This window comes from Giraffa tippelskirchi, chromosome 2 (genome assembly GCF_054371585.1).
Source record: "Giraffa tippelskirchi isolate mGirTip1 chromosome 2, T2T-mGirTip1v1.2.pri, whole genome shotgun sequence".
NCBI lineage: Eukaryota > Metazoa > Chordata > Mammalia > Artiodactyla > Giraffidae > Giraffa > Giraffa tippelskirchi.
The window spans coordinates 51,407,442-51,651,234 of NC_137276.1; the positions used below are offsets into that span (position 1 = coordinate 51,407,442).

The following is a 243,793-nucleotide window of genomic DNA, read 5'->3' on the forward strand; positions in this document are numbered from 1 at the left end:
TGTTTCCCTTCTCCACACCTAGAAAAACTGAGTTCATACCAGGCTCACATTGGGCACCAAAAAAAACACCTTTCTCAGCTTTCTTTTCTTACTTGTCTAGCAGGACTACAGGATAGCAATTTTCGTAAAGTTTCAGTATGTGCCTTGTTTTGCATTCTGGTCCATGGACCAGCAATACCTAGGAACTTAGAATGTCAAGCTCCACTTGAGCATCTGAATCAGCAGTTACATTGTAACAGGATTTCTAGACAATTTGTGTGCACTTTGGAGTTTGAGAAGCACCAGTTTACTAGGTACTATTCTGTCTGATCCTCTTATTAACCCTTCTGAGGTGGGTGCCGTTTAACCTAAGAAGAACACTGTGCAGGGAGATGAAGTGATTTGCGCCCTGGCCCATGGCAAGGGGCAGGACTTAAATCCAGTCAGCTCACCTCCATGTGATCATGGGGTTTCACTGACCTCAAAAGCTATTGTCACTTTAGCAGAGGTTGTGTCTGCCCTTGTGCATATGTATATGTGCCCACACTAGTGTGTGTGTGTGTGTTTGTATATATGTATATAGAAAACATGATTTTGAGAACAGATGAGGATTACATTTTTTTTTACTTGGTGGTGAATAGTGACCTTTCCAACTAAGAGAATTACCTGTTATAAATGATCTACTTAAATTACCTTGGGATCTTCCCTGATGACTCTGCAGGTAAAGGATCCACCTGAAATGCAGCAGACACAGAAGATGTGGTTTTGATCCCTGGATTGGGAAGACCCCTGTAGGACAAAATGGCAACCTACTCCAGTATGCTTGCCTGGAAAACTGCATGGAGAGAGGACAAGCCTGGAGAGTACAGTACATGGGTCGCAAAGAGTTGGACATGAATGAGCGGCTAATACTAACTAGGGTTCTCCAAGGTAGCTGTTAGCAATTTTCATGCACGCCAACAGCCTAGCAGTCTTCTCTTTTCTGCAGTCTGTCTTTAATATTTTATCTGGGGGAAACTTCAATGCTGGGGCCCTTGGGCTTCCTGTTTCTTGTCCTTTTGTACCTATTTTCCTAGTGATTGGGAATGCTGACCCTCAACATACGATATTTTGTTTTAAAGTATGTGAGGACAATGTAGCTCCTGAAATTGGCTTGCAGAGTTCTGTTCTGTTGTGAATTCACTTCCCATCATGTATGTTAGGACATTTCTTGGGGGCTGGGGTCATTTACAGCCCCACGGTCCAGGTGACTATTCAGTTTTAAAGCTGCTGTGAACAGAAATGGCCCAATTGCTCTAGAACTCCTTCATGCTCCATTCTGGTGACTCTGGCCAACAAAACCTTTGAGAAAGTCCTGTTTCTGAGTGGCAAATTAGAGTACAGAGAGCCTGAACAGTCACCCAGGGCTTGTACCTCATTCCTTCTTTTTCCGTTCCCTTCACCCCTACCCCCAAAAGAATCCCAAGCCCCACCAAAATACTCTCCTGAGGGTGCCAGGCACTTTAGTGGGATGAGGGATTGCTAGAAGGCTGCAAGAGGCACCGCCTTCACTGTGACATTGGGAGCGCAGGTGACTCTGCAAAGCTCTACCTGTCCAGCAATTCTGGCATCCTTTGGCTTCATTAGGCTTCACTCAGCAGTAAGCCTGCCTGTCCTTGCCAGAGGGGCTTTGGGCACCCGGCTTGTTCTTCCAAAGGTGCCCTCCCCTGCTTGGCCATGCTTTGTAGCTCTCTGAGGCTCCCCACAGTCCAGCCAGGGAACAACCAAGCCCCTTTGGTCTCTAGGGAGATGCCACCATCCTAAGTGACTGAGGCCTCATGGGAACGGATTGTGCATTTGTGTTCTTTCTTTCCTAAAATCGTTTCCATTTTTCTAGCGCAGGATGTTTCATATTCTGTATGTATTTCTTTGAGGTCTCTTGCATCTTGATTCACTCATCCATATACCGGTTCTGTGTACTTGATTATTGATTTCTTATGGATTTATTTGGATCATAGTATCACGCCTGTTATTGTCGAGTGCCCCATAGAGCTTTCCAGTCAATCCAGCAGTTCCTGATTATCTGTTCTATGAAATAACTGATTTTTTCTGAACCCCAACGTCCTTCTTTCTCCTTCCCCCATCCCCAACTTTTCCTTTTGGTTTTTAAGTTTCTTTCCTAACTGTGTGCAACTCTTTGTCTCAGCTCATTGATATGAGTTATGTTTTGTTTTGTTGTTGTACCTCCTCTGTGATTGATGAGATGTGGTATTTGTCTCTGTCTGTGGCAGTCCCTGCACTGTGTAGGGTCTTCTCACTGTCCACCCATCGTCCTGCAGATCCCATCATTCTCTTCTCTCTTCCTTATGAGTTATATATTCCACTGACTGTGTGTCCCCTGCCTTTGTTATGCATTCATCTGTGCCTGGGTATTTTGGGTGTTCCCACCCCTTGGTGCTCACATGTGAGGCTGTTGCAAGAATGGTTTTCTTCAAATACTGGATGTGTTAGCTCTAGGGTATTTTGCTTTGAAGGCACGTCCCTACTGTTCTCAGTAGTGGCTGTTAGCAGTTTAGGTTGCCACCAGGAGTGTAGTAGGGTTCCCTTTTCTGCCTGCCCTGTATACTATTGACTGTGCTAGAGTCTCTGATCCTGGTGTCGGCCAATCCCTGCTTCGGATCGTTTTTATTTGCATTTCTCTCCTCATTTCCAGTGATTTTTTTTTTTAAGAATATGAGGACAATTTAGCTCTTGATATCGGCTTCTGGGGATTCTGCCCTGTTGTACGTTCCTTGTCGAGCTTTATGACTGGGCTTCTGTTGAAAGGTATGACTGAGCTTCTGTTGAAAGTGAAAGTGAAGTTGCTCAGTCGTGTTCGACTCTTTGTGACCCCATGGACGGTAGCCTACCAGGCTCTGGCGTCCATGGGATTTTCCAGGCAAGAATACTGGAGTGGGCTGCCATTTCCTTCTCCAGTGGATCTTCCCAACCCAGGGATTGAACCCGGGTCTCCTGCACTGCAGACAGACGCTTTACCGTCTGAGCCACCAGGGAAGCCCAGGGCAAGGGTATTTACAGCCCCGCAGCCAGCAACGTCAGTGTCCCAAACTGTGTGTGGAGGTTGCTGTTACCAGAGATGTCCACAAGGGGGCAGCACTTTCTGATCCTCCGCTCTGCTAATTGGGGCTAACAGAACCTTAGAGAAAGTCCTCTTTTGGGGTGGTAAGTTCAAGGAGTCTGAAGCACCACCCCGCCGAGGGCTTGTATATTTTGACCTCAGCTTTCTTCCTTTCCACCCCCAGCCCCCAGAAGAGTACCCATCCCTGCAAAAGTGCTCAGGTGCAGATGCCCTTGTTCCTAGGTGGGTTGACTTAATTGAAAGAGCCTGAAAGCAGGAACACACACACCAGGAGCTGGAGTCAACAGGTGATTTTGCACAGCTCTACCTGTCCAGCAGCTCTACCTGTCCAGCAGCTCTGCCTGTCCAGCAGCTCTGCCTGTCCAGCAGCTCTACCATTTTTTGGATGCATTAGGCTTGCCTAAGCAGTCCGAGGGCTTTCCTGGGTCTGTGCTTGTGGTCTCAACCAGAGGTGCTGTGGGCACTAAACTTACATCACCTCTTCAGTTTGGACATGCTATGCACCTCCCTGAGCCCCACCAGAATCCAGGCATGGGACCCAAGTCTACTCAGGCTCCAGGGATGTGCCACCAACTTAAGGCACCAAGGCTTGATAGCAGTGGAGTGTGTCATTCTTTTTTCCTTTTTCAGTTTCTTTTTTTTTTCCTCCCTTAATATCAATTAAATTATCTCAGGGAGGTACGTTTCATGCATAATTTGTATTTGTTTCACTTCTCGAGCCACTTGATTCATTTATTCCTTCACCTTTACAAGGTTTTGTTTCTTTTGTGTGTGTGTGTGTGTGTGTGTGTGTGTGTGTGGCTATGACTGTCACATCTGTTATGATGATATAGACTACCCAGTAGAGTTTTCTGTTCAATCCAATAGATCCTGATTATCAGTTTGATTCAAGTAGTGGTTTTGTCTTCATCCCTACCTTCTTATTTCTTGTTCCCCCATCCTCTGCTTTTTCTTTGGGTTTCTAAGTTTCCTATCTAACTGTCTGCCCCTCTTTGTCTCAGTCTATTAGTTCATTTATATGATTCTTTTTTTTTCACTTGCTGTTTGTAAGAGTTGGTGTCTGTCTTTCTCTGTAGCACTACTTAAACTTTATGTGATCCTCACTGTCCACGCATCATGCTAAAAATTCCATCAATTTCTTTTCTTTCCTGGGTATCAGGTATTCAGTTGTGTGTATCTCCCTTACGTCACTTATGCAGTCATGAGTGCCTGAAATTTTGTATGTTCATGCTGGGTTCACGTATACACTACGAGTGCAGATGCATATATAATAAATCAATTATTCTTGAAACCAAAATTTCTGTATGGACTATATGGTACTAGTAAACTGAAAAGGATCAAAAAGAAACTAAAAAATAGAGAAAGGATGAGAGAAATGCTGCCCATATTCCTAGCAGAGCTTCGTGACTTAGGTTGGCTGCACATCTCCAGCATCTATGTAGGCTTGGGTCCCCAGGCCAGCTTGTGCTGGGGCTCAGGGAGCTGAAGCACTTGTGCCAGCTGCTGAGCTCCTATTCGCTAGCTTAGACCCCAGTCCCTTCTTCTGGGACCACAAGGCCCAGGTCCAGGCTGGTTGTCTTCCCACTCAGCCAAGCCTAGGGCATCCAAAGGATGGTGGACCTGCTGGGCAGGGAGGGAGGGCTTTCCCAAATCACCTGGTCTCCTGCTTTCCTGGTGTTGGGGTTGCAATGCCAGCCTCCTTTGATCGCTTGACTCCCCTACAAAGATCAGCACCCAAAGCAGAGCACTCTTGAAGGGCCTCAGATTTCTCTACACTGCTGGCTGAAGGCTGCGAGGGAGGAGATCATGAGATGCAAACCCATAGGGGTTTTCCATCTCTTTCCACTCTGACCACCTAGTGAACTGAAAGTCGCTCAGTTGTGTCCAACTCTTAGCCCCCCCCATGGACTATACAGGCCATGGAATTCTCCAGGCCAGAATACTGGAGTGGTATCCTTTCCCTTCTCCAGGGCATCTCTTCCCAACCCAGGGATCAAACCCAGGTCTCCTAAAAAAACAAACAAACAAACAAAAAAATCACATGAAACTTACTCAGCATCAGTACTGAGTCGAGAAACCCTCCTCTGACCTCTGAGTGCTACCCCTGGCAGCTATCAGCCACGGGTACACCCACAGTCAACATAAAAGAGGTTGTTCAACAAAGAGTGGCCAACTACACTTGCTGACAATGTATAATACTCACAACCACTGTGGAGAAGCTTAGGGAAGTTCCCTACAAAGACAAAAACAGCACCCTTGTAAGATCAGGCAACTCCACTCCTAGGAAGGCGTATGTTCCTTAAAAAAAAAAAAATCCTCCAAGACACACACGTTCCCCAAAGGTCATTGGGGCAGGGTCCACAATAGCCGAGGCATGGGGCAAACCCAAATATCCATACACAGATGATTGGTGAGAAAAATATGCTACAGATGCACAATGGAACACGACCTAGCCAGAAATGTTCAGAAAATGAGGTCATTAGCAGCACCATGTGTGGAACAGGAGATGACTGCACTAAAGCCAGGTGGTCACACAGAAAAAGACAAATATCATGTGTTTGCATCTCTAGGTGGTATCTAATCACTCACACGAAGGAACATATGTACCTCAAATAGCATCAACAGAGGAAAGAATCTTGGTGTCCTAAAAAGACATTCCAGGCTCAGGAGGGAGACATTAGGAGGTTAGGATGAACACAAAACCACTGCTTTCCTCAAGTAGGAAATCCATGAGGTCGTGCTGGGAGGGCCAGGGAACTCTGCCACACACAGTGTAAGAAGTGACGAGGGAATATCATCAGAAGAAAGGAGACATTACAGGTCTATGTAGGTGTGAATCAAGTTGCTGTACAACTGAAACAAACACAAAAGTGTGCATCAGCTCTACTGAACTAGAAAAATCAAATGTAGATTAACAATAAAAGGAAGAAAGAAATTGCAGATCTATTGCCATCAGGTCTCGTCGATTGAGAATTCTGGAACATTTCTGGAGCCTCGGGAGACCTGGGTTTCAAGGCTGGACTGCAGTGGGGCCCAGAGTGGTGAGGAGAATATTTCAGGTGATGAGCTCCTTTTTGCAAATATAGAGGCAAATCGCCACTAGTGTGACCACAATCCACAGATGCAAGCCTGCCCTTTTGCAATGTGGCTGGTTCTAGGGCAACCAAAGGATGATGGACCTGCTGGGCTCTTCAGTTCAGTTCAGTCACTCAGTCGTGTCCGACTCTTTGTGACCCCATGAACTGCAGCACGCCAGGTCTCCGTGTTCATCACCAACTCCCAGAGTTTACTCAAACTCATGTCCATTGAGTCGGTGATGCCACCTAACCAGCTCATCCCCTGTCGTCCCCTTCTCCTCCGGCCCTCAATCTTTCCCAGCATCAGGGTCTTTTCAAATGAGGCAGCTCTTCGCATCAGGTGGCCAAAGTATTGGAGTTTCAGCTTCAACATCAGTCCTTCCAAGAAACACTCAGGACTGATTTCCTTTAGGATGGACTGGTTGGATCTCCTTGTAGTCCAAGGGACTCTCAAGAGTCTTCTCCAACACCACAGTTCAAAAGCATCAATTCTTCTGTGCTCAGCTTTCTTTATAGTCCAACTCTCACATCCATACATGACTCCTGGAAAAACCATAGCCTTGACTAGACAGACCTTTGTTGAGAAAGTAATGTCTCTGCTTTTTAAGATGCTGTCTAGGTTGGTCATAGCTTTTCTTCCAAGGAGCAAGCGTCTTTTAATTTCATGGCTGCAATCACCATCTGCAGTGATTTTGGAGCCCCAAAAAATAAAGTCTGACACTGTTTCCACTGTTTCCCCATCTATTTCCCATGAAGTGATAGGACCAGATGCCATGATCTTAGTTTTCTGAATGTTGAGCTTTAAGCCAACTTTTTCACTCTCCTCTTTCACTTTCATCAAGAGGCTCTTTAGTTCTTCTTCACTTTCTGCCATAAGGGTGGTGTCATCTGCATATCTGAGGTTATTGATATTTCCTCTGGTAATCTTGATTCCAGCTTGTGCTTCATCCAGCCCAGCGTTTCTCATGATGTACTCTGCATATAAGTTAAATAAGCAGGGTGACAATATACAGCCTTGACGTACTCCTTTTCCTATTTGGAACCAGTCTGTTGTTCCATGTCCAGTTCTGACTGTTATTTCCTGACCTGCATACAGGTTTCTCAAGAGGCAGGTCAGGTGGCCTGGTATGCCCATCTCTTTCAGAATTTTCCACAGTTTATTGTGATCCACACAGTCAAAGGCTTTGACATAATCAATAAAGGAGAAATAGATGTTTTTCTGGGACTCTCTTGCTCTTTCGATGATCCAGCAGATGTCGGCAATTTGATCTCTGGTTCCTCTGCCTTTTCTAAATCCAGCTTGAACATCTGGAAGTTCACGGTGTACGTATTGCTGAAGCCTGGCTTGGACAATTTTTAGCATTACTTTAGTAGCATATGAGATGAGTGCAATTGTGTGGTAGTTTGAGCATTCTTTGGCATTGCCTTTCTTTTGGATTGGAAGGAAAACTGACCATTTCCAATCCTGTGGCCACTGCTGAGTTTTCCAAGTTCGTTGACATATTGAGTGCAGCACTTTCACAGCATCATCTTTTACGATTTGAAATAGTTCAACTGGAATTCCATCACCTCCACTAGCTTTGTTCATAGTGATGCTTCCTAAGGCCCACTTGACTTCACATTCCAGGATGTCTGGCTCTAGGTGAGTGATCACATCATTGTGATTATCTGGGTCGTGAAGATCTTTTTTGTATAGTTCTTCTGTGTATTCTTGCCACCTCTTCTTAATATCTTCTTCTGTTAGGTCCATACCATTTCTGTCCTTTATTGAGGCCATCTTTGCATAAATGTTCCCTTGGTATATCTAATTTTGTTTTGCAAACTCACCTGATCCCCTTGGCTCCTGGTGTTGGACCTGCCTGTTTCCTGGGTCAACTTGCCTACCTACACCAGCACCCTCACCAGAGCCCTTTGCCAGGGCTGGATATTGCTCTGGGCTAAAGGTTCCAGGCTAAGGGGGACAAAGTATTGAGACCCAAAATCGTGGTGTTTGTTCAAACTCTCCCCACTAAGTTGTCACACAGAAACCTGACTTCTATAGTTCTGGTTTCTGAGTTATCATAATGGCATAAGAAGAATCATTCTCTCCTTTTCTACTTTCACAACAACTTAAACCATTGCTTCTGAGCAGTAACATTCACAAGGCATTAGAAGCTGTAAATGTTGCTTTCACTCAAATTCCCTCTCGTAGGTTATCCTAAACTAATTAAAAATAGGGCCATCTCACAAGAAGTGAATTTCAAGAGTTAAATTTTCTCCCATTCTTAAAAACATCACAGGCAAAAGTGTTCAGTATCATTATTGATTAGAGAAATGCTAAATCAACTGATCTCTTAGAGGTACTCCTAGGACCAGTCATCCAAATTTCTACTCAAAATAAATTTGAATTATGGTATTCTCTAAAGAGTACCCCACAACACTCTTGGTAGCAATGTAATGAAAGACAAGCGCTATGATGAGTGTTAGAAAAGCTCCTTTCAAAAAGAAAAACAGAAGCATTACAAGATTAAGCAGTTCCACTCCTGAGTGGACATATATTCAGAAAAAGAAATTCTTCAAAAACACACATGCTCCTCAATGGTCATTGGGACACTGTTTACAATAGCCAATACGTGGGAAAAACTCGTATATCCATTTAGATATGAGTAGATGAAACAATGTACTATTAATACATATACTCAATGGAATATGATTTAGCCAGAAAACAGAAGATGATGTCATTTGAAGCACCATGAGAACAGGGCAATGACCACACCAAATCCAGCTATTGGTGCTGGGATACCCACTGCCAGCCTCCTTCCTCAGGTCGTCTCACCTCTGTACACCAGCACCCTGAACATAGCACTTTTGTAGGGCATAGGGTTCCTTTGGGGTTGGGGTGAAAAATATGGGGGAGAGTCTAATAAGTTACAAGCCCTTGGGTGTTTGTTCTAGCTTTTTCCAATCAGATTTTACACTCAGACACAGGACTTTCTCTAAGGTTCCAATTATCCAAGTTACCACAGGAAAGTATGAAGAAGCGCTGGCTCCTTGTGGCCATTTCTCCTAACAACTTTAAACCGGTGCATCTGGGCACTTAATATTCACACGGCCTGTGGGGCTGTTCATGACCCTTCCCCGTAAGATATTCCTTGTGGTAGGTAATCAAAAACAAAATTGAAATACAGCCAATACTCCAGAAGCCTATGTCAAGGGCTAAATTGTCCTCTCCTTCTTTAAAAAAAAAGACATGAAAGATGTTCAGTATCATTACTGATTAGAGAAATACTAACCAGAATGACCTCTAAGAGGTACCCCTGGCACTCGTTATCCAAAAGTGTACCCACAATAAATACCAAATAGTTTGTGCAAGAAGCAGAACCTTACTTCAATCTTGGTGCTAATAGAAATTGCTAACAATCTCTATGGAGAGCAGTAGGTAAGTTCCTTCCAAAAAGAAAAACCACCACAAGATCTGTCAACTCCACCCTTGAGCGGCATATATTCAGAGAAAAAAAATCATTCAACATACATGCTCCTCAAGGCTCGCTGGCACAGAGTTTACAATAGCCAAGGCATCACACACACACACACACACACACACACACACACACACACACACACACACACACACAAACAAAACATTATTCATCCAGAGATGAACAATAAAATAGATGTGCTACATACACTCCATGGAATATGACTTAGCCAGAAAAGAGAAGAAAATGATGTTATTTCCAGCCGTATGTCCGAACAGGGAAATGACCACACAAAATCCAGGTAGTAAGACAAAGGCAAATATCATCTTATATGATGGTAGAATCGAAAACCTCATACAGAGGAACAAATGTACCTCACCAGAAAAAGACTCACAGAAAAGAAACTTAGTTACAAGAAAGAGTATTCTGGGAGGGGAGAAGAAGAAATTAGGAGGTTAGGATTAACACAAAGCTGCTAATTTCATAGAATCATCGATGTGGAACTACTGGATAGCACAGGGACCTCTACTGTACACTCAGCAACTAAATAACCTATGTGGGAGTAGACTCCAAAGAAACAAAGCAATACAGGCTTATGTATGAGTGATTGAAATTGCTATAAAACTCAAACACAAAACTGTGTAACTATAGGGCACTACAAAAATTAAAATTATATGAAAAAACAAGAAACAGAGGAAGGAAGAAAGAAATGCGTCCTATATTTCTAGTAGACCTCAGTGACTTAGGTTAGTTGCACATTTCTGGAACATAAACAGAATTGGGTCCCCAGGCTGACCTGTGCTGTGGCTGAGGGAGCTGAGGCACGTGGGTCAGCTGCTGAGCTCCTTTGTACAAATTTAGAGCCCAGTACCTTCTAGTTGGAGCCACAATCCCCACATCTAGGTGGGTAATCTCACGATTCAGGCAAGCCTAGGGCATCCAAAGTATGGCAGACCTGCGGGGCAGGTAGAACTTTGCAAAATCACCTGCTCTCCTCAGCTCTCCTAGTGTTGGGGTTCCCACTGCCAGCCTCCTTTTGTCAGCTAACTCAGCTATATACCCTAGCACCCAAAGCAGAGCAGTTCTCAGGGGCCTCAAATTTCCCCACTGTTGTGGGTGAAAGGTAAGAGTGCAGGGATAATGAGATGCAACCTATGGGTGTTTGCTTAGGTTATTTCTACTCTGATTTACCCCTTAGAAACATGACATTCTCTAAGGCTCTGGTTGCCCAACTCAGCATGCTGAGGCGTGAAAATGTACTGCTGCCTTGTCATCACTTCTTGTAACAATTTTAAAGCCTGTGTTTAAGGGCATTTAATATTCACAGGAAGAGGCAGCAAGAATACACAGAAAAACTGTACAAAAAAGATCTTCATGACCCAGATAATCACGATGGTATGATTACTCACCTAGAGCCAGACATCCTGGAATGTGAAGTCAAGTGGGTCTTAGAAAATATCACTACAAACAAAACTAGTGGAGGTGATGGAATTCCAGTTGAGCTCTTTCAAATCCTGAAAGATGATGCTGTGAAAGTGCTGCACTCAATATGTCAGCAAATTTGGAAAACTCAGCAGTGGCCACAGGACTGGAAAAGGTCAGTTTTCCTTCCAATCCCAAAGAAAGGCAATGCCAAAGAATGCTCAAACTACCGCACAGTTGCACTCATCTCACATGCTAATAAAATTAGCTTTTTCACTCCTGAGAAACCTGTATGCAGAGCAAGAAGCAACAGTTAGAACCTTACATGGAATAACTAACTGGCTCAAAATTGGGAAAGCAGTACATCAAGGCTGTATATATTGTCACCCCGCTTGTTTAACTTATGTGCAGGGTACATGATACAAAATGCCAAGCTGGATGATCACAAGCTGGAATCAAGACTAGGGGGAGAAATATCAATAGCCTTAGATATGCAGACGGTACCACTCTAATGGCAGAAAGAGAAGAGGAACTAAAGAGCTTCTTGATGAGTGTGGATGTGATGAGAGTGAAAAAGCTGGCTTGAAACTACACATCAAAAAACTAAGATCATGGCATCTGGTCCCATCATCACTCATGGCAAATAGAAGGGGAAAAATTGGAAACTGTGACAGATTTTATTTTCTTGAGCTCTAAAATCACTGTGGGTGATAACTACAGCCATGAAATTAAGACATGCTTGCTCCTTGGAAGGAAAGCTGTGACAAACCTTGACATTGTATTAAAAAGAAGAGACATCACTTTGCCAACAAAGGTCTATACAGTCAAAGCCATGGTTTTTCCAGTAGTCACGTACAGATGCAAGAGCTGGACCACAAAGAAGGCTGAGCACTGAAGAACTGATGCTTTTGAATTGTGGTGCTGTGAGAAGACTTTTCAGAATGCCTTGGACTACAAGAAGATCAAACCAGTCAATCCTTAAGAAATCAACCCTGAATTTCTTTGGAAGGACAGATGTTGAAGCTCCAATACTTTGGCCACCTGATGCAAAGAGCTGATTGTTTGGGAAAGATCCTGATGCTGGGAAAGACTGAAGGCAAAGGAGAAGAGGGCAGCAGAGGATGACGTGGTTAGATAGTATTACCAACTCAGTGGCTCTAAATTTGAGCAAATTCTGGGAGATAGTGAAAGACAGGGAAGCCTGGCGTGCTGCAGCTCATGGGGTTGCAAAGAGTTAGCTATGACTTAGTGACTGAACAACAACTACTGAAAACAATTTCAAGGACTGTATTGTTTTTACATTATTAAAAAAAAATCACATCATTCAGTATCATTAATGATTAGAGAAATGCTAACCAAAGTGCCCTCTAAGAGGTACCCCCTGGCAGCAGTCATCCAGAAGTAAACCCACAATAGATACCAAAGAGGGCATGAATAAAAGAGAACAATACTATGCTCTTGGTGGCAATATAATTTGCTAACAGCCACCTGGAGAACAATAGGGAAGTTCCTTCGAGAGAGAAATAGAACCACCACAACATCCCTCTATCTCACACTTGGCTGTGCGTACATTCAGAGAATAAACACCTGTTGAAAACACATGTAGACCACAAAATTCAGTAGGGCAATGTTTACAATATCCAAGGCATGGGAAAAACCCAAATAGCCCTCCATAGATGAACAGATAAAAAAAGATAAGCTGCATATTCTCAGTGGACTATGAGTCAGCCAGAAACCAGAAGAAAATGATGTCATTTTCAGCACCGTGGATGGACAGAGAGATGATCACACTAAATCCAGGAATTCAGATAGGGAAAGCCAAATATCATGTGTTATCACCTATAGACGGAAAGGAAGAAAATCATACAAACGAAGTAATGTATTCAACAAAATGCCTCACAGACTTAGAAAAGTAACTTACTGACCAAAACAGCAATTTGGGGTGGGCGGCAAGGAGAAGAAAATCAGAGATTAGGATTAACACAAGACTGCTTCTTTCATAAAATAGATTGAAAAAAACAAAGAACCCTCTTAAGAGAGCAGAGAACTACAATAACACCTATGTGGCAGTAGAAATCAAACAAAATGGTAAGGGTATATGTATGAGTAAATCAAATTGCTACAGAACTTAAACACAAAATTGTATATCACTTATACTGCACTAGAGAAATTAAAATTATATGAAAAAAGAAATAGAGAAAGAATGAAATGACTACTCTATTTTCATCAGGCCTCAGCAACTTAGGCTGGTGGCCCGTTTCTGGAGCTTAAACAAGCTCGGTCCTAAGGATGGTTTATAGGGCTACTGAGGAGGTCCCAAGGCTGGCTTATAGGGTTACTGAGGTACCTAAGGATAATATTCCAGCTGATGAACTCCTTTATAGAATTTTAGAGCCCAGTCCCCTTAGTTGTGATCGCAATACCCAGATCCAGGTTGGCCTTCTTACAGTTTATCCAAGCCTAGTGCATCCAAAGGATGGTGGACCTGCTGGGTAGACAGGGCTTTGCAAAATCACCTAGTCTCCTCACCTCCTAGTGTTGGGGTACCCACTGCTAGCCTGCTTCCTTAGGTCAACTTACCTATGAACATCAGCACCCTCAACACAGCACTCTTGTACCACTTGGGATTCCTCTGGGTTGGGGTGATAAATAATTAGGAAGAGCTGAGATACAAGCCTTAGGTGTCTGTTCAGTTCTTTCCACTCAAATTTTACACCTAGAAACAGGAATTTCTCTAAGGCTCCAGTTACCCGCGTTTCCACAGCAGGGCATAAAGAAGTGCTGCCACCTTGTGGCCATTTTTCCTAACACCTTTAAACCTGTGCATCTGGCCGCTTAGTATTCACAAGGCCTCTGAGACTGTAAATGACCATTTTCTCACGAAATTCCCGGTGGTAGATAACGGAATTCAAAATAGGGCCGATTCTCCAGAAGTCAATTGCAAAGCCTAAATTCACATCACGTTCTTAAAAATCACATGAAAAATGCTCAGTATTGTTATTGATTACAGAAATGTTAATTAAAGATATTTCTAAGCCGTACCCCTGGCAACAGTCATCCGAAAGTCTACCCACAAGAAACACCAAAGTAGGCGTTCAATAAACAGAATCTTACTATGCTCTTGGTGGCGATGTAAAGTGCTAAAAACCACTATGGAGAGCAGTAGGGAAGTTCTTTCAAAAAAAAAAAATAGAACCAAAACATGACCTGGCAACTCCAACCCTGAGTGGGCATATATTCAGAGAAAAAAAAAAAATTCTTCGAAAACACATGTACTCCCCAAGGCTCATGGGGACGATACTTATGGTAGCCAAGACATCAGAAAAACCTAATTATCTATCCACAAAAAAAAAGATAAAAAGATGTGCTATATACACTCAATGGAATATGACTTGGCCAGAAAACAGAATAAAATTATGTCATTTGCAGCCATATGTCAGAACAGGGAGCTGGCCATACAAAACCCGGGTGGTCAGACAGAGAAAGACGTATCACCTATAGTGGAAAACCCCTACAAAGAAACTGACGTACCTTACCAAAAAAAGACTCACAGGAAAAGAAGCTTAGTTACAAAAAAGGGAAATCTGGGATAAGAAGAAATTAGGAGGTTAGGATTAACGCAAAATCACTTGATTTCATAGAATAATCAGTGAGGACATCTTGGATAGCACAGGGTATTCTGCTGCACACTCTGTAATAACTTACACGGGAGAAGAATCAGAAGAAACAAAATGGTACAGATAACAGGTATGAGTGAATCAAGGTGCTGCAGAACTCAGAGAACACAACACTGTGTATCAACTATATATCCCTAGAAAAATGTAAATTATTTGAAAAAAGAAAGAAATAGAGAAAGGAAGAAAGAAATGCCTACTCTGTTCATAACAGACCTCCACGATTTAGGCTACTGGCACGTTTCTGACACCTAAATAGGTTTTTGAGTCCCCAGGCTGGCCTGTGCTGGGGTTGAAGGAGCTGAGGCATATATGCCAGCTGCTGAGTTCCTATTCCCAAGTTTAGAGCCTGGTCCTTTCTGCTTAGGACCACAATCCCCAGGATCCAGGCTGATCCTCTTACTACTCAGCCAAGCCTAGGGTATCCAGAGGATGATGGATCTGCTGGGCAGACAGGGCTTTGCAAAATCACCTGATCTCTTCGGCTACTGATGTTGAGTTTGCTCCTGCCAGCCCCCTTCTTTAGGTCAATTCACCTATGTACACCAGCACCCTCAGCATAGCACTTTGGAGGGGCAGGGGATTTCTTTAGGGTTGAGGGTAAAGGATAAGGGGAAAGAGATAATGAGATGAAAACCTATGGGTGTTTACTCAGTTATTTCCACTCTAATTTACCTCCTAGAAACATCACTTTACAGCTCTGCTTGGAAATAGCAACCCACTCCAGTATTCTTGCCTGGAAAATCCTATGGACTGAGGAGCCTGGTAGGCTGCAGTCAACGGGGTCACGACTGAGCGACTTCACTTTCTTTTTCTTTGGCCGAGTTTCCAGAGTAGATCATGAATAAGTGCTGCCGCCTTGTGGCCGTTCCTCCTAACAACAGCTTTAAAACCAGTGCTTCTGGGCACTTACTGTTCACAAGGAATTCGAGGATACAAATGATGCTTTCTCTCAAAAAATTCCTTTTGGCAGGTAATCAAAAACAAATTCAAAATAGGGCCGACTCTCCAGAAGCCAATTTCAAGAGCTAAATTGTTCTTACATTCTTAAAAGTATCACATCATTCAGCATGATTAATGATTATAGAAATGCTAATGAAAGCAGAAAAAACATCTACTTCTGCTTCACTGACCACGCTAAAGCCTTTGACTGCGTGGATAACAACAAACTGTGGGAAATTCTTAAAGAGATGGGAATACCAGACCACCTTACCTGCCTCCTGAGAAACCTGTATTCAGGTCAAGAAGCAACAGTTAGAACAGGACATGAACAATGGACTGGTTCCAAACTGAGAAAGGAATATGTCAAGACTGTATATTGTCACCCTGCTTACTTAATTTATATGCAGAGTACATCATATATCCGGAGCAGGCAATGGCACCCCACTCCAGTACTCTTGCCTGGAAAATCCCATGGACGGAGGAGCCTGGTAGGCTGCAGTCCATGGAGTCGCGAAGAGTCGGACACGACTGAGCGACTTCACTTTCACTTTTCCCTTTCATGCACTGGAGAAGGAAATGGCAACCCACTCCAGTATTCTTGCCTGGAGAATCCCAGGGACGGCGGAGCCTGGTGGGCTGCCGTCTATGGGGTCGCACAGAGTCGGACACGACTGAAGCGACTTAGCAGCAGCAGCAGCAGCACATCATATATCAGGGACTTCCCTGATACCTCAGTTGGTAAAGAATCCGCCTGCAATGCAGGAGACCCCGGTTCAATTCCTGGGTCGGGAAGATCCCCTGGAGAAGGGATAGGCTACCCTTTCCAATATTCTTGGGCTTCCCTTGTGGCTCAGTTGATAAAGAATCTGCCTGCAATGTAGGAGACCTGTGTTCAATCCTTGGGTTGGGAAGATACCCCTGGAGAAGGGAAAAGCTACCCACTCCAGTATTCTGATCTGGAGAGTTCCATGACTGTATAATCCATGGAGTTACAAAGAGTCAAACACAACTGAGCGACTTTCACTTTTCACTTTCAGAGTACATCATGCCAAATGCTGGGCTAGATGAATCACAAGCTGGAATCAAGATTGCCAGGAGAAATATCAATAACCTCAGATATGCAGATGACACTACTCCAGTGGCAGAAAGCAAAGAGGAACTAAAGAGCCTCTTGATATAGTTGAAAGAGAAGAGTGAAAAAGCTGGCTTAAAACTCAACATTCCAAAAACTAAGATCATGATGACATCTGGTCCCATCACTTCATGGAAAATAGATAGGGAAACAATGGAAACAGTGAGAGACTTTATTTTCTTGGGCTCCAAAATCACTGCGGACAGTGACTGCAGACTTGAAATTAAAAGACACTTGCTCCTTGGAAGAAAAACTATGACAAACATGGACAGTGTATTAAAAAGCAGAGACATCACTTTGCCAAAAAAGGACTGTCTAGTCAAAGCTTTGGTTTTTCCAGTACTTGTGTACAGATGTGAGAGTTGGACCATAAGGAAGGCTGAGCACCAAAGAATTGATGCTTTCAAAATGTGGTGCTGGAGAAGACTCTTGAGAGTCCCTTGGACTGCAAGGAGATCAAACCAGTCAATCCTACAGGAAATCAACCCTGAATATTCACTGGAAAGACTGATGATGAAGGTGAATGTTCAATACTTTGGCCAGCTGATACAAAGAGCTGACTCATTGGAAAGACCCTGATTCTGGGAAAGATTGAGGGCAGGAGGAGAAGGGAGCAACAGAGGATGAGATGGTTGGATGGCATCATCAACTCAATAGATATGAGTTTGAGCAAACTCCGGGAGATAGTGAAGGACAGGGAAGCCTGGCATACTGTAGTCCACGGGGTCACAAAGAGTCAGACACCACTAAGCAACTGAACAACAATGAAAGCAAACTCTAAGAGTTATCCCCTGGCACCAGTCAATTGAAAGTCAACCACAATAAACACCATACAGTGCATGCAGAAAAGAGACCCCTACTACAATCTTGGTGGCAATTTTATTTGCTAACATCCACTGTGGAGAAGAGTGGGGACAATCCTCCCGAAGAGAAAATTAGAAACCACCACGACATTCCAGTTCCCTCAGATCCCACTCTTGGGCAGGCGTATATTTGGAGAATAAAAATTCTTTAAAAATACAACACTACTGCAGCGGATGGTGGGGCAGTGTTTACAATATCCAAGGCATGGACAAAATAAAAATATCCACCCACAGATGAATAGATAAAAAACATGTGCTACATATACTCAGTGGACTATGACTCAGCCAATACCAGAAGAAAATGATGTCATTTGCAGAACCATCAGGGGACAGGGAGATAACCACACTAAATCCAGGTAGTCAGACTGGGAAAGACAAACATCGTGTGTTGTCTGTCACCTATATGAGGAATAAAAAAACTCATAAAAATGAGTCATGTACCAAACAAAATTAGGCTCAAAGACTTGGAACAGAAACTTACTTACCAAAAAGGGAATGTAGGGTTGGGGAAAGGAGAAATTAGGAGATTAGAATTAACACAAACTACTACTTTCATAAAACAGATAATCAGTGAGAACCCTCTGGATACCACAGTTAATTCCACTGCACAGTCTGTAAAAACCTACAGGGGAATAGAATCTGAAGAATCAAAATGGTACAAGTATATGTATGAGTGAATCAATTGCTATAGAACTCAAACACAAAATTGTATATACTGCACTAGAGATATTAAAATTATATGAAAAAAAGAAAGAAAGAAAAGAGGTAATGACTACTCTATTCCCAACAGGCCTCGGTGACTTAGGCTGGCGGCCCATTTCTGGAACCTAAACAGGCTTGGTCCCATGCTGGTCTGTGCTGGGGCTGAGATGGCTGAGGACTATATTCCAGCTGATGAGTTCTGTCTTGGAAGTATATTGCCCGGTCCCCACTAGGTGGGACCTCAATCCCCAGATGCAGGCTGGCCCTCTCACAGCTTACCCAAGCCCAGTGCATCCAAAGGATGGCAGACCTGCTGGGCAGGGTGAGCTTTGAAAAAAACACCTGATGTTGGGAGCTCTTGGTATCAGGGCACCCAATCCTCCTTCCTTCACTAAACACACCTACACCTACAACAGCGCCCTGTACATAGCACTTATGCAGGGCTTGGGAGTTCTTTGGGATTGGTGGTAAATAAAAAATAAGGAGGAAGAGCTAATGAGATACAATGGGTGTTTGTTCAGGTTCTTTCCACTCAACTATACCACCCAGAAACAGGACTTTCTCTAAGGCTCTAGTTGCCTGAGTTACCACAGTGAGGCATGAAGAAGTGCTGCCGCCTTGTGGCCATTTCTTCTAACAACAACTTTAACACGGACATCGGGGCACTTAATATTCACGAGGCCTCTGGGACTGTAAATGACCCGTCCTCTCACGAAATTCCCTGTGATAGGTAACTGAAAAGGAATTCAAAGTAGGGCCGATTCACCAGAAGCCAATTTCAAAGCCTAAATTCACCTCGTGTTCTTAAAAAAAAAGATCACTTGAAAAATGCTCAGCATCATTATTGATTAGAGAAATGTTAATTAAAGTGATTTCTAAGTGGTACCCCTGGCACAAGTCATCCAAAAGCCTACCCACAAGAAACACTGAAGTAGGCGTTCAATGAACAGAATCTAACTATGCTCTTGGTGCAATGAAAATTGCTAAAAACCACCATGGAGGGCAGTACGTAAGTTCTTTCCAAAAAGAATAGAACCACCACAAAACCCAGCAGTTTCACTCCTAAGCAAGCATTTATTCAGAGAAAAAAATCCTTAGAAAACACACATGGTCTCCCAAGGGTTATTGTGAGGCAGCGTCTAAAATATAGCCAAGGCATGGGAAAAACCCAGTTATCCATCCACAGATGAACAGATAAAAACAATGTGCTCCCAAAGAAAGGCAATGCCAAAGAAGGCTCAAACTACCACACAATTGCACTCATCTCACACGTTAATAAAATAATGCTCAAAATTCTCCAAGCCAGGCTTCAACAGTACATGAACTATGAACTTCCAGATGTTCAAGCAGGATTTAGAAAAGGCAGAGGAACCAGAGATCAAATTGCCAGCATCCGTTGGATCATCAGAAAAGCAAGAGAGTTCTAAAGTAACATCTACTTCTGCTTTATTAACTATGCCAAAGGCTTTGACTGTGTGGATCACAACAAACTGTGGAAAACTCTGAAAGAGATGGAAATACCAAACCACCTGACCTGCCTCTTGAGAAACCTGTATGCAGGTCAGGAAGTAACAGTTAGAACTGGACATGGAACAACAGACTGGTTCCAAATAGGAAAAAGAGTACATCAAGGCTGTATATTGTCACCCTGCTTATTTAACTTATATGCAGAGTACATCATGAGAAACGCTGGGCTGGAGGAAGCACAAGCTGGAATCAAGATTGCCGGGAGAAATATCAATAACCTCAGATATGCAGATGATACCACCTTTATGGCAGAAAGCAAAGAAGAACTAAAGAGCCTCTTGATGAAAGTGAAAGAGGAGAGTGAAAAAGTTGGCTTAAAACTCAGCATTCAGAAAACTAAGATCATGGCATCTGGTCCCATCACTTCATAGCAAATAGATGGGGAACAGCGACTGACTTTATTTTTCTGGGCTCCAAAATCACTGCAGATGGTGACTGCAGCCATGAAATTAAAAGATGCTTGCTCCTTGGAAGAAAAGCTATGACCAACCTAGACAGCATATTAAAAAGCAGAGACATTACTTTGCCAACAAAGGTCCATCTAGTCAAGGCTATGGTTTTTCCAGTAGTCATGTACTGATGTGAGAGTTGGACTATAAAGAAAGCTGAGTGCAGAAGAATTGATGCTTTTGAACTGTGGTGTTGGAGAAGACTCTTGAGAGTCCCTTGGACTGCAAGGAGATCCAACCAGTCCATCCTAAAGGAAATCACTCCTGAATATTCACTGGAATAACCGATGTTGAAGCTGAAACTCCAATACTTTGGCCACCTTATGCGAAGAGCTGACTCACTTGAAAAGACCCTGATGCTTGGAATGATTGAAGACAGAAGGAGAAGGGGATGACAGAGAATGAGATGGTTGGATGACATCACTGACTCAATGGACATGAGTTTGAGTAAACTCCAGAAGTTGGTGATGGACAGGGAGGCCTGGCGTGCTGCAGTCCATGGGGTCACAAAGAGTTGGACATGACTGAGTGACTGAACTGAACATACACTCAATGGAATATGACTCAGCCAGAACACAGGGAAAAAAATGTCATCTCCAGCACTATGTCAGAAGAGGGAGCTGACTATACAAACTCCACGTAGTCAGAGAAACAAAATATCATGTGTTATCACCTATAGGCGAAATCAAAAACCTCATACAAAGAAACCGATGTACCTCACACAAAAAAAGACTCATAGGAAAGAAACTAGGTTTCCAAAAAAAGAGATTTCTAAGATGAGGGATGGAGAAGTTAGGACATTAGGATTAACACAAAACTGCTAAGTTTCATAAAATAATCCATGAGGGCCTACTGGATAGCAGAGAGAACTCCACTGCATACTCTAGAGCAACCTAGGTGGGGATAGAATCTGAAGAAACAAATGGTATAGGTATATGTGTGAGGGAAGCAATTGCTATAGAATTCAAACATCAAAAATTGTACACGACCTATAGTGCACAAGAAAAAAATTATATACAAAAAGAAAGAAATTAGAGAAAGGAAGAAAGAAATGCCTATTCTATTCCTATCAGACTTCCGTGACTTAGGCTAGTGGCGTATTTTCGGAGGAACCTAAACAGGCTTGGGTCCCAGGCTGGACTGTGGTGGGCTGAGGGAGCTGAGGAGCCTATCTCACCTGATGAATTCATTTATACAAGTTCAGTGCCTGGTCTCTTCTGCTTGGGACCACAATCCCCAGATCCAGGGTGTCCCTCTTACAGCTTCACCATGCCTAGTGGATCCAAAGGATGGTGAATCTGCTGAGCAGGTAGAGCTTTGAAAAGACACCTGATCTCCTTGGCTTCTAGTATTGGGGTACCCACTACCAGCCTCCATCCTTTAAGTCAACTCAACTACGTACACCAGCACCCTCAACACAGCCCTTTTGCAGGGCTTGGGATTCCTTTGGGGTTGGAGGTGCAAAATAAGGGGGAAGAGCTAATGAGATTCAAGCCCTGGGTGTTTGTTCAGGCTCTTTCCACTGTAATTTACCACCTAGAAACATGATATTCTCTGAGGCTCTGGTTGCCCAAGTTACTATAGAGGGGCATGAGGAAGTACTGCTGCCTTGTCACCGTTTGTTGTAACAATAACTTTAAAACTGGTACTTCTGGGCACTTAATATTCACAAGGCATTCGAAGCTATAAATGCTGCTTTCCCTCAAAAAATTCCCTTTGGTAGATAATGGAAAACAAATTCAAAATAGGGCCCGCTCTCCAGAAGCCAAGTTCAAGAGCTAAATTGTTCTCACATTCTTAAAAATATCACATCATTCAATATCATTAATGATTAGAGAAATGCTAATCAAATCGACCTCTACGAGGTATCCCTTGGAACCAGTTATCCAAAAGTCTACCCACAATAAACACCAAAGAGGGAGTGAAGAAAAGGGAACTCTACTCCACTCTAGGTGGCAATGTAAATTGCTAATAGTCACTATGGAGAATAGTATGTAATTTCCTTCAAAATACAAAAATAGACCTACCACAAGATACAACAATCCTAGTCTTATGTGGTTTAAACCATTAATGAATTCAAAAAGTAAACAACTGATATTTTAAGGGATAACATAGCTTTTAATGGATTAACAATATTGGTTTTGGTGACCCTGGAGAATAAAACAGCCTCTGAAAGATTAAAATTTTGACCAACTAATAAAAATGCTTTATTACCTATTGTTCTGAAACTTGGATCAAGAGAGAAGTTATCCTAGGCAAAATAGGGCAATCCTATCTAGAGTTTTGTCAACTGCAGGGTTTACAATCTTAATGCAGGATCAGAACATCCCAATATTATGTGGCATGTGTGTGTTCAGTTGCATACGACTCTTTGTGACCCCGTAGACTGTAGCCCACCAGCTCCTCTCTCCATGGAATTTTCCAGGCAAGAATACTGGAATTGGGTTGCCATTTCCTTCTTCAGGGGATCTTCCCGACCCTGCAATTGAGCCCATGTCTCTTGCGTCTCCTACATTGGCAGGTGGATTCTTTACCACTTGTATAAATGCTATTAATGGTCTGTTTTTTCAACGCCAAAGTCCTATATGATCTTAGTTCAGACTAGAGAAATCATGGTAGATTTCCATCTATTATAGATTTCTCTCATTATCAAGAACAAAGAGAAATAAGACCTACTTTGCAAAATACCTTTAAATTTAATGATTATATCATCTACATTCAGTTAATTTAAAGATCCTTTTGTAGACATGCTTTGCTATGATTTGGTGAGCCCCTCAACTGCAGAAAACTTAAACCTTTATCAGAAAAGACTCAAGTCATCTTCCTAAGGATATGTTTATAGTTCAAGTTCTTTCACTAATTACCCAGTTTTACTCACAATAGCATTGTTTGCATTAACTGAATGGAAAATCCTAGGCTATATTCAAATCCATATTCAGATCCTATAGATTATTACAATCCATGGCTAATGCAGTCAAATTCTTTATAAAAGAACCACTGTGACCATCAACATCATCAATTTATAAATTTATTATTGCACCAAAGCTAGTCTCTACCCTGGCTCTCACAATATGAATTCCTCTTCCCATATCTCATCCATTAGTTGATATAAACTGAGGCATACTATTGATATTTATGTTCATTATATCAAGCCTAGCTGTTTATTCCATCTTCTGATCTAGATGAGCTTCAGATTCAAAATACACTAATTGGAACATTATTGGCAGTAGCACAATCTCATGTGAAGTAACATTAGCAATTATTCTCTTATCAATTCTACTGATAAATGGATCATTTACACTTTTGACAGTAATTATTACAAAAGAACTCCTTTGATTGACCCTTACCCAGAATTTGATCATATCTATTCTAGTAGAATAGGCTTTCCTGGTGGCTCAGTGGTAGAGAAGAGGCCTGCCAATGCAGGACACCTAGGTTCTATCCCTGGGTCAGGAAGATCCCCTGGAGAAGGACATAGCAACCCACTCCAATATTCTTGCCTGGGAAATCCCATGGACAGAGGAGTCTGGCGGGCTACAGTCCATGGGGTCACAAAAAGTCAGACATGACTTAGTGACTAAACAACGCCAACAACAAACTCTAGCAGAAATCCGAAAAAGCCCCACTTGATTCAACATAAGTAGAATCAAAACCTGTATTTTGTTTCAACGGAGAAAAGGTAGCAAGCCCATTGGCCCTGTTCTCCCTAGAGAATGTGTCAATATTTATTACAATAAACATTTCTCACAACATCTTATTTTTAGGATCGTTTCACAACCCCTACATGCCAGAATTATATACAGTGTCATCACTGAACCACTGCTTCTCATAATCTCTTTTCTATGAAGCTGAGCATCCTTCCCACAATTTTGATATGATTAACTTCTACATCTTACAAAAAAAAATTTACCACTAATATTAGCCCTGTGTATATGAGAGGTTTCACTGCCTGTCATCATACCACACATCCCACCAAAACATGATGCATATGACAAGCGAGTTACTGTGATAGAGTAAATAATAGAGGTTTAAACCCTCTTTTTCCTAGAATTGTAGGAACTGGACCTACTCTTTAGAGTTTTACATTCCCCATGCTACCACATTTTACCACATGCTACAGTAAGGTCCAATAAATAAGCTATCAGACACATCTCCTCAAAATATTGTTTTATATCCTTCCTGAACTAACAAACCCTATCGTTTTTACTATCATTCTACTGACCATTATCTCAGGAACCATAATGGTAGTAACAGTCTCACACTGGTTAATATTATCCCCATTCTAATAAAAACATTTAACTCATAAGCTGTAGAGGCATGCTACAAATATTTTCTACAACAATCTGCCACATCAATACTACTTGTAATGACTAGTATCATTAATCTAACAGACTCTGGGTAATGAACACAATGAATTACAAAAATCTTTAACCGTCATAATAATAGCCGTTGTTACAAAATCAGGACTTTCCCCATTTCACTTCTGAGTGCCTGAAGTAACACGAGGTATTCCATGAACAGCAGGCCTCATGCTGTTAACGTGACAAAATTGCACCCCTTTCAGATTTTATACCATCCACAACCTAAACATACTACTTTTTAATAATTTTATTTATTTATTTATTTTTGGTTGTGCTGGGTCTTCATTGCTGCGTGGGCTTTTCTCTAGTTGCAGAGAGAGGGGGCTACTCTCTAGCTGTGGTGTGCAGGCTTCTCTTATTGCAGACCACCAGCTCTAGGGCACATGGGCTTCAGTAGTTGCAGCTTCCAGGTTCTAGAGCACAGGCTGGATAGTCGTGGCACATGGGCTTCATTGCTCCACAGCACATGGGATCTTCCCGGATCAGGGATCAAACCTGTGTTCTCAGGTGGATTCTTAACCACTGAGCCACCAGGGAAGCCCTTAAACAGACTATTAATCATAACAATATGATGAATCATAATTGGAGGCTTCAGGGGACTCTGACAAACTCAACTACAAAAATTATAGCCTGCTCTTCAATTGCCCATAAAGGATGAAAACAGCTATTATAATGTGTAACCCAACCATAACATCCTAAACATGCTATTTTATATTATAGCACTATCTTCTTACTATTTATGCCCAACTCATGTACCACAATAGAATCCCTGTAACATGCATGAAATAAAACACCTCCCATCACAACACTTATCCTCACAGTTATAGTATCATTAGGAGGTCTCCCACAACTGTCAAGAGTTTTTACCCAAATGAATAATTATCTAAGAAATAACAAAAACGGTAACATCTTTCTACCAACACTAACAGCCATCAGAACAGTACCCAGCACATACTTCTACTGTGGCTAACATACTACACTTCACTAACTATATTCCTTTGATAAACAATACAAAAATAAAATAACACAAATAATTTCAAATATACAAAGCAAATAACTTTTCTATCATTATAATCATAATATCCACACTATTAGTACCCTTAACATCCATTTTATCTGTGCTGGGTTAGAAATTTAGGTTAATTTAGACCAAGAGCTTTCAAAAACTCTAAGCAAGTATGATTTACTTAATTCCTGAAAATAAAGATTGCAAGATTCAATCCTACATCATTTGAATGCCAATGAGACATTTTAATTAAGCTAAATTCTTACTTGATTGGTGGGCTTCCACCCCAAGAAGTTAATGGGTGAATACTCTAGTCAACTAGCTGGCTTCAATCTACTTCTCCCGTCTTCAAGGAAAAAAGAGAAGAAAAGCACAGGCAGAAGTGAAGCTCCTTATTTGAACTTACAGTTCAATTTGTTGATTCACCACAGAGTCTGGCAAAAGAGGGCTCGATCTCTTTTTTAGACTTATAGTCTAATGCTAGCTCAGTCTCTTTGTCTTTGTTCACAAACTGCTGATTACTTTTAGCAAATCACAAACGTATCAACACTTTGTATCTACCATTTGGTTCTTGAACTGGAATACCAGGCACCACTGTAAGTCTGTTAATCCATGCGGAGTTCTGCTAACCTGGAGCACTACTTGGGGATGACCAAATCTGTAACACAGTCATAACAACCCTGCATTTGTAATAATTTTCTTTACAGTTGTACCCATTACAGTTGGAGAGTTCAGAAACTCACTTGTCCCACTAATAACTGGGACACCTGATACACCATTTCCCCAAATAAATAATATAAACTTTTCACTTCTCCTGTCATCCTTACTACTTATATCGTCATTGCTAGAAGCTGGTGTGTTTACCAATAGAACCGTATACTCAGCTGCTCTAGCTGGAAATCTGGCCATGTGGGAGCCTCTGCTGCCCTAATCATTTTCTCCTTACATTTAGCAAGTGCTTCTTCTATTCTTGGTGCTATTAATTTTATTACTACAGTCTTTAATATAAAACCAGCAAACACCCCAATACCAAACACCATTACTTGTTTGATCTGCCTCAATTAGAGCTGTATTACTATTGTTATCACTCTCAGTTCCAGCAGCCAGAATTACCATACTTTCAACAGAAACCTAAACACTACTTTCTTTGACCTTGCAGGAGGAAACCCAATCCTACACCAACACTTATTTTGATTCTTTGGTCACCCAGAAGTCTGTCTTGATAGCCTTACCCAGGATTTGGAATAATCTCATCTATCATTACATACCGCATGCATGCCAAGTTGCTTCAGTCATGTCCAACTCTTTGTGACCCTAAGGACTGCAGCCCACCAGGCTCCTCTGTCCATGGAATTTTCCAGCCAAGAATACTGGAGTGGGTTGCCTTTTCCTATTCCAGGGGATCTTCCTGACCCAGGAATTGAACCCCCGTCTCTTAGGTCTCCTGCATTGGCAGGCACCAATGGGGGGTGCCACCTGGGAAGCCCATCATTATATACTATATAGGACAAAAAGAACCTTTCACATAAATGGGAGTAATATGAGACATGTCCATCGGCTTTTTAGAATTTATGTTGTGGGCCCATCATATGTTTACTGTATGGATTGATGTCCACTCATGAGCACACTTTACAACAGCCAGCAAAATTATTTCCATACCTATAGGAATAGAAGCATTTGCATTTATTTGCTGATTAGCAACTCTTCGTGGAGACATATTACATAATCTCCCACTCTGTTATGAGCTTTAAGCTTTATTTTTCTCTTTACAGTAGCTAGTTTGACAGGAATCATCTTAGCCAATTCATCCCTGAACGTTGTCCTCCACGATACAGACTATGTTGTAACACATTCTATTATGTAATGTCAGTGGAAAGTCTTCACTATTATAGGAGTGACGAGATTAAGAGGAGAAAACAGACCACAGGTTAATCCAGGCAACACCCTCAATTCAGAGGCTGGCAATCTCAGAAGGGACAAGACACGCTATGGACAAAGAGCAAGATACGGGTCTCCCCCTACACGTGACCCTGACCTATGTAGATGAGGTGAGACCACACAGTCCCCAGACCCCGCACCCGGGGTCACACGTCCCTTTGGTTAGGACACTATGGCTGTCTTTGTAGGCCCCCAATGTGGGAGCAAGCCAGGTCCCTGGGACCTCCCAGGACTGTAGAAAGAAGTATAGGGTCTGTCTCCTCTACCAACACTTGCCCCAGAGAAGTCAGTCTCTTCCTGTTTACACTTTGGTTCTGCTATTTTGTTTTGAAAGCTTTCATGCTAAAGTAGAACACAATACCTTGGCTCTGGCAAGCTTGGGCCCTTTCCTTTCTCACTGAGATGGTGACAAAACTCATGGGACAGCAGGGCTGAAAGAAGAGTAACAGGTCTGAACCTGCCTGATTAAGAATGGTCGACTGGAAGGCGCGCCCAGCAGCAGCCCCACCTGCTGCCCATCAGCCTTAAGCCCAGATCCATGTGACCAGCAATCAATTCACCAGGAAAACCTGCCTCCCTGCTTGCCCTGTGCGTGCTGGTGAATGGGAATAATTACTGGGGAGCCCATCTGAGGGGTCTCCCCCAGCCCCAGGGAATGTGAACCTCTCAGGGGTAAGAACTAAGGCCCCTACCACAGCACTGACCCTGGGAGGACCATGTTACCACACTCAGAGGGGAGCACTGTTACTCAGACAAGCACACCTCAGCTCCAGACTCCAGACATCTGAGCACTGGCATTTAGACCAAAGCACAGAGCTTCCCACTACTGAGGGCAGGTTGGGTCTCCACGTCCCCCATGAAGCTCCCAGGACTGAGGCTAGGTCAGGAGTCTACTCAGATCTCCACATCCCCTTGAACTGTTCCTATAGAACTGCACATCAAATCCCCCAAGGTTGGGGACATACAGTTTTAGAGGGGCAAGAACTTGCTGTGTCCTCACTGGCCTAGCAATAAAGCTATTCTTTTCTGCTTCTTCCTAAACTGTGTCTCTGAGTTTCAGTTCAGCATCAGTGCACAGAGGCTGGGCTCTTGGCATCAGGCCCTTGAGGACTTATCTAAAAATACGGGGCATGCCTTACAAGGACTCTATACATCTCTGAAATCACTATAGATGTTGTTCTCAACAACAGGCTAGTCCTCGACTATCTCCTGGCTAAGCAAAGGGGAGTATGTTCAGTTATGAGTAAAACCTGCTGCAGGTATGTTAGTAACTCTGGTCAGATTGAGGTAAACATAAAAGAGATATGTGAGCCAGCTCAAAGACTTCAAAAATATAACACACAAGGTCCAGATCCAAACTCCATCTGGAATATGGTCAGACAGAGCCTCTCTGGTTTAACCTGATATCTTCCATTTCTTAGCCCACTAAATGCTGTTGTCCTGCTGCTCATCTTTGGACCTTGCCTCCTTAACTGCCTTGTCAACTTTGTTAGTAAACTGATTGAAGCCAAACTTAACACAAGGGTATGAGCAACTGGTGCTGTACCCTGTGACAATCAGATATATTTTAGACTCAGCAGGGAATAGTTCTGCTCCTCCAAACCAGGGGGAAAAACACACCCCTGTTCAGCAGGAAGCAGCTTCAGAAGGCAAAAGGGGGAATTTTGTTACCTAGGGTATGTCAGATCTTTGCTCAAAACCCACCAATCCCCGCTTGAAAGGGAATTAACATGTGTCTTCAAGTCACAGAGTCTGAAGACAAAAGGAGGAAGCTATACGAAGAGACAAACAAAAACCAGATCAAACCAGTTGGAACCAAGGTGGCAACAAAGCTGACTTCCAACAGACCCTCAGTCTCATTACAGGCTGATCTTACTACCTTAGCTACTAGATGACATACCTACTGGTAGCCATGACTGGAAGATGTGGACCAAAAAAGGATAGAAATAGTGTGGCACCCTAATTCCAGGAAAACCTTGCCCCTTCCCTGGTAGACTGATGCATATGCCTCCCCATCATTAGCCTCACTCCTCCTCCCTCTATCTTTACTTTTTAAAATCAAATCCCTCTCACCACATGGGTGACAAGTTGATCCATGAACTAAGTGCCCACTTCTCCATTCTCTGGCCACAAAATAAAACTTGGGCTGCATCAATGTCAGCTTCACTTTCAAGTTTTGGCTACACAAACTCCAACTAGCATCTGTTCTATACTTTCTTTTCATTCTTGTCCTTATAAAAATATCAAACATTATTGAAAATAACCTCCTAAAAGGAAGAGTCTGTACAGTATACTTATTACCCTGGTTTCGTAAATCAGAAAAGAACAACATATCTCCCTAAGACTTAGGAAGAAGCTCAAAGCTCCACCTTCAGTTCCCAAAGTTGAATTCTACTTAAACAATTCACTGAACAATTTACTGTGGGACATTAACATTATCTTTAAGTCTGTGTAAGTATTTAAAAAATGACATAAAAACTGACATTACTATGTACTTTGTGCATTACATGCCTTCCCACATCTATAAGTACAATATATATCCCTTATCATAATACATGATCATATCAGTTTGGTTCAGTCACTCAGTTGTGTCCAAGTCTTTGTGACCCCAAGGACTGCAGCATACCAGGCTCCCCCGTCCATAACCAACTCCCAGAGCTTGCTTAAACTCATGTCCAACGAGTCAGTGATGCCATCCAACCATCTCATCCTCTGTTGTCCCCTTCTGCTCCTGCCTTCAATCTTTCCCAGCATCAGGGTCTTTTCCAATGCCTCAGTTCTTTGTATGAGGTGGAAAAAGTACTGGAGCTTCATCATCAGTCCTTCCAATGAATATTTAGGACTGATTTCCTTTAGAATTGACTGGCTGGATTTCCTTGTAGTCCAAGAGACTCTCAAGAGTCTTCTCTAGCACCACAGTTCAAATACATCAATTCTTCAGTACTCAGCTTTCTTTACTAGTCCATACATGACTACTGGAAAAACCATAGCTTTGACTAGATGGACATTTGTCAATCAAGTACTGTCTCTGCTTTTTAATAAGCTGTCTAGGTTTGTCACAGCTTTTCTTCCAAGGAGCAAGCATCTTTTAATCATGGCTGCAGTCACCATCTGCAATGATTTTGGAGTCCCCCCAAAATAAAGTCTCTCACTGTTTCCATTGTTTCCCCATCTATTTGCCATGAAGTGATGAGACCAGATGCCATGATTTTTGGTTTTTGAATGTTGAATTTTAAGCCAGATTTTTTAAAGTCTTCTCTTTCATTTTCATCAAAAGGCTCTTTAGTTCCTCTTTGCTTTCTGCCATAAGGGTGGAGTCATCTGCATATGTGAGATTATTGATATTTCTCACCGCAGTCTTAACACTGCATTATTGATATTTCTCCCTGAAATTGTAACACTGTACAGGAGGTGATGATCAAAACCATTCCCACAAAAAAGAAATGCAAAAAGGCAAAACGGTTGTCTCAGGAGGCCTTTCAAATAGCTGAGAAAAGAAGAGAAGCAAAAGGCAAAGGAGAAAAGGAAAGATATATCCATCTGAATGCAGAGTTCCAAAGAACAGCAAGAAATAAGAAAGAGATAAGAAAGCCTTCCTCAATGATCAATGCAAAGAAATAGAGGAAAACAATACAATGGGAAAGACTAGAGATCTCTTCAAGAAAATTAAAGATACCAAGGGAACATTTCATGCAAAGATGGGCTTAATAAAGGACAGAAATGGTATGGATCTAACAGAAGCAGAAGATATTAAGAAGGGTGGCAAGAATACACAGAAGAACTATACAAAAAAAGATCTTAATGACTCAGATAACCACGATGGTCTGATAACTCACCTAGAGCCAGACATCCTGTAGTGTGAAGTCAAGTGGGCCTTAGGAAGCATCACCACAAACAAAGCTAGCAGAGGTGATGGAATTCCAGCTGAGCTATTTTAAATTCTAAAAGCTGATGCTATAAAAGTGATGCACTCAATATGCCAGCAAATTTGGAAAACTCACCAGTGGCCACAGGACTGGAAAAGTTCAGTTTTCGTTCCAATCTCAAAGAAAGGCAATGACAGAGAATGTTCAAACTACAGCACAATTGCACTCATCTCACATGCTAGCAAAGCAATGCTCAAAATTCTCCCAGCAAGGTTTCAACAGTATGTGAACTGAAAACTTCCAGACACTCAAGCTGAATTTAGAAAAGGCAGAGGAACCAGATATCAAATTGCCAACATCTGTTGGATCATACAAAAAGCAAAAGAATTTTTTAAAAAAATCTACTTCTGCTTCATTGACTATGCTAAAGCCTTTGCCTGTGTAGATCACAACAAACTGTGGAAAATTCTTTAAATAAATGGAAATACTAAACCACCTTACCTTCCTCCTGAGAAATCTGTATGCAGGTCAAGAAGCAACAGTTGGAACCAGACATGGAACAATAGACTGGTTCCAAATTGGGAAAGGAGTACATCAAGGCTGTGTATTGTCACCTCGCTTATGTAACTTATATGCAGGATACATCATGTGAAATGCTGGGCTGGATGAAGCAAATGATCATATAATCATGTTTTAATTATCTATCCCATAAAAAGCAGAGACTTTACTTTGCCGACAAAGGTCCACATAATCAATGCTGTGGTTTTTCCAGTAGTCATGTATGGATATGAGAGTTGGAACACAAATAAAGCTGAGCACTGAAGAATTGATGCATTTGAACTGTGTTGTTGGAGAAGACTCTTGAGAGTCTCTTGGATGGCAAGGAGATCCAACCAGTCCATCCTAAAGGAAATCAGTCCTGAATATTCGTTGGAAGGACTGATGATGAAGCTGAAGCTCCAATACTTTGGCCACCTGATGTGAAGAGCTGACTCATTAGAAAAGACCCTGATGCTGGGAAAGATTGAAGGCAGGAGGAGAACGGGAAGACAGAGGATGAGATGGCTGGATGGCATCACCAACTCGATGGACATGAGTTTGAGCAAGCTCCAGGAGTTGGTGATGGATAGGCAAGCATGGCGTGCTGCAGTCCATGGGGTCACAAAGAGTCAGACACAACTGAGCGACTGAACTGAACTGACTGAACCATATGTGTATAATTATGTACTTCAGCCTATTGATATTATGAGACACATTGAACACTCCAATCCATATTAAACTCCAATCTCTATGGAATATTCACAAGGGTAATTGAAGTGGTTAATATTATACAGGACATATATTTATTAGTTGTACATACCACGTTATGTCCAAACATTTCCAGTCAATGTGCTTGTCATGACCAATAAACAACTTTATCAGAAAGCCTCGATAAACCATCAACCTCCCACAAATATGCCTCTGTCCTCTTTCTGGACACAAGAACCATGGGGATTTCTATCAGTGAATTATTTATATCTGGCATCTGGTTCCTGCTTCAGAACCATCTCACCTAAAACTGCCCACTCTTTCCCCTTAAATAAGACATCTAGATGGGCTATTCAATCAGCTTATGCTCACACATAAGTGGTTTCATGCAGTTGGTATTTTGTAATTCTGGGGGATGCTGTAACTCAGGTATCACCATCAGAGGCTTTCACACAGTCAAGCAACTTGTAGCTGAGCTTAAGTTGAATATTATTTACCAACATAATCAACTACAACGTGTTCTTGGGTCAATGATCACACATATATATGCACATGTGTATCAGGTAAATAGTTTCCTTAATCAAACCTTCTTACCTCCCACTAAATCTCTCTCTCTTTGTATGCCATTATAACCCTGCCAAAGTTTCCAAACAAGGCAAAGCATGTAAGTACATAACAGTCAACTAGCTCATGTACCAAACATATTGCCCTTACTTCACCAATCTGAAGTTAGTATAACTACAAACTAGTCTAATAACACCAATCAATTACTTACAGAAGTCATATATAGAAAGACATCCCCCTAGATCTGCCATGTACCTCAAAGACAATAAAAAATACATCTTAATAATCTCCGAAAAATAAAAATATTTCAATACTAATTTTAACACAACCCAAACCACTTCACTGAATACCAATATCTCACATAAATACATAACTCTTATACAAAGTCCTACTCAGTCTGTTGATATAGCATAAAAATATTTTTCTTGGTCTTGGAGTATCGCCTATGGGTCTCAGTTCCACGACCAGGAATAGAACCCATGCCCCCTGCAGTGGAAATATGGAGTCCTAACCATTGGACCACCAGGAAATTCCCTAGCTTAATAATTAAAGTGAGGCTATGTAAATGTATAAACACATAGTTGTGATTCTAGCCTACTAATTTTGAATAAAATTACACATGCAAGTATCTCCATCCACTGAGAATGTGTTCTAAATCATAAAATATTAAAAGGAGCAGGCACCAAACACACTAAAAAGTAGCTCACAATGCCTTGCTTAACTTCACCTATGTGGGAAACAGCAAGAATAAAAATCAAGCCATAAAAGGAAGTTTAAGTTACAGTAACTAATTAGGATTGGTAAATTTTGCATCACCCACCTTAGTCATAAAATTAACTCATTAATAGAAATCCAGTGTAAAGCACATTACAGATTACTCCCAAGTAAAGAAATCAAATGCTCTTCAACCCATGTCAAGCCAACACCATAACCATTATGTATTTCTCAATAATTAGATAACACTAAAAAAAAACCACAACTTTGTCACAATTAAATCACAATCAAAAATCCTGTATATCACTTAGGTATATCCATTCTGTCTAGGCTCTCAAGATGCAGAATCACTATTATGGAAGAACTTTTACGTTTTCATGATCACACATTATTTTTTGGATAAGTTAGTTTTATAGTCCTCTATATTATTTCACTAACATTGACAATTAAATTGACTCATACACATACACTAGATGCATAAGTAGAGACAATCTGAACCATTTGCCATCCACCATTCTAATCTGAATTGCCACAGCATCATTGCAAATCCTTTACATGATACGTGAAATCAGTAACTTTTCCCTAACCATAAAAAGTACAGGTCATCAATGACACTGAAGTTACAAACACACAGATTATGAAGATTTAAATTTTCACTCCCCTACAATCTCCATGTCAGAGTAAAACCAGAATTATGACTAATAGAAGTCAAACCTGAGTAGTCTGTCTAGTCATCAAACAGTTTCATCTAAAAGTGTTTTTACACTCATGAGCTGTTACCTTCTTTAGATCTAAAAACAGTTGATACCCCAGGATGCCTAAATTAAAGAACTCTAATATGGACAGATGGAGCTTCCCTGGTGGCTCAGATGGTAAAGCGTCTGCCTGCAATGTGGGAGACCCTGGTTCCATCCCTGGGTCAGGAAGATCCCCTGGAGGAGGAAATGGCAACCCATTCCAGTCCTCTTGCCTGGAAAATCACATGGACAGAGGAATCTGGTAGGCTACAGTCCATGGGGTCACAAAATATGGACAGAAGCAGAAGATATTAAGAGTAAGTGGCAAGAATACACAGAATAACTACATGAAAAAGATCTTAATGACCTGGATAACCATGATGGTGTGATCACTCACCTAGAGCCAGACATCCTGGAATGTGAAGTCAAGTGGGCCTTAGGAAGCATTACTACTAACAAAGCTAGTGGAGGTGATGGAATTCCAGGTGAGCTATTTCAAATCCTAAAAGATGATGGTGTTAAAGTGCTGTGCTCAATATGCCAGTAAATTTGAAAAACACAACAGTGGCCACAGGGCTGGAAAAGGTCAGTTTTCATTCCAATTCCAAAGAAGGATAATGCCAAAGAATGTTCACACTACCACACAATTGCACTCATTTTTCATGCTAGCAAAGTAATGCTCAAAATCCTTCAAGCTAGGCTTCAACAGAATGTGTACCAAGAACTTCCAGATGTACAAGCTGGATTTAGAAAAGTCAGAGGAACCAGAGATCAAATTGCTAACATTGGTTGGATCATAGAAAAAGCAAGAGAATTCTGGAAAAACATCTACTTCTGCTTCACTGAGTGTCAGAAGGGGCACCAGAGGAGTCTCACTCAGATTCTAGCATCCCAGGGCCACCAGCAGAGACCTCAATGATACAGGTGAGACACCACTCAAGAGACAGGACCATCAGGCAGCAGGTCAGGTTCCTGCTCATCTGCACTCCAGACACACTGCCCCTCCTACACCCCCTCCCAAAACTGGGCTTCTTTAGATGCAAACAGGCAGAGCTTCAGACTGAAGTCAGCTCTTCCAAAATACCCATCATAAAATCCTGCAGGACTCCACTCAAATGGGGGCCCTGGATCCATGTGACCAGCAATCAATTCACCAGGTACACCTGCCTCCCTCCTCACCCTATACTTGATGGTGAACTGGAATAATCACCAGGGAGCCCATCTGAGGAGTCTCCCCCAGCCCCAGGGAATGTGAACCTTGCAGGGGTAAGGACTAAGGCCCCTCCCTCAGCACTGACCTGGGAGGGCCATGTTACCACACTCAGAGGGGAGCACTGTTACCCAGACAAGCCCACCTCAGCTCCAGACCCCAGACATCTAAGTGCTGACATTCAGATGGAGGCACAGGTCTTCCCAGGACTGAGGCCAAACCAGGTCTCTACCCAGGTCTCCAAATCCCATGTGAATCTCCCAAGACTGAAGCCAAGTCTCTACCACAACTAGGGAGGCAGTCTGACTCCATAACCATGTGATATGTCAGGGGCTGGTAGAGCTGCTTCCTGGGAACTCTTGCTAGGGCCAGAAGTACCTCCCCAGATGGTAATGGAGTCCTCCATATACTTGCCTCGAACCTTCTGGGTGGAAACTGCTGACTTCACAGGTTTCCCTAGGAGGACAGGCCCCAAGGTGAGTTTCCTAATGTGCTGGAGTCTGTGTCAAGGAAAAGGGACTCCTGGGTGCCCACTCATCATGTTTTGTTTCTTCATCTTTATGATTATTCTTTATATGTACATTATTCTAAATACATAATTAAGCTTAAAAAAAGGAGTCTCCCCAACAAAGTAGAAGGAGGCCTGATTCTCCCAGGCAAGCAAAAGAGACTTTTCACCAGTGGGTGCTTCAGCCATCAGGCCTGATAACAACTCCCATGAGCGCGGCACCAGGGCCATGACACTCAGGAGCCTCTGGGACCTCAGTCTTAGAACACTGCCTCTGAGGAGCCCACCCCACCTGGTCAAACTTACTGGTCATTCTGTGCATGATGCTCATTCCTTGGCTCTCTCCTCAGCTCTGTCAGAGCTCAGCCACCACCAGAGCTGGGAGAGAAAGAAGAAATGTGCAGAAGAAATAAGCAGGGTTCAAGCTGACCCACCACCTTCTACAGAGACAATGCTACCATCCCTAAGAAAGGACAACAAGACCACCGAATCCAGCCTCACCGCCTGAGGCCTGATCACATTAGGGCCCCACGTGTCTCATGCCATGGGGAGAATTTCATGAGGTTCCTTCAAACCACCTGGTCGGACAAAACTGGGCTTTCAGCACCCACATCTCTGGGGTCAAAGTCTGGAAGTGGACCTGGAAGCCTCCAATTTTTCACTTTTGATAACAACTTATTGAGATTTAATTCACATACCATACAATTCACCCATTTTAATTATAAAGTTCAGTGATATTTTACATATTCAGAGTTGTGCAATCATCAGCACAATCCATTTAAGAACATTTCCATCATCTCCTCAAAACCCTTGCCCTTTAGAGGTCACCCACAGTCTCAACACTACTAACCACTTTCTGTCCCTATGGATTTGCCTGTTCTGGATGTCTCATGTAAGAGTAATCATCTGATTGTCCTCTTACGTCTGGCTTCTTTCTCTGAGCATCATATTTTCAAGGTTCATCCATGTTGTAGCCTATGTCAGTGCTTTGCTCCTTTTCATGGCAGAGTAATAATCTCCCCGTTACTTTTAACTTTATAGTTTATTCTGACTCCCTACCTGCTCTGCATAGGGCTGAAGAGAAATCACCTTCCGTAATTCTTGGGGTGTAAACTGCACCTTTAACCAACATCCAGGGGTACTTCACAGGGACCAAGAGCTTAACCCCACATGGAGCACAGTCACCCTGTGTGACCAGAGCCCAGAGGAAGGGTGGGATGGACCTGCATGTTTAGAGGACCATTGCCCTGCAGGTACATGTGACACTGACTCACTGGTCAGTGTCTTGTGAGAGCTGTCCCCACAGCACCATGCAGGGAACACAGAATGGTCTGGGCCACAGCACTGCCCTCATTTCTGGTCCATCCATGGCAACTGTCTACTTGGAAAGTGCTGAGGCTCCAGGGGAGGATCTTCCCTGATTCTTCCAGAGTCTGGGGGCTCCACGCATCCCTGGACTTGTGGCTGCATCCCCCCCAGTCTCTGCCTTTGTTTTCACATGGCTTCTCCTCTGTGTCTGTGTCTCCTCTCATAAGGACACAGTCACAGGATTAGCACCATCCTAATGCCCTTGTCTTAACTACTTACATGACCAGGCCCTACTTCCAAATGAGGTCATATCCTGAGGATTTGGGGTTAGGATGTAGAAGTCTCTTTCCACAGGTGGATGGGACACAATTCCCCCTCATTCTGATATAACAGACCCCATAGCACAGGTGTCCTTATAAGGAGAAGGTATTAGGACACAGCAATGGCACCCCACTCCAGTACTCTTGCCTGGAAAATCCCATGGACGGAGGAGCCTGGTAGGCTACAGTCCATGGGGTCGCTAAGAGTCGGACACAACTGAGCGACTTCACTTTCACTTTTCCCTTTCATGCACTAAAGAAGGAAATGGCAACCCACTCCAGTATTCTTGCCTGGAGAATCCTAGGGACGGCAGAGCCTGGTGAGCTGCCGTCTATTGGGTCGCACAGAGTCGGACACGACTGAAGCAACTTAGCAGCAGCAGCAGCAGCAGATTAGGACACAGAGACTCCAGGCACACGCCTAGGATCACTTGAGGTGATCAAGACCCTCCTCAACCATATCTTACCTAGACCCTGTCCCTAGACTCCACCTTGGCCCCATCTTTGCTGAGCCTGCACAGACCAGTTTCAGCAAGAATCCTGCCGAGTCAGGGCAGAAATGGGGGGCACCAGAATATATTACCCCAGAATGTGCTTCTTTGACATGTGGATTACTTTGAGCTAAAGGCCACCAACAACCAGCAGATACAAAGAAAGCTCTAGAGCAGGGCACAAGCATACCTCCTCCAAAGGAAATTCACATTTATAAAGGAAATACCTGCTTGTAGGGACCTCTCCTTCTCCATACCTGGAAGAGGAAGCCGCTTAACAACCCTCATCAATAAAAAAAAATCACCAACTTGAAACTGCATCACAAACTCCACTAAACACCCTGTTCACAGGGCTTTCCTGCCTTCCCATAACTTACTCCCCAAACCCTTTCTTTTGTCCAACTCATAATGGTATTAAAGTCCCCAATTCTCACAGCTTCCTTAAGTAACATTTCTTTATAAACTCCCCCATGTACATAGGTCATTCAAACTTTTTTTTTCTCTTATTAGTCTGTCTTTTCTCAGTTTAACTTCTGGGTTCCAAGCACTAAACCTGGGAGGAGAGAGGGTGCTAGAGCTGGCTGCCATCCATTGTCAAAGCCATATTGGAATCTTCAGAAATGGTGTGAGCCACAGTTACCACAGTTAGTGTTACAAGTCAACTTACAATCTTATATTGAGGATAAAGGCAACAAATTCTCAAAACTCAACCAGTTATTACTGTAGACCTCACTGGTTACTATACTGCGTCTACCACTGACTCGGCTGACTCTCACCCCCTCCCACCCATAGCGTGTGTGATAGAAATGCTCTCTGGGGTTCTTTCTGACTCCGAGTTCAGGAACTTCACATTGGAAACTTGAAGCTGCTCACCATGGAAATGTCCACAGAATGGGTACAGATGTCCACCACAGAAGTGACAAATGCCACAACCTAGCCTTGGTTGATTGTTTTGTTGATGGTCTAGACTTAGAAAGTGATGGGCAAAGTGTGACTCATGGGGATCAGATGCACAGGTGTGTCTGCAGTGCTGCATTGCAAAGACGGAGAGAACACACTTGCGCATCTAAAACCCAAGACGCGATTCAGTAGAGGCTGCTGACGTTATGAAGGAGTGAGATTCTACACACGTGGTATTTGTAGTCTTACTCCTTAATTACAAGAAAATACCAAGCAATGTCAGAATCACTTTTGTGCATCGACTAGGGGATCATGAGTGGTGGGCCAACAGGAGCCAGGCCAACATCCAAAGCAGCAGCCCATGAGGCCCTGGGCTCTCTGGAATATACACCAGAGTCCTTCCCATTAGTATTGTTTAGTTAATTGTATACTACACATCTTGTATATCAGTTTAGCTAATAAACATGTGCCCATATGTACACCTTTTGGGGGAGCCCATTGACAATAGAGGACTGTGTGTTATCCATTACCTCATGATGAAGTGAAATGAAGTGAAGTGAAACTTGCTCAGTCATGTCTGACTCTTTGCAACCCCATGGACTACAGTCCATGGAATTCTCCAGAATACTGGAGTGGGTAGCCTTTTCCTTCTCCAGGGGATCTTCCCAACCCAGGGATCGAACCTAGGTCTCCTACATTGCAGGCAGATTCTTTACCAGCTGAGCCACAAGGGAAGCCCAAGAATACTGGAGAGGGTAGCCTATCCCTTCTCCAGGGGATCGTCCCAAACCAGGAATCGAACTGGGGTCTCCTGCATTGCAGGAAGATTCTTTACCAACTGAGCTATCAAGGAAGCCCCTGATATATGATGTACAACTGAGCTACCTGGAAAGCATCAGCACATTATCGTCTTTGTCATCTGTGACACACAAATAGGTACACTGTCCTTCACATCATCTTATACCGTAAAAGCACGTATTTTCTGCTCGAGAGCAGGACCCTGATGGTCGGCCTACATGCTCCTGCCCCTGACCCCATCACCACCCCCCAGTGGAACTTGGACCCTGAAACATCAGTTGAACTCACACTCAAAACCTAGGTGTCCAGAGGTATGGATTTTCTAGACCTTCACCTCAATTCCACAACTTGCTGAAATGGACAAACACAGCCATTCTGTACACTCAGATGTCAGTGAAGGCAGTAGGTAGTGGCGGCCCGGAAGGGTATACACAGAAACCCAGGCACCATCTCCAGAGAAATTCTAGAATTGCTCCCAACAAGAAGATCACCTGACCCTGCATTGTGGGTCCTCAACACACACTCCTTGACCCCAAACATGAATTTGTTGAGTGAATGAACAAACGTCACCCTCAAGTACAGTCACTGGAGTCCCTATGATTTAAGATTGCCCCTTAGAGCAGACATTTCTATCTAGAGGATCCAGTGCTCCTCCAGGAAAATCCAGCTAAAATGAGAATTTGAGAGTTGAAAGATCACCCCTTCCCTGTATTTCCCTCATACCTCCCCTAGGCCATCCTCAAGGGTACACACATAATCAATTTGCCTGGCACATTACCTCGCAATTTTAATCCTCGACTGAGTGAAACAATTCTGGGGGCTCATCTACCTTGAAACAGAAAATATCCATCCACAGTGCAGACAAATTTGCAAAGTGCGTGGGAGAAATTGGTTTCTACACAACCCACCTGAGATTCACAGTGGGCAGTGTAAGAGCAAATCCAAATTAAACCTCCAGGCTTAATTCTCAGAGAATAAAGACTTTCCCCCATCCCTTTTCTTAGGACTTTTACTTTAGAACATGGGGGAACTGCTTCTCTGTCTCTTTGAAGTCCATCTTTTAAAGGTGGATGTACCTCTGACATTATCACATCTCAGAATGTTTCCATTGTTTCCAGCAAAACTAGGCATGTATCTGAAATATGATGGAGGGAAAAAAAAACTTCCAGCTCCTGAGAGAAGAACCTGACTCCAGTGGGCCCTGGCTCCAAACACAAACTGACTTCATCATGAAGAAATCAGTGATTTTTTATCTAGGAACATGGATAGAGCAGGTGCTCTCTGCTCAGCTGCACAAAGGGTGAGACTGCCTCTCAGGTGGGTTTGCCCCCGAAGCCACTGGTAGATGCATGCCTGCTGTGGCTTCATGCTGGTTTCAGAATAAATGATGTTTTCTCTCCTATGTTTGTGTAATGTCCCCACCCCCATCACAGGTCAGAGTCTGAGTGTCCTCTCCTCCTGTCACAGCCCAGAGTATGAGTGTCACCTCTCTCCTGCCACATGCAGAGCCCAAGGTATAGAGTGTCCCCTGCCTCCTGTCATGGCCTTTTGACAACATTGAAGGACTTGAAGGTCCAGAAATCCCCTCATTCCATGTTGAGAAACAACTTCCCATAATGACTTTCCCCACAAATACCCAGCTGAAGACTCAGGATCCCCCTTTCCTGACTCAGTCACACAAACCCAGTCCCTCTCCAGGCTTATCAGCCAGAAGCTGACCCACTCATTCCCAGGATCAGCCAGAACAGGGGCTGGTTAGCCATGCATTCCCCTCCTCCCTGGCCCAAACTACAGCCACTGCTCTGATGGGGCCTCTGATCCATGTGCTGTCAGGCCACATTTCATCCAACCCCAGGTCTTTATACTTGTGTTTACTCCTCTCCATGGAGAAACCTCCTTTGCCCCAACTATCCAGATGCTTGCAGACCTTGTCAGGAGTTATCCTTATTGTCATAGTCCCCTCTCTACAGCAAGAGTCCTTCTCAATTTTTAAAGCCCCTCCTTTACAGTAATAGTCCCCTCCTTTATAGTACAGTCCCCATCTATTGTCTTATAACACCACTACAGTAACAGCCTTCCCTATAGAGTAATAATCCTTTGTCATAATCCCCCCTCTACAGCAACAGTCCACCCTCTAGAGTAATATTCCCCCTCTACCGTCACAGAAGCAGAAGATATTAAGAAGGGGTGGCAAGAATACACAGAAAAACTGTACAAAAAAGATCTTCACGACCCAGATAATCACAATGGTGTGATCACTCACCTAGAGCCAGACATCCTGGAATGTGAAGTCAAGTGGGCCTTAGAAAGCATCACTACAAACAAAGCTAGTGGAGGTGATGGAATTCCAGTGGAGCTATTTCAAATCCTGAAAAATGATGCTGTGAAAGTGCTGCACTTGATATGTCAGCACATTTGGAAAACTCAGCAGTGGCCACAGGACTGGAAAAGGTCAGTTTTCATTCCAATCCCAAAGAAAGGCAATGCCAAAGAATGCTCAAACTACCACACAATTGCACTCATCTCACATGCTAGTAAAGTAATGCTCAAAATTCTCCAAGCCAGGCTTCAGCAATACGTGAACCATGAACTTCCAGATGTTCAAGCTGGTTTTAGAAAAGGCAGAGGAACCAGAGATCAAATTGCCAATATCTGCTGGATCATCGAAAAAGCAAGAGAGTTCCAGAAAAACATCTATTTCTGCTTTATTGACTATGCCAAAGCCTTTGACTGTGTGGATCACAATAAATTGTGGAAAATTCTGAAAGAGATGGGAATACCAGACCATCTGACCTGTCTCTTGAGAAATCTGTATGCAGGTCAGGAAGCAACAGTTAGAACTGGACATGGAACAACAGACTGGTTCCAAATAGGAAAAGGAGTACGTCAAGGCTGTATATTGTCACCCTGCTTATTTAACTTATATGCAGAGTACATCATGAGAAACGCTGGGCTGGAAGAAACACAAGCTGGAATCAAGATTGCCAGGAGAAATATCAATAACCTCAGATAAGCAGATGACACCACCCTTATGGCAGAAAGGGAAGAACTAAAGAGCCTCTTGATGAAAGTGAAAGAGGAGAGTGAAAAAGTTGGCTTAAAGCTCAACGTTCAGAAAACTAAGATCATGGCATCTGGTCCCATCACTTCATGGGAAATAGATGGGGAAACAGTGGAAACAGTGTCAGACTTTATTTTTTTGGGCTCCAAAATCACTGCAGATGGTGATTGCAGCCATAAAATTAAAAGATGTTTACTCCTTGGAAGGAAGGTTATGGCCAACCTAGACAGCATATTAAAAAGAAGAGACATTACTTTGCCAACAAAAGTCCATCTAGTCAAGGCTATGGTTTTTCCAGTGGTCATGTATGGATGTGAGAGTTGGACGGTGAAGAAAGCTGAGCGCCGCAGAATTGATGCTTTTGGACTGTGGTGTTGGAGAAGACTCTTGAGAGTCCCTTGGACTGCAAGGAGATCCACTCAATCCATCCTAAAGGAGATCAATCCTGGGTGTTCATTGGAAGGACTGATGTTGAAGCTGAAACTCCAATACTTTGGCCACCTCATGCAAAGAGTTGACTCGATGGAAAAGACCTTAATGCTGGGTAGGATTGGGGGCAGGAGGAGAAGGGGACGACAGAAGATGAGATAGTTGGATGGCATCACTGACTTGATGGACATGGGTTTGAGTGGACTCCGGGAGTTGGTGATGGACAGAGAGGCCTGGCGTGCTTCGGTTCATGGGGTCACAAAGAGTCGGACACGACTGAGCGACTGAACTGACTGTCATAGACCCTCTTCTATTGTAATAGTCCTCTATTGCCATAATCCACTCTCTACACTAATAGCTCCACTCACACCATCACAATCCTCACACTACGGTAACAATCCTCACACTGAAGAAGGAATTCATAGGGCCTGGACTCCATCTTAGGCCTGTTTGTGCTAATCATGTTCGGCCACCTCTCTAATGGACTCTGAACTCTGTGCTTTGTGCCTGTGGAAACGACAATAGAAGGATAAGACTCCCTCCGGACAGGGGAACCTTGAAGATTGTATCCAGGTTACTCATTGCCTAAGAGAAAACATACACTAATCACCCCTGTCTCTGGACAGGCCGTAAATTTTTCTGTACCTATCGGAGTGTAACCTCGGGCTTATTGATTATTGGCCAATTGTTTAACTGTTTGAACACATAACACCTAAATGATGAGATTATTGTGATTGTATTTACCCTTCCTTTGTTTATGTAAGTCTCAAGGAATTTGGAGTGGTGAGTTCCGACACGTACACATGGGGTATAAAAGATTTTCACAAATGCTGGTCGGGGTCCTTGGCTAAGAGGAGACTCTGCCTTGGGCCCACCGGTGTAATAAACTGCCCTCCATTACCTGCATTGTCCTTCTGAGTGAGTTTGTTTCCCAAAACGCGTGGCTATAACAACACTACAGTGACAGTCCTCACACTACAGTAACAATCCTCACACTAAGTAACAGTCCCCTTTGATTGTCATAGCTCCCCCTCTAAAGTAACAGTGCTCCTCTACTGTTACTGTCCCCACTCTATAATAATAGTCCCCCCTCTATAGCTACAATGTTCCTCTATTAACATAGTCTCCCTCTGCAGTAATACTTTCCCTCGGCAGTAACAGATTTCCATCCACTATAATGGTACCCCTCTACAGCAAAAGTCCTCCTCTATTGTAATAGTCCCCTTTCTTTCGTAAGAGCCCTCTATGTAGTAATCCCCTCTGTGCAGTAATCGTCCCCGTCTACATCAATAGATCTCTATCTATTGTAACAGTCTCACCTCTACCCTAATAGTCGTCTCTCAATAGTAATAGTCCTCCTCTAGTGTAATAGTCCCCCTCTACGGAGCGGTTCAGACTATTCTATCGTAATAGTCCCCCCTCTATTCTAACAGCTCCCCTAGTTATGAGTCTCCCTCATTGTTACATGCCCCCTCTATATGTTAGTAATAGTGCCCCCACTACAGTAGCTCAGTTCAGTTGCTCAGTTGTATCCAACTCTTTGCGACTCCATAGACTGCAGCACGCCGGGCCTCCCTGTCCATTACCAACTCCCGGAGTTTACTCAAACTCAAGTCCACTGAGTCGGTGATGCCACCCAACCATCTCATCTTCTGTCGTCCCCTTCTCCTCCCACCTTCAATCTTTCCCAGCACCAGGGTCTTTTCAAATGAGTCAGCTCTTCATATCAGGTGGCCAAAGTATTGGAGTTTCAGCTTCAACACTGGGGCAGAGTAGTCCCCCTTTAGTGTAAGAGTCCCCTCTCCACAGTAATACCTCCCCACATTGTCATAGACCCCATTTATTGTCCTGATGCCCCCTCTATTATATGAGTCACCTCTCTACAGTAATATTGCCCCTTGTACAGATATAGTGGTTCCTCTCCAGGAATAATCCCTGCCCCCATGAGTATACTTGCATCCCCTTGTAACAGTCCCCCTGCCTTCTTGTAATAATTCTTTTGAAATAAAAGTTTCCTTTCTAACCTGGATTTAATTTGCTTTTATAGGCCTCAAGAAACTACAAGGGTGACATACAGCAATACACATATTGAAGGGCCCAGGCATGGGCTGTGTAAGAGCATCTGTGTCCCCCCCCCCATGTAGGGCACCTTCTGGTGTGCCTGCATCACCATCGTGGGGACCCTTGTGTCTGTCATCACTGTGGGGATGCTGTGTGCGTCTGTGTCCTCATCACAGAGAAGGAGACCTCTCCCCGAACACAAGTCACCCAACATTAAGAGAGTGCTGTCTACACCTGACCCCATGTCTCCCGGCCTCTCCCCATGACTCAGGTCCCCTGAGCACTAAGTGTCCTGTCCCCTCCTGGCCCACGTCCCCCAGACCTCTGCTTCATCTGTGGGTCACTTTGTAACAAGTCCCTCATCCTCCCACTTGCCCCTACTTGACAAGGTCGTGAGTTTGTCCATGGCGGGAGGAAAATCATCCCATCCCCATAGCCACCAATCACGCACTTGCCAGGCACTCACCTCTTCCCAGGTGCACAGTGTGGGTCACCCACCCTTTCCCTTGCCTACAGACCCCAACTCTCTGGTTTCCAAGTACAGATTCAGTTGTGCTCTGCACTAGTGTGAACCCAGAACCTCCCAGGCAATACCCACTCCCCAGGAGCAACCCCAACCTCAGTCCCTCAGACAGCAACCCTGGGAGTAAGCTGGGTGCACCTGTGTGCTCTGACACCTTCCCCGCTGAGCACTTCCTCGGCTGAATCCACTCCATCCTTTGCCTTCTCAGTCCACAAGCGGCTCAGGTGAGCCCCAGGAGAGGCTTTACCAAAATGCAGCAGGTTCAAGATGAGTTAAGATTCTAGTCCCACTGACCTGCCTGGATGGCTAGGTGAGAAGTCTGAGTCACCCACTTGTGACTTTGCAGGAAGGCTCCTTCCATCCCCACACGCATGTGTAGGTGGTGACTGGCACAGAGAAGACACTCAGGGAGTAGTTCTCCGGTGAAGGAACTGACGGAATTGCACACAGTGGCAAACCCCCCTGATATTCCAGTCCTCCTCCTCACCCAGACACCTGAATGCTCGCGTTTGTTCAGCAGGCTCCCAAAATGCTCATCAGGCCACCCAAACGTTCAGTAGCCTCCCAAATGCTCACCCACACCGACCTGCCCCAGTGGTCCCACAGCATAATGAGACCAGCCAACAAGTTCTTCCCTGACCCTGACCTGACCTGCAGATTGGTTAGAGGTACAGGAGATGGTGGGTTTGTCACAGCTCCTGTGAGCCACAGTCCAGGGACTCCTGTGGGCTCAGTGGAAATGACCCAGTGGGGTTCCCCTACTTCGTGCTGGGAACACAAGAACCTGTGAGTGGGTCCTTCCCTCCTGCACCCTCTTACTGTGCCTCCAAGCCCATGGGCCCCAATAAGGAAGAAGCTAGGGCCAAAGGGGAGCACAGACCACCCTCAACCCCTACCCCATCTGGAGCCCCTGAATTCAGAGCAGCAGGTGGTACTCACTGAGTCACCGAGTCCAGCAGACTTTCCTGCTGCGGCCCCATCCTCCTCTCTTGGTCTCTCCACATGTGAGCCTCAGGCACTGCCTTATATACCCTGGGCCATGATTAGACGTGAAACACCTACTTCTGTGAGAGTGTGGGTGGGGCTTTGCCTCAAAGAGCTGACCTTCCCCAAGCCCAGCTCGGGCAGCAACACCCCTCCAACTCCAAATAGGACCCCACTATAGAGACAGCACTGCCTAGCTGGGCATTCTCATAGCCTCATGGCAGACAGTCTTGCAGCAACCAGACCCTCAAGTGGACATGAGGACATTCTATGTGTGACCTCAGGGTCCAGTGGTTAGAAGACGTGATGTGAGGATGTCCTGGGTGTGACCACTTGGATAAAGTATCAGGCCCCAAGCCCCAGGGGACCAATGCTCGTGATGGGGGGCCTCCAGGAAACTCCCCTACCCAACTTCCCCACTCCATCCTGCACTCTTCCCTTCAAGGAACCATTCCCCACGGATTTGCCTCCCCACATTTGCCTCCCACATTGAAGACCCCAGTGGGGCAGGTTGGTGGACAGATGGGGCCAAGGAATGGACTGGGGTCTCCAGGTATCGAGAGGCTGCCTAGCCTAGCACACCTAGGCCACAGGCCTTGAACCCACAGGAGATGAAAGATCCCCACTTCCTCCCCAGGCTTGATGTGCTTCCACCCCAGCCAGGTGGCCTTGGTAGAGAAGCTAGGCCAGAGGAAGGTTGGACCCAGAAATCTTCACAGTGACCTGCCCTCTTGTGTACAGTCAGTTCCCAGAGACACTAGGAGGGAAAAAACCCTGCCCATGCCATCCTCACCCCATAACTCTGTCCTGCCCCTGGCCTGCTGTTGCGCTGCTCCAGGATGAGAGCGGTAGCTTCAGCATCTGTGGTCAGCATTGTAGAAATGTGTCTGACAGAAAGGAAGGCCTGGGGAGGGGAGGAGTGGGAGAGAAAAGGAAGCCAAAGGCCTGGAGGGAAGGGCAGGGACTTCACAGGTGCATTAAAAGGCAGTGGCCACTGAATACAATGGGAGCTCCTGGAAGGGATCTGGAACAAAAAGGACGTCAAAATGAAACCTGGGGACCACTGAATAAAGTCTATAGTTTAGTTAGTCTTGTACCAAGGTTAATTTCTGAGCTTTTGATAAATACACCATGCCTCTATGCTGGGTGAGGGGTAAACAAGAACTCTCTAGACTCTTTGCAATGAATCTGTAAATCTATTATCTTAAAAATTGAAACTGAAAAATACATAAATAAATAAAAGGCAGTGGCCATAGCGGAAAGGGTGCCTGAGGGAGTCAGAAATCTCTTGCACTCTTCCATGTCATGGTTCATGTCAGTCTCAGACCTGGGCTGTCCAAGGCAGGGAAGTGGAGCAGGGGCCCCAGAGAAGCCTGGCTTTGGAGGCAGAGCACTCTGGGCTGTTGTGCGAGGGTGCAGCTCAGCATCTTTGCATGCTCACCCAACTACTCACCTACCCTACTTTGCTTCCTTTTTCCCAGGGCTGGACCAAGGATGCACAAGGGGCCCTGGACAGGGAGGATGCTCCACAGAGCTCTCACCTCTGCATCTCTGGAGCCCACTTCCTTGCACACAGTGGATGCTCCATGAGTGCTTGACAACGAAAGCTGAGAAAAGGGGCAGGCTTTGCCCTTCTTATGTCATCCACTAAAACAGAATGTGGGGGAGCCCCACCTGAGTCCAACAACCACTGACTGTGGGTGCAGAAATCAAGGACCCCTGCAGTCTAGGTTGGTCAGGATGCTTGTGCCCCACCCTCACCCCCACCCCCACCAAAGCATAGATGGGGCATGGACAAGGCCAGAAGACTTTGGCTGGGTCAGTGATGGAAGCCAGCATGGAAATGCCAGAAGAGGTTGCAGTGCCAACAAGGAGCTGAAGGAAAATACTTTCATTCTCCAGGCCTTGGTCCCTAAGGTCAGCTCAAGGAGGATGACCAGCCCAGCACATGTGTTGTGTGTTGGGACATACTCTCAGGTACAGCCACTGCTGTAGTACCCTAGAAGGGAGCCACTGGGGTGGCAGCCCCACTGAAGGTTGAACAGGTCAGGATACCCGTGGCCGCCAAGAATGGACTTTCATATACACTATGGTCTTTTGGTAATAAAGATATGTCACTGTAGGTTTGAAGAGGGAATTCATAGGGCCTGGACTCCATCTTAGGCCTGTTCATGCTGATCATGCTCGGACACCTCTCTAATGGATTCTAAACTCTGTGTTTAGTGCCTATGGAAACGACAATAAAAGGATAAGACCCCCTCCAGACAGGGGAACCTTGAAGATGTATCCAGGTTACTCATTGCCTAAGAGCAAACATACACTAATCATCCCTGTCTCCGGACAGGTCATAAATTTTTCTGTACCTATCAGAGTGTAACCTCAGGCTTATTGATTATTGGTCAATTGTTTAACTGTTTGAACACATAACAAATGAATGATGAGATTATTGTGATTGTATTTACCCTTCCTTTGTTTGTGTAAGTCTCAAGGAATTTGGGGTGGTGAGTTCGGACACGTACACATGTTCATGTGTACACACGTTCACAAATGCTGGTCAGGATCCTTGGCTAAGAGAAGACCCTGCCTTGGGCCCGTCGGTGCAATAAACTGCACTCCACTACCTGCATTGTCCTTCTGAGTGAGTTTGTTTCCTAGAACGCGTGGCTACAACAGGTTCATCAGTCATCACAAATGTACCATCCTGGGGGAGGATGTTGATAATGGGGGAGGCCGTGCATGTGTGGGAACAGGAAGCAAATGGGGAAACTCTGTACCTTCCTCTCAATTTTGCTGTGAACCTAAAGCTGCTCTGAAAAAAAGTGTCTAATGTAAACAAAAGTATTAGGTTGGTACAAAAGTAACTGCAGTTTCGGACTATGATTTTTAAACCATTCTAACTAAGCAATGGCACCCCACTCCAGTACTCTTGCCTGGAAAATCCCATGGACGGAGGAGCCTGGTAGGCTACAGTCTGTGGAGTCTCTAAGAGTTGGACACAACTGAGCAACTTCACTTTCACTTTTCCCTTTCATGCACTGGAGAAGGCAATGGCAACCCACTCCAGTATTCTTGCCTGGAGAATCCCGTGGACAGGGGAGCCTGGTGGGCTGCCGTCTATGGGGTCGCACAGAGTCGGACACTACTGAAGCGACTTAGCAGCAGCAACTAAGCTCAAACACATCGTTATTAATCAAAATAGGAACAATTACAATCAACACATTCTTGCCAATGAGAAATTATTTCTAGGGCATAAAAACCCGTGCTTTGGGAATCAACAAACTCTTAGAAAGGATTTTGTCTCCTGCAGGTCCCTGCAAAAAGTTGTCAAGAGATCCTTGAAGAAGTGGTAGTCGGTAGACAGGAGGTCAGATGGATGAGGCAAAACTTTGTAGCCCAATTTGTTCAACTTTTGAAGCATTGGTTATGTGAAGTGTGGTAAAGTGTTGTCATGGAGAAGAATTCGGCCCTTTCCGCTGACCAATGCCGGCTGAGAGTGTTGAAGTTTTCAGTGTATCTCATCAATTTGCTGAGCACACTTCTCATATGCAATGGTTTCACTGGGATTCAGAAAGCTGTAGTGGGTCAGACCAGCAGCAGACCCCCAAACAGTGACCATGACTATTTTTTGGTACAAGTTTGGCTATGGAAAGTGCTTTGGAACTTCTCAGTCCAAGCACTGAGCTGGTTATCACCAGTTGTCATATCAAATCCACTTTTTGTCGCACGTCACAATCTGATAGAGAAATGGTTCATCATTGTTGCATAGAATAAGACGACACTTCAAAACAATGATTTTTTTGATTTTCAGTCAGCTCATGAGGTACCCACTTATCAAGTTCTTTTGCCTTTCCAATTTTCTTCAAATGCCAAACAACTACAGAAAGGTCAGTGTTGAATTCTTCAGTAACTTATTGTGTAGCTGTAAGAGGATCAGCTTTGATGATGGTTTTCAGTTGGTTGTTGTCAACTCCCAGTGGCTCGCCACTACACTCCTCATCTTCAAGGCTCTCATCTCCTTTGCAAAACTTCTGGAGCCACCACTGCACTGTACATTCATTGGCAGCTCCTGGGCCAAATGTGTTGCTGATGTTGCGAGTTCTCTCTGCTGCTTTATGATCCATTTTGAACTCAAATTTAAAAAAAAAATCACTTGAATTTGCTTTTTGCCTAACATCACTTCTACAGTCTAAAATAAATATAAATTTAATGGCAAGTAATGTCATTAGCAAAAAAATATAAAGTGAGAAATGCACATTAAAATGATGTATAACATAATCACATTTATTTTAAAATGTATTCCAATGTCAAACAGCAAAGTTCAACAATGCAAAACCACAATTACTTCTGCACCAACCTAATACTTGTAACATATATGTAAAGGACCTTGTTATTAATATAAAAGGAGTTCTAACAAATCGAGAAGAAGAATCCAACACAAATGGAATACAGATACATACAGGTAGATCATAAACAGATTCAAGTGGTCTGTAAGTAGATAACAGTAACAGCTACAACATTTACTTAGCCCTTATTTCGAGCTAGGAATTATGCTAGCACTTTACATGTGTGAAGTCATTAAATCCTGAAATCCAACTATTAAGGCCCTTTTCATATCCCCATTTAACAGAGGAAGAAACTGAAATCACGGGGCTCAGCAACTTGCCCAACATCACACAACTTCCAAGGACCAAATAGGAATTCTCATCTAGGCAGTCTGACTAAACAGAATCTTACTCATCGTAAATGAATTGCAAATCAAAATAAGCATTAAGATATCATTTTTCACTTATCAAATTAGCCAAAATATTAGTTTGATAAGACTCAAACATTGGTAGAAGTCTGAGAAAATAAGCATTTTCATGTATTATTGTGCAATCTTTTTGGAGACCAATTTGCCAATTATCTATGGATACTTTATATGTACCACCAGTTGAAAGTTTTATTCTTATGCATGCACACAAAACTGTACATATAATGATATTTATTTTTACATGTTTTTAATAGCAAAAAATATAGGAAATAACATAAATTCCAGCCGAAAAGGACTAGTTTAATTATTTTTTTAAAAAGCAGTTGCATTATATGTAATACAATGTATCCACAAAAAAGAAAGCAGAATCTATGTATGACAACATTATATCTGCAAGATACTTTAATTTTTAAAAATAAATGCAGAATAGTGTCTAAATTGACCTAATTTGTACAAAATATTTAGAAATCTGAGTTTATGATTACAGAGGAAGTTTCCTGGTGGGAACCATGGGAACTGCCCAGTGGGGAGCAAGGCAAATTTCATTCTACACTTTACACTATTTAAAATTCTCATGATGAACACATACAGTGTTGAAAAACAAAAAGTCAAGATCAGTACTGTTTGAGATTCTTACCATAAATATGTATTCCTTTCATTTTAAAAAGGCAAAAAACCAGGCCTAGGGTCACACAGACTGGAGTTTGAATGTCAGCTTCTTCACTTCCTGGTCATAAAATAGGCCAAGTTACTTGACCTCTCTCAATCTCAGTTGTCAGTGGGAAGTGGGGCAAATTGTGAGAGGTAAAGAAGGTAAAGTATGCAAAATATCATCACTGCTTCTGCCATTTCCTTAGTGTCACAGTGTGGTAGCCACTATTATCATTCCCTTCATTCACTGACAGGCTATAAACAGATGATTATTTTTTCAATTGGTTAATTGTGTGTACCAATAATTTCTTGGGGCAGATTGTAGGTCTCTTGTTTATTATGAGAATGTGATGCCTGGAAGTGTGGCAGCCATTTTGTGACCATGAAGACAGCCCTTGCCAACACCCTGAAGATGGCAGAGCACAGTTATGGAAAGAATCTGAATCCTTGATATCTTCACTGAACCACTGAGCCTTCTCTAGAACAATGACCTCCTAGATTCTTAAGTGAAATTAAGAATTAAGTGAGAAATTAAACATTCTCATCATTTAGATAACTTTTGGTTCATAATTCAGTTATTGGCAATTAAAACAGATCTCGAGGACCAGAGAAAACCACAATTCAAAAATATGCATGCACTGCAGTGTTCACTGCAGCACTCTTTACAATAGCCAGGATGTGGAAGCGACCTAAATGTCGATCAACAGAGGGAGAGATAAAGAAGATGTGGTACCTATATACAACAGACTATTACTCAGTCATAAAAAGATTGTGTCATTTTCAGAGACATGGATGGACCTAGAGACTGTCATACCGAGTGAAGTTAAGTCAGATAGAGGAAAACAAATATCATATATTAAAGTATATATGTGGAATCTAGAAAATGGTATAAATGATCTTATTTGCAAAGCAGACATGACATAAAGAACAAATATATGGATACAAGTGGGGCAAAGTGGGGTTTCAGTTCAGTTCAGTCGCTCAGTCATGTCCGACTCTCTGCGACCCCATGAACTGCAGGACACCAGGCCTCCCTGTCCATCACCAACTCCCGGAGTCCACCCAAACCCATGTCCATTGAGTTGGTGATGCCATCCAACAATCTCATCCTCTGTCATCGCCTTTTCCTCCTGCCTTCAATCTTTCCCAGCATCAGGGTCTTTTCAAATGAGTCAGCTCTTCACATCAGGTGGCCAAAGCACTGGAGTTTCAGAACGGGATGAATTGGAAGATTGGGAGTGACAGATATATATACATACTACGTGTATAAAACAGATACTAAAGAGAACCTACTGTATAGCACAGGGAACTCTACTCGGTACTCTGTGATGACCTAAGTGGAAAAGTGAAAGTGTTATCCACTCAGTCATGTCTGACTCTTTGGCACCTCGTGGACTGTTGCTCACCAGGCTTCTCTGTCCATAGAATTCCCCAGGCAAGAATACTGGAGCAAGTAGCCATTTCCTTCTCCAGGGGATCTTCCTGACCCAGAGATGGAACCCAGGTCTCCCATATTGCAGGCAGATTCTTCACCCTCTGAGCCACCAGGGAAGCCTGACCTAAGTGGGAAGGAAATCCAAAAAAGAAGGGATATGTGTACACAGATGGCTGATTGACTCCGCTGTACAGCAGAAACTGCCAGTGTAAAGCAACCATAGTGAGTGAGTGAAGTCGCTCAGTCGTGTCCAGCTCTTTGCGACCCCGTAGACTGCAGCCTACCAGGCTCCTCCATCTATGGGATTTTTCCAGGCAAGAATACTGAAGTGGGGTTGCCATTTCCTTCTCCAGGAGATCTTCCCGACCTAGGGATTGAACCCGGGCCTCCCATATTGTAGGCAGACAGACGCAAAAATAATCCAACTTAAAAATGATGTCCTCAAGGAGAGACCGCCATAGGGAGGCTTGCTGAGCACGGAATGAGAGTGAAGAGCTTGTCCTGGGCACAGCCACTCCCTCTCCCTCCAATCTGCAAAAGTTCTGCTCTTGCTTTGGTCCCAGACACATCCCTCAGCCACACTTCAGTTGAGAGGCTCTATCCAGTCTTCCTGCCTGACAGGCTGAAAGACTGGGCTCTGCCTCCAACCTCTCTCTTGGCTGCCATCACCCCCAGCACACCCAGCCGGCCCTGGGCACCAGACAGAGCTGTGGGAACCATGCCAGGCAAGGAGTGACAGGGAAAAGACCCTGAGAATAAGCCCTCACCTCAGTGAACTTCAGACTCCAGTCGCTCTGTCAATCACCTCTAGCTCAGAGCCCCCTACTCAAACCCACTGTCCCGTATACTCCCTCTGTCAGACAGGGTCAGTGCCCCAAGACGGGAGGCACACTCCTGACTGTTCACACCTGCTCTCTCCATGGCCCAGGAAGAGGACTCTCGTGGACTGGCACCACAGGGCACATTTAGAAACTCTGGGTAAATCTAAAGACAGAAAGGTTACAAAATAAGGCTCCTATACCCAGCCCCCTGGACGTGTAAAGCTCACATTTGGAGTCAAAGGTGTAAGTAAACTAAAGCTGTCTTCCGTCCCAAAGGCCGATATTGCCCCCACCACCCCCCGCTTCCGCTTCCCCTTCCCCTTCCCTGTCTCGCGCCTGCACCCTCACCTGCACCCCTCACTCCACCCTGCCCTTCCTGGACTCCGCCCCCTCCATCTTTTCCAGCTCTTTCCTCCTCTCTGGAAGCTTCTCCTCAGGTGTCCTGGTTGGCGTGGAGAATCAGGAGTGGCAGAAGGGGAAAAGAAGGCAGAGGGATCGAACTTGGCAGTGACTGCCCTTCCCGCACCCCGCCCCGAGTCTCTGAAACAGGGCGGGAAGGGAAGAAGGTCGCGTGAGAACGCCCGGGTGCTGGGCAGGGTTGGTGGCTCCCAACCTGCCCCCCAGGTGCCTCTGAAAGCCGATTCTGCGGCCACCAGGGGGCGCCCGGGCTCCTCTGGCTGGCTGCCTGGCCTGGGTACCAGCCCTACACCAAATTCCCTTGGCCAGCCTCATCAGCTGCCTAGGGCCCAACGCCCAGCTCTGGGTCCCAGCCCATCTGCGACCACAGCCTTGCAATCCAGGGAACTGTATCAGGGCAGAGGGAGTTGGGTTGAAATCTTCTCAGGAAGTCTCTCTGAATTCCCCCAAGTCTAAAGGGAAAGAAAATCAAACCAGAGAGTCTTCCTTAAGAGACACAAGCTGGGTTTACAAAAGCCACAAAGTTTGCAACAAAATGGCTCCCTTGGCAACTACCTTCCCAGACCCTGGACATCTAAAACTGAGATGTAAACAGAAGCAGAAGGCTAAAGGGAATGGGCCAAGTAGGCCTGAAAAGTGAAAGTGAAAGTTGCTCAGTCCAGTGTGTGACTCTTTGCAATCTCATGGACTATACAGTCCGTGGAATTCTCCAGGCCAGAATACTGGAGTGGGTAGCCATTCCCTTCTCCAGGGTATCCTCAAAACCCAGCGATCAAATCCAGGTCTCCCTCATTGCAGGAGGATTGTTTACCATCTGAGCCACAAGGGAAGCCAAGTGGGCCTGGGGTGAAAGGCAGTTCCACTCCTCCCCAGCTAGACTCTAGCACCCCAAGTATAGTTCTTTGGTAAGCCATGGAAATTTCTAGCTCCAGCAGTCTCTCCCTAACTGAGGCTTTTTCAGTGTCTCAGAAGTCTTCTAAGAAGTCTCCTCCCCCTGACCCCAGTCCTGCCTCTGAGACACAAGTCCAGTTCCACACAGGAGGGAAGCAGAGACAAGACAGCATGGTTTGTCCCAACTGAGGCCCAGGCCATGCCCCAACCTAATTACAAGCCAAGCAAGAAGAAAACATAAAAGAGAAAAGGCCTACCTGAAGCCATCAGATGGGTACCACCCACCCAACTTGTCCCTTGGGTGACTTAACCAGCCAGAGCCCCATCAGTCAGTTCAATTCAGTTGCTCAGTCGTGTCCTACTCTTTGCAACCCCATGGACTGCAGCATGCCAGGCTTCCCTGTCCAACTCCCGGAGTTTACTCAAACTCATGTCCATCAAGTCAGTGATGCCATCCAACCTTCTTATCCTCTGTCATCCCCTTCTCCTCCCACCTTCAATCTTTCCCAGAACCAGGGTCTTTTCCAATGACTCAGTTCTTCACATTGGGTGGCCGAAGTACTGGAGTTTCAGCTTCAGTATCAGTCCTTCCAGTGAATATTCAGGACTGATCTCCTTTAGGATGGACTGGTTGGATCCCCTTGCAGTCCAGGGGACTCTCAAGAGCCTTCTGCAACACCATAGTTCAAAAGTATCAATTCTTCGGTGCTCAGCTTTCTTTATAGTCCAACTCTCACATCCATACATGACTACTGGAAAAACCATAGCTTTGACTAGACGGACCTTTGTTGGCAAAGTAATGTCTCTGCTTTTTAATATGCTGTCTAGGTTGGTCATAGCTTTTCTTTCAAGGAGCAAGCGTCTTTTAATTTCATGGCTGCAGTCACCATCTGCAGTGATTCTGGAGCCCAAAAACATAAAGTCTCTGTTTCCATTGTTTCCCTATCTATTTGCCATGAAGTGATTGGACCAGGTGCCATGATCTTAGTTTTCTGAATGTTGAATTTTAAACCAACTTTTTCAGGGCCCCATAAAGGCCACCAAAACTGATGACCAATAGGGTGCCCTTCTAGCCAGACCAAAGCCTCTTCACTCACCTGGCAGGACCACTGAAAACTGATTTCTCTCTTTGGACAAAAGCAATGGAAACAACCTGACAAAGCAACCTCAGGGTGTCCCAGGGAGGCCTCCTTCTGCAGGGAGAAGCTCAGAAGCTATTTTTCAAGCTTAAACAGTTTGGGTTTTGTCCAAAGATAAAAAGGACAGGTGGAAAGAAGAGCCTAGACTAGTGAAAATCAGGAATAGCATGACCCTGGCAACAAGAAGAGAGAAACTGCTGTTTGGAGCAGAAGGAATAAGGCAAGACAAAGACTTGGCATAAAGGGAAGGAAGCAGAGGGCAAGATGGTGGGACGGATGGTGGGGCGACAGAAGGCTTCTGGGGGCAAAGAGGACTTGATACAGAAAAGGAGAAAGGGAGAATTGAAATTAAAGAGAAACAGGGGATATTTTGTACTTTCCTGGTGTCTCAATGGCAAAGAATCCACCTGCCAATGCAGGAGACACAGGAGATACATGCTCAGTCCCTGGGTCGGGAAGCTCCCCTGGAGAAGGAGATGGCAACCCCCTCCAGTATTCTTGCCTGGAAAATCCCATGGACAGAGGAGCCTGGCAGACTATAGTCCATGGGGTGGCAAGAGTCAGATGTGACTAAACAACAGGGTGGGGGGTGGGGGGGAGGGGACTCCCCTGGCAGTCCAGTAGTCAAGGTTGTGCTCCCAATGCAGACAGCACAGGTTTGATTTCCCGTCAGGAAACAAAGATCATGTATGCCAGCTGGTGCAATCAGAAAGATAAAAATGAAAAATAAGTAAGGAGAATTATGGGATGGGGGAGAAAGAGTACCAAGGCAGTGGTTACAGGACCTGCAGGGCCTCCCCACTGCTCCTGGAATGGATGCTAATGGAGGCACTGTGCTTCCTAAGCCATGTTTATAGGATGCTGAGAAAGCATGTTGTATCTTTTCTTAAGAAATATGTTGGAAAACGAAAAGCTTCTGGGGAGCCTATTGCAGACTAGCAATGAGAGGTGGGATGGTTCTCCTTAACATGGCTCTGGGAGCCAACATTTGAGAGGACCAGGGCCAGAATACATGTGTCCCAAGTAGGGCTCAGGGCTTCCCTAGTGGTTCAGACACTAAAGAATCTGCCTGCAATGCAGGAGACATGAGTTTGATCCCTGGGTTGGGAAGATTCCCTGGAGAAGGAAAAGGCTACCCACTCCAGTATTCCTGCTTGGAGAATTGCATGGACAGAGGAGCCTGGTGGGCGACAGTCCATTTGGTCACAAAAAGTCAGACGCGACTAAGCAACTAACACTTTCACTTTCAAGCATGTTTCAAAGCAGAGAGTGAAGGACATGGAAAGAGGCTCTTTAATGAAGGAGGGTTAAGGAAACAGAATGAGGGCCTTAATCAGAGTCAAGCTAGCAGGGCAAAAGCTAGCCCCCTACTGGTGGCTGTGGAAGCCATACTCAGCAACAGTACATATGTGCTGAGTGCTAAGTCAGTGCCAGGCACCATATGTGGGTTCTTCATTTACTCCACGCAGCAAACCAAAGAAGGAGGCACCATTAGTATCCCCAGTTTATAGATGCGGAAGTTGAGGATCAGTGAGGTTTTAGTGACTTGCCCAAGGTCTCATAGCTATAGGTGAGATCCAGGATTCAAACTCGAGTTTTAGACCACTAAGCTATAGTATCCCCTCAATATCCTGTGTCAGGACCTGCACTGGGAAGACCTCACTGGACCACTGTGAAATAAAAATTCAGTACTTCTGGGGCACAGAGACCCAATTTAGCTAACTCAGGAGGGTGACATCACAGTGAGACAGGGCCATTCTCTGCTTTTCTCCCTCCCCTGACACTGTGATCTCAGGCCACCAGTAGCCTACACTCTGGCAGGGACAGCTTCTTCCCCAGGTGAACTGGTGATCCCTGTGAGGGTGATGGCAGACTTGGATTTGGACAGGAGATGCACGCCCTGTGTCCTGGCCAGGCCCACAGGGGATAAGCATCAGGGAGCCAGATTTCTGCTATCGGGGGCCCACGTTGCCAGGATGGAGAGCCAGTGGACAGAAGGGAGAGTCCCTGGAGATGAGGAAAGGAGATTCCTGCCTGGACAGGGAGCTCTAGGAATCTGGAGGACGTTCTAAAGGACAGAATCTACCAGAACAAAATCCTTCCCTGGCAAAGTTGTGACCTCCGTTACTTTATTTCAAATTCTAAACAAAACAAATATACACACAATGAAATCCACCACCTCCCAGAGCCAGGCCTGACAGGATCCCAGAAAGTCTGGGCAGAAATCTGGAGTCTGAGAGGAGGAGACCTATAAAGGAAGCCGGTGGCTACGTCCTGTGACCCTCAACCACTGCCAGTCAGGCCTGGCCCAGGAAATGGGGTGGTGGATTGGGTCTCCAGGTTAAATTTGGAAATTAAGCTTCAGCTCCTCCAAGTAGACCTGTCCGCAGAGGCTGTGCAGCCTGGGTTAGTGAGGGGTGTTCTCTGGGCTCCAGCTACGCATAGCACCAAGGTCAAACACAGGCCAGGCTGGATTCCAGCACCACCCTGCCAACCTTCACCTCAGTTGTGATGAGGTAGGTGGGTGGCTGGGCTAGCACTTCCCATTCAGGGTGCATCCCAGCCTGCCATCTTGGCATACCAGGTGTAGCACGTAGAGGTGGCATATGGAGAATAAACTCGTGATGATATGTATAGGACAGAGGAGTAAGTCTCTTCATGAAGGGTGTCACTGATGCCCACCAAGCCCTGGGGCATAAGGCCCATCACCTGCCCCTCTGGGTCCTCCTACCTTGTCCCACGTGGTAGCTTCATCTCCTTTTATTCAAACTGGAAACCTCAGCTTCCTGCAACTCCTCCTTCTTCCCAAATCTACCACACACTGTGTGTGAGTACGTGTGCTCAGCCCCAGCTACCCACTCCATTTCCCCCTAACAGGCCCCTCCTTGGCTCCTGTACCCAAGTACCCCTCCCCCCTGCCCAGACTCCCACCTCCCCCTTCTTCCACATGAATCTTCCCTCATGGCAGCCAAAGGGATATTAGTATAATGAAATCTAGCCCCACTTCTGCATCCACAGCTCCTGTAAAGTCCCTCTCCGCAGTCACACCAGGAGCTTCATAGCTGGGACCCCCTTGGCAGCCTCCCAACCCAACAAACACCCCAATACAGCCTGTACTGCAATGATTCACCACAACCCGGGGAGGACAGGAACCTCCAAAGCCTCTGGACAGGATGTTCTGCCTGATATGCCGTGTCCTGCTCACCCACCCGTCCAGCCCCACTGTGTCCTCAAGACCCTGCTCAGCTCTGGTCCTGTGTGAAGGTGACTTCCTACGTCAGTTCATCACCCCTCCCCTCGTGTCCCCACAACTGGGGTTCTTGGTGCTTCCGTGCAGGGCCAGAGATGAGGACACCCTGGTACCCACGTGTCACTCCCAAGAGTGGACTTGCCTGTCCTGTTCCACACATGGAGGGATGGACAGGCCCAGGACCCCAGGAAACATGGTGTCAAGACCCTCATGACTGCATGACACCTGCTTGATCACATTTTAAAAGGGAAATAAAGTCAAGTCTCCTCCTGCACACCACCCCACCCCTCTGCCCCAGGCCCACCCTCAGAAGTAGCTCTGATCTGCTGTCATTGTCAAGCAGGGGTGGCATTTTACCCAGCCTCAGCTGGGAGTCAGAAAGTCACATTTTGGGATACGAAAGCCCCATGCTGGGTCTTGGGATGTGTTCTGACCCGAAATATGCCTTTCTCACGTGGTTTCTCTGGCCTGTTGTCACTCCTGCTTTAAAAGTTAACCCACCGTTGCAAGTCATTTCCACCTCAAGAGTACTGGTCCCTTGGGGATGGGGAATATGCTGGCTGTCAGATCCTGGGTTCCTGGGTGCAGAAGGGGGCCCAGGAACAGGACCGTGTCGTGGGCAGGACTGCATGTGGGTCCTGACTCCACCTTCCCAGGCCAAGTGACTCTCAGCAGGGCACTAACCTTTGCCAGACCCTAACACAATGATCTACTAGGGGGTTGGCTCCGAGAAGTACCCTGCAGCCCTCTAGAATGCTCAGAGCCCTCCCGTCCCACACACCGTGAGCTCAACAAGAGCACAGGCAGCTTCTTCCCCAAGGAATCTACAAAACCTGGCTCTGAATATGGGCTCAATAAATTCTTGTTCACAATTGCCCTGCTCTGCCAACCACATGCTGCAGGAAAACACTCCAGCTTCAGCCAGCCCCTGGCTCTGCTCTTAGCCCATCACCGTGAGCTGTCCAACCTGGGTATGGCAGCTGCAGTCTTGCCAAACGTCTGTGGTTATGTCTGTAAAACATGGTGAAGACTCAGGAAAGTGAGTTGACAAGCGTGTGGCACACAGGAAGCCTCGACAATGTCAGTTCCCTTCCCTAAAGACTTAGACAGCCCTTGCCACTTGATACCCCACCTCTTATGTCAGGAATTTGTTGTATCTCAGCACTGCTGTGAAAATAAAGCCACAAAGAGGCCTGGAGGAAATCATGGCAGAGTTCTGAACAGAGACTGAATAGAAGATCAAGGGTTTTTACAGAGAAGTCAGGATCCCCCTTATGCACAGTGTTGAAACTGTCCAAAAGTTCAGAGCCCACACGTGGCTCTTGGGAATCAAGCCCTTAAAAACTAGCTCAACTGCCAGGGGCAGGGAACCCCAGGCTGCAGTCCTGTGATCTGCGGGCAGCAGAGGACAGAGACATATCGGTGGGTGCCTGTGGATCCAAAGAGCATGGGGACTCCACTGTCCCTGGGGCTGAGTCCATGTACCCCGGGCATCTCCAGGGCTGCAGCTCCTCACTCAGGGGCTGCACTGGAGCAGCCACAGCAGCTGGGGCGCCGCAGGGACTGCATGACAGCTCGAAGTGGCCCCCTCCTACCCTCAGCAGACAGGCTGTCCTCGCTGGCAGGGGCCCGCTGCAGCTGCTCAAATTGCATCTCCAGGTGCTTCTGGATGGCCACACCAAGCACCTCCGGGTCCACTGCAGCTCCATACACCTCCCATGTCATGCCCTCAGCATCCCATCGTACATCCCGCACAGGAGATGGTGCCTCTGCCAGGCTGGACTTCAGAGTTACCTCCGGAAACATGTGCAGGGCCGCAGGGGCTTCCAGAGGTGGACTAGTGGCTACTGCCTTGCAGACTGCCTTGGGGGCTGCTTGCACACCAGCATCCTGGGCTGACAGAGGGGAAGCCAAGACTGGGGCCAAGTCACTGGCTGAGGTCATGGTCCACATATCCTTGGTCCTGGCACTAGGCTCCATGGCTAACCCTGTGGGACCCCAAGGGTGGGCACAGCAGTGGGAATGCCCAGGAAGCCCTCCAGGAAACCTACATTGGAGTTTCACCCCATGCTGAGCCTGCAGCCTAGATTCACTCACTGATGCTACTAGTTTGGGAAATGCCAGAATCCCTGGGGCAGGCAAGCCATGGCAGCAGCTGCTGGCCCCCACCTCCCTCATGCCACAGAGTAGGGCTGCTGGAGACAAAGCATGGCAGGAGGTGGTGGCCAACTGGCCAGTGGCTTCGGGGCTGCCGCTGTGGGTCACTGTGCCTCCCAGGGCATCTGGTGGCACCCACACCTGACTCTCCAGTGTCCAGGCTGAGTTTGAAGTCTTGTCCTCCGGAGCCAGGTCCCTTTCCAAGCCTGCAGGGGTCTGGCCACTCTGGCCAGAGGTGCTGCTGGGCTGCAGCTGAGCCCTATGGACAGGCGAGCTGCCCAGGGCTGAACAGCTGAGGCTGGCCTTTCGAGCACCACTGTGGCCCTGGGTCTGGGTGTTGTGAACCAGGTCCGAGTGGCTCCTCTGCACAGCGGCGGCGCTGGGGTCCCGCAGGTGACACAGGTCACTACCGCCTACGGTGGACACGTTGCCCACAGTGCTGCTACGCCAGTGGCCCACGGCACTGGGCTGCGGCTGGAGGCTGGAGGCCCGTGCCTGCTCCGTGTGCTCAGCCTGGTGCCTCTTCTCCTCCGGGACCTGGGCACCAGTGCTGGCCTCGCCCAGCTGGGCCTGCCATACAGTGCTGCTGGCGCTCTTGCGGAGCTCTGGCCTTGGCCCCCGGCCTTCTCCCAGCAGGCTGGAGGAACTTCGGGACAGGGGCTGAGGGCGGGGACTGAGGGGTTCCGGGGCATCTGGCTCAGGACGGCTGGATCTCATGGCTGTCTGCAGGAGAGAGAGAGGGAGGGGGTGGCACTGAGTTGGGTAGCAGCATCTCTGCTGGATTCTGCTGGGGGCTCACACAGTGCAAGGCACACTGCGGAGACAGCTTTGGTCTCCGCCCGCCTGACCAGTCAGAGCCACAAACAAAATGATGACAGGAGACCAGACACTTCAAATCAAGGTCACCACACATACACAGGATGACACTTCAAATATCTAAAAACCAAAACTGAGTGATCAGAACCAGCCCTAGGGTAAGATTCTGGAGATCATCCAGAAGGCTAGTTGCTGACTCTACTGCTGGTTTATGGGGGAGGGGGAAGCCAGGGGAGAGGTCAAGCTTGCTGGGGTCTTGGGCCTCGGGGCTTTGAGACAATAGCTCTTAGTCAATCAGCACAGAACTATTACAGTATTTTAATAACCAGTAAAGCTGGACTGATGAATACTACCCCGGTTCCTCCCAGAACCAACACTATCTCACTCACTTGGACTGGAGCCTCTTTGGTACACAGTGAGGGGCAGAGAAGTTTTGGGGAATGAGAAAGAAATGAATACAGGGCACACTGAGAACACCCTGGGTTCTCTCATGCTCCCTCCCCATCCTCTCTGGCCTAGCCTGGCTGGTCTGTCAAGTCTCTGGGGCTCAGTCTTGGCTGCTGTGAAGAGGAAGGGGTTTCCTGGTTCCCACCGCATGCTCCAAGGATAGGAGAGGCCCCCACATCAGCCCTTTAGGACTGACTCGGCATTTGTTCATTCCTTTCACTGCCATCTCATGAGCACCTTCTGTGTGCCAGGCTCTTGAGATCAGGCAACATGGAACTAATGTAGATCTGCTGTGCCCACCCAGTGGGGTCCAATACCGGTCACCCCCACTATCTGAAATAAGAGCATTCCTATGAAACCTTTTCATAAACCAAAATAGTGTAAAGAAGCAATTACCTTGTCTTGTAAAACTCTTCGAATTTCTTTCCATTACTGAAAACAGTTACTAATTAATGTAGGTCTCCCATGAAAGTGAAGTGGAATAAAGCAAACTTTTGAAAACTAGGGAATACCTGTACCACCAATCAGACACATGCACTCTCTTGCCCCCGCTCCCTTTCAGCCATTCTTGTCCCTTTCTCTAGCCATACAGACTCCTTCAAACCTGCAGGTTGGGCCTGGAGAGAGAGGAAGGAGATTGTGCCTGGGAGGAAGGAACAAGGAACAGAGTGAGCAGAAAGCAGGAGGCATATGTTCAGATCACAAGAAGGGGGCAGCAGGCTGGGGGCTAGGCAGGGCCCAGAGAGAGGGAGTGGGGTCAGGGCATGAGCCAGCCTGGCCCAGGGCAAAGTCGTGAATAAGAAACATCACTCTGAGACTCCCAGCCAGGCAGGACATGCTGAAGAAACAGGGTGGGGACAGCAGGCAACAGTGGCAATTTGGGCAATCCCAGTCCTGTCCTCCCAGCCTGGGCTGATAAGAACCGCCATGAAACCAGCCACCCTGGCCAAGTGAGCAAGGCTACTGAAAGGGAATGTGGGAAGGGCTCTCGGGAACTCAGTTTCTGTATATTAAAACTTCCTGTTGCCCCAGAGCTCAGGAGATGGCTGGTGGCTGTTCAAGCCAATGGTGAGGGTATTCTAGAGCAACTGTCCCCTGAGAGTTCCAGGCTTGCTATGAAGCCCAGTTCAGCACAACTTTCAGCAGTGATGAAAAGATGCTGCTCTGCACTGTCCAATATGGTTGTTACTGGTCACCTGTGGCCACTGAGCACTTGACAGGTGGCTAGTGCAACTGAGAAACTGATTTTCTGATTCTGTTTATGTAACTGAAATTTAGGGCTTCCCAGGTGGCTCAACAGTAAAGAATCCTCCTGCCAATGCAGGGGATGTGAGTTCGATCCCTAAGTGAGAAAGATTCCCTGGAGAAGGAAATGACAACCCACTTCAGTATTCTTGCCTGGGAAATCCCATGGACAGAGAAGCCTGGCAGGCTACAGTCCATGGGGTTGCAAAAGAGTCAGACACAACTTAGGGAGTAAACAACAAAATTGAAATTTAAAGGGCCACATATTGTTGCTGGTTACCACACTGGACTGTGCAGCTCTACACATGGTACCAGCCTGGGCAGGAGTCTCCTGTCCTGGCTGCTGCTTGGGGCTAAAGCCAGACTGGTCCCTGGAAGAGTCAGGAAAATGATGAATAGACAAGAAAAGACTATGGCCCAGGACCTACTCTCAGGCTCTAAGGTGGACATATAAACAGAGAAGGGGAACAAAGCCAATAACAATCACAGTGATGATAATAAGAACAGCAGTTCCAAGTGCCCAATCACCCACCATGTGTCAGGCATGTGCCATCTCCTTTCCAGCATTGTGTCATGTAATAGTAAGAACAGTCTCAGGAGATAAGTCATCTTCTCCATTCTACAGAAGAGGAAACCAAAGCTCAGAGAGGTGTAGTGACTTGCTCAAGGGCACACAGCTGGTAAGTGACTAAGCCAGGAATCAAACTCAGGAGTGTCTGAGGTTCTCTGTGCTCCCTCTTGAGAACCTCCGTCCTGGACACTATCATCTTCCACTGGCACCCCTTTGTATTTATTGTTACCATGACTCAACTGGAGTCCCAGCACCTGGCACATGGGTACCCAGTGGTACCCATGACATGCCAGTAGAACAAGTGAATAAGTAAGAACAAAGCCTGGATGCCCATTCACCCTACCTGCTTCTTAGCAGCTCTGTAGTCAGAAAGACAGGAGACCTCCTGGCTAGGAAGGCTGTGGTCATAGATGGACCCTGGCAGGTAGACCACCACTGAGCTCCAAGTCCAAGAACACCAAGGAAGTCCTATCTGGACAGCCTACACAGCCTCTGACTGAACCCCACCTACCCTGGACCCTTCTCTTGAGGAGGGCCATAAGAAGCCAGACCTTGGTCTCCTTGAGGAAACAGGGACGAGGCTGGGGGCACACTTAGTCTACACCAGGAGCTGGTGAGAAGCTGTCAGTGACAAGGTACTGCTGTATCTGCCTCACCAGATGGCTGCCTGGTGCTCAGGGTTGACCATCACTCAGAGTGAAAGTAGTGACCACAGAGACCCGAGGAGAGTGGCAGGTTATATTTCTGTTAGTTTCCTTCCTTAACCCACCTCCACAAATGGCAGGTGACAATCTGAGATCTGGAACAGCTCAGAAATGTCAAAGAACCCACAACTGAACCCCAGCTAGCCTTCTCAGTCTGATTGAGGGAAGAGCTTCAAGGGAAGTTGTTTTGAGTTATGCTAGGGAAAGAAGGTTTTTCACACCCCGCCTACCACCAAGAATAGAGGCCTCCCAGGAAGCAATAGAGCTGATCAGATGAACTTTGGAGCCAGGGACAAACAGGCAAGGCAAAGGGGTATACTTCCAATCCAGGCTCTTGCCCTTCCTACGTATGCACACTCAGGTGGACCCCTAACCTCTTTGAGCCTCAGTTTCCCCAATCTGCAAATTGGAAATAAATCCCCACCCTGCAGGGCTGTTTTGAAGACAAAATGTGATGGCATATGGACTGCCTGGAACAGTGATTGTTAATAATCTTACCTTTCTTCCTCCCACCAAGAGTGACTTGTGCTCAAGGTATCACAGGACTAGTACTTGGAAGTGGGGGTAGGGGTAGAAAGATGGCTTTTAGGAAGCCACTTAGATTATAGGGTAGCTTGGTTTGCTTCTTAATCTTTCCCTTCCTCACCCCATCCTATGATGGTGGTAGTCACCACCAGTGCTCCCAATGTCTCCATCATCACACTGTTTCCAAGTCTATTTTAAACTTCAGCTTGGGAGAATATGTATACATACACTCATACATGCATGCATACGGACACACACACACTCCTCAAATGTTGAGATATGAACTTACCTCTTAGGGACCAGGTAGGGACATACACCACCCAAATCCTTCATTGTATAGTGAGAGGCGTGGCAACCTCCAGTAGGTGGTCTGGTCCATCCCAGTAAAGGAGGGCCTGACAGGACTGACAGGGCCAAAGTTGGGGAAAGCAGCAGGGAGCATTCCTGAGCTACTGACAAGTGTTTGGAGGCACAAAACCTGCCCTTCACAGAGGATGAAGGAGACTTAAGAACAAAGTGCCCACGTCACAAGCTGTGCCAGGAAAGGGTTCTGGGGAACAGTGGGGCAGAGGTCCCAGACCCAGCTCTGCTCACCACAGAGAGGCCTAGACCCCACCAGGCAAGAGATTCCTCCCCTGAGGAGGATTTGCCCATACTTCCCAGGAGGAACCGGAGATGAAAAAGGTCAGCCTCCAGGCCCAGCTGCCCCAAACCTGAAGCAGCCCAGGTGGCTGGTGTGTCCCTACCTGTGTGGCCATGGGCTCCCATGAACCAGTATAGGCCCATACCACACCCATGGACATACCAGGGGCCGACACACAGGCCCGTTTGCTGTGTGAGCCTGCAGGAAACAGCATCCACACAGCTGCACTCTGCGCACCAGACCAACAGGCCGCTTCTAGCTGTGGGGCCAAAGGCCTGAACACACCGCACCATACACTCTCCCCTAGGGCAAGGGTCCCTGTCCTGCCCTCCCACACAAAGCCCACTTGGACTCAGGGAGAAGCTCCTCAACATGACCCTCCAAACAGGGCTACAGACCTTCCCAGCAGTAAAGACTGACTGGAGGAAGAGGGGGGCTGTGGGGTAAGCGGGCAGGGATGGAGGGCAGGAGGAATGAGAGTGAAGGGAGGTCGGGGGCTGGGGGCGGTGGGAAGAGAGTGGGATGAGGGGTAGGGATGGAAAAGGGAAGAGGAAGGAAGAGGGAAGAAGCGATAAGAACGGTGGGGGTTGGCAGAAAGAGACGAGGTCCTGGGCATTGAATATTGAGAAATGGGAGGATGGGCAGAAGAGACGTGGAAAAGGGGATAGTTCAGGCAATGAGCCCAGAGATGGGAGGAGGGATGCAGCCCTGGGGTGCGCTGAGCACTGGGCGGGGGCCGGAATGCGTAGGGTCGGAGCTCAGAGAAAGGTGAGGAGTGGGGTTCCCGGGCGCAAGAAGGGGAGGTGCCGCCCATCCCACCCTCCTTCGCCCCAACACGGGCGAGCACGGAGCTGGCCTCTCACCCTCTTGCCCGCCCGGGGCCGTGGAGGCCGGCGGAAGCGCTGCTCCTGTGGCCGCCACAGGTGCCCGGCGCAGCGGCCCAAGATGGAGCCGAGCCGGACCTGGACCTGGCCTGGGCCGAAGACGCCGCCAGCCGCCGTCCGCTCGGCCAGCGGAGCCAGCGCAGGAGGCGCAGCGGGGTGACTGAGGGGCGGGGGGAAGCCGGGGGAGGAGGGACTAAGTGGGCGGTAGCCCTGCTCACCTGGGCCCGCCCCCGCGCTCCACAGCCCACGCCGGCGTCCCGGCCCCGCCCCCTGCTCCCGGCCCCGCCCCCACGGCCCGTCCGCGCTCCGCACTCCCCCTCAACCTACAGCCCCACGAGCATCACCCCGACTCTTCCCCGTGAGCCCCTAGTCCTTCTTCCTGACCCACGTCTCACCGTCCCGTCTTTTCGGCCCCGCTCCCACCATGATCTCCAGTTTTACAGGCCTCCCAACAACACCCACCCCCAAGACACCCATCTTCTCGACCCAACCCCGCCATCCCCAACCTTATAGGCTCGGCTCCCTACAATCCTCCAGCTCCCCAGCCCAAGTCCACAGAGCCTCGCCCTCTCGGCCCCTGCTCTCGTGTACCACGCCCAGCACAGAGGTCTAAGAGCCCCTCAGGAGACCCTCTTCCTCACCTCCCGGCCCCATGTCCTTGATCACCCTGGCCCCCTCCTTCAATAGTCAGGGACTTCAGGTCCTACCCTCGAGAACCCCAGCGCATGGGATACCTAGTTAGGTCCTTCTTAGACCCACCCTGCGGATGCCCATTCTCCAAGCCCTGGACCCCATATTTCCATCCTCTGAGGTTCACTCTTGCAGACCCCCCACCGAGCCTGGTCCTTTGAGCTTTGCCTCTATGGCGCCTTCAAGACCCAGGCCCTCCACCCAGCCCCACAACCTCAACCCCATAGATTCCATGCCCAGAACTGTTTCCAGTTCAGGCAGCAGGCTCTTTAGGCACAGACTCACAACACGCTTCCACCAGCCCAAACAGCTCCTTACCCCTTCCGCTCTCCAGGGATTTCTATCACCCATCCCCAGAGCCCCTTGTCTCTGAGTATCGATTCTCTTCTGTTGAACCCAGCTTCAGGGACCATTGATTTGCTTGCCCAATCCTTTGCTGAAGGGTCTGCACCCCTCTGGTTCAGTAGCTGGAAAGGGGACACCATCTCTGTTGCTCTTCCAGTTTGGGAAGACCTCAGGCACCAGCCTCACTTCTCTGGTCTCCCCCAGTCTTGTGCCTCCACCTAACATCCAGAGGGGACCTGCAGAAAGTTGCCCAGCCCTTGGAGAGTGGGAAGCCCAGGCGAGAGTCTGCACCATTCAATTTCTGTAGCCCCAAGTCTGGCATCTAGTCCAGACACCTGAAGAATTAGACAGGAATTACAACCTCAACACCCCACATATTCACTGGTTCTGTGATCCCACACCGAAGCCAAACCATCCCTCTCTTTGAATATTGGTTTCCTCATCTGCAGAATAATTATTCTTACCTCACAGGGCGATAGGGAAGAGAGAGTTTCAGTGTTCTGCAGAGTGTTCTTGCTGCTATCAGTCATTTGATCAAATATTTAATAAGCTCCTCCAGCATTAGGTTCTGGAGATACAAGCTAGGACTGCATGAGGTGGGAGTGGGGTGGGGTTTGTTGATTACTTTGGTAGAGAGAGGAGGCACTTGGCTTAAGACTCCATGGGCCAAGTGCCATTTCCTGAGACTCAGACCCCAACTGAAAAGGAGCAGGTATGATGGTCTCAGGAGTTCCATGGGGGACAGCAGGTGGAGAGGTGAGTGACCCAGAAACTGGGGTTCCCCAGGAAGTCTGAGCATCATGGGCACAGGGGACCCTGAAGTCACAGGAGTCGATAAGGTTTTCAGGGAGTATGGAGAGGAGGACCTAGGACTCACCTGTGAGTGCATGCAAGCTCAGTTGCTTCAGTCATGTCTGACTCTTTGTGACCCTGTGAACTTGGCAGACTCCTCTGTCCATAGGATTCTCCAGGCAAGAATACTGGAGTGGGCATCTGTGAGTGACCACATGGTTAAAGACTGATAAGGACCAGCCAGAAAGGAAAGAGGGAAACCAGGACATTGCTGTGACCCTGGGCACTTAGAGTAAACAGCTTCAACAAGGCAATGGAGCAGAAGCCACTGGAGCAGATGGAGGAATGAATCAAGGGGTGTGGGAAGGGGGGGATGGAAGACTGCTTGTGCAGTCAACTCTTTTATGGGTGGCCGTAAAGAAGAGAGGTAAGAAAGGTGTCACTGGGAAAGGGGTGTAGGATCAAGAAAGAAAATTTTTTTTTGGAGCTGGTATTGTTTTTTGGCTCGCTTTTTAAAATATGATGCATCATGTAGTGGGTTTCCTTGATTTCAAGCAACAAAAACCAACTGGCAAAGTTAAGCAAAAAAGGAATGTGTTGAGAGATATCAGGAGTCTGGGATGGAAGCTAATGCTGGAGAGCTGGTCTTGGTTCCTCAAGATAGTAGCCAGGTGAGTGCAGACCTCAGCAGCAGGGACCACCCCACCATCTTGCCCTGTCACCACCCTGGAAGGAAGGCTTCCAATTGTCTGTCCTTCCTGTGCCTCTCAGCTTGAAATTCAAAGAACCAGGGGAGCAGGAGAGCTCATTTGACTGAGCTATATATCCATGTGCTCTCTGTCCTGGGATGGTGAGAGGAATATCTGGTCAGCCAGACACAGACAGATCCACTGCATGTTGTAATAAATTGAGCATATTTGACAGCAAGGAGAAGAGCCCATATAGAAGGAGTAGAGGAAGAACAGGAAAGAGTGGGAATCACTGCTGGTGTAAGGTCCCCATTGGGATCTTGAACATAGTAAACAGGAGTAAAACGGTTTCTGTGTAACCAGAGGACAAGAAGAAAAATGATGGAATAATACCAAGATAGGTCATGAGGTTTGGAAATTGAAGTTTGTTGATTTCTGTTTTCTTGTCTGATGGTTCTGATTTCTGTGTGTAATAAAAGGCAAAATCATGTGCTGAGACAGAAAGGGGAAGATGGAAAGGTTGGAGAGGCAAGGAGGGAGGAGGAGGTTTGAAATAGTCATTGCAGAAAGTGGAAGAGCCTGTTAGCCAAAGAAATGCCATAGAAGGTCACCAAGAAATATCTGGGCCCACATAAGTTTGGAACCAGCAATTATGAAGAAAGAATCTTATTCAAAGAAAAGCAAATTTGAGTTAGGACTCACAGTTACAAGAGAAAATTAGAAAGTTAAACTTTAAAAGGTACTTTTGGGACTTCCCTGGTGATCCAGTGGTTAAGATGATTTGCTTTCACCAGAGGGGGCACGGGTTTGATCCCTGGTTGAGGAACTAAGCTGCACGCTGCCAAAAATAAATAAATAAATAAACGGTGCTTTTGATACAACTCCACTTAACCGGCTTTCAGAATAAGCCACAGTCCCCATTCCTTCAGTAAAAACAGTGAACAAATCCTTCTGGATGCTGGTGGCCAGGAGAACACACTCTAGCTGACTGGGCACCTCTGCTCTCACCAGTTGAGTTGTGGGTTTATCAAGAGTCAGGCGAGTTTGTATCCAAACTTACTTACTCCAACCGTACATATTGTCATTATGCAAGGTAATTAAACTACATATGAACTGATGGGATATGAATATGAAAAGAAAGTTTTGTTCCTGTGAAAACTGGGTTAAGTGCTCTGAAAAGTGAGTCATCAAAACTTCTGCCAGTTAAGTATGGGAAGGGCAACTTGAAAAAGCATAGGAAGAAAATCTAGACAATTTAGACAAATTCTGAATCAGATTGCTCCCCGATTGTCATTAAACTAACTGACTTGCCTACTAACCAATCATTGATCAGAACTGAACCCTGGGTAAAAGGGCTAATATTCTGTAGTTTAGGCAAAGAAGGGAATTTATTGAATCTAGCTTTGAGTATTGCAACATCCAAAGCCTCTGTCTCTTATACTCCTTCCCTCTGATCCCCTCTGGGTTAGAGTCATTATTACCTAGTCTCTCTTGGGAAACAAGTTTGCTGGAAACCCCAAATCTACATCCTCACATCTCTGGATCCACAAATCAAATCTTACCCTGTCTGATAATACTGGGCCAGGCTGGCCGGTTGGGGGGTAGCTCTTTGATTGGCTAGCCTATGTCATGTGCTCCTCCGGGGAACAAGTATAGTGTACAAGCTCATACATAAAAGACCAGAGTTTTAAATTTTCTTACGTGCCCCAAACTAAGATTTTGAGGGACATATGTTTCCCCAAAAACCACAAGCCTGGTCAACACCAGCCTGCATTGTTGACTCAAACTAACCAATCTTAAGCCACAAAACCCACATCAGCAGGAAGTGGGCTGAAAAGCTATGCAGCCCCAAGAAGAGTGCACCATGGATGCCCACTTCCATGGTGGGCATAGAAGAGAATGACCAAAGTGGGGACAACTAGGGCCCAAAGGAGCAATCCTGGAGAGAAGGCTGTCATCCAAGGAAGTTGCTCCTCACCCTGGAATCTTTTGCAGTCTCTGCCTACCAGGATTTGATGATAGTGGCCAACCAGTGGCTGAAATGGGTTTCCATTTTTCCTTCTTCTGGATGAGGGTCCCTACTATGTTATACTGCTCCTGTGTACTATTGTATATTGGGTGTGATGAAGTAGCTAACTTGTGTATGCCTTTAGAGGGCACTGAACCATGAAGAACCACATCCAGACCCCATACTGCAGGCTGTCCATACCCAGAGTCTAGGCTGGGAGCCGGGTGCAGGCACTGGATGGAAGTTTGGAGTTATCTCCCCCCAGAAGAGGACATTTGAAGCTCTGGGAGAATGAAGAACACAGACATTTGATTGACCAAAGGGATGGACTGAGGATAAGATTGCTAATTGGCCTCTAATGGTCATGATCTCCTTCTTTTATCTATAGACATGGAAATCCAGGGGGAAAAGATGATATTTCATTATCTTCCTGGAAGCCATCTGGCCAAGTAACTGACCACTAGGACTGAAGTGTAGGGAGGTGACGCTTGTAACCAGAAGGGGTGAGTCCTACTCTTTTCTGCTTCCACTGGCTAGTTATGTAATACGTGGGGCTAGTAAAGCAACAAGATAGGGAAAACACCTGGGCTCCCAGGCTGCTTACCTGCACAAGAAAGATAAGAAAGAAAAACTTCTATCTTGCTTAAGCCAATCTCACTTGAAGTTTCTATTCCAACAGTTCAACCTGTATGCTACAAATTACTCATCCTCTCCTCTCCTCCACACCCATGTGCTTTGGGTGGGTCTCAGGAGGAAGAGCACACAACAAGCCTAAGGCAATCACTGCCTCACATTACGCTGGCCTCAGAGGTTGTTCAGGATAAGTATGTGTCCCACTTAGAGCCAATGGCATACAATAAGGAATTTCTCTGGGAGTCTTGAGAAAGAAACTCACTCTTTTTGCTAAAGGGATGTGGAGACTGAAGCCATCATCTTACACAAAGCCTGATACTGGAGCCAGCCCAGAGGGTGACAAAGCCAGGATGTTGAGAGAACCAAGGTCCTAACAACATTATTTTGAGTTTTGACCCTAGTGAGAACTAAGGTTGGTCTCAGCCTTTGACTTCTTGACTAAGGAAGACAATAAATATTCTTTTTGTTTAAACTAGTTGGGTTAAATTTCCATCCCTTCTTACCAAAAGCGACCTCAGTGATACAGTCCTCTGTCAAGCCTGGGAGTATTGCTGAGGCAAATGGAAGGCAGATGCCTGAGTTCAGCCTTGCAAAGTAAGTTAGGGACCACCTGATGCTTGCTTTTGACATCAGTTTGAGTAAGCTCCGGGAGTTGGTGATGGACAGGGAAGCCTAGCGTGCTGCAGTCCATGGGGTCGCAAAGAGTCGGACACGACTGAGAGACTGAACTGAACTGATGCTTGCTTGGGAAAAAGTAAATTTGTTATAAGGATGCTTATGAATTTGATCTTTACTTGGAAAGCCCTCAGGAATAAGAGAGACAGATCTAGAAACATCCATTGATGCATTGCTTCCTTCCTGGAGCTAAGTGGACCATCTAATCTGACTTTTCTCTGCTCCACTCTTTCTACCAACTAGTGCCCTCTACCGATGCAGAATTTCTGCTGCTTGGATACCTTGAATCACCAAGGCCCGAGCTCCTCCTGGTGGCTCTCTTAATGCCTCCTTCTTGCTTCTTCCTCTGCAGCTAGTGGGCTTGCTTCTGTGATCTGTCTAAACTCTCAGTTCAACCGAGAGGAATCTGATAGACATATGTGATCTTTAATGCCAGAGAAAACTCACAAGTTCTAGCCAGCCAATGAACTCAGCACCTGGGCCGGGTGTCCTCTCTCATCCAATGGCCACATGATTTGAAACATGTCCCCCTACTAGCTGTCCCCTCTGCCAGGGCTATGGGAATAATGGGTTCCTGGTGGCTCAGATGGTAAAGCATCTGCCTACAATGCGGGAGACCCGGGTTCAATCCCTGGGTCGGGAAGATCTCCTGGAGAAGGAAATGGCAACCCACTCCAGTATTCTTGCCTGGAAAATCCCGTGGATGGAGGAGCCAGGTGGGCTACACGACTGAGTGACTTCACTTTCACTACTAGTGTAACTCTGTTACTAGGGGCAGTCATGTGATCTCATTCTGACCAATGGAGTGTAAGAGGGAATCACCAGTAAGGAAAGCTAGACATGATGCCTTCAGATGCAGCAGCCATGCTGTGACCATAGAACAGAAGCTCCATGATAAGGAAGGAAAGGAGAAGAATGAGGGAGCCTGGAATCTTGATGAAATTTTTGAGCAACTGCCTTTCCTAGACTGCCAATCTCTGGGCTACTGAGAACAGTAAACTCTTATGTCTTTGATCCACTGACAGGTTGTCCAGTATTTGCCTTCAAATACATTCCTTATTATTTACCTTCTCTATCTTTGAACTTTGGCATCGTGGGTCTTTAACATACAGATGATTCATGGTGGAATGAAAAGAACATGGGCTTTGGATCACTCAACACTGGCTTCAAATCAAGGGCTGGCCAATTTCTAATTATGTGTGCTTGGGTGGATAACTAAAGACACATAACTAAAGCTCTTTGAGCCTTAGATTTTTTTATCTGTAAAATGGGAATAAAGACGCTTGACACAAACAGCCATTTCTGAAGTTCCTTGCCCTTGCTCACCTCCTACTATAAGACTGAAAAATCAGATATTCACTTTCTTGGTCTCCCCTGAAACCAAAATGGCCATGTGGGTCTTGCCCATGATGTATAAGAGTCAACATGCTAAGGGCTTTCTGATGAAAGGAGAGAAGTGAGTGAGGAAAGAAACACTTATCCCATCCTGTTCCCTTCCTGCTTTTTCTGCCTTTGAACTTGGTTTTAGAGAACACCACACTTGGTGCTATAGTAGAAGTCTCGCAACTTTAAGGTGACACATGCTAAGATGGCAAAGCAGAAAGATACAAGGAGCCTCAGTCTTGGATGATATTCTTTGCCAAACCAAATCTGAAGCCATCTAACTCCAATTTCTTGTTAAGAAATACCATATTTCACCAATTCTAAGAGCCACATTCTTTTTCACATATAACATCTTTAAAATCAAGTCACATCTCAACTATTTGAATAATAAGGAATTGCTTCATAGTTTGATAGCATCTTTTCTTATGCAAAGTGGTGTAGTGGTGATACATTTCATACTCAATGGCATCTTCAAGTTAATAAAATACAGTAATAAATTTCCTTATGGTTTAGGACACATTTAACCAGGTTTTCTGTAAGAAGAAGCCAAAATAAGTCTTAACTGATAAAAAGAAAAAAATACCTACGATAGCATAGAAAACAATCTTATGCTTACCAAAGGGGAAAGAGGTGGACAGGGATAAAATTCGGAGTTTGGGGTTAACAGATACACAGTACTATATATAAAATAGATTTAAAAAAAAAAAAAAACACGGATTTACTGTGTAGCCCAGGGAACTATATTCAATATCTTATAATAACTTATAATGGAAAAGAAACTAAAAAAGAGTATATATGTAACTGGTAATTCTGCATCATACCCAGGCCCACATTCCCACCACAAGTGGCACATCTAGTCCCTGATTTCCATGTCTTTGACTCCCATTAGAGGGAGTGCAGCTACTTCCCAACACAGCAGCAGATTGCTCTGGTCTCTGGTTCTCTCTCTGACATCTCAAGCCAGAAGCCACAATTGCCTGTGCACACCAACGGCCAGTCCATTTCCTCCTGAAGCAAACATTCAGAGTGGTCCTGAACTCCCTGGGCTTGAGGGAGAATATAGCTACCCAGCCAAAGCTCCCTGTGCTTGAGGGGAGGGTTTGGCTACCCACCTGCCCCTCTTGCAAAGAGTACTACATCACAGCCTCAGCCCTCAACAAAGGCATCTCCCAAGTCCTTACTCTCTTCCACTCTTCCAGAATTTCCTTTCTCACTATGGGTCAATTGTCTAGCTGATTCTCAGCCACTTTGGAAAATTGACTTTATGGGGACTTCCATTTTAGTACAGTGGGTAAAAATCCACCTGCCAGTGCAGGGGACGTGGGTTCAAACCCTGATCTGGGAACATACCACATGCCTTGGGGCAACTGAGACCTTGTACCACAACTAATGAGGCTGCAGTCTAGAGCCTGCAAGTTCAGTTCAGTTCAGTTGCTCAGTCGTGTCCGACTCTTTGCGACCCCATGAACCGCAGCACGCCAGGCCTCCCTGTCCATCACCAACTCCCAGAGTTCACCCAAACCTATGTCCCTTGAGTCGGTGATGCCATCCAACCATCTCATCCTCTGTCATCCCCTTCTCCTCCTGCCCTCAATCTTTCCTCGCATCAGGGTCTTTTCAAATGAGTCAGCTCTTCGCATCAGGTGGCCAAAGTATTGGAGTTTCAGCTTCAGTATCAGTCCTTCCAATGAATATTCAGGACCGATTTCCTTTAGGATGGACTGGTTGGATCTCCTTGCAGTCCAAGGGACTCTCAAGAGTCTTCTCCAACACCACAGTTCAAAAGCATCAATTCTTCTGCGCTCAGCTTTCTTTATAGTCCAACTCTCACATCCATACGTAACCACTAGAAAAGCCATAGCCTTGACTAGACGGACCTTTGTTGAGAAAGTAATGTCTCTGCTTTTCAATGTGCTATCTAGGTTGGTCATAACTTCCTTCCAAGGAGTAAGCGTCTTTTAATCTCATGGCTGCAATCACCATCTGCAGTGATTTTGGAGCCCAGAAAAATAAAGTCAGCACTGTTTCCCCATCTATTTGCCATGAAGTGATGGGACTGGATGCCATGATCTTACTTTTCTGAATGTTGAACTTTAAGCCAACTTTTTCATTGTCCTCTTTCACTTTCATCAAGGGGTTCTTTAGTTCTTCTTCACTTTCTGCCATAAGGGTGGTGTCATCTGCTTATCTGAGGTTATTGATATCTCTCCCCGCAATCTTAATTCCAGCTTGTGCTTCCTCCAGCCCAGCGTTTCTCATGATGTACTCTGCATATAAGTTAAATAAGCAGGGTGACAACACATAGCCTTGATGTACTCCTTTTCCTATTTGAGCCTGCAAGCCGCAACTACTAATGTTTGACTTCTGCTCTGTCTGAGGGCCAGCCTTAGTGTTCAGGGGACCTGGAGCTAGACCTGCTAATCAAACCTGGCCAGCCTCTTCTTAGTCTCATCACCTCAGTGTCCCTCACTTTCCACCTGAGTATAACGGGAATAAGAGCCTCATAGAGCTTGCCTCCCCATCTCCACCCCCATCATTCATCTCCTGCCTTGGCTAACAATTAATTAAGAGTGTTAGTTGCAAATATCATAAATCAACTCATACAGGCTCAGGAAAAAAAAAAAGGTTTAATTTATTGGACCACCCAAGGATAGATGGCTGCCTGCACAGCAGGACCAGGGGCCAGACAGCTTCATCAGGAGGCCTGCAGTTCTCTGAGCTCCTGTCTCACATGCATTCCTCCACACAGGTGCTCCCAATGGCCCTAGACTTAGCTCCTTCAGCTCAACAACGCTCACCAAAAAAGGGAGTGATCCCACAAAATTCCAGGATTGATCCTGATTAGGTCATGACTCACCTCCGAAACTATCCCTGTGGCCTGGGTCATGTGCAAAGCTCCAGAACAGAGGTGATCTGGTGATGTGGGAAAAGGGAAGAGATCCACTTCCATCAGTTACTACATGAACAAGGAGGAGAGAAAATACTAGTTCGTGAGGAAAAAAAGGCAGGACGCTGTTGCCAGGAGAGGAAAAATGCTGCTAGGCAGGGGACGGGAAGCAGGGAGAACTGAGCCGGGAAGCCAAGAACATTCCTGGGAGGCAGCAGTAATCCATGGGCTCTGGTCTCCATCCTGGGACCCTGGGTGGTTGTCCTTAGGATGGCACGAATTTGGAGACAGCCCAGTGGAGTCCGAGAGAAGGAGGGGCCTTCAGACATGACAAGGACAGATACTCCCTCCAAAGTCCTCAGAAGAAGAGGTTATGGGAAATTCATGCTAAGTCTACCATAATAAAACCAGAGAATAGAGATGATGCAGATGGGGGATCCCTCCCCCACCTCACAAAGAGGGATGTGGAGTGAACGGCCTGAAATTGACATAAATGTCAGAAACACAGTCTTCCACATGTTTCTCAGCATGGCCTTTATCCTGCTCTGGCCTCTCTGTTCCCAAGTGATGAGAGATGACACTTCCTTAGACAAGGCTGATTCTTAAGGTTAATTAAAAGTGGCCTTTCTCATGAATCATCCATTGCACTGAATTATTAATCACCTGCAGACATTTTCAGGCCTTTAAACACTTGGACTTCCTGCAAACCTCCTTGGAAATGCTTTTTCCAGTGGAAATATGACTTCCTTTTGGCCATGGAAAAGAGAAACATTGTCTGCTGCTGTTTCCAGATTTCCTAGCTCCCAGAGAATCCTAAGCAAGATCTGAAAACAGGAAGTAGGGCCAGGACGGCAGCCAGAATCAGAGGCCATTCTGTTCTGTAGAGCTGGCTCCAGGCCAGCCTGGTCTTAGAACCTCCACAGGACAGTGGACTGAGGGAGACTGACCACAGTGCATGTGGCTGTTGGCCTTGTTCACGGTCATCTCCACAGGAAATGGTCCCCTGGGGCCTTGCCTGGGCCTTCAGTGGTCAGTGACGAGCAAGGAATGAGGAGGGCCAGGTGTCGGGTCCAGCTCCACCGCTTACTGGGTGGGCAGTGGAAACTCTTTGATTTGGTTTCCTCGTCTAAAGGGGTGGTCCCTGCAGGGCTGGCTGACACAAGGCAGAGTTGAATGGAATCAGGTACATCAAGCTTTCATCCTGATACTCAGGACATAAGGAGCAACAGGAAAGGTGAATTACCTCCTGCCATCTGCTCTCATCTTCCAGTGGAAGAAGAAAGACTCAAAACTCAATGGGCTGGCTGGACACGAAAGGTGCTTGCAGATAGTGATAGCAAAGTGAGTGCAAGACCCAGCAGCTGGTCTCCAGGGCTAGGCCAAGATGTGAGCTATGGTCCATAGGGTCACAGAGAGCTGGACATGACTGAAGCGACTTAGCATGCACACACGCATGCACACATTCAGTGCAATAGCAGCACTGCCAGAAAAAGTTCCATAAGTCTGGACCTTGAGCGTGGCAGAGGAATGGGGGGGAGGATATGGGGTGTCCAGGTGGGTGAGAATGGAGAGAGGAGCCTGGAAGACATAAGCTGAGGGCAGGAGTATAAGATCAAATCTAAACTGCAGAGAGGAAGTTGAGGAGGTGAGGCGTAATGGAGATCTGGGCAAAGTTCTTGATGGGGATGAAGATGGATGGAGGAGGAAGAGCTGGCAGGACCTGGTGACTGCTTGGGTGTGACTGGTGAGACAAGGAAGCCAAAGAGGGTGATGGGGCCCTGGGACGGTATAACACAGGTCTGGGAGAGGATGGTCAGCTCTAAGCCTGGCATAGACTAGCCACAGGCATAGCCTTTTCCAGAAGCAGATACTTCCCCACCCCACATTCAGAAGATCCCCAGGAAGCTCAGGCCCAACTGTGGAGGTGGCCAACCTGAATTTGTGCCATGCCCATGAGGGAGGGGTGGTCAGGCAGGCATGACAGCCACAGGTCAAGGGGGAGAAGGTGTGCTGTGGTAATAAGGTGGCTGGAAGGTTACCATCTGGGGGCATGAGGGCCTTGCTAGCTCTCTGGTCCCAGCCTGGGAGTGTCGAGAGCTCCAGACAGCAAGAGGTAGGAGAATATAAGCCATCTCTCCCTGAGAGCTGCCCAGACACTGTGCTCAGCATAATAATGGCTCCAAAAATGTCCACTCCTTAGTTCCTGGAACCAGGTTACTTAACCTGGAAAAGGGGACATTGCAAATATGATTAAGTTAAGGACCTTTAGATGCAGAGATTATCAAGGATTATCTGTGTGGGCCCCACGAAATCACAAAGGTTCTTATAAGAAAGAAGAAGGCAGAACCTATGGTTAATTAATCTATGACAAAAGAGGCAAGAAAATACAGTAGAGAAAAGAGTTTCTAAGTGGTGCTGGGAAAACTGGACAGCTGCATGTAAAAGAATGAAATTAGAACATTCTCTAGCACCTTACAGAAAAGTAAACTCAAAATGGATCAAAGTTCTAAATGTAAGGCTGGACACTATAAAACTCCTAGAGGAAAACATAGGCAGAACACTCTTTGACATTAATCGCAACAATTTCTTTTTGGATCTACCTCCTAGAGTAATGAGAATAAAAAGAAAAATTAATAAATGGGACCTAATTAAACTCAGAAGTTTCTGCATAGCAATGGAAGCCATAAACAAAAATAAAAAGACAACCCACAGAATGAGAGAAAATACTTGCAAAAAAAAATGCGACTGAGAAGGGATTAATCTCCAAAATATACAAATAGCTCATGCAGCTCTATGTGAAAAAGTCAAACAACCCAATCAAAAAATGGGTAGATCTAAATAGGCATTTCTCCAAAGGTGACATATAACTAACATATAAAAGTACATGAAAAGATGCTCGACATTACTAACTAGCAGAGAAAGGTAAGTCAAATCAAATGAAGTATCACCTTACACTGGTCAGAATGGTCATCAACAAAAAGTCTGCAAACAGGTGCTGGAGAGAGTGTGGAGGAAAGGGAACCGTCCTACACAGTTGGTGCCACGTGGGAGCAAGGTCCAGGCTCAGGCTCTGTCTTTGGACACAACCTTCAAAGCCCCAAAATAACAAGACCCACCTCCTTCCCCCACAAATAACTTCCTTTCCTTCTCCACTTACAGATGCTTTGAGGTCTAAGATGCCAGCACAACAGCTCCCTACAGAGAGGTTGTGCGGGTACCGAGAGTGCGCATCCTTCACGGGGTGGGGGACAGGTGCACGCTAGCTGAGGGCATTCTTAGACAAGCACAGCGAGAGACAAGGTCGTCAGGGGTGAAAAGCCAGCAGAGGAGGTTTTAGCTCTGCCCCGGGGAGGCCTGGCCCTGGCGCCTTAACCGCACGGAGCCCCAGGCTCCCAGCCTTGAGCGGAGCCCTTGGGTTCCAGCAGCGCATGGTGGACTCCGCGCCCCTCCTGAGCCACTATCTGGGCCAGGCCGGGCGGAGCTGCGGCCTCTGGCCTCTGGGTCTGTGCCTCGCGCCGTCCGCCGCTAACCCGAGAGCCACAAGGTACCGCCCTCTACCGCCACCCCCACCCGCTCCTTCCCGCTCAGCGCTTTAAAAACCCGCCTGGCCGCGGCTGGAGGCGCAGACACCGGCGAGATAAAGCTCCGGGCCCGCGCCCCCGACGGCCGGCTAGAGCAGCCCCATGGAAAGTAAGTGCCCTCGCCTCCCCTCCCACGCCCCCGGCGCCGCGCGGTGCCCCTTTGCCACCCGCTGGGGCGCCGCCTCTGCCCTGCTCCCCACTCCCTAGCAGGGTGCGGGGATAGAGTTGAGGCCCACTCCTCGTAGATAGTTGCAGGTCAGGAGGCGTGGGTGTCTTTCCTTCTCACCACGCAACCCAGTCCAGATCCCCGGGTTCAGGAAGCCCCGGGTCTCAAGCGTGACCCAAAGGAGGGACATTCCTCGCCTAGTGTGGGATGGAGGGGCAGAGCTCTCTCAGTTAGCTCAGAGTGGAGCCTCCCAGGTCTGGGCAAGTGTGGGGGCAGCTACTGACAGCAGAGTGCCGGTGTGGCTTGGTTTCTCACACTCGCTGCTCCCATCCTCATCCACACCCCCCTCCACAGCCTCCCACCGACTCCCCTATATGTGGGCTTGCTGTGATAGAAGGCTGAGGGGAGGGAGAAATTTTTAGAGAAAGTTACAGAATTAAAGTAAGAGCCCAACCTCTCAGCAGGTTCCAGGACCCAAAGAATAGGGCTCTGAATGCCACCCAGGGCATCATCCCTTCCCTGGCTTTCCTTAAGTGCATGGTGCCCGCCACCCTCAAGCCTGAACAGGAGTCCAGGGAAGATGGAGGTTCTGATAAGAGAAGACTTAATTTCTACACAGAAGCACAAGGAAAAATGGTTCATTTCACCCAAAATTCCAAGTCCAGAAGCAGACAGCTCTGTCCGGGGCACTAGGACCTCAAGGGCAGTGGCTTTTCCCCTGAGACCCAGCAGAGCCGAGCCAGCAGCACCCTTCCCCAGCAGATACATGAGCACATGAGCCCTGCTTCTGTGTCATTCCTGGGATCCAACTCAGGGAGGTGGGTTTGCTACCCAAATTCTGTCTCCAGAATGCCAGTGGTGTGAAGGGGAGTGGCTTTCCCCAGGCATCACAGTACTGGTGGTGTCTGCCCCCAGAGCAGATGGCCCTGGTGATTGGGGGCATCCTTGGGGGGCTGCTGCTGCTGCTGCTGTTGATTGGGGTGAGCTACTGTCTCTGGAAGAGACTCTGTGCCACGTTCACCTATGAGGAGCTGTCAGGGACCACGGCTGCTTCCAGCATACAGGGAGACGCGCTCTGCCCCCCGGATGCCAGGACTCAGGCAAGCAGGTGAGGCAGGATGTGGGGCTAAGGGAGCTCCTGGCCTTGCTTCAGGCCCTCCCTGTGGAGTTTCCCTTGGAGTGGGGTGGAGAAGGAAAGGTCTGTTTGTTTATGGAGCGCCTCCTCTATGCTGTCAGCAGGCCAGGAGCAATCACAAAGAAACCCCAGAATCTGAGCCACAGCTACGAGGCAGGTGTTATGAAGCCCATTTTCCAGCTGAGGAAACTGAGGCTCAATGGACATAAGTCCAGATAGCACAACTAGGAAGTGGTGGAACAGGCATTCAAACTTAGGCAGGCTGACTCCAGGAGCTGCGCTGCTACTCCAACTCACCACTGCTGTGGACAGATGGAGGAGTTGGCTGTGTGTGTGTCCCCTGGTGTGGGCCTGGAAAAGGGTGCTCTTGCCTCCCCTGGCTCCTGCTGGCGTTTTCTCCTCCAGTTTCTGACACTTAAACTCGGTGAGCTGAGCACTCTGAAGCCATACCATTCACTTGCCACCTATTTGTCATCTCCCTGCCTCTGAACAGGCCACCAGGTGTACCATTTGTGGTGCCTCGTTCCCTCCAAAGCCGAGACTGGGTACCTCTGAGCAGCAGAGAGTGGGCTCAGGTCCCACAGGACCCCTGCCCAGCCCCGGAACTCCTGCCCCACACCACCGGCAGCAATCTTGGTGAGTGTGTCCACCAGGGCCTGCCCAGGCCGGGACAGACCCATCTGCTTTCATGGGCCTGGCTCCTGAAAAGAGTCCAGATGGGACCCAGGATGCCAGAGTTGCCCAGTGACCACTCTTTTCAGGTATTGCAGTTTACCAATGCCTGCTGCATCCCAGTCTGGGCTAGGTATGGCTTCATGTGCCAATTTGGAGTTAGACCATGGCTGGGAATCACCCCATTTTACACATTAATAAACTGAGACTCTGGAGGGTAACAGTGCCATGCCCGAGGTCACAGAGGCAGTAAACAACAAATCTGGGATTGGAAACTCAGTGTTCCCAGGTGCAGCTCCTGTGCTGGGTCCTCCTCCAGGATGAGGGGTTGGCCAATCCAGAGAGCAGAATGGTGGAAGCTGGGCACACAGCTTTCTGCCCACCTCCTTGCTCTGAAGACCTCCCTAAGAACCACCCAGTAATTAGCTAAGCCCTTATAATTTAAAGAGGAAGAAAAGAGGCAACATTTTATCATTGAGACATCCTCTAGGACACCACAAAAAGGAGCCAGGCCAGATGCTGGGCACTGCACTCACAGTGTTGGCTCTGATCTCTGGGGGTGGGGGTCAGTCATGGGGGCAAGGGTTGAATGAATACTATGTCCTCTGCTAGGAGTCCCAGGGAGGAGCAGGCCTGGATGTAGAATGCCTTAGTGCTGAGAATGCGTCCTGCAGAGCTGCATTAGAGAGAGGGGCTGTGTTTAGTCTGGAGAAGAGAGTGGGGCAAATGTGGTCAGGAGAAGCCAATGAACTACCTTGTCAAGACTCAACCAAGAAGGGCTGGGCAGGGAGGGGGCGGTGGAGCCAGAGCTTGCTGTCCCCATGCCCTTGCCTTCCCCTGGCCTGCCAGTCCTCCCAGTCCCTGTGTTGTAGGAGATGCATGCGCGGCAGGGACCATCAACCCTGAGCTCTACAAGATCCCAGAGGACAAAAGTGAGGCTGACTTCCCTGAGGGCTGCCTGGGACGGCTGTGGTTCTCCGTGGAATACCAGCAGGAGGCCGAGCGGCTGCTGGTGGGCCTGATCAAGGCCCAACGGCTGCACGCCCCCTCAGAGAACTGTAGCCCCCTGGTGAAGCTCCACCTGCTGCCGGATGAGCGGCGCTTCCTCCAGTCTAAGACCAAACACAGAACTACCAGTCCACAGTTCGACGAACACTTCATCTTTCAGGTATGACCTCTGAGCGGGCAGGGTCCGGGGCCCTTTGCCTCCTGGGAAGGACAGACATTGTGCAGGAGAGCCCCAGCCTCCAGTGCTAAGCAGGGCCCTGCAGCCCCCATGGACCCCATACCACAGGCTCTACTCTACCCTGCCTGCCAGGTCAGGGTGTACAAGAGCCCTGACTCTTGATGGTGGGGGCAGATGAGAGACTTGAAGGATGAGGGGGCAGAGGGCTGGGCTCCTCCTGTACAGGCTGCTTGGAGGGGAAAAAGAGAAACATATTCTTGGAGCACCCACTGAATGCCAGGCCCTGGCTTATGGGACTCAGGAAGGCAGCCAAAACCCTGGAACACGATGAGATTTCTGACGGTTATCCATGGAAGGTGGAGGGTGAGACCCCCCTCAACCCAGGCCTCTTGGCGTGGGGACCAGAACTCACCCGTCCTGTCAGAGGCCAGAGCAGGACCTGAGAGCCATCTTGTGACAGGTGGTACCTCTGCAGCATGGTGGGCAGATGAGCTCAGGGTCCTGAGGTGCTGAGATGACGAGGCACTGAGCCAAGCGCACAGTGGCCTTGGGAGCCTCAGCAGGTGACTGGGGCCTTTATGGGAAGTCAGAGATCAAGAGCTCCCGAGAGGCCTTGGACAAACATTTTTAAGAGCAGGGCAGGAAGCTGACTGGCAAGGTAAGGAAAGGCCTGCCTGCAACTGGGAAGAGTGTGATTTCTACCTTCTTCCGGGGCTGAGCAGAGAAGAGGGATGGCATGGGGCCCAGCCCAAGGCCATCCTACTTGGCTCAGGCTGTGAGAATTCACAGGTGAATCTGCTCCTCTTAGAACCTCAAAATCCAAGATGGGGAGGCTTGAATCGTTCCCTGCCCTGTGCCTGCACCAACCATACCCTGGCCTCTCTGTGCTTCCCTCTCTAGGGAAGAGAAAGAGAAGAAAATCAAATTTAATTAACAATCTGCCATAAGCCAGGCCCTTTGATTGGAGTTTTATAACCCAGAGAGTAAGAATGATTATCCCATTTTACAGGTGAGGAGACTGAGTCTCAGGGAGAGGACTGTTTAGGTGCCAAATTCAGATAGCAGAGACAGGGCAGTTCCCTGGGCTCCAATACGGAAGCCTCTCACACTTTTAGCGTAGGCAACTCACTTGGATGCCCTGTTAAATGGTAGATTCTGCTTCGTGGATCTGGGTGGAGCCCAAGGTCCCTCATTTCTAACATGGTCCTGGGGGTGGTGGGTGCTGCTGGTTCTGGGACCACACTCTGTGGCAAGGCTCTGGCACAGCCTCCCACCTCCTGAGGACACTGGCCCCACTGCGGCAAAGGGTCCCCTGAGGATGCCTGGGTTTGGGGTGTGCAGGTACCTGGTTGAGACACCCCTCATGGAAAGGTTCTGTTTCCAGAACAATATATCACATCATCCCATCCCCTGACCCTACCTGACTCCAGCCGGGCCCTCGTCTCTCCAAGGTGTCCAGCAAGAGCATCACCGAGAGGGTGCTGAGGTTCTCAGTGTACCATGTGGACAAGCAGAGGAAGCACCAGCTCCTAGGCCAGGTGCTGTTCCCCCTGAAGAAGGAGACACTGGCGGGCAACTGCCGGCGCATCCTCTGGAGAGACCTGGAAGCCGAGAGCCTGGAGGTAAAGGTTAGGGTCACCAGACACATGCCAGACTACCATGAGTCTGACTACGGTAGACAGCCAGCAGGTGTGGCCCAGCAGAATATCGTCCACCACCCCTAAAAGTGTGACTCGTGGTGGTGGGCCCAGGCCAGAGCTGCATGGGACAATGGAGGTGCACCTGAGGCTCTTTTGCCCTGGAGATTACTTGGAGCATCCTGGAAAAACCACATTTGGATTCCCATCCAGATCAGATAGCTATGAAAGCTGACACCTCAAATGGACCTCCCAAGGAAATTACCCACTCTTCCCCCAACATCCCCCCCAACCCCATGAGGATGACTCAGAATAGGCCTTGGAATTCCCCATTCCTGGGTTTGAATCCTCAGCTCTGGTCCTTACTGTGTGATCTTCAGCAGGCCCCTTCAATTCCCCAGACCTCAGTTTCCCCATCTGTAAAATGGTGGGTGGGCTTCAAGGAGGGAGTGTGGCTATGTCATGAATACTCCGGGCCTGCCTGCCAGGAGGAAGGAGGAAGGCATGGGGGCCTCCAGTATCTACCTGGGGTGCTTTCCTCTTGGCTTCTCCAGCCTCCCTCTGAATTTGGTGACCTCCAGTTCTGCCTCAGCTACAATGACCGTCTGAACCGCCTCACCGTGGTTGTGCTGCGAGCCAAGGGACTCCAGCTCCGGGAAAACACGAGTTTTGTCAGTAAGGTTTCCCCCTGGGGCAGGGCCCACCCCATGATCTTGGAGCCTGGAGTTAGAGTCTGGCCCTCAACCCTGGCCATCCAGTTTCTGCTTGCATGTGCTACCAGGAGCATTGCTGTCTCCCAAGTGACGCCCTCCCTCTCTGCACAGCTTGGGTGTGAGAAATTGCTTTCTTATGTTGATCCCAAGGCTGCATCCCCTTGGCCTTCACCAAGACCCTTAAGAACCCTGAAATCAAGTCTGCCCTTCCCTTTTCCCAAAGCAGTGCCTTGGCTCCTATACTGTGCTGCCTGCCCCACTCCTGCCCTTCTGCAAAGCAAGGGCTCCCCCAGGGCAGGGAGCAGTGGACAGGGTGTCCCTGCATGCAGAGCTTGACACTTGGCCAGAACTCAGGAGCTGGAGGAATGGGGACCCCGCTCTGGCTCACCCTAAATGTCCAGCCCCATTGTGGGGCCCCCAGCAAGGGGGTGGTTGTCTGTCCCTTGTGCGTCTCTGCATTTGGGTCACTGTAAGCAAGCTGGCATTCAGCCTCCCACTGTGGATTCAAAACCCATCTAACAGCAACTCCCCCCCAAAACAACTTGACCTCTGAATGGGGTGTTTAAGGGCCCAAGGAAGCCTGGGCACCCAGCAAGCAGGATCCACCCCACAATGGGGACGGATGGGCGTGTGGTGCCAGGCTCCAGTAGCAAGGGCCAGCCAAACCTTGGGTGCATTCAGGAGGCAGAGAGGAAGGAAGAGGAAGGGAGCCGAGCATTTCCTTGGCTGTAGGCAGTACGCTAATCAACCCTGTTTCCTCTTGTAACGCCCTTTGGCTGCAGCAGTTGTGAGTAATGGGGTCCTGGCACCCAGGCGAGTCATGTCCCCTCCCACCCCCAGGCTCCCACAGGCAGGAGACTGGGCCCCCTGCCTGTCCCTCCCAGCCTGCTGTCTGTCCTGCCCTTCAGGTGTGTTTGTCAAAGTGTCTCTGATGAACCACAACAAGTTTGTCAAGTGCAAGAAGACTTCGGCTGTGCTGGGCTCCACCAACCCTGTGTACAGCGAGACCTTCAGCTTCAAAGCCAACCCCGCTGAGCTGGACACTGCGAGCCTCAGCCTGACAGTGTTGCAGAGTGCCGAAGGGGACAGTAAGGCTGCTCCGTCACTGTCATGCTGAGGGCATTGGGCTAAGGAGGGGCTGCTGTGCATTCAGGAAGCGTGGACCCTTTGGAGGGAGCTGTATGGCTTCTGTTCTCTACCTAAGGAAACTAGTGCACAGAGAAGCTAAGATACTTACCCAAGGACACGGAGCTTGCTAGGGAGATAGCTGGAGCTCACACCCAGCTTTAAGCTGGTGTCATTGTCCATAGCACCCTAGAAAGAGGTTAAAGGATGGCCCCTGCTATTCCGTCCTGGGGCAAATCGCCAGAGAGGCTGGGAGACAGCACAGCTACCTGCACTGGCCAAGCGACCTGGTGCTGTGGGTCTTTATGTACCCTCTGTTGTCTCGTGCCCTCTCTACAAGCCTTGAGGGTCCTGGGTGAGGTTCAGGGTGAATGAGAGGGTGGAGTTATCCCACACTGCCCCTCACTCCAGGGTCCACTGTCACTGAGGCAGAGCTGTCGGGTCAGCTGGTCTCATGGGTCAGAGCTTAGGCCCCTTCTCCACTGTGATAGTTGGTAAAAGGTGAAAATTACTGTTGAATGTTCCTGCTGAATATACAAGTTGACTGAGGGAAGAGGGCTTCTTTCTGGAGGAGCCCCTTCCTCCCTCAGCTCTTTGATGTGAGGCAGTTTGATGGCCCACCAGGAGGATGGGGGGCAGAGCGGGTGCCCGCACTGAAGGGCAGGCTCTCTACCTGGGCTCCCTTCCCCGTCAGTTCCAGTTCCAGAGCAAAGTCAGGACCCCTTTGGAGGCTGTTAAAGAGGGAGGAGGCTGGCTACTTCCTTTAAGAGAAGGAGTGAGTGAGAGAGAGGAAGGCCCTAGGGATGGCTTAGGTGATGTGGCTTCTATGCTTCAGAGAATGACCATGTTCTCCCTCCCCCGCAGGGAGTCACGAGCTGGGTCGTGTGGTGGTGGGCCCCTACATGTACACCCGCGGCAGAGAACTGGAGCACTGGAACGAGATGCTTAGCAAACCCAAGGAGTTGGTGAAGCGCTGGCATGTGCTTTGCCGCACCACCGAGCCCTAACCAGGGTGGGGAACTCAGGTCTGCTCCAGAAGCTCTCCCTCCCCATAGCCATGCCTGACAGCCACAGGCTTGGACACTGCATCCAGCATCTCACTGGGCTGCAGGGCCAGCCTGAGCTGGGGGACTATGTATGTGTACATATACATACATACGTATTGATGTATAGGAGAGAAGAGGGGACACGAGAGCCCTGGCCTGGGCAGTGGTGTGACCGGTGGGCTCTCCTTGAGAGGCTCGAGAGGCTCTCCTTGACTCACTCTGTCCTTCTTTGCCCATGGGGCTGCCTGGGCTAAGAATCCTGGCTCCTGGTCATCCCTGTCTTGAATTGGACCAGAAACTCAGACACTGAGAAGAAACAGTCTCTTTAGTGAAAGCGTAGCTGTACATGTGTGGAGTGCCATGGAAACTTGGAAAGCTGATGATGTGTTAATGTTCAGCCTACACATTTTTCTGCTGTCGTTTCTCTACCTTCTGCCTGGCAGAGAAGACAAGTTGTCTAAAGACAAGTTGTCAACTTCAGTTGGTTCACAATAAATATTACATTGGTACAACAGTAATTGCAGTTTCGGACTGTGAATTTTAAATCATTATAACTAGGCTCAGACACACCTTATTTCTTTTAATTAGTTTATTTATCTATTTTTTAACTTTACAATATTGTATTTGTTTTGCCATACGTTGACATGAATCCACCATGGGTGTACATGTGTTCCCCTTTCAGAACCTCCCTCCCACCTCCCTCCCCATCCCATCCCTCCAGGTCATCCCGGTGCACCAGCCCCGAGCACCCTGTATCATGCATGGAACCTGGACTGACGATTTGTTTCACATATGATAATTTACAGGCTTCAATGCCATTCTCCCATATCATCCCACCCTTGCCCTCTCCCATAGAGTCCATAATACTGTTCTATATATCTGTGTCTCTTTTGCTGTCTTGCATACAGGGTTATCTTTACCGATTTACTAAATTCTATATATATGTGTTAATACACTGTGTTGGTGTTTTTCTTTATGGCTTACTTCACTCTGTATAATAGGCTCCAGTTTCATCCACCTCATTAGAACTGATTCAAATGTATTCTTTTTAATGGCTGAGTAATATTCCATTTTGTATATGTACCACAGCTTCCTTATCCATTCGTCTGCTGATGGGCATCTAGGTTGCTTCCATGTCCTGGCTATTATAAACAGGGCTGCGATGAACATTGGGGTACACATGTCTCTTTCAGTTCTGGTTTCCTCAGTGTGTATGCCCAGCAGTAGGATTGCTGGGTCATATGCCAGTTCTATTCCCAGTTTTTTGAGGAATCTCCACACTGTTCTTCATAGTGGCTGTACTAGTTTGTATTCCACCAACAGTGTAAGAGGATTCCCTTTTCTCCACACCCTCTCCAGCATTTATTGCTTGTAGTCTTTTGGAGAGCAGCCATTCTGACTGGTGTGAAATGGTACCTTATTGTGGTTTTGATTTGCATTTCTCTGATAATGAGTGATGTTGAGCATCTTTTCATGTGTCTGTTAGCCATCTGTATGTCTTCTTTGGAGTAATGTCTGTTTAGTTCTTTGGCCCACTTTTTGATTGGGTCATTTATTTTTCTGGAATTGAGCTGCAGGAGTTGCTTGTATATTTTTGAGATTAACTGTTTGTCCATTGCTTTGTTTGCTATTATTTTCTCCCATTCTGAAGACTGTCTTTTCACCTTGCTTATAGTTTCCTTTGTTGTGCAAAAGCTTTTAATTTTAATTAGGTCCCATTTGTTTATTTTTGCTTTTATTTCCAATATTCTGGGAGGTGGGTCCTAGAGGATCCTGCTGTGGTTTATGTCAGAGAGTGTTTTGCCTATGTTTTCCTCTAGGAGTTTTATAGTTTCTGGTCTTACGTTTAGATCTTTAATCCATTTTGAGTTTATTTTTGTGTATGGTGTTAGAAAGTGTTCTAGTTTCATTCTTTTACAAGTGGTTGACCAGTTTTCCCAGCACCACTTGTTAAAGAGATTGTCTTTTCTCCATTGTATATTCTTGCCTCCTTTGTCGAAGATAAGGTGTCCCTAGGTGCGTGGATTTATCTCTGGGCTTTCTATTTTGTTCCATTGACCTATATTTCTGTCCTTGTGCCAGTACCATACTGTCTTGATGACTGTGGCATTGTAGTAGAGCCTGAAGTCAGGCAGGTTGATTCCTCCAGTTCCATTCTTCTTTTTCAAGATTGCTTTGGCTATTGGAGGTTTTTTGTATTTCCATACAAATTGTGAAATTGTTTGTTCTAGTTCTCTGAAAAATACTGTTGGTACCTTGATAGGGATTGCATTGAATCTATAGATGCTTTGGGTAGTATACTCATTTTCACTATATTGATTCTTCCGATCCATGAACACAGTGTATTTCTCCATCTATTTGTGTCCTCTTTGATTTCTTTCACCAGCGTTTTATAGTTTTCTATATATAGGTCTTTTGTTTCTTTAGGTAGGTATATTCCTAAGTATTTTATTCTTTTCATTGCAATGGTGAATGGAATTGTTTCCTTAATTTCTCTTTCTGTTTTCGCATTGTTAGTGTATAGGAATGCAAGGGATTTCTGTGTGTTAATTTTATATCCTGCAACTTTACTATATTCATTGATTAGCTCTAGTAATTTCCTGGTGGAGTCTTTAGGGTTTTCTATGTAGAGGATCATGTCATCTGCAAACAGTCAGACACTGTTTGACTGCAAACAGTCAAACAGTTCATAATCAAAATATGAACCATTACAATCAACACATTTTTACCAATGAAAAATAAGTTTGTTTATTACTGTAGCATAAAAATTCGTGCTTCAGGATTCAGTGAACTCTTGGAAAGCATTTTCTGTCTCCTGCTGATTGTGGAAGTGTTTTCCCTGCAAAAAGTTGTCAAGAGATTTTTGAAGAAGTGGTAGTCAGTAGGTGAGTGGTCAGATGAGTGGTCAGATGAATATGGTGGATGAGGCAAAATTTCATAGCCCAATTCGTTCAACTTTTGAAATGTTGGTTGTGCGACGTGCGGTTGGGCATTGTCATAGAGAAGCAGTGGGCCTTTTCTGTTGACCAGTGCTGGCTACAGACATTGGAATTTTCAGTGCTTATCATCCATTTGCTGAGCACACTTCTCAGATGTAATGGTTTCACTGGGATTCAGAAAACTGTAGTGGATCAGACTGGCAGCAGACCACCAGTGACCATGACCTTTTTTTGGTGCAAGTTTGGCTTTGGGAAGTGCTTTGGAGCTTCTTCTCAGGCCACCCACTGAGCTGGTTGTCACCAGTTGTCATATCAAATCCACTTTTTGTCACATGTCACAATCTGAAAGAGAAATGGTTCATTGTTGTTATGTAGAATACGAGAAGACAACACTTCAAAACGATGATTTTTTCTATTTTCAGTCAGCTCAGGAGGCACTCACTTATCGAGCTTTTTCACCTTTCCAGTTTGCCTCAAATGCCAAGTGACAGTAGAATGGTCAACGTTGAGTCCTTGGGCAACTTCTCATGTAGTTGTAAGAGGATCAGTTTCAGTGATTGCTCTCAGCTGGTCTTTGTCAACTTCCGATGGTCACCCACTACGCTCCTCATCTTCAAGGGTCTCATCTCCTTTGCAAAACTTCTTGAACCACTACAGCACTGTATGTTCATTAGCACTTCCTAGGTCAAATGTGTTGTTGATGTTTCAAGTTGTCTCTGATTATTTAGGACCCATTTTGCACTTGAATTAAAAAAAAATCACTACAATCTGCTTTTTTTCTAACATCATTTCTATAGTCTAAAATAAATATAAAATATACAGCAAATAATGTCATTAGCAAAAAAACAGAAAGTGAGAAATGCACATTAAAATTATGTATAACATAACCACATTTATTTAAGAATGTATTCCAATATCAAACGGCAAAGTTCAACGATGCAAAATCACAGTTACTTTTTGCACCAACCTAATATAATAGCATAGTCTGACAACTGGGTTGGGCATGTAAATGTGGAACAGTCCCAGGATGCCTGGGCAGCATGGCTTGGAAGAGAAGGCTCTTGGGGATCAAGACTCACTGGCTTCACACCTGTAGGATAATGCTGTGAACAGCCCCCCCCAGGTACCAAGTGGCAGACAGGTTCTGGTCATCTGCTCTTGGGGCTCTCACTTTGGGTAAAAAATGGTGAAAGCACATGGCCAAAGCATAGCCCACAGGGCTGAAACCTTTGCCTGTAAACCTAGCAGATCCATTATGATTACTGTGTTGTGGTAGGTGTCAGTGTAAACTTCATTAAGATGGAAGTTCCCACAAACCACAGTCATCGATTCTCTGTGAAGATGTACTCAAAGTCACCAGCAGCCCTTCTGCTTGTCATTGATAACTCTTATCAAGCAGTTATCATTTTCACCTGAATACTACTAAACTTACAGATTCAAGCCTTGTTTCTGTGTAACTGAAACAACACTTAAATGGTATCTTCTCTTTTCTTACACAGTGAAGCAACTTTCACAAAAGAAAGTAAATATTGCCTCTTTGACTTCACCTCCAATCTCTGTCAAGGCACAAATATAAGCTTTGCTGCTAGTGGCCTGTAAGCACAGAATACCTTGTGTTTGCTTTTCCTTACTTATTTCATGATTTTTAACATAATTGATACTGCAGTAATTTCTAATAGTATCACAGCACACATGTAATAGGCATTCTCTCTGTGTTTGTATGGGACTTCCCTGGTGGCTTAGTGATAAAGAATCCACCTGCCAATGCAGGAGACATGGGTTCAATCCCTGATCCAGGAAGACCTCCTGGATAAGGAAATGGCAACCCACTCCAGTATTCTTGCCTGGAGAATCCCATGGACAGAGGAGCTTGGTGGGCTACAGGCCATGGGGTCACAAAGAGTTGAACGTCTGACACCACTTAGTGACTAAACAACAACAATGTGTTTGTATAGCCAGCTACTAAAATGGAACTCTTCCCCTTTCTCTTGGGGCCCTGAGACCATAAGTGCCAACTACCCCCACATTTCAAAGGGAGGTTCATATCTATCAGTGACCTTTCCAGGGCCACTTGGAAAATTTGGTAAGTATGCCCTTTGCAGGACAGAATGGACAGGTATGTCTGACTCACAGTTGAAAATTTTCAATGGCAAGAGACAGGCAGGCTCTCTGCTCTGATGCGGAGGTGGAGGATGCTACAGTGGGTTGGCCCCTGTTTACATATACAGTCAGGGCCAAAAATACACAGTGCCTCCCATGGACCTAAGACAGCAGGTCTCAATCCTGTCCACAAGGTGATCCAAGCAGAATGAAGCCCTTGGCATTTCCATAAAACATTTAGAATCAGCTTAATTTCCACACCAAAAAAGTACTAGAATTTGGTTGGACTTTCCATTGAACATATAGATCAGTTTGGGGACAATTTGTTATCTTTAAATGTTGAATCTTCAGCCCATTAACATGATGTATCCCTCCATTTCTTTAGGGCTTTTTCAAGTTTCTTTAAACTTGTTTTGTGGTTTTACAGGAAAGTGTTCTTGTACCTCTTCTCTTGGATTTACTCTTAGGTGTTTTATATTTGTTTCTAGTATATAAAAATTCTATTTATTTTTGTACAGTGACTTTGTACCTAGTGAGTGGCCTTGCTAAAGTCACTTGTAATTGTAGATTCTTTGTATTTTCTTTGTATATAGTAATAACCTCTGTGAATGATAGTTTTACTTCTTCCTTTACAATCTTCATGCCTTCTTTATCTCTTGCAAAATTGTGGTGGCTGGGTGATTGGACAGGAAAAGGAAATAAAAGGAATCCAGATCATGAAGGAAGAAGTAAAACTATATTTATTTGCAGATAACATGGTTTTGCAGAGAAGGAAATGGCAACCCACTCCAGTATTCTTGCCTAGAGAATCCTGTGGACAGAGGAGCCTGGTCTATGGGGTCGCACAGAGTCAGACACTACTGAAGCGACTTAGCATGCATGCATGCATTGGAAAAGGAAATGGCAACCCACTCCAGAATTCTTACCTGAAGAATCCCAGGGACAAAGAAGCCTGGTGGACTGCCGTCTATGGAGTCGTATAGAGTTGGACACAACTGAAGCAACTTAGCAGCAGCAGCAGCAACATGGTTTTGTGTATAGAAAATCCTAAGAAACCCACCAAAAAATTTTGTGAATATAAAATTCTAGGTTGACATTTCTTTTTCTCTCAACAGCTTTAAAATGTCATTCAAGTTTCAGAATTTCTTTTATATTTGGCTATGCCACGTGACTTGCTTAGTTCCCTGACCAGGGAATGAACCTGGGCCACCACAGTGAGATCACTGAGCTCTAACCGCCAGACCACCAGAGAATTCCCTAGAGTTTCTTTTCTGTGTTTTGCTTTTATCTAGCATCTTGGCCCCTCCAGTCCCAGCTGCCTTGGCAACTCCAATCTCCAATGTCTTGTCTGTTCAGCTCCAGAGACTCTGCTTCCTTTTCTACCTCTTAACCCATGGCCCTCTGTCCAAATGCTCAGCAAGTTTCCTAAAGGGAAAAGTGGTTCACAGAATGTCAGCTCATCCCTTGTGTTTTCCTTCTTCTGAGATCATGGCCTACCAAATGCTTGTTGACTTGGCAGCTCTTTAGCAAAGAAGTTTTCTGTATTTCATTCAGGTTTTCTAGTTCTCAGCATGAACATAACTGACTGAAGCAGAAAAATCATTATTTTCTCAGAATTCTTCTCCCAGAGAAAGAACTCACAACAAAGAGTGATTTTATATAGGGAATTTGATGACACAAGTTACATAGCCTTCTTAGGGGGCCGATGAAGCCAAAAGGAGAAAAGTTGCTAGTATCAGTTGGCTATTTTTGGAAAAATGGTGCATAACAAAGAATCTCAACATCTTAGTGTTCTACTAAATTGAGCATGTTTTTCTCACACATTTGTGGATCAGCTGAATATGGGCTGGTGTAGATTAGGCAACTCACTTTCAACCTGTGCGTCTGACCAGGCTCATGTCCTCACCTAGGCCTGCTCCACGTTTGTTCATTCTGAGCACAAGCTGAAGGGGCAGCAGCGACCCAGGGAAAGCTTGTCTCATTGGGAAAGCAGAAGAAGGACAAACACATTTCTACCTTCAGCTTGTGCTGTGTCACCTAATATCCTATTGGCTGAAGTAAGTCATGTAGCCAAGTTTCCAAATCAAGGGGCAGGGTAAACTACACCTTTTTGTGAGAGGAGTTGCAAAGCACCATGGCAATGGATACAGCTATAGGGAGAGGTTACGGACTAGGGTGATAACTCAGTGTACCATATTGGTGTTTCCTAGAAACGGGTAACTCCAGGGTCTGTGCTTGGCTGTGCAGGTGCAGTCGTAGAGGAGGAGAACTCCCTGTCTTGTAACTGCTGCCAGGTCTCAAAGCCATTGCTGCCTATTTGGTATCCTATAGTGACAACTGGCTGGAATTTGCACAAATTTTTCTTTTTTGCTCAAATTACTGCCAGAGTCTCAAGCATCTTGCTGTCATAAGAATCACAGTCAAGGGAAGAAAAGGGTGATTTTCTACTTTCTGCTTCCTAGCTTCACCTGAGTGCCTCACACTTGGTAAACAACCTGGAACCTGGTTCATAAGAGAGTCTGGGAAGCATAATTTTCAGACTTTCATTTCCCAAAACTGGAATACAGACCTTTAAAGTGGATGAGAAGGGTACCGTATGCCATCCCACACTCTGGGGCAAACCTGACTCATGGGAACCTGCAGAAAAAGGAGGCTCTGGAAAAACCCATGTGAGTACTCGAGCTCATAATTGGTCATGTAGAACCTCCCCTACCCCTTAGGTGGCCTTTCTATACCACTTCCCTGCCCCTGCATGGATGATCAGAAATCCCTGTTAGGGGACAGTGGTGGTGGTGGTGGTCCAGTGGTTAAGACTGCATGCTTCCAATTCAGCGGATGTGAGCTCAATCCCTGGCACAGAAACCTAGGTCCCCCATGACACATGGAGCAACCAAAAAAACGAATAAATAAAATTAAAATAAAAAAGAGATCCCTGTTAGAAAATTGAGAGGAGGAATGGAAACACACACTGGAGAAAAAAAAAAAAAAATGATGCTCCATGCCTATCTATAAGGCATGAGCCTAGGTCAAGGCAGGAGAGAAGGGGAGGTGTAAACTTTAAATGACGTTGGAGGTTTAGACCTCTGCGTGAGGTTGGACATTTCCAGTGCTGAACACAGCTTGTTTTTACAACTAGAAGTCACAGGAAAAATTTACTGTTATGTAAGAATGATCAAAAAAGTCACAGGACTTGCCCTAGATTTCATCCAAAGGGCAAGGGGAAGCTTCCTACCAAGCAGGTCTGAATGGGTGACTGGGGGAGAGAAGAAGGAAGTAGTTCACGGATGACATTCTGTAAGGCTGCTTCTTGCAACAAAATGGATGTATGTCTTAATTTATAAAGACTGGTTGGAATATCCACCTATTATGGGCTTTTCCCCCTTAATTTTTAAGTATGGGATTGCTTGCTCAGATCACCCCTCCCCTCTCTACTTCAGTGTTGTGCTTCTCAGAGCGGACTATCAAGGTGGGGAGGAGGGAGCTAGCTCTGAGGAACTGAACTAGGTCTTCGTGCATTAGCTTGTTCAACTGTACAACAGTTCAGGAGGAACTTTCAGAAGTGAGGGGAGTGCGCATGAGGAAGGCAATGCCATCTCTCAGGCTGCAGAGCTAGGAAGTGGTGAAGCTGGAATCTGAATCAGATTCCAGATGTCCAAAAATGGTAACATTATCACATATAGCCTGAGAGACCTCAGAAAGGACAGAGATGCTGTGGAGTGCCAAAACATTCCACAGCCTGGGATCCATGAAAGGACCTGTTAGTGCCTATTCAGTAGAGCCGCTTCTTTTTGTCTATCTTTGGTTTCTAGTGGGGCTGTTTATTTCTCCACATTTCATCCCTTTTCCCCTACTTTCCTCCCTCCCTCCCTCTCCTTTCCTCTCTCCTTCACTCCTGTCTGGTAAGTTCTCTGTTCATCTCCACTGATGAAGTATAATCCAGCAAATGACTAGATTTGATTTCTCTCTGCCCTTTGTTTTGGTAATCCGCTTCTATCGGTTTGCTGATTGACAAATCTGGTAGGACAAACTTGCGGGAAGTGGATGAGCGGGGTGGGTGGTGCGTGGGTGCAGACCGGAGGGGGGCCAGGAGCTGGTGGTCTTGTCAGCAGGGCCACGGGAACGCGATTGACGGGCTAGGCCAAGCCGCAAGCCGGCGGAGGGACCCGCGGCGTCCAGGGTATGTAGCTGGAGCAGAGCGCCACCCAATGTCGGCGCACCCCTCGGGACATATGTGCAGCTACTGGAACCCGCCGAGAAAAGCGCCTACATCCCGCAATGCATCTCTAGCGCCTTCTACTGTTCAGCAGCGTACTCACTGCGAGGGAGAGACGCTTAAAGGGAATTCCATCTGCAGAGCAAGTTTTGAAGGATGAATTTGGAGCTGATTTTGGAGGTGAAAGGCTGATAAAAGGACTTTGGTTCTTGTCTTCTTTGAAGAACTCAGCAGAGATCAAGATTGTGAGAAAAAAGGGGGGAGGTTCATTAGAAAGCAAAACACATGTGGAAGAAGCAAAGTGTGTGTGGAAACAACAGGATACATTTGAAGGAGCACACAGGTGAGCTCTGAGTGAGCTGCATCTACTAGGGGCAGCTTAGGTTGCTTATGTAGTGGCAGTTTTCTGGATTTTTTTTTTTTCTGGCCAGTCATCTCCATATTTGGTCCTGGTGTGGGGCACATCTCTCAGCCAAGATGGATTCCAGCTTGCATCTTCTCCTTCCTTTTGTCCTTCCCCTAGACTGAAGGCCTTCTCTGCATATGTGTCCTGGGGGGAAATCCACAAGAATGCACCCAATCAGGCCCAATGCTCCCACTGGTATTCCATCTCAAAGCATCAGCAGGACACCAGTTGCAGGGCTCAGCCTGGGGCCTATCTATCTCCTCCATCAGAGCTGCAGGGAAACTGATAATTGTGGGGAAACTGATAAACCAGCCCCCTCCCCCCACACACATTCTTCTCTCGTGTCCATTCCCAAGCACTACCTCCCCTTCTCATAGCCAGTAACCTAATTTTTTAAACCACTTTACACCCATTACAATGGCGAAAATGACACCCCCAAATGTTGGCAAAGATGTAGAACCGGAATCCTCATACATGACTGGTGAGTGTGTAGAACAGTCTTGGAGTACTGCTTGATAGTTTCTTACAAAGTTAAATATACACCTATCCCATAAACCAGCAATCTCCATAGGGATTTACCTCCCCAACTACAAAATGAAAACATACATCCACAACAAGACTTGTAAAACGATGCTTATAGCAGCTAGAAAATGGATAATGTAATATATTCATAAAATTGGTATATTCCACAGCAATAAAAAGAATGAACTACTGAGTCATATGAAAACTTGGGTGAATTTCAAAAATGATGTGTGAAAAAAATTCACAAAGGAAGTAAACTATATGATTTTACTTATATGAAATTCAAGAACAGGTCAAACTAATCTACGGTGATAGAAATCAGAACAGTGATTTCCTGTCATTAGTGGGAACTAACTGGAAGTGGAGATGAGAGAAATTTTTCGAGTGATGGAAATGTTCTAAATTTTAATTGGGATATTGGTTACATGAATGTATATATTTTTTCTGTATTTGGGAAGTGATCTTTTTAATACAGGGAATTTATATTCTTTAGAAGTTAGGGACATTTTTCTAATAATTCCATCAAGTAAAAATAAAGGAGAAAGTAAAACCAGGATTTCCCATTTAGGGGAATCACTATACCATATTGGTAAGATTCTTCCAGACAGTATGATCACAGTGCTGCATAAAAATCTGCCTGCAATGCAGGAGACTTGGGTTTGATCCCTGGATCAGGAAGATTCCCCTGGAGAAGGAAATGGCAACCTACTCTCGTATTCTTGTCTGGAACATCCCATGAACAGAGGAGCCTGGTGGGCTACAGTCCATGGGGTCACAAAAGGGTCAGACAAGACTGAGCAACTAAAGAACAACAAATGTAAATAAAGACAGTTCCTTAGCTTATCTAGTATCTGATTATGCAGGCAATTTGCTGGCCTGCTACCCTGCACTTATCTGAGCATAGAGTGAAATGAATCATTGAGAAATATCAGGATGGAGAGAGGAGGTGCCATTTGGTGGGAGTTGTCCGGGTGGAAGAGATCAGGCAGGAGCTTGTTCTCCCATGACAAGAAACTGTCATAAACTGTGTAAGAAGTTACAGACCCTTCTCCACAGAATAAGGTTCTTTTGTATGTGTGCACTCTCATGCGATCATTTTTGTATATGGTTTTGGAGAGAATCACAAAACTCCTGAGGTTCATTTTTAGGGAAGCCAAGTTAAAAACAAAATAAGCCTGAATTTGAGAAAACAATTTCAATGAACCAAAACAATTTTACAAAACACACCTGTTCATTTTATCATGAATTTAGCTTTGTTCAAGCAATATGATTAATCTAGTACCACTGAGCATCCTCCATACTTCCTGGTTAAGTACCGCTCCCTACTTCCTCATTGGTGACTACCATTCTCTGTGAGTTGCTGCTATGGTTGTAATGAGAGAATGTGTAGAATGTAATAAGTTGTAAAGTGTCTGTTGGTAAGTAAATTCAGTGAGGTACTCAAATTCTAGAAATGAACAATATGACTCTCTGCCTTCCCTGATAATGAGTTGAAACATGACCATGTTCCTGCATTTTCAATGCCTCTTTATCAAAAGACATGGTCGTCTGGAACTTGTGTAAACATAGGCTTATATGAACTAAGCCATAATCATGTATAATTACAATCAAAGAAATCATGTCATGTCTACAGTTTATTAATGAAGGAGTAAGAAAAAAAATTAAGTTTGTGAACATAGCAGAAAAGCAATTCCTCAGGTCCATTGACTCAGTACTTAGCACAGTGTCTGGAATGGAGCAGGGACTAAATGGAGAGAGACTTAATCCTAATAAACTGCTGGATCTTGCCTCATTGCTAGATCATTTCTCTAGAAGCAAGAAAGTGAAACACCAAAAAAACAATAAACTTCACAGAATTTTCTTAGAGAAAAGAAGTTTTAATTAATATATTTAGCACAGTTCTCTTTAGAGAAAATTCTTATTTTAAAACCCCAAGCAAAAGCCCTGTTATTCATTTCCGAAGACAAATCATTTAAGTGCTCTTCCTTGAAGTGCCTGCATTTTCTTCCTCTGGTCTCAGAGAAGGGCATGGGTTGCATGCTTCAAGTCGTCAAGATAAAAATCCAAGAGGGAGAAGTCCTGTTGCAGTGGGTAGCTGTTTTCATCTAACACAAAGAGGCTTTGCACCTTCAGGACACAAGGTGCCCTGCTGCCCGCCAGCAAGGCATGGAGCAGGTCCGCGGCGACCATTCCGTAGGTGACATCAGAGGGAGGGGCTGAGGAAGAGGAAACACACAGGGCTCTCAGTGTCCCTTCCGAGGGACTGGAAATGCTCACATTTAAAGGGTTCATTGTTTCCCTTGGTTTCTTAAGTCCCAAAGCCACTGTAAATATCTCTATCCTTGCTCTTTCTAGCCACAGTTTACTCTATAATGATGAGGTGCAATTTCTGCTGTTCTGAAGAGAAAGCACAGGTTCAGACTGATGTTCCTATTATGGCACAGCCACTGGCTTCATAAAACAAACAGGAAAGAACTGAGATTAATTTTTTCGTAAATCAAGCTTGAAACAAAAAGGGCATGTCCATATCAGAAGAGAACTCTTATGTTTATCTAGTCTATAGCTCTTATCATGGTTATATATACACATACTATTTGTATAACAGAACCCTGAGTCAGTTACTTAATGAATATCAAAATCTTTTTAAAATATTTATTTATTTGTTTGTGCCAGGTCTTAGTCGCGGCAGGCAGGATCTTCGATCTTCACTGCAGGACCTTTAGTCATGGCTGTGGGATCTAGCTCCCTGACCAGGGACCCTGTGCATTGGGATTGTGGAGTCTTAGCCCCTAGACCACCAGGGATCTTAAGACCACAAGTCTTCCTGCCCCAAGATACAGATGGTGAGGATGAAGATGGAGGAAAATCCCTCTATCCCTGGGGGAGGGGCAGAAAACCACCTTGGATCAAGACCATCAGCAGTGCCCTGCTGCTGGGATAGGGGTAGGACCATGCAAAGACACCCAACAAAGACACCAGGCAGAGCTTGGCTGCTATGGCAGGAGGGACAGGGTCTGTTAGAAAGCACCACATCCAAGAACCAGACACACAAAGAACCTGTGTAAGACTAAGGCTGGGCAAGACTCAAAGAGAATCACTCCTGTCCCTCTCTCTGGGCTGGGATGCCAAAATGACAACCAATGGAGCCTGTACAACCTGGTGAGGTATAAGAAGGTAAGAAACTCTCTGAGGCCCGGGTGCAGGGTGAAGGATTAAAGCTGACAGTGGAGCAAGAATATTAGGAGGAAACTCTCTGGAGAACCACTCCCCACCATGAGCACAGATAATGCTAGATAATTTGAAGCCAGTGGTGACCTGAAGGTAACCAGAGCAATGAAAAACTCAAATCCAACTTATGGGCTGACAAAATTAACTCTACTCTGCTCACCCCCACCCCCATTAAAAATCAAATAAAACAGGCATGCTCACTTTAGGTACAAATACTGTTCACCTCAGTCTGTATTGTTCTATATACAGTGTTCAACATTTAAGCAAAAATGAAAGCCAGAAAAAATAACCCACTATTAAGAGACAGAGCCATCATTAAACAAGATTAACTCATCTGCTTAGAGAGTCTAAGACTAATGAGGCAAGGATGGAGTTTGAGCATCTGACAAATGGATCATCTTCATTTTGTTGTTAGCTACTGATGATCAGCCACTGTTGCTGTACCTATCATCAGAGCTGAAGTTCCTGAATATCCACATGACTGACACTGGACAGTCTTCATATGTTTATATAGTGTTGCACACTCATTTACTTAACTATTAAAAAACTAAGGTACTGGTGTTTTCCCTTACCAATTGGAAATTTAGAGTAAGAAGAGATTAGGTACCTACTTCCCTCTCTTCATGTGCTGAGACAGATGTAGAACAAGTCTTACCTTCCAACTTACAGAATCTTGTGTTTCTTTTTTTTTTTTTTCATTGTATATATGAGAATTTTATTTATTTAAAAAATTTTTATTTTATATTGGAGTATAGTTGATTTACAATGTTGTGTTAGTTTCTAGTGTCCAGAAAAGTGATTCAGTTACACATATACATATGTCTATTCATTTTCAGAGTCTTTTCCACATAGGTTATTAGAGTATTGAGTCGAGTTCCCTGTGCTATACAGTTGGTCCTCGTTGATTACTTATTTTATATACACTAGTCTGTATAGTCTTGTGTTTCACTCAAGCTAAATTATCCTCCTGCTTATATAATGACAGGAAAAAAAAGTTAATTTATAGTATAGTGTTCCCTCTATTTTAATATACTATCTACACTCCTGATATGAATGGTTTCAGAGAGGACAACCTCTTGGTGGCATATTGGTATCTTACCTATTACTCTGTTGAGCCAGTCAGGAGAAATGTTGAGAAGAATCTTCTCTATCAGCTTTGATCCTACATGGATGCAGACCTTATATTTTCCATCAACTATGGTCATTAAAGCTGGCCTACAAAAGAGTAAACAGCTCAGGACCTTCAAAAAGATTTTCAATTAAAGAAATGTTTAAGTGTAATATAATTTCAAAAATCAGTTTTAAAAAAATATTTATTTATTTACTTATGTTGGCTGCACTGGGTCATTGTTGCTGTGGAAGGCTTTCTCTAATTGCAGTGAGCAGGGGCTACTCTCGAGGTGTGGTGTGTGGGCTTCTGATTGCTATGGCTTCTCTTGTTTTAGAGCACAAACTCTAGTGCATGCTGGCTTCAGTAATTACTACACATAAGCTTAGTTGCCCTGAGGCATATGCTATCTTCCCAGGCCAGGGATCAAACTGGTGTCCCTTGCATTACAAAGTGGATTCTTCACCACTAAACCACCAGGGAAGCCCAAATCACTGGGTTTTTCTGCAGAGTTAATTTTAATTCCTAAAACACTGCTGCTGCTGCTGCTAAGTCGCTTCAGTCGTGTCCGACTCTGTGCGACCCCATAGATGGCAGCCCACCAGGCTCCGCCGTCCCTGGGATTCTCCAGGCAAGAATACTGGAGTGGGTTGCCATTTCCTTCTCCAGTGCATGAAAGGGAAAAGTGAAAGTGAAGTCACTCAGTCGTGTCCGACTCTTAGCGACCCCATGGACTGCAGCCTACCAGGCTCCTCTGTCCATGGGATTTTCCAGGCAAGAGTACTGGAGTGGGGTGCCATTGCCTTCTCCGACAACACCAGGATGTCCTGAAATGCCCTAGAAATGAAGGGCTTTTATTTTAAAGAGTTTCAAGTGATAAATTAATAGATTTTATTTATTTCATATTCATTTTAAATTTTCAGATACTAATATAAGAAGACATAATTTTACCCTATTGTGCAAATTACTTTTAGAGATAAAATAAAGATGATAATCATATATTTCACAATCACAATTTCAAGTTATTTTTTTCCACTGGATTCTTTATCATAAAAAACAAACTGTTTTGCATGTCACTAAATAAAGACAAAGAAGTAGATACATACCATGATACAGTCTAAAGAACAAACAATATGAACAAAATGACATGAATAAAATTATTCTGTGTACTTTTAAAGAAATAGATATGCCCCTTTTAAAAATAAATTATTACAAAATAAACTGAACAGAATTTAGAAAGACTTACCAGTATAGGGGAATTCAGTGTAACCACTAAAACATGACTTGATTTTCTCTCTAAAAACTTACTTCCCCCTTTATCCATATGATGATTCTAGGTCCTTTTATCTTTTTATAATCTTTCCCCGGGGTATCTCACTTCTTCCATTCTCTTTTTTAAATTTGGATGTGCCATGTGGCACACGGGCCTTCAGTTCCCTAACAAGGGACTGAACCTGCATCCCCTGCATTGGAAGCACAAAGTCTTAACCACTGAACCTCTAGGGAAGTCCCTCTTCCTCCATTCTTGATTTCAACCAATACATGCTCAAAATCTTGTACTATTCAGTGTATACACTGGGTATACACTAGTGAATAAGAGAGATCTGGTTCCTTCACTCAAGGAACTTCAGAGTTTAGTGGTATAGAAAGACAATTAAGGTTTTCAATAATGGTGGCAAGATGCTTCAGTGGGGATAGAATAGGCTTCAGTGGGGATAGAATAGGCTTTTCAACCAACTGCACAGGGACAACTGAATAAAAGAATGAAGTTGGACTCCTTCCTTATACCACATATAGAAATTAACTCAAAATAGATCATGAATCTATATGTAAGAGCTAACTATAAAATTCTTGGAAGAAAATATAGGAGTAAACCTCCATGATATTGGCTTAGGAAGGATACCTTTCTTAGATATGATACCAAAAGCACATGCAACAAAAAAAGAGAAACAGATAATAAAAAGTGACAGCAAGGACATGGAGAAACTGCCACCCTCATTCACTGCTGGTAAAACTAAAATTGTGCAGCAGCTTCGGAAAACAGCTTGGCAGTTCCTCAAAAGGAGTAAAAAGTTACCACACAACCTAGCAATTCTACTCCTGAGTACATGCCCAAGGGAAATGAAAACATGGCCACACAAAAAGTTGTACATGAATGTCTGGAGAAGTATTATTTATAATATCCAAAAAGTAGGTACAATGCAAATATTCATCAATTGATGATGGATAGATAAAATGCAGTATATCCATACTGTTGTTGTTTAATAGTCAAGTTGTGTCCAACTCTTTTGTGACCCCAGGGACTAAGCCCGCCAGGCTCCTCTGTCCATGAGATTTCCCAAGCAAGAACACTGGAGTGGGTTGCCATTTCCTTCTCCAGGGGATCTTCCCAACCCAGGGATCAAACGTGTACCTCCTGTATTGGCAGGCAGGGATGCCCATATTATCTGGCAATAAAATGAAATGAAGTACTTGATAAATGCTACAATATGGATGAACCTTGAAACATGTTAAAAAAAAAAAAAAAGAAGCCAGTCATAAAAGACTGTACACTGTATGATTACTTACATGAAATGTCCAAAGTAAGTACATCTATAGAGCCAGAAATTTGATTAGTGGGTGCTCTAGGTTGGTGGGAAGGGAGAATGAGAAATGGCTACTTTGGGGGAGGGAGAGGTGAAGGTGATCTAAAATTGATTGTGGTAACAGTTGCAGAAGCCTGTGAATATACTAAAGCCTTGGAATTTTACATTTTAGATGGGTTAATTTGATGGACTGTGAATTATATCTCCGTAATGAGGTTTTTCAGAAGACTATGCAAGTAAATGACTCCAGGTACACACACAGGGCACTTTAACAGAGAACAAAGGAGGTGACTAAAAAAAAAGTCTCTCTGATGAAGGGTCCCTCAACTAAGACACAAACGAGTCAGCCTTGTGGAGTCAGGCAGGGGGGAAAGCAGGCAAGAAAGCCCTAAGGAGGAAAAAGTCAGAGTGCTAAAAACCTTACAGAAGGCCAATATCAACCCAGAGATAAAGGCAAGGATAGTGTAGCAGATGAGTGTGATAGGAAATTCTGGAAAGGTTCTAAAGGAATGGAGTGGTTACTCTGTTGGCTGTGGAGAATGGACTTGGTGGAGATAAAGGGAGGAGGGGACCTTGCATCTGAATCCAATCTTCTTTTTCAGACAGACAAGCAACTTTCAAAGTAAGAGCAAAGTTCATTTACTTATTCATAACAAACATAAATATATGTAAAGAGAAATAAGACTAATGGATTATGCTTCTATAAATTTTCTTATTTAAAGTATTCCATGATAACATGCTGAACATATTTGCATTTGGTTTTTAGATATTGCAGTATTTAGAAATAGAAAAGAGCATAAAACACTGATTGCTAGTCTGCTATCCTTAATGTTTAGTGTGAAGATGAGAAAACTGAGGTGCAGAAAAGTTAAACATCTTACTAGCTTCCACAACTCAGGGGTTAGATCATATAATTAATTTTAACCTTTAAATCCTAATAATGTGTTAAGATGGGGAAATGAGTTTCTTATGAGCCATTTAGAACTTGGCTAAAAATTAAACCAAGTAAAAGGTTTCTTTAGGATATCTGCTTAAAGACAATAAAATCTCCCAATTACTGCTTTTTAAAAATTCCTGTTATGTTTACTGGGCAATTTTTGCTTTCATAAATAGCCATTTTTCCATTACTCAGGAGGAAAAAATTTATTCTCTTGGATTAGCTCCAGTTATTTTTCATTAGAAACAACTGATATATGTAACTTTTTGGTCATTTCTAGTCCCATAATAATAAACATTTCCCATCCAGCTGGCCTGCTTAGTTGCCTTACCTATAGTACATTTTCTTCATAGTAAATGGCAAGCAGCTAAAACATTGTTTGTAGATCTTGTTCTCATCTGTTTGTAGTTCCAATCCACATTTTGCACAGCCAGTGTATATAATATTGGGAAGAGAAGAAAAAATACTCTTCAGAGAACTGCGAGCATTTAGAGCTATTTTCTGAACTGCTGTAATGGGAAACACTAGCTCTAAAATCTGGGCTTTGATTAGAATCACTCCTGTAAAAGATAAGCAAAAAGAAATATCATAAATTAGGAGGCCAAAACCATATCTTTAATTTACAAACATGGTTAATTATCTGGTTGATTCACAGTTATTTATAGTAAAGGACACTGAGGTCTTGTTGTTGGTCTTCTCTACCCTTTTGCTAGACAATCTTACTCACTTATGGCTTCAGCATTTACTCTAAAGTGTAAGGGGTCATCTGCCTGAAACTAAGAGTAAAGATTTATTTGGCTAACTTGGTTGAAAAGATGGATGTCTGTACCAGGGAGGGCCCCACAGGATCCTGCTCAGTTTCACTACCAGGGACTGACTGTGTGCTGTGCTGTGCTTAGTCCCTCGGTCATGTCCAACTCTTTGCAACCCCATGGATTGTAACCCACCAGGCTCCTCTGTCCATGGGGATTCTCTAGGCAAGAATTCCCCTTGGCAAATGGGTTGCCATGCCCTCCTCCAGGGGATCTTCTCAACCCAGGGATTGAACCCAGGTCTCCCACATTGCAGGCAGATTCTTTACCACCTGAGGCACCAGTAAAGCCCAAGAATACTGGAGTAAGGTAGCTCATCCCTTCTTCAGAGGATCTTCCTGACCCAGGAATTAAACTGGGGTCTCCTGCGTTGTAGGTGGATTCTTTACCAGCTGGGCTACCAGGGAAGCCCACCAGGGACTAACTATAACAGCACAAAGTTTTTGTATGGTTTCCCAATGGGGAGTACATCTCCAGGGCTTGCAAGAATATTCCCAATTTCCAGCCTCATACCCCAAATGAAGTGAGGATATACCCTTTGTGCTATTAATCATCAAAACTATAGCCATCTAATTTGTTGTCTATATGTTGTTTATTTTTATCATTAAATCTAATTCTAGGTCTCTAACCCCAGCAAGTAGATGTTTTATGTAAAAGATATGTAACAGGAATTTCCTGGTCCCGTGGTTAAGACTTTGCCTTGCTATGAGGGGGGTGCAGGTTTGATCCCTGGTTGAGGAGCTAGGATCCCATATGCCCTGTGGCCAAAAAACCAAAGCAATGTTGTAACAAATTCAATAAAGACTTAAAAAAAAGAAGATAACAGTTGACTCCTCCATGACACCAACTTAAATGTAGCCCCTTTACTGCCTATGGCATTCTTCTTGCAGTGACCATCTTTATAAGCCTGTGAGGCTTCAGAGGCGGCGGGGACAGGAGGGACACATAAATAGGAAACAGGTTTAGAAACATACATGGCACTACAATACTACCCAAGATTTCACCAGTTAGTATAAATCTAGAGTCTTCTGTGGCCACTTACTTCCATTTTTGAAAGTTGTATCAAATTTTTGTTTGATGATGTAAAAATCTGTAAATTTTCTATTATCTGTGTTTATTTTCCAGAAATATTATTAATTTAAATTAACTGTTAGTATTAAAACAGAGCATGAGCCTGTGGGGCCATCCCAGATACAAATTCTTTTCTGTCCTCATTTCTTGTTTTTAAGAAATAGGATTCATTCAGCCTCTTTGACCTTCCCTGAGTTCCAATTCAGTTACTAATCTGGGAAGGGAGGGAATGCAGAAACGAAGAAGGAGCAGTCAAGAAACAACAGTATACCAGTGGGGCAGGGTCCTTCTCATAAAATAAATAAATAAATATATAATTAATAAATAAATAAATAAATAAATATCTTTGAGTTTTCTGCAGGAACTAACACCCCCATCCAGGTGGAGGATGGTAACTTCAGGCTAAAAAGCACAACATTCCTGGAACATTATCCTGTTACCTTACCACCAACCAATCTGAAGGAAGTCACACCCTTTCACATCCCAAATATTGCCCATAAAAACTTCTCCCTGAAAACCATCAGGGACTTAGGATTTTTTGAGCATGAGTTGCTCATTCTCCTTGCTTGGCCCTTCAATCTGCTCCAAACTCTGACATTTCAGTTCATTAGGCCTCACTGTGTGTCCAGCACATGAACTTACATTTGCTTAAAGTTAATAATAAATGTTTCCATGTAGAAGTGGGTATATGGAGTTCTCTGAGAATAAATCTCTGTAATTCAATTAAAAAGGGGGGTTTTGTTTTTTCTTGGCCATGACTGAGCTCTTAAACCTGTGAAGTCTGACACTAACTTGAAGTAGGTAGCATCAAAATTGAATTGAAATGTACAACACCCAGTTGGTATTCACAGAGTTGGAGAATTGGCTGTTGATGTGGAAAACAACAACAAACCATACATTTGATGTCAGAAGTGTTGTGTGTAAAAAGAGCTGACATCTGAAACAACTAAAAACCAAACAAAATGTATGAAACAGCAATTCTCAGGACATTAGATATCAGGCAACAAAGGACAGTGATCCCTAAGAGATGAGAAGCAAAAGATGTAAGCCTAGTAACTGCCCCAGCTTATAGACAAGAGTTTACTGGCTACAGTATAGGAAGGGAGACCCAGGCAGAGCCTGGTGGTTTCCCTGAACTGACAGCAGACACAGCTTTGGGTCTGGAAGGCTAATATCGCTAGAGATATCAGAGCTGGTTATTAGACAAGACAAAGGGGAACTCTGGAGAAAACTCTGGAGAGCTGCAGAGGGTACCCAACCTTGAAGAATTCAACTGAGTACTGACCAATATATGTAACTAGAGGACAAGAAAAGAACCATCCAAAAGTATTGAACAATCCCTGAAGCTTGTACAGAGATAGGAATAGTGTCTTCTCCCACTAGCTAGAGTGGAAAATCTCATAATCCATAAGGTATTGGGTAGAGAACTTAGAAGCTGTACTTAACAGGAAAATTTATGGCACTCAACTCCTACATTGGGAAAAAACATCTCAGTTACCTCCATTTCCACCCTAAGAAATGTAAAAAAAAGAAAGAAAGAAACCCAAGAAAGCAGAAGAAAGGAAAAAAAAAAAATCAGAGCAGAAATCAATGGACTAGAAAATAGAAAAATTAATGAATACAAAAGCAGATTAATAAAACTGGTAAAACTCCAGCCAAAATGATCAGTTTAAAAAAAAAGAGAGAAGGCACAAATTAGCAATATCAGGTAATACCAGTATTACTACAAATTCTATATATATTAAAAGGGATAGTAAGAAAATACTATAACTTTATGCCAACAAACTTTTATTGTTGTTGTGCCAACAACGTAGATTAAATGAACAAATTTCTTGAAAGATACAAACTATCAAAGCACACTTAAGAAGAAACAAGTAACTGGAATAGCCCTATATCTATTAAAGAAATTGAATTTGTAGTTAAAACCTTCCAATAAAGAAAACTTCAGGACCAGATAGGCCTGAAGGAGTTCTACCAAACATGTATGGAAGAAACTAATCTAATTCTAAATAAACTCTTCTAGAAAACTGAAGAGGAAAAGCTACACACCAACACATTCTATGAGCACTGCTCTAACACCAAAACCAGACAAAGATACAAGAAAACTGCAGACAAATATCCACCATGATATAGACATAAAAATTCTTATTAACAGATATTCGCAGGTCTCTCAGTGGTAAAGAATATGACTGCCAATGCAGTAGATGCAGGTTTGATCCCTGGGTTGAGAAGATTCCCTGGAGAAAGAAGTGGCAATCTACTCCAGTATTCTTGGCCTGGGAAATCCCATGGACAGAGGAGCCGGGTGGGCTACAGTCCATGAGTTGTGAAGAGTGGGACATGACTTAGTGACTAAACAACAACAAGAACAAAAAGCAAGAATTCCCTGGTGGTCCAGTGGTTAGAACCCAGCACTTTCACTGCTAGGGCACAGGTTCAGTCCCTGGTCAGGGAACTACCTTACAAGCTGGATGCAGAAAAAAAAAAAAGTTTTTTTTAAAGCTTTTTTTGATGTTGAGTATTCTTGAAGTCTTTATTAAATTTGTTACAATATTGCTTCTTGTTTGTGTTTTGTTTTTTTGGCCTCAAAGCATGTGAAATTTTAGCTCTCTGACCAGGGACTGAACACAAACTCCCTGCATTAGAAAGGTGACGTCTTAACCACTGGACCACCAGGTAAGTCCCCAAAAAGAATTTTTACCCAGAATATAAAGAACTCTCAAAATTCAATAAAACAATGAAGCCAACTTTTTTGGTAAGTAACAGATTTCAATTGATACTTCATTAAAGAAGATATATAGGTGGCAATTAAGTACATAAAAGATGTTCAACATCATCAGCCAATAAGTAAATGCAAGTTGAAATTATGATGACCCATTACTACACATCTATTAGAATGAACAAAATTAAAAATTATGTCCATATCAAATGTTGAGGTGGGTGTGGAAAAAACAGAACTCATACACTGCTGGTGGAAATGTAAAATGGTACAACTGCTTTGGAAAACAGGCAGTTTCTTTATTTTTATTTTTTTTGGCCGTTTCTTTAATAGTTAAACATAAGCCTATCATACAATCCAGCTATTGATTCAATTCTTGGGTATTTACTCATGAGAAAAGAAAGACTATGTCTGAATAATGCCTTGCACTTGAATGTTTATAGAAACTTTATAATAGCCAAGAACTGGAAACAACCCAGATGTACATCCATAACTGAACAAATAAACAAAGCATGGTGTATTTGTATAATAGAATAAAGAATGATTTACTGATACACACAACCACATAGACACATCTCAAAGAATTTGCTAAGTTAGAGATGCCAAACAAATGATTCCATATATATAAAAGCCCAGAAAATTCAAACTAATCTCTAGTGACAGAAAGCAGATTGACTACCTGGAAGGATCGGGGGCAGGGATGAGGGATAGATTTGCGGATGTTAAAAAAACCTTGCATTCCTGGGATAAAGCCCACTTGGTCATGATGTATTATCTTTTTAATATGATGTTGGATTCTGTTTGCTAGAATTTTATTAAGGATTTTTGCATCTATGTTCATCAGTGATATTGGCCTGTAGTTTTCTTTTTTTGTGACATCTTTGTCTGGTTTTGGAATTAGGGTGATGGTGGCCTCATAGAAAGAGATACAAAGAAGCAGGTGATGATTTCATGACTGTGGTGTTGCTTTCATGGGTTTCATGTCCATACTTACCAATGTGAATGTACACACTTTATTAAATAAGGGTAACTGCCTATATGAAAATTATATCCCAAAAATCCTGTTAAAAAAAATTTTTTTTAATCTAACATTCTGAACCAATTTGAAAAGCACTAACTGAAATGTCCTATTAACTTCATATAACCCAAGTCTTACATTTCTGTGGATGAACCAGAAGAGGGCAGAGCATGCTAGTAAAAAACCCCAAGAAATTGAGTTGAGAATCTTAGCATGTGATATCTTAGGAGCTTCAACTTAATTTATTTGGGATCAGATTCTTTTCTTTAGAAAAACTGTAAAAATAATCTTACTTAACTGAAAACAATTCTAGCATTTAATGAAATCTAAAGCCATCTATAAGAATTCAGAAAATTATTTATGCAAATTGGAGAATAAAGTTAAAATTTACTGTCAAGATCCAAAGTTCCTGAGCTATTTGTAATAACTCAACCTATCAAATCACCAAAAACAGTAATTTTTTTTTCCAAAAACAGTAATCTTACACAAATTCTGAGGAAACATTTTCACCAATTTTTTCTTCATTAAAAAATTTAAATTATATAACAATAAACCTGTAGATACATCTCATTTTTTTCAACCTTTATTTGCCCTCTAAATTTATTTGCTATAATAGCCATTGGAAAGCTTTCTATTAGTTTCCGAAACTGATAATCACTGACATTTACTCATTATTGGCATTTAGCAGCCCTAACTATAGCTTTAAATGCTGTTTAATTTGTTATACCATCAACCAGGAGTTAGCATCTTTTAGCATCATGTCCATAGTTAAGAAGCCAATGCAATTTAGTGGAAAGTATTGGTATTTCCCACTAAAATTGTAGCAATTTACCTAGTTATTTATTTTTGCTCTTTTACTCTCTCTTCATTTCAAAGTGTATAGCATACTGAACCTAAAACATACTCCTTCTACTACTTCACTCAAAAGAAATTAATTATATTTTGCTCATGGAAATTGTGTGAATGTGTATATAAAATTCATCAGGCATCCTTCCATGTGGTATGCTTCTGAGAATGAAATTTATACACACACACACACACATATTCAAGTTCAGGAAGTATGTTATTACAATATACAAAACAGTAAATAAATTCTATAAATTCTGTATCAATGTTAATTATTTTTTAAAAAATAGCTGCTTATTTAGTTGGCTGTACCGGGTCTTAGTTGTGGTATGTGGGATCTAGTTCCCTGAGGAGAGATCAAACCCGGGCCCACCACATTGGAAGCGTAGAGTCTTAGCCACCGAACCACCAGGAAATTCCTCAATGTTAATTTTTAACAATCATGTATAGATGATAGCTTAGTAACTTAATAAAATATTTATCTCAACAGTGATTCTGATTTGAGTCACTATTCTATTTCTGGCTTATTAAATGATAAGCTACTTATAACTATATGCAAAAAAGATTTTTAAGTATCTCTTAATAATTAGAAATTAATCTCAAAGGATTATAGGCAAAAAGTCAGGAAGAGGTTAGTATCTGCTTCAGCTACTTACAGAGATCTCTATTTCATTTTTACATTCAGTTATACATTTTTCCTACAAATGGCAGCTTCTTTGCTTATATTAGAACTAGCAATGTCTTTTATAAATAAGATCTTACCTGAATGCTTTTCCTCTAGGTGTGTTGCTAAATCCGACATCTTCACAAAGGAGGGTGTGTTTTTTTGAAATTTTGCTTTAAATGTAATTGCCCTTATATCATCATCAAACAGGCACTCACAGGATGACCATGGTGTTGTATGCAATTCTAGGTTCTCTAGGATGCAATTGCGCTGAACAAAAAGATATTTAAATTCCCAAATATAATCTTAAACAAAACAAAAACAAAAAGTTACCAAAAGGAAATTATCTAGGATCAAAACCAGATTAAACAGACTGACCTGATTAAATCAATTAAATACAACTTTTATCACATTAAGGAATTTGGATTTAAAAAGGCAAAATATGAATGTTGTATTAAGGCAATAAGAATGGTAGAGATAATTTTAACAGAATTTTTTCTAAAGATTACTTGGTCTCCTAAACAGTCATAATTTATCATAACCAACTGTTTATTCAGAAAAGCAAACTCTCACTCTGATTATCTACAGGAAAGTTTTTTTTTAAATAATGACATAGAAATGGATACATGTCTACCATAACCAATATTACTCAATGATTTTTCAATACCTTAGTTTTCTTATTTAGCTAATTTTTTCAGAACGACAACAAAAAAACATTTAGATTCAGTTGCTCCTATTTTTAATTCTTTCAGTAATAATTCTGAGCCACAGTAGCACACACTTTCTTGCCCAACAATCAGACTGTGCCGTGCTGTGCTTAGTCGCTCAGTCATGTCCAACCCTTTGCAACCCCATGGACTGTAGCCCACCAGGCTCCTCTGTCCATGGGGATTCTCCTGGCAAGAACACTGGAGTGGGTTGCCATGCACTTTTCCAGGAACAATCAAACTATATATTAATAAATTCAACTTTAAAACTATATTAAAACAAAAAGAAATTTCTTAGTACAACGTCTTCTATGACAATTGTCTTTTTATTTTCCCACATACTTCAGGCTATAAATCTAAATCACACATCTCATCTACTTCCTCAGTTTCTCTGGACAGCTATTTTTTTGTGGGTAATTTTAAAACAAGTCAGTCAATCTGTATAGACAGAGCATCGTTAGAAAGAGCTAAAGCATATATATTCCAAGTTGTTGCTGAAAACCAATCAGTATTTTAAAACAATTTTTCTTATTACAGAATACATGCTTGGAAATCACAGGTAAGATAAGCAAAGAAATAAATGGCAGCTACAATCAACACCTCAAAATAAATACAGTTAATATTTTAGTGTCCATGAAGTTGTTCTCAATTTGTTTGATTTTTACTTACTATGTCAAATATATATTTCATATATCATTAAGTATTATTCTACATTATTTTAAAATACTACATAATATGTCATTGCACAGATACACCAAAATCTTAAAAATTATTAGTGCAATCCTCTCTTTGGGGACATGTTTCTTATTTTTCACTATTATAAATTTAGTGCTATGGTAAAATATTTTTAGCTACATCTTTATGCATAGTCATGATAAATTCCTATTAAGTGTCATTATTAGGCCAAAGGTATCCCAAATTCTAAGGCTTTCATATGCACTGTCAATTGTCCTCAAGAAAGGTTGTTCCCCTGAAACTAATACATTGTAAGTCAATTATGGGCTTCCCTGGTGGCTCAGATGGTAAAGAATCTGCCTGCAATGTGGGAGACCTGGGTTCCATGTCTTGGTTGGGAAGATCCCCTGGAGGCAGGCACGGCAACCCACTCCAGTATTCTTGCCTGGAGAATCTCAAGGACGGAGGAGCCTGGCTGGCAGTCCATGGGGTTGCAAAGAGTTGGACATGACCGAGCGACTAAACACACACACACAGGTCAATTATATTTCAATTAGAAAAAGAGAAAAAAAAAGGGTTGCCAGTTTACATCTTCTATAGTCTACAAGAGTGGTTATTTCCCCATATCTTCTCTACTGATTTCTTAGGACAAAAATCAGTTATCATTATTATTTTATTTGTCTGCCTTCCATTGCTAGTAAGAATAACTTTTTTCATATATTTATTGGCCACTTTAATTTCTTCTTTGAGGACCTGCCTGTTCACTTCTATTGCTCATTTATTCTCACAAGTATTTGACTTTAGAGTATGCTATTATTTGATGACAAAACACAATTTTTTTCTGGTTTTTCACTTGCATTTTAATTTTGCATATGGTGATTTTCATGTATGGTAGTTTTTGTTACAGCATTTTATTTAACCTACTAATCTTTAGGTTCCAAATAAGTTCACTTATATTTTCTTCTAGTACTTACTGTTCCTTTTTAAAAGTATTTGAATTTCTAATGCATCCAGCATTTATTCTGGCAAAAATATGAAGCATAAGTTTAATTCTTATTTCTTCTCAAATTGTTTGATAGATATTTCAAATATATCTATTAATTTTTAAAGAAAAAAAATGTGCTTTAATTTTTAAATTATAAAACAAAATATACTTTTTATAAAATATTTAGACAGTAAAAGAAAAGTAATAGGCAAAGTAAGATTGTCTGTGTTTCAATAAAATAGATAATGGGTACTTTAGTTCATTGTATTATTCTGTCTGTATGTTTGAAGCTTTTTTATACTAAAAGGTTTAAAGAATAAATGCAAATTCCATACATGCATAAAATTCAAACTAAAGATATAAAAAAATAAAAGCCACATAATACTACTAGAGATGACTAGCATTTTAGTACCTGTATTTCCAGATTTTTTAAAGTGTATATACATATATATCTGCTTTTATTAAAATGGGATCCTATTATACATGAAGTTTTATAATCTACTTTTTTAAACTAAATATTATATCTATACATCTATCCAGGCTAGTGAACATACATATCTTTGACAGTGAATATATTGGTGTGTCCACCAGACCACAAATGACCCCCTTAACTACTTCCTCACCCACTAAAATAAGCTTACATATTTCAACTGGTACTTTTTTTTGTTTTAGCCTTTTAGCACAGCATGAGGGACGTTAGTTCCCATGCCTCCTGCAGTAGAAGTGCAGAGTCCTAACCACTGGACCGCCAGGGAATCCCCCAACTGGTACTTTTTGACCCTGTCCTACAGGCCACAGTTGACTGAATCAAATGCAAACTAGGCAATCAGATTCTCTTTACTGAGAATTTAGAAATGGGACTGGTCTCTTAAAAGGAAAAGTAAAACAGGAGCTATAGAGTAACAATGTGCTATCCATAATGCTGAGAAGCAGAGAAAGTCTAGAGAAAGTAGCTACTAAGTAAATAAAGCAAATCCATGGAGATGTTGCCTGGACGCAGAAAACATCTCTGTTCCTAGTTCCAAGTCCCCCTGAAACCCATCACTCTTGCCCTATTTACTTGGAGATACTACTGTACGCTTCCAATATATCCCCCTTAATCGTTTAAGTTAACCATGATGGAGTTCCAGTGTGAAATTCAAGCCTTCAGTGCCCAAGTTTAAATACAACTTCTTAGTACAGCCAACAGACTGCACAACCTTCATGTGCAAGCATTTCTACCTCTGTGATTTTTTTCTTATCATTTGAAACAAGCTATTTCCTCCTCAAACTTGCATCTTTATTCCTTAAAGACAGTGGGAATTTTAAATGGCTGCCTAATCTATATTTTATTCTTCAATCATTTATAAAGAAAGTATCTACTAGTGCAGGCAGTGCTGTGTGATGAGGATACAATGGTGAACAGGCTAATCAGGGTGCTTTTAGTCACAAACTTTACAGCCTACTGAGAAATTTAGTTAATTATCAAGCAAGCACATCAGCTGGATCATCTGTTTGTGTTAGGTGGCACAAGTGCAATACAAAGAGTGACGTGATAGGGAGTGATTATGTATATTCATGTGTGAGGCCTCTCTGGGGAAATGAAATTGGACAGCCATCTGTGTGGGAGAGCTGGAGGAAAAAGCACTCTAGGCAGGGGAAATACATAATTCAAGATCCCAAAGCAGGAAAAAGTTTGGCGTGTTCAAGAAACAGAAAGGAGTTGAATTCGGGTTAAGCTAGTAAGTCTAAGGGAGACTGAGCAGTACCAAGACAATTTGTGATACAATGCTATACTTTAATCATGAATTAAGGGTGTGAAGGAATATCAAACCTCCATGCAGATATAACTGTGATTTTGCATGAAGCATAATCACAAAGGTTGGGATCATTTGTATTATTCTGTGCTTAATTAGTAATGTCATGAGTGTACTTTATTGTAATCGTTATATTTTTAAAAATATTAGACTTCTATTAAATGATTTCAGGAGAGTATAGCATTGGAAAGGCACTTAGTTCTGAATAGCTTATTTTATGCATACCAAATTATTACCAATAAGTGTAATTTATGTCCCTAGCCCACCCTCATTAGGACTTTAACTGTAACCAATGCTTGCTGCATATCAGGCATACCAAATTCCTACCAGCAACACATATTTCAAAAAAAATGGGAATTAATTTCTTATTATTTTTCTCCAAAACATCAACTCTTTTGTCTCTAGTATTCAGTAATTACTGCTTGACAATCACCTCTAATTATATCACCTAAATGTGAGTTGTTACCCTTGGGAACAAGGAAAACAAGGGCCCAATACAGACAGAATAATACAGAGAATGCCTCAAGAAAATACTAAATGATAGACAGAATACTAACAATTTGTGAAAGGAGAATCACTTATTTAAATGATTCTTCAAAATTGGATCTTGAGGTATTAAAGCAGATATTAAAAAACTTGAAATAAAAATAAATATGCTGAAGAAATGAACAAAGAAACTACATCTTAATTCATGGATTTATACATTTTCAACATTAACCTAAATATCAAAGAACTATCTAGAGAAAATATACTTCCTCTTCTATTGACCAAGTAACTATCAGCTTTAAAGGAATATTCATATTAAGCATAGAGCAATCTGCTTTGCTACAGCTCCACTATAACTGGAATGTCACCTTTGATCTACATTCTGCTCAGCATGCAGCAGACTCATGTTCCCGACCATGACATAGTGGTCAATAATGATGGTTTGTCTATCACTGACACATGTTTTTCAGATTTCTCAACCAAACAAATATTTGCCACTGTTTGATCTTAACATGAAAGCCAAAATTCAGACTTATCTCAAATCCTAGTTACGGGCTATTAATGATTAAGAGAGGCAATGTGATAGATCCTATCTTTAGATAACTATTTTGAAATAGAAGTTTGCAAAGAAACATTAACTCTTTCAGGTGAAAAAAGAATGGATCACATACCTAATCAACCTCTGAATTAATTTAACAGAGTAAAATAACTCAGAAGCCACTAATTAAACTGTCTCTGATTGTTACAACTAAAGGATCTAATATAAATGAAGATGTTACACTATTTTATTGAAACATAAATTCAGTTCAGTTCAGTCGCTCAGTCATGTCCAACTCTTCGTGACCCCATGGACTGCAGCATGCCAGGCTTCCCTGTCCATCACCAACTCCCGGAGTTAACTCAAACTCATGTCCGTTGAGTCGGTGATGCCATCCAACCATCTCATCCTCTGTTGTCCCCTTCTCCTTCCCCCTTCAATCTTTCCCAGCATCAGGGTCTTTTCCAATGAGTCAGTTCTTCACATTAGGTGGCCAAAGTATTGGAGTTTCAGCTTCAGTATCAGTCCTTCCAATGAATATTCAGGACTGATCTCCTTTAGGATGGACTGGTTGGATCTCCTTGCAGTCCAAGGGATTCTCAAGTCTTCTCCAACACCACAGTTCAAAAGCATCAATTCTTTGGCACTCAGCTTTCTTTATGGTAACTCTCATATCCATACATGACTACTGGAAAACCATAGCCTTGACTAGACGGACCTTTGTTGGCAAAGTAATGTCTCTGCTTTTTAATATTCTAGGTTGGTCATAACTTTCCTTCCAAGGAGCAAGCGTCTTTTAATTTCATGGCTGCAGAACCATCTGCAGTGATTTTGGAGGCCAAAAAACTAGTCTGTCACTGTTTCAACTTTTTCCCCATCTATTTGCCATTAAGTGATGGGACTGGATGCCATGATCTTACTTTTCTGATTGTTGAGTTTTAAGCCAACTTTTTCACTCTCCTCTTTCACTTTCATCAAGAGGCTCTTTAGTTCTTCTTCACTTTCTGCCATAAGGGTTGTGTCATCTGCATATGTGAGGTTACTGATATTTCTCCTGGCAATCTTGATTCCAGCTTGTGCTTCATCCAGCCCAGCGTTTCTCATGATGTACTCTGCATGTAAGTTAAATAAGCAGAGTGACAATATACAGCCCTGACATACTCCTTTCCCTATTTGGAACCAGTCTATTGTTTCAATTCCATTTAATTTAATACTTCATAAATGATTAACTGATGCTGTAAAGAAAAATGTAATCATGGGTCATACTTTAAACATGAACATTCTATGGATGTCTAATAGTCCACGCTTTTAAAACAACTGGAATAAAATCCTGGAACACAGTAATTTATTAAACAGTAACACTGTGACTTGAAAGAGTTAATGCAACTCCTCTAACATCTGCCCTGTAACCAGAGAGGAGTTTATTTATCAGAGTACCTTGGCTGAATAAAAATTGTAGAAGCATCTCCAGAATTAAATTTTTAAACAACATTATCCAAGGAAGGTAAGATCTTCAATCTTCACTAAAAAGGTAAAGTAGTATACTTGGGAATAAATGAAAGCTTTTATTTTGCTGCCATTAATTATAGAGGATTATAGATCATTGAATTGTTTATAGGTGGTAAAAAGTTGTAACAAGAAATCTGTAAAAGAATATTCAATCATGCTCAATTATATTTCAAACACTGTCTGATCTCCAGAGTCCCTTCATCTTAGGCTCATAAGCATTAATCATTTACTTATCTATAAATAGATTAAATACTTTTTGGTGTATTTACCTTTTTTCCTTTGAAGTTGAGGGTACCAGGCTGCTCCAGGACCCCATAATACAAGCACATAATGTTGACCTTGGGTCTGTTCCACTGTTAACATAACTTTCCTTTGCTTTTGTCCTCTATAACTGTATAACGCCTCTGGAAAAGGAAAAGAAATATTTAGTTGGCATTACTCTACTGCATGTGATATCTTACTTCACCGTCTAATGATAAATATCTAGTGATAACCAAATGGTACACTAAGACAGTCCTGTACTTAATCTTCTTTTAATCAAAATAAAGTTATCTACAGTATCACGTTAGTTTCAGGTATACAGCACAGTGATATATATACTCTTCTTCAGATTTTCTTCCGTTATACGTTATTATAAAATATTGAGTACAGTTCCCTGTGTAATACAGTAGGTCCTTGTTATATCTTAATTTTTTTATAACCCAAAATTAATGAAGTACCCAAAATATTTACCTGTCAGTACAGTGATATCAACAACTCTTAGAATTGCATGGACTAGTATGTCTGGCTGAAGCTGCTCCAATTCTATGAATTCTATACTGCTCATTTTCTGAGGATGCCTCTGAGGAAGATCTCTGAGATAGGAATGTTTTGAAGATACATATGCCAGTAAGTCTTGAAGTACAACATTACTAATCATACTGGAATCTTGGAAAGAAAAAAAAAAAAGACCATATATACAAAAGAGGGAAATGTTATATTTTCTTCTTGATAACATAGCATTTTCTTAGAACTGTATTTTATGTTGCAAAGTGTGATTAAATGTCAAACATGATTTCATTTCTATAAAGCATGTAGCTTATCCTTGAACCAGTTTAGATGCCAAAATAAGCTTGATGTTTTTAACCAATGGAAATGGAATTATTTATCATCTGCAAAACAAAACAAAACAAAACTGCCCTGTTCCCTTACTTCTGTATTTCATTAACAGTATCATTTTTCTACCAATTAACCAAGACCAATATTTCAGTTTTTTTTTTTAATTGGGGTATAGTTGCTTGACAATGTCATGTTAGTTTCTGCTATACAACAAAATGAATCAGCTATATATATTTATATATATATATATATATATATGCATCAATTATTTTTTTTGACTCCTCCATTACCCTGTTGTATCCAACCAGCGCCCTAACCCCTGAAATCTGATTTGAACACGTCTTCCTCAACTATCCCAACCACCGCTATTCTTCCTCAAGACTGTTAGCATTTCTCATCTGGAACACTGCTCTAACTGGCCCTCCCAGAACATGTCTTATTCTTTCTCACTTTTAAGCCTCTGCCCTCACCATATTCACTGGCTACAATGCTGTCAATCTCCTCTTTAACCACCCATCTGAATACTACACAGAAAAACAACCACTAGAGACTCCCAGTGCTAGGGATACAAAGACATGATCCCAAGGCTGAAGAAATTATCAGCCTAGAGGCTGACAACCAACACTGGGCTTAGGATATAGGCGACACGTGTAAGCATTCCTAACAGCACACCTAAAGACCTGTCCAGGGAAGTTGGAAGAGGCTTTCTTCATTGAGGAAATATTTGAGCAATGCTTTGGGAAAATGCCTAAGAAAAGGTTTCTAGGTAGTAACTGGGAAGAAGAATATGTTTCGAGGTAAAGAGAAAGGGTTAGTAATCCTTTACGTATCTCAGATACTTTTGGTATTCTGATAAAGCATATGGACCCACTATCAGAATAATATTTTTATAACAACTTTATTGGAATATAATTCACATACATGAAGTTCACCCTTTTTATTTTTTTTTGGCCACACTGTGTGGCTTGTGGGATCTTAGTTCACCATCCAGGGAATGAACCTTAGCAGTGAAAGTGCAGATTCCTAACCACTGGACCACCAGGGAATTCCCAAGTTTACCCTTTTACAGTATACATTTCAGTATTTTTGCTTTTTGTACTTCACAAAGTTGTGTGGCTATAACTATTATCTAATTTTATAACATTTTTATTACAGAGTAATGTTTTAAAATTCATTAACTGAAATAGGATAGTAAAACCAATTATATAGAAATACAGTAATCAAAATATTTTTAAAACTGAGGATAACTTATGTGCCTCATTAAAACATTAAATAATAAGATATAGCAGAGTATGCAGCAAATACTATAACTTCAAAGTATGCCAAAGTATCATGTGGATAAATAATATTCAAGTTATCTCCAACAACTATAATATGATATGAAAATATATGTGCTTTCCATTGGTGATCAAGTCACAAGTATTGAAAATATTACTGTGGATTGTCACCTTATTCATAATGGAAGGAAATGCCAATTTTCAGTAGGCAATTAGTGAAAATAAAGATGTAATACTTATGGGTAACAGAGATGGGGTGCGGTGAGGGGAAATTGATGAAGGCAGTCAAAAGGTATAAAGCTTCAGTTATAAGATAAATAAGTACTGGGGTGTAATGTACAACAAGATAAATATAATTAACACTGCTATATGTTATATATGAAAATTACTAAGAGAGTGAATCCTAAGAGTTCTCATCACAGGAAAAATATTTTTTCCTCTTTCTTTAATTTTATCATCTTTTATCATCTCATTCATATGAGATGATATTCACTTAACTTACTGTCATAATCATTTCATGATGTATATAACTCAAATCATCATGTATTATGCTGTGTACCTTAAACTTACACAGTGCTGTATGTCAATTATATCTCATAAAACTGGCAGGAAAAAAAAGGGATGTCATATCTTCCCATCCAAGTTTATGAATGGTTTAATGCAGAGGGATCAATTTTCACAGACAAAAGTAGGAAGAACGTTTTAGGAGGCTAATGACCATCCAGCAGATGATAAGAGCTGGAAACTAGGCAAGACTGCATGAAGGAGAAAAGGGTGACAGACTTGTGAACTAGTTCAGAGGTAAAATCTAAGAAACAATCAGATGTGGAGGGTAAAGAAAAGATTGCAGAAGACAAGATTTCTAGTATAGCTGAGTGTATGGATAAAAACTAATGTTCTAAAGTTCCCAGAACCTGATATGAAATCTATTCTAATTAAGGTTACTTAATTTATAGATGAATTTTACAAAACAATGGTGATATCATAACAAAGATAATGAGCATAAAAAAAAGAACAGATAGCATGAAAGATGAATGAGAAAGAGAGGAAGAGTGAAGATAAGACCAATTACATTATAGCAAAACCCAACTCCAAATATCTCCTTCTACAGCTCCAGTTTATTCACCAGGCGTTCTGATTCCTCTTTCACAATATTTCCAGCACATCTGGAATCAGAAGAGCTGGGTTCAATTCTGACTTTGTCAACAATGACTCTTCTGAACTTGTACATAACTTTCCTGGCCTTTATTCTTTATCTGCAATAAGAGCTTTGGAGGGAGGGGAAGCTCCCTAACATCAAATTATTTACTAATTCTTGCTTCATAAAAATTTGTACAGAAACATTTGATTACTTAGATCCAAAATAAAATAGTCTACTTCATGGAAACACTGTGTTAAAAGTTTTATTTATATATTTAATTTAGTGATATTTAAGATAAATTTATATCCTGTCACATTATCAGGGCTAAATTTGTAAAATTTATAACACCTTACTATAATGAGAAAAGAACAAAAGTTCTACATGTATGTTGATCAGAAGTAAGCTCTCCTGAGTTGTAACAACTTGCAAAAATAAAAACCAAAATTGACTTCTTCTTTCAAAAGAAAAACAACTGCAATATTTTCAAAGTATCAACTGTCAACTCTTTTCAAAACAGTTATCTAGTCATACGAAAAAGCCTTAGAACATACTTTATTTAGCTCCTAACTTGTGTAACCTGTGAAAAACAAGGCAATACAAATTTCTATGTAAGCAGAAAAACTAATTTGAAGTAACCTCTAAAGGCTATTTAACTAGCTCAATATTTTTCACATTATTCTGCAAAAACCTGAAGCTACCCAGAGTTTCCATGGCATATTCTCCATCCAGAACTGGATCCTTAGATCTTCATAAAATTATTGAACTAGAGCAATCTTACTTGAATCTAGTTCAGTCTTAAAATGAGATCTACAACATCTGTCTCTCAAATCCCTTGAAAAATACTTACATTTATGCTATTTTCATTAGTTTAAAACATTCTTTACCCTTCCATTGTATTAACAACTATAAAACATCTGTAAGAACATCTCTAAAAGCCATTTGACTCCTTGGAAATGTGCTTTCTAAGACGTAGCAACTTCAAATGTTCATAATAAAACATTAAACTTAAATCTTTTAAAGAAATTCCAAAACTAAAAATAAAAAAACAAACCCAGGCTGCTTCTGACCACTTACTCTTTTACCAATCAGAATAATCTTATCAAATTTCATGAAAATCTTCCTGGGATTTTGATTGGATTTTTATTGAATTACAGATCAACTTGGGGAGAACTGAAATCTTCACAATGTTAAATCTTTCAATCAATGAACAAAACATGTTTAGTCTTTTAATTTTTCACTTAACAACGAAATTGTTAAATCCACATGATAATATTGTAAATGGTGCCTTGCTTTTATTTGTTACTAGTTGTTAGTCGCTCCATTCTAAAATGCAATTGACTTTTGTATATTAACCTTTTATGTGGCCACCTTGCCAAACTTTCCCATTATTTCTAATAATTTGCTTGTAGTTTTAAGAGGGGAAGGATTCTTTGTAAATCTATAAATAATAATCATAATAATCTATCACGTTATCCACAAACAGGAAACTAATACTGTCTAAATATTAATGTTATTAACTAAACTATAAATCTTACTCAAATTTTACCAATTTTCCCACTAATACTCTTCTTCTGTGTAGCATCTTATCCAGGATTCTACATTACATTTAGTTCTTATTTTTCTTTACCCTCCTTCAGTCTGCGGTAGTTATCAGTCTTGTCATTCATGACCTTGACACTTCTGAAGAGGATCGATCAGCTACTTTGTAGAATGTCTCTCCATTTGGGTTTCTCCAATGTTTACTCATCACTGAAATGAGGTTATGCATTCTTGGCAAGAATATCACAAAAATTACGCTGTGTCCCTGTCAATGCAACATAGTAAGGAATTCAAAGTATCCTTAATACTGAGAATACTCACCTTGATCACCCACTTAAGTTGATGTCAGCCAAGTTTCTTCACTATAAAGTTATTTTTCCCCTTGTATGTTGATAACTACATTAGGGAGATACTTTGAGATGATGCAATGCTATTTCTCCCCCAAACTTCCACCTACTAATTTTAGCATCTATTAATGGATCCTTGTTTGCAATATTTATTACTGAAGTAGTTACCTAATGGTAATTCTCTGTTTTCTTTCTTCTCACATTTATTCATTGGAATTCCAATTTATCCAATGGAATTGTGAAAAAGAGCTCTATCCTTTATTTACTTGCTTACTTATTTTATAAGTTAGTTAAATATTTATATCAGTATGAATCCATAAATATCTTATTCTAAGGGCTATAATCCAATACTATCTTTTCTTTTTTTCTTATATTGCTCCAGTTTTTGCCAGTAGGCTGTCCTTCAAGTTGGCTTTTGTGTTCTTTCAAAACAACCCTTTTCTGACACCATGAAAGTTCCAGGCTCTTCTCAGATTTTCTTCGCCCCAGGTCTGTAATCAACCACTTCTAGCAGTGCTGATTCCTTTTACAGACCAAGATATGGGCACTAGGTAGGATCATTACTACTGAGGTGTCACTGCTTCTGTGTCCTCTCAGCAGACAGAACTAGGAAATTTATGTACTGAGCATAATAGCCCATCCATACACTTATATCTATATTTCTGTATTCCTTTATCTATTTGCTTTTATATATATATTGAAGACTATGAGCTTATACTAATATCTCTGGCTCTAATCCAAAAGGTTCCCTTTAATCTTCCCCCTTTTTTATATATAATTTCTTCCTGTAACAATGAAAAACCCAATTCTCATTATCTATTACATATTTATTTACTTGTTCAATTCTAGTACATAGACAAAGCTGTTGCTAACCCATTCCTCCTTGAGAAACACTTCTACTAACTAGATTACAGCACTTATGTACAGCTTTTTTTCCCCTTGGCCTTACAGAATCCAGTCAATACACTGTTTTCCACGGTTTCTTAGGTTTGTTCTTTTGTCCCCACTACCCTTCTGTATAGTAATTTTTTTGTTCTGATGTATAGATATTTTCATATTGTTGTAATTCTATCTTCAGGATAGATTCTTAGAAGTAAGCTTGCTGGGTTGAAATCTGAGTACATATATAATCCTGTTGCTGCTGCTGCTGCCGCTGCTGCTGCTGCTAAGTCACTTCAGTTGTGTCCGACTTTGTGCGACCCCATCGATGGGACACCACCAGGCTCCACTCCGCTGTCCCAGGGATTCTCCAGGCAAGAACACTGGAGTGGGTTGCCATTTCCTTTAGGTATTGCCAAATAGCCCTCCACAAGGGTTGTAGCAATTTACATTCCCACCAGCAAGGTTAAGTGAGCCTGTTTCCCCACAGACTCACCAACAGAATGTGTTGTCCTATTTTTTAATTTTTGCCACTTTGATAGGTGAAGAATGACATCTCTATGTAGTTTTAACTTTAATTTCTCATGTCTCCTTCCCATTTTCCCATCAGGTCCCTTGTTGCTTAATTTTTAAGAGTTTTCCATATACTAGAACACTAGACTTTTGTCTAAGGTGTATGCTGCAATATTCCTTCCAAGTATGCCAATTGTCTTTTGGCTTCATGTATTTTTAGTCCTTAAAATTTTTATTTTTCCATAGATAAAAGTATCAGTCTCATGTTTTTACTGCTTCTGGATTTGGAGATATAGTAAGAAAGCCTTTCCCTACACCAAGATTAGAGAGAAATTCGTTTATGTTTCCTTCTAGTAGTTAGATTGTTTTATTTTTTTATATTTATATTCTTAATCCACTTGGAGTTTATTCCTCTATTTGTTATCAGAATTTGTTAACCAAAAACTCAGTTCACCTTTTTGTGGGTGTCAAGTCAAAAGACAATATCAATCCAAAGATTGAGAGAAGGAAGGATTTATTACTTGCAGCAAGTAAGAAGAATACTGGGGATGTTTCCCAAAGCAGTGTCTTCTGGAACAGCAAATTGAGGAAGTTTTAAGCTAAGGGTAGATGCATAGTCAGGCTTCCCTGGTGGCTCAGCTGGGAAAGAATCCGGCTGCAATGCAGGAGACCTGGGTTCGATCCCTGGGTTGGAAAGATCCCTTGGAGAAGGAGACGGCCACCCACTCCAGTATTCTGGCCTGAAGAATTCCATGGATAGTCCATGGGGTCACCAAGAGTTGGACATGAATGAGCGACTTTCACTTTTTCACGAAGAGGTTTGGGCTAGTGTATGCATATTCATGAAGGGACTTTGGGAAGTAGGCAGAGACCAAATTTGAAAACGTCAACATCATCATCCTTTAGGTTCAGTTGTTCAGGTGGTTCACCACTTCAGGCTCATCTTTATTTCTCAAACAGAACTGGGAATCTTTATAACTAATATTTTATATTTGCTATTGTTAACTTCTCTTCCCTGATAACAGTCATTCGTTTTTTGCCTTAAAGGTTATTAATTACTGAGGCCTGTTCAAAGATAAGCATTATGGCCAGGCTTAGATCACAAAATGGCTTAGGCCAAAAATGGCCTCTCTTATGTCAAGAAAATCATGCCTGATACTGATACTCTTTCTCCAGGGACCCCCTACCCTACTTGGTTACAAAGTGGATACAATCTTATCTTTTTCTATATGGCTACCAAGTTACCTTAGCACCATTTATCTAAAAGCTAACCTTTGCCTCAGTGGTTTCAGATACCATCTTTGTTATATACTAAATTATACATATGTGCCTAATTCTTATCTTCCTATTCTATGTCACTGATCTAGTTGCCTATTCATGCACCAGTATCACACTGCTTTAATTATTGGGGCTTTAGAGCATGTTGTAATGCTCAATAAGCTTAGTCACTCATGTTTTTTCTCTTTCACTGTTTTCCCAGCTATTCTTGCATGTTTGTTCTTCCATACGAATGTTAGTATCAAGTTATATATAGTATCATGTTACTTTCATGTTGGTATTTTTACTGGGAGTGCACTGAATTTATAAATAATCTTACGGAGAACTGGTATCATTTAATGTTGAATTATTTAATCCAGTAATAGGGAATGCTGTCTTTCCATTTATTCATGTCTTCATTTCTTTCCAGTGTATTTAAAATTTTTATTCATATAGTTTTTGCACATTTCTTGTTTAATTTATTCTGAAACATCTTTATTACTATTGTAAATTAGTATTTTCCTATCATTATGTCCTCTGTTTGGTGTTTGTGTATATGAAGGCTACTGATTTTTATAACAGTAATTTTTGTATTATTCTTTACCCATTCAAATGCCTCTTCTTTTCTGATTGCATTGGTGAATAACCCTAGTATAATAGTGAACTAAAAGAGCCTCTTGATGGGGCTGAAAGAGGAGAGTGAAAAAGCTGGCTTGAAACTCAACATTCAAAAAACTAAGATCATGGCAGCCGGTCCCATCACTTCATGGCAAATAGATGGGGAAAAAGTGGAAACAGTGACAGGTTTTATTTTCTTGAGCTCCAAAATCACTGCAGATGGTGACTGTAGCCATGAAATTAAGACACTTGCTCCTTGAAAGGAAAGCTATGACAAACCTGACAGTGTATTACAAATCAGAGGCATCACTTTGCAGACAAAGGTCCATATAGTCAAAGCTGTGGTTTTTCCAGTAGTTATGCACAAATATGAGAGATGGACCATAAAGAAGGCTGAGTGCTGAAGAACTGATGCTTTCGAATTGTGGTACTGGAGAAGACTCTTAAAGAGTCCTTTGGACAGCAAGGAGATCAAACCAATCAACCCTAAAGGAAATCACCCCTGAATATATATTGGAAGTACTGATGCTGAAGCTAAAGCTCCAATACCCTTGCCACCTAATGTGAAGAGCCAACAAATTGGAAAAGACCCTGATGTCGGGAAAGATTGAAGACAAAAGAAGAGGGCGGCAGAGGATGAGATGGTTAGATAGCATCACTGACCCAGTGGAAATGAATTTGAGCAAACTTTGGGAGACAGTGAAAGACAGGGAAGGCTGGCATGTTGTAGTTCATGGGGTCACAAACAGTTAGACACGACTTAGTTACTGAACAACAGCAAATGGAAAAGAATAGCAGAGATAAGGGATATTCTTATTTTGTTCTTGACTTTGTGGAAATGCCTTTAGAGTTTCTACATTAAATAAGATTAGGCATCAGGGCTAAGTATATCTATATTATAGATATAGTATCAACTATATTGTAATTGTAGCACTATACTGATACTGTACTTATTGATAGGAGAAAGTATCCCTCAAATTTTGATTTCTTGGGATGCTTTTTATAATAAACGGATGTTGAATTTTGTCAAAGGGTTTCTCAACATCTATGGAGATAGCCATATAAATTCTCAGATGTATTAATATGATATATTAATATTCATATATTAATATGAAATAATCATGGATCTGAACAAATCTTCTGTTTCTAGAATAAATCACATTTGGTCATTATTTCCCTAATGTAGAGTTAGGTTTTGTTTACTAAAATCCTGTTTAGACTTTTTACATCAATAATCATGTATAATACTGGTCTGTATTTTTATTTGTAATGTCTTTATTTGGTTTAGGTGCTAGTGTTATATTTGCTTTATAAAAGAAATTGGGAATTTTCTCCTTCGATATCTGGAATAATTATAGAGCACTGGAATTATCTGGGCTTTGAAGGTTTGGTAGAATTTCCTGTGAAACTATTTTCAGACCTGGCCCTCTTTTGTATGGTAGTTCTTTAGTAATTTTCTCTATTTCTTCTATAGAAACTGGTGAGTTTAAACTTTCTTTCTCTAATGGGATCAATTTTGGCTATCTGTGTTTCCCTAGAAAATTTACATACATTCACTCTTTCATTCTTTTTCAGATACCTTTCTCATATAAGTTATCACAGAGTATTGAGTACAGTTTCCTGTGCTGTACAGTATGTTCTTGCTGGTTATCTATCTCATATATAGTAGCATGTGTATGTTAATCCCCAGCACATGATTTATCCCTTCTCCCTAAATTTCCCCTTTGGTAACCATGTTTGTTTTCAATATCTGTAAGTCTGTTTCACTTTTGCAAATTAGTTCATTTGTATCATTTTTTAAAAACTTACAAGATTCCACATATGAGTGATATCATATAGTTGTCTTTCTCTATCCGATTTACTTCACTCAGTACAATAATCTAGGTCTATCCATGTTGCTGCAAATGGCATAATTTCATTCATTTTTATGGATGTAATACTCCACTGTACATATGTACCACATGTTCTTTATCCATTCCTCTTATCAGTGGACATGTCTTGGCTATTATAGGTAGTGCTGCAAAAAACATTGAGGTGTACGTCTCCCTTTTTTCTTGATCAATTAACTAGCTGGTTCATGTATTTTTTGGAAACAAAATTTTATTATTAAAATTATTTATCATTTTAAAATTCACATGCTTATTAATTACTGCTTTTACCTTTATTATTTCATTTCTTGTTTCTTTACTTCACTTTGTTGTTCTTTTGCTAGGTATCAGAGTTTAGAATTTAATTCATGCATTTTTATTCTTTTATTATTATCGATAAAAAGAGTTCAGCTAATAAATTTTTCTTTGATAATTTTCCTTAAATGCATCCCAGATACTCTGACATGTAGTGTTTTCATTATTATATTTTTTAATTCTATAATATCAGTTTGTCCTTCCTTTTTCACTCAAAATTTGTTTAGCAGGTATAAAATTTTCAGATATAGACCTGCTGCTGCTGTTGTTAATAAATTCTAGTTTTTGAACTTCCCTGGTGGCTCAATGGTAAAGAATCCACCTGCTAATGTAGGAGACACAGGTTCGATCCCTGGTTTAGGAGGGTCCCATATGCTGCCAAGCAATTAAGCCTGTGCACAACTACTGAGCCTGTGCTCTAGAGCCCAGGAACTGCAGCTACTGAGCCCATGTGCTGTAACTACTGGATCCTGGGTGCCCTAGGGCTTGTGCTCTGCAACAAGAGAAGCCACCGCAATGAGCAGCCTGTACACCACAACTAGAAAAAAGCCAATATGCAGCAACAGAGACCCAGCACAGTCAATAAATAAATAACATTATAAAAAATTAAAAAGAAATAAAATTGAGTTTTATAGCATTTGATCAGTATGTTTATAATAATTCCACTTTATAGAAATTACTAACATTTTCTTTATGACCTAATAGGATCAATTTTTCTGACTGTACTGTGCACACATGACAAAAAATGCATATTTCTATCATTAGAATGTAGAATTCAATTTATATTCATAAGATACACCTTATTCATAAGATCTACACTGCTCACTATATTGCTTAGATCTTTTATTTCTTAGTCATATTCTTTCTACTAGATCTGTCTTGTGCCATTAGAGAAATGCAAGTTAATAACCACAAGTTAATACCACAATCACTGCACAGTGATCAGAATGGCTAAAATTAAAAAATAGGACAATACCAAATGCTGACAAGGATGCAGAGAAACTACAAGATACACTGCTGGTAGGAAGTTTAAGTGGTACGGACACTCTGAAAAATAGTTTCTTATAAAACTAAACATGTATTTGTCATACAACCTCCTCTTTTCATTACCTCAAGAATTCCAGAGGCTCAGAAATTCCATGGAAGAACTTCAGAGGTCCATGGAATCATCTGGGATAATATGCAAAATTTTATATCTCCCTACTTAAGTCTATTTTTCTTAAGAAATGGCACATAGCTTCTCAAAGATGTCTATGACTCCCTAAAAGATTAAGAATCACTATACTGACTCTGAGAAAAAGAAAACAAATCATGAACCCCAATATTTCTTAAAATAAATATGATTTATACTGTACAAGTTGATTTTTATAAATTCTATTTTCATTCTTACTGAAAATAAACCAATACCTTTCAGCTAACCATTTAGAAAACATTTTGTAACATTGCCGTTTTAACTCTACTTTTTCTCAATATGTGTATATACTTTAAATACCAAGAAATTATTATATTTAAATTTAAAATGTGTCTTACATTCTTTAGGCTGGACAGATGAATAACTCCCAAGATTTAATAACTGACTGGTAAATGTTGATTGCAGTACTGTCTCACCAATCCAATGATCCTCATGGATAGTGACATCTAGAAAGGGGGAAAAAAAGTTCTGATCACGCTAAAAATTCCCTCACACTGGGATTAATGTACTCATCATAGCAAAATACCATGCATGCCTCTCACATGCCAGGTAATTGAAGTCCAAATAGGGTAAATGATCTCCCTAAAGGCACAAAATGATAAAATAACAAATTTGATCTCTGAACCTAGGAATGTCTGTATGTAGGTAAAATAACAAAACTGCTTCTGTATATTCAAATAATATCAATATGGAAGCTCTGCTCCACAGAGAAAATTTTAATGGTTTTGCTCACTTAAGGCAAAGGTATAATGTATATTTCTGACAAATTAAAAGTAAATCATTTAGGGTCAGGAAGCAAAGCAGGGTTCCAAAGCAGTAGTTCCTAGAAGAGTAAAACATATTTGCTGCTGGTAAGTCGCTTCAGTCGGGTCTGACTCTGTGCGACCCCATAGATGGCAGCCCACCAGGCTCCCCCGTCCCTGGGATTCTTCAGGCAAGAACACTGGAGTGGGTTGCCATTTCCTTCTCCAGTGCATGAAAGGGAAAAGTGAAAGTGAAGTCGCTCAGTCATGTCTGACTCTTAGCGACCCCATGGACTGCAGCCTACCAGGCTCCTCCGTCCATGGGATTTTCCAGGCAAGAGTACTGGAGTGGGGTGCCATTGCCTTATAGTATGCCTTTATTTCCTCTGCTATAAGCCATATATAAATATAATGTAAGGCATTCTTAAAGAACTTTGATTAGTTTTCCCTAAACTGAATGATAATTATCTTCTATAGATGTTAAAAATGAAATACTTTGGATGTAAGGAACACTTCCCAGGAAAAAGAGAGCTGCATGATCTAAGATGGAAAGAGAAGAAACATTTAGTGGAACTAAACATACCAACTGGGAGAAACAATTCTAAGTAGAACAAAAATTAAGTTAAAGACACAGATCCATCCCAAGCAGGATATAATCAGCGTATAAAATGTTAGAGGTATAAAGATATACTAATGGCAGCAAAATAATCAAAGAAAAACAAGGATGCATAATTTCCAAGTAATTAGTTCCAAATTTATATCCCAGATCCTCTCCTCAGCTTCAAACCCATTTACCCATTTATCCACAACTGCCTAATTGACATTCCTGACTGGATATTCTATTAGCTCCCCAAACTCAGCCTTGCTCAAATCTGCTTTTCTTCTTGTATGCCCCATCTCATTTGTTGGCACTACGCTGCTAGCCAGGTCAATTAAAACATGACATCATCCTGAACTTCTGCCTCTCCTTTCCCATCTTTGTCTCCAACCCAACTGTTGACTCCACTTCTTGAATCTGCCCGCAGCCCTTTCCCGGCTACTGTTTTGCATCAAACACTCTTCTCTCTCCAAGCAGGTCCCCTTCCTATCTCCAATTCATGTCCCATGATGCTAATGAATGATTTATCCAGAACATTAATGTGATCTACTGACTTGATTAAAAAAACTCTCAGTGGCTTCCCACGGCCTGGCTAGGAACAACCAGTACAGCATTCAAGGCTTTTCAAGATCTGACATTCAGGATGCCTGCTCTTCAGAAAGGAACAAATAAGAAATTTCAAGGAGAACGTTCAGAAAACCATTTTGTAAAACCTACGTTCAGACTGGTAAAATGTTAATCACTGGTAACAGGATGGAGAGGAGTTAAGAATTCAGCCCTTGCCCTGCCTTTCTTGGTCCATTCACTGATACAGTTTTCTATTTGTTCTTTATATACTGGTTTCCCAGTTAAGTCCCAGGTCGTCTTCTCTTTTAATTCTAGTCACTAGTCTCCTTAGAGACTATATAGACCATATTTAGAGCATCTTTTCACTCTATTGCTAAAGTATAGTAGAAAAATATCCATTACTGAATGGAATGTGATCTGGAGTCCATCTGTTACACAGAATTGTTCAGTTTTGGGTGGATATCAGCAGGTAGTATGAGATATCCAACACAGAGATTTAATCATCTGCAATTGGATGCTATTAATTAAAGTGGGATTTCACTCATAAATTTCTCTGTAAATGTGATCTCACTACCTAACTAAGAAAACAGAAAAGTACAAATTTCTCTTTCCACAAAGTTTTCATCTATTCCACACAAATAAAAAAAACTAGATATCTGTAAACTACTTTTTTTAACTAAGGAAATAAAGTAAAACAGAAACAAACAAACAAACAAAAACCCATTTTAAAAAAACTGGTGCCCATAGAAATAATCTAAATATTCTATAATACGAAAATGGTTAAGTAAACTTTGGTAAAGTCACTTCACAGAATGTTACCTACTTGTTAACAACTGTATGGACACTAGGAAAAAAGAGAGGTAGTTGGGTTGAGTTTCTATCTGCTAGGAAAAGGCCTCCTGGGAGGCTCATACAGTGACAGCAATGCCTTGATAAAGTAATCATGGTCCAGGGTCTAACCTACTCTTTACAGTCTTGGGAACCTCATTTTTTTTCAGCACTCCAAAAATAGATTTCAGCTCTGTAACATAAGCTTGTATTCAAATCAGTTAATTAGACAAACAAACAAACAAAAAAAGAACACAACCTTTTTGTTTAAATATACAAAATTGCCAAAGAAACACTTGCAGCCTGCTCTCACCTTGTAGGTAGTTTTACATCTTGGAAGCCACTCGTCATAAGCAAAGGGCTGCTCGGCAAGCACTGAATCAGAAAAGAGCAAGTTGGATGACTTGAGCTTCCAACAAAGAAGATACCGCCAGTGGGATGAGACTACGCAAAGCTGATAAAAACCTGTGTTCAACTCTTCAGTAGGGACTGTACCTGATAATGTTACACAAATACCAAAGTATATTAGCTAAGGTTCTCACTCCCTCAGCAAACCATCTAGTAGGAATTACCAATCATTTCCTTGATATTTTCTCTTTCTAAGCTTTTAAAGCTGACCCACACCTCTTCTCTATCACATTCTTTCTTTACATATGTTATAAAGCTTAATCACCTTTGTGCTGGTGTGGGACTCATTCTTAAGATGACTGGTATCTCTGCCCTAATACACTATGTGTTTATTTTTAAATCAATATAGGACATATAACAAACAGTTAGGTTTTGTTTTTCAGGTGAAAAAGCAGGATACAAATAATTTTTCATGATTACAACTATATATTAAGAGTAGGGATTCTTGAGTCTGGGTGAAGCCCTGCTTTGCCACCTCCTAGCTGGCTGACAGTGGGTAAGTTACTTCACTTCCCTGGGTCTATATTTTCAACCTGAAAAATGGGGAAGATAATCAGTGTTCTCCTCATACAATTGTTATATAATGGGTTGAAAGATATGTAACATCTAAAACAGGCACTAAGTTCCCAATGAATGTCCGTTATCATCCATATGCAGACATGATTGAGGAGCACAGGCAAGATAACTGGAAGGCAATACTCCAACACTCCACTGGCAGTTATATGAGGTTGGTATAATACCAGGAGTTTCTCCTTTCCATATTTCCAAATGTGATCAGTAGTGACCCCTGGATAACATGGGGTTAATCTGTCTATTACTTTAGTCAGCCCTCTGAATCTCTTGCTCTTCTACATCCGATGGATTCAACCAACCAGGAATGGTGGAGTATTGTAGTGTTCACTACTGAAAAACATCCACATTAAAAGGGGCCCGTGCAGTTCAAGGGTCTTTGGTAATTTTAATAATTTAAAAATGCAATAGAAATTCCATGTTCCCTCAGTAAGAATACAGTGTGCACAGCTTTACTAGGGATGGAATAGTAGAAATGTCCTGTTAACACAGCTAAAGGAAAGGGTTACAAATAAGACATACATAAATAAAATCGTAAGAAAACAAAGAAAGAGCCTGATGAGACACAACATGAATACTAGCATAGTGAATGAAAGGAGGAGAAACCAGAGAAGACTTCTCAAAGTGAAGGAGGGACAGGAGGGACAGTGGGAAGGAGGGACAGAACAAAGAAGGACAGATAAACACCCGGAAATGGCAATGCAGGGATGAGGAGACCAACACAGATGCCATAAGGGACTCAATCATGCTGGAACCCTAAGTAGCAAATAGTAAGGAACGAATCCTTAAAGGCTTAAAGTGGAAGGGGGAGAAAGACAACAGCTTTGTAAAATAAAAAGATATTTACCATGATGACCTTACCTGTGAGTAAAATTATATCTCCAAGAAACACAGTAAGTGCCCAGAATGCTGCAGTCCTCCACAAAAACACCTTCTTCTTAATTTCTGATTGGTCAGTTACCACAATTGTTGCTAAAGGCACTTTAGAGCCAGAATTTGGTCCAGATTTTATATTTATTTCTTTCATGTGACATGGAGATAACACCATGACTAAGCAATTGTATTTCTGACGTTCAGAATCACAGTTTTTTATTAATGAGGTTTTTTTAATGCCCTTAAATCCAGACATGTTCCTCTGGTCCACTGTTACAGTATGATCTCTCTCATTAGAAAACAACTTAATTTTCTTAGCTACATGGGGGACTTCAGATGGAGCCTGAGGATGGCCTGATTTATCTTCAGAGGTCCAACTTCTCTTACCAGAACTTTTGTGGAAGGTACTTAGTTGAGAACACAGTATTCCTGAGTTACATGACTCAATGCATATCTCATTTGGTTGAAATTTATCATCAAAATTGAAAAGTTCTTGAGATCCTATGTTTTCTTCAAGGTCTTTATCAGTGTTTAAGAGAGTGTGGCTTTTTGTTTCAGGACAAACAGGACTAAAAAGTTCAAGGGAACAGGCTTGGTTCTGTCCATCCTCATATCTTTCTGCAGAATCATCTTTGGACTGAATCAAATTATCCTCAGTTATTCTGATTTCCCCATAACTTGCCTCTGGTTCAATCTCCATGTTTATGGTCCCTTTATTTATAGAATTCTGCCCTTTATATTTCCTTTGAGCTAAAAAAGCAACCTGGCTGGAGGTCATTATACTAAGAAATTCAGTATCAGTGGATATTTTAAGACCTGACACCTTCCCAACTGCTCCTTCAGGCCTTGGTTTGTCTACTGTGTTAGAGGGAAAGAACTCCAGACACTGGTTCTGTATTTCATGATGCTCTGTTGGTACACAGTTTATTTTGATAGCTTCTGGTGTGTTAGTCTGTTCAGTACCACAGACCACATCCAATATAGCTGCACACTTATGATCTAAATGAAAGGAATTTTTTGGAATGTTCTGACCACATATGTTTGATTGATCATGCTGTTCTTCTGTGGTTTTCTTAAGTTCACTGGAAAGCTTTTGATACTTGTCTTCTTCAGTAAAATGCTGAATTCCTCCCTTAAATCCACATACTTGCTCACTGGAGTTGGTTCTATCACTCATTCCCAAGAGGTAACTCTTCTGGGACTTTACAGCTTGTGTTTCAGAAATGCAATGTGTGGTGTCATCTTTCATGTGAACAGATCTGTTCATAGAGTTTGCTGGAAAATGACCATGAGGAAGACCTGGAAGGCCCAGAGGTTCCAGGGCCTGACAGTCCTTGAGATTTTTGTGCCTGCATTTTTTATCCTTCAGGTATAAGGAATGGTGATTGTACAATACTTGAATTTCTTTCCAGGTCTCAGCAGTGGACGCTAAAGAAGTTGGTTCCTGTGAGACTGTCATTTCCAGTGGACTCACTGGAGCACCCCAAAAAATGTGAACTTGAGATCCTCTACTCATAGTTTCTGAAAAAAAAAAAAAGAAAAAGAAAAATCTAAAATAAGCATTTGTCAGAAATTTTTATATATTGAAATTAACTTATAATAGCCCCAAACTACTCTCTAGTTATGGTCTGCAGGCTTCTCATTGTGGTGGTTTCTCTTGTTTCGGAGCATGGGCTCAGAAGTTGTGGGACACAGGTTTAGTTGCTCTGTGGCACATGGGATCTTCCTGGATCAGGGATTGAACCTGTGTCTCCTGCGTTGGCAGGCTGATTCCTCACTATTGAGCCAGCAGGGAAGCCCTGCTTCTGTATTTCTAATCTTCTCTAAAATGCAAAGAGATTAAGAAGAGCCATTTTGTAATATACAGACAAAATAAACTCATTATAAGTTAAATATTTTTTCATTAACTGTGGGCACCTGATATAAGTAAATCTAAGTAAGCATCATATTTGGTGAGATAAAAATAGAGAATCATACCACTACTGACTTGATAGTAACTGACTTTCCAAAAGTATCTATTAAATAGATCTATTCCTAGAATTTGCTGATAAATATTTCACTTTTTCTTTTTTTTCTTTTTTTTTAAATTTATTTATTTTAGTTGGGGGCTAATTACTTTACAATATTGTAGTGGTTTTTGCCATACATTGACATGAATCAGCCATGGGTTTATACAGAGTGAAGTAAGCCAGAAAGAAAAACACCAATGATAAATATTTTATAGTGCTATAGGGACAAAAAGACAGATAAGGTCCTTGGCCTAAGGGAACTGTCAGTCTGGTTTTAAAAAAACAAAAAGGAGAAAAAAACAGTGAATGTAAACTAGCAGTTTAAAAATAATGTAATACATACTGTAAGCTAGAAATAGGAAACAATAGTCCAATGGGGAACAATACTCCTATGGAAGGCAAGTACTATGGCTGTAAGCATAAGCAGCTGTAAAAGGCAGGGTTATGAAAGACTGTGGTATAACTGAGGACTTCCGATCAGAGTACAGGGTTCTTTGTAAAAAGGTAGGAAAGGAAAGGGAAAGGGAAGTCGCTCAGTCGTGTCCGACTCTTTGTGACCCCGTGGACTGTAGCCTACCAGGCTCCTCCGTCCATGGGATTCTCCAGGCAAGAATACTGGAGTGGTTTGCCATTTCCTTCTCCAGGGGATCTTCCCGACCCAGGGATCGAACCCAGGTCTCCCGCATTGGAAGCAGACACTTTAACCTCTGAGCCACCAGGGAAGTCCAGTAAAAAGGTAAGAAGCTTTCAAATCATGAAAAGACTATATGGAAGTATGGCAGTACACAGGAAATCACAGCTACAGTCCCCAGTCACTCTCATCATTCCTTGATTTGCTCATGGTCACCTCTTCCTAATCTAATAACCTATCTGATTATAATTCTTGTGATTTCACTATCAGTGTGGGTGTTCCTGCTAATACCCTGGCCTCTTGGTTCCTTGTCCTCTTCTCCTCTACTGATTTTATTCTCAACCCTACCTCAGTTATGCATTCTCAGAATCATATGCCCTACCATTAACAATAACTATACATTTCCTTAAAAGCGCCACAGTGGCTCAGACCGTAAAGCGTCTACCTGCAATGCAGGAGACCCGGGTTCGATCCCTGGGTTGGAAAGATCCCCTAGAGAAGGAAATGGCAATCCACTCCAGTACTCTTGCCTGGAAAATCCCATGGATGGAGGAGCCTGGTAGGCTACAGTCCATGGGGTCGCAAAAAGTTGGACACGACTAAGCGACCTCACTATACATTTCCTTAATTTCAATTTAAGCTTTCAACTCGCTGACTACTTCCTCCTATCTTTGACTTACCCCCTCTGAATGGACAACTACAACAACTCTTGGACCACGTGGGATCTATGTTGAATACAACTCATTTTTATAGCCTCATTCTCCACTTCCCTCCTTAAAATGCTTAGATTCCAGGGTCATTATAATCACCCCCTACCATACTTCTGTAATTCTGCTACTCTCCTCTCCTGCTAAACTCAAACCCTGGCTCAATCACACCTACTCTACAACTGTACCCAAAGAAAACTAGTCTCACTTTAAGATCATTACTCCTAACCTCAAGGTGGTACCCAGAAATCTTATCTTTCCCTGTCCATTCATTTTCCAAGATAACTCTTTTATACTCTTTAAAGCTCAGCATCTCCTCCCCCGTCCTCAAGTGCAGCTGATGGTCATTGACAAGTTGTCAGCAACATACCTACTGACCTCTATCGTACCCATATACTTTGCCCACTTTATTACTATGAATAAACTGTTTGTGCTTCTAAGGCCATCTCTTCCTCACTTAGACATTAGATCTTATAACCTCTTTCCTACCCAGGCTTCAGCAATTCTCCATTTCTCTCCTACATCTTGATTTTTCTTTCTTTACTGGAGCATCTCTATCAACATGCAAATATGTTGTGACTATTCCTTATGCTGTTAATCCTCAGCTCCTCTACTCCTCCAATTATTGTACCGCTTTTCTACTCCCCTCTACAGCAAAATTCCTTCAAAGAACTGTCTATATTCCCTCTTACCCCATTCTCTCTTAAACCCACTCCTATCAAGCATTGGTCCAAAACACTCCACTGAAACAGCATATTTCAAGGTCTCCAATAACCTCCATATTGGAATCAGTCACTCCCCATTTTCAACTTAGACTGTCAGCACTGATCACCCCCTTTCTTCTTTTTATCTGGCCTTAGGAATACCACATGCTCTTGATTCTCATCCCACCTCACATTACCTCACCATACACTCCTTCTAAGTCTCCTTCACTACTTTCTCCTCATCTCCTCAACTTCTTGCTCAAGGGCCCAGTACTTGGATCTCTCTCTGGACTCACTCCCTAGGTAATTTTCCTTCAGTCTCAGGATCTGAATACCTTCTAATGACTAACAGATGTATATCTCCATCACTAATAACTACCAGATGTATATCTGATATAATGACTAATGACTACCAGATGTGTATCTCCATCACTAATGACTAATGACACCAGATGTTTATCTCCATCACAGTCTCTCTTCTGAATTCCTGACTCCTTATCCAACATTCTTATCAACATTCTACTTGAGATACAAGCACTGGGCCCTTGAGAAAAAGTTGAGGAGATGAGGAAAAGCTAGCGAAGGAGACTGAGAAGGAGCGTATGGTGAGGTAGTGTGAGGTGGGATGAGAATCAGGAGGATGTGGTATCCCTAATAGGCACCTATGCAGAAAAGAGTTAATACACCAAGCCTGCTACCATCCTTAAAAAGCCCTGCTTGTAATGTGGGCCCTTGGCAGGCATTTGTGCATTTTGATTTCAAGAGGGTTCCCACTATTCCTTGACAAGAATGGCTCACTGGGCCTAAACTATCTAATAAACACTTTCTTTCCTTCTGAGACTGGAATTTTGGTATGTGATAAGCAGAGGGTGGCTGCAACACCAAGTCTCCTTAGAGAAACGGCTGATTCTAGATTTCGGGCAGGAAATATACAAGATGAACCTGAAACATCTCATTACACAAGAGAACAATTGAAGATTAGCAGGACTCCATCAAAAGAACTGAGGAGCCAATTTAAAGAGGCTCCCATTGCCAAAACTGGGCAATCTGAGCATCAGTCAGAATGACCACCAGGACGGATTGGAACAAATCTGACATGCTTAAGTCCATGAACTCATAAAAATAACTAGAACAAACTCATTCAGTGATCACCTTCAGAGGATACCGTGACTGTTTGAAAAGTTGGTGAATAAAAGGAAAACATTTTACCCTGTTTTTCTTTACTAAGAGAATCTCAAGATGGCCAAATATATGATGAGAGGAAATCTCTCTTTACAGTGATCTTCTGCTAATAAACAACAACCAAAAGAATGATAGACTAGCACCATTTCACAACTCCTAATGAGTTAGTGGATTTTCTAGGCAATAGCCATTAATGGCTACTAAAATCACCAGGCAGATGTTGTGAGGGACAGTGGAGGGAATCTGTAGATTGAAACCAATTACAAAGTGTGGATCTTATTTAGATTTTGATCTGAAGACACAAGTGTAAAAATATAAGGCAACTGGAAAAACTGAAACTTTGGTATTTTATAACATTAAGGGGTTACTGGGTTTTTTTAGTGGGATCATATTATTGAGGCTATATATGAAAGGCTATGTGCCGGAGATGCAAAATGAGTGTTTGCGTGTAAAATGGTGTGACATTTCTTAATTTCTTTAGAACACTAGGAGGGGAGAGGGGACGAGGTTACAGATTAAACAAGATGGGCCATATGTCCAGGCAGGTTGATGGAATACTTCTCTGATCACTCTACTTTTGTACATCTTTTAAATATCCTATAATACAAGCCTTCTTTTTGTTGCTGTTTTTAAGAAATATTTTTTCAAACCTAGAAAAGATTTAAGCAGTCTAATAATAACCAAGGTTGGGGAACTCTTACACAGCTCTGACAAACAATCTGGTAAAGGTGAGGATGCTTATACCATTCAACCAAATAATTCCACTTCCAATTTTCTGCTCTGGAGAACTCTTGCACATATCTACACAAGAATATGTGTGCAAGAATGATCACGGGGGACTTTATAAAAAAAAAATTAAGAACGTAAAAACCCATGAAGAGGAGATAAGTCATGGGATATTCAGAGAATGACTACTATATGGCAGAAAAATAAATGAACACAAGTTACATATCAACATGGATACATCTTACAAACATAATTTTAAATGAAAGAAGGAATCTGAAGAATAGACAACTTATGATATCAACATGTTGAGTTTTAAAATATGTCTGAGATTAAAACACAAAATCCAGGATTGTGGTTACCTTCAGGAAAGAGGAATGGGGATGTGATACGTAAAGTACACATAAAGGGCATCAACTGTACTAACTGTGCTGATTGTCTTAACTGGGTAAATATATTTCTTATATTGTTCAGAAATATTTTATAACATTTAAGAAAAACCCTAGAAAGAAAGACTGAGAAGCAAGATTAAAGATGATTTTTCAAAGACTTCTATATTTTAAAAGATTTATTGTGATGAATGATGAATGGTTATTATTTTTATAACAAATCTTTTTGTTTGGTAATTCACGCTTTTCTTTCACAATCTTCAAACCGGACATGATGTTCCAATACAACAATGGACCTAAATCTAATATTGCTGAATAAGCATTGACAACAAAGATGGCAACTTTTAACTTATTATCAGTTAAAACAAAGATATATTGCTGTTTTCAAACAGTCTTATAATAGTGAATTATTACTAAGGAAACAAAATTATAGTAAGTTTAGGTGTGTTGACCATAACAAAACAAAGAGGGCTAAGTATCATTAAGTACTATAACCACGTATACCGACCTCATCTAATTCTCAGAGAAAAAATAATCTGCAGAAAAAATAATTGATATATTAGATCTAATTGATGGTTTACTATTTATATATTGGGCTTCCCTGGTGGTTCAGACAGTAAAGAACCTGCTGTAATGTGGGAGACCTGGGTTTGATCCTTGGGATGGGAGGACCCCCTCGATAAGGAAATGGCAATCCACTTCTATATTCTTGTCCAGAAAATCCCATGGACAGAGGAGACTGGCAGGCTACAGGTCCCAAACAGTCAAACATGACTGAGTGACTAACACTACACTTTTTTAAAATTTATATATCATTACTAAATTGGTCACTAGAGGGCTCCAAATAGCACAGCAAAAAACACTCTCAAAAGATAACTGACATCAAAACCAAGTGGAAGAGGGAGGAATATATTATCCAGGAAAGTAGGTAGAAATACTTCAATTCAGTTTACTTCAGTCGCTCAGTCATGTCCGACTCTTTGCGACCCCATGGACTGCAGCACGCCAGGCCTCCCTGTCCATCACCAACTCCCGGAGTTTACTCAAATTCACGTCCATTGAGTCAGTGATGCCATCCAACCATCTTATCCTCTGTTGTCCCCTTCTCCTCCCACCTTCAATCTTTCCCAGCATCAGGGTCTTTCCAAATGAGTCATCTATTCGCATTAGGTGGCCAAAGTATTGGAGTTTCAGCTTCAGCAGCAGTCCTTCCAATGAATATTCAGGACTGATTTCCTTTAGGATGGACTGGTTGGATCTCCTTGCAGTCCAAGGGACTCTCAAGAGTCTTCTCCAACACCACATTCAAAAGCATCCATTCTTTGGCACTCAGTTTTCTTTATAGTCCAACTCTCACATCCATACATGACTACTGGAAAAATCATAGCTTTGACTAGACATACCTTTGTTGGCAAAATAACATCGCTGCTTTTTAATATGCTGTCCAGGTTGGTCATAACTTTTCTTCCAAGGAGCAAGCATCTTTTAATTTCATGGCTGCAGTCACCATCTGCAGTGATTTTAGAGCCCCCCAAAATAAAGTCTCTCACTGTTTCCATTGTTTCCCCATCTATTTGCCAAGAAGTGACGGGACCAGATGCCATGATCTTAGTTTTCTGAATGTTGAGCTTTAAGCCAACTTTTTCACTCTCCTTTTTCACTTTCATCAAGATGCTCTTTAGTTCTTCGCTTTCTGCCGTAATGGTGGTATCACCTGCATATCTGAGGTTATTGATATTTCTCCTGGCAATCTTAATTCCAGCTTGTGCTTCATCCAGCCCAGCATTTCTCATGATGTACTCTGCGTGTAAATTAAATAAGCAGGGTGACAATATACAGCCTTGAGGTACTCCTTTCCCGATTTGGAACCAGTCTGTTGTTCCATGTCTAGTTCTAACTGTTGCTTTTTGACCTGCATACAGATTTCTCAGAAGGCAGGTCAGGTGGTCTGGTATTCCCATCTCTTTCAGAATTTTCCACAGTTTGTTGTCATCCACACAGTCAAAGGCTTTAGCATAGTCAATAAAGCAGAAGTAGATGTTTTTCTGGAACTCTCTTGCTTTTTCGATGATCAGTGGATGTTCGCAATCTGACCTCTGGTTCCTCTCCCTTTTCTAAATCCAGTTTAAACATCTGGAAGTTCACGGTTCATGTACTATTGAAGCCTGGTTTGGAGAATTTTGACAATTACTTTGCTAGTGTGTGAGATGAGTGCAATTGTGTGGTAGTTTGAGCATTCTTTGGCATTGCCTTTCTTTGGGATTGGAATGAAAACTGACCTTTTCCAGTCCTGTGGCCACTGCTGAGTTTTCCAAATTTGCTGATAAATTGAGTGCAGCACTTCCACAGCATCATCTTTTAGGATTAGAAATAGCTCAACTGGAATTCCATCACCTCCACTAGCTTTGTCCGTAGTGATGCTTCCTAAGGCCCGCTTGACTTCGCATTCCAGGATGTCTGGCTCTAGGTGAGTGATCATACCATTGTGATTATCTGGGTCATGAAGATCTTTTTTGTATAATTCTGTGTAGAAACACTTAGATATCTTCAAATCAAATACATAAAATTACTATGCTAACGAACTTCCCTCTCTTGAATCTTTGGGTTTGTCTCCAACAGTTTCTTCCCTTTAGCTTCAACTAATTATATCTATGGCTGATTCATGTTGAGGTTTGACAGAAAACAACAAAATTCTGTAAAGCAATTATCCTTCAATTAAGAATAAATAAATTAAAAAAAACAAAATAAAAAAACAAGCTTCCATATTATTTCTTTGTTCCCACTTCCCATTTATTCTTCAATCCACTTAAATATGGCTCTTACTTCAATCATTTTGTGTAACACTTTTTACTATGGAAACCAATGACCCCTAATGGCCAAATCCAAAGATCAGTTTTTAACCCTCATCTTACTGCCATTTGAAATTGGTTATCAATTCCTCTTTCCTAAAACATTCTATTTTTTTTACTCTGTGAGATCATCAAATTAGAATACTTTTCTGCTTAAAAAAAAAAAAAGAAAACTATTGATTTATTCATTTATTCACTTAACAAATAGGAGTATGTGTCAGGCATCATGCTAAGTACTGGGAATTCAACAACAACAAAGAGCTGTAAGGAGCTTATATTTTAATGAGAGAGCTAAATTGACAATTGTAAAATTGAGATACTGAACTATCACAGAAATACATGCAGGGTGTCCCTAAGAGGGAGAAGCCTGGGGCAACTCAACCAAAGTAGGACTGTCCATTACCTGCATTTTTCATAGACTCACTGGACTATGGTTAGTGACAAAATTTTGAAACCAAATTTAAATAATATTCATTAAAAAAGTAGTACAATATAGTCCCAAGACATCCCTTCTCCCCACCCCAAGACAGGAGCCAGTAAAGCAGCCTTAGCTGTGTTATTCAAGGGACAGACATGCTATATATAATCTCCCAAATGTTTAAAGGGTGTAAGGCACTCACTGCTTCTAGGTCCTCACTTAACATTTTCTCCTAAATGTCCTGCAATCTGACTTCTATTTCCTATCTCTGTTAAGACAACAGTGAAGTACAAATTGTCAATTAAGTATTCACAGTACTTCACCACTCCAATTGTGAAAGTCTTTCCTTAATTTCTAGAACACTACTCTTTCCTAAATAATTCCTCTATCTCTTTGATTTTTCTTTCTCTCTCTTTTTCCTTGGGCCATCTCATCTTTTCATTCCCTACAACACTACAGAATTCCAGCCAACTGCATTCATTTTACTACTAAATCTCCAATCATGCTTTACCCGTCTATATTGAACCAACCATTCTCCCTAACATCAGACTTATATTTCAAGTATCATGATATCTGACACAACCATAGTAGATTAAAAAAAAAAAAAGCAATGTTCTTATGGAGGTTTCTCAGAAACCTAAAAAGAGAACAACCACATGACCCAGCAGTTCCACTCCTGGCTGCTGCTGCTGCTAAGTCGCTTCAGTCGTGTCCGACTCTGTGCAACCCCATAGACGGCAGCCCACCAAGGTCCCTCATCCTCGGGATTCTCCAGGCAAGAACACTGGAGTGGATTGCCATTTCCTTCTCCAATGCATGAAAGTGAAAAGTGAAGTCGCTCAGTCGTGTCTGACTCTTTTCGACCCCATGGACTGCAGCCTACAAGGCTCCTCCATCCATGGGATTTTCCAGGCAAGAGTACTGGAGTGGGTTGCCATCGCCTTCTCCATCCACTCCTGGATATATACCTAAAAAACATAAAAATAATTCAAAAAGATACTTGCACCCCAATGCTCAAAGCAGCATTATTTACTATAGCCAAGATATGGAAGCAACCTTAGTGTCCATCAACACATGAATGTATAAAGAAGATATGGTATATATTATATACACAATAGGATACTACTCAGCCATTTTTAAAAAGTTTGCTATTTGAAACAATATGATGGACCTGGAGGATATTACGCTAAGTGAAGTCAGAGAAAGACAAATATTATTTGATGTAACTTATATGGGAATCTAAAAACTAAACATACTAATGAATGTAACAAAAAAGAAACAGACTCAACAGATACAGAGAACAAACTAGTGGTTACCTGTAGCGAGTGGGAAGGGAGAGGGCAAGATAACAGTATAAAATAAAATAAATAAGCTACAAGGATATAACACAGGGAATACAGCCAGTATTTTTTAATGACTATAAATGGAATATAATCTTTAAAAATTATGAATTGCTATGTTCTACACATGAAACAAATAGATTGTACATCAACTATACTTCCATTTAAAAAAAGAAAGCAATGTTCTATTTAGTCTCTTTCTTGAAAGGAAAATCTTACTAAATGACTCTGTATCCAGACTGGATTACACAGTCCATGGATTCAAGTTTGGTAGGGTTGAAGGTTATGAGCCCAGAGGCTGCAGATTCCCAGATTCCGAGCCCTTCTTGCCCTCTAGGCAGGGGAAGTCACTGAGGCACACAGCGGTGACACAAAGCAGTCTTGAGAGTTCAGACAAGACCTCTCGGTACAAAACAGGTCCAAAACAGATGAAAACTCTATAAAACACAAGGTTATTTGTACATAACAATTATTTAGTATGTCTTCGCTTGTTTGTCTAAATATATGTATGTGTGGGACCCCTACTTCCCCCATCAAAAAAAAAAAAAAACTGACTGCAAAGTATGGTCCTATTAATGCAAAAGAGTAATTTTTTTTTTCAAAGAAATAAGTCTTTACAGCTAAGACTATAGCTACTAACTCCTCTGATTTATAGGAGTTGGAGTCTGTGAACAGGGGGATGGGATGTAGTGAGGGTAGAGGGAAACAAAATATTTCTCAGAGCAAATATACATGGACTGAAGAGTTAAGTTGTGAACACTGATACATTTCAATGATTCTTGGATAATGCTTGGGTGGACACCGAGGGTTAAAGCTCATTAAGATACCAGATGAAACTTGCAAGTACATATCCATTACCATAGTTAATAATTACACAGTTTCTCAATCGGCAGAAGGCCATTTCAGTCAGAAAGACCAATGCAACCATAGTCCTTTATCTTTAGAGTGGTCAGAGTCTAATGAATGGGTCAAAGATTTATAAAACAGGATGAACCGTATCAGTAAGTTTGTCTGTGTAGAACATCGCAACTAGAAATGCTTGTTACAAAATATATGCATTTAAAAGGGAGTACTTTCTCCTTCTTACCACCAACTTATAAACTCACTGTTATAATGCCTTTCCATGTCCATTTTACCACAAATACAAGCATTATAAAGCTACTCAAAAGTATCAAATGACAAAATGAAGAGGTAGCACAGGACTGTAATAATTAAAAGCATGGGTTTTACAGTAAGATAGATTTGGGTTAAAACCATACTCTGCAACTTGAAATGGTTGAAGCTACATGATATATTCTTTATGTTTCTGTATATAGTTGAAAACATCTCTAACAAAAAAATACATTTCTTTGTATGTCCAGTGATAATTGCTTCCTTATCTATCAAATGAGAATAACATCAATCCCTTTCTTACAGTGTTGCTATGAGATGGGCACAAGAGTACTTATTCAACGAACTAAATTAAACACTGGAAACTCTATACATACATGCTTAGTGACATAAAAACCAAACCACTGTATTTTAGGGCTTTGCTTTTAATGTGTATTTTTACACAGCTGTAACCATAAAATTGATATAACTGTGTATTTTGCTTTAATCTATGTAAGGCTACTCTCTTTTATGTCAACCTATAACTTCCTAATCATTTTTAATGCAAACTTAATATTTTCATGATGAATCTAATTTAGTTCACCATTACTCTCTACTTCACTCATTTGTTTCTAACTTATCACTATTACAGCCATTGCTACAATAAATAATTTGAGGAATTTAATTTTCAATTATTTTCCATTACTTTTCAATTATTTTCTTGTGATAAATGCCCAGGTATGCAATTATTGGGTCAAAGATGACATACATTGTTATAGCTCTTAATATTATCTCACTGTGTGCAAAAGAACTGGACAGTTTATAATGCCCCAAACAATGGCCATGAGTTCCGTCTCACCACAAATTTGTTAGCATATTAAAAAGCAATTTTACTAGTGAAATTACTAGTGAGGGTACAAAAGTACTCCACTGGTGTTTCATTTGCATTTCCTTAATTATTTCCAAACTGAAAAAATAGTGAATTTTAAATTACATTTGGATTAAAATCCTTAATATATGAGGAGTATGAAAGAACAGACACACAAAGAAATAGAAAAATGGGTTAAGAAGATAACCAGGTTTATATCACAGAAAAAAATGCATGGTTGAAAACATTCATTCTTCTAATAAAATTAAATAAGAAATTATAAATTAATAAGAAAATATTTCTAGCTATCAAACAAGCAAACATTCATGAAAAAGGTACAAGGGTATAGCAAAATAACTTATACTGATAAAATCTTTTCTGGAGGGGAATATGGCAATGTATGTTGAAAGTCTTAAAATTCTGTATCCCTTTGGCCCCATAATTATACTTCTGTTACCAAAATCTTGGCTGTCTGTGCACCACTGCCAAACAGAAACACGGAGACAGTTATGGAGAAGGAAAGAGTGGCTTTATTACTTTGCCAGGCAAAGGGGGAACACAGTAGGCTAGTGCGTCAAGAACTGTGCTCCCTCTCCCTGGTGAGTATGGAAAGGTTATGTAGACAGGCAGTAATAGTCTATTCTTTCTTCTGCAAAGTGTCAGAAGGGTGGGGTTGCTGACAAGATTATGATCTGTGCAGGGTCTTAGGTGACCTAGCCTCCTAATCTTGATGAGCCTCTCTGGTCCTTTAATATTGCCTCAGGTGGTTTCACTGCTGTTCCTCCTTTGATTAGCAACGGCTCATGAACTCCTTATTGCCAAATTCAGACTGAAATTGAAGAAAGTGGAGAAAATCACTAGACCATTCAGGTATGACCCAAATCAAATCCCGTATGACTATACAGTAGAAGTGAGAAACAGATTTAAAGGACTAGATCTGATAGACAGAATACCTGATGAACTATAGATGGAGGTTCGTGACATTGTACAGGAGACAGGAATCAAGACCATCCCCAAGAAAAAGAAATGCAAAAAAGCAAAATGGATGTCTGAGGAGACCTTACAAATAGCTGTGAAAAGACGGGAAGCGAAAAGCAAAGGAGAAAAGGAAAGATATACCCATTTGAACGCAGAGTTCCAAAGAATGGCAAGGAGAGATAAGAAAGCCTTCCTCAATGCAAAGAAATAGAGGAAAACAATAGAATGGGAAAGACTAGAGAACTTTTCAAGCAAATTAGAGATATGAAGGGGATACTTCATGCAAAGATGGGCTCAATAAAGGACAGAAATGGTAGGGACCTAACAGAAGCAGAAGATATTAAGAAGACGCGGCAAGAATACAGAGAAGAATTGTACAAAAAAGTTCTTCACGACCCAGACAATCACGATGGTGTGATCACTCACCTAGAGCCAGACATCCTGGAATGTGAAGTCAAGTGGGCCTTAGGAAGCATCACTACGAACAAAGCTAGTGGAGGTGATGGAATTCCAGTTGAACTATTTCAAATCCTGAAAGATGACGCTGTGAAAGTGATGCATTCAATATGCCAGTAAATTTGGAACTCAGCAGTGGCCACAGGACTGGAAAAAGTCAGTTTTCATTCCAATCCCAAAGAAAGGCAATGCCAAAGAATGCTCAAACTACCGCACAATTGCACTCATCTCACACGCTAGTAAAGTAATGCTTAAAATTCTCCAAGCCAGGCTTCAGTAATACGTGAACCGTGAAATTCCAGATGTTCAAGCTGATTTTAGAAAAGGCAGAGGAACCAGAGATCAAATTGCCAACATCCGATGGATCATCGAAAAAGCAAGAGAGTACCAGAAAAACATCTATTTCTGCTTTATTGACTATACCAAAGCCTTTGACTGGGTGGATCACAATAAACTGTGGAAAATCCTGAAAGAGATGGGAATACCAGACCACCTGACCTGCCTCTTGAGAAACCTGTATGCAGGTCAGGAAGCAACAGTTAGAACTGGACATGGAACAACAGACTGGTTCCAAATAGGAAAAGGAGTACGTCAGGCTATATATTATCACCCTGCTTATTTAACTTATATGCAGAGTACATCATGAGAAATGCTGGGCTGGAGGAAGCACAAGCTGGAATCAAGATTGTCGGGAGAAATATCAATAACCTCAGATATGCAGATGACACCACCCTTATGGGAGAAAGCGAAGAAGTAAAGAGCCTCTTGATGAAAGTGAAAGTGGAGAGTGAAAAAGTTGGCTTAAAGCTCAACATTCAGAAAACTAAGACCATGGGATCCGGTCCCATCACTTCATGGCAGATAGATGGGGAAACAGTGGAAACAGTGGCTGACTTTATTTTTCGGGGATCCAAAATCACTGCAGATGGTGACTGCAGCCATGAAATTAAAAGACGCTTACTCCTTGGAAGGAAAGTTATGACCAACCTAGACAGCATATTTAAAAGCAGAGACATTATTTTGCCAACAAAGGTCTGTCTAGTCAAGGCTATGGTTTTTCCAGTAGTCATGTATGGATGTGAGAGTTAGACCATAAAGAAAGCTGAGAGCAGAAGAATTGATGCTTTTGAACTGTGGTGTTGGAGAAGACTCTTGAGAGTCCCTTGGACTGCAAGGAGATCCAACCAGTCCATCCTAAAGGAGATCAGTCCTGGGTGTTCATTGGAAGGACTGATGTTGAAGCTGAAACTCCAATACTTTGGCTACCTGATGTGAAGAGCTGACTCATTGGAAAAGACCCTAATGCTGGGAAAGATTGAGGGCTGGAGAAGGGGACAACAGAGGACGAGATGGCTGGATGGCATCATCGACTCGATGGACATGGGTTTGGGTGGACTCAGGGAGTTGGTGATGGACCGGGAGGCCTGGCGTGCTACGGTTCATGGTGTCACAAGGAGTCGGACATGACTGAGCGACTGAACTGAACTGAACTGAAGTGTTCACCCGTTTGGAACTGAGAGAAGGTCATGGAGGGTGGAATTTTGCCTATAAGAAAACTGAGAGTGTTAATCACTCAGTCGTGTCTGACTCTTTGAGACCCCAAGGACTGTACTGTAGTTCATCAGGCTCCTCTGTCCATGGGATTCTCTAGAATACTGGAGTGGGTTGCCAGTCCCTTCTCTAGGGGATCTTCCCAACCCAGGGATAGAACCTGGGTCTCTGCACTGCTGGCAGATTCTTTACCACTAGTGCCACCTGGGAAGCCCTCTAAGAAACAGGGGACAAAAAGACCTCTGTGCCCAGGAGTCCCATAGGGCCCTGTTCAGCATCACTTTTAGGGATTTAACCTAAAGGGAAAAATATCATGGACACTCTAACAGATTTAGCTACAAGGATGTTCACAGCAGTACCATGTAAAATGTTAGAAAAGTGAGGAAAACATTCATTGACTGAGATTTGATAAATAAATTATGGCACATCCATACAAAGGCAAACTATATAGCCACTTAAACTCATGAAGGTATGTATTATTACAAAAAATTTTCCTAAATATACTGATACATAAAACAAGGAGACTAACAAAGATTACATACGAAAAGATTTTGTTTTGCTTTTTAAAAAACAGTATTCAGTTTACTACTATTTATCTTGAACTTAGAAACAATTGTTACAGTTTCTATGTGTTCTCCAGAGTGACTGATACAGTGGTGCTAAAAAATAAATAATTCTTCTATTCTTTAACTCCAGTCAATCAATTGAACTTATCTTAATACACCATGCTAAGAAATAACTGAGTACTAGCAACCCACATACGACATACATTCATGCTGAACTCTTTACTCTTTGCTGTTGTTGTTCAGTCACTAAGTCCTGTCTGAACTTCTGTGACCCCATGGACTGCAGCATGCCAGGCTTCCCTGTCCTTCACTATCTCCCGGAGTTTGCTCAAATTCATGTCCACTGAGTGTGGTGATGCTATCTAACAATCTCATCCTCTGCTGCCCTCTTCTCCTTTTGCCTTCAATCTTTCCCCACATGAGGGTCTTTTCCAAAGAGTCAGCTCTTCGCATCAGGTGGCCAAAGTATTGGAGTTTCAACATCAGTCCTTGCAATGAATATTCAGGGTTGATTTCCTATAGGATTGACTGGTTTGATCTCCTTGCAGTCCAAGGGACTCTTAAGAATCTTCTCCAGCACCATAATTCAAAAGAATCAAATCTTCGGGGTTCAGCCTTCTTTATGGCCCAACTCGCACATCCGTACATAACTACTGGAAAAACCATAGCTTTGACTATATGGATCTTTGTCAGCAAAGTGATGTCACTGCTTTCTAGTATGCTGTTTAGGTTTGTCATAGCTCTGCTTCCCTTGTAGCTTAGTCAGTAAAGAATCTGCCTGCAATGCAGGAGACCTGGGTTTGATTCCTGGGTCAGGAAGATCCCCTGGAGAAGGAAATGGCCACCCACTCCAGTATTCTTGCCTGGAGAATCCCATGGACAGAGGAGCCTGGCAGGCTACAGTCCATGGGGTTGCAAGAGTCAGACACGACTTAGCGACTAAACCACTACCGACAGCTCTTCTTCCAAGGAACAAGCGCCTTTTCATTTCGTGGCTGCAGTCACCACCCAGAGTGATTCTGGAGCCCAAGAAAATAAAATCTGTCACGGTTTCCATTTTTTCCCTTTCTCTTTGCCATCAAGTGATGGGACAGATGCCATGATCTTAGTATTTTGAATGCTGAGGCAGTTGTTTCACTGTCTTTTTTCACCCTCATCAAGAGACTCTTTAGTTCCTTTTCACTTTCTGCCATTAGAGTGGTATCATCTGTATATCTGTTGATATTCCTCCAGGCAGCCTTGATTCTAGCTTGTGATTCATCCAGCCCAGAATTTCACATGATGTACTCTCCGTTCATGTACTGCTGAAGCCTACCTTGAAGGATTTTGAGCATAACCTTAATAGCACGCAAAATGAGCTCTATTGTCCAGTAGTTCAAAAATTCTTTGGCATTGCTCTTCTTTGGGACTGGAATGAAAACTAACCTTTTCCAGTTCTGTGGCCACTGCTATGTTTTCCAAATTTGCTGGCATACTGAGTGCAGTGCTTTAACAGCATCATCTTTCTGGATTTGAAACAGCTCAGCTGGAACTCCATCACCTCCTCCAGCTGTGTCTGTAGTAACGCTTCCTAGGCGCTTCCCATGTGGTGCCAGTGGTAAAGAACTGGCCTGCCAATGCAGGAGACATAAGAGATGGGGGTTCAAACCCTGGGTTGGGAAGATTCCCTGGAGGAGGGCATGACAACCTACTCCAGTATTCTTGCTTGGAGAATCCCATGGACAGAATGGTGGGCTGCAGTCCATAGGGTTGCAAAGAGTCGGACAACACTGAAGCAATTTAGCACGCAAGCAATGCTTCCTAACGCCCACTTGACTTCACACTTGAGGATGTGATCACACTCCAGAGTGATCACACCCATCACAGCTATCTGGGTCATGAAGATCTTTTTTGTATAGTTCTTCCGTGTATTCTTGCCAGCTTTTCTTAATATCTTCTGCTTCTGTTAGGTCCATACCATTTCTGTCCTTTATTGTGCCCTCTTTGCATGAAATGTTCCCTTGGTATCTCTAATTTTCTTGAAGAGATCTCTAGTCTTTGCCATTCTACTGTCTTCCTCTATTTCTTTGCACTGATCGCTGAGGAAGGCTTTCTTATCTCTCCTTGTTATTCTCTGGAACTCTGCATTCAGTTGGGTATATCTTTCCTTTTCTCCCTTGCTTTTTGCTTCTCTTCTTTCCTCAGCTATTTCTAAAGCCTCCTCAGACAACAACTTTCCCTTCTTGCATTTCTTTTTCTTTGGGATGGTTTTGGTCACTGCCTCCTGTACAATGTAACGAACCTCGGTCCACAATTCTTCAGGCACCCTGTCTACCAGATCTATTCCCTTGAATCTATTTGTCACTTCCCCTGTATGATCATATAAGGGATGTGATTTAGTTCATACCGGAATGGCCTAGTGTTTTTCCCTACGTTCTTCGATTTCAGCCTGAATTTTGCAATAAGGAGCTCATGACCTGAGCCATAGTCAGCTCCCAATCTTGTTTTTGCTGACTGTATAGAGCTTCTCCATCTTTGGCTGCAAAGAATATAATCAATCTGATTTCAGCATTGACAAACTATAGAGTTGCCTCTTGTGTTGTTGGAAAAGGGTGTTTGCTATGTCCAATGTGTTGTTCTCTTGACAAAACTCTGTCAGCCTTTCCCTGCTTCATTTCATACTCCAATGCCAAACTTGCCTGTTACTCCAGGTATCTCTGGACTTCCTACTTTTGCATTCCAATCATCTATAATGAAAAAGACATCTTTTTTTTTTTTTTGGTGTTGGTTCTAGAAGATCTTGTAGGTCTTCACAGAACTGGTCAACTTCAGCTTCTTCAACATCAGTGGTTGGGGCATAGTCTTGGATTACTGTGATGTTGAATGGTTTGCCTTGGAAACAAACTGAGATCATTCTGTCATTTTTGAGATCGCATTTTGGACTCTCTTATTGACTATGAGGGCTACTCCATTTCTTCTAAGGGATTCTTGCCCACAGTTGTAGATATAATGGTCATCTGAATTAAATTTGCCCATTCCCATCCATTTCAGTTCACTAATTTTTAAGATGTCGATGTTCACTCTTGCCATCTCCTACTTGACCTCATCCAATTTACCTTGATTCATAGGCCTGACACTCTAGGTTCTTATGCAATATTGTTCTTTTCAGCATCAGACTTTACTTTCACCACCAGACACATCCACAACTGAGCGTCACTTTCACTTTGGCCTAGCCACTTCATTCTTTCTGGAGCTGTTAGTAATTGCCCTCCACTGTTCCCCAGCACCATACTGGACACCTTCCAACCTGGGTGGCTCATCTTCCATTGCCATATCTTTTTTTTTTTTTTTTTAATAAATTTATTTATTTTAGTTGGGGGCTAATTACTTTACAATATTGTAGTGGTTTTTGCCAGACATTGACATGAATCAGCCATGGGTTTACATGTGTTCCCCCTCCTGAACCCCCCTCCCACCTCCTTCCCCATTCCATCCCTCTGGGTCATCCCATTGCCCCAGCCCTGAGCATTTGTCTCATGCATCAAACCTGGAATGGTGTTCTGTTTCACATATGATAATATACATGTTTCAATGCTATTCTCCCAGAACGTCCCACCCTCACCTTCTCCCTCAGAGTCCATAAGACTGTTCTATGCATCTGTGTCTCTTATTCTGTCTCGCATACAGGGTTATTGTTACCATCTTTCAAATTCCATATATATGCATTAGTATACTGTATTGGTGTTTTTCTTTCTGGCTTACTTCACTCTGTATAATGGGCTCTAGTTTCATCCATCTCAATAGAACTGATTCAAATGTATTCTTTTTAATGGCTGAGTAATATTCCATTGTGTATATGTACCACAGCTTCCTTATCCATTCATCTGCTGATGGACATCTAGGTTGCTTCCATGTCCTGGCTATTGTAAACAGTGCTGCGATGAACATTGGGGTACACACGTCTCTTTCAATTCTGGTTTCCTCAGTGTGTATGCCCAGCAGTGGGATTGCTGGGTCATACCATTGCCATATCTTTTTGCCTTTTCATCCTGTTCATGGGGTTCCCACAGCAAGAATACTGGAGTGGTTTGCCATCTCCTCCTCCAGTGGACCACATTGTCAGAACTCTCCACTATGATCCATCCATCTTGGGTGGCCCCGCATAGCATGGCTCATAGCTTCATTGAATTATGCAAGCCCCTTCTTCACCAAGACAAGGCTGTAATCGATAAAGGGGTCTTTACTATTACAAATAACCAATAATTACTAAATGCTAGTATCTGAGTTTCCTACTTAAAATGATAGAAAGTTGCCACATTTCATGTCACCTATGAAAGGTTGTAAGATACACTATTTGTCCCTCAAAAACAAAATCAATTAAAGTTTAAAGCAAATACTCATTCTTGGGGCTTCCCTGGTGGCTCAGTGGTAAAGAATTCACCTGCAAGTATAGGAGACATGGATTTGATCCCTCATCTGGGAAGATCCCACATGCCTCTGAGCAGCTAAGACCATGCACCACAATGATGGTGCCTCCACTCTAGAGCCTGGAAGCTGCAAATACTGAGCCCATGCATAGCAACTGTTGAAGCCCGTGTGCCCTATAGCCCATGCTCTGCAACAAAAGAAGCCACCACAATGAGAAGCCCTCGCACCACAACTAGAGAGTAGCCTCCACTCACTGCAACTAGAGAGTCCATGCAGCAACAAAGACCCAGAACAATAAAAAATAAATAATAAAAATTTATTTTTTAAAAAAAATTATTACTCATTCTTGGATCTAAAACAATAACTACTAAAACAAATCTTTAAGCAGACAATTGATTTCTTAAACCTTTTTGCATAAGCTCTCATTTCCTTTGCAACAGCCTTTGGTTTTTCAAGTGAGAGATTTGTAATTATGCTCTTATCACCAACAGATACCCTAAGATTAGTGCAGCACAGTGAGCCTCTTAGACCTGCTTGCAATTCAGTGGGAATTTCTCCCTCCCAGCCCCTATTCCAGGCATTTGCCTTCTCCCAGTAAGTATTTAAACAGGAAATGACCCTTATTCTAGCTATTCTTCTGCCTTAGGAACAGGATAACCGGACATGCTGATCTGCCCAGTACAGTTCTAGTTTAAGCACAGCTATCCTGGAGTCCTATTCCATCAGTTTCCCTTCTCATTCTTAAAAATGTCTCAGTTTAAAAATAAATTACATAGTGTTCTAGTTAAGAACCACATAAATACATGAATAAATGTCCTATTAGTGAAGAGTATGCCTGCTAATACGTTTTATCAAAAACATTAAAACAATAGTTAGGAAGGACTTAAGAAGTAGAGAGAAACACTGTTCTGTTTCCCTGTAAAAAGTTTTTAAGGAGGGAATTCCCCACTGGTCCAGTTTTTAGGATTTCGAGCTTTAATTGCAGGGAGAACAGGTTGAATCCCTGGCTGGTGAACTAAGATCCTGAATCCACATGCCTCATTGGGCAGCCAAAAAAAGAAAACCAACCCGCCCCCACCCACCCCCAAAAGGTTTTAAAAATAAAATACTAATAGAAATAAGGTTGAATTGTATCTAAAAAGTATAATATGCATTTAACAATCACACAACAGAGATAAGAATTAAATGAAGTAGAAAACAGAATTAACTTGTTTGACAACTAAAGAATCTAGCTTCAGTTTCTGAGTAATGAGTCTGAAGACAATGGTATAATACCTTTTGGATCCAGTCTTCCTAGAAAACATCTCAGACAGCAAGATGTCAAGTTATCCAAGAATCACTCTTCCTAAGCAAAGTCAAAGGACGAAATCTAAAATATCACACTTCATTCCCTTGTCCCATACAACGTGTAATAGCAAAAGGACTGAACTGTAATGATTAGTAATAAAGGCCTCAAGCATAACATGTGTCCCAGGGGTCTGCCTGACAAAACCTGTGCTTGCTCTCACCTCCACCCACCACCTAAAAGAGATGAAAAACCCAACAAAATCAAGAAACAACAACAACAAGAACACTTTGCAACTTCAGCCCTGACATTCCTTTGTAAAATGTCTACATTCATCTCAGCAAATGCCAACTCCACTCTCCCAGTTTCTCAAGTTAAAAACTTTGGTGTTCTCACTGCCTGCTCTTTTTCTCATTCTTTCAATTTGTCATCAAATCCTTTTAGTCCTACCTTTAAAATTCATACAGAACTTGACCACTTTTCTCCACCTTCTGCTCCAAATGAGCATTTGGATTATTTGCAACAACCTAATTGATTTTCCTTCTTATCCTATTGCCCCCAGAGAAAACAGGTTTATAGGAATTAAAGGAACTTGCCCCAGGTCACACAGCTTGCAGGCAATGAAGCCAAGACTGGAATGCAGGAAATCAAACTGCAGAGCCTAAGATCTTACCCAGTATACCATACGGCTTCTCTGGACTTTGCCCAACTGTGGAGCCAGAATCCAAGCCTGAATACTGCCACTGAATCATATGAAGTCAGTTCAGTTCAGTAGCTCAATCTTGTCTGACTCTTTGCGACCCCATGGACTGCAGCACACCAGGCTTCCCTGTCTATCACCAACTCCCGGAGCTTGTTCAAACTCATGTCCATTGAGTCGGTGATGCCATCCAACCATTTCATCCTCGGTCATCCCCTTCTTCTCCTGCCTTCAATGTTTCCCAGCATCAGGGTCTTTTCCAGTGAGTCAGTTCTCCACATCAGGTGGCCAAAGTATTGGAGTTTCAGCTTCAGTATCAGTCCTTCCAATGAATATTCAGGATTGATTTCCTTTAGGATGGACTTGTTTGATCTCCCTGCAGTCTAAAGGACACTCAAGAGTTTTCTCCAACACCACAGATCAAAAGTATACATTCTTTAGCAGTCAGCTTTCTTTATAGTCCAACTCTCACAGCCATACATGACTACTGGAAAAACCAGATAGACGGACCTTTTTCGGCAAAGAAATGTCTGCTTTTTAATATGCTGTCTAGGTTGGTCATAGTCTTTCTTCCAAGGAGCAAGCATCTTTTAATTTCATGGCTGCAGTCACCATCTGCAGTGATTTTGGAGCCCCTAAAAATAAAGTCTCTCACAGTTTCCAATGTTTCTCCATCTATTTGCCATGAAGTGATGGGACCAGATGCCATGAACTTTGTTTGTTGAATATTGAGTTTTAAGCCAACTTTTTCACTCTCCTGTTTCACTTTCATCAAGAGGTTCTTTAGTTCTTCTTCGCTTTCTGCCATAAGAAATTTGAGCATTATTTTGCTAGCGTGGGAGATGAGTGCAATTGTGCAGTAGTTTGAATATTCTTTGGCATTGCCTTTGTTTGGGACTGTAATCATATGAAACACACTCACAAAGCACTGGCTTATGTAGAAAAGTAAAGAAAGAACAGAACTTCAATACAAAGGAGTTTCATTATCAAAGAATTCCACTTAGAAGGTTTACTGTAAATCTAATAATGAAGTGAATAATTTATGGTTTTGGAGAGGACCTCTCCCCCCTACTCCGCCCTGGTAAATCGCTTCCTTCATATTTGACAAATTCTTCCCCTCTCTCTCCCTCCCTCCCTTTCCTTCTCTCTCTTTAATCATCTAGCAATGGGATGATAAGTTTCCAAGACATTAAATTTTTGTTGTTGTTCAGTCCCTAAGTCATGTCCAACTCTTGGCAACCCCAGGGACTGCAGCACACCAGAGGACTGCAGACTGTCCTCTATCTCCCAGAGTTTGTTCAAATTCATGTCCAATGAGTCAGTGATGCTATCTAACCATCTTATCCTCTGTTGCCCCCTTCTCCTTTTGCCTTCAGTCTTTACCAGCATCAGAGTCTTTTCCAGTGAGTCAGCTCTTCACATCAGGTGCCAAAGTATTAGAGCTTCCACTTCAGCATCAGTCCTTCCAGTGACTAGTCAGGGTTGATTTCCTTTAGGATTGACTGGTTTGATCTCCTTGTAGTCCAAGAGACCCTCAAGAGTTTTCCCCAGCACAATTTGAAAGCATCAATTCCTTGGCACTCAGCCTTCTTTATGCGCCAACTCTCACATCCATACATGACTATTGGAAAAACCTGTTTGATTATATGAAATTTTGGGGCAAAGTGATATCTCTGCTTTGTAATATGCTGTCTAGGTTTGTCATAGCTCTCCTTCCAAGAAGCTAGCGTCTTTTAATTTCATGGTTGCAGTCACTGTCCACAGTGATTTTGGAAGCCAAGAAAATAAAATCTATCACTGCTTCCACTTTTCCCCATCTATTTGCTGTGAAGTGACCTAATCAGATGCCATGGTCTAATTTTTTGAATGTTGAGTTTCAAGCCAGCTTTTTCACTCTCCTCTTTCATCCTCATCAAGAGGCTCTCTAGTTCATACTGTCCATGGGGTTCTTCAGGCAAGAATACTGGAGTGGATTGCCATTTTCTCCTCCAGTGCACCATGTTTTGTCAGAACTCTTCACTATGACCTGTCCATCTTGAGTGGTTCAGCATGGCATGGCTCATAGCATCACTGAGTTCCACAAGCCCCTTTGCCATGACAAAGCTGTGACCCATGAAGGGGAGACATTAAATATTCAAATTAAAAAGCCTGTTGCTGGGAATTCCCTGGTGGTCCAGTGGTTAGTACGCTGTGCTTCCATTGCAGGGGGCACGGGTTTGATCCCTAGTCAGGGAACTAAGATCCCACATGATATGACTCAGCCAACAAAATTTAATAAATAAATAAAAACCTGTTGCTTAGCAAGTTAAAATATACAGAGTAAATGAAACAAACCACAGATGACAGAGTTATCTTCCTGACCTGAACCACTTTCTTCCTTTGACCTTAAATACCCCAAAGCATATCTCAGCACCATCCCCTCAGCTTTAAACATTCTTCCTCTAGACTTTTGTTTACCATTTTTAAAATGTGAAGTATAATTAAACACTCAATAACAGGCACAAGTCTGAAGAGTTCCGTTTGATGACAACTGACAATTGTCTACACCCATGTAACCATCACACAAAACAAAATACAGAACGTTCCTATGGACCTCAGGAAGTTCTTTCATGTCCCTTTCTAAACAGCTTCCTTCCCTTTCCAATCTATAATTATCTTCTGATTTCTATCACTACAGAAGAGTTTTGTTTTTTTCTTGAACTTCATATAAACAAAACAGTACATGTTCATTTATGTCTAGTTTCTTTTACTTAACACAATGGTTTTGAGATTCACCTGTGTTGTTGGGCATATTAGGTGCTGGGTACTGATACAAGTTATTAATAACACAAGTTATTAATAAATTTTCTTGTAAACAAACATTTCAGTTGTTTCCAATTTGAAGCATTTATGAATAAGACTGCTACGAACATTCTTGAATTCATAATTTTGTAGACATTTGTTTTCCTTTTCCTTCATTAAATATGTAGGGGTAGAACTGTCAAATCATAGGATGGCTACATGTTTAACTTCAGTTGTTGTTATTTAGTCACTAAGTCTTGTCCGACTCTTTAGTGACCCCATGGACTGTAGCCCACCAGGCTCCTCTGTCCATTGGATTTCCCAGGCAAGAATACTGGAGTGGGTTGCCATTTCCTTCTTCACGGGATCTTCCCAACCCAGGGATCAAACCCACATCTCCTGAACTGCAGGTGGATTCTTTACCACTGAGCTACCTGGAAGCACTTAACTTCAGTAGAAAATGCCAAACAGGACTTCCCCTGGTGATCCAGTGGCTAAGATTCCAAGCTACCAATGCAGGGGGCCCAGGTTCCATCCCTGGTCAGGGAATGAGATCCCACAAGCCACAACTACGAGTTCACACACAACTAAAGATCCCACGTGCTACAATTAAGACTCATCACAGCAAATAAATAAATAAATAATTTAAAAATTAAAGACAATGCCAAACAGTTCTCCAAAGTAGCTGTTCCATTTTGCACACCCATTAGCAATGGATGAATTCTAGCTGCATCACTTCATGCCCAATATTTAGCATCTTCAGCCTTTCTTTTGTTAGCCATTTTAGAGGGTATGAAATGGTATCTTACTATGAATTTACTTTGCATTATTTCCCTCTTGACTAAGTGACGTTGACTACCTCTGCAAGTGCTTATTGATCATTAGTATCCACTTTGGGGAAGTCTTTGTTACTGGATTATTCCTCTTTTCCTCATTTTACTAATGAGTTATTGCAGTTCTTTACATACCCTAGAAAAAAGTCCTTTGATGGATAAATATGAAATATGCTGGAAATATTTTTTCCATACTCTGGGCTTACCTACTCCTTTTCTTGGTGGTATTATTTAAAGTGTTAATTTAGATGACGTCCAATTTATCCTTTTTTTTTTTATGTATCTTTTTTCTTTTAGGATCTTATTCAATAAATATTTAAATACTTCAAGGTCATAGGGATGGTTTCCTTTTCTTTTTTCTAGAAGCTATGACATTCTAAAAATAGGTCCACAAATTTTTTATACTCTTCCCTTCAAGAGGTGAGGCTTAATTTTCTACCCTTAATTTTCTAAATGTGGGTTGGAGCAATGAGTAAGAATATGGTGGAAGTGATGGTGATTTCCAAGAGTTTGTCATAAAAGGCAATGCCACTTCATCCCTGTGCTCACTCTTTGATCACTTACTCTGAGGGAAGTCACTTGCCATATTATGAGGGTGTTTAAGCAGCCCTACAGATATGTTCAAGTGGTGAAGTCCTACCAATCGCCAGTAAGAGCTGAGGCCTCTCGTCAGTAGCCATGGGAAACAAACCATCTTAGAAGGGGATTCTCAAGCCCCAGTCAAGTCTTCGGATGATTACAGTCTTGCTAACATCTTGATTACCACTTTATGGAAACTCTGTCCTGGAATTACCTAGCCAAGTTCCTCCTGTGTTCCTGACACAGAGTAATTGTTACATAAATATGTGTTGCTTTAAGCCAGGAAGTACTGGGTAATTGTTATGAAGTAAGATAATACAGAAGTTGTGTCATTTTTGCTTTTTCATTTTAGATATATGATCCTTTGCAAATTATTGATAGTTTCTCTGTATGGAGTGAGTTAAGGTGGTAGTTCCTTGTTTTCCATATCAAGTTAGAGCCACGTTTGTCTTTTTTGCCCCATTGGACTGACTTGGCACTTTGGTGGGAAAATGTATGAGTCTATTTCTGAGATCTCTATTATGTATGACTGATCTATATGTTTAACCTTCTGCCAACACTACACTTTTTTTTTTTTTTGGCTGCATTGGTGGGAAAATGTATGAGTCTATTTCTGAGATCTCTATTATGTATGACTGATATATATGTTTAACCTTCTGCCAACACTACACTTTTTTTTTTTTTTGGCTGCACCCCTTTAGCTTGCAGGATCTTAGTTCCCCAACCAGGGGTTAAATCTGTACCCCTGGCAGTGAAAGCATGGAGTCCTAACCACTGGACCATCAGGGAATTCCCCAACACTGTCTTGATTACTGTAGCTTTGTGGAAAATCCTGACATCAGGAAACAAAAGTGCTCCAGCTGTGTTTTTCAAAATTATGTTGGTTATTCTTAGTCCTTTACAGCTTGCTAAGTTTGTAGAATCATCTTATCTAATTCTTCAAACAAAGCTGACTAGGATGTTGCGACCTCCCTGGTGGTTCAGTGGTAAAGAATCTGCCTGCCAATGTAAGAGATACAGGTTTGATCTCTCAGCTAAGAAAATCCCACATGCTGCGGAGCAACTAAGCCTGTGAGCCACAATTATTGAGCCTGTCCTCTAAAGCCCAGGAAGTGCAACTACTGAGCCCTTGAGATCTACAGCTTGTGCTCAGCAACACGAGAAGCCACCACAATGAGAAGCCTGTGCACAGCAACTAAAGAGTAGTTGCTCACTGCAATTAGGGAAAAGCGAAGGCAGCAATAAAAACCCAGCACAGCGAGTAAATAAATAAAAATTACTTAAAAAAAAAGCTTATTAGGATGTTAATGAAGACTGAACTGAATCTATTTAGAGAGAATTCCATCTTAATAATGTTGAGTCTTCCAATCCATGAATATGTTCTATCACTATCTATTTTTTTTAAAATGTACTTTAGCAATGTTGGATAGTATCACCAACTCAATGGACATGAGTTTAAGCAACCTCCAGGAGATGGGGAAGGACAGGGAAGCCTGGCGTGCTGCAGTCCATGGGGTCACAGAGTCAGACACGACTGAGTGACTGAACAACAACAACAAAAGCAATGTTTCTACCTTTCAGTTTTGAGAACATATCCTTAGATTTATCCATAGGTATCTGTTTGTTTTTTTAATGCTATCAGAAATAATAGTTTTAATTTCAGTTTACAAATCATTCACTGCTAATATAGAGAACTACAAATTATTTTATATACTGATTTTGCTAAATTCACTTATTAAAATTGCTTTTTGCAGATTCCATAATTTTCTATGTACACAATTATAACACATGTAAATAAGTTTTACTTCTTTTTTCCTAATTTTTATGTTTATTATCTTTTTCTTGACTTATTACACTTTCTAGGACCATTATTTCAATCTTGAATAAAAGTGGTAAAAGAGAAATATATATCCATATAACTGTTTAAAAATCTTTAGTATCCATAGCCACAGTTGGCAAATGTTTTCTACAAAATGTCAGAAAGTAAGTATTTTAGGCTTTGCAGGCCATACAGTTTGTTAAAATTACTGTATACCATGGATATAGCAAGAAAGTAGCCACAGACAATACATAAACAAACAAGTATGGCCATGTTCCAATAAAGCCTTATGGTCACCAAAATGTGAATTTCCTATTATTTTCACATATCACAAAATATCATATTCTTTTCACTCTTTCTCAGTCATTTTATTACATAAAATCCATTCTATGTCACAAGCCACACAAGAACAGGTGATGGGCTAGATTTGGCCTACAAGCTGAAGTTTACTGACATCTGGTTTAGACCACTGATTTGAGACCTTTCTTTTTTTCTAATGTAAGAATTTAATACAATGTTTCCCTCCAAACACTGCTTTAACAGCACTAATATTTGTATAATTTCTGTTTGTACTATTTTTTAGCTATTTCTAGAGGATCATAGCCTTGTCATGGGGCAGGGGTTTGCGCAACTCAATGAAGCTATAAGCCATGCTGTGTAGGGCCACCCAAGATGGATGGGTCACAGTGAAGAGTTCTGACAAAACAAGATCCACTGGAGGAGGAAATGGCAACCACTCCAGTATCCTTGCCGAGAGAACCCCATGAACAGTATGAAAGGCAAAAAGATATGATACCAGAAGATAAGTCCCCCAGATTGGAAGGTGTCCAGTCTGCTACTGGGAAAGAGTGGAGGACAATTATTAATAGCTCCAGAAAGAATGAAGTGGCTGGGCCCAAGTGGAAATGACGTTCAGCTGTGACTGTGTCTGGTGGTGAAAGTAAAGTCTGAAGCTGGAAAGAACAATATTGCATAGGAACCTGGAATGTTAGGTCCATGAATCAAGGTAAATTGAACGTGGTCAAACAGGAGATGGCAAGAATGAACATTGACATTTTAGGGATCAGTAAACTAAAATGGACAGGAATGGATGAATTTAATTCAGATGACCATTATATCTACTAATGTGCGCAAGAATCCCTTAGAAGAAATGGAGTAGCCCTCACAGTCAACAAAAGAGTCCAAAATGCAGTAGTTGGGTGCAATCTCAAAAATGACAGAATGATCTCAGTTTGTTTCCAAGGCAAACCATTCAACATCACAATAATCCAATTTTATGCCCCAACCACTGATACCGAAGAAGCTGAAGGTGACCAGTTCTATGAAGACCACAAGACCTTCTAGAACTAAGACCAAAAAAAAAAGAGATGTCCTTTTCATCACAGGGTATTGGAATGCAAGAGTAGGAAGTCAAGAGATACCTGGAGTAACAGGCAAATCTGGTCCTGGACTACAAAATGAAGCAGGGCAAAGGCTAACAGAGTTCTGTCAAGAGAACACACTGGTCATAACAAACACCCTCTTCTAACAACACAAGAGATGACTGTACACATGGACATCACCAGATGGTCAATACTGAAATCAGACTGATTATATTCTTTGCAGCTGAAGATGAAGAAATTCTATGACTGTGGTTCAGAGCATGAGCTCCTTATTGCAAAACTCAGGCTTAAAATGAAGAAAGCAGGGAAAAACACTAGGCCATTCAGGTATGACCTAAATCAAATCCCTTATATGATTATACAGTGGAAGTGAAAAATAGATTCAAGGGATTAGATCTGATAGAGTGCCTGAAGAACTATGGACAGAGGTTCGTAACACTGTACAAGAGGAAGTGAACAAAAGCAATCCAAAGAAAAAGAAATGCAAGAAGGCAAAGTAGTGTCTGAGGTGGCCTTACAAATTAGCTGAGGAAAGAAGAGAAACAAAAGAGAAAGGAAAAAGCGAAAGATTTACCCAACTGAATGCAGAGTTCCAGAGAACTGCAAGGAGAGATAAGAAGGCCTTCTTATGTGAACAGTGCAAAAAAATACAGGAAAACAATAGAATGGGAAAGACTAGAGATTTCTTCAAGAAAACTGGTGATACCAAGAGAACATTTCATGCAAGGTAGGGCATGAGAAGGACAGAAACAGTAAGGACCTAAGAGAAGCAGATGAGATTAAAAAAAAGTGGCAAGAACACACAGAAGAACTATACAAAAAAGGTCTTCATGACCCAGATAACCACGATGGTGTGATCACTCACCTAGAGTCAGACATCCTGGAGTATGAACTCAAGTGGGCCTTAGGAAGCATTACTACAAACAAAGCTAGTGGAGGTGATGAAATTCCAGCTGAGCTATTTAAAATATTAAATATATATATATATGTGCTGTACTGAGTCACTCAGTCATGTCAGTCTCTGTGTGATACTCTGTGTGAAGCCCACCAGGCTTCTCTGTCCATGGGGATTCTCCAGGCAAGAATACTGGAGAGGGTTGACATGCCTTCCTCTAGCAGACCTTCCCAACCGAGGGATTGAACCTAAGTCTCCCACATTGCAAGCGGATTCTTTACCAGCTGAGCTACCAGGGAAGCCCTATACATATACAAAACTTGAGCTCCAAAATTTCCTGCTTCTTTCTCTTTACCAGTATCTTAAATAAAAATAGAGGCCATCAATGTTTTATCTAAGATGAATTTCTCCCGTTTTATTGAAATATAATATTGTTGGTTCAAGGGGTACAGTATAAAGATTTCATATATGTATATATTGCAAAATTTTACACTGTAAGTTTAGTTAGTATCCATCACTCTGCATAGTTATACTTTTCTTTCCTGTGATGAGAACTTTTAAGATTTCTCCATTTGTAATTTTTAAATATTTAATAAACTATCATTAACTATAGTCACCACACTGTACATTACATCTCCCGAACTTATTTATCTTATAATTGGAAGCTTGTACCTTTTTATTTATTTATTTATTTTTGCAAGAGCTACTCTCTAACTGCAGTAGGCGAACTTCTCATGATGGTGGCTTCTCTCATGGCAGAGCACAGGCTCTAAAGCATGCGGGCTTCAGTAGTGTGGCACAGGAGACAAGTTGCCCCAGGGCATATGGAATCTTTCTAGACCAAGGGTCAAACCCAAGTCTGATGCATTGGCAGGGGGATTCCCAACCACTGGATCACCAAGTAAGTCTGGAAGTTCCTACCTTTTGACCACCTTCACCTATTCCCCTCTGCCTCTGACAACCACCAATCCGTTCTTTTTCTTTGTCTTCAGTATGTTTCAGTTCAATTCAGTCGCTCAGTCGTGTCTGACTTTTTGCGACCCCATGAACTGCAGCACACCAGGCCTCCCTGTCCATCACCAACTCCCAGAGTCTACCCAAACCCATGTCCATTGAGTTGGTGATGCCATCCAACCATCTCATCCTCTGTTGTCCCCTTCTCCTCCTGCCCTCAATCTTTCCCAGCATCAGGGTCTTTTCCAATGAGTCAACTCTTTGCACCAGGTGGCCAAAGTACTGGAGTTTCAGCTTCAACATCAGTCCTTCCAATGAGCAGCCAGGACTGATCTCCTCTAGGATGGAGTGGTTGGATCTCCTTGCAGTCCAAGGGACTCTCAAGAGTCTTCTCCAACACCACAGTTCAAAAGCATCAATTCTTTGGTGCTCAGCTTTCTTCACTGTCCAACTCTCACACCCATACACGACCACTGGAAAAACCATAGCCTTGACTAGATGGACCTTTGTTGACAAAGTAATGTCTCTGCTTTTTAATGTGCTGTCTAGGTTGGTCATAACTTTCCTTCCAAGGAGTAAGCGTCTTTTAATTTCATGGCTGCAATCACCATCAGCAGTGATTTTGGAGCCCAAAAATATAAAATCTGACACTGTTTCCACTGTTTCCCCATCTATTTCCCATGAAGTGATGGGACAAGATGCCATGATCTTAGTTTGCTGAACTTAGAGCTTTAAGCCAACTTTTTCACTCTCCACTTTCACTTTCATCAAGAGGCTCTTTAGTTCTTCTTCGCTTTCTGCCATTAAGGGTGGTGTCATCTGCATATCTGAGGTTATTGATATTTCTCCCGGCAATCTTGATCCCAGCTTGTGCTTCTTCCAGCCCAGCGTTTCTCATGATGTACTCTGCATATAAGTTAAATAACCAGGGTGACAATACACACCCTTGACGTACTCCTTTTCCTATTTGGAACCAGTCTGTTGTTCCATGTCCAGTTCTAACTGTTGCTTCCTGACCTGCATACAGGTTTCTCAAGAGGCAGGTCAGGTGGTCTGGTATTCCCATCTCTTTCAGAATTTTCCACAGTTTATTGTGATCCACACAGTCAAAGGCTTTGGCATAGTCAATAAAGCAGAAACAGATGTTTTTCTGGAACTCCCTTTCTTTTTTTAGATTTCACATATAAGTGATATCATACAGTATTTGTCTTTCTGTCTGGCTTATTTCACTTAGCATATATCATTAAGGTCCATCCATGTTGTTGCAAATGGCAGGATTTCCTTATTTTTATGGTTGAATAATACTCCATTGTATACATACATATCACATTTTCTTTATCCATTCAGCCAACGATGGAACACCTACATTGTTTCCATGTCTTGGCTATGGTAAAGAACACTACAATGAACACAGGGATGCAGATATGTCTTCAAGATAGTGATTTCACTTCTTTAGAATATATTCCCAAAAGTAGATTTGCTGAATCATACAGTAAATTATTTTTTTTTTTTTGAGGTAAATTTTTAATCTAAAATTTACTTTACAGGAGTGTAGAAAGCATTTTCTTACTACTTCTAGTCAGTAAAGAAAGTTATCAACTGAAAAATTAATACAACAGACCAAAAAAATAAATAAATAAAAAACTTACTAAAAGGCTCAATTTTCAGAGAAAAATCCTGATTAAAACCCAATATTTATCTAGTTTTTTACTCAGACATTCCAGAAATGAAGTAGATAAAATTACCCAATGAAATAACATAAATTATATTAAAAATAAAATAAGTGGAAAACAACTGAAAATTACCAGTTAAAATTATAGAATTTAGTAAACAATGTATTCGATGTCCACATTGCAAAGCTGACTTAGAGTTTACCTAAAAAGGGAACTCCTTAATTTTTCATTACTCAAAGAATATGACTCAATCTCTATGATACATTCTTAAAAGGAATAAGGATCAATTTATCGTAGAGCTCCAGGGTTCACATCAAGCTTTATGAAATGACTGATAATCACATTTCTTCTTTCAAAGATAAAATTTATGTGGCTTGTCACCTTAAATGAGAAAGGCATGACAAGCACTTATGCGCTGATTTAATATTAGAAATTACTCCATAAGATTGTTTCTCAAGTGTCCTTTCTGCTTTGAAAGTCTATTTCCCTAATGAAACAAAAATACTTTGTTTCTTTATAGTAATTACATTTCATGTACATTTATGAAGGCTGTATAAATCTTTGTTAGAACAAATGTGAGGTGTGAATAGCTGATAATGACCAGCGAGAAGAAAAGACAAGGAGAGCATCGGCAGCAGGGAAGACAGAAGCACTTCTAAACCACCCGTTACAGGAACACAAATAAGGGAAGTCTTTACGTGATATTTTTGAAAAATATTTTTATATCCAAGAAAATTTAAACAGAATTTCAAATCTACTTTGAGGTTTTTTTATTTTGAATTTTGATTAAGAATGTTTTCTGCAGAAATAACAATGCTCAGTTTCTCTGCTTTAGTAAACTGTATAATAAAATATGAAACTCACTAAGGAAAAGCAAAGCAGGAAACTTAATACGTAGTCACATATTCGTTATGTGAAAGTAAACAACATCAATTCCAAGTATATTCCAAACTTTTAAGCAAAGTGGGTGGGTGAAGGAATAAGAGAGAAAAAAAATGATACTGCTTCTATGATGTGGGTTTATATCTTAATTTTTCATTCTGTAAAGCAAATGAGACAAACTGAGTCTTTCATCTGGTTTGTCAGAACGGCTCTCATGAGTACTAACGTTCTTAGGTTAACATTTTCATAAACTTTTTCCTCATTTCTTCCAAGTGTCTTAAATAACATTAAAAACTATATAACATGATGCAGCTGCTTCAGAAAAAAATAGTTTGGCAGTTTATCAAAACGTTAAACACAGAGCCACCATATAACCTAGCAATTCCATCTTAGGTATATACCAAGGAGAACTGAAAACATGTACATACAAAAACTTGTACACAAATGTTCAAAGCAGCATCATGCCTATCAGTCACAAAGTGGAAACAACCCAAACATCCATCAACTGATGAATAGATAAACCAAATGTGGAATATCCTTACAATGGAATTATTCAGCCCAGAATAGCTACAAAGTAGTGATATGCAAGAAGCACAAGCTGGAATCAAGATTGCCAGGAGAAATATCAATAACCTTGGATATGCAGATGACACCACCCTTATGGCAGAAACTGAAGAAGAACTAAAGAGCCTCTTGATGAAAGTGAAAGAGAGTGAAAAAGTTGACTTAAAACTCAACATTCAAAGAAACTAAGATCATGGCATCTGGTCCCATCACCTCATGGCAAATAGATGGGGAAACAATGGAAACAGTGACAGACTTTATTTTGGGGGGCTCCAAAATCACTGCTGATGGTGACTGCAGCCATGAAATTAAAAGATGCTTGCTCCTTAGAAGAAAAGCTATGACCAACCTAGACAGCATATTAAAAAGCAAAGATATTACTTTGCCGACAAAGGTCCATCTAGTCAAGGCTATGGTTTTTCCAGTGGTCATGTATGGATGTGAGAGTTGGACTATAAAGAAAGCTGAGCGCTGAAGAATTGATGCTTTTGAACTGTGGTGTTGGAGAAGACTCTTGAGAGTCCCTTGGACTGCAAGGAAATCAAACCAGTCAAGCCTAAAGGAAATCAATCCTGAATATTCATTGGAAGGACTGAAGCTGAAGGTGAAACTCTAATACTTTGGCCACCTGATGTGAAGAACTGACTCACTGGAAAAGACCCTGATGCTGGAAAGATTGAAGGCAGGAGGAGAAGGGGACAACAGAGGATAAGATGGTAGGATGATATCACTGACTCAATGGACATGAGTTTGAGCAGGCTCTGGGAGTTGGTGACGGACAGGGAAGCCTGGCGTGCTGCAGTCCATGGGGTCGCAGAGTCAGATACAACTGAGCGCCTGAACTGAACTGAACTGAACTGATATGCCACATCCCAAGTAAACTCTGAAAATATACTACGTGAGAAAGGAACCAGACACATAAGGCAATATATCGCATAATTCTTATTTATATGAATTGCTCAGAAAAGGCAAATCCACAGAGATAAAAGCAGAGCTATGGCTGCCAGGGACTAGGAGAAGGGAGAAAATTTAAGGGGGTTTCCTTTGAGGGTGATGAAAAACTTCTGGAATTAGATAATGGTGATAGCTGCATGACACTGAAAGTACTCAAAGCCACTGAAACTTTTATGTTCTGTGAATTATAGTTTAATTAATGAAAGAAACCCTACAAAACAGAAAACAGATGTTAACATCTTATCAGAGGAAGTTACCTCCCAAAACAAACAGTGATCGTTTAGTATCCCTTTAAAAACCTTATTGTTAAGGACATTAGAAACATTTTTAAAAGTAAACCTTTTTCTACAATGCTCAATACCATCCTTAATCTTTTCTATTTGTCAGGAGTTCACATAAAATTCTTATCACCAGCTTTGCAATGCTTAATCTGCCATGGTAGAAATTGATTTTATATGATATCTGAACAATTCAAGTGAATTTTAAAATGGGCAGAATGTTTTATTAAATTTGGCTTACCAATATCATATGTTGAATTTTAGTAAAGGAGAGGAACATGTTTATTTCTAATGAAGAAGATCAGCAAAAGATGAAAAACTTTACATACCAAAATTTACCTGGTCTCCTTGAGTTCTCATGAACCTGTCTCTGATACTCATTTTTAAAAATTTGGATATTCAATAAAGACAACATCAAAAAAAGGCCATGTCAAGTGCAACGTTGTTGTTGTTTAGTCACTCAGTCGTGTCCGACTCTTTGTGACCCCATGGACTGCAGCCCCCCAGCTTCTCTGTCCATGGGGATTCTCCAGGCAATACTGGAGTGGGTTATCATGTCCTCCTTCAGGGGATCTTCCCAACCCAGAGAATGAACCCAGGTCTCCCGCACTGCAGGTGGATTCTTTACAGTCTGAGCCACCAGGGAAGCCTAGTGCAATAATAACCCCATTAATTTATTCTACTTCAATTATAATAGAAAATACAACTTCTGCTGAATCTAATTTGTTGTTGTTTAGTTGCTAAGTTGTGTATGACTCTTGTAACTTCATAGACTATAGCCTGCCAGGCTCCTCTCTCCATGGGATTTTCCAGGCAAGAATGCTCGAGTGGGTTGCCCTTTCCTTCTCCAGGGGATATTCCCAACCCAGGGATCAAACCCGAATCTTCTGCATTGGCAGGTGGATTCTTTACCACTGAGCCACAAGGGAAGCCCCAAACCTGATTTAGGCAGGCCAAATTCAGTTGCCTACATAATAATTATCCCAATGTCCATTTACAATCTTCCTGTTTGCTCTTAATGGGGCTTGAATAGAGTAGGCTCTAGATCTACATGAATTAATTATGTAAATTAGCAGACCAAATGACAGTTTCAACTTAAAGAAATAATATCTATTTGGGGCTTATGCAAACCAGGCAATGAACTAGAGGCTTTATATATTTTTCCATTTCAGCTTCATAATACCTTACAGAGAGGCTAAATAACTTCCCTAAGGTCCCAACACTAAAGACAAGATTCAAACCAAAGTCTAACAAATATACAATCATTTTTTGCTGAAACATTTCAAGTATGGGCTACAAAGGAATATAATTTCAGTTTAATAAACATTCATTTTTTTCAAGAGTGTAAATACCCTTGAATACAACTAAATGTTTAGGTAATGAGAAACAAAAAGAGAGCTTGAAAAGAACATTATTGAAGAAAGAAGTGAGGTATCTGGGGAACACGCCATGTGCTGGGCTGGCTATTTTAATGCATGAACACTTAACTATTACAACAATCCTGGGAAGTTAATATTGATATCTCTTTTTTTTTTTTACTTAAGAGGAAACGGAAGTTTAGAAGGTGCGAGAAGGTCCAAGGTTACAGAAGTTGCAAGGTATATAGCTGGAATTAGAAATCAAACTCAATCGGTCCATAAATATTTACTGAGTGTTTACTATGTACCTGAGCTATTACGAGGCACTTAGAATAGAATATTAGAGATCCCCTACAAACAGCTCAAGGGCTTCCCACATAGCTCAATGGTAAAGACTCCTCCTGCAAGGCAGGAGCCACAGGAGACATGGGTTCAATCCCTGCGTCGGGAAGATTCCCCTGGAGAAGGAAATGGCAACCCACTCCAGTATTCTTGCCGGGATAATCCCATGGACAGAGGAACCTGGCGGGCTACAGTCCATGGGTCATAAAGAGCCAAACACAACTGAACACACACATACAGCTCGACCCACACCCATCCTCTTTTCGCTCAGGCAGTAAATCACTGTGAAACTGAAAACTCCCTATAGATTTTTCTTGTATTAGCTTTGTTTTAAATGATAATTCATGCTTTGGTTATATATGTTAAATACTTCCCCTAAAGCATAAAGTTGATTGCCATAAAAACTGAATAATCCTCCAGTAGTAAATGTGACAACATAAGCAATTCCGACCTCCTGCATGATTTTGAGCATATTGCTAGATAGAGCACACCCCTTTGGAAAATATACTTTCTATGTTCTGAAGGATGATTTAAACCATTAAGCATTTTACAAAGCTTTTGAAGTCTGTCAGATTTTAAATGACAACAGTGAAATTTCAAAAAGAACCATAGAAGTCAGCACCAAAGCTAGTTTAACATTAATAATAAGTGATCTAATAAATAGGTCTATGTTTGCCCAGTCAGGTTTTGCGTATTATGTCAGTTGGAAAGCCGGAAGGAAACTGGTTTTAACTCCCATACAACCTGTATCATGACAACATCACTTTATCAGAAATGTAGCTGATATCAGCATAAACACTGAGACAGTTTAAATTTAAAACTGATTTTTCTTTCCCAACTATTTTCATAATCATTCATGGTAAAGAACTGAGATGAATTAAGGAAAAAAAAGAAGAGTAATTAACATTTACTGAGACCCTTCTATTTGTCAGATACTACATGATTTTTTCATTTAGTTCTTACAGCCACCTTGTAAGATATTAACCTTTTAGAGAAAGAAACAGAAGCTTTGAGAAATAAAGTACCTTTTCTAAGGTCACCTCTCTAACAAAAAGGTAGAGCCAAGGTTCAGACTCTGATGTCCATTATTATAACACTCCATGGCACTATCTGTCAGTTTCTTAATTTATTTAACTATGATAATATAATATTAGAACAGAGAAAGCAGAGTAAAATAATGATTTCGATTATGAACTGTTTTAGTACCTCAAAAGTACTATAGAGTGATGTTGACCTTTTAAAAATTCCTAGGACAGTCACTGCAAAAGAGAATATACAAATACCTTCAAGGGAGTCCAGTGGTTAAGACTCTACACTTCCAATGCAGTGGGCACAGGTTGGGGAACTAGGATCGCACATGCCACGAGACACGCCAAAAAGTTTAAAAAAAAAAACTTCCATTTAAAATAGGCTTTCAAGTAGGGAAAAAAACAACAAACAAGTTTGAGAAATGCTGAACTTCACTGGTAACAAAAAGTACGACATAGTACCTGGAGCCTGGAATATCTGGGGTTGAATCCCAACTCTTCACTTCCTAGCCTAGCCATGGGATTTTGAGCATGTCATTTCACCACTCTGGGTGTCAGTCTTCTTATCTGTTAAAAAAGGGAAAAAAAAAAGAAAATAATTGCAGAAGACAGACTTGTTACAAAGATTAGAACGATTAATACATCTGGGGTTCTTAGAACAGAGCCTTAAAATAGTAAGTACTTGATACAGGTTAAATTATTAGTAATAAAATAATTTCCCTGAATCTCTATTAAGCTGATAAAAGTTGATGTTCATTATAAATCACCAAGTAGTCAAGGGATATTTATAGAATGCAGCTTCCCAAACTTACATGATAGAACCCACTTTTCACAGACCATCCTCCAAAAAGACTGGTTAATGTTTTTTAAAATTAAAACAAAACAAACAAACAAAAAGTACCCTGAAAAACAATAAAGATTTCCGTCACTAAAATTAAATCTGTTTAAAAAAATAGCAAGGTTAATTCTTCCCAGGTGAACACAATGAGGTGCTGGAAGGGTGGCGTGTTGGAAGACTGCCTGGGAAGCTCCACACTCCTGCCTCCATACCTGCTCTATACATCGCTTCCATCTGGATGTTCCTATGTTGTATCTTTAATTTGTCGTTGTCGTTGTTTAGATGCTCAGTTGTGTCTGACTCTTTGTGACCACATGGACTGCAACCAGCCAGGCTCCTCTGTCCATGGGATTACCCAGGCAAGAATAATGGAGTGGGTTGTCATTTCCTTCTCCAGGGGATCTTCCTGACCCAGTGATGAAACCTGCATCTCCTGCAAGTCTCCTGCATTGCAGGCAAAATCTTTACCACTAAGCCACCAGGCCAGTAGTATCTTCACAGATTGTAGCATATGGGTTTGGTGACTGGAACCGGTACATGTAGTAGAATGGAACATCATTTTATTTTCCATTCTCATAACCTTCAGTGGCTTCAACTGCTCATGACTCATCATAGTAGTCATTCAATTATCCACAATACTGTGTGGAAATTATTCATCCTCATCCAGTCTACAGCCATTTGAATAAAGACATGTATGGTTTCCATTATGAAGATATATCTATCTAAGTCTCATATCTGTTGTGCAGACTTGAAGTCAATATTCAAATCATAGTGTTTTTTCCATCTGGTATTTGTTGTGTCCATTTGGCAAATTTAGTCATTTCCAGGCTTCCCTGGTGGATCAGTGGTAAAGAATCAACCTGCCAATGCAGGAGACACAGTTTCAATCCCTGGGTCAGAAGATCCCCTGGAGAAGGAAATGATAACCCGACTCCAGTATTCTTGCCTGGGAATCCCCATGGACAGAGAAGCCTGGTAGGCTACAGGCCATGGGGTAGCAAAAAGAGTAAGACATGACTTAGCAACTAAACAACAACAGTCATTACCAGAAGTGCTAATTATGCTATGTTTCCATTTAAAATTTTTTCTAAGCAGTATATGTCAGGATATTCAGAAATGCTTACACCCTTTGATCAAACAAATTAATTCTCAAGAATCTACACTATGGAAATAAATGAGACTACAAGATAAAATCTTATATAAATACACATATTACAACATTGTTTAATATTGTGGAAAATTAGAAATACTAAAAACGTCTAGGGAATTCCCTGGCAGTCCAGTAGTTACAACTCCACTCTCACTGCTGAGGGTGTGGGTTCCATCCCTGGTTGGGGAACTAAGATTCTGCAAGTTGTGCAGCATGGCCATAAATAAACAAACAAAAGTCTAATTTTAGGGGAAGAATTAAACAAAGAATGGTATATTAGTTGCATTATACAGTCATCACAAATTCTATTTTAAAGATGATGAACAATGCTATGTGAAAAAGCAAGTTACTAGTTTACTTTTGAAGTATAAGCATAATTTTATAAAAGCCAACAAAACACCAAGTAATCAAAATTTAAGACAAAAATTAAATCTAAAAATATTGCCAAATATCAACTATGGTTGATTTGAGCCATAAGGTGAACCTTCTTCCTACTTCTCTATATTTTCCAAGTTTTCTTTACTGAGTATGTCAATTTTGCTTAAGTCTAACTTGATACCACTTGACTTTGAGCTAAAGTTCTGCTAAATGACAAAAGAAACAATGAGAAGCAAACTGGCTTAGTGGGCAAAGATGGAAAAAGTGTGAAATGTGATTTCTTTCAAAGGTTATTTATTATTTTGTGAGAGGCAGAGATGGTCACACATACAAAAAAGTCATGTTTTCTTGCTAGCAAAGCTGTTCTTAGTTTGTACGTGAAATCCCACACATCAATATTTCTTTTATGTGTGTATCTCTGTGTGTATGATCAGTTGTGTCCAACTCTTTGCCAACCTGGGAAGCTCCTCAATATTTCTTCAGTTCAGTTCAGTTCAGTGACTCAGTCGTGTCTGACTCTGCAACCCCATGGGATGTAGCACACAAGGCCTCCCTGTCCATCACCAACTCCCCGAGCTTGCTCAAACTCACGTCCATCGAGTTGGTGATGTCATCCTACCATCTTATCCTCTCGTGTCCCCTTCTCCTCCGCCTTCAATCTTTCCCAGCATCAGGGTCTTTTCCAGTGAGTCAGTTCTTCACATCAGGTGGCCAAAGTATTGGAGCTTCAGCTTCAGCATCAGTCCTTCCAATGAATATTCAGGACTAATTTTCTTTAGGATTGACTGGCTTGATCGCCTTGTAGTCCGAGGGACTCTCAAGAGTCTTCTCCAACACCACAGTTTAAAAGCATCAATTTTTCGGTGTTCAGCTTTCTTTATTGTCCCAACTCTCACATCCATACATGACCACTGGAAAAACCATAGCTTTGACTAGACGGACATTTGTCAATCAAAGAATGTCTCTGCTTTTTAATATGCTGTCTAGGTTGGTCATAGCTTTCCTTCCAAAGAGCAAGCGTCTTTTAATTTCATGGCTGCAGTCACCATCTGCAGTGGTTTTGGAGCCCCCCCAAAATTAAGTCTGTCACTGTTTCTTGTTCCACAGAAACATGATGAATCATGATTCAAAGTATTCTGTGACCTGAGAAAGTCTGAAAACATTTTAAATATGCAAAAGATTAATGTAGTATAACCTTTGGTTTTAAGGCATTTGGGGAGAGGTAAAACTCTTAAGAATATTATTTTGCAACTTTATGAATTGATACATCTTCAAAATTCCAAAAATAGATATTTAAGGAATTCCCTGGTTGCCCAATGGTTAGGACTTAGTGCTTTCACTGCTATGGCCTGAGTTCAATTCCTGCTCAGGGAACCAAGATCCCACAAGTCACACAGTGCAGCCAAAAAAAAAAAAAGACATTTAATATGTAGCATTTCAGGTTATATTTATAACTTAAATATGGATTAACTATTGCTACAATGTTACTACATTCACATGCCTCAAAAGAAATTAAGAACTATACATATTGCTATTTGTGACCTCCTTTTGTGATTCAGAAACTTTTACACTCCTCAACCTGATGCCCACTGTGTAAAGGTCTGAAGACTTGATGATTTCTCATTTCAATTTTAATTTAGGCTTATCTCTACCCATAAACAAACCCCTTAGAGACAAGTTTGTCAAGGCCAAAAAATCAAGTGAACACCAATCGATTCCACCCCTGCCTTCTTCCTTTCCCAAGGCTAAGCCTTGACACAAAAGAAAACAGTCCCATGCTAGGGTTCTTTATGACATTCTGAGCAAAGGCCACAGACAGCTAAACACTGCCAAGTAGACCTGAAAACAATGAAGTCATCGGGCTTTGCGCATAATCCAGAATTTCAATCTGTCAGCATCAAGGCATTTTCCCAGAAAATTAATAAAAACTTTGTGATTAGCTAAGACCACCATGTTCTTACAATCATCCAAAATGTAAGCCCCTTCAATTAATCCTCTTTCCTGCTTCACTCTGATCTCATTCCTACTCTCCTCTGTACTCTCTCCCTCTTTGACCATCACACGCCTCCCCACTATACTTCTTAATAACCCTTTCCACTGTTTCACTGCAAACAAATACCCTAAACCCCAACCCCAACTTAAATTGGTTGCCAGCAGTCTTGTTCTTGAAACTAATCTGGGTGCAAGCTAATTTCTCCCCACTCAGCAAACGTGAACCATGGCAGTTATGCCTTATTCACCATCACAATTCTTTACCCTCAAATAAAAGTACATCTTTTGAGGGTTAGGTCATCTGTTAGGTCTCTCTCTCTTTGTCATCGCCTGTCCCCCTGGTCACTCTTCCACATTTACTAACAGCTTTGGAACCTGGTTCAGTATCTTTCCACCCCTTGCTCTCCCACCATTCTGAGCAACTCACTCCCTGTTTAGCTGACTTCTATAAAATTTTAGCTCTATAGTTCCCTTATCTCCTCCAACTCCAGGAATCTTCACCATCTCTCCACTTCAGAAACCCATAGCCAGATCTCGCCTTCAGTCATACCAGCAAGTGCTTCTCCTATTTAATCTTAAATTCCAATATCCAAGTCTCAACCACTACTACAGAAGCTACTTCCTGGTTTCATTTGTTTCCTACTCTGTCTATCCTCAGTGGCCCAGAACTCCAAATGCTCATACTACTGAAATTTCTTGCATTCTTTGTCTGCTACACTGGGCTGTAAAACTCAAACTAAAATCAGTCCAATTGCTCAACTTGTCCACTCAAATCCTCAGGCTGGTGAGGCCTGAGAGATAGGGGGGGAAAATCACCTGACAACTAAATATACCAGAGCCATGAAAAATTATTACAATTCTTCTAAGTAATAATCCAATTCAGTTAGCCCTCTCATTTCTCTTAAGGGCCTTCACGAAATTCTCCCTTTCTGCATTTCCCTAGTGGTCCAGTAGTTAAGAATCCACCTTGCAATGCAAGAGACACTGGTCCAACCTCTGGTCTTGGAACTAAGATCCCAAATGCCTTGGGGCAACTAAGCCTGTATACCACAACTGCTGATCCTGTGCTCTGTTTAACTGGAGAGAAGCCTGCACACCACAAGTAGAAAAACCCTCATGTCAGGACTCAGACACACCATAGCCAAATAAATAATTAAACATTAAAAAAAAAAGAAATTCTCCCTTGTCCCTCCAACTCTCTCCTACAATCATCATCCCCTATAATCTCAGCTGATGAGGTGATCCCCCCCAACTTCATGAAAACTTAATCAAGTGTATTGATGCCCCAAACTCCTCACTCTTCTCCATCTACACCATCCTTTCTTCCTTTACCCCTACTGTGGTAGAAACACTATTCCTATTGCCACTCAAACCTACTATCCTCACTCTATTCTCTCCATGCATAAGGACAATGTTCAATCAGTCTCACATACCTCCTTCTTCCTGTATCATCAACTTCTCCCTTCCTTCTGACTCTCTCTGTTTAACACATAAATATGCTGAACTTTCTCTTGATAGAACATGCCCTCTACCTATGATCCTATAACTCTATGTGCGTTTTGAAAAGAATATCTGTACTTACTGCTTCCACTCTTTCACAACCATTCACTCCAGTTCTCAGCAATCTGGCATTTATCTCTACCACAGAGATTCCACTGAAATTGTTCCACAGAAGATGATCAATCAGCTACTTGTTGCTCTGTCCTTATTGCAGCCAAACGATTTTCTACATTTGTCACTGCTGACCACTCTTTTCCTAAAACTTCTTGGTCTTCATTTAATGACATCTACTGAAAACCTACTTTATGATAAGAATTGGGAATAAAATGATGAACATGACAATCTTAGCCCTCAAGAAACTTAAAATCGAGTTGAGGAAGCTTCTATGGTAATTCATATTCTTCTTTCAACCTCTCACATCATCCCTTCCTTTCTCTATTCAGCCCATAGATGCTTATACTTCCCCCATGGCTCCCCTCTAAGCTCATCTCACATCCATCCCAGGATTACTAGATTTATGTTACCTACTCACTAATGATGACAAAATTTACATCTCTGGCTGAGAATTCTGTCCTGAGTTCTAGAACCAGGATTTCTTTGGTTTTATTCTCTATGAAAAGATATTGGTACTTGTATATTTCACTATCTTGATAGCATCTTTTGATAACCAAAGTTTTCAATTTTGATGAAATCCAACTTATCTATTTTTTTTTTGACTACTTGTGCTTTTTGTGTCCTATTTAAGGAATCTCTGCCTAATCTAAGATCATAAATATCTGCACCTACATTTTTTCTAAGATTTTTTTTATAGTTTCAGCTCTTTTAATTAGTTCTTTAATTCACTGAAACCATCACTTTTGGAAGCTAAGAATTTCAATAGCAGTATCTGAAGGTTTAAGAGTAAAAAGAGTTTTTTAAATTTTAAAACCATGGCTTTAAATATCACACCCCAAGGCAAGAAAACTGCTGGCAGACTTCATATGTAAGTGAAGTGAAGTGAAAGATGCTCAGTCGTGTCCGACTCTTTGCGACACCATGGACTATACAGTCCATGGAATTCTCCAGGCCAGAATACTGGAGTGGGTAGCCTTTCCCTTCTCCAGGGGATCTTCCCAACCCAGGGATCGAACCCAGGTCTCCTGCATTGCAGGCGGATTCTTTATCAGCTGAGCCACAAGGAATGCCCAAGTATACTGGAGTGGGTAGCCTATCCCTTCTCCAATGGATCTTCCTGACCCAGGAGTCGAACCAGGGTCTCCTGCATTGAGGCGGATTCTTTACCAACTGAGCTATCAGGGAAGCCTTTATACTTTAAACTACAGCATAAAGAAAGTGGCAGGTGGTGACAAAAATGCAATTCTCCCACAACAATTGAGAGGACATAAAAACCTAGGGGAGGAGTGCAGAGAGAAAGAGGAATTGAGAGATAGCTTAGATGCAAGCTCAAAATTTCTATCTCCTGTCCCAACCGGGGCTGAGGCTGGGGTCAGGAAGATCTCCAGTATGTTTGTGGGGAAGGATCTGGAATAGAAGATAATTATGTTTCCCTTTTCCAAGTCATGGTCCAGGAACTACAAGCCTTTTAGTAAAACTTTATAGCTAACACTAATTCAATGTGGTAGGGGAGCAACAGCCAATAACATGCCCAGACCACACTCCTGAAAAGCTACTTCAGAGTCCCAAGCATGCCAGCATAACGTGGAAACCACTAAGCAATTTGCTTTGGGCCAATGGACCCAAAAAGCCTGGGATTAAGGAAGACCCAGCATACACAGACTTGCTGACCCGGACCAGAGGCCATGGACATCGGCCTCACATGCAGCAGAGCAGACGGTGCCATTCAAGACTAAGTCAGTACAAGATACAATCTCACAGTGGCCAAGGGCACAGGATGGCACAAAGATGAGAGGCCCCACGTCTATGGCAGAAAATATTACATGGCTTCTCTGTCAATACTTTCCACCCCAGAAAATAAAGGGGGCGGGGGGCTGTATGAGAAAGCTGAACACTTACCCAAAGGACTGATTATTTACCTTAACTTCTGAGTTAACCTGGAATTAACTAAGTTAAACCAGAAGGTACTGGCAAGACTGTTTTCTATTATGTAGTAGAATAAGAAGTGCCAGAAATAAGGTAATTTTAGTTATAGAAAAAAAAAATGAAAATTACATGTTTTCACATTCAAATTTGTAGTTTACAAAATTAATGCCCACTATACTTTCAATTAAGTTTCTCACTGAATGAAAAGTATAAAGGTAAAGCCCTTGCTGACATGACCCACCTCTCCAAAATCACAGCATCCTGTTCTACAGCTGGACAACCAAAATCACACTGGTTCCCAAGATGTGTCAAGGTCTTTCCTCTCTTGGGCTTCCCAGGTGGTGCCAGTGGTAAAGAACCTACTTTCCAGTGCAGGAGACATGAGAGATGCCAGTTCGATCCCTAAGTTGGGAAGATCCTTTGGAGTGGGAAATGGCAATCCGCTCCAGTATTCTCGCCTGGAGAATTCCATGGACAAAAGAGCCTGGCAGGCTAGAATCTACAGGGCTACAAAGAGTCAGATATGACTGAATGTGTGCACAGACACACACAGATACACAGACATACACACACACTCTTCCTCTCCCCTGGTTTTTCCACGTGGTGTTTCCTTCACTTATGCCCACAGCTCTTTATACAGGTTGCTCCAACTCAGCCTTTAATTTCAATGTGAATGTTTTGTCCTTGAAGAGGACTCTCTGGCCACCCTATCTGAAGCTGCACTGTACCGTTACTTCCTCTCCAGCACTCCTTGCAATCTAACTTCCAAAGTTCTTCCTTGTCTGTCTTGTTCACCCCAGGGTCTGGTCAATAATAGGTGCTCAATAAACAGTTCTATATAAATGAATGAACAAAGTAAAATGTGAGAGTCAAAATAAACTTTAAAATCTTCTAATAAATCTGAGTATTAAGGAGTTAAAAAAGTAAAAAGTAGGACTTCCCTGGTGGTGTGGTAGATAAGGATCTGCCTGCCAATGCAGGGGACACAGGTTTGGTCCCTGGTCCAGGAAGATTCCATATGCCTCAGAGTAACTAAGCCTGCGCTCTAGACCCTGAGAGGCACAACTACTGAAGCTTGTGTACCTAGGGCTCATGCTCCACAACAGAAGAAGCCACCAGAATGAGAAGCCCGTGCACCCCAAGGGAGAGTAGCCCCTGATCACCATAACTAGAGAAAGCTCGTATAAAGCAATGAAGACCCAGCATAGCCAAAAATAAATAAATAAAGCTTAAAAAAAGAAAAAAAGATTGCACTGGCTACTCAAGAGTCTTCAAAAAATAGTTAAAAGTAGACAACCACCACATTTTAATTTGGATATCAAAGTCACATAAATGACCATAAATAAGTTCCTATTTCTATTTTAAGAACAATGCAATTACAGAGTTTTACAAAGATGGTATGTAAATCCACAGAGTGCCTTCTCCAAGCGAAAGCCACTAAAACAGAAACACAAAACAGAAACAAATCTAACAAAGAATCAAGACAAGTTTCTCTTAAATTAAAATAAAGTCCATAAGAATAAAATTTAGCCTATAAAAACTGAAGAACAACAGAGTCTGTTTGAATGTAATGGAAGGTGCTTTATCCTCTTTTATGGTTCAGCGATAATGTAATAGGATATCAGTTCTTTCCAAATGAATTTATAACTCTAATGCAACTTTAAGAATACAAAAGTATCTTATATGTGTCTGTGTGTGTTTAAGTTAATCATGATAAATAGAAGACATACTAAAATATGTAAATAACAACGTAAGTTCAGTTCTCCAAAGTGATGAGCAAGATTCAAGCCAACTCATCCTATGAAAACAACTAAAAACACTAGGCAAAATATAAAAAGCAAATTCTTAAAAGTCATTAAGCCATAATAAGAGAGTAAGGAATACCCAGTTAAAATTCTAAGAAAAAAGCAGGAAACTAGAATAAATTAGCATTGGAGCTGCTTTTGATCTGAGGGCATTTGACCTTGAGGAAAAATAAAATCTTTTGTTTTATGGTGCCATAGGTTGTGAGGAACATAATTCAACACACAGGACCCACATAAAATGACAAGTCTAGTAAGAGAGTATCCCTGCAATAACCGATAAGGCCAAAGGGCAACACTCTCATGGTAATAAGTCATCTGAAAGTGAACCAGTCCCTGAAGTCCGGTAACCAAGTTCTGCATGGTCTCACAGTCCTGGGAATTACAAACCTTGGATTAAGGCGGCACTTTGCCTAATCCCAGGTGCCTACAGAATAAAGCATAAAAAACTAAAAAGTTGCATATAAAGAATAGGTAAGATACACAGAAGATAAAGTGAGAGATGATAAAATTGGGTAGAGACAGTATTTCAAGGGGTTAACAGTTGAAATTATCCTGGAACCTATGACAGATTCCCATCTCTAGAATCAAAAATCACAAAGAACAAACATACAACAGAGTATATGAGTAAAGTTGATGAACTGGTTCTTTGAAGAGACACACCATCCGGTGAGCTGTCCCGCCTGATCTCTTCCCATTTCTTCTCCTGTTTCTCTCCCTCCTCCCACAACACATATACTCACACTCCAACCACAGTGAACTATGACGCAGCTACGTAATTCATGGGATTCCCTGATAGCTCAGCAGTAAAGAAGATGCCTGAAGGAGATGAGGGTTTGATTCCTGAGTTGGGAAGATCCCTTGGAGAAGAAAATGGCGACCCACTCCAGTATTCTTGCCTGAGATATTCCGTGGACAAGAGGAGTCTGGCGGGTTACAGTTTACAGGGTCACAAAAGAGTCACATACAACTTAACGACTAAACAACAACAAACTATTTTATACCATTTTGATCAGGATTTTTTTGTTTTGAAAAAGAAAACATTTGGACCACATTTAAAAAGTGGGACAAAGATATTACGAAGATACACATAAATGAGAAATGAAATTAAAATTAGAAAGTCATCTTTCTGACAAAATCACATCACAGGTTTCCGGCTAGCATTTAGATTGGCCATAGCTAGCCAAAAGGCTCATGCTGTCCAAAGGTACCTTCCCAAAAGGCAATCAATCATCTGTAGCCTGAGGAACAAGGGATTAAGGTCACATGACCACCTGAAACCATGTCCTGCTGTGAGGACATAGCAGTGACCTTAAGATCAATAGTATAGCCATAGGTGCTACTCTCACATTCGTACATGATTACTGGAAAAACCATAGCTTTGCCTATATGGACCTTTGTCAGCAAAGTGATGTCTCTGCTTTCTAATACACTATTTAGGTTTGTCATAGCTTTTCTTCCAAGGAGAAAGTGTTTTTATTTCAAGGCTGTGGTCACCGTCTGATTGCCACAGATTGCCAGGAGAAGTACCAATAACCTCAGCTATGCAGATGATACCACCCTTATGACAGAAAGCAAAGAAGAACTAAAGAGCATCTTGATGAAAGTGAAAGAGGAGAGTGAAAAAGTTGGCTTAAAACTCAGCATTCAGAAAACTAAGATCATGGCATCCAGTCCCATCACTTCATGGCAAATAGATGGGGAAACAATGAAACAGTGACAGACTTTTTTAGGCTCCAAAATCAACGCAGATGGTGACTGCAGCCATGAAATTAAAAGACACTTGCTCCTTCGAAGAAAAGTTATGACCAACCTAGACAGCATATTAAAAAGCAGACACACTATTTTGCCGACAAACGTCTGTCTAGTCAAAGCTATGGTTTTTCCAATAGTCATGAAAGCTGAGCGCCGAAGAATTGATGCTTTTGAACTGTGGTGTTGGAGAAGACTCTTGAGAGTCCCTTGGACTTCAAGGAGATCAAACCAGTCAATCCTAAAGGAATCAGTCCTGAATATTCATTGGAAGGACTGCTGCTGAAGCTGAAACTCCAATACTTTGGCCACCTGATGGGAAGAACTGACTCCTTGGAAAAGACCCTGATGCTGGGAAAGACCGAAGGCGGGAGGAGAAGGGGACACAGAAGATGAGATGGCTGGATGGCATCATTGACTCAATGGATGTGAGTGTGAGTAAGCTCTGGGAGTTGGTGATGGACAGGGAAGCCTGGCATGCTGCAGTCCATGGGGTCTCAAAGAGTCAAACACGACTGAGTAACTGAACTGACTGGCCATGAAGTGATGGGACTGGATGCCATGATCTTAGTTTTTTGAGTGTTGAGTTTAAGCCAGCTTTTTCACTCTTCTCTTTCACCTTCATCAAGAGGCTCTTTAGTTCCTCTTTGCTTTCTGCCATTAGAGTGGTGTCATCTGCATATCTGAAGTTGTTGATATTTCCCCCAGCAATCTTGATTCCAGCTTATGATTCATCCAGCCCAGCATTTTACATGATGTACTCTGCATATAAGTTAAATAGGCAGGGTAACAATATACAGCCTTGATGTACTCATTTCCTTATTTGGAACCAGTCTGTTGTTCCATGTAAGGTTCTTAACTGTTGCTTCTTGACCTGCATACAAGTTTCTCAAGAGGCAGGTAAGGCGCTCTGGTATTCCCATCTCTTTAAGAATTTTCCAGTTTGTTGTGATCCACACAGTCAAAGGCTTCAGTGTAGTCAATGAAACGGAAGTTGATGTTTTTCTGGAATTCCCTTGCTTTTTCTAGATCCAATGGGTGCTGGCGATTTGATCTGCCTTTTCTAAATCCAACTCTACATCTGGAAGTTCTCAGTTCACATACTGTGGAAGCCTAGCTTGAAGGATTTTGAGCATTACCTTCCTAACATGTGAAACGAGCACAACTGTACAGTAGTTTGAACATTCTTTGGTGTTGCCTTTCTTTGGGACTGAAATGAAAACTGAGTGTTTCCGGTCCTGTGGCCACTGCTGAGTTTTCAAAATTTTCTGGCATTTTCAAATTTCCAAAGTGCAGCACTGTTAACAACACCATCTTTTAGGATTTGAAATAGCTCAGTTAGAATTTCACTACCTCCACTTGCTTTGTTTGTAGTAATGCTTTCTAAGGCCCACTTGACTTCACACTCCAAGATGTCTAGCTCTAAGTGAATGACCACACCATGATGGTTATCTGTGTCATTAAGACCTTTATTATACAGTTCTTCTGTGTATTCTTGCCACCTTTTTTAATCTCTTCTGCATCTGTTAGGTCCTTACCAATTCTGTTCTTTATTGTGCCCATCTTTGCATGAAATGTTCTATTAGTATCTCTAATGCCCTTGAAGAGATCTCAAGTTTTTCCCATTCTATTATTTTCCTCTATTTCTTTGCACTGTTCACTTAAGAAGGCTTGCTTTCTTATCTCTCCTTGCTATTCTTTGGAACTCTGCATTCCAATGGGTATATCTTTCCTTTTCTCCTTTGCCTTTCACTTCTCTTCTTTTCTCAGCTATTTGTAAGTCCTCCTCAGGCAACCATTTTGCCTTCTTGGATTTCTTTTTCTTGGGGATGGTTTTAGTCACTTCCTCCTGTACAGTGTTACGAACCTCCATCCATAGTTCTTCAGGCATTCTGTCTATCAGATATAATCCCTTGAATCTATTTGTCACCTCCATTGTATAATCATAAGGAATTTGATTTAGGTCATACCTGAATGGTCTAGTGGTTTTCCCTACTTTCTTCAATTTCAGTCTGATTTTGCAATAGGGTGCTCATGATCAGAGCCACGGTCAGCTCCCAGTCTTGTTTTTGCTGACTGTATAGAGCTTCTCCATCTTTGGCTACAAAAAATATAATCAATCTGATTTCGGTATTGACCATCTGGTGATGTCCATGTATATAATCGTCTCTTGTGTTGTTGGAGGAGGGTGCTATGACCAGTGCATTCTGTTGGCAAAACTCTGTTGGCCTTTGCCCTGCTTCATCTTGTACTCCAAGGCCAAAATTGCCTGTTACTCCAGGTATCTCTTGACTTCCTACTTTTGCATTTCAATCCCCTATGATGAAAAGGACATCGTTTTTTGGTGTTAGTTCCAGAAAGCCTTGTAGGTCTTCAGAGAACCATTCGACTTCAGCTTCTTCAGCATTAGTGGTTGGAGCATAGACTTGGAATACTGTGATGCTCCATGGTTTGCCCTGGAAATGAACTGAGATCATTCTATCATTTTTAAGATTGCACCCAAGTACTGCATTTCGAGGGCTCCCCTGGTGGCTCAGATGGTAAAAATCTGCCTGCAATGCAGGAGACTCAGGTTCAATCCCTGGGTTGAACAGGTTCAATTCTCAGGGCTTGGGTTTTTTTCTTTAGCTTTTTCCACTTAAACTTTTTCTAAGTAATTTAGGGAGCCAATAAATAAAGCCAATTGCAATTGCTTTCTGAAGGTAGTTTAGTTCACTTTTCTGGTCTTTGTATTGCATTTTTTAAAAAAGGCTAAAAAAAATGAAATTACAGAAGATAGTCAAAGTCTATAATTCATTAGAATAGACTTGTAAAAATATACCAGATTATTATTCAAAATCAATACATTTTATACCTGACCTAGAAAAAACACATGAAGGTAAGGATAAATATTTGCCTTAACTGGAACCTTTCATCACAAATGTCCTACATTCTTGAAGTCTAGATATGTGTTCTTTGTGTATTAGCAGCTTTTCACTGACACTTCATTTATTACTTTTTTTTAAATAGCTGACTGGAATTTTCATTGTGGATGGCTGGCAGATATCAACTTCTGGAATCTAAGATGCAATCCCCTTTGTGTTTCTTCGATTTACACGACCCTACAAGAACACAATCATAAAGATTCTATGGTTGATTAAGGCACTGTGGAGGACAAAACTACTTAAAGGACACTTTTACATACTGACCCCACTCTCAGGCTGTGTTTCCGACCATATATTACTGTAACAATGACTATGATGAGGCTGTCATTTCCACCCTTGAAACAAAGATAAGAACTTCCAATTTCAACATAAAGGTCACACTAGTTATCTTCATTTAAGCCACTTGCCTATGTGTTACTCCAAGGACAGTAAGTTGCTGACAGCAGCTTCATCTGAAAATGTGTTGAAATCATTTGAGCATTTGATATTTCATTATAATTCTCAAGATTTTTCCCAGAAGTTGAGGATGGGTTTCTGTTCTAGCAACAAAGTAAATACCACAGCATGGAGTTATTGCTGTACAAGCTGTCAATGGTAAAAAGTTTTTCAAAAAGAGAGGAGACATACTCTTAAAACTATCATCATTATATAAGATGTCAAAGGGAACTAGACTTTGCAAGCTTCTCAATACAGACAACACAAAACACAGTGACAATAGTTCCAAAGGGTACTAGAATCTGCAGATTTCTCAATGTAGAGAACATGAAACCATAAGCATCACAATTCCCAGTGTTAAGAATGTTTCACCCATCTTAAACTGTACTTGTATTTTAAAAAATATATTATTACAATAAGATAACACAGACAGCATCAGTTACTTTCAATGGTAAATATGGCAAAAACTGTTGGCTACCAATTTAACAATTTTTCCTTCCACAACTTTCTCCCTTGCTGGCAGAGCCTGCCTATACCTCAGAAGCTAAAAGTGCCAGAAAGTTCTCTTTTTAGCCTCTGTTATGACAAGAGCATGAATTAATAATCCTATCTACTGGAGCCTCAGACAGCTGAAGCTGGCCGGCAGGCCTTTGGAAAAGGCTTTCTTCACCAATAAAGAGATATGTAGGACTTCTCTGGTGGTACACTGGATAAGAATCCATCTGCCAATGCAGGGGACACAGGTTTGATCCCTGGTCCAGAAAGATTCCACATGCCATGGGAAAACTATGCCCATGCGCCACAACTATACTGAACCTGTGCTCTAGAGCCCGTGTGTTGCAACTGCTGAAGCCAGCATGCTGTAGAGGTCTGCAGGCTGCAACTACTGAGCCCGTGTGTCAAAACTACTAAACCCTGCACGTCTAGAGCCTGTGCTCTGCAATAAGAGAAGCCATCACAATGAAAAGCCCACCCACCATAAGAGAGTAGTCCTAGCTTGACACAACTAGAAAAAGCCCTCACAAAACAATGAAGATCCAGTGCAGTTAAAAAAAAAAAAAAAAAAGTGTACAGCAGGAAACTGCTACCCTACGTAATACTTGGTTGCATCTGCATGGGACCCCTAGAAATACTGTAGCAATGTCACAACCCTAAAGAAAGATATCACCACGTTGCTAAAAATAACACCGAGAAAAAATAACACTGAGAAATCACTGAGTAACTAAGCCCTGTACCAACAATGAATACCCTTGTATCCAGACTTCTTGTGCTCAGTTGCTCAGTCGTGTTGGACTCTCTGCAGCCCCACAGACAGCCAGGCAGGCTTCTGTCCATGGAATTTTCCAGGCAAGAATACTGGAGCAGGTTGCCATTTCCTACTCCAGGGGATCTTCCCAATCTAGGAATCAAACCCGCATTTCTTAATGTCTCCTGCACTGGCAGGTGGATTCTTTACCACTAGCGCCACTTTCTTGTCCGATAAGTTATTAGTTTATGGCTTTAGTTTAAGCCACCTTTATCTGGATATGGCCACTTGCAGGCCAATACATCTGTTCACTGCATGCTATCAAGATCAGGCATTTGTGGGTGTGTGTTAGTCACTCAGTCGTGTCCTACTCTTTGCAACCCCATGGACTCCTCTGTCCACAGGATTCTCAAGGCAAGAATACTTGAGTAGGTTGCCATTTCCTTCTCTAGGAGATCTTCCCAACCCAGGGCTCAAACCTGGGTCTCCTGCATTGCAGGCGGATTCTTCACCATCTGAGCCACCAGGGAAGCAAGTATCTGTTCACTGCATGCTACCGAGATTGGACATTTAGACTACTGCTACTTAGCTGACTCCAGTCATTACTGTTACTCGAAAACTGGGTAGGCCTCTTGCTGGGTGTCTAGCCAATATGATAGGGATAGAATAGAATAGTTATACAGGTAGTTGTAGAAGTCCCAGTAGGGAACTATAGATAGAGAAGGAAACCTCAAGAAAGCTACTGGAACACTGTTCAATGAAGCAGGCTTGCTTAACCATAAAACTATAAACAAACCCACAAAATATGCCCCAGGCCATTAGACGAAAGAAAAACGTCACCACCCTTCTAGAGTCAGACACTTTCCTGCCAAATATGAAGGAGGAGCTAGTGATGTACGCCTTACGTCTGCATCTATGTCTACTTGAAGAAGGCGATCTTTTCCCCTCCCACTTTTTTTCATTATAAAATGGGTAGCCCACTCAATCCTTAGGGCAGCGTTCCCTTGCCTGCCCACCTGCATCTCTTGTAAGCATCCTATATTAACAGATCTGCTTCTTGCCTATCACTTTGTCTCTCACTGAACTCCTTCTACACTGAGACACAAAGAAGCTGAGTCTCAGTAAGTCAGACAGAAGGTGAGTGATTCTAATTAAAAGATTGTGGGTTCGAGTCCCAAACTGGGTTTTGGCTGGGTTCCAGTTCTGGCCTCATGGGTTTAAGTCTCAAACTAGGTTTTGGCTGGGTTCAAGCCCCAGTCTGAGGTAAATGATTTCAAATAGGCACACCCAAGCCAAAGAACAGGAGACACAGGATGTATTACTAGTAGCAAGTAAGGAGGACACCAGGGATCTTTCCCAAAGCAGTCTTTTCCCAAACAGCAAAAGTGGGGAGGTTTTGTTTTGTTCTAATTTATTTGTGTGAAAGTCACTCAGTCGTGTCCAATTCTTTGCGACCCCAGGGACTATACAGTCCATGGAATTCTCCAGGCCAGAATACTGGAGTGGGTAGCCTTTTCCTTCTCCAGGGGATCTTCCCAGTCCAGGGATCAAACTCAGGTCTCTCACATTACAAGCAAATTCTTTACCAACTGAGCCACAAGGGAAATAGATAATTTATTTATTTGGCTGCACGAGGTCTTAGGTGAGATATGCTGAATCTTTAGTTGCATTGCAAGAACTCTTAGTTGTGGCATCTATCTCCATGACCAGGGATCAAACCCAGGCCCCCTGCATTGGCAGCATGGAGTCTTATCCACTGGACCACCAGGGAAGTCCAAAAAGTGGGGAAGTTTTAAGCTAAGGGTACATGCATATTCGTGAATGGGCCTGAGTAGAGGAGAATTTGGCATAAAATTGGGACAAGGAATTTTAGGGTGGTTCAGTGGTTAAAACCCCTTGCTTTCACTGCAAGGGTACAGGTTCAATCCCTGGTCGGGTGAACTAACACCCCACAAGCTGAACAGTGTGGCCAAAACAACAACAAATTGGAGCAAATTGGGGCAAAGATCAACAGAGTCCAAGCTTTGGTTGATTAAGGTCAGGAGGGTCAGCATCATTCCATCCTCTACCTGGGTGGGGGCCTTAGTTCCTGCAGAACTCAAAGATATATTATGTACATCTCGTGAGGAGGAACTAGGACTTTGCTTTATCACTGCACTACTGTTTGACTGTCTTTTCTCTGTCCTGTATTCTCTCACTTTTCTTAAGGTCATAATTACTGCCAGACTTCTTTCATGGGCAAGCACTGTAGCCAGACTTAGATCACAAAATGGCTTCTCTTATGTCAATAAAGTAGTGCCTGGTTCTTCTCCAGAGACTGCTTAACTTATCTGTTTACACTACCAGTGTCTCAGATACCTTAATCTCTACCACTTCATTCATTTTTCTTTTCTGTCTTTTACTAAGGAGCAAACTCAGTATAATAAACATACATTCATGGAGTCACAAAGAGTCAGACACAACTGAGCAACTAACACTTTCACGTGCTTCAAAATAAAGTCTATATTTCCTCTGTAACTTTTCATCATGGTCAATGGGAAGGCACTTTTTGCTCCTCCAGTATATTTTTCAGTTATGACTACTTTTAATAGCATCAGAGACACGTTGCAATTTTTAGCTTACACTTTCTTACTATTGAAAACAATTTCATTTGAAATCAAAACTGATCTAAAATTTCTAGAAAGAAAATGCTAAAGATAGAATAAAGATTTGCATTTACATGTCATCTACATAGATAAATAAGTGGAGCTGGATGGTGAGACACTTTGAATAATAAATAATTGAATGTACTATCTTTTCTACCTATAAAGAAAAAAAAACCCAACAATGTCAATTTAAAAAAAGAGACAGAGACATGATGAATTACATACATGTGAGTTCAAAATCCTGGCTTACAGTTAATTTTTAAGAGACCTCTTAAAAATTGTTTCTTGCATGTTATGCTTAAAGGGATAAAGATACTACTATGATATTTCATGTTTACTCGTAACAGGGAAAGAATCCTTAAGCAAGACTTGATAAAATCTTTGCTGAATATTATTCAGTAACACAGTAAAATGAAAACTAAGCCAAACTAGCCAAATAGATATAACTGACATTTGATTTATTAAGAAAAAAAAGGTTTTTAGAAAGAAAAAGACTATAAATCCTGAAAATTTCAGGTCCTTCTCTTTGATATACTTTCTTGTACTATTTTTCTGCTTATTACACAAACACACTAAAGGGGAGAAAAAAATTACTCTTTTCTGAATATCAATCAGATGCATAAAAGCAAATATTAGAAAAAATTAATTCTGAAAACTATGGCATAAAGACTTGAAAAACAATTTTAGATGCACCAAAATTACCAATCAGTTCAGTACAGTTGCTCAGTTGTGTGTGACTCTTTGTGATCCCATGGACTGCAGCACACAAGGCTTCACTGTCCATCACCAACTCCCAGAGCTTACTGCTCAGACTCATGTCCAGCGAGTCGGTGATGCCATCCAACCATCTCATCCTCTGTCGTCCCTTTCTCCTCCCACCTTCAATCTTTCCCAGCATCAGGGTCTTTTCAAATGAGTCAGTTCTTCCCATCAGGTGGCCAAAGTATTGGAGTTTCAGCTTTAGCAGCAGTCCTTCCAATGAATATTCAGGACTGATTTCCTTTTGGATTGACTAGTTGGACATCCTTGTAGTCCAAGGAACTCTCAAGAGTCTTCTCCAACACTACAGTTCAAAAGCATCAATTCTTCAGTGCTCAGCCTTCTTTATAGTCCAACTCTCACATCCATACATGACTACTGGAAAAACCATAGCTTTGACTAGACAGACCTTTGTTGGCAGAGTAATGTCTCTGCTTTTCGATATGCTGTCTAGGTCGGTCATGACTTTTCTTCCAAGGAGCAAGCGTCTTTTAATTTCATGGCTGCAGTCACCATCAGCAGTGATTTTGGAGCCCCAAAAAATAAAGTCTCTCACTGTTTCCACTGTTTCCTCATCTATTTACCATGAAGTGATGGGACCAAATGCCATGATCTTAAGTTTTCTGAATGTTGAGTTTTAAGCCAACTTTTTCACTTTCCTCTTTCACTTTCATCAAGAGGCTCTTTACTTCTTCTTTGCTTTCTGCCACAAGGGTGGTGTCATCTGCTTATCTGAGGTTATTGATATTTCTCCCAGCAATCTTGATTCCAGCTTGTGCTTCCTCCAGCCTGGCATTTCTCATGATGTACTCTGCATATAAGTTAAATAACCAGGGTGACAATATACAGCCTTGGGAAAGTACTCCTTTCCCAATTTGGAACCAGTCTGTTGTTCCATGTCCAGTTCCAACTGTTGCTTCTTGACCTGCATACAGATTTCTCAGGAGGCAGCTCAGGTGCTCTGGTATTCCCATCTTTTGAAGAATTTTCCACAGTTTGTTGTGATCCACACAGTCAAAGGCTTTGGCATAGTCAATAAAGCAGAAATAGATGTTATTTTGGAACTCTCTTGCTTTTCCATGATCCAACGGATGTTGGCAATTTGATCTCTGGTTCCTCTACCTTTTCTAAATTCAGTTTGAACATCTGGAAGTTCACAGTTCATGTACCGTTGAAGCCTGGCTTGGAGAATTTTTAGCATTACTTTGATAGCGTGTGAGATGAGTGTAATTGTGCGATAGTTTGAGCATTCTTTGGCATCTCCTTTCTTTGGGATTGGAATGAAAACTGACCTTTTCCAGTCCTGTGGCCACTGCTGAGTTTTCCAAATTTGCTGGCATATCAAGTGCAACACTTTTGCAGCATCATCTTTCAGGATTTGAAATAGCTCAACTGGAATTCCAAGACCTCCACTAGCTTTGTTCGTAATGATGCTTCCTAAGGCCCACTTGATTTTGCATTCCAGGATGTCTGGCTCTAGGCCAGTGATCACACCATCGTGGTTATCTGGGTCATGAAGATCATTTTTGTATAGTTCTTCTGTGTATTCTTGCCACCTCTTCTTAATATCTTCTGCTTCTGCTAGGTCCATTCCATTTCTGTCCTTTTTTGTGCCCATCTTTGCATGAAATATCCCCTTGGTATCTCTAATTTTCTTGAAGAGATCTCTAGTCTTTCCCATTCTATTGTCTTCCTCTATTTCTTTGCACTGATCGCTGAGGAAGGCTTTCTTATCTCTCCTTGCTATTCTGTGGAACTCTGCGTTCAAATGGGACTATCTTTCCTTTTCTCCTTTGCCTTTAGCTTCTCTTCTTTTCTCAGCTATTTTGTAAGGCCTCCTCAGACAACCATTTTGCCTTTTGCATTTCTTTTCCATGGGGATGGTCTTGATCCCTGTCTCCTGTACAATGTCACAAACCTCCATCCATAGTTCTTCAGGCACTATCAGATCTAATCCCTTGAATCTATTTCTCACTTCTACTGTATAATCGTATGGGATTCGATTTAGGTCATACCTGAATGGTCTAGTGGTTTTCCCTACTTTCTTCAATTTCAGTCTGAATTTTGCAATAAGGAGTTCATGATCTGAGCCACAGTCAGCTCCCGGTCTTGTTTTTGCTGACTGTATAGAGCTTCTCCATCTTTGACTGCAAAGAATATAATCAATCTGATTTCAACCTATCTTCAGACCTATGCTAATGATCTTTCCTTTTTATGGGGTATACTCTTTCCTCCGCTACACTCATCTGGGTGAATAATGAGGTACTGACAAGCACTTGTGAACTAAAACCTATAAAAATTAGCAACATGGGGACCTGATTTAAAAAAAACAAGATTTTTAGTTCCTTGTTTTAAAAGCCCTTGTTAAAAAATTAAACGTGATTTGTTATATCAGCTGGTTTTATTATATCATTTTTAATATCCAAATAGGACAATGATTTTTGTCAAATATGAACTAAACAACTCTGTAAGTAAAATGATGATGACTACTAAATTCTTTCTCAGTCCAAATTCACTACTCATACTTAAGATGCTAAAGCAGACCTGAGATGAAGAGTTTGAACACCGATGTTCTGTGTAATAGGTTATTCACTGCAGCACTGCTGTAAGTTCAAGAAACTGGAAACAACCTACATGACCATCAATGAGAGACTAGTTAAAAATAATTATGGCACATTCATACAATGAAATACTATGCAACACAAAAAAAAAAGTAAGGAGCAAGCAGGTAATAAAGTAAAACACATCCAGATTGGAAAGGAAGAAATAAACCTATCTCTATCTGTAGATGACATGATCTTGTACACAGAAAATCCTAGTGAATTCACTAAAATAATTATCAGAACTAATAAATGAGTTCAGTCAAAAAATGAGACCTATATTGATAAAAGATCAATATAGGGACTTTCCTGGTGATCCAGTGCCTAAGACTCAGCACTCTCAATGCTAGGGACCCGGGTTGGATTCCTGGACAGGAATTAGACCTCACATACTGAAACTAAAGACCCTGCATGCTGTAACTAAGATCCAGGGCAGCCAAATAAATAAAAAAATGAGTATTTTTTTAAAAGGTCAATATATAATATTCAACTATATTTCTGTATACTTGCAATGGATAATCTGAAAATGGAGTTAAGAAAACAATTCCAGTTATAATAGCATCAAAAAGAGTAAAATATTTATTAATAAATTTAAGAAAAGAAGCACAAAACTTAAATATTCTGAAAAGACAAAACATGACTCAGAGAAATTTCAAAAGACTCAAATAAATTAAAAGACATATGATTCATGAAGATATAATACTGTTAAAATGGCACCACTCTCCAAATTGATCTACAGATTCAACATAAAGCCAGTCAAAATTCTAGCTGGCTTCTTTGCAGAAACAGACCACCTGATCCTAAAATTCATATGAAAATTCAAGAGACTAAGAAGAATCAAACAATCTTGAAAAAGAACAAAGTTGGAACAAAATCACACTTCCCAATTTCAAAACTTACTACAAAGCTGCAGTAACGAAGACCATGTGATACTAGCATAAGTATAGACATATGGGTGCGTGGAAAAGAACTAAAGAATGAAGAAATAAATCCTGACATTTAGGTCAATTGATTTCAATAGAATTCAAAGGCAATTCAATGGAAAAAAAATAGTCTTTTGTTGAACAAATAGTGCTGGGACAATTTGTTATCTACATGCAAAAGAATGAAACTGGATTCCTTCCTCACTTTTTGTACAAAAATCAACTCAAAATGTAAAAACTAAAAGTATAAAACTTCTAGAACACGGGTGCAAATCTTCCTGACTTTTGATTAGACAATCGTTTGTTAGACATGACACCAAAAGCACAAGTCACAAAAGAAAACACTTGTAAGCTGGACTTCATCAAACTTAAAAACTTTATGTCCTTCAAAGGACAGCATCAACAAAGTGAAAAGACAAGCCACAGAACGGAAGTAAACACTTTCAAATCATATATGTGATAAAGGATTTGTATCAAAAATATATAAGAACTCTCAAAGCAAAACAAAACAAAACAAAACAAAAATATATAAATAACTCTTACAAAGGGGCTTCCTTGGTGGGTCAATGGTAAAGAATTCACCTGTCAGTGCAAGAGATATGGGTTCTATATCCAGGAAGATCCCACATGCCACAGGGCAACTAAGTCCATGTACCACAACTAATAAGCCAGCACTCAGTGCATCAGAACTATTGAGCCAGCACTCTATAGACCTCAAGCTGCAACTACTGAGCTCATGTGCCACAATTACTGAAGCCCACACACCCTACAGCCCATGCTCTGCAACGAGAGGCCACTGTAACAAGCCCGCACACCACAGCCAAAAAGTAGCCCCCCACTTGCTGCCATCAGAGAAAAGCTTGTGCAAAAACTAAGACCCAGCACAGCCAAAAATAAATTTTAAAAAACCCAAAATTTTACAAGTCAACAATAAAAAGACAATCCAATTGAAAAGTGGGAAAAGGATGTGACTATACGTTGCTCTTTAGTGACTGCAGCCATGAAATTAAAAGACACTTACTCCTTGGAAGGAAGGTTATGGCCAACCTAGATAGCATATTTAAAAGCAGAGACATTACTTTGCCAACAAAAGTCCGTCTAGTCAAGGCTATGGTTTTTCCAGTGGTCATGTATGGATGTGAGAGTTGGACAATAAAGAAAGCTGAGTGCCAAAGAATTGATGCTTTTGAACTGTGGTGTTGGAGAAGACTCTTGAGAGTCCCCTGGACTGCAAGGAGATCCAATCAATCCTTCCTAAAAGAGATCAATCCTGGGTGTTCATTGGAAGGTCTGATGTTGAAGCTGAAACTCCAATACTTTGGCCACCTCATGCGAAGGGTTGACTCATTGGAAAAGACCCTAATGCTAGGTAGGATTGGGGGCGGGAGGAGAAGGGGACGACAGAGGATGAGATGGTTGGATGGCATCACCGACTCGATGGACATGGGTTTGGGTAGACTCCGGGAGTTGGTGATGGACAGAGAGGCCTGGCGTGCTGCAGTTCATGGGGTCACAAAGAGTCGGACACAACTGAGCGACTGAACTGAACTGAACAAATTATCAGAACTGCCATAGGACCCAGCAGTCCCACTGCTGGGCATACACCCCAAGGAAACCAGAACTGAAATAGACATATGTACCCCAGTGTTCATTGCAGCACTATTTACAATAGCTAGGACATGAAATTAACCTAGATGTCCATTGATAGATGAATGGATAAGAAAGCAATGGAATATTACTCAGCTATAAAAAGAAACATATTTGAGTCAGTTCTAATGAAGTGGATGAACCTGCAGCCTATTACACACAGTGAAGTAAGTCAGAAAAAGAAAGACAAATACTGTATATTAATGCATATTTATGGAATTTAGAAAAATAGTACCGACCATCCTACATGCAGGGCAGCAAAGGAGACACAGATGTAAAGAACAGACTTTCGGACTCAGTGGGAGAAGGCGAGGGTGGGATGATTTGAGAGAATAGCATTGAAACATGTACATTACCATATGTAAAACAGATGACCAGTGCAAGTTCTATGCATGAAGCAGGGTACCCAAAGCCAGTGCTCTGGGACAACCCAGAAGGATAGGGTGGGGAGGGAGGTGGGGGTTCAAGATCGGGCGGAAACACACATATACCGATGGCTAATTCATGTTGATGTATGGCAAAAACCATCACAATATTGTAAAGTAATAATCCTCCAATTAAAATTCATTAATATATAAAATACATATATATATATATATAAACTGTCAATAAGTACATAAAAAGATTCTCAACATCATTAGCCATCAAGGAAATGCAAATCAAAATCAAAATGAGTTATCCCTTCACACCAGATAATAACAGGTGTTTGGGAGAATACAAAGAAGTTGGAATCCTCCCCTGGTAGGAATTAAAATGGTCCAGCTGCTGTGAAGAACAGCTGGGCAGCTACCCAAAAGGTTAAACAGAGAGTTACCATATAATTCAGCAATTCCACTCTAACAGGTGTGTACCCGACAGAATTGAAAGCATCTGTCCAAACAAAAGCGTCCAGAAGAACATTTATAGTAGTGTTACGATAGCCAAAAAGTGGAAATAACCAAACGTCTTTCAAAGATTAATAGATAAAAAAAGAGAGCCATAGAACATTTCTGATGGTCCAGTGGCTAAGACTCTATGCTAACAAGGAAGGGGACCAGGGTTCGAACCTTGGTCAGGGAACTAGATCCTACATGCTGCAACTAAAGATCCCATATGACAAAACTAAAGGATTCCACACAGTGCAACAAAAATCAAAGATCCTGTGTGCCACAACCAAGACCTGGCACAGCCAAATAAATTTTTTAAGAAGATATATATATATATACATACATATATAGACACATATATATACGAAAGTGGAAACAGTAGCAGACTTTATTTTTGGGGGCTCCAAAATCATTGCAGATGGTGACTGCAACCAAGAAATTAAAAGACGCTTACTCCTTGGAAGAAAAGTTATGACCAACCTAGACAGCATATTAAAAAGCAGAGACATTACTCTGCCAACAAAGGTCTGTCTAGTCAAAGCTATGGTTTTTCTAGTAGTCATGTACAGATGTGTGAGTTGGACTATAAAGCTGAGAGCTGAAGAATAGATGCTTTTGAACTGTGGTGTTGGAGAAGACTCTTGAGAGTCTCTTGGACAGTAAGGAGATCAAACCAGTCAATCCTAAAGGAAATCAGTCCTGAATATTCATTGGAAGGACTGCTGCTAAAGCTGAAACTCCAATACTTTGGCCACCTGATGGGAAGAACTGACTCATCTGAACAGACCCTGATGCTGGGAAAGATTGAAGGTGGGAGGAGAAGGGACGACAGAGGATGAGATGGTTGGATGGCATCAATGACTCAATGGACATGAGTTTGAGTAAACTTCGGGAGTTGGTAATGGACAGGGAGGCCTGGCGTGCTGCAGTCCATGGGGTCGCAAAAAGTTGGACACAACTGAGCGACTGAACTGAACTGAATATATATGAAAGAGGGCTATAGCCATACAACGAATACTATTTAACCATTAAAAAAATGAAATATTGATACATGCTACAATAGGTATGAATCTTTAAAACATACACGAAGTGAAAGAAGCCAGTCACAAAGGACTACATATTGACTGTATAACTCCATTTAAACAAAATGTCCAGATAGACAAATCTAAGAAGACAGAAAGTATATATTACCTTTTCTAATTAAATTATTTTTTAAAACAACCCTGTTGTTCCTGTATTTATATGCTATGTCTTTCTAAATCCTAAAATAATTCTTCTAAAAGATTTTTTAAAGCACTTGAAAGCACAAAAGCATGCTATGAATCAAGAGAAAAAACTTGGAATTTTGAAACAGCTAAGGAAAATGCATAAATCTTAAAGTCAGAAAACGAATTGTCTTTATTGAATGTTATCAAATGACCAAAATTCCTTTTAAGTTAAATTCGAGCCTTCCTTTGAACTGAAAATTATTATAAATAATTAAACCTTAATTTGCAAAATATCTGTATATTTTATAAAGGCAATCATCAGTGTAAAGCTGAAACTTAATAGATTTAATCACAGTAAATAATTTTAAACTAAATACAACACATAATTAAAATATTTCTTGGAATACTAGAAATGACATAACTTGGAGTCAGACATACAGTTTGAATTTTAGTCTGTTATTTATCATATAGATGATCAACTATTTACTTGGTCTCTGCAAGCCTCAGTTCACCCTCCTGTTAAAATGATGAATTATAATACCTACTTCAGTATGAAAAGAAGCATTCCAACTACTTACTAAATGGGAAGGTGAGGGGAGAAGTAGTGTTTGATTTCACTCTTTTTAAAAAAATCTATCTTTACCATTTGAATTTTTTTACAACTTGTACATAATTTAAAAACATAACAAAGATTCTAAAAATTTAAAAATCTACTTTAGGAGGTTCTTTTTAGAGATATTTCATAAGACATCGACACACAGCAGACTCTCAATTAAAATTTTTCACTCCTTCCATTACCTCTCTATTAATAACTTCTTGAATTCAGGTGAACAAAACTTGGAAGAAGAAAAGTTAAACATTTATTTTTCTGAAGGCTGTCATTATCAAGAAGGAGATAAAGTAGTGTAATAAAACTAAGCTTTTAAAACACTTTCTTCAAACCATACCTAAGAATTTAATCTGAATTTCCATGTTTACTGATTCTAATCATTTTATTCTGATACTTTTTAAGGTTTTTGGTTGTTGTTGTTTTTGCAATATAAAATAACACTATCAAGTGAAAAGGAAACTTGATACCTTAATCCTTTGACCAACAAGACAAACTCAGGATTCAGTCCAGAGAACAGTTACCACTGAAAACACAATACAAAATAAATGACTATTAACTATCTAGCAAGTAAGATCAAACATAAGCTCCACCTTTTTTTGTTTTGACAGTACACTGAATAGATGAAAGTAATTTAATTGATCTAGGTTGTCACCTTATACTTCACAGAAAATTGTAAGAATTAAAACATTCTCTTCCATATGCTAATTAACAGATGAATAAAGTGAATGTCTGGAGGCAAAGTCGTTTTGCAGGTCAAAAAGGTACCATTTTAAAATCACCAACTACACTGCAACCACTTAAGTTGGTAATGTGGCCTTTGACAGCTTGTCTTAAAAACTGAGTCATCAGACTTTTACAAGCATCTAACAGTATCCATTGGAGTGTATAACTAGCATTTCTCATCAAGTAAGTGTAAGTACATAATTAAACCCTCATGTCTTTTAACTTTTACAAATTCTATTCTGGACTATTAGTACATTTATTACTGAGAAAGAATATCCTGGAGTATTATTGCAGTTCTACAGTGTTGTTTTTTAACTATTTCGAGAACATATCTCTGAAGTGCGGAAACACTCAGTAAATTTCAGAAAGCTACAACAACGATTCACATAACTATCTCAACATCACGCAGTGGTTGAATGGGACAAAATTAAAAACTTAAAGCAGTGAAAGCCAATAGACAAGGGAGTCCCCAGCTCCCAAGCCTTCTCCTTTCCATTTCTTGCAAGACACTTGAAAACTCCAACTCCAAAGACCAAAATTCGTCTCAGTCCCAACGGATTCGTCTCAGTCCCAAGCTCTTAGCCCGACCTCCAAACGGTGCTTCTCCCTGCCACCCGAAGACAGGCGCAGGGGTAGCAGGAAGGCCGCCCCGCCCGAGAGCGCGCGGGCGGAAAGGAGGGACACCCATGACTCACCCACCCTGGGCCCACCGCCAGACCGCCTGCGGTCTTGGGACCAGGCTCTCAGCGCCCCCAAGAGGCGGGTAGGCCTCTTCCCACAGAGGCCCCCTCCCCAGTCAAAACCCCTCCCCGGGAGAGGCCCGCGCTGCACACAGACCTGAGACTCCAGCTCTTCCCTGCAGATCCCAGCCCCTTGCGGAGGCCCTCGCCCCGCCCCCCAACCTGCGAGCATGCGCATCCGGCCCGACCGCGACTGCGCGCCCCCGAGCGTCCCCGCCGGCTCACGCCGCCGCCGGGGAGGCCGGGCGAGGCCGCGGCGGAGGCGGAGGCCCGGCTCCCTGGGCGGTGCGCGCCCCCCGACCTGCCATTCACAGGCGACATTGGCCCGTGGCACCCAAAGTCCGTCCTCCCCGTTAGGCGGCGAGCGCCGGAGGGGAGGGGATAGCCAGGAAGACAGGAAGCCGTGGCTTAAAAGGGCAGCCCGCGCCGGGCCCTTTCTCCCTCCGTCCGTCTCCGGGCCTGTGAGAGCGCCTCTCCTCCGTGGCCTCCGTCCCGCCGCCATGTACCGTTGCCTGGGTGAAGCGCTGCTGCTGTCCCGCGTCGGGCCCGCCGCCCTGGGTTCCGTGGCTACCGATTCGGCCGTGCTGCTGGGCCGGGCCCGCGGGCAGGCTGCTGCAGCCGTCGCCGCCCCGCAGCCAGGGCTTGTGCCACCCGCTCGGCGGCACTACAGCGAGGCGGCGGCCGACCGCGAGGACGACCCCAACTTCTTCAAGATGGTGGAGGGCTTCTTTGACCGCGGTGCCAGCATCGTGGAGGACAAGCTGGTGGAGGACCTCAGGACCCGGGAGACCGAGGAGCAGAAGCGGAACCGGGTGCGTGGCATCCTGCGGATCATCAAGCCCTGTAACCATGTGCTGAGCCTGTCCTTCCCCATCCGGCGCGACGACGGCTCCTGGGAAGTCATCGAGGGCTACCGGGCCCAGCACAGCCAGCACCGCACGCCCTGCAAGGGAGGTGAGCCCCTTGTACCCTGCCCCGCCCCGCCTGGCCTCCAGCCTCGGGGGTTCACCGCTCAGCCCAGCCCGGGCTGGCACCGTCGCCCTCCCACGCTGTCCCCGTTCCCCCAAGTCCCGGCCTCAACTGTGTCAGGCTCCGATGGATAGTGAATTTTCTGCTCCATCACCACCCAGTAGTTGGTCCTCCCCCCGCGAGCTTGTTGATGCTGTATGCAGAAGACACTACACTGCTCTTTTGATCCTAGCCTCCGTGACAAACAGGGTGGGTCTTGAATAGCACTTGTAGAAAAGAAAATGACAGACCCATCTGTCTGCCTCTGCAAGATTTTGTGATCTTCTATGACTCAAGCGAATATAAAGCATGAAATAATTGTTCTCGGATTTTTTCACTCTTTCACAGTAGTGATAGATGATACAGGAACACACAAAATGAATCGAAATCTACAGTTTTACTAACCAAATGAATTTATTAATTATAGTCGATCTTTTAAGTTATCTTCCTACTGTGGCAGCTTTGCGCACACACACAAAATGGTAATACACGAACAGTGTAACATCAGACAAACACCGGGCGTTCCGAGGGTAGATCTAAAGCAAGACAGCCTGCCAGCCAATGGAATGAAGTAGCTGTGGGGGTGTGTACTGGTCCAGGCTAGCACCACGTTTGAGTTTGAGGGGGAAAAGTACTTGAAGAAAGGGGTTGAATCGGCTAGAATTTTATAGTTACCAGGTTTGCAGTAGTTTTTGAATGTCAGTAGATTTGGCTTCTGCAGTCACATTGCTTTTTTTGAGCAAAAAAAAAAAAAAAAAGGCTCCCCTCTCTTTTTTACTCCTTAAAATCGCACAGTGCATTTTTAATCGTGCTTAACCGTGGCAAAACCACTTTTTTCTACTAAAAAATTGTGTAGAATAAAGAACCCGGGGAGGTAGAATCCAGCTGGAGGTTGCCTAATAAGCACAGAGGATGTTGGGCTGGACCCTTTGTCTCAGTAAATCAGGTCCAGTGTTCTGTTACACTGGCCGACTTCTAAGGATGAGTTTTAGAAATCTCTCTAGGAGGAAAGTTTGCGCTCTGCTGGCATTCTTAGCCCAGGAACAAAGGTTGCTTCAGACTGCTTAATGATTTACTTTTACTTCTTGCTAAATTTGCATTGACCCCACCCACTTCTAGGACTTAACCTTTAGAGCTTAATTATCCTCTAGTTCTCAATTTCCTCTTTTAAAACCAACTTTTGAACTTCTTTGATTTCCCATTCCAGCCCCATTACTGTATAAAACACACTCTGTCCATCTACATCGCCTTCCTTCTTGCTATGCACTCCCTGATTCTCAAAACCAGCAATTCACATTCCGGCTCCCTAGAAAAGCAAAGATGTTAGGAGAGGCAAAGTTAGCAAATATTAAATTGTAGTTGTTTCTGAAGAATGGACATCACATTTATGTGTCTTGTTGACATTATTTTCCAGTTGCTTAAGAGATAAGCAGCTAAACCAGTATATTTGTTTTCCTGCAGGATCTGAGTTCATTTCTTTGAAGTTCTTTATATTCTGTTCTTTCTATGCCAGGTCCTCTCCTATGATGAGTCACAGCACCACAAACTCACTAAAGCAACTAAAGTTTGCCCTAGTTTGTTAGTCCTCTTCATCTTGCCATAGTTTTTAATACCAAAATATTAATAAATTGCATCAGCTATAGAAAGCACTGTTATTGTAGCACTTGTTCCTACTAGGTTCTAGTAACTAGAATATTAAGATACAATTCTCTGTTCTTTTTATCTTGTTTACAAGAAGGTTTGCTACTGAAAGCACTACTAAATCCCAGCATATAAACAGGAACTGAATTGCACCCAATAAGTAGTAGCAAGCATTGCAACATAATATGAAAGAAAATCAGTGTGTATAAACTGATGAATATATTATCTTAAGGAATACAGAGGGAGTGGGATTGGGAAGGATTATGTAGCTATGAAGGCTCTTCAGCTTATTTTAGATTGCTTAAGATAATGAACAGGATACTAAATAGATGATCTGCAAAACAGAGGTACTGTAGACATCTACACTTTGCTTTCGTGACACTCTGGAATCTTCCTACCCATTTATCATCCCCATCTTATTGCAGAGAATGTATATTCCAAGAAGGACTTATTTTCAGTGGGTTTTTCTTTTACCCTTCTAATTAAATACTACAAGGAAGTTATTAACTATTTTTAGAAATACAACATGTATTAGGTGATTGAGACTTTTTAAATGCTTTGGATTAGCCATGTGAACTTACCCTCCTAAGCACACTTCTCTCCCCATCTTCACTCAACTACCTTCTCAACCCGCTTGTTTGAGTTGGGGGGGACCCTTGTCTGCTCTTCATCATCATTCTCTTTCCAACCCTCAGCTTTCTAATCTTTCTTCAAGAGCAACCTTACACCTGAGTTTTCCAACATAAAATTCTCAAGGTTGAAACAAAATAACAATCTAATTTATAATCTCTGTAAGGGAAACAGGTGGTTTTAAGAACTGAGGGTGGCTAATGTGTACTTTATACCAAGTAAATATTTAATAATACATAGTTTTTATGCTTCTCTTTTCCCACATACCATATTTAAAGGAAGCCAGTAGGTTTGCCGGAGAATGCAATGGCAACCCACTCCAGTACTCTTGCCTGGAGAATCCCAGGGATGGGGGAGCCTGGTGGGCTGCCATCTATGGGGTCGCACAGAGTCGGACATGACTGAAGCGACTTAGCAGCAGCAGCAGTAGGTTTGCATCTGTTAAGGATTTGCAAGAGTGTGCTTCATGCTCTGAAGGAAAGTTTCAAGAGAGGCCTTAGATATTTTCAGCAGATTAATCTTGTGGAATTTGTTTTGAGACGACTTTTTCAAATGTGCTTGAAAACATTATCAGTGATTATTCCTGTTAACTTTCTCAGAATAAACTCTCTGTGTTTTGCTGGCTATGGTTCTACCTGAAATTAATGTACCTTTTTAGAAGGAAATTTATTATTTAACTCATTGAAGAGAAGTAGAGAGATTGATGATAGCAGTTCATTGATGCAAGAGTCAATTTACTTTCTCTTCTCTCCAGCCCTCCCATCCCCCACTCCCTTTTAGTCCTCAGACTAAAAATGTTGAGTCCAAATTCCTGTGACTGATTTTTCCTCTCAGAACTTTCTAAAATTATCATTTAAATAAAGCTGATGTAATTCTGATACATTGTCTTATTTAGCTGCAAATGTCAGCACCCAAAAAGAGTGTATATTAACCCACTGACTTATTTTTTAAGAACCAAAATGCAAAAAAGAAACAGTAGGAGGTAGATGGTCTTTGTTCTTGTCTTTGGGCAGCTGGATGTAGGGGGTGGGGCAGAGAAGCCCAATAAGGGTTGGAGTTAATACAGTATTGAAGCCCCCCCGTCAGCCTTTGGGATCTAATTTTGTGATAAATAGTAGTACTTTGGGGAAAACTGTAGAAAGTACTGATACTGTTTCAAAATGAGACATCCTCTGGTTTCACTGGAAAAAAATGTTTCAGATTTATTTCTCTTACGCTGAATTGACAACCATCAAAACATAGGTAAGTTTGAATAAATTCACACTATGTAGTTTTAGAGTGAGTATGTATTAGTTAAATATGAATTGGTGTTGCTGTTATAACAGTCTTTTTATTTCATGGAGCCAAATGCTTTCCCCAAAAATATGAGGGAATGAAAAGCCATGATAATGGAGGAGACCTATACAAGAGACCTGATTGTCCTTCTGTCTTCCTGTCACTTTGTGTAAATTCCTCTAGCTAGTTTGCTTTGGCAATAAAAACCCTATATGCAGAAAGACAAACACTTGCTGCTTACTCATTATGCAAAGGACACGTTGCAGGAATTGGGGTGTTAAAAATTTGAGGACAAACATCAGTAGTATGTATCAAACTCCAGTAAAACTGACATTTAAATTACTAAGTGTAGAAAATGACTTAGACTTTATAACTTATATAGTGGGAAGAAATTGGCTTTAGTGCTGTTGGTGATAATTTAGATTGCTTAATAAAATTGTTTCATATCCAGTTATGTTAAAGATAACCGAGGGCTTTGCCAGGAACCAATAAAAACTAAAATATTAACTTCTGGATGTTGAAAATTCCTAGGCTATATAGTTTCTGACATGAGACTTTTGTTCTTTTTATTTTTTTTCTGATTATTTTGCATAATGAAGGGAAAAACCTTTAATACCACTTTAATGAAGCATATTGATTCATAAATGGGCCCATAACTGCTCCACGCAACAAATCCCTGTTAAAGTACAAATGTTCTAATAATTTGTGAACATTTGTGAATAATTGTGAGCACTTTTTGTGAATATTTGTGAAAGTTATAAAATGAAGCCTCTGTATTCCCAATCCTTTCCTACAAGATAACCATGAACAGTCTTAAGACCACAACTGTTATCTAAAACTGAGCTAGCCATCCAGATGAATCGATGTTTTCCCCTTTCCAGAGGCAGAAATTAATGCAGGTTGAAGTACACACTATCAATACTGAAGTGGTAATGTATGAAATACTACTAATAAAGGCAGGAAGGTTTTTCTGAAGGGCAAGAAGACAGTTTGGGAGAGGGCTGCTCAGAATATTTCTGATTACCTTTCAAAAGGCAGCTGTACCTGGGAGAGTGCCTTCAAAGGTCAACTGTCAAAACAAGGGATAACAGTAATAGATAACATCTGTTGAGTCTTACACCATTCATTTTGCTAAGAGCTTTTCATATATCACTGCTTTGATTCCTCAGAACAACCTCATGAATGCACTGTTGACCCAGATTTTCTGATGCATATACTAAGGTTAAAGAATGAGGTCTCCTTTGGGGGTTACACGGCAGTAAGTAGTAGGGTTCAGTTCAGGCACCCACCTTCTTAGTCGTTACTGTCTGGATTTATTCATGTAAAAAGTTAAAAATTGAATCATGTAAGAGTTAATGAAAACTTATTACTAGTCAGTGCAATAATTTTTAAATGGCTTTCTTCTGGGTGTCGCTTCCTATAGACTAAGCAAACTTGATCATGAATTGCTTATTTCTCTTGACTGTTCCTGGTGAAAGTCTCTCAGACCTTCTACATTTTCTGAATTGCTTCTTGGCTAGTTGAAAAATGTGAAAGATGACACAAATGAAAATTATAAAGATTGACTTTCCTTTCCTGAAAAGCATTAGCCACTTAGTCGTGTCCAACTCTGCAACCCCATGGACAGTAGTCCACCAGGCTCCTCTGTCCATGGAATTCTCAAGACAAGAACTCTGGAGTGGTTAGCCATTCCCTTCTCCAGGGGATCTTCCCCACCCAAGGATGGAACCCTGGTCTCCTGCATTGCAGGCGGATTCTAGTGACACAGTTGAAAGCACACTGAATAAATATGTTGCTGCAGTAGGAGTTCAAGGAAGATACCAGAGAAAGACTGCCTTTGTCTAGAGGTAGGGAAAGCTGGATAGGACTTAGATTGGAAAAAGGTCATTTCAGATAAAGAGATGTCAAAGAGGAGGTGACGATAGCTCTAGCAGGAGGCAGGACTGTGTGTGTTGGGATCATGAGGACAGACTGTTTGTAAATAGTGAAAAGTAAGGTTTTATAGCATAAATATTCATTTGATTACTAATACAGAGCTCCTAAAACCCGTGTGATTTCCTGAGTGATAGAAGTCCTGAGCGTGCCCATTGTTTTAATATTTGGCCTTCGACTCTAGTTGCTAACACAGAGCCCCTGAAATCCTTGTAATTTCCAGAGTTATGGGGGATGGCAGGAGCATCCTATACAGAGTTCCTAAAGCCCTTGAAATTTCCTGGGTGAATAAGAGCACCTTTTGTTTTGATGAACCAATTCTTGGCTCCTTGATAGCTTCAGGATTCGCCTACAGATAGGGTGTATGGAATGGAGAGTCAAAGATAACTCGGTTTTCTCCTCTGAGACACTGGTAGAAAAACTGGTATTAGGGAAAGAAGTGTTACTAGGAAAGAGGATTGGATTTTGAAAATAAAGGAAATCCGGTGTAAAATGATCCTTAGGAAAAAACACAGGCATATATTTTTCTCAACTTTATCCTTGCAAAGTACAGTCCCTGTGGTACCTGTCCCTACCTTGTCTCCAATATCCCCATAATTCTTCTCTTCCTCTCTTAAGATCCCTCTCAGATATCTCCTAGATTTGTAAATAATAGATATGAAACTAGATATCTGAAAATTTGAGCCTTTACCTCTTTGAACCTTTTTATAACAAATTGTTGTCTTTTACTAAATGTTGCCTACTTTATATTCACAAGTCTTACTAGCATCATTCCCAAGACCTATTTGGTATGAAGGTGTGACTAAGTTTAGTATTATTATCAGAGTAAGGAATCAAAACAAAAATTAACAGAATCTTCCCTCCCCCACTTAATGCATATTCTTTCCTCCATCTATTGGACATTAAGTTAAATACTTAAGCACACAACAGAGCTATATGTTCTATAGATATGTATGTACATAAATGCAGGGAAATGACTTGGAAGGATACATATACATTTAAGTTGCTAAGAATATTCACCCCTAAAGAATGAGGTCATAAGTGGTAATCAGGAGACATCTGCTTTTCTGTATTTGAATTTTGATGAAAACAGGCATATATGTTATGTAATTTTGAAATTTTAATGGAAAGAAATATACTTTCCATTCCATTTTTTCAGCATCTGCTAAACATTCACTTCCAGAAGGCTTATATTTATCTCTCCAAAGTGCTTAAAATAAAAATTTTGACAATAGGTTAAAACCGTGAAGTGTTCCCTGCCTTCTTACATGGATACTTTCAAAAGCAGTCCTTAGCTCCTGAACTAAATAAATACTTCTTCCTGAGGCTGAAGGAATTTTTGTGAGACTTCGAGTATTTTATATGGCCATTACTTGCTGGTGGGTGGGTACTGGTTTCTCACTGCTTCTTTGCCTTCTCTCCTCATTTTAAATTCAGTTACATTCTTTCATTGAGAATTAGGGGATTATATTATTGAGAAAATAGGTTCTAATGAGTAAATGGCAAGTGTAGTAGTGCATGAACTTTGTAAGAGTTGTAAGTCCTCTTTGCCTTTATGGGTTTCTATGCTTGGGGTAGAACTCTTCATTATCGAGTATGGTTTCTGAAAAGACACAATACAGGTGGGAATTGAATTTCTAGTCCATAAATCAAACACTATTAAAAGATCCAGGTTCAAGTAACTTTTAAAACCATTTGAATTTACATGAATGTATTTAGTTAATGATTCATCATGAAAAACAAAGCTTACTTAGTCACTAAGAACTTCTGTATGTTTTGATTTTGAGTCAGCTAGGAAAAGGAAGAAAAATTCAAGCTACTCAGTTGTGGTTTTCACTGCATCTTTTTCAGCGTCATCAGCTGGTGTGTTTTCTTTATCACCATAGCAACTTAGCCAGTTTTTGCTTTCGATTTTTTTCCTTCTAGAAAAACTTACTGTACGCCAATCTTAGGCTCTTGAAGGTAGGAAGGAAAATCTTTGGGAATTAAGTTAAAAGGCTGAGAAACGTTTTGTGCTGTGTATGGTTTGCAGATGTCTGCATTTCACTGATGTTCTTTTCAAACATCTGGATACTAGTTAGCTCAAAATAAGTATATGTTAGGTTAAGTTCTCTGGAGAATCAAAGGTATGATTACAAAGTTCTATTACCAACCCTTCCTCCAACGTTACCAAGTTTAATAAATAATAAACTTATTGTCATGGGTGGTGTTTCTTTAGTTTACTCTGGTGAACTGAAAGCACAGATTACTGTCAGCCATGGCCCTTGACTTTAGACCCCGTTTCTTTCTCTTTTTTAATTTTCGTTTTAGTATTGGAGTATAGTTGATTTGCAATGTTGTTAGTTTCAGGTGTACAGCATAGTGATTGAGTTATACATATGTTTATTTTTATTTTTCAGATTCTTTCCCATAGAAGTTATTACAGAGTACTGAGTAGAATTCCTGTACAGTAGACCTACCTATACAGTAGGTCCTTGTTGATCTATTTTATATAGTGTGTATATGTTAATCCCAACCTTCTAATTTATTACTTTTCCCACACCCCATTTTTTATGACATTAGACGTGTGATCCACACCTCTGTAATCACCCAGTTCCCTTTAGAGTGTACCCAGCTGTGGACTTATGCTTTCCATTGGAAGCATCTACCTCCATTACTACATCTGTTGTTCAAAGACCCAATTGATCTCTTCCAAAACACTAGTAATGCTAGTGTCAACATAGGCTCTGAGACTTTAGGATACCCAAAAACTCTAACATACTTTTCTCCATTTCTCTAATAAGATTTGTTCCTTTTAGTTTCTGTCCCTGTACCCCATCCAATCTCTGTTGGTCTTGCTTACCTTTAGCCTTCTCTGCTACAGAAAAGAGGGAAAGAAAGGCTTGGTTTTATAAAAAATGAGAATATTCATACTGAAAATAAGGTCCTTCTTGCTTCATTTTGGTTTAAAATGTTTTAAGTTTTTCTGATTTTCTTTTATGCATGTGAATATTTGGCTTTATGAGTGACTTTGTCTTAATATTTACTATTCTTGAAATGCAGTAGGTATTCAAAAATGCTAGGTTTCCCCCTTATTTCAGAACTTCGAAGTTTATCACATTATTTTGTCACATCACCAATTGTGCTAGTATCTCCTAATCCACTGAATTTACAGATTTAGTGGAAATATTGTCTTCTTTGTAGTCATATTCTTAGCATCAGTTATAATGTAGTGAAGAATTTTTCAGGTGGCAGTATATTTTTAGTAATTTTCTTTGATTTCCAATCCCAAAGGAGGAAGAGTAACTAGCTTTCCCTTGGGTGTAGGTAATTTCCTGTATTACTGGAGTTTGTTACCCACACTATTAATCTGAGGGGGAAAAAAATCAACCTCAACAAGTACTCTGCACTAAATACTCGAGATAACAGGGGTTTTTGTTAACCTGTTATCTCGAGTATTTAGTGCAGAGTACTTGTTGAGGTTGATTTTTTTCCCCCTCAGATTAATAGTGTGAGTCACTCTGTACTAGTATATCTGCTGATTTCCAGAATTAAAAACATTCATGTATTACTAATTAGAAAGTTAAAATAAAAGCATATGTCTTCTTTAGCCCAGGCACCCCTTGCACTGGTTTCTAGGTTCCTCTCTGTGTCTACCCTTATCTGTTCCAAGGCTTATTCCCCTGACTCCACTACTTTCCTTGTAGTCGTCCCTTGCCTCAATTCACTGGAAGTCGTCATTGGTTCCTAGCCTGCAGAAAATGCCTGTGGAATGAGAGGTAATTTATGTAACTACTGTTCCTCAGTGTCTTTCAGTTGAACTCTGTAAATAGGTGTGGCTAGGAAAGAAAATTTCACTTTACAAACAGGAATTCCTGGGTGCCATCCAGTGGAAACATGTTTTTTGTTACATGCACAGTTTCTGACTCATCATTCCAGGACTTCTGCAATAAAATAGACGTTTTTGTTTACACCATGTTGTAAGAAAGAAGGGTCTGGTTTCCAATGAGCATTTAAGTCTAGAACTTAAATTTCTGTCTGATTTATGAATGTTAATATTTCAAGCTGTTTTTCGTTGAATGCACTAGTTATAAGCACTGGGTAAGGGAAAGTAACTTCTCCCCCACTTAAAGGAAGGGGGACTTCCCTGGTGGTCCAGTGATTAAGACTTCCCCTTCTAATGCAAGAGGTGCTGGTTTGATTCCTGATTGGGGAGCTAAGATCTTACATACCTCCTGGTGAAAAAACTCAAACACACAACGAAACAAGACTGTAACAAATTCAATAAAAATCTGGTCCACATAAAAAAAAAATCTTTTAGAAAAAAGAAGTTAATATAATTTAGTGACTACTTGCATAGACTCTAAAAGCACACTGATAAAAGGGCTTTAGATGTAATAAGAAAAATGCTGGTTCTTAATAGTGCACTACTTTACCACCCCTATGAATTTATCTTGAGAAGTAATAAAATCAAAGTTCATTGAACTGCTTAAAATGCTATCCATTTAGACTTTTGAAACGTACATTTCTTTGCTATTTGCCACTACTTTGTAATACTTAATTATAGAAGTGAGAATAATTGAGAGTGAAGTATTGACCACATGCAGACACGGCATCAGCTGCCTCATACACATTATCCCAAGCAATTCTGGCATGAAGCCTACGAGCATTGCTTATACCTCATTGCTCAACCAGGTGAGCAGGTGCAGACATCCATTGCAGTTGCTATTTGGGTGGGGATTCACTTGTTAGAAATTGATGGCCACTACACCCAACCCAGATTCCTGGCCTAGCTTAGTTTCCACTAAATGATATGCCTGCTGCTTAGTCACTTCAGTCATGTCCAACTCTGTGCAACCCTATGGACTGCAGCCTGCCAGGCTCCTCTGTCCATGCGATTCTCTAGGCAAGAGTCCTAGAATGGGTTGCTATACCCTCCTCAAGGGTATCTTCCCAACCCAGGGATCAAACCTAGGTCTCCTGCATTACAGACAGACTACTGCTGAGCCACCAGGGGAGCCCCATTAACATGCCTAAGTAATGCCTATTCATTAATTTGTATAAATACATTTTAGTATTTAAGCAATTTTTTAGCTTAACCAAGGTGATAAAAGACCTAAGATGTTATTAAAGGAAATTGAAGATAAAAAAGAAGTGGAAAATATCCTGTGTTCATAGATTGGAAGAATTTCATAATATTAAAATGTCCATAATACCCAAAGTAATCAATAGGTTTAATGCAACCCCTATCAAAATCTCAAAACAGTTTTTCAAAGAACTAGAAGAAATAATCCTAAAATTTATGTGGAACCACAGAAGATCTTGTTTAGCCAAAACAATCTGGAGGAAAAAAGAACAAAGCTGGAGGTATCATGCTCCCTGACTTCAGACTATCCTACAGAATTACAGTAATCAAAACAGTGTATTTCTGGCACAAAAAAGACACATAGATCTTTGGAACAGAAGAGAGAGCCCATAAATAAGCCCACACACTTATAGTCAATTAATCTACAACAAAGGAGGCAAGAATATACAATTGGGAAAAGACACAAAAATAAACTCAAAACTTAAAGACCTAAAGGTAAGATCGGAAACCATAAAACTATTAGAGAAAAACAAAGGCAAAATACTCTGACATAAATCATAGCAATATTTTTTTTGGATCTGTCTCCTAAGGCACTTCTCAACAAAGTGAGAAAACATTATCTACTGACTGGGAGAAAACATTTGGGTTAAATATCTAAAGTATATAAACAGCTCATACAACTCCATACTAAAAAGACAACCTAATTTAAAAATAGAAGTCCACAAATAGCAAATGTTGGTGAGGAAGTAGAGAAAAGGGAATGCAGTAGAGTTGGTGGGAGTGTTAATTGGTACAGCCAATTTCTGGAAAACTGGAGGTTCCTCAAGAAAAATAAAGACAGAACTACCATATGATTTAGCAGTTCCACTTCTGGGAATGTATATGAAAAAAATGAAAATACTAATTTCAAAAAGATACGTGCACCTCAGTGTTTAGAGCAGCATTATTTGTAATAGCCAAAATATGGAAGCACTTGAAGTGTCCAACAGATGAGCAGATAAAGATGTGGTGTGCACATATTTTATATATAATATACATTTAAATATCTATATGTTGTTATTCAGTTGCTAAGTTGTGTCTGACTCTTTGTGACCCCATGGACTGCAGCACACCAGGCTCCTCTGTCCTCTACTATCTCCCAGAATTAGCTCAAATTTATGTCCATTGAGTCAGTGATGCCATCAAACCATCTTATCCTCTGTCGCCCCCTTCTCTTCCTGCCCTCAGTCTTTCCCAGCATCAGGATCTTTTCCAATGAGTCAGCTTTCCGCATCAGGTGGCCAAAATATTGGAGCTTCAGCATCAGTCCTTCCAATGAATTTTCAGGGTTGATTTCCATTAGGATTGACTGGTTTGATCTCCTTGCTATCCAAGGGGCTCGAGTCATCTCCAGCACCACAATTCGAAAGCATCAGTTCTTTGGCGCTCAGCCTTTTCTATGGTCCAACTCTCACTTCTGTACATGACTGCTGAAAAACCATAGCTTTGACTATACAGACCTTTGCGGGCAAATCTTTTTCTCTAAAATATCAGAATACTTGAATCAAATTCAGTGCTCATTCTGTTGGGGCATACAGGATGTTAGTTCTCTGACCAGGGATTGAACCTATACCCCTTGCATTGGAAGGCAAAGTCTTAACCACTGGGACACCAGGGAACTCCATCTGTTACTGACTCTTTAATCACAAGCTACTTTAATTGTTCTTTAAAAAGTATGGACATTTTTGAGTTCTTGTATTTTTTTTTTTTTCCAACATGCTGGAAGGATGTTCTAAATACATCCCCTTCTTTCTCACCCCATCTTCTTCTTTTTTTTTTTTTTTAACAACCAGGTATCCGTTACAGCACTGATGTGAGTGTAGATGAAGTAAAAGCTCTGGCTTCTCTGATGACATATAAGTGTGCAGTGGTTGGTAAGTGATCTCCTTTGTTGCTACCTAATAAGAACTCTGGGGAAATATGTTTGCATACAAGGTTACTTTCAAGATGTTAGAGAAATATACCTTAGGAGAAGTATTTGAGGTTTGTTTTGCTTTTTTTAGGTTGCGAAAGACTTACATCATTTTTCTATAAGTCTTGGTTTACCTTTTTCTAAATGGGAAACTTTTTATAGGAATTAACTGAATTTTCCTAAAGTGTAGGTATTTGTTTAAATCCCTTCCTATACTCTGTAAATAAGGCCAAACCATAGTACAAGAAGAATAGTTTGTTACATTTTAGACATAGTAAGGCACTCTGATTAGATATGCACTGTAATTTGCATACTCTTAGAATTTATATTACATCATTTTAGGAGAGATCATTGTGGGCTTATTTACTGAACTTTCTGAAACTAAAGCTAAAAGCATCACACTTTTATAGTATTACATAGTGCTTTCTGCCTTTTTAATTCTTTTATCCTTTATATGGAATAACAGCTTTCAAACTTCTCTTTCAGATGTGCCATTTGGGGGTGCCAAAGCTGGTGTTAAGATCAATCCCAAGAACTATACTGTAAGTATCAAAATGACATTAGTGCACATGGTACATTTATAAAGGACTTGAAATTACTGTGCTTCTGTGTATCCCTTATACCGGTGAGATTAATGGTTCCTATTGCTTTTAAAGGCAATGAAAAAACAAGTAGACAATTAATTCATTGAATGTTTTGCCATGTAAAAGTTCACCTGCTTACATCAATGTCTTTTTTTATTTTCCTACTTGGTTAAAAGGTAATTAGTATACATTCATATTCTTAGACATTTGTGTACAAGTATTATATATAGCTATAATGTAAACATACCATATATAAATATATCATATACTAATATAACTATGATCTGAGGTTTTTATGTTGGTATCTCAAGGTTCTAGTGATATGTAGTTTGGTAAAAATTTTATTTATCCTATCAATTCCAAGTTAATGTTACTAATTAACCTGTGTATTAAGTTTAATAAATTATATGAATTAATATCTGCATACAAACAATATATATGTTTTTTAAATTGTGATTAAATGAAAATAAACCATCAGGATTGCTTATAGGAGCTGATATTAATACAAGAAGAACAAGTTTGAGCACTAGTGCTACTCTGTGTGGCTTGTTATTCAGTCGCTAAGTCTTGTCCAACTCTGCGACCCCATGGACTGCAGCACACTAGACTTCCCTGTCCTTTTTAGGTAACCTAATTTTTGGTCTCAGAAATTTAAAATTTAATTTCCATTTAAAATGGAAATGCCTGCTTTAGGAGTTGTTTTTCTGAAGATTACACAAGAAGATAATATGAAAATGCTCTATAAGTAGAAAATCGGATGCAACTGTTAGTTATCTCAAGTGGTTTTTGTATCAAAAATTATTTTTTCATTGTTGTCTGTGTTTTCACCTTTTTTCTTTACAGGATAATGAATTGGAAAAGATCACAAGGAGGTTCACCATGGAGCTGGCAAAGAAGGGCTTTATTGGTATGTATTGCCATGTAGGTTTCCACAGTGTGGGAACATCTAAAAAGTAGTTGTCATAATTTTAAACTCCTGCTTTTGTCTGTATGTGGATACAGACATGGATAGACTTATCCTTTTACTTTGAGAAATTGGGTTCTGTGTTAAACATGGTGAACACACCAGGGCATGTTCATGACACCTCTCTAATAGAAATGTTCACGTTCTCACTATACAGTGTGGACAGCAGCAGAGGTCACTTGTACCTCTTCTCCTTGTACAGACATAACATTATAAGGTTTTTGATCACTGTAATAGCATTGAACCACAAGCACAGTCACAACTGTGACATCCGAAAAGATTTTAGGAACTAAATAATACCTTCATCATAAATAATTTTTAATATGCGAAAAGGAATTTTGCAGTAGGAATCCTGTTCTGAAAGCAATGAGAAAACATGCTATTTGGAATCGGAGGCTGAAGCAGGCCTTTCCCTTCAGAGAAGTGGGCGCAGGCTGGGAGGTGCAGAGGCTCATTCTGATGACTCACTCTGCCATCACTGGCTGATTCCTGGGGCTCCTAATGTTTGTTACTAGGAGTTTTTGCCAGTCAGACTAAATTTCTGAGGGTACTGATACTCATTTTCTTTATGTTTCTGTATCATAGTATTAAGTGTATCATACATTATTTTGTGTGAGATGTGAATAGTCTTTGATGTATAATTATTATTTAATCCTTTTAAGTTTCAAGCAAATTAAACCTGTTTATTGTCCCGAAAGATTCTGATTTGTGGTTAAAAAAAAAAAGAATAAAATCGTTTGATAGAATTTTGCTACCGTAGTTTAACATGGTAAACTAAGAAAACTAAACAGGAGAGAAAAGCTCCTTTTTCTGTTTTCCTGCCCCTCTGTTTTTCTTTCTTAGTATTCTTCTCACTGTTGACAAGTTCCTATTAACTTAATATATTCCTATTTTGAAGTTTTCCTCTTCTAGTAACACTAGAACTTTACTAGATTTGTCCTGTCTTTCATAATTTAAAAGGCATTTGGATTCTTGGCATGCATCCTCCCTGGCTCTGCTATGGGCTTAACTCGCAGTCAGTGTACAGGGGAAGCACTAATGAGATGACAAAAAAAACTACTAATTCTGATAGCCTTCATAATTTTTTACATCATAGCTTAGCTTAAATCTCTAGCGTATTTAATAGTCTTGAGTGGTATCAGACTTTATTCAGTTGTATTTATTGCCCATATATAGAGTATATGCAGCTTAATTTTCTCTATATTGATAAGAACCCTGTAATTTCAAAGGTTAAAAAGTGATTCATTGAAACACTGAAAGTTTAAATATTAGCGATTTAACTTTTTTGTTTATGTATAAAACCTTTACTAAGCCACTCTGCAACTAAGCTGACATCTGGGCCCAGAAAGCTTTGTAGCCTAAGAGGGAGGCAGTTGGCTTTCTTTTCATCTCTCTAGGGCACAGAATTAGTCCTGAGCAAACCTTTGGAATTGACATCATTTCAGTTATTTTCTGACTTGCCTTTCCACAGAGTTTCAGATTATGAGTTAGACCTGAGTCTGGGTCCTAGCCTTGTCATATTGAATGAGTTTAAGGTCAGCTTTTCAATTTCTGCAAAAAAAAATATTGTCACCTGGGGTTTTGGTAGGAATGCTTTGAATCTGTTGACTTATCTGTAGTGTGTTGCCATCTTAACCATAGTGAGTCTTCCTGTCCATGAGTACTGAATGTCTTTCCATTTGTTTAATCATATTTTATAGTTTTCTAGGTACAAGTTTTGTACTACTTATTGTTAAGTTTATTCATAAGTATTTTATTTTTTCTGATACTGTTCTAAGAGATACTGGTCTTCAGTATTCTTATGAAGTCTTTGATATCAAGATAATACTGGCCTCATAGAATGAATTGAGAAGTGGTCCTTCATTTTTCTTTTTTTTTAGTTTGTGAAAGGGTGTTAATTCTGTTATATGCATTTGGATATCGTCTTTTAAACTGTGGAGTTCCCTTTTCATCCCCCTATATTGCTGTGCACCAAAATTACCTGTTTAGCTTTACCTTTATACTCCTGTGAAAGCAGTTGCTTTTTTCAGTCAACTTTTTATCTTATTTTACTGTTACGGGATTGAGTGTTAAAAGGCTAGAGTTTCACACCTGTACTTTGTAAGGTATTTGAGAATTTACCTGTAACTCGGGAATTATTTGTAATCTGTATATCCCTATACATTGATTTTGTATGGAGTAGTAATAATACTTTGTGATTTTACTTTGGGTGGTGGTGGTAATAGTTTAGTCTCTGAGTCATGTGACTCTTTTGCAACTCCATAGACTGTAGCCCTTCAGGCTCTTCTGTCCATGGGATTTCTCAGGCAAGAATACTACAGTGGGTTGCCATTTCCTTCTCCAGGGGATATTCCCGATCCAGGGATCAAACCCATGTCTAGTGCATTGCAGGTGAATTCTTTACTACTGAGCCATCTGGGAACCTCTAAAAGGATGCAGGAGCAATTTGTCATTTTAAAGTTGTGGTTTTCTTTTTATAAAGGTAATGAGTTTGTATTTTACAGTTGAAACAATGTAGAAAGCTATAAACAAGACTGAACTCTAAATATAGTGAAAAAGTTTGTTTATCTTTCTAAACCTCTGCATACATTTATATGGAAGTAAGTATAGTTATTACACATAGGTATGTATAAAGAAGGACTTCTCTAGTGGTTCACTGGTAAAGAATCTGCCTCCCAAACTTGCAGGAGACACAAGTTTGATCCCTAGGTCGGGAAGATTCCCTAGAGAAGGAAATAGCAGCCTACTCCAGTATTCTTGCCTGGAAAATTCCATGGACAAAGGAATCTGGCAGGCTACAGTCTATGGGTTTGCAGAGAGTCTGACACAACTTAGCAACTAAACAATAACAAATGTATAAAGAAAGAGAAATTTATATGAATGGGAACTTATACTTGCTATACAAAACCTGCTTTTTTCCCCACATGTACATTTTAATGATGATTCCGAGTCAATTACATGGGTGCACATCATTCTTTGTAATTGCTGAATAGTATTTCTTTGCATAATATACTGTACTTTAGTTAACTGATCCACTAAACAGGTTGTTTTGTATTCTTACCATTTTGATGCGTGTATTTCTATATATTCCTGCTTTTACAGATTTAAGTGGGCACCATTTAATACATTTCCATCTGAGATCTCATAGGACATCAGCATTAGTACTATCATTGTTACTTGTCACTGCCTGTGGGCTAACTTCTTGTTACCTTCAAACCATTTAATTTGCTGCTCTAAGGAACTGAAAGCCAAGGTCTAAAACTTTCTATACAGAGTAAGCTTTTAATAATAGGTGAAAGCAGGATTCTGTCACAGGTAAAAGTATTATGGGCTTAACATGGTTCCCTCAGCAGTGTGTGTTTTTGCTTTTTCTACTTGGTGAGGAGGGCTTACATCCCCAGGAAGCAGGTATGTCATTGTGCTGTGTCATACACATAAACTTTCTAACTGAAACCTCCTTATGCCACTCAGTGCAGTTTAAGGAACTGAGGTCAAGAGAGGTTAAACTGGTTTGCCTATGCTTGCACATTCAGAAGTCTGTTGAGTGGTGTATCTGTTGTGCAGAGCTAATTTCCAAACTCATAGCAAGTGAACAGTAGTGGGAGAAGTTATGTAACACAGTGTGTGTCAATTTTGTAATGGAACATTTAGTATTTATATGATTTGAATTAGTAACCTAGATGAAATCTGAAGTTTTCTAGCCATGGTAGCTTTGTTATTATAGAGAACTGCAAGGATGTGTTTGAGATGCATTTGTCTTAAAAATTGGTGCAATGCCCTTTCTCTGTGTCCCCAGGTCCTGGCATTGATGTGCCTGCCCCAGACATGAGCACAGGCGAGCGGGAGATGTCCTGGATTGCTGACACCTATGCTAGCACTATAGGGCACTATGTGAGTACTCACCAAAGCCCTGAAGGCTTCATTTGTTATCTATCAGAAGTAACTGTTCAAATGATGATGTATATAAGGGGAAAATTCATCGAGTTTTTCTCCTTTCCTTTAATCATGTCTTGTTTTATATATTATTTTACTTCCTGTCCATCTTACATCATGAGCTTCCCTGGTGGCTCAGTGGTAAAGAATCTGCCTGCCAATGCAGGAGATGCAGGTTCAATCCCTCAGTCAGGAAGATCCCTTGGAGAAGGAATTGGCAACCCATTCCAGTATTCTTCCCTGGGAAATCCCACTGATAGAGGAGCCTGGCAGGCTGCAGTCTATGGGGTTGCAAAAGAGTCAGATACAACTTAGTGACTAAACAACAATCTTATATCATAAATGTAGTGAACTTGGGTTGAGCTTTTACTCACATGCAGTCCTGTTCTCAGCATTGGGATGGGACCCTCAGAGATCACCTACCAGGGCAGGATTCATTACAAGACAGTAGATGGGAAATAAAGAAGCATTCAATTCGGGCTTTTCCCTCAAAGAAACTAAGGCACATTAAGCAGATAACGTATGGAGATAATGTAATAGCAGGGTGGGGAGTTTCTAAAAGCAAGCTTCCTGGAAGGAGGTATTTGGTCAGGGCTAGACCTTGAAAATGGATAGAATTCAAACGTGGAGATTTGGGGAATAGGCAGAGAAACTGTAGAGCTCAGATTGCCTGAAGATAAGGCACATTTAGAAAGGTAATAGGAGAATGAAGAAGTACTTGAAAGAATAAGAAAATACTCAAGTCCCGGTATTTTTGTTTTACTTGCTAGTCAGCGGGGAGCCTTTGATGCTGACCCTTCCTTAGGGGAAAGGGGTTGGCCGCAGTGTTAGGCTAGAGCAAAGAGACAGCCTCCACAGCGTCAGCATCCACCTTCACAGCCTGGGAGCCACAGGGCTAGGGAGAAACACCGGCTCAGAGATAGACTCAGCAGTACGGGGCTGCACATGTGGCACCAAGGCAAAGGACAAGGTTGAGTCAGAAAGAACCAGGAGGACTTGAGTCTCTGGACTGAGTGGAAGTAGTGCCATTTACACAGGACACAAGGACAATTAACTTTCTGTCCTTGAAAGGGTGGAACCTTGAAAGCCACTTAAGGAATAGAAAGTAACTGAAGAAAGACATTTGTTACCCAAAAACTGGATTCACCTTGATGGGTGTTAGGCCAAGACATGACCAAACTGAAGATTGGCTTGGTTTACTACTCAGAGCAAGTCAGAGAGCACTAGGGATCTTTCCCAAAGCAGTGTCTCCCAGAACAGCAAAAGCGGGACCCTTTTCAGCTACGGGTACATGCATATTCGTGAAGGGGCTTGGGTGGTTGGCAGAGTCCAAGCTTTAGTTGACTGAACTTACTAAGATCAGAAAAGGTCAACATCATCTTCCCTTAGGTTTCATTTGATCTGATGGTTGAGTGCTGAGACCTGTTCAAGTACAAGCATTGTGGACAGGCTTAGATAACGGAATGGCTTCTCTTTTGTGAGGAAGGCTTTGCCTGATTCTCTTCCAAGAACTTCATACCCTAACTGCTCACAATTTATTCTGAAAATATAGAGAGATCATTTACTACATGCAAGGCTTATAAAGTACAAGCAAAGTGGGAGGGGGGTTCAGGATGGGGGACACATGTTTACCCATGGCTGATTCATGTCAGTGTATGGCAAAAACCACTACAATATTGTAAAGTAATTAGCCTCCAATTAAATTAATTAATGTTTTTTTAAAAAATGGAGAATGAAAAAAATAATAAAGTACAAGCAAGGTGTTCAATACAGTTGGGGTAAGACTAGAAGGAAGCATTTTGATGCCATGAAAAGAGTGCTGGGAACCTAACCACGTCTCTGGAGTAGGATCAGAAAAGCCTCCTTGAGATGTAACCTTCTAGTCTACACTCTGAAAGAGGAGTACTTATCAACCAGGGGAAGTGGTGCTAGCCAAGGGTTAGAGGCAGAAGGAAGCACCTGGGTCCTTATGTGAAAAGAAGCGAACCTTAGAGGCTGAGGGAAGACTGGTAGCCAGAGTAGAGAGGGCATGAGAGAGGCCCGCAGAAGGGAGTCAGACCAGATTCCTACCTTGTAGGTGACAGCAAGGACTTTGGTCTTTGTCCTGAAAACAGAGGGAAGCCAGTGAAATGCTAAGTAAGCAGGTGTGTGCCACAGTAAGCTTCACCGTGTGTGCAGCAGAAAATGGGATTGCTGGGGAGAGAAGACTACACAGGAGCCCCAAGGCGCTATTGGCCTGCCATAGAACTGAGCAGAATGGACAGACTGAAGAGTGTTTGCGGGGTGGAGGGGGAAGCAGCTAGTTACAAAAGAATGAGAAGCACCAAGAGCTCTGCGTTGTGGACGTTGAGGGTGGTTCTGAGACAAGGCCAATTCAGCAACTAGGTTGGAATAGTGAGAATGGAGCCAGACTGCAGGGGGGCTGTTGAGAGGGAAGTAGGGCGTGAAGAGTAGCCTTCACTTAAGAAAAATGGCACTGGCCAGACAACTTGAAAGGTGCCTGTTTTCCAAAGAGAAAGATTTTTGTTGTTGTTTGGCATGTTGACTGGCTGTGGGCCACGGATTCATCTTTTAAGGGCCCTAGTGGAAAATCAGCCTTAGAAGAGGAGGAATATTCTTTCCTCTGAAAGAGAGGAAGGGGGCCACAGCATCTAGTGGAGGAATTTAGACTTATCTCATTTCCTGAGGTGATGTAGTATGTGTGTAGTTGGGAGCACAGGTAAACACCCTGGGTTCTAGAACTGGCTCCTTCACATACCAGCTCTGTGACCTGTGGCAAGTGCCTTAAGTTTTCTGTGTCTCGCTTTCCTCATCTAGAAAATGACAGTAGTACCTAGTTCACGAGATAGTCATTAGAATTAAGTGAGTCATAGTATAACGTGGCTCTTGGTAAGCACAAAAAATAAGTACAAATACTACACCAGGTAAATTCTGCAAATCCCCTAAAATAAAACAGGAGCAGTATGAGGCACTTCAAAGAATTTTGGTTTTGACTGCCATTCCCAAAAGGTTGCTTTTCTATGTTACCTTCTTATGTTAAATGAGCTCTGGGTATGGTCTTTTTAAGCAAAGCATTAGATTGAATAGGACAAAGCAGTGGGCAGTACATTGTTATTTCCTAGCTCATTCCCAAAGGTGACAAAAAAGAAAGTCTTGTGAGGCTTTGCCAGCTAAACCTTAGGCTAAACACTGGTAAAAGACTGTCCTTAAAGTAATAAGAAATCCAAAATCAGGGCCGGGCCTAAGATAAGAAGCCATAGTTTTTGTTACTTGTGTTCAGATGTGAGGGCACTGGAAAGCAAGCAAGTTCTCCACCCTGGCCCAGGCTTTCCAGAACAATTAGGTATGCGGGGCAGCTCACAGCCAACCGGCACAGTGCCTGACCTCAGAGAGGATTGCTGTCAGCTCCAACATTTGCATTTGCTCTGTTCAAAAGCATTTGGCACCTGGTTTGTAATTCTGTATTCATAAGCATTAACTATTCATGAAAGAAAACTGTGGGAAAACTACTAATTCCATAAATCACTTTACTAGACCGTTTTGGTTTTTTTACTTTATCCTCTTTGTTGGTAATGATACAGCTAACACAATCCTAAATTCTCTCCGTAAAAGTATTTAAAGTCATTTTTTAACTTATCAAGCTAGAACATTGGAGGGTAGGGGATATGGTGTGAAATAAGGCACTTTATCTTATTTCATACGGGTAGCAAATCGCCTCAGTTTATTAAATAGTACATACTTTAGCCACTGACGTAAAATGCTTCTTGTATTTTATACTGACTTCCTATATACATTAAGACTCTTGTTTTCTCATGTCCCACCCATCGATCTATCTATTGCACACTGTTCTGGTTGCTACAGTTTCAGTTCAGTTCAGTTCAGTCACTCAGTTGTGTCTGACTCTTTGTGACCCCATGGACTGCAGCACACAAGGCTTCACTGTCCATCACCAACTCCCAGAGCACACTCAGACTCATGTCCATCAGTCAGTGATGCCATCCAATCATCTCATCCTCTGTCATCCCGTTCACCTCCCACATTTAATCTTTCCCAGCATCAGGGCCTTTTCAAATGAGTCAGCTCTTCCCATCAGGTGGCCAGAGTATTGGAGTTTCAGCTTCAGCAGCAGTCCTTCCAATGAATATTCAGGACTGATTTCCTTTAGGATGGACCGGTTGGATCTCCTTGCAGTCCAAGGGACACTCGAGTCTTTTCCAACACCGCAGTTCAGAAGCATCACTTCTTCGGTGCTCAGCTTTCTTAATAGTCCAACTCTCACATCATACATGACTACTGGAAAAACCATAGCTTTGACTAGATAGACCTTTGTTGGCAAAGTAATATGTATGCTTTTTAATATGCTGCCTGGGTTGATCATAACTTTTCTTCCAAGGAGTAAACATCTTTTAATTTTATGGCTGCAGTCACCATCTGCAGTGATTTTGGAGCCCCCAAAAATAAAGTCTATCACTGTTTCCACTGTTTCCCCATCTATTTGCCATGAAGTGATGGGACTGGACGCCATGATCTTAGTTTTCTGAATGTTGAGCTTTAAGCCAACTTTTTCACTCTCCTCTTTCACTTTTATCAAGAGGCTCTTTAGTTCTTCTTCGCTTTCTGCCATAAGGGTTGTGTCATCTGCATATCGGAGGTTGTTGATATTTCTCCCAGCAATCTTGATTCCAGCTTGTGCTTCCTCCAGCCCAGCGTTTCTCATGATGTACTCTGCATAGAAGTTAAATAACCAGGGTGACAATATACAGCCTTGACATACTCCTTTCCCAATTTGGAACCAGTCCGTTGTTCCATGTCCAGTTCTAACTGTTGCTTCTTGACCTGCATACAGATTTCTCAGGAGGCAGGTCAGGTGGTCTGGTATTCCCATCTCTTTCAGAATTTTCCACAGTTTGTTGAGATCCACACAATCAAAGGCTTTGGCGTAGTCAATAAAGCAGAAATAGATGTTTTTCTGGAACTCGCTTGCTTTTTCGGTGATCCAGCGGATTTTGGCAATTTGATCTCTGGTTCCTTTGCCTTTTCTAAATCCGGCTTGAACATCTGGAAGTTCACAGTTCATGAGCATTACTTTTTTTTTTTTTTTTTGAGCATTACTTTACTAGCATATGAGATGAGTGCAATTGTGCAGTAGTTTGAGCATTCTTTGGCATTGCCTTTCTTTGGGATTGGAATGAAAACAGACCTTTTCCAGTCCTGTGGCCACTGCTGAGTTTTCCAAATTTGCTGGCATATTGAGTGCAGCACTTTCACAGCATCAGCTTTTAGGATTTGAAATAGCTCCACTGGAATTCCATCACCTCCACTAGCTTTGTTCATAGTGATGCTTCCTAAGGCCCACTTGACTTCGCATTCCAGGATGTCTGGCTCTAGGTGAGTGATCACACCATGGTGGTTATCTGGGTCATGAAGATCTTTTTTGTATATTTCTTCTGTGTATTCTTGCCACCTCTTCATAATATCTTTTGCTTCTGTTAGGTCCATAGCATTTCTGTCCTTTATTGTCCCTACTTTATGTTAAATTCCTGAAAACCGTGTTTCTCCCATCAGAAAGTACAATATACTTTATTATATATCTTCTAGGAACAAGAATCTGAAAAAGTGAGATCCATCTCTGTTGATGAAAGTATACCTTAAAGACATGCACACTTCTAATGAGTATAATTTTAAGTTTTGTGCCCTTTTTTTTTTTTTGCAGGATATTAATGCCCATGCCTGTGTTACTGGTAAGCCCATCAGTCAGGGTGGAATCCATGGACGGATCTCTGCTACTGGCCGGGGAGTTTTCCATGGGATTGAAAACTTCATCAATGAGGCTTCTTACATGAGTATTTTAGGAATGACACCAGGATTTGGAGATAAAACATTTGCGGTTCAGGTAAAAATGTTTGTTGCTCTCTTAAGGAATAACTGATATATAGGCAGTAAGTTTTTCAGTGGTTTTAGACTTGCAATTTTTAAAAATTCTATTGAAGTTTAGTTGACTTGCAGTTGCAGTGTTGTGTTAGTTTCTGTCATACAGCACAGTGATTCAGTTATACATATATGTAGATTCTTTCTCATATTCTTTTCCATTATGGTTTGTCACAGAATATTGAATATAGTTTCCTATGCTATACAGTATGACCTTGCTTTTTACCCGTCTCATATTCACATCTGCTAATCCCAGACTCCCAATCCATTCCTCCTTCCCCCTCTCCCCCTTGGCAACTACAAGTCTGTTCTCTATATCTGTGAGTAGAAATAATTATCTACTGTAGTCTTAGAGGGCTATTTTTTATGTGGGCGCATCCCTATGTAGCCTGCATGTGTTTAGTGTTGTTTCATGCCAGGGCCATTTTTAGTGTAGGTGCCTGCCGCCTCTTTCCTCAGTGTATGCTAACCGTTATCCCCTTGACAGGAAGTGTGACTGGTGTTGTGACCAAAGCCTGCACTGGATATTCAGCAAGGCCACCCCTTTGCTATGCACAGCCCAAGGGCTCAGCTCTGATTTCAGCCCCACTCTGTGCATGGGCAATCTGCTAGTGCCAGCTCCAAGAGCCCAGCAAGGGGGCAGCAGGGGTGTGTGTTCCGAGTGCCTGCAGAGAAAGAGAATGCTGTGGCAGCCCTGCCCCTCGCTTCAAATGCCACTTAACAGTGGCACATAAGGATGTGAGTTCCACATCCTTATACTCCTGTGTCTGTGGCAGGTCCAAGCTTCTTCATACACCCTCTGTTGCAGCCATACCACACTTCAGGCTGTCTCCATGCAGCCAACAGCAGTCCTCCCCCTAGGTCTGTCCTCTAAACTCCCGGATTTCACACTCACCCCCCACCTCTACTAGCAGACGTGCATTTCAGGCTGGGGGTGCAGGGTGGTGGCACAGACAGTCTCTGTCCAGGTCTCTTCTCTGACCTGCCTGCCACAGACCAGTTGTTGCTCTCTCTTCTGAGCCTCTGAAACACCTTTCCTGATCTCCCCCTCCTGTGAAGCAGCTTCCCGGGATACAGGAACCTCTCCCCTTTTGTAGCTCCCTTCCAGGTCTTCCCTGGTGGCTCTGACAGTAAAGAATCCACCTGTAGTGCAAGAGACCCAGGTTCGATCCCTGGGTCAGGGAGGATCCCCTGGAGAAGGGAATGGCTACCTACTGCAGTATTCTTGCCTGGAGAATTCCATGGACAGAGGAGCCTGACAGGCCACAGTCCATGGGGTCACAAAGAGTTGGACACAACTGAGTGATTAACACTTTTACACTTTCATTCCAGGGACACAGGTCCCATTCCACTTCCCTTTTTTTTTTTTCTTTAATCCTACCTGATTAATAGATCTTTAAAGATATATTAATAGAAAGATCTAAACTAATAGATCTTTCTTGTCCTTTCAGGCATTTGAAGTCTAGTGATTAGTAGGTATTCTGTGAAAATTGTTCCATTCGTAGATATATTTTTGATGTATTTCTGGGAAGAGGTGAGTTCCACATCCTTACATTCTCAGTTGGAGACTCTAGATTTGCAATTTTTAAAATTTGATCCTTTGGATCTCTTAAGGTTTAAAATGGACATTCGCAGAGTAATAAATACATCCTCTTAAACTATTATGTGTACACACAGTGATCCAGATTTCAGCTTTTGCTCAATGTTTGATTAGTTTGCTTAGAAGAATCAAAATTAAGTTGAATGCTACTTTAAAATAAGACTCCTATTCCTCCCAGTTAGTGACTTATCTTTTCATGACCTTAGGACATCTGGCCATCAGGAACTGAGGTCCTAGGTAGTTGCCATTTCTTTATAAGCCAGCAAGCTGCTTGTAACTGAATGTCTTCAGGACTCACTAGCACAAATTACAAAGGGTTGAGTTCTAAATTCCCAAACATAGAAATTTATTATTGAAGAGAGACATGGTTTCTTTTGTCCAAAGGATTTTGAGAATTACTTCTAAACTAATAGAATGTGTATTGGTCAGAATATGACTTAACTATCTGTGCTAGGACTTTGATATTTGTTTCATGTACAACTGTTCTTCACAGGGATTTGGTAATGTGGGCCTGCACTCTATGAGATATTTACATCGTTTTGGTGCTAAATGTGTTGCTGTTGGTGAGTCTGATGGCAGTATATGGAATCCAGATGGTATTGACCCAAAGGAACTAGAAGACTTCAAATTGGTATGTTATTCTAATATCTGAGGAGTTTGACCACCTGGATGTTATAAAGTTGAAATAAGCATTATTGAAATCTGTTTCCATTGCTTTTTTTAGATTAATTTTTATTGTGGTATAGTTGATTTACAATCTTGCATTAGTTTCTGCTGTACAGTGAAGTGAATCAGTTATACATATATCTACTTTTTGGGTTCTATCCCATGTAGGTCATTTACAGAGTATTGAGTAGAGTTCCCTGTGCCATACAGTAGGTTCTTACTGGTTATCTATTTTTATATGTAGTAGTCTGTCAGCCCCAATCTCTCAATTTATCCCTCCCCCTCTTTCCCCCTTGGTAACCATAAGTTTATTTTCTACATCTTTGACTCTATTTCTGTTTTGTAGATAGGTTCATTTATACCGCTTTTTTAGATTGCACATATAAGCAATATCGTATATTTGTCTTTCTCTGTCTGACTTTCTTCACTCAATAGGACAATCTCTAGGTCCATTCGTGTCACTGCCAATGGCATTGTTTCATGCTTTTTTTGTGTGTGGCTGAGTAATATTCCATTGTATATATGTACTATCTCGTCTCTATCCATTCCTCTGTCAGTGGACATTTAGGTTGCTTCTGTGCCCTGGCTACTTAACATGTATCTTTTTAAATTATAGTTTTCTCCAGATATATGCCCAGGAGTGGGATTGCTGAATCATACTGTAGTTCTATTTGTACTCTTTAAAGGCACCTACATACTATGCTTCATATTGGCTATGCCAATTTACATTCCCAACAACAGTGTAGGTGGGTTCCCTTTTCTCCACAACCTCTCCAGCATTTATTGTTTGTAGATTTCTTGGTGATGGCCATTCTGGCCAGTGTAAGGTGGTACGTCATTGTACAACTGTTTTGTTTTTAATATTTTATTTATTTATTGGCTGTGCTGTATTTTCATTGCTGTGCTTTAGTTGCAGTGAGAGGAGGCTACTCTGTAGTTGCCGTGCAAGGACTTCTCCTTGCAGTAGTTTCTCTTGTTGCAGAGCACAGGCTGTAGGGCACGAGAGCTTCAGCAGTTGCCGCTCTTGGGCTCTGGGGCACAGGCTCAGTAGTTGTAGTGCACAGACTTAGTTGCCCCAAGACATGTGGATTGTTCCCAGATCAGGGATCAAACTGGTGTCCCCTGCATCGCAAGGTGGATTCTTAACCACTGAACCACCAGGGAGGCCCTTCATTGTAGTTTTGATTTGCGTTTTTCTAATAATTAGTGATGCTAAGCATCTTTTCATGTGCCTCTTGGCCATCTGTATGTCTTCTTTGGAGAAATATCTATTTAGGTCTTCCACTGATTCTTTTGTTTGTTTTTTTAATGAGCTGCATGAGTATATTTTGGAGATTAATCCCTTGTTGGTCTCTTCATTTGCAAATATTTTCTCCCTTCTGTGTGTTGTCTTTCATTTTGTTTGCTTATGAGTCTTCATATCATAGGCACTGAACATAAACATTTAAACTCTGTTGCAGCCATTAATTCTGATTTTTAATCAACTATAGCAACATGGAACAATCCTGGGCTTCCCCAAAGCAAAGATCTATGAAGGGAGCATCTTGGAGGTTGACTGTGACATACTGATCCCTGCTGCCAGCGAGAAGCAGCTGACCAAGTCCAATGCACCAAGAGTCAAAGCCAAGGTGACATGATGATAGGTTCAACCTTACTAATGTGATTGAAGGTCATAGAAAAGCTCTAATAGGTTTCTTCTTTAAAAAAAAAAAAAGCTTTACTGGGATATAATTCACATATAGTTCCCCGGCATACAATTTAAAGTGGAATTTTTTGTCTCTCTCACAGCCCTCTCCCATGTACGCATATCTCTTAAGCTCAGCTGGAGGGGATTTCACAGTGTTACCGGCATTTCTCTCTGTTTCTAACTTTCTTGCAGATCATTGCTGAAGGTGCCAACGGACCGACAACTCCAGAAGCTGATAAGATTTTCCTAGAGAGGAACATCATGGTTATTCCAGTAAGTAAACTATGTTTGCCAGATTTTATATGTACTGAGTCATAATTGTTTTTTGCAAGGAACTGTGGGGAGAGGATTGTTAGTTTCCCAACCCTTAGTGAATTTTTCACCTTTATTTTGCTTTTAAGAAAATAAAATGGAAGTGTGGTTAATATAATAAGCCTATCCAAAAAAAAAAAAAGACAGTTCACTTGGACCTGAACATTTTCTTTCAACTTCAGGCTCTTGAGTATGTATTTAGACTTCCTAAATCCAGTTATATAAATGTAAAATGTGCTAGAAATACTACTGTAACTTGCAAATGTCCCTCCTTTTACTCAGAAAGCTAATATGAATAACATGTGCTTAAGTTTTTCAGTGGTTAAGCATGGGGTCTGTAGCAAAAGGTCATTAGAAGTTAGTATTGACTTGTGATGCATTTTGAAGAACTCCTTTTGCTGCAAGCACTTTAAAAATTTCAGCTAAACTGAATTTCTTAAGTACAAAATTTCTGCCACTGTCTAAGATATGTATGGGAAGTTTGAAATTTAATCTGCTTTCATATTGAGCTCTTATGTGCACTGTAAGCTTTTATTAAAACCATCATCTCATTTTTTTGTTTATAGGATCTCTACTTGAATGCTGGAGGAGTGACAGTATCTTACTTTGAGTGGCTGAAGAATCTAAATCATGTCAGCTATGGTCGTTTGACCTTCAAATATGAAAGGGATTCTAACTACCACTTGCTCAGTGAGTTCTGATTATCATATTCTCTAAGAGTAATCTTTTGGACTATCTAAAAGGTTGGGGAAAGCTTGTGTTTAATAAAAGGACTAACTTCCTTTTTATTCCCCCCAAAATTCCAAGATAATTCTGATATGCATCTGGGTTTTAAAAAGTAGTTGCAGGTTTTTCTATTAAATGGTTGTTTTGGTGATATAGAATTCTGTTATTTTTCTGTTGACCAATCATGATACAGTGGTATTAAGTGAGTAATAGTTACATAATCACAATACTAAAAGATGTTTTTTTCTTTTAGTTTTTTAAATTTTTTTTTTAACTGGAGGATAATTGCTTTACAATATTGTGTTGGTCTCTGCCATACATCAACATGAATCAGCCATAGGTATACATAAGACCCCTCCCTCTTGAACCTCCCTCCCTCCCTTGTTTAATCTCAGAATAGGAAACCATTCTGTCTCATGAGTCTTAGACCAAAAATATACAATTTCTTTAAAGGTATTCAATATATGAACTCTCTAGAATGTATTTATATTCCAGTGTTTATTCTGCAAGTGTTCCCAGAACATAATCTCTAAGTTAGTAGTATATAAAGAGTATCATTTTAAACCCTGTTGATACTCATCCATTTCTATCTCAGGTTGCTTTTGGTAAAGACCTGTCTAGTGTCAAGAATTTTTTGCATCTTCTGATAAGAATGCTGTTTGTCTTTGACTAGAGTAGGCTCCAGAGTTAACACTAGTATTTTCCTCAAGCTAAAATAAGACGAAGACCTCCAGCTGAGCTTTACTGAGCCCGCTGAGAATCTGGGTGAAGTTTTCCATCAATTTCCGTTCCTTTTTCTTTTTAAAAGAGCCAAGGAAAAACCCTGGTAATGGGTGTTATGGAAACAGATCAGTGACCTAAATTCACACTTACATAGGAATTTGGCAAAGTGCTTTATTCCTTTTAGCTCAGTTTTAAATGAGTAACTCTTTTATGTCATTAGCATTGAAGGTTTCTAAAACTATTCAGTTTAGGATTGTGAATATAGTTTGGGACTACTTTGGGTTGTATTTCCTTTGTTTTTTCCTACTAGCAAAATTTTATCTTAATTTCTTGGCTTTTTATAGTGTCTGTTCAAGAGAGTTTGGAAAGGAAATTTGGAAAACATGGTGGAACTATTCCCATTGTACCCACAGCAGAGTTCCAAGACAGGATATCGGTGAGTGTGCTTGTGGCAGTATTTTCCATACACGGCCTGCTCTCTTCTTTAGATTAGGCTAGGTAGATTAAATGGGTCTAAGGGGTGGTAATCAACATGACAACTATATGACTTCCCTTTTTATTATGTTCTAAAAATGGAGTATCTTAGTGTGAAATAATTCATGTTTCTACCGCTTTTAATACTTTTACAATATAGATGACTCAACAAGTGATTCTAACACGATTGTGAAGAATTATTGTGTATTTTGACTCTTAAGGTTTAGAGAAATAGAACTGAAAAGTAAACATTAGATTGACTTATATAAAAATTGAAATTGCTATATGGACACATTAAGAAAACAGATGAGAAAGATAATTAGCTTTCAATAGAATATATTAATACACATCATAAAGAGAATCTCTTTACCAGTAAGTGGCAGACACCATGAAAAAAATCACAGGAAATAGGCTTAGAAGAAATGTTTAACCTCATTGTTGAAGAAATACAAATTAAAATAAGGATCCTTTAACATATTAAACTAGCATAAACAATGGATCTTATACTCACCATGTCTGTGGTGAAGCAGTTGTACCTTTGTTCTGATGACAGTGCAAAAATGTTATTATAGTGTTCCTGCTCTTTGACACTATAATAACATCCCTTCTGGGAATTAATCCTACAAAAACAGTTCTAAAGGAGACGAATGATTCTGTGCATCATGTCACTGGAACTGTGTGTGCAGTCATTTTCAAAACTAGGTTTGATTTAACAATCTGGTGGTGAGAGAGGGCCGGAAAATGGCTAAGTTATATATCTTATGAAATAGTCCATCATAGAAAATAATTTTGAGACTGCTACAACATGGGGAAATGTTAAGGGCTTTGTTGTGAACGAGAAAATATGTTTCTTCCACTCTGGATACTAACTGTTCTCTTCAAAGAACTTTCCTCTTTTCCACAACTATGTATCCCTTAGTTTTGGTCCCTCCTTCTGGAATACCCAGACCCACTCCCTGCTTGAGTATCATCACATCTCTTCCCTGAAAGTTCCCTCTGTGTGCCAGCATTTCATCTCTCCTTCCATCACAGGGAAGTTAACATGCGATCCCAGGTCCTGCCGCTGCAGCAGCTCTAAGATGGGCTTCTTGCTCCTCCCCATGGTCGCCCCATGTCCCAGCACATGGCCTGCCACATAGCAGCCAGTGTATCAGTCTTGCAACTTCAAATGCTTTCAGTGCTTCCAATTTTAGATGTTAAGGCTGTTTCTCATCTCTTATTGACTTATTTATTACAGGAGTTTTGTAATAAGTTTTAGCTGGAAAACGAGTTTTTCCCCCCAGCTCCCTTCCAGCCATGGGAGGGAGTCTCCCCCTCTCCAGCCATGATCCGGCCCTGCCAGGACCTATATCACTGACCTGATCATCTTTTCACTGTCCCTCATTACCCCTATCTTCACTTAAATTCCATTCACCATCATTACAGTCACTCCCTGGTCTTGTTTTACTTCATCACACCCTCTTGTTAACACCAGAACCTGATGAAATTCCGTGCTCTGCCTCCTCCATTCCTTCCCTGTCTCAGGAGGCCCCACTGACTCTTAATTCTAACTTCAAGTAGGCTCTCAGTTCCCCAGCAATTAAGTTACTTTCCCCTCTTCCACTCATCTTCTCATTTTCCTGGTAATTATATCATATTTTCTCCTTTTTTTTCTCCCCTGCACTCCAGTTCATGACCTGGTATCTGTTCACAGAAAAGTGAAGCATCAGGGAACTTGTACATCTACCCAGCTTCTGGCATCTGTACCCTGTTATTGTTATAGAGGAACTCTTCATGCTTCCATCTCAGCCTGCATCTTATTCTGGGCAACTAGATGACCTGTTTTCAATTTCTCAAAGGTTTTCAATTTCCAGCAAACCTTTGCCTCTTTTGCATCATAAGTTTTCCCTCTTCAGTCATTCCTATCAATGTAACAAATGCTGTCTTAAGAAAATATAAATCTTTCAATCACACTTGCCCTTCCAGGTCTTGTCACTTTTATTTCCTGTATAGCAAGGGCCTCCAACCCCTGGGTACTATCTGTGGCCTATTAGGAACCAGCTGCACAGCAGGAAGTGAGCAGCGAGCAAATAAGTGAAGCTTCATCTGTAGTTATAGCCACTCCCCATTGCTGGCATTACCACCTGAGCTCCGCCTCCTATCAGATCAGCGATGGCATTATATTCTCATAGGAACACAAACCCTACTGTGAACTGCACATGCCTCACAAGCATTTAGTGCCTGATGATCTGAGGTGGAGCTGAAGCAGTGATGCTAGCACTATGGAGCAGCTGCAGATACAGACCATCAATATCTGACTGCACAGAGACCATAATAAATCAGTTGCTTGCAGCTCATATCAGAACCCTGTCAGTGAGTGGGAAATGAGTTGTATATTTCATTATATATCACAATGTAATAATAATAGAAATAAAGTGCACAATAAATGTAATGTACTTGAATCATCCCCAAACCATCCTCCCTCCCCAGTCCATGGAGAAATTGTCTTCCACAAAACCCGTCTCCGGTACCAAAAAAAGTTGGGGACCACTGCTAATACAGCATACCTCCTTAAGAGTTGTATATACTCTGTTCTCAGTTCTTCTATATTCATACTTCCCATTCTGCCCAGCACTCCACCAAAACTGTTCTTGTCCAGGTAACCAGTTTGGCAACATTGCCAAACTGTCATTTGCCATATTGTCGTTTTTCAGTTCTCATCTTACTTCACTGGTTACAGGTAATTACTCCCCGTTGGAAATATGTCTTAGCTTCCAGGATACCACATCCTCCTGGATTTCTTCCTGTTTCACTCACCAGTCCTTCTGCTGACCCCTGTCATCCCTCTACCTTGTTAACGTTGGAAGGCCTCAGTCCCTGAGCCACTTCTCAGTCTGAATTCAAAATTTTGGTGATCTTAGCAGCGTGGTTTTTAAGTGTGTATGCTGTTTCCTCTAACTAGAATCTAAACTATGAGAAGAAAGAATTTTCACTGTTTTGTTTTCTGCTGTGTCTCAAGTAACTAGAAGAGTTCCTAGCACATAGTAGGTACACAGTATTTGAATGAATGAGTGAGTGAAAGGAATAGCAGGATTCCACTTGTAAAGCAAGTGTTTCCTAATTTGGTAGAGTAAGTTTGGAATAAAGTTTAACCCATGTTTCTGAAGTGATACAAATGTTATACAAATGTACCTTCCTGAGTGAACAAATATTAATTGGATAAAGTTCAGCACAGATAAGTAGTTGGTGAGCTACTTTTTTAAGTTTCTATCTGGCACATTAATATGTGTTTGACAGCTCTATATGTCATATTAGGAGTAGTTATAGTAATACCCAGCTCTAAAAAATTAAGATATTTTAAATTAAGTATATCTTGCCTGAAAGAAAGCAATTCTATCTCGCTGTATATTGACTTAAGAATCCTTTGTGCTCTGACAGGTGAAGCATGTCTTTGTATGGTTTTGGTTAAACTATTCTTTTTCCTAACAGGGTGCCTCTGAGAAAGACATTGTGCACTCTGGTTTAGCTTACACCATGGAGCGTTCTGCCAGGGTACGTATACAGATACTGTTTGTGTTTCTGCTGGTTACATGAAGTGCAGCTCAACCGTGTTGCCTCAGCTGCCAGATTGTGTGTGCAGTGACAGAAAATATCAGTCTGTTTAAATGTTCCAGAACGTGTGCTTTTTCATTCTTAAATGATGAGCGTTGTTTCTAGGGTCCTCAATATGTTTTCCAGACTTTGAAATAAATAATGCCAAGTTAGGAGGAGTGATGTTTAGCTTAGTCACCCAAACTGGATTGCAGCTCAGTGCACATTACTCTGTTATAGCTACAGGAAGCTACCTTACTGCATCGAATTTGGTATATGTGAAAGTTTTCTTGACACCTTGATCATTATTTCAAAGCCTTTCGAGCACAGTTTGAGTCCAGTTTTCTTAATTTCTTCTCAACTTCAGATTCTATCCACTTGGCGTTAAGTTGAAATAGCAGAGCAGATATTAATCATGGTGTTAATTTTTTGAGATAACTAGCATACCATAAATTCACCCTTTTAAAATATATAACAAAACAGCCTTTAAGTATGTTCACAAAGCTATGTAGCCATCACCACTAACCCCAGAACATTTCCATCACCCCATCCTTAGTTCATTTAAATTATTAGTATATACCATACTTGCTTCAGATTACTGGATGTCTAAGGGGCCTAGAGATAGCTCACATCTTAAATTTTGATGAGTAGAGTAGCACGTTGTTGCCTAAACAATAGTTTGTATTAATTGCAGAGAATTAATCCTTCCCGACTAGAAACTGTTTTACTGCCTAAGTAGTTTCTCTTTGGCTATACAAATCCAGTCCTAAAGTGGTACCCCGGTAACTTGTACCAGGTCATATGTGCCTTGTGTTCATAGACTGGCTGCTTGAGTCAGGGTGATAATCACTGCGTTTTCTCCTTCATTTCAGCAAATCATGCGCACAGCCATGAAGTACAACCTGGGATTGGACCTGAGAACGGCTGCCTATGTCAACGCCATCGAGAAAGTCTTCAGGGTATACAATGAAGCTGGTGTGACCTTCACATAGACCAGACTGTGGCTGACTTCTTCACTACCCTTTTCACCTCTTCATCTGCAGACCTATCACAGGTTTACATGTAACCACAGAAATCTCTCTCTCATGACTTAGATAATGGACACCATTTGCAACAAGTCAATCCGAATCAGCCCCTTAAGAAAAAAATAAGGTTAGGGGATCATATATAAGCTAATAAGTGATTGTAGAAATTAGCTATTCCAGAGAGTCATTTGGGCATTTTGCCTTTAAATAAAGTTTTTTCCGTCTGCCTGTGCTGCCTTTCTCCATGGCTGCTTCCCAGCACAGTCAGCTGTGGCCCTAGGAAAGCACCTGTTGTCCCAGACCAGTCAATCACTTGCCACTTCAGCTCTGAACAAGTCTATCAGGTGCTTTGACACATGTAAGAAACAGGTATATGGCATTTTAAGGAGGTAGCATGGTTCTCAAGTGAGTTATTGGTATTTAACATCAGCAAAATAACTCGATTTTACAGGTTACAAACAACAACAACAACAAAAAACTGTTTCTCTTTATGTATTTTATTCTTTTAGAAAAAGTACATGCTGCTGTAAGAAAATTGCCTTTAATCATTTAACAAGCCTAACCTTGATTCAAGCAGTGAATGCCTATAGACATAATAAATGAAAAAAGCTAGTATTTTTATAACATAAAACAGTATCATTTATAGCTTGTCAATTGCATACTGTCATCTAGCAAAAATAAAAAGCCTAGTAGAGAATTAAGTTATCTTCATACCTGCAAATGATGGAGGCTATTTTTGTTAAGGCTGTTGGAATTTACTAACCACAATTATGATACATAGTCCAAAGAATGTAGTAACCTCCTTATCATGTTAATTAATTGTTCTCTTTTGAAGATCTGTTGCATTGACTAATTGAACAATAATTCAAGTAGAGTGTCCCAGAAAAAACCACTTGGGCTCCCTCTTTGGAGTCTGGCTGGCAGCCCTGAGCATTGCCAATGGCCCCAACTTGCCCTGACTTTGTGTCCTCATTTGGAGGCCTCATCTTTGCACACGGCTTCATTCCCAGTGGGCTGGAAACAACCTGGGGTTGTGTTTTGTTCGGGAGTTACTTGGCCAGGGCCTTTGAACAGTAGTATCCCAATGAAGTACTAGATATTATTTATGTAAGAATGAGCTTTTCTTTTTTTTTTTTTAACAATAATATCCTTTTAGAAATTTCTAACTACTTTGTAACTGCATGACTTAACCTGGTGACAAAACAGTTATTAAAAAGACTACCTTTTCCAAAGCTTATGTTTCTTTTCTGTGTTTTTGTATTTGACATGTTTGCCTCTTTCAGTGGATGATAAAACTATAATTGGGTTTCTGAAATTTTTGAAACAAACACACATAACGTATCTTTGGATTATACTGAGCAGCCCAAATTTGATTCTTTTGTGTTTTATTCTAGGAAACAATATCAATGGCTGTTCTCAGGGAAGAGGTTCTAGTGCTTAAAACTGATGTACCAACATAATTTATATACCTTTTTTTATATATAAGTACTTTTTAACAAAGGGAGGTTTTGTTGACTATGGTTTTGTTTTTAATAATTTAGTCACAGGATATAACAAGACAGAATACTAATAA

At 41.7% G+C, this 243,793-nt stretch overlaps 4 protein-coding genes across 33 annotated transcripts; 2 read left to right on the forward strand and 2 right to left on the reverse strand.

Moving 5' to 3' along the window:
- Positions 1 to 61,951: 61,951 nt before the first annotated feature.
- On the reverse strand, positions 61,952 to 68,822 carry GPRIN2 (G protein regulated inducer of neurite outgrowth 2). The gene is made up of 2 exons (XM_081552294.1): positions 68,696 to 68,822; positions 61,952 to 63,604 (listed from the first exon to the last, which is right to left on the reverse strand). The coding sequence occupies exon 2, from the start codon at positions 63,596 to 63,598 to the stop codon at positions 62,237 to 62,239; it is 1,362 nt and encodes a 453-aa protein (XP_081408420.1). The 5' UTR covers positions 63,599 to 63,604; positions 68,696 to 68,822; the 3' UTR covers positions 61,952 to 62,236.
- A 13,618-nt stretch (positions 68,823 to 82,440) lies between these two features.
- On the forward strand, positions 82,441 to 90,597 carry SYT15 (synaptotagmin 15). Its single transcript, XM_081562771.1, has 8 exons — positions 82,441 to 82,508; positions 83,481 to 83,673; positions 84,194 to 84,336; positions 85,245 to 85,540; positions 87,010 to 87,180; positions 87,750 to 87,870; positions 88,817 to 88,996; positions 89,898 to 90,597. Exons 1-8 carry the CDS (start codon positions 82,502 to 82,504, stop codon positions 90,038 to 90,040), a joined length of 1,254 nt encoding a protein of 417 aa, XP_081418897.1. The 5' UTR covers positions 82,441 to 82,501; the 3' UTR covers positions 90,041 to 90,597.
- Positions 90,598 to 92,525: 1,928 nt separating this feature from the next.
- On the reverse strand, positions 92,526 to 206,685 carry SHLD2 (shieldin complex subunit 2). 30 transcript variants are annotated; one of them, XM_081562515.1, is made up of 13 exons: positions 206,624 to 206,685; positions 205,531 to 205,586; positions 178,211 to 178,315; positions 149,746 to 149,963; positions 146,323 to 149,154; positions 138,563 to 140,095; positions 134,326 to 134,433; positions 122,676 to 122,870; positions 122,213 to 122,347; positions 115,346 to 115,552; positions 108,449 to 108,677; positions 104,587 to 104,702; positions 102,116 to 102,475 (listed from the first exon to the last, which is right to left on the reverse strand). In XM_081562515.1, the coding sequence occupies exons 5-13, from the start codon at positions 146,399 to 146,401 to the stop codon at positions 102,276 to 102,278; spliced, it is 2,802 nt and encodes a 933-aa protein (XP_081418641.1). In that variant the 5' UTR covers positions 146,402 to 149,154; positions 149,746 to 149,963; positions 178,211 to 178,315; positions 205,531 to 205,586; positions 206,624 to 206,685; the 3' UTR covers positions 102,116 to 102,275. The 30 variants fall into 30 exon arrangements, with proteins under 30 accessions (XP_081418816.1, XP_081418806.1, XP_081418825.1 ...); XM_081562574.1 differs by lacking the exon at positions 146,323 to 149,154 and adding an exon at positions 178,004 to 178,065; XM_081562593.1 differs by lacking the exons at positions 146,323 to 149,154; positions 149,746 to 149,963 and adding an exon at positions 159,082 to 159,184.
- Positions 206,686 to 206,760: 75 nt separating this feature from the next.
- GLUD1 (glutamate dehydrogenase 1) lies at positions 206,761 to 243,452 on the forward strand. The gene is made up of 13 exons (XM_081562761.1): positions 206,761 to 207,480; positions 219,910 to 219,990; positions 220,515 to 220,570; positions 221,456 to 221,519; positions 225,373 to 225,467; positions 231,223 to 231,402; positions 233,531 to 233,668; positions 235,194 to 235,331; positions 235,583 to 235,663; positions 236,269 to 236,392; positions 237,496 to 237,587; positions 241,094 to 241,156; positions 242,068 to 243,452. Exons 1-13 carry the CDS (start codon positions 207,027 to 207,029, stop codon positions 242,185 to 242,187), a joined length of 1,686 nt encoding a protein of 561 aa, XP_081418887.1. The 5' UTR covers positions 206,761 to 207,026; the 3' UTR covers positions 242,188 to 243,452.
- Positions 243,453 to 243,793: the final 341 nt, after the last annotated feature.

Excerpts from the sequence above, each read along its gene's own strand:
- GLUD1 (XM_081562761.1), top strand. The coding sequence starts at position 207,027 with ATGTACCGTTGCCTGGGTGAAGCGCTGCTGCTGTCCCGCGTCGGGCCC. Across the intron at positions 221,520-225,372 it reads GGCAAAGAAGGGCTTTATTG|GTCCTGGCATTGATGTGCCT; the intron begins GTATGTATTGCC and ends CTGTGTCCCCAG. Across the intron at positions 241,157-242,067 it reads CCATGGAGCGTTCTGCCAGG|CAAATCATGCGCACAGCCAT; the intron begins GTACGTATACAG and ends CCTTCATTTCAG.
- SYT15 (XM_081562771.1), top strand. Across the intron at positions 87,181-87,749 it reads TGGAAGCCGAGAGCCTGGAG|CCTCCCTCTGAATTTGGTGA; the intron begins GTAAAGGTTAGG and ends TGGCTTCTCCAG. Across the intron at positions 87,871-88,816 it reads GGAAAACACGAGTTTTGTCA|GTGTGTTTGTCAAAGTGTCT; the intron begins GTAAGGTTTCCC and ends CCTGCCCTTCAG.
- GPRIN2 (XM_081552294.1), bottom strand. The coding sequence starts at position 63,598 with ATGAGATCCAGCCGTCCTGAGCCAGATGCCCCGGAACCCCTCAGTCCC.
- SHLD2 (XM_081562506.1), bottom strand. The coding sequence starts at position 146,401 with ATGCTTGCTCCTTGGAAGAAAAGTTATGACCAACCTGGACAGCATATT. Across the intron at positions 122,348-122,675 it reads TGATATCACTGTACTGACAG|AGGCGTTATACAGTTATAGA; the intron begins GTAAATATTTTG and ends TTCCTTTTCCAG. Across the intron at positions 108,678-115,345 it reads CCTAGAGGAAAAGCATTCAG|GAGTGATTCTAATCAAAGCC; the intron begins GTAAGATCTTAT and ends TATCTTTTACAG.